A 251432-nucleotide genomic window follows, 5' to 3' on the forward strand; every position below is an offset into this window, starting at 1 on the left:
GGGTAATGAGTTTTTTTGGCAGCTGCCCATCAAGATATTAAGAGAAGAAAGACAGCTCGTTTTTTAGAATTGCTAGACTGGCAAGCAATTGTTGTGCTTTTGTCCTGAAACACTCATTCATTCACTCCCCTTTCCAAAGGAAAAAAGGAGGAGAAATGACCATGGTGCTTTTTTTTCAGTCAAAAGCTTCTTTCACACTGAGATCCAGAAAGAAATACACCAGCAGAGCCGCAATACTAGCAGTTAAGCGTTTGCCTTTCACGCAGAACACAACAAAAAATATTTTCCCAATGAGAATGGGCTTCCATATTCCACACACACAAACATATAGTCATACATACATAAAATAAGATACATAGGCACGCACACATACACAAGCTACTTTCTGGTAAGATGAAAACAAACTTCCAAAAACACAAAACGAGTAAAACAGCATCACCCAGTGGACAAATACGGAATGCAATTTGATGAATGAAAAAGCCTATTCATAATTTTTACTTTACAAGGCCTTATACGACTCTCTCTCTCTCTCTCACACACACACACACATTTATTTAGTGTACAGTAATGTGTTGTTTTGTGCTCAGATGAGGAGGCCAATCAAGAGCAAAGTAGTGCTTTGCCGCCATCTTGTGGATTAAGTAGGCACGTCGAAATAAATTGGTGGGGGGGGGGGCTTCATTAAATGAGACGTTCGTTATTTGCGATTGGGTCCTGTATTGCAATGGAACACAATTAACGCCAACCTATTTGCGGTTCGGCACCCGCAGATTCGCATAGTCACGTTTTTTTTCTCTCAATTTCCTTTCAATATTTCTAAATAGTTTTGCTTTTTGTGGAAATTGTATATCGAATGTTTATCAGCGTTTTTTAAATACGTTTTTGGAGTTTAGATATTGTACTTACGCTGCAAATTAATGGGTGTCAATTACACGCATATTTTCGTAATTTGTGCACCAGACCAACCAGCTAAATCGCGATAATTTGAATAGGTTGTTGCGTGAATGTGAATCCTGAGTCAGGGGTGACGGCAATGGAGGGAGACAGGAGACAGATGGAAACGTGAGGAGGTGGTTTAGGTGGACGGATTTAAGAGTCACGTCTCTGGACTGAAGCCAGACCTCACGTGACAAGATGTTTGGCTTCAAGTGTGCCACTGGAACAAATCACTGTATTCCTTCGACACATTCATTACACGACCGTATTTTCTTCAAGATAAATGATGTAATATAAGAAGAATAAAGTCTAACTTTCTCGAGGAAAAAAAATGCACAATATGATAGGAAGATGTATTTTGAAAAATATGTATACTACATATTTTTTTGCAGTATATTACAATAACAATATCTGCATGAAAAAGTAAAAAAAAATCCAAATTTTCAGCAGAAACTTGTTTTTTTCACTATCTTAAACCAAACAATGCAAAGTGCCACGAACGGGCTAATGAATAGCATCAATAGTCGTGGTATGCAACCTATTATACTGTATATTATTTTGTATACTGTATGTCTGTTTTATACTGACCACTAGTGGTCAAATCTGGCTGGAATGAGCTCTACAATCAAGCATAAAATCATAATATTCATATTTCTTTTAAAATCTCATTGTGATCATGGCTCTTTTAAAAGCAAAAGAAGACCTAAAGTCGGTCAATGCTGTTGCATTGTAGAAGTACCTATGAAAGACAGGAGGACAACGTTGCAGGTCAACATGTTAATCCGGTTAATCCCATAAAGAGCATCTGTCTATCAGGCCCTTCCAGCCAAGAGGTATTACATTTTAGCCACTCTAAATCTACCATTACGCTTTAGCCAACATCAGATCAGGATCGGACCCTCGGTGTAGCTGCACAAGTGGCACTTTTGGCGCAGAAGGACCATCGAGATGGCGATGAGGTGGCGCTCCAGCTCTCTGGATGAGGACCAATGCTTGGAGTACGGACACCAGGTGAGGACTCACCAAAACAGCGGATATATTATCTGTAAGAAAATGGTTTCATTGAAAAATCTTTGCTGACATATAAACCATTATGAGTAAAATGTGTCTTCCAGTGGAGCCAAATTTTTTTTCTGTTTATTTTTTGTTGGGGAGGTGGGGAGGTTATCTTTTTTAAGAAAAAAAAATGACAAGGTATAACTTTTCAAGAAAACAATCTTTCTGCATAAAAAAAGTTCTAATTGAAAAATAAGACTTATTTCTCAGAATAAAATCCTTTTTTCCCTTTGCGCAGAATGATGATGTGACCCCTTTGCGTCGCAGCAGCGGGAGAGGTCTGAGGGTCCGCAGCTCACTCTCCATGCACATCTACGGCCTGCAAAGGCGGGATGACCACGATGACTACTACCGCGGGATGGAAGAACTGAAGATAGCTCACCTGAACAATGTGGCCCAGTTGGAGAGGATGTACATCCATCACTGGGATGAAGATGAGGACGGACATTTGCAGAGGGACGGCCATAACAGCGCAGTCAGGTTAGGAGTCATGCATACTGTACATATATAAAACAACACACTAGCATATGTTCTTTATCCTCAGCAAAAAAAAAAAAAAAAAAACAGCCAATATTATTGCACCTGAGCGACTGAGAATTTGTGAATCCTACGTTTCTGTAGGATTGTATTACACTGCCTCCCAGTGGCTAAGGTTGTCACAACAGAAGGAACAGCGTGATGAATGAGGCATTAAATAATGATGCGCGAATTTATTATTTACATTCAGTTATGTTGGTTTGATTCAAATCAGTCAGACAAAAGCTCTAGTTCCAGCTCATCTTTGAGGGGACCGCTGTATATGGTGAAAATAACCACAAAAGGTCCTCTTGAAACCAAACTGGTCGACTTCCTGTGTCTTTTTAGGCAAAGCTTCTTGAGACTTTTTTATGGGTCTACTCATGACAGACATGTCTACCAAATTCCACATTGCTTAAGGAAACTGGCTTCAGGGTCTGAATTTTGAAAATATTCCAGTCAATATTGACTTTGAGGGATACCTGGAAATGACCAAAATGAGTCCGACATGTCTCCTCATGGGCTTCGTGCAGGAAACTCCAGAAAATCAATTCCCAGGAGGAGTTGGACTTCAATGACACGTCGAGCGGCTCCGACCAATCCGAGCTGTCGGTGGAGGACAACGTGAGGGGAATGACGCCCAAGAAATCCAGGTCGGTGAAAACTAAATTTTCAAATGGCATATTGTAAATAAAATTTTGCTTTTTTTCCAAGAAAAAGGCTGGAATACTGCCAGTATAAAGGTCTGTTCATCAAGGGAAAATATGTAAATTCATACGAATATGTATTTATTTTTTTAAAAAAAGGTCATCTTACAAGGAAATTGTGTTTTTTTTCCACAGAAAAAAGCATTTCACGCTAAATTTTTGTGTGACCTCTGTACGAAAGGGGCTCACATGAATTAATTTAAAAGGCCCACTACTTGGAAATTCGGATTATGACGGTGATTATGACTCTCCTTCTCTTACCACCACCACCAGTGACCGTGTCCTCAGCCCAGACGACATGTTGATGATCCAGAAGGATTTCAGGTTCCAGCCCAAGCCATCGATTTCCAAACAGCAGGGAAGGGTGCCGCCCCGAAGGGCCTTCAAGGCACGGCCCAGCGACTCCAGAATCACAGTGCCCAAACCATTCCAGATGATGCTGAGGGAAGCGCGAAAAGCGCGCACGCGCTCCGAAGTGGAACTTGAGAACACACTGCTCCGACGTGAGCTGGACGAGCTCAGAGAGTGCCAGAAAAAGTTCCGGGCCTCGCCTGCGCCGGCTCACATACGCCGGCCTCTTGCCGATATCATCAGCCGGCGCTCGCCGCGACCGTCCATTCCGGGCGCCTCTGCCCCGCAGCCCTCCCGCTTCCTGGAAAGAGAGAGGAAGAAGAGGGAGTCAAAGATGGCTGCGGAGCTAGCCGGCAGAGGGGACCGGCAAGAGATGCAGCGGGCTATCACGGCCTGGCCCAGACCTGCAAGTCGGCAGTCATCTGGGCTCCCAGGCAAGTCGCACGCCTCCGGGCCTCCGAGACGTCTGTCATCCAAGACTGTGAAGAAGCAACTGGAGGTGTCCATTGAGCTGGTCAAGGAAAGCGAATGCTCCCACTGACTGACCGTCCTGTACATCGATGTTTAATTTTTTATTTTTTGGAGTGTGCAATCAATTTCCAGCGAAGAAACAAGAATACTCTCCTTTGCAACAGTCCCCGTGTGTCCCAATGAGCCTCTCAACAACAGACATGAGTAAATGATAGATAGAACCCAGATTCTGTGATGCCATGTTGTCTATTTGTTTACGCAATCAGATTTTAGATTTACTCCTCTTACACCCTCCCTGAAGCACAGCGTGAGTCATTTTATTGGAATGTGTTCCTATTGCCTCAGCGGGGCAAATTATGATCGTCTATGTAGTTGACAATGCTGTGTTTGGCTGAAGCGTGAAAAAAGTAATGTTAGGTTTTTTTCTTAATGGTGACAAGCATCCCTAGTGAGTATGAATACAGAAAATGGTAATACATTTTCACCAGCACGTTTTTTGGTGTGATTTTTGTTTAGTTTTATTGTGTTTGAATTGAATTTTCTGCCCAAGTCCAAAAAAAAAAAAAAAACTTGATGTCATAAATTCAAGTCATAGTAAATCTATAAACAGGTTGCTATTGACAAGGGGGATGTGACGTTGTGTTAATACAGCGTCACTGGCTGTCACCTCATTCCCATAAATGGAATGTGTCACGTACACCGCTCATGCCACCTGCTGACCAGACCGAAAAACAGAACCATGACAGAATCAGCCGATCAGTTGACAGCCAATCACAACAAGAGAAGTCCAAAAAATCCCCGACTATGGGGGAAGTAATTGAGCCTGTTCCGACGCAGTTGTTTTTATCCTGCCTGCCTTGTTTCTTACAAGACGGTTTTTTTTTCATTATCTCAAACGATAGCTCTCTCTCTCTCTCTACCTCACTCCAAACAAACCCCAGAAGCACGTGGCCACATGTAATCTGGCCTCATGATGTTGATGTGGATTACTTCGCGTGAGTAACCATTGAAAACAAATCCATTGGTGATGCATGATTTAAAGTCGTTTAATTGCTCTGAAAAAAGGGCTTTCCCACCATTTAGCTAGTTAGAGAAGGGAGTCGCGAAAGGTTGCTAGCGAGCGGCGGGATAATGGGGGGTGATCCCGCTGTTGTGTGCCGTCTCGCCCGGTTAACAACAGACACACAGAATGGTATATATCCTTTTAGTCTGACAGGGCGACGGTCGTGTGCGATAAAAAAAAGTTGTGTACAGCAAGTTTGACAAGGCCATAGGTCCTGTGTCAGCGGGGAGAGTGAGGCAAGTCGCTTGTGTCATAAACGATCAACTGGGTCAGTGTAGGTACCACATCAACTCGGGTGGTCAGATTGACTCGACCGACCCGAGTTGATGTGGTACCGACATGGAATCGAAGGAAAGGGGGAAGCGTTCAGGCATTCCATGAGATGCGCTTCTTGCTCTATGAGCTCGACGGGAGAGGAGGACATTTATGGGTTTGGAAAAATGGCAGGGAGTGGTTTAGGACCAAAAACATCCTTGAGTCACTTCCTGACAGCCCCACAGGCAAGGATAACTACGGGGCTGTCAAGAAAAGGCTCTTACATATGTATCATTTTTGATCATGCATTTTTCAATGCATGGATAATAGATCCACTATCCTCACCCAACAAGAAAGCGTTCAAAACATAACAAAAATAACCAATTACCGGTACTTTTTTTTTCCAGTGAAAAGGGCTCATGCATAAAATTGAACATAAAGGACAACACAAAACTGCTGAACAGCAAACCAACAAGTCCAAGAACTAATTTTGTGCATTCTTCCTTCACACAAAATTAAACGTAATCAAAATTGTTGTTCTGTTATTGATGTTTTGTTTCTTCTGCATGTCATTACTAATCCACATGCTTACTCACGTAGTATAGACGCAGCGTAAGCGGAACTAAGACATGAAGACACGTCTGCCATCTTGTGATGCTGATATCACAACTTCAAATTACAATTGACCTATGTATATTTAGTTCAACACCCAGAGATTCACAGACCCCCTTTTTTCTTCTCATGTTTTGAAATTTTCCTTTATTCGCATTTCACCTGTTTTTTTGTGGCAACAAACATTTTTTAGGTGTTTAAAAAAGTAGGAAAAAATATTACTTTTTTTTGGGGGGGGGGGGGGTGAGCCACTTATTTACCAGTTGTCCATCTCTGCTCTCGTGTTTTAACAGCATTATGGAGCCGAATAGGGCAAGTGTGAGCATGAGTCTTTAGTCTGTGTGTGAGAGACTGTTACAGTATTTTGTCTGTTTTTTTCTTCTCTTGTCTGCTAGTTATTCTTGTGTGCATTGGCCACTCCTTCGATCCCATCTGCAACGTGACATCTGATTCCAAAGGATGGAACTACCAAATCATTGGGGATGAAAACCCACGATGCCCCACTTATCAGTGGATCACTAAGACGGTGGGTTATGTGGTGTTATCTTGCTAGTTACTTTTTATTTCACTCTGCTAATACTGTCAAACCAGGGGGTGAGCTCCAGGTATAGACGTACAATTTCAAATGAGAGTTGATGAAATGCGAACATCCTATAAGTCCGTATGCTAACATATCACAATCGAAGTACAGAAAGGCAGCCAACCTCAGTAATGATGTTACATCTTTCCATCTCAGTTGGGTGCCATTTATGATAAATGCTCAAAGGCTAACATGCTAGCAGGTCCCAGATCACACATAGCTAGGTAGCAACCTTAGTAGACAAAGTGTTTTGGAAGCTTGATAAGATTTTTTACATTACATCATGCTCTATAGTTAATTACTATTTCTAATGAGAATGAATAAAATTTGAAAATAGAGAAATCAGAGTCCAGAAAGCTCTGAGGCAGATGAATAATAATGTATCACACTCTATAGTCAGCTCCTACTTCGAGTGAGAGTTGGTGAAATGCTTACATACTAGCAGTTGGTAGGCTCGTATATATAGCCAGCCATCCAAGTAGAGGAAGCGCTCAGGCAGTTTATAAACGATTTTGCGTCTGTGCTTTTTAGGATTTCGTGCTGGTGAATGACAATCAAAAGCCCATAAATGGCAATGTAGTCCAGGGATGGAATGACGCCTATCTTAATCTCAGCATTTGTATGGAGAACATCAGGCGCAACCGAAACTGCCACAAAGAAGTAAGAAAATGTCATAACTGCACCAGCAACACCATGTTCACATTTTTCTCGATGACATGCTAAGCTAAGCGACATATTTCTGTTGGTCTTTTTGCTCAGGATCGTGAACATATTGTCCAATGCGAAGGTAAACGTCATTGCCATTCTTGTTCAATTCCTCCACTAATGTAAAAAAATAAAAATACTAGCTGGTAGCATAGATTTGACGGAGTGATCACCTGAAGATTGCCGTCGACTGAACAAAGCAAATCGAAAAGCTTCCGGGTAACACACGCAGAGGCGCATGCTCTGGAACTGTTGAAATGAACTTGAAAAAGATGAGTGAGCAGGCTAAAGGGGAGTGTGCGATTTTTCAAACTTAACGCTATGTTTTGTTTTGGCATCAGCTACAGCGATAAAGTAGCTGTGGTTTGTTAATAAACGGAGCACACTTACCGTCTCCTGTGATCCTGAGAAGATACTACCATATGCTAACATATCAAAAAAGCAGCACCCGCGACGCACTTTCACATCGAGTAGCGAAAATTAGCTTTATTAGCTATTCATCCATTTTCCGTACCGCTTATCTCCACTTGGGTCGCAAGTGTGCCAGAGCCTGTTATTATATCATATAAATTGCTCGTTGAGGTGTGCCCTGCGATAGGCTGGCAACCAGGTCAGGGTGTAGCCTGTCTAATGCCCTAAGACGGCTGGGATCGGCTCCATCCTCATAAGCGGTTGACATTACAACTATTGGAATAAAAGTACATGTTTTTCACAACCACTAGTATCCGTAAACGTTTACACAATGTGGCAAATGCCCTCCCCTTCTTAAATTTATTTCTTGTTGTGTATAAGAAATACACAACAAGAAATAAACGACACTCTGGTGTGACCATCTGTTGCTTGGTGAGCAGAACAAACCGTTTTTTAAGAGTAGGCCCAGAATTGAAAGAAATATTCGATCAGCATGTTAAATAACGGGATGATTTTGAGTTCTGACGTCTGTTTTTTTTTTTTTTTTTTTTTACATTCGCAGTTAACTGCACTGTAACCTCTAAAGCTCCCCAGTCTATCGGTAAGTGTACACTGCAAGTACACAATCAGCGCATCCTGATTGTAGCCCCTCCACCCTCCGACCCCCTCACATTCACCTCATTTGTGTCTGCAACTTGGCAACACTCAGACAAAGCTAACATGTTTTTGTAAACACATTGTTTGGAGTTTTACAAAAAGATAGTGTATGTTTTTAATTGTTGTAAAAAAAAAAAAAAGTGTCTATCCGCCATGATGAACTGGGGTTCACTGTACCATGTTGCTGAGTATGCAAAGAAATGTTGAACCTTGTGCTTCTCTGACAGGAATGCCACTTGGGATTTCCAGTGCCGTGTTGCTGTTTCTGGGAGTTCTGGTGCTCGCTGGTTGGTTCTACAACCGCTCCAGAGATACCAGCAAAGGTGCTGGGAGAGAAGATAAGAATAGAAAACCTTTAATGTCTGACAATGGAGAACGTCCCAATTTACAGATAAAAAATTCTGAAAGCAAGAGGTAGAAGAACAAAAAGTATATGAATAAATATAATTGATAAAATATAGTGTTAAGGAAATATTCCGCTAGAAGTAGTAGTAGAACATTGTTGAGGAATTTCATCTTGCTATGAGAACTATTGACACTAGTCTCTGTCCTGAACATCTGCTGAAGTACTTAAAACAAAGAATGTAGTGTGAAGTTTAGGTCCTATTTTCACTTGGTTAATTAACAGCCCCCGAGGGTTTTCCTGCCTCCACCACCTCGTATAAATCCCTGAAGGCTGTCAAGTGCCCTCAAAGAGGAACCCTAATCTCAAGATCTGTGACCAACAGCAGTGGTCTATACTTCGTCATCGTTTCAAGGTCGAACTTTGCTTGACCTTCTTTGTCTCTAGTTTTTGCTTAGGTAGGCTTAATGGTTATGGTGTTATTCCTCTCTGCTAGTTGTGTTTGTTCAGGCACTTGAGAGAAACCATGTAGAATGCTGTTAAAGGTATTTTCTGCTCGCTGTGTTTACAATCACCTTTAGTGCCCTCGAACCCCACCGCTCCCAACTTCTTCCAGCCACGCCGGGTTGGATGACATGTTACTTTCTTTGTCTCAGGGATTTGCATGAGAGGCGTACCTCCCCGCCTCTCATTATCATATTGGCCCTATATAATCTCATGTATGTGTTTCTTTGGGGCTTCCGAAAGAAATCTGAAACTCTCGGAAGCCCAAATCGATTTGTGCTGTGCTGTGATAAACTGAAAAAGTACGACGTGGTGTTTGGTCTTTATTCCACCTTACAGAGGTATAAAAGGACTTGTGTCCAAGGAGAGCAAGAAGCAAACGAAAAGCTGACTCTCCTCAACAATAGATACAGGCATATTAAAACTGGTTGAGTGGGGGTGAGTCCGGGTTTTCCAGTCTGTCTATTCAATAGCCTGACAGCAGAGAAGGGGGGGGGGGGGTTTCCTTTCAAACAGGAAAGGCTAGCACTGTTTCAAACGATTTCAACTCCAGTGTAAATATTCATGACGTATCCCCATACAGCTCGCTGTCGAGTCCCCTCCCCCCTCCTTTTACTCTCTCACCAGACGCCACTTTGAACAAGCCACAAGAAACTTGTGTTGTTATCATAATCACGACGTGACTAAAAGGGGGACATAGGTTTCTGTCTAAGAGTGGATGAAGACCATTCAAAGCTTATTATGGAGAAAGTATAATTAACATATTACCACAGATATGGCCGGGGTGAACTTCTTTCCTGTCTCCAAATCGTACTTGTTTGACTGGAGAGAGAGAGAGAGAGTCGACAAATCCCCCACCTAGCCCGCACAAGTGACAACGGGGAGGGGCTTGCCTGGCTTGAGTCAACAAGCTCAAATCCAGCTTCTTTCATCTTAGCCAGCTGCCTAAAGTAAAAGCTCCCCTTTTCTCATGAGCACCTCAAGACAGTAATTCATGCCTTTGTCACATCCCGGCTCGATTACTGCAACGCACTTGACTTTGGAGCCAGCCAATCCTCCATTAATCGTCTCCAGCTGGTCCAGAATGCTGTTGCTCGCCTCTTGACTGGTAAACTCGTAAGAGGGAGCACATAACTCCTTCGCTGGCTCCCGATACATTTTAGAGTTCTTTTTAAGATCCTATTATTTGTTTTCAAATCTTTAAATGACCTCGTGCCATCTTACCTCTCTGAGCCCTACACACACACCTGCCTCAGGTCTGCGGACCAGACATTATTAGAAGTACCAAGTAATAAGCTGAGGCTCAGAGGGGATCGAGCCTTTTACGTTGCTCGTCCCTCTCTTTGGAATCACCTCCCGCTGAACATTCGGCAAGCCCCCTTACTGCTCATCTTTAAAACTGGCCTCAAAACTCACTTGTATTCTTTGGCATTTGACTCAGACTTGATCTTACTCTTAGTTTTACTGTTTGGTGTTTTCTACCGTCACTGATTTATTGCTTATTGTTGGATATATGATATTTTTGTCGCGAGTGCCATTTCCAATGGAGGGCCATTATGAATGTGAAACCATATAATTAAGTCAAGAATAATCGTTTCTTCAACTAAGTGCCTGTAATGAGGGGTTTGGTTCCAAGAAAATGCTGATAACAGTTCTCATTTATTACATATGATCATTTAAAATAGTGGTACAAATTTTAGGAAGCATCATGGAAGTTGACCTGCTTGATTGGCTTTTGCGGGCCACATAAAATCATGTGGTGGGCCAGATTTGGCCCCCGGGCCTTGAGTTTGACATCTGCGTTTTAAATGTTCTATAAAGCACTTTGTTATAGCTGCAATTGGGATTGCGCTATATAAGTAAAGATGTATGTAAAGGTTGGTGGAGTAAGATTCTCTCAAGTAAACTGAGAATCCGAAGAGGCACAAGGGTACAGATAGCACGACTTATCTCAGTGAAGTGAACCACCCACGATCCTGTCATGTCTTTTTGTGTAATGTAATTTATGGACCGTATGTGTATTTGCCCTCATTCAATTCATTCGGCTTTGTCAGCCTCACTGTTTCTCTTTTTCATCATTCTTCAGAAATGCCAAATGCTCCGATTTTTTTCGGGCAGTTGGGTGTGTTCCGCCATTACAAATAAATGGGAAAATATTCCCGAGTGTGAGGTTCACTTGGAGTTTGTGAGAAAGGGAGTAGGACTATCACACATCGTTTGACCCCTCTGCATTGATCTCGAGTCAAAATCGGAAAAGTAAAATTGGAATAGACAATTCCTGGCAATAATGAATCTGCTAAAAACATACAGTAGTCCTGGTCAATGCTAATGTATGCACAGCAAGAGAGTATTCGTTCACTACACTTATATGAACACTGAATGAAGATTCATCTAATAATCAACAATACCGCTTTGGGGTAGCATCTTTTGCAAAAAAGCATTTACAATACATCGGTGGAGGAGAAACTGCACATTACACGATATTACAATGTGCAGAAAAACGTTTCCCCCCCAGTTTTAAAAATAGTTTTTTTTAATTGACAAAGATTAAGATTCAGTCATTGCAGTTTACATTATTTTCACACCTTTAGAAATAATTCAGATGAAATCGGTGAGACTTATTTCTTTAAAATATCTGAACGTGAATTAATTACCAACCTACATTTCTGATTTGTTATGGACACACATTTGCGAGCAGCAGCAACAAAGGGGAAAAAAGTGAATATTGAGACAAATAATAATGATGTAATTATTCTTTTTTTAGCAGTCAAACTCTCAAATGAGCGCCGGACCCGCACAGAAAAAACAACCCCCCAAAAAGATCAACCGGATGCCATAGTAAGACTTATACGAGTGTAGAGTATAACAAACGGTCATGTGTTTTGCTATTGAGCCTCGGTGTCACGTTGCCAACTGGAAGTGCTTTTATTTCCGAGTGCTCCACTTGTTTGCGTGGGTGGAACCAAAAAAGACGACAAAGCTAACACGCTCAAGGCAAGTGTGTGCGGTTTTGTTTTAACTTAACACTATGTTGTGTTCTGGCATCATCTACGGCGAGACTGTAGCTGTGGTTTGTAAATAAACGGAGTTCACTTATTGTCTGATATAATTATCTACTTCAATCAAAAATGTTGAAAATAATGGAGGGTTATTTTACAAATTTGGATTTGAAACTTGGAACAATCAGTAAATCATGAAATAATTAGTTGGATTTTATTACGCTTCTGTAGTCTTTACATGTGACTACATGTGCATAAATGAAAGGGAGACCAGTGGAACGGTGAGGTTACAGGGAGCAGAGGTGGCGAAGGTACAGGAATTTAAGTACCTAGGATCAACAGTGCAGAGCAGACTGTGGAAGAGAAGTGAAGAATAGAGTGCAGGCAGGATGGAACAGCTGGAGAAAAGTGTCAGGAGTGATTTGTGATAGAAGAGTGTCAGCTAAGGTCAAGGGAAAAGTTTACAGAACAGTTGTGAGACCAGCCATGATGTATGGTCTAGAGACACTAGCAATAGGCAAAAGACAGGAGGCAGAGTTAGAGGTGGCTGAGTTAAAGATGCTGAGATTCTCCTTGGGAGTGACAAGGATGGACAGGATCAGAAATGAGGTCATCAGAGGGACAGCTCAGAGAGGAAAGTTTGGAGAAAAAGTTAGTGAGGCCAGACTGAGATGGTTTGCACATGTACATAGGAGGGACAGTGGATACATTGGCAGGAGAATGTTAGAGATGGAGCTACCAGGAAGGAGACAGAGAGGAAGGCCAAAGAGGAGATTCATGGATACCGTGAGGGAAGACATGCAGGTAGTTGGAGTCAGAGTAGAGGATGCAGAGAACAGGGAAAGATGGAAATTAATGACTCGCTGAGGCAACCCCTGAAAAGGGACAAGCCGAAAGGAGAAGAAGTCTTTACATGTGACTGACATCGTTAATGATGAACATTTTAAAAGGATGAAGCCACGCCTTCCTCAAATTCCTGTCCTCCCGAACTTGAACGTCACGCGAGACATCACGTGAGTGGGAGGAGCCTTCGTCCCTGTTTTCCGCATCGATTTCCTGCTGAAGGCGGTAGCGTTCGTCGCTCGTCATGTCTGCTGCAAAGTAGTCGAAATGGAATCGCGCTGTTCGGACACGGATAGCGAGGAGCAGCAGCAGGAACCTCTTCTTCACCGCGGACGAAAGGACAAGATCCAGCCGAGTAAGAGAACCGTGTGCGGGCGGGCCGGTGACGAGTCGCCCAAGCTGTGAGCATGTCGCCGGTTGGTTGCCACCGACTGACGTTTGCCCGTAAAAAATGTTACTACGCATCTATTACACTTTTCCTTGAATTTTTTTTGTGTCCTAATGTTGTTACACTTTGTGACTTGATCTAGAGCGGGAAGCTTTTTTTCTGCTTGTTGACGCGGCACATTTTTAACGTAAACATATGGTGAACTATGGAGAGATTCGTGTTCATGTTCACCCACGGACATCCTCGATGTTGACATGTATGCACAAATGCACAAACGTATTTGATTTTCACAGATCCACATAGTTGTGATTTTCAGGTGCTTTCTGATCCACGAATATGCGCCTTTGTTGTTGTTTTGTGTGCATTTGTCATGACTGATCATTTGTGAGTATTCTATTTTGTGTGCGAGTTGTCAAATGTACGTAGTTGGATCTACGCACACGCGTATTTAATTTTAACTCAAAACCTCAGGCCGTCTCAAGATACACACACAGGTCTCAGTAGCGTGTTGAAAGGCCATGCCTTCTCCGTCCGCGAGGAGGCAGTATTGCTGTCTCCATTGAACGCTAACGAGCCATCGCCGATGTAACTGTTGATAATTTTAACACAAATCTCTCACCGTAGTGTACGGCGGAAAGCGAGAGAAGAGGAGTAATTCGCTACGGTGTACCCGCAGAAACTGACGAGCTGCTGAATGGCGTACTTAAGAGATCTTGAAGAAAAAAAAAGTGATTACATTCTACTAAACAAAAATACTTGGTAGAACGAAAGCCTACTATTCATGTTTTTGTGTGTGCGATTTTAGTAAAAACAAACAAACAACTTGTTTCTCGAAAATTAGATTTTGTTTTTTAAATTCCAATTTTTTTCCTTTTAAAAAACAATCAACATGTCCCCTTTTACTGATTATAATATCACAGGCCTCATTTTGTGCTTCAGCATTTGGCCCTAAAAAAATAAATAAAACAAACAAAGGGGTTTTTTGGACTGGTCAGGGACTCTTATGACTGATACATCAGGGGTAACCGGGACTTAAGCGGAAACCCAAAAACGACCCTTTTTTAATTGTATTTTTTGCACAATTGTGTTTTATTTCTCAATCCACTGGTGGTGTGAGATAAGATTGACTCAACCAACAATTTTTTCAAGATGAGCTTCCATTCAGGCTTTTTTTTTTTGACTTGGGAGTGCAATCCTGGGAGATGAGCATGAAAAACAAGCACCAGTTTTGCAGATGGAATGACTGTGCAAATATTTAGGAAAGAAGCTTCAAGCCATTTATTGCCACTCCCAATTGAAATGTATTGTTTGAAGTAAGCATAAACTAGAGCATTACACCTGTCGTTAAAACACCCACATAATTTTGACATGATCTGTTAGTTTAATGCAAACACTGTCCTCCGCAAAGAATGACAAATTTTACAGCAGTTCACCGAGGATGTGTAACACCGCTTCCAGGTGGCCAACACCAGAAGGAGCAGCACAAAGCCCATTGAACCAAAGCAAAAAAAAAAAAGGCAAAACATCTTCATTCTTTGATGATGTTATTACTGTATGTTTTTATAAAGTACAGTATTAGTGTTTTTAATTTTTAAAACGTCATGCCACAAAAAAATGAAATTGTCTTTATGGGAGGCTGGAACGGATTGCCATTTTCGCTCATTTCAATGGGGAAAGATTATTTATGTCCCAAGCGTGGTCATCGTCCAAGAATATTTGTTTTGACTATCCCGCAAGCCTTTTTTTTTTTTTGTCCGCCAGCTCCAGCATGTTGCTCGGCACGCTACGGCCTGGCCCTGCTGTCCTGCTTCGGTTTCTTCGTGGTCTACGCACTGCGCGTCAATCTGAGTGTGGCCATGGTGGACATGCTCAACACCACCAAACAAGAGCAACACAACCACAGCGGCTCCGTGTGTCCTGCCCATCCCAGCCCGGCGCGGCCCAAACACAACCACACTGTAATTTGCTGGTTTTTCCATTTAAGATTTTTTTTTCAATCAAAAATAGAACCTTATTCGACAAAAAAGTATGACTATTTAAAAAAATATACATATCCTGTTTCTAGAAGTTACTTTTTGCACATCCCAAAATACTGAAAAATAAAAATAGAACGTTCTAGCGCTTATTCAAAAACCAACATTGTGTTCTTATAAAATCAGCACTTTTCAAAAGGGGGGCAGGGGGGAAATAGGCACTTCGTTTGTTACAGTTTTTGCTTTTCCAACACAAAGGCCAACAAGACACTGCATTGACAAAAAAGAATTTGTCTTACTTTTTAGATGTCTTCGGTCTCAAGTGGCACTTCTTCCCATGGCTCCATTTGCTGTTTTTATTATTAGGAAAAAAAAACTGGAATCAAACAAAACTAGCCTGCAGGTATGCTTGACAAAGTTTCCTGCCAAACTAGGTCTCCTGACACGCGCACCTGTTCCAATCAACTGGGCTCATTCACATGGCTTGAACACAAAATATTGGCCACTGTCGATGGCACATTCACGCTCGGGTAAAATGATTTCAAGCAAAAATATTGACACATACGTTGTACATTGTTCTTGGATTTCTCACTGAAAAAAATGACCCCCTTTTTCCTGTCAAAAAAAAATATATATTGAAAAAATATTTTGTTTTTCTCAGAACTCCGCCAACCCCGCGATCTAAACACCACACTTAGTTTACTATTTTGACAATGACATTTCCCTCCCCATCAAAATACAACATTATTCTCATTAAAAATAATGTATCATTGGGGAAAAAAAGTGATGTTGTTCTTCCAGGATTTCCTTTTTCAAAGAATAAAAAGACTACTTTAATTTGACCACTGTAATTTATTTTAAAAATGTGACAATCTCCCCAAAATATATACTGTACATTATTGAAAAATTATATTTTCACAATTTAATCTTCTCCCCTTAAAAATGGGTCTGTTTTCTTTCTTTTTTTTTTTAAATCAGGAAAATGTCATTTGTTCTTGTGGCATTCCAATTTTTGTTTTAGGAAAAATATGACTCCTGTCTTAAGACAATCACTTTTTTTTTCCCCCTATCAACATTTTATTTGCGGCGTTAAAAAAAGGCTTTTGTGACAGGCCAGCTTGTACAACTGGGACTCTGAGATGCAAGGCTGGATCCTGGGCTCGTTCTTCTATGGCTACATCCTGACCCAGATCCCCGGGGGTTACCTGGCAGGCCGCTTGGGACCCAAGTGGCTGCTGGGTTTGGGCACCCTGGGGACGGTGGTGTTTACGCTGCTCACCCCCTTGGCTGCCGACCTGGGCGCCAGCTACCTCATAGCCGTCAGGGTCCTGGAAGGCGTCGGGGAGGTATGTCGTCAGCAGCCTGGGATCCTTTCAGAAAAAGCACACGCACATGTCACAAACGACAAAAATGTTCTCAAAAGCTTGTTGCGGGTGTACGTACCTTTACTTATTTTATTTTTTTAAGGGTGTTACCTTCCCAGCCATGTACAGCATGTGGGCAGCATGGGCTCCGCCCCTGGAGAGGAGTCGTCTTCTTACCATCTCCCAGATCGGTGAGACCAACAAGCTCATCCAGCGGCATGTCAAGATTTCCTTGTTAAAGTTTTACATGCATGTTTGCGTGTGTATGGTAGGAGCCCATATCGGGACGGTGGTGTCGCTTCCGCTCTCAGGTGAAATCTGCTTCTACCTGGACTGGACCTATGTCTTCTACATCTTTGGTAACAGCGCCGATTCAGTCATGTTTACTCTGGTTTGACACATGAAGTGCACGGGATGACTTGGACTTTTTTTGGGGGGGGGGGGGGGGGTACAATTTGTATGTGAAGGCGCAGTGGGCCTGTTGTGGTTCATGCTGTGGGCATTCCTGGCATTTGACAGTCCAAACAGTCACCCGTGGATCTCGGAGCAGGAGCGAGTCTACATCACGGGCTCACTGAAGAAGGAGGTGAGGCGTCGTCCTGGGATGCATACAACAAAGTCAAATTAGATGCTGGCGTTACCACGCGTCTCGAAAATGCCGCTTTGGGGCAAAAAAAAAAAAAAAAAAAGTTTCGATTTTTACAAAACATTAAAACAGCTAATTTTGACTGAAGTGTTAATTCATGATGTACCTACCGACTGTTTGGCATTTTTTGGGTGATTGGTACCAGCTGTCGCCACTGGTCCAACACATCCCTTGGCGAGCCATCGTGACGTCGCGCCCGCTGCTGGCCATTGTGGTGGCTCACTTCTCGTACAACTGGACTTTCTACACCCTCCTCACCCTCCTGCCTACCTACATGAATGACGTCCTGGGCTTCAGCATACAGCAGGTGAGGACGCCTCCCAAACTCTGACGCAGCCCAAGAACACTTCAAATCGAAATTGTCAGAAAACAGAAACGTGACCGATTCCCTCCTCGGATCGGAAGTCAATTGGCAACATTGAGTTGGATGCCAAATTAAGGGGCTTGACGGGTGCTGTCTGGATCTGGAATTAGTTTGTCAATCACATTTCATTACTATTCTCTCCAAATCAGAACGGCTTGTTGTCGGCTCTGCCTTACCTGGGTTGCGCCATGTTCACCTTGCTGAGCGGTCAGCTGGCCGACTACCTGCGGGAAAGGTGGCACTACCCAACCGTCACGGTCCGGAAGTTTTTCTCCGTCGTGGGCATGATCGGACCGGCCATCTTCTTGGTGGCGGCCGGTTACACAGGATGCAACTACACTTTGGCGTTGACTTTCCTCACCGTCTCCTCTTCGCTGGGTGGACTGTCGTCGTCCGGCTTCAACATCAACCATTTGGACATCGCCCCTTCGTAAGTATTGGTTATCGGTGGCCCCCGATGCAAGTGGACCAGAACGTACCATTCACTTGTCGGTGGCGTCATCCCGGCAGGTACGCGGGGATCCTGCTGGGCATCACCAACTGCTTCGCTACCATTCCTGGGATGGTGGGACCAGTCATTGCAAGAAGCCTCACTGTAAACGTAAGACTTTTTAAAAACTATTATTATTTTTGGGTGAGTTTACAAAATTTACAACCATTTTCAAAATAAGAGGTTTTTTAAACAGAATTTTTTTTAGATGTTGAATTTGTATTGTACGTATTAATATAGAATTGAATTTCAACTGTCCAATACAGTTGAGAAGTCAAACTGAATGTCAAAACAACTGATTAAGTTTGGTTAGATTTTTTTGACTCAATTTTGATTAAAAAAAAAAAGTCAGATGCGTGTGAGTTTTTTTCTTTTTTTGTCTTAACTTTTGACTGTTAGAAGGGTACAAAATAAGGCATCAGACACCCGTTAACCCCATTTAGTTTCAAATATCTAAGGAGGATATTGGATGTACATTAAACATTTTTTAAAAATGGTTTTAACCATTAAAATAAGACATTGGGTGCGCATAAAGTATCTGAATGTTTTGAATGCCAAAGCAACACGTCAGACCTGAAACATTTTGAGTTTTGACGATGAAAATAAGAGTGTAAAGAGAGTCCCTTGTTATCTGTGTTAGAACACCATCGAAGAATGGCAGACGGTCTTCTACATCGCGGCGGCCATCAACATCTTTGGCGCCACCTTTTACAGCATCTTCGGTCGAGGCAACGTGCAGCCCTGGGCCATCCACGCCGACTCCTACACCGCCCAAGACTAAGACCAAAGCACGCTTACGTAAGAAGAAAGCAGAATTCAGTCGAGAATTTACCGTCTTAACAGTCAACCCCCACTTATTGCAGGGGATAAGTTCCAAACCCACTTTTTGATGTCGTGGAGTTGAACAACCGCAATATAATGGGATTTCACTTAACTACCGAAAGAGCTGGGATATTTTATATTTTGTTTTTAGCCCTTATATTGTTCTCGCTACCTTTCACACAATTATGTGGGTGAAAACCTGCTTTTGAAGGGCTTCACTTATGGGATCGCCAATTGGCAGCTTGTTTCGCTTGGCCCCTTTCACAACAGCTGACGGGCTTTATCACTTTGTGCCTTTCATACAGACACCTCAGTTTATGATTATTTTTTTTCTGATTATTTTTTTGGGCTGTGTCAAAATGTATTTTTTCCGGATCAAAAGGGGCCTCTTGATTTTTATTTTAAAGAGTGGATACTAAGATGCAACTTTTTAGTGTTTTACAATTCTCAGGTGTGGCATCATGGAATTAAAAGGAATCACTCCGTTTTGTTTAATAATTTAAAGCGGGCATTTTTTTTAAAAGTACACAAAAGACAGAAGTTAGCTTTTAAATACTTTAGTATTAGAAATGACAAGACGGTCCACTTTGCACATTTGCCAGATGTCACCTCTTGACCGGTTTTGTACTTGTGCCTTAAGCTTTTGAACATGGTCGCACAAAAAAAATAAATAAATAAAAATACAAATCATGCACCGTATTTCTTGAAGTGAGAATGAATGTATACAAAATGGAATCACTGTAAAGCAGTGTTGTGCAAACGTTTATCATTCTTCACCCTTTGTTGAATGAAACCTGTTAAAACCAGTCTTTGGAAAACCCTGTTTATGTACACTTGCATATAAAGATAAAATCATGTGTGATAATTATTTAATCAATCACAGCAGAATGATGCTCTCATGTTGTCTTAATTCTGTGGCTTTGAATATTATATTATGGAGAGGAAAGTAGATGAGGGCGGCCCGGTAGTCCAGTGGTTAGCACGTCGGCTTCACAGTGCAGAGGTACCGGGTTCGATTCCAGCTCCGGCCTCCCTGTGTGGAGTTTGCATGTTCTCCCCGGGCCTGCGTGGGTTTTCTCCGGGTGCTCCGGTTTCCCCCCCACATTCCAAAAACATGCATGGCGGGCTGATTGGATGCTCTAAATTGTCCCTAGGTGTGAGTGTGGGTGTGGATGGTTGTTCGTCTCTGTGTGCCCTGCGATTGGCTGGCAACTGATTCAGGGTGACCCCCGCCTACTGCCCGGAGACGGCTGGGATAGGCTCCAGCACCCCCCGCGACCCTAGTGAGGATCAAGCGGTTCGGAAAATGGATGGATGGATGGAAAGTAGATGAGTCAACAGCGAGTCATTGCCATAAAACCAGTCCGTGATTTTGTCTTTCATGTCAACTCATGTGTCAAATGCTTGTAACCATTTTAGCATTTCTTTTATTACTTTATGAGAGAGAAAAATATGATGTAACAATAATGCGTTTTGAGAGGGGCAGGGATGTGGCTTAATGGCATTTCAACACAATCCATTGAGTAAATCATTAAGTTAGAAGTTTGGTCTCTCAATAATATCATCTCAAACTACATTTTTTTGCTACATAATTTTTGCGCCATCAATCCATTTTGTATTAACCGCTTCCGATTGGGTCTCATTTGGGCCAATGAATTTGTCAAAGTACAAGCCTTGGAATTTGCCACAAAATGGCTGATTTCCTGTTTGATTTTAGGCATGGGTCCTTCAGACTTTGTATGTCATCCTGTCATGATGGCTACGCCCACCCTATTTCATGTTTATCAGTCAAACAAAATGTTTTTGAACTTTTCAGGGAGTGAGGTTTTGGACCCCTAAAATCTATTTTTATCAGGATAAAAACACTTGTGGAAATGCAATCTTGGTGCATGTCGAGGCCAGACAAAAAGTGATAAATAATGATTCCTAAATCTCAATAAGAGGAACTGCAAAACTAGTTACATCCTCTCATGGGAAAAATAATAGGCAAAACTGCTTCTACAAAGTTAGAAGACTCATATTTGACAAGATATACAAATTTAACATTTTGTTTCATTCGTAGTTTTCATACTGGAACGCATCATATTCATATGTTTCTAAAACTTGGCGAGTAATAACATTTCTAAGTTTGGAACGGTTTTTCCCCCTATTCACTAAATTCCCACCTTTTCTAATCAAAATACTGCTTTATTTTTCACAGCAAAATTACCAACTGTATTTTAAATACCTCACACTAACTGATTCAAACCATTGTAGCTATATTCAGCTCATTCCTGACATCCTGTGATTTTTTTGTCGCATTCTACATTCAACCAATACAGTTAATTCCACAGCCTTTCAGTTCATCTTTCGTATTTGCAAGCAATTTCTTTCGGAAAAGTGTACCTAATGAATTGACCGCCAGCTGGTATGGACATTGGATAGATGAGTCGAGTGCGCCCTCTGCTGTTCTCAAAACGTAACTAAATTTAAAAAAAAGTCTGGCAATACATACAACACATTGTATAACAGTAAAATATCAAATCATATATAGACGGTAATTGGCAAAAACAGCCGATTCTGGATAACTTAGTGCGTGTGCGCGCGATTACACAATCACCCACCCCACTCGCTTCTGCGTGTAGTGCGCGCGCCTGCAAGTGGATCAGCGTCGTCTGTCCTCAAGTGTGCGCGCGCGCGCTTCCTGCCTCAGACGACCCGCACTTGACAACAGCAGTAGAAACAAAACCAGCAGCTGCTAAGGTAAGCAACACTCTACGTCATAAATAGGCTACTCCCACCATCATTTTATATCCAGGGAATATGATGCTACGACAGTGTAAAGAGGATTTTTTTTTTATTGTGGGTTGGGGGGATGGACAGTTGAGGTGTTGAACGAACATGGCGGAGGCTCTTGTATTGCCCATCCAGCGTTAACATACCCCGAGCCATCTGACATTAAGTTGGCGCAGTTTTTTGGGGGTGGAGGGTGGGTGCACTGCGGCAACTGCAGCAGTGACGCTACTGGACAAGAAGGATGAGGATGTGTACAACCTTGCTCTGAATGTCGAATGCTTGGTTTATTAAAAAATAATAAAGAATGTCTACTGCAGTGCTATTCCGAGAGAGATGGCTGACAAAATTGATTTTTTGAAGGGGGGGGGGGGGGTAAACATTGTTGCCAGCGTGCGTCAGCACAGGGACAATAGCATTGAAAAATCACTGGTAGGGACGGCTGGATGGAATGCAGAAGGGAAGACTATACACAGTGAAGCTTTAAGATACAAGTGTCTTGATTTCCAAGTTTTTTTTTTTTAAATAGGAGACGTAGTAGCATAGTCATTCTTGCGGAAAAAGCAAACATTTGAGATTAGGGTGTTGTTCAGACCCCCCACCACTAGATGGTGCCAGCAAACGTATTAATTGAGATTGGTCGCCTTGCAGGGGAAGTACAATATCTGTTGGTTGCATTTCACCCCCACCAATTACACTATTCAACACATTTTTCATGATTTAAAAAAAATATATATCGATGGTAGTAAACTTTCTAGATCATTTTTTTGCACCAATTCCGAATCTGTCATATTTTTTTTCTCTAGCACATCAGGTTTCAGAACAATATTATAGGCAATATATTTTATAGTATTTATTCATTAAGGGTTAGGTTTAGCAACAGATCAAAGTTTAGCCATGTATCGTTAGTAATCCATCCCAAAAAAAAAAGTATAGTGAACTCACTGAGTCTACGTGCCACATTTGCAGAAGCCCAACTGAGTCTTTCTTGACTTGAGCCTGCATCGTCACTCATCATGGGCAAGGAGAAGGTCCATATCAACATCGTAGTGATCGGTCACGTGGACTCGGGCAAGTCCACCACCACGGGCCACCTCATCTACAAGTGTGGCGGCATTGACAAACGGACCATCGAGAAGTTTGAGAAGGAGGCTGCCGAGGTAAGAACGTGCGAGATGATGCCCTGCAAAACCCTTTGAAGCTCATCTGTTAACACAGATTAGCATTCGCTAACAGTTTTACAAGATCCTGAATAGCGGCACCTACTTGAATACATCAAACCGACCCGATGGGTCACATGAATAGCAAGCAAAGAGTTTCCTTGATGTCTTCCAGATGGGGAAGGGGTCGTTCAAGTATGCCTGGGTACTGGACAAGTTGAAGGCCGAAAGAGAGCGTGGCATCACCATTGACATCTCGCTGTGGAAGTTCGAGACAACCAAGTACTACGTGACCATCATCGACGCTCCAGGCCACAGGGATTTCATCAAGAACATGATCACTGGAACCTCGCAGGTAGGCAACGTGTGGACCAAGTCACCGAGTTGACCGGCGTTGCGTCGATATTCCAAACCGTCTCTCGTCTTTTAGGCCGACTGCGCCGTACTGATCGTAGCTGCCGGCGTGGGGGAATTTGAGGCTGGCATCTCCAAGAATGGGCAGACCCGGGAACATGCCCTGCTAGCCTACACGCTGGGCGTGAAGCAGCTCATCGTGGGAATCAACAAGATGGACTCCACCGAGCCCAACTACAGCCAGAAGCGCTACGAGGAAATTGTCAAGGAAGTCAGCACCTACATCAAGAAGATAGGCTACAATCCGGACACCGTGCCTTTCGTGCCCATCTCTGGCTGGAATGGCGACAACATGCTTGACGGCAGCCCCAATGTATGTTAAAAACATTCTGCTCCGTGTCCTACTGCGTTAACGTACCGTACGTCCGTTGATGTTGACGGAGTTTTCGGTGTTGTAGATGCAATGGTTTAAAGGGTGGAAGATCAACAGGAAGGATGGCAATGCGTCGGGGACCACGTTGCTTGAAGCCCTGGATGCCATTCAGCCACCCACGCGGCCCACAGACAAACCTCTCCGTCTGCCCCTTCAAGATGTTTACAAGATTGGAGGCATGTCAAGTACCGTTTAAAAACTCAACAGACACCCGCTTTAAAATTCCTCGACTTCCAATATGTTGTGTCCGAACAGCATAGACCAGTGATTCCCAAACGCATTAATTATGCCGGAAGAGATCAGAAGTTGGCCATGCATTCATACATTTTGTTCCGCATACCTGGGGTCAGGTCAGGTCAGCAGCTAAAACAGGCAAGAGGTCTCTTTCCCCAGTCACTTCGTCCAGTTCTTCCAGGAAGATCCAGAGGCATTCCCAGGCCAGCGGAGAAACAGTCTCTCCAAAATGGAGTGGATTTTCCCTGGAGCATCTGAAACACATCACCAGGGAGGAATCCAGGAGGCATCCTAAAGAGATGCCCGAGCCACCTCATCTAGCCCCTCTCAATGCGGAGGAGCAGCGACCTTGTTGTGCTTTTCAAACCGCTTCACAGCGACTCCTCATTCACGGACTGCGCGGGGCCACTTCGACATAGTCACAAGGGGATCAAACCCACAGCCTCTGGACTGGGAGACCAAAAAGTGCAGCTCGATGAGCACTTTCGCGATCAGTTGCAGACATATCTCATATTTGACGCAATTTTCTCTCCGCTTAGGTATTGGCACCGTTCCTGTCGGCCGTGTTGAAACAGGCATCCTAAAGCCCGGCATGGTGGTTACGTTTGCCCCAGTCAACATAACCACCGAAGTGAAGTCGGTGGAGATGCACCACGAGGCGCTCTCTGAGGCCTTGCCCGGTGACAACGTTGGCTTCAATGTCAAAAACGTGTCCGTGAAGGACATCCGGCGTGGCAACGTGGCTGGCGACAGCAAAATGGATCCGCCGCAGGAGGCTGCGAGCTTCACTGCTCAGGTGGCTCTTAATACTATTGTTATTTCCAGATGACCCTTATTACATTTCAGAAAAAAACCTGATGTATTTTTAACTAAAGCTATAATAAAATGGTAAACATAACTTGGTTCTGGAACGGATTAAATCTATCTCCATTACTTTATGAGATCATTTCAATTCGTGAACATTTTGGGTGCCAAAAATTCAGTTTGACCACATGCTTTGCCGTCAATCGTGTCTGCAGGTCATCATCCTTAACCACCCAGGCCAGATCAGTGCCGGCTATGCCCCAGTTCTGGACTGTCACACGGCTCACATCGCTTGCAAGTTCGCCGAGCTCAAGGAAAAGATTGACCGCCGCTCCGGCAAGAAGCTGGAGGACAACCCCAAATCCCTCAAATCCGGAGACGCGGCCATCGTTGACATGACTCCGGGCAAGCCCATGTGTGTTGAGAGCTTCTCTGAGTATCCCCCACTGGGTAAGTCTCAGGCGAACGGCTAAAGTCGCAATTCACAAAACATGGGATTGGAAAAATCTGCAGAAAAATCTGACATCGAGTTTTCAAGATGACAGTCTTCCAAGAACAGTAACATTTCTTCAAATTGCCTTGGCCACAATGACAAGACTTGTGATTCCGTGGGAACTAAAAAAAAAAAAAGAAAAAGCTCTGTTGTCCACAGATTGCTTAATATTTCGACCTCATCAAATGACCCCTTTACTAACCTGACTTGCAGGTCGTTTCGCAGTGCGCGACATGCGCCAGACGGTGGCCGTGGGCGTCATCAAGGGTGTGGAGAAGAAAGCCTCCACCACCGGTAAAGTCACCAAGTCTGCCCAGAAGGCTCAGAGGAACAAATGAATGTTGTGCTACGCTGCCGACCCCAGGGTCTCCCAGGGCAGGAAATCAATCATCCAGCTCCATCCCACGATTGGCTGCTTTAACTTAATAACCAATGACTGGTTAATCATCACAATGCATCGAAAAACCATCCGAAGGAAAGAAAATCACGTAGATCCGATGACTCCTATCGTAGTTGGATTACCATGATATACAAGATAATAACGCAAACGTTTTAAGTGTGCATTGTTCATTTCATTCACGGCAATGCCATTTCTGTGATAGCGTTCAATTAGGGGTATTCCGATCTATCGCCTATGTATAGCTTTCGAGTACAGGTCCTGTTTACATGGTGAATGGTGTCCTTTCTTCGTTGTCTTGTTTTACATCATTGCACTGCGCTACGTATGAGCCCAAGACACGCAGTTCAAAACTACCGTTTGGTCTTCTGAGTAGTAAGTCGGTAGAACGTAACGTTTCGTTGTGGTTCAGCTTTAAGTGGCATTTTAAAACAAATGGCATTGTGTGTCCTTTCCAAAAGGGGGCTCCAAAGTAAGCCTCCTGAATTCTTGAAGCACTTTCATTGGCACTTTGCACATGCACTGGAGATATATTTCAAAACTGACTAAGCTATTGCACCTTTACTATAAGATGGCACAAGACGCTTTGCGACATTAAACAAGATTCCACTCAGCGTGTCCTCTGTTATTTTGTATGTTTTCTGTGCAACTCAGAAGGATTCCTTCCAAAAAAAAAATAAAAAAATAGGACCAAGACTACCGGTAATCTAAAACTAGATTGGGGCCAAGCGTGTCAGTTTTCCACACTAAAAAGCTTGGAGGGGTCTTTAAAATAGAATGTCAAATTAGCATAATCAACCCAGGAACACCATGTCAAGACCCAAAGGCCGAGCAAAGACCAAGACTTAAAGGAGTCTAATGCAAAGTCAAGACCAGAACTTAGTCAAGGCTAAGTAAAGAGCAAGACTTTGAAACGCCTGCTCTTAATTTGAGTTGACATCAGCCCAAGTCTAGACTAAGACCGTCAGGAATCAAGGCCGATTCAAGTCCAAGACTTTGAGGAGTCAAAATCAAGTCTCAGGAGTTCAGACCAAATCAAGACCAAATATTTGATGCCAAGCGGAGACCAAGATCGTGAGGAATCAAGGCCAAGTGGAGACCCAAGATTCTGAGGAGTCAAGGCACTGTGATCGTCACGAGACCAAACCTAGAAAACAAGTGAGCCGTGACGTTTAACATCCGAGGCAGATCTGGGTCAGTTTGACATGAATATCAGCCAACAGAAGAGGGCAGTATAAGGCTAAATTGACAGATGAATCTGCCTAACTCTTATTCCACAAGTGCAATATGAACATTTTTGCAAAGAAAACATTTCCACGAGTTTCCTTTGAAGGACTTATCATGTCAAGGATAATACAATATAGAGTCAAGACCAAGTCATGTATTGCGCAGTCAAGACCAGGACTTGATGGGAGTTGAGACCATGTCAAGACCAAGACTTTGGAGGAATCGAGTCCAAGGCAAGACCGAGACATAGGAGGGCAGGTCAAGTCAAGACCAATGTGACAGTGAAGAACAATACCAAGGGTGACCCATTCAGTCCTACAGAGAATACCTCTATTAGAACAGAACAACTGAACTTAGAACATTACAGCTGTTTATCACAGCTCAGACTCAGTTCTACAGTATGCTGACCCTATTTTGCTTGTGAAAGGAAAAGTGGAGATAATCCACTTTTTTTTTTGGGAGCTGACTTTTCACAACAGTCATAGGGAGCAGCTGTTTTTCTCAATCTGACGGCAGAATCCCGACAAAAAATAAACATCTTTAAATTGTATGTACGCACCAAGTGGATAAAACATATTTATTCAACAAAATAGAGAATGCAAACTGGTTAAGTTACAGCCAAAACAAAAGCTCAATGTCAACATCTGTTAAGTGGGGTGTTTACAAGGAAAAACGTAGAAATCAAGAGGCTCAATTCAAGAGGCAGTTTTGTCAAATAACCGGATTACGAACGAGCTTCGACTAACACCGCAGGGAACAATTATAACTTCATTATAAAATTGAAAAAACTTGACCATCCAATGACAAATGAAAGCGTCAAACTACCTTTTTTTTTCCACCTAATCAGTCTTTTTGCTTATATGTGAATCAAATGTGACCCTTAATCACAAAGGGGTGCCCACCCCTGAGGTTATATACTGCAAGTCTTTTTCGTGGATATGAACTTCTCCTGTGCTCGAAGAACTGACTCACTTGGAAAAGGAAGGCTGATTAGAATCCCCAGGATTGGCCTCGATCTCTGCCCTCATGCCGTTCACCGCGTCGTCTGTCTCGACCGCCTTGGCCCCTGGGACCAGGAAACATCTCCTTCTCCCTCTTGTGCTTCTCGTATCTTTCCGCCATGTGCACCAACTCCACAGGAACGTCCTGCAAGGCCCATTTACATTGAGACCCTTTTGTGAGATGTGACTGTCGCGTCGGTACGAGCTAACCTGCCCCGATCGCTCCAGGATGGGAATCAACTCCGGTGCCATCCTCCAGTCTTCCCTTGTTACCAGGGTAACAGCGGCTCCGGATCGTCTGGAACATATAAATGTTGCTTAAAAAAGTTTTAAAAGGCTTTTTTTTTTTTTTTTTTTTTGTCGACCAAAGTGCTTTTCCTGGCTTCACCCCGCTCGTCCAGTCCGGCCCACGCGGTGGACATATTCCTCAATGTTTCGAGGGAAGTCGTAGTTTACAACGTGCGTGATGTCATGGACGTCCAAGCCGCGAGATGCCAAGTCGGTGGCCACCAGGATACGAACGCGACCTAAAGGGTTGTCAAAATACAAGACTTAATCACCAGATATATTGTCAGTCATTTTTAAAGTTCCATCTCATTTTGTGCTGGATCAATGATGAGGTTGGCTTGAAGTCATGAAAAGACTGTTACTCACTCCGGAGTAACAGTCGAATTATTGTGGGGAAAATTATTTTACAAAAACTGAGACCAGGAACTGTAGAGCTCGGAAACGCAGCCAAAATTCTCATTGCTCAATCATGGCGACGTTCGGAAATAAGCTCCGAGTGAGCACTGCTTCACTCCGATCGTTCGGAAACTCAAAGTGCTGTCCAAATATGCATTTTTCATCAAGGTCCGTAAAAGATAGCAAAGATGTTCAAAGACCGTTTTTTTTAAAACTCATCTCAAACAGTTCTTCTTGTCGCCAAGAAGTTGTGAAGAGGTCCACGATCTACTAAAACAACCGCACTGCTTACCTGTTGGCTTTGATACGATAGCACTTACTGTAGCTGAAAATTCACCCATCCATTATCTGAACCGGGGTGGCATGACACGTATTTATCAGATGAATCAGTTTGCACAATAAATACTACACGGGGATAAGCGGTACACAAAATGTATGTTCCATTTAAGGCAAGGCATTTCCTCTTCTGTGGTTCACCTTCTTTAAAGTCCTTGAGTGCCTCCTCCCGATCATACTGCTCCCGGTCGCCATGGAGACTTTGCACGGATAGACCGTGAAGGGACATGTCACTGGACAGGTCATCGCAACTGCAGAAAGATGGCATGATGTTTAATCTACCAGTGTGCACCATTTTAGCTCAGCATAAACATGGACGCATTATCAAGTGTCTTGAGACTTGCCATTAAGTTTTCTTACAGACAGTATATGCAAAACAGTCGCATGGGAAACGCCCAATTTGAAACCCTAACTCTGACTTGGCACCCTACTTTAAAAACCATAACTCTGGTTTGAAACCCTGAGCCCGATTTGAAACTCGTAACCTTGGCTGGAGAGCCTACTTTGAAACCTCTGAGCTGCAAACTTACATGACCTTCTTGCCGACAAATATGAGGACTTTATCGTCAGGCAGCAAGTTGGCGACAAAGCCAAACAGGTATGACTTCTTGTCTTCTTCATGGATGACCAGCACAGTCTGCTGCACCGTATCGACAGCCTGCCACACACGCGACCAGTTCATTGATATTCTAATGATATGGTTATAACAGGGTATTTTCTTTGTTTAGTTTGGATCAAACACGATACGTTCTAATCTTTGTAATGTTAAAATGACATGTAGTGAGCATGCTTGACACGTCACCATCACTCACTGCCAAGTCCAAGGTGCCCACATAGACCATCACGGGATTCTTGAGGTATGATTTGGCCAGACGTCTCACGCCGGTAGGCCAGGTTGCACTGAAACAGGTCACATGGTGCACGCATGATCAAATATTCAACATATTTGGGTGATTTGAATCGGCAAAGTAGCATTATCTGGTGGTCACTCACTGAAATGTATTTAATGAAAAAAAAAAAAAAGCTTTACAATAATTTTTTTTAACCATTCCCAATCAGTATAAAAATCACAGATTGTATTACAGCAAATTTTCGAGGTTGAGCTGTTTTCTAAATTTTTTAATACCTTGTCATGACAGTTTGTCTGTCAGGCCGGATGTCCAGCAGAATCTTCATGATCTGAGGCTCGAAGCCCATGTCAAGCATTCGGTCTGCTTCATCCAGGACCTTTTTTAAATGATTAGACACGTCAATATACAACAATCATAAAGGAAAGGACCTAAAATGTTGGCTACAACCCAAAACAAAAAGATGCAGGTGGTGAACCAAGTAAGTGATGGAGTGCAGACTGATGAACTCGTTCATTTGTAGATCGTTTAGTCGTCCCGGAGTAGCAATGACAATGTCCACGCCGCTCTTCACCAAGTTGATCTGACCCCTTCTGTCACCGCCGCCATAGATACAGATGCTGAGAGATGACAGAGAGAACACAACTCAGCCTAATGTTTTTGGTGACATAGTGCTTCCCAATGTAACCGCACGTTGTCTTCTAAGCGATTTTGAATGAATATGTAATGTATGTCAAATGTTTTTTAAATTCTAATTAACCTTTTTATTTTGTAAAAAAAAAATAACACAATCGCACCCGTGAGGGAATGCAACGTCAATGTGATTGTTATAGTACTTATTTATATGGCAAAGGGGTTCACTGTATTGTATGGCAAGGTGCTAACCTTTTGTAGCCTTTGTAGCGATACTTGCTGCACTCCTCTTCAATCTGCAAGGCCAGCTCTCTGGTCGGAGTCAGCACCAAAATGCCGGGGCCTTTGCGCTCTGATCGAGGTCTACAAACAAATACGGTGTCAAAACCAAACCGTTGGGTTGTGCTGAGGCTTAAGAGCCCATATGCGAGGTGCGCATGCTAAAAGATGTACAAATGATGTAACAGAAGCGCCTTGTCGGAAGAAATGATGGATTTATTGCGAAATAAATTCATGGGTTAACTCCCAGGAATACGTAGTTCCCCCAATTTGAATTTGGAATCGATTTAAATGGTCATTTCCAATTCTGAACGCGAGAGGGCGCCAATGCAATTCTAAGTGGTTGCCCTCACATGGGCTGTCCGTCCATGTGGATGAATCCAGGCAGCAGATAAGCCAAAGTTTTGCCCGTTCCCGTCTGAGCAATGGCGATCAGATCCTTCCCGCTCAGCAGCACAGGCCATGCCTGCGACTGGTGAAAACAAGAAACATACCAGAAAGGAAGGCAAGAGTAAAAAAATATGACATTCCGACAGCCTGTGCATGGTTTTTCGAGATCAGTTCACATTGCATAATTCCGCAAGTCATGTTTCATTATTTTTAGAAATCAAGAAAAAACATTTTTTAGATTATTTTTGACTTTGTTAAAAAAATAAAATAAAATCAACCATAGGGGTGAACAAGTAAGCTACAGGAAAAATACCCAATAAAAAATGTGTGTTCTGCCCAAGGAGCATTTTTTTAAGCAAAATAAAAATACTAAATGAAAATTTTAAAAGACCTTTCGAGTAAATATACATTTTCGATGCCCTGCAGGGATTGTCTGATATAATAATTACATGGTGTACAGAATGGTGCTCAAAGTAGTTTTACTTTGAGTTTTATGCATAAGTGCAGAAGTCTACAGATGGAGACGAGTATGCACCTGGATGGGGGTTGGTTTAACAAAGCCGACCCGATGAATGTTGTCCATGATTTCTGGGTAAAGCTCAAAGGCCTCCAGAAAACTGCGGCAGGGATTAGGGATGGGACGTTTTTCGCCGCCATCCACCATGTCATCCACAAAGATGTTGTTGTTTTCTTTCCTGTCGGTAAAATGCGACAAAAGATATTCATCTAGTGCTCATTTGCACACACACAAAAAAAACTATAAAATTCACCTCCAATCAAAGACTTCTTCAGCAGTGAGGAGTGACACGCTTTCAGCCTCGGTGTAGAAATTCTTCTCCAAGGGTGGTAGGTCTGCAAGATTATCACAGATGAAAAAACAACAAATCCAGTGCCTCGTTTGCCAATTTATTAAAAATAAGAATTATAATAAGGCCAGTTAAAAATAATTATTAATCTTGGTTATCTCAAATTTTTTGAAATTTTGATTTACCTATATAAAGTCTTCATTAAAAAAATAAAAATAAAATAAAACGTGTATATTGTCAGCTCAAACTAAAGTACTCATTTTTTAAAAAGTATTAAAACAAATACATGAAAACATTTCTGAATAGATGACAGTCAACTAAAATCAAACAGGCATCTTTTAATATAATTTAAAACAATACATTAAAATTTAAATAAATAAATGTTTTGAAACTGTAAACCTCTTTCTAATTATATGTACAGTATTAAAAAATATCACTCCAGTTAAATGTAACTCCTTTATTAAGCACATTTATAAATCATCAGCTGTTTGTGTGCGTGGGTGTGTGCGAATACTGTGGCGACTGTGTACCGATTTCTCACCTTTCCATTTCATCTCTTCATATTTATGCATGTTCTCCCGAATGTTGCTCCAGTCTATGGACACATGAGTCGGGGCCACCTCAGATGTCTGTAACTGTGTGTGGGACCACACCGAGTCACCTCCTCCATTGCCTCCTCTTGCTCCTCTTCTTTCGTAGCCTCCTGGGACATTGATTTGAATGAATAGCCCATAAAGAGCTAGAGTTTAAGACAGCGAAGATTCCTGAACTCACTGCCGTAGATTCGAGGGTTCTCGTTGGCCAGCAGCTCTTCTATCATCTCTTTGGCCTTCTGCTTGATGGTAGGAGGCCCAAAGATGAGCACCTCCGCCCCATTTTCCCCGTCGTTGATCTATGATACAGAGTAACAGCAGTTAAACCCAAGAACAGATTGCATCTAATGATGCTTTTAACTAGGGCTGGGCGATTGTATGAGTGTAATCGTAATTTAAATGCGATTATACTTCTGGTATAGTCAACAGTGTTGAGAGGGAAGAAATTTCAACTGTGATGTATGTTACACATACAGCACATTTGACAAAGTTGTATCCAATCCAATCCAATGCAGGTAAATATAACTTATGTTACTCCTTAAAGTTATAAAACAATGTGCTTTATTTTAAATTGATATAAATTAGACGACTGTCACACAATAAACACCACAGACATGACCATTTAACTTGCCTTGATTCTTGCACCACTATTCTCCTCCAATTCACGTTTTTTCGCTCCTCCGCGGCCTTAAAACAGAAATAAAGTTGTTTAGCTGGGCTGACACTTACCAGAAGTGGTGAAAGGGCGAGCCATATTTAACATGTTTTTAAAATTCATCACACTCAACAAATACACAACTCCGAAACCGATGTGCGGAAGGCTTAGCCAAGTAGTAACATCGCGAGCTAACTTTACTGGTTGAAATGATAAAAAAACTTACTCGCACCGTAATTTATCTACATTTTGTTCATTTTAGGTAAGAGTTAAATCATACCAATTATCCTCCCAACCAATCCATTTTCCACGGTGATAGTGACGGGCGAATTGGACCTATCAGACCCGAATTGGCGTCTGCCATCGGGTCCCCGTTCGTTGGTCCGAGAAAAAGAGCGGCCATCATTTCCCCGACTTTTGCCTTCGCCTCTACCGCCGCTCCAATAATTATCACCTACATTCTCGCATAACGCTCCAATTTTGTTCCTGTTTCGCACACCGAAAGAAATATTTCCAGTGGGCGTCCATTTGGCCGACGTTGGTTGTGGCACAGACTCGTTTTTGTCCTCTTCCCAGTCCGACATTTTCAAGTTGTGCTCAAACCAAGGAGTTGTCAATCAAGACGACGCCTTCAATGACGTTGCGGAACTTTCCCAATTTCATCAAAGGTAACAGCCGCAGATAGCTTTAGCCTTGACATTGACCTCTCCTCGCTAATCTCCTCTCGCGCATGCGTGAGAATCGAAGGTTTTTAAAAAATGTTTTGTTTGTTTTTTTGTTTTGTGACAAAACGGCAGTTGCACTTCGTGCCATGTTTAACTGCTTAAATGGAATTTAGAGGCGTGAACCTTGGTGAAAAAAAAAAGAAAGAAACACAATTGCAATCGATTCGCTAACGGTTGTAACGGTCCAAATCACAACTTTGTACCCTACTTCCCAAAGGAAAAGTTGGAAGCCAAGGAGCGTCCCTTACTCATAATGCACCGCACGACCTAGGGCATCTGCAAGTGGTCGATGAAAGGATAAATATTATGGAAAATGTCATTCTTAATGTTTGTTTACAAATATTATTACAAATATACTGTATATCTGGCTATTTCTGAAAATAACGTGTCTCATTTACATATTAAAAACCTAGGTTGCTTTGAAGCCCTCCTCCTTTAAAAGAAAAACAACCACTGTAAAAACATTCACTTAAAATTTTTATTAAAGAATAATAAAATCATTTAGGCTTTTTCTCATCCAGAGAATTAATGTGCACTTGTAATAAATTAATTTCAAAGTAAACGTCGTGTTAACATTGTCAAGCTTTTTAAGGCCCGTTGTGTAATAGTAAACAATAAATTACCATTCAAGCAGTATAAAGAAAAATGCATGATTTAAAATACAATGAAAAAAAAATCAGTGATGGGAGCTTTGCAAATAAAAAGAACTAGATTGACAAATGATCCCCGAATTAGTCGACTGATTTGCAATTAACATGACATTCGTGGCTAAACTACACCAACAAAAAAGTACCGTGAGGTGATTAACAGACTCTTTGACATGAATTATTTCTTTCTTTGTTATGACGTCTTCAATCAATATTCCCTAACATTAACACGTTTAAATAGTGTTGTGCGTCACATTTTCAGGTGCCACAGCCTCCACTGTGCTTTTTGTATTGCATCATACCAGCAACAACATATTGAAATACACTGGCCTGAAAAATACCACAGTCTTGTTCCTAGGCAAACATGAAAAAACAATAAGCAGATTAAAGATAATACATGACAAGTTACTGTAAATAGATTTAAGACTACTGTGAAGTGTAAACCACTCCGAAAGCAATTTCAGACTCGAGCAAGACAAGAAAGCTGTTCACGGTTGAAATATGAGGACGATTTTGACAAGAGTAATAATATTTGCCACAAAGATGGTTAAAATTGGTCTCAGACTAACAGATAACACAAATGGGTGTTGATGCCTAAAAAGCGCCACCTGAAAAGTTACTTTTCCAGTATTATTTTTTTCTTGAGCATTGTAAAATTATTCACAGAAAGATCTCGGTTATCTTTAGGTGTATTTTTCTTATGATTTAATTATTTCAAACATGTCACATTTTGACATGATTTACAGATTGGCATCGAGGACATGCGGCTTTAAGAACTCATTTAATTTTCTTATTATCATTAAAAAAACAAAAAACAAAATCGAGACAAGTTATTACCGGGAGCATGTAGCTAGCTGGTAGCAATGTGTTAGCATTCATGTTATTGAGTTAATGACAGCATACTGCTACTTTACATATAATACAACATCACCGACAGCATTTCATCATTTGTGCCTCCACTATATCGCAAATTTTTAAATCATCTTTTTTTTTCCATAAATTTACAGTTTACAGGCAAGTCCGAGTTTTGTTCAAAGTAACACCATGTTGTGCCAAAACATGCCAGGGAGTACTGAGGTCTAGTGGAAAGATACCACGTGATTAAAAGTAAGAAAGTGCAGAAGAGCTCTCCTAATTCAGCTAGTCGCTTTTCCTCCCAAAAAGCTGTGAGCATTGTCATTTATATACTATTTGCATGTGTTGCTGCTCCACGTCTGCTAAGTATCAGTTTTTTGAAAAAAAAAAAAAGTGATTTATAAACAGGGGTTCACTGTACTAAGCTTTTCAGGAAGCAGCTTGTATCCAAAACTTATAAAAAAAAAAAAAGTACCACCATCTGACTGGACAGTCTGCTTTGAAGGATGGTCACTTCTTTTTATCACATACGTTTTGGACAATCAGCACCCAAGTACCTGGGCTGTCAAAATAGTGTCATAAAATTCTATCAAAATTTTGTTCTATCTACAATGAAATGACAAAATAAGGGAAATGATTATATTTAAAATGAAATTTTGAATACTTATGTCCAAATGTTGAGTGTCTCAGTACTTTTTCCATAAAAAAAAAAATCAATATGTAATGTCATTACTTTTGGGAGGGGCGTCACAGATATTCCCTTTATCACCCGCGAATTGGGCAATATGTTCATTTTAGTGTTTTACGATCATCCCAAAAAAAGCAAATGAAAGCCCAATACCCCGTTTTGCAAGTGGTGTATTTAGAGGTCATTTTTGCCTACCAAGTACACCGCATGAAACAAAGTTGATGAAAATTAACTAAAGATAGCAAGAAATTTACATTCACAAGCATTTCCTGCAGAAAGGCTTGAAAGGCTTGAAAGTGGTCTCCCCATTAGTGGCATTCAGTGACTGTGTGTGTGTGTGTGTGTGTGTGTGTGTGTGTGTGTGTGTGTGTGTGTGTGTGTGTGTGTGTGTGTGGTCAGGCCAGCTGGATACGTGGCGAATGACCAAGGAAGTCTGAAGCGAGCACATCTTGAGCCGGGCTTCTGTCAGAGTCTGAACGGCTGCTGGCAGGCGCCAGTTTGCGCTCGCAAATGAAGAGTCCGCTCCCGCTCCAGCCTTCAGCACCGTGTCGATTGAGCTCGTGCATGGAGAAGGACTTCCCAAGGGCGCCCCCCCAGTCAGAAGCTGACGGGACGTCGCCCGGCGACAACATGAGCAAGGGGTCCACTTCCAGGCTCACGTGTCGCCTCCAGGTGGCGTCGGATTTGGAGCCGGGCTTCTCCCGTAGCTGCACGAAGCCGGTGTCCTCGCTGGGTCCCACTACGACGGCTGGGCCCGGGCCGCCCCGATGTGCCACCACGCCATCCGGCACGGGGCAGCGCAGGTGGGAGGGGTGCATGACAGGAGGCAATTGGAGAGTGAAGCCCCCCGTGGAGGGAGGTGGAGGAGGCAGGTCGGGAAAGTGCGCCCGCCTGGTGCCATTGGGGGTGACCAGCGTGGGGTAGGGGCTGTCGGGCGGCAGCAGGGGCGACGGGGACAGCGAGGCGGTGGACGGCGGGTAGGAGGGAGGCGCGGAGTCCGGGGGACCCTCGTCACTGTCGGCCGGGGCCAGGATGAGCCGTAGTCCCCTTGGGTGGGCGTTGCCGTCGCTTCCCTGCGGGGAAGGCGGATCCCGGTCCAGGATGGAGGCCGGGTAGTCGGAGTCGCGGTGCTGGCCCAGCTCGAAGAGCGGCAGGGAAGACAGGGTCAAAGCAGATGGACCCCGCTGCAGGACTTGGCGGTACAGGTCCAGAAGGGAGTCCAACTTGGACTCGATGGAGGAAACCTGGAAGCAAGAGGGAAGAACACCCAAACGCAGATTGAGAACCAACTAACCAACTGTCAAACACATCAACCAATAAACCAACTAAACTGATAAATAACCAACAGCCTGACTCACTGATAAACCATCAAACTAACAACTAAAGCAACAACAACTCAAATATTTGACTGACAATTAACCAACAGTACAAATGACCACTTAGCCAACCAGCTAACAAACTGAGTCAATGAATAACTAAACAATTAACCAATAGCCTGGCTGACTATCAAGCATCCAAACTAACAGTGGGACCATCAATCTACCTACTCAAACAACCAACTAACCCAATAACCGTCCATCTGACCATCCATCCATGAGGGACAATCAATCTATTGCCACTAGCTGCCAATTAGCTAGCAAACGAATGAACTTAGTAAATTAGCAAGTCTGACGGGCTAACCAACCGACAAAGCAACCATTACACAAACCAACCAATTGCCTAATGTCCTAATCGATGTGCGATTTTGAAAAATGTTTTTCCCTCCTCACCTGCCTCTCCACTTTACAGACACGGCCTAGCATGCTGACGCCATCGTGAGCATCTGCGTCCGGGTTCAGCTTGTCCCTCATCTTCTTATCCACGGCAATTTGGCCCTTCCCCAGGATTTGGTCCACTCTGACACGCAAATAAAAACACAGACACACACAAACATCGGTATTAACACCATGGAAAACAGCAGCTCGAAGTCAAGGCAACAGTGTATTTTCTTTCAGGTTGAAGAGCAAAACCTGGATGCAAGAGTTAGTATAAAACAAAGGGGAGCGAAGAGCACACTTCATTGTGTTATTCCGGTTGCGGCAACATTCACCAAAAACATGGAGATGTGATGGTTATTTCTTCTTGTAACAACAGACGTTACTCATTTTCACCCATGAACGTGCATTGACACAAATCACTCACCAAAAACACAAGTCCCGAGAAAAATAAATGTGATGCATTAACGCAACTTGAAGAAATGACATCAAAGGACTGGGCACTTTGTAATTCTCCTGGTACAGTATGGTGTGGATCAAATTGACCCATTAGGTTTACAACTATACAAAAAATATTCCAAAAATGTCCATGTACTGTTTTTTTTGTTATTATTTACCCTCCAAACTGACCTGTTGTATCATTTACAAATCCAAAAAAAGTATTTTTTTCTGATGCACTTTTTTATGTTGCGGGTTAAACTGAACTGGAATAATATGTATTAATACGCTTTTCTTTTTTTTGTTATAAAATGTCAAAGAACCGGCTGCCGTCCTGTTGAAGGTCAAAATAGCTACTTTTAAAGTTTGGAAAAAAGCTAGAAAAAAAAAACATGTTTGGAGTGAAACTGTCAAATATGCATTACTGCAATACTATATCAGAATTTAACCCTGATAGATCAAATGTAAAAATTTGAAAATGTATTTTAAAACAAAATTAAAGGATTGTCCTTTTTTTCACATTTGAAAACTCTAATGTGATGTTGAGTGTTAAATATACTCATTTAAGCGTTTATAGAAAATCGGACCCCCCCCCCCCCCATATTTAAAATAAAATTCCTTGAGTTTTTAATTTTCTTCCGTTAGCATCACATCTTTTTATTCTCGATGCCCCCCGCTGTTATGTTTGCTTTGTCAGGGACAGCAATAATACGCTTGGATCAATTTGAGCCGTGGTATGTTTAATGATCCCAAAATGTTATCACTTCTGGACACACTCTTCAACACTTTCAAACACACCATTCCCCATCCGTCTCTGCTATTTCACCAACGTGCAAACTGCATCCATCCGCCAAGGTGGTTAATCTACAAATTGGACTCGCATGACAGCAAAAACCAACTAACCCCCCCCCCCCCCAAAATACAAACAAATCAACAATTGAGACAGACGGGGATACAAGCTCAAAGAACTAAAAATACAAATGATGATGTTAAAAAAAAAAGAAAAGGCAACCCTGAAGCTGAGCTCTTCTTCCTGTTGGCATAATTGTAATGCAGGGCGGGAGATGACATGTTCCTGAGTCGACTACTCAAGTTGGCCTGTCTGGAGACAGCAAGAAACATCAGCGTCAAACACATGCGCACATACACTCGCCTTTGAATGACATGACGATTTCTAATTATGATAATGATATGCCATCTACAAAGCCGGACAACAGCAGACAATGCACAACTGGTCATTCCATCCACACAGAGAAAACAAACACTAATTTATGTTAGCGCAGTTATCCTGCGCTCAAATTTGTCGAAGAAACTCATTCGATTGCGCAGGCGTACCTAATGTTATGGCTTGTGAGTCGATAGCACAAAATGAAGGCACGAAGGCTATTTCCTGGCTTTGGAAGTGGAACCAAAAGCCCCTTTCACATTGCGTGTCAAAGTGTATTCTTCCTGTGTGTGTGTGAAAGGTATTGACACAGAAACGTGGCAAAACTGAATTTCTTATCTTCGCGAAGGAGTATTAGAAGCCTTGTTCATGGTAACTTTCATACCAGACTTTTTTCATGTTGTTCTGTATGAAAGTTAGCAGCATAAAATGGGATGTGGTGGGGGTTATGTAACGGCTGTTGAATTATCAAAGGCCCCTTTTACGCTCTCTGTTACTCTGTCACTGTTTTGTGTTAAAGGTACCAACACGGAATACAGGAGCCATATTTAAATTACCTTACAAATCAGGTTTTTCTTTCGCCTATAATGATAGTGTCATTGTTCTGTGTGAAAGGTACCGTCATAGAATAGGAGGTTGATGAAACTGAGGGATTTTAAGATCATATCAGAAGCCCCTGTCACTCAAAGAAGGCTTTTTCCTGTGTCGCTGCTCTGTGTGAAAGGTACTGACTATGCAACTTGTCGAAATGGGTGCGTTACGTTCATCACCGGACACTGACTTCTCCTGCCCTCTCTGTCACATGAGACACTGACGTCGGTTAACTATTTGTCGACGGGCACTGAAGCATGAGAGTGTGCAGTTGGCCAAAATCCCACTGTTTGCTCTCTGCGTGGAAGCGTGTGTTTTAAGAGGCTTAATACGCGGACATTTATAATTTGTAAACATTAGTGTTGGGTTAGTTGAGGGAGCATCGGGCGAGCTGGACGGGTCTAACCCCGGTGCAGATGACTTCCTCCGGGCCTGACTGTAATACAAATGCAGGGACGGTGAGGAAAAGGTCTTGGCGCGCCTGCTGAGGGGCCTGGGAGCAGGACCTACAACTGTATCTAGTCTGAGGGAGACAAAAGAGATGCCGCATACAGTGGATACAAAAAAAGACAACACACCGGTGTTCAAATGCGTCATCACAAATGAGAATTTCAAAATGTCAATCGCAACAAATGAAATATTTTTTGAGAAAACTTCTGTGAACACATCTTGTTTGTATTTCCTCTGTCATTTTTTTTCTCAAATGGGTATGGCTGTCATTCATGGCATATGATTATCTTGGGTCCCATAATATATCACAAAAACGTTGCCTATGAACAGGGGTGTGTAGACTTTTTATATCTGCTGCAGAGGGAAAAAGAGAACGGAGGCCATATGCAGAATAGCCGTGAGAAAGAGGCAAAATGTGAAAAAGAGGCAAAATGAAGGCAGCAAGGCGGGGGATGGAGCATGGTTGATTTCCCAACCTGGTCTGGAGACTTTTGATGCGACACAGCATGTCCAAGTGTCCCGCAGAGTACTGCTCGATCACGTCTTTCACGTCGTATGGACGCAGCGTCTCTTTGAACTTCTTCTTGGCCACGTGGAAACTCATGATCCTGTCAAAAACATATGACATCGACAAATGCAGTGCGGTAGGGAGACCGCTTCTGGGAAAGTAAAGAAAAGGTGTGAAAATCTCTCAGTGGCTAATTTTTATGGGGTGATGCGTTCCACTTTCATGACAATTACAAATGTTAAAGTGTTACGATAGGCTGTTGAGTAGAGGCAACCTTTTTAAACACAAAACCCACAACCCATAAACGCTCGAGCGTGACACAGAACGAGCAGCTGTAACGCCGACAAAAAAACAGCAGATGGTAGCAGTTTCATGAGGTTCGCTGTTCTTTCTTGAGCTAAACAAAGCAAACACTGTGTGAAAATCAACTTCACTGGAGGAAACCAAAGAACCTTGGTACTCGAGTGCGTGACGCGTTTACCGAGCGAATAATATTGATGTGGGTAAGCCGATCTGCGCATTTGCTTCATTTGCCCCCGCCCCATTCCTGGTGGGCTCCGCGGTTGCCTGCCTTTCCTGCTGTGAGGTGACAGATGAGCCTCTGTTATGGGAGTACCCACCGGGGAGAAGCTCCCTTGGACCCTCAACCCGACACCCTGGGAAAGTTCATGGTGGGAGCAAGTGGTGGTGGTGGTACCTCAACAATCAGACTTGCTCTCTAATTCGGCTCTGGAAACATTTTTTTTTTCCGTTTCTTGATGAAATAGCCAATCAGGGGTTGAACCAAAATGGTTGAACCCATCCATTTGTTTTTTTAATAGCGCTAAAACTCATAAGGGTGGCAGGTTATCTGTAGCCTATCCCAGGAAGTAACTGAATGAATGAATGATTGAATAAATAAATAAGCATATGAAACAATCCAGTGTACGAGTGGTTAGCGCGTCGACCTCACAGCGCAGAGGTCGTGGGTTCGATCCCAGCTCCGGCCTTCCTGTGTGGAGTTTGCATGTTCTCCCCGTGCCTGCGTGGGTTTTCTCCAGATACTCCGGTTTCCTCCCCCATTCCAAAAACATGCATGGCAGGCTGGTTGAACACTCTGAATCAGGAGTCCCCAAAGTACGGCCCACGGGCCAAATGTGGCCTGCTTTCGCATTTTGCCCGGCCTCCTGAACAATACCACAGATGATTTTTTTTTTGGTTGTTGTTGTTGTTTTTTTTTCAAGTCTGGCTACATGATCGAGACTTGTACATGCATAGAAAGTAACATTCTACTCCACCCTTCTGCAGTCAGTGCCCTACCCAAAACCCCTCCCTCAAAAAATAAAAAATAAATAAAATATGCGATGCACCCCCGTCAAATTAAAAAACGGACTAATGATTAAGTCAGAGAAAAAAATGATTGGTTATTCTATGCTTTCCGTGAAGTGGGTGTGGGGTCTTGAGGATCTCACCTGACAGCTCTGATGACGGCCTTGAGGGGAGCGGACAGGTCCTCGACCGTGATGTCGCAGTGGCAGCCTCGCTCGTCCTGGGAATCCTCCGTCGTCATGCCAGCGTCCACTGCAGGGCAAAGAAACACGGCCGTGTTCGTCAAAGTCTGAATCACAATGTTTTGGAAAAGCCGTTTGAGCATGTGATATCCCATTGCAGACACATGTGCGGATATACAACACTTTCCTGTCACACACTCAGCTCAAGTGTGCATGTGCATTTTTGTACCTGCAGCGTCGTGCGTTGGCAACCAACCTGGGTAGTAACCTTCACATCAAAACTTATTGAGTGGATGCTCACCGTCTGAAGCTGCGTTGCGCGTCTGGCTCTTGAGCCTAAGTGACGGTCTGAACCGCGTGCGGTCATTGAAGCTCCAGCTCTTTTGCACCTTGGCGGGGCTTTGACCCATCAGCTCGCCACCGCCGCTTGCCGCCTCGTTGCCGGGGGAACAGCGCTGGCGGTCGTTAATAGACGCCTGGCGGCTTTTCACGCTCTGCCCCCGCGGGCTGGCCATGCGGACTCGCTCCTTGAAGCTCAACTTTTGACTGCGTGGGTGGAGGTTGAAGATGGAATGAGGGGATTTAAGGTTGGAGAGAAGAAAATGGACAACGTTATGAAGTGCTCCAGTGTGTTCTTCATACCAATCTTCATCCAGCTGACATGCCCAAAACCAAAGAGATAAAGCCAACTTGCCCGCCAGACCGACAACAAACTGCCATCACAAAATAATTTACTCACAACTAACAAGACATTGAATTACAGAGTTGTTAAAATTCTGCAGGTCCTTTGTCGCACACAAAACATTAAAATGCCACTTCGAACCACAATGACTTTCTGTATGTTTCAGGCATGGCTTCTTGAGAATTTTTTTGGTGGGTCAATTCATGCCGAGCAAATTTAATTTTGGTAAATTAATCTAGGCTCAGGGTTTCAAGTTTGACTTTGAAAGGTGCAGTGAAATGGCTAACATTACGCAAAAATGGCCAACTTTTTGTCTCTTTTCAGCTACCTATGACAGAGATGCCTACCAAATTTCATGGTGCTAAATTAATCAGATTTTTTTGGGGCTGGTGGGGGGGATTTCCTAAATATTCAAGTATCAGAAATTTGGCTGGAAATGACCAAAATGATGGTGAAATGGTTGCTTTAAATCAAAATGGCCAACTTCCCGTGCATTTTATAGCATGAACTCTGCAGACTTTTTTTGTGTGTGTGTTTGGACTCATAATAGATAGGCCAACCAAATACTGTATCATAAATGAAATTGGAAAGTATTTAAAAAAATCTACAGTAACAGAAGTTTCCCTTTGATGGACCTTCTGAAATTGCCAAAATGAGCAGTTTCAAACCAAATTGGCTGAATTCCTGTGTCGCTTCCACCTTGGCTGGAAATTTTTTTTTGGTCTACTTATGATAGATGTGCATACCAAATTTCATGTTGTCAAAGAAAACTGGCTCGGTTTGACGAGCATTCCAGTCGGAGAGGTTTGGCTTGGAAGGAAATGGTCAAAATTACAGTCCATTGTTTGCTTCCAAACTTTGACTTTGTTTTTCATGGATTTACTCATGACCAACATGCCGACCAAATGTCATACTAAGCGAAATTGACTTCGAGGACTGAAATTTCATCTTCAACCAAGGAGCGCAACAGAGACAAACCTTACCCACAACCTGAGCAAAAGCAAGCCAGCCTTACTTTCTGTGAGACCTTACAGTTGAGGTGTCACTCAAAACACTGAGGAGCTTCAGAAAACAGTTTCAAAAGACTTCGAAAATGCACATGATGCACATTAATCTTTCGCTGAGATGCAGACACGTACTAAATGCAATTGAATAAAAAATATATATATAACAAAGAAGAAAGGACCAGCATGCAATGGAGCAGGGCCAAGGGCAAAGGAGAAAAACGCGAACATTTTCCCCATCTGATAATTATTTTTTTTTTGGAAGATAAATTTGATTTATTTATTTATTTTTTTTTGCAGGAGGGGTTGGACAATATATAACTACTTTTTTTTCCCTTTTGTCACAACAACTACGATGGAGCAGACTGCCATTATTTTGCTTGAATAAACCAAGTGTGGATGGAAAAACTGAACAATGAACGTCATGTTCTGGTAATTCAATTTATGTAAAGATATACAGTGTTTAACAAATATATTTGACCGCCTGTCATAAAAAACGAGAAGGGAGCATTCAGTCTCACGAGGTGATTGAATTGAGGGTACTTTATTCAATTGGCGAGCTCCCAACTTCCATGCCTGCCCATGTTGAAGACGAATGAGGAATTCAAGTTAGCTCAGAGTGCCACATCTTAACTCATTCACTCCCAAAGACGTTTTTAAACGTCTTTTCAGACTTGGTCCAGAATTGGCTGGTACTGAATGAGTTAATAAATATTTGGCGTTGAAAAAAAAAGACATAAAAAATTTCAAAGAGTATGTATTAGTCATAACAGGAAAATTAAAAAATGGCCATCATGAATACTGTGGCATGAACCCTCCATTGGACGCTTGTCTAATATATTAGTTAAGCACTGTATCATTACCCCAGCAAGTCACAGAAGCTCAGTTCAAATTTGCTGCGTAAATTCACCATCAAACTATAAATTCTGCCGAGTTTATTCTAAACAAAAAATATATCTATCGTCCATGCTATTAGTCAGTCATTCCCGCAGTTTGTGGTGTGCTTTGCTCAGATGAGTTTAGGGGTGGCGCAGCCAGGATGCTGGGAAGTACCTCCTGTATTTCCTAGTACCGGTATACCTTCGGAAGAACTTCCCGTGACTCTCACTAGAGCGCATAGGAAGAGGAAGAAGATATTAAAAGAAGCTGTAGATGGGCCGGAGATAGAATTCCCTCGGCCAAACACACACACACTCAATTGTACATACACCTAAACTATATTGGCGCGAATATAGTAAAGCCACGGAGGTGTCAAGTCTCAGTGTATTTTGTTGTCGCTCGATCATTTCCTTTTCAATGCGCCATGGGGGACTCAGTTTTAATAAACTCAACCCCTTGTGGCAAGCTAGCAGGTAATTACACATTGGTCTCTGCGTGCGCACGACTACCTCGCGCCCCGTTACACTCACTCCGAATGTAACATTTAAACCGCCACCCGCCGTTCCCCGCCCGCCCTTTCGCTTAAAGGTCAAGCGTGAAGTAAACTTGGCCAAACATCTTTTGAGCTAAAACTATTTCGAGCATACTTTTGTTTTTGGTGTTAGAAATGCGCTTAACACCGAAAATATTTCTTCGGCAATTTAATCAGACTATATGAGTGCATGGATGGAATCCTCTCTCATGGTTTGCAACTGGCAATGCTGCCGACTGATATAATGTGCGGGGTGAGCGACAACGCAACAGAACTGCCTTAGCAGTGAAGGTTTACGGATTTCTTAACTTTCCAGGAGCAACTGGAAACTTGAAAGTGGGTACTTGGTAAGCTTTTTAGGGGTTCGTGAGTTGGTGTTCAAAAAGTTTTTACCAGGGTGCAGTTGCTTGCAAATACAGATGTATGTTTTTGTTTTAAACCACGTTGAGGCCCCCAAAAGTGGATTCATTATAAAAATAGCAATCTCAAGAAGGCTCATAATTCAGATTTTCCCATTTGTGTAGCAATTTCAGAAAGACCTTCAGTACTGAATGCCTTTGAAGTTATCAGCCACCATTTTAAATTTACAAAGATCTCAGGCAAAACAAATTGTAAGACAGCAAATATCAACCATCAGATACCCCAATGACGATGAAGACTACAACAGTGCTGTCGTAAAGCTGGCTTGCACTAAATAAAAAAATGGTTTGGGACAAAACGGACATTTATTTGTTTTTGACATAGCTCTAATAAAAACCCCAATGACACTGTTTAAAAGTAGTTAAAAAAAAAAAGCTGTGCCACAAGTGCAAAATGGGCTTTGCGCTCCTAAGAAGGGAAAGCCTAATTAAAGCCAGGGATTTATGAGAGCTTGCAATGCTGGATGCAGATGTGGGTAGCCCTAATTAAACTTTTGGTTTGAGGATGACAAGCACTTTTGCTTGTGTCGGTTAACGGAGTGTAAAAAAGAAAATAAAAATTTAAATGCGTTCAGAAGCTGACGGCTCAGCAGGAGCCTGCCAAATGTTGCCAGAGCGTAAAAACTCAATCAGGCTTATTAAACTTTCTGTCAGAAAGCAACTTTCTCTCCATTTGAACTTGATTTATTCCAGGGGTTGCGTTATATTCAATGCTATCCTAAACGAAAAAATAAAAACAAAAAACCCACATACTGAATACTGCACGCTGAGGATTACGTGCAGCACATCTCATGTACAACGGACACACACACACACACACACACACACACACAGCTGACTATTCTTCCAGACTTTTTTCCCCCCCACATTAACGTCTGTGTATATTAATATTCCTAACCCTTCACATCTCTGTTGATTATTCATGTACTGTATACAGTTGGAATATTTAGTACTGCTGACTATTCTTGCTTCCTTTTGTTCACACGTACCGTACATTGTCTATTGATTCACAGAGTTGCTGCGACACCGAAAGGTATATCCTTCATTCACAATCACATCTGAATTTGTAAGATACAGTATGTGTGTCAAGTCCATCGCCGCTGACTACTCTTGCTGCCTTTTTGTCCACAATCACATCCCATTTAGATCTGCCTACATAGCACGTATTAATCACGTGCAGTTTCCACATGCGACGCCGCCGACTATTCTTGCTGACTTTTGTCCACACCCACCACGGCAATTACCCAATGTATGCCTTTCGATCAAATCTGCGCGAATATTTACGGCGGTTATCGCTAACGTGCAGTTGCCGCGTAGAATGCTGCTGACTATTCTTGCTAACTTTTGTTCAATTTCTGCAGATGCTACTATTTACTCTTCCAGCTATTTAATACGTCCTTATCATTCACACTCACGCTCCACCAGCTCAAGTCTCAACTTCGATACACTAATCAATCAAGTGTTGGAATGTAAACAGGTGAACATACTCGCAAGAGTGTGTGTGCGCGTGTGTGTGTGTGTAGTACAAACCTGTATGCGGTCTCGCCCTGCTCTTTCCTTCAAAGGTTAGTGCGACGACGAAGATGAGAAAGAGGAGACAAAGGAGGAGAGAGGTCAGTATTCCAGAGGATTAATACAGGAGAACATTCAAGTAAGAGAGCACGCTCGCAGGAGCCCAAAAAGTGAACGCATGCAAGCTGTAGCCATGCACAAGAAGAAGGTAATGCGGGGTGTAATGAGCTGAACTTGGAACATTTGTTGGCTCATATGACAACCAATAAAAGGGAAGAACATCTGGCATGATGTGTGTTGTGCTTGTCAGAAGCACACATTTCATGTAATTTATTAAAGTGTGGAGGCTATTTTGTCAGTACAGTAAACCCCGGAAGTAACATCGGCCGTTACTGTACCTAAGTATACATATATTTTTAATTTGAATATTAATTTTCTATTTTCCTTTTTTTATGATTTCTTTTTAATTTTTACTTTGACTCACTTTTCCCTACTTTGTCAAAATAGGTATTTTTTTCCAACCTCTACGGATGACTCCATGACATAAAACGACGTTCTAAAAAAAGGTCTAAAAAAAGACAATTTTGAGTCTATTCCAAGTCTGTTCTTCTTTTTTTTTTTTTTAATTTATAACACTGAACTCAATGGAGTCTACGCTGGCTATTTTTGTTCACCTGACCATTTTAGTTGTCTTAATGCAAAATAAAGTTTACAAAATAAGAGTGAAAATCTGCACAAAGGTGCCCTAAATGAATTATCAAATCATTTTAGGCATGTGCTTTGACCTGAAAAGGAGGGGCAACAAAACAATAAACGAGATGATCACCAAAATACATTGACTTCACTGCAAACAAATAAAATGAATGTCTATTTTCACATGAAATTATAAGTAATGATTAGATTAAAAAAAAGATTCATTTTGGCCTCAAAACCCAGGAGTGTGAGTACTTTTTTGAACTCTACATAATGTGGCCGGTGTAAGGGTGCGAGAATGGCACATGCCAGAGTGTAAAGGGTGAAAAGATTGACGTGTCTCACAAAGACGATGGAGAAGAAAGAGGAAGAAGTGGAAGCCACGTTTAAAGTCCAGAAGCGAGGCGGGGTTTGAGGGTTTGGGTGGGGGTCCACCTACTTGGCGGGGCTGCAGGTATGCAATGCCTTCAAATGAGGCTTCCAGGTTGCAACGGAAACCGAGTTCTCATCGGCAGCGTAACTACGCCAGACACACTACGTGCAGAGGAGGGGGATGGGTTATGATTGACAGGTCAAATGAAAACAAGGAGGGGTCATGGAGGAGTAGTGAGGAGGAACAAAGAGAAAAAGCATATTAGGGTTTTGTTTTTGTTTTTGTTTTAAAGAAGGGGGCACTGTTGATGCAGTGTGTGTGGTTGCCGGAAGGAGGCGGTTGTGGTGGTGGTGGTGGAGGGTAGGGGGGATACATGCCTGAGGGGGGGGAGGGCGCTTTGGTAGTGGTGCCAGGTGGCGTGGAGGTAGGGACGGGCACCGTCAGTGGAGTACAGACGCCAAGCTGCCTGGTGGTGGTGGGGTGACATGTATACACATTTACACTTACAAACGACATTGAGGGGAGCAATGGTACAAAGATGGTGAAGCGAAAGGGAATGGCTGTGGGAAGAATCATTCACTCGTTCCACACTCATTAATCATGACACAGGATGTTACTTTTTGATGGGGCGCACTGTGTAGTTCACTAAAAAGTCCTCTTGCCTCAAAGAAAGTCCATTAGCTTAATGCTAACACACAATGTAAAACTCCAACGATGGGTATATAAAACGAGCGGTACTTCTTTCTCCTTGAAACAACTTACATCCAATACTCACAGGCATATATTCTTTATCCTCTGCGGAAAACAACCGACATGACTACAGCTTAGTTGCCGTCCGTGTTCCATTATCAAATATATATGTAACATGGCTGTAAGCATTGTGCTGCCCTCTGATGGCCAAGGACACCAGATGGAGGCCCGTTGAATGAAATCAAACTTTTTAAAACATTTGATTTAATTATGCTATTGATATTATCAGCTAGCTCCGAAGAAGCTTGATCCTGATCCTGATCATTTGCATCAGGTGTGGTGGAGTAGAGAAACAAGCAGGACAGCGGTCCTCAAGGACTGGGTTTGGACACACGTGATTTAGAGCATAAACTAAATACATGACACATTTGAACGGCACTGGAAAATGCTAAATATACTGTACAGAAGAGGATATAGGGAATGATCAAAAAACACAGCCAATGTGAATGATGTGATCACGTGACATCAAAATGGCTTCCTGAGCGCATCACCAAGACCAGGCTGGCAGCCATTTTTAAGGTCCCACACAGGCGTTCGATTCGATTCAAATATCACTATTGTTTGTCAGGATGGATTTCAATGAGTGAGGCATTTTGAGTGGTGGCAAGACTGACTTCACAGTACAAAGTAAGAAACTATATGAGAGCACGCTCAAAGTAAGAAACTAACCAAAAACAAACTATCAGACCAGCTAACTAGCTAATGTACCATCCATACCATACAATTGACCAACAAATCAACTAATCGACTGACTCAGATGACATACCAAGCAGCCTAAGGCTAAACTACTAACAACAAACTAACACATCATCCGACCAACCAACCAACTAACCAACCAACAGAAAGACAGCTCGACTTAGTATCAAGCTAACATCTGCAGAGTCTGACCGACATACCATGCAACCAATTAAATTAATTTCAAACAAACCAACTTACTGACAACCAACTAACTAATAATCTAACCAAATTAACCACAAAGCAAATTAATAATCTTTCCCACCAACCAAATGACCAAATCGACCAAGTAACTCACCAACCATCAACTAACTGATAGACGGATGAACAGACAGACTGACCAGCAAACTCTACTAACCAACCAACTTAACGCCTGACCATCAAACTAACTCATCAACCAATCGACTAACTAATGAATGGATCTGCATATTGACCCCGCATTTTTTGTGACTTTTGCGTTGGAGTGCACTGTGACACTGTTGCTTGTGACTCACATGATGAAAGCAACATTCACACGAACGCTCACACACGGGTCGGGAAAACTACCGCCAATCAGCTGACAGCCAGGTCTTAATTTGAATGCCACTCAATTGGACCGAACATCTCCCCTTTCAAAACAACAGCTGGATGGGGACCAGCTAAGGTGGCGGTAATTTTCCCAGCGACCCGCCAGCCAAAAAACACAGCGCAGAGATGAAATGTATGATGTGGGTGAGTAATGGAGAAGTATTTCATCGATAAGCTGCGTCATCACGTTTTAATCAACACAATTCAATCTGTTCCCACGGTTGGTTCCACCTGTTGGGGGGAATGTTGTCAAGTTACTGGAGGAAGAGGAGGAGGAGGAGGAAGAGGAAGAGAAGAAGACAAAAAAGAAAAAGTGGAAACATATGGCGTGATGTGACGTATCACTGCAGCCTGGAGGTATGTCTGTCCGGGGCAAGATCGCCATGGTAACAGCTCACGCCATTAATTACCAGCTACACGCGTACCGTACGTGTGCGTGCACACACACACACACACACGCACACACACACACACGCACACACACAAAACTCCACTGATTGGCTGAGCACAGGTGAAGACATGCAACAGTGTGACATTAAACACACAGTAGGGAATACTTAAGAAGGTTGTTTCTGATCTTCAGGTAGTGCATGAGGAACGGGTGCAGTGTGTGTGTGTGTGTGTGTGTGTGTGTGGTGTGCATGTGTATTACCTGGATGAGGCTGGCTGCAGGATTTCGTCTCTTTTCAAAGTGCTTCTGCCGATGTTGCTCTTGTACCTTCAGGGCAAAACCTGAACCCAGGATGCCCTGAAAGAAAAAAAAAAACCTCAATGAGCCAAACGAACAATGTACACAAAATGTCTATTGTTTGTGCGTGTGCGTGTGTGTGCGCGCGCATGTGTGTGTGTGTCTCACAGCAGGCAAGGCAAAGAAGGAGATTCCCAGGAGAGCAAAGCCAGCAGACAACAATCTCCCAGTCCAAGTCTGCGGCGTCTTGTCGCCATAGCCGATGGTGGTTAGTGTGATCTGAAAAGTTCAAAAGCAGTTCAGCATGACAGTCCTGAGGCTTAAATCGTCTGTATTACAGGACACAAGGTGCATTGGTTATTGGAGATTTTTCAGTGGAATTTGATGTTAATGCTGTGTGACAGAGCAATGGAAGAATAATGGATTTCATTCTGTACCACGGGTGACTCTCAATTAAATAACTTCTCTTTTCATGAAGCAACCAACAAACAAACAAACTAACTAACCAATTAACAACCTACCAAGACAACAAATCGTCCATCTGTGCAAACTGGCATTAAAATGATGAGCTTTGTGTAAAATCAGCATCAATTTGGGCTGAGAAAAAAAACAATGGATGTCATGCCCTACTTATTTCACAGTTTGACAGTCGGTTGAATCAATGTTCTGATGACAAATGAGGTCTGAAAAGTGTTTGGGAAGGAATGTGCGTGTGTGTGTGTGTGTGTGTGTGCGTGTGTGGCTCTTTCGCACCGTGCCCCACCACAGAGCATCGGCGTAGGTGGCAAAGTCTTTGTTTTCCTCCTTCTCCACCAGGTACACAAGGAAGGAAGAGAAAATGAGCACCAGGAAACCGATGTACCACGCCGTCACCAGCTCCTAACAACCAACACAGTGCAAATACGCACTCAGCAGCCAACAGTTTAATCGCAACCTCAATTGCAGTTGTGCTTCAGACTGCGTTTTAATTGAGTAGCTAAAGACTTTCCAAAGAGGACAAAAAACGTTGCTGAATGAGTGCCGACGAGAACCAGGAGACGAGCTCTATAGTGTCACGGTTGTGTTTTATTTTGTCTCCAGCAGGTGGCAGTGGAGGGCTCTTCCCTCCTGTTCCGCACCTGTTCCTGGTCATGTCATTATCTGTCACCTGTTGTAAGAGACTGCCAAGCCATCAGCAGTTGTCGGATAATTCGCCTTGCTTTTGTCCGAGTGCTTATTTTCTAGACCTTCGTCGTTCTCGATCTCGTTCCTAGTGCTGTTTGTAATTTGCTTTGTTTGGCTTGTTATTTCTGTTTTGTTTTGGTATTGTTAACCGCAGTGTGTTTTATTGTTTTATTAATTGATTGGATTTTCTTTGTCGTTTGTGGATTTAAGTGATTTTGCGTTCTTTATTTCTCTTGCCTTTTGAAAGCTCCCAGCGATTTATGTTGCACTTTGTGACTTTATTTCGTAAACAAAACTTTTTTTGTACTCGATCTTATCGTTGTCTGCATTTGTGGGATCCATTCCTGTTCCGGACTGGTCTGGAACCACAACACATAGTTCTTGTGGTTCTATCTTAACTGCTCTGATTAAATTCCTGAAATCATCAAGACAATTTTATTTTATGGGAACAGTTTTTAAAAAATGAAATAAGTACATTTTCAGAATCTGGACCTCTAAAAATTCTAATTGAGTACAAATGCTTTAAGTAATGTTCTGGGGTTTAAGAATGCTGTTGCCTGGTTGCCAACTGGCAGGAGAAGAGCTCAAGAGACCAAGGCTGCGTCAGTTGGTGATTTGTGAAGACTTGGCTGGGGAAAATATCCCAAGATGCATTTCTCGCCAAATGGCTAATATGACAGCGAAGGAGTGTACTCACATTTTTATTTTACACACTTTTTATTTTTCCTTCCCCTTTTATCACCTCATGGAAATTCGTCAGAGCCAAGGGGGATGTTCACAACTACGCGTTCTTCGGAAGCATGTTCTTCGAAACTGTTCTGACGAAGACCGCACTCGCCGGATATTGAGAAATATCTTCTTTCTATTTCGGAACTCTTATAATGGCACCAGGAAGGAGCCAAAGTTCTCCGGTTATTGCTTTACGGCCCTGCCGCCTCCTGCTACGTCTCATACCTTACTGTGTGCGTAGACGACAGACCCCAGCAGCTTCCAGGTCCCTCCCCGCCGGTCCATGCGCACCATGCGCACAATCTGCAGGAAGCGGAGGCTGCGCAGGGCTGAGGCGGCGAAGATGTTGCCCTGGCTGCCGGCGGAAACCACGGCGACGGAGGCGATCAGCACGATGATGTCTGGGGAGGGTGGGGTTGGGGCGGGGGGTGTGGAAGGTCAACGGCTTCACAATGCACATGAGTCAACCCCTTACAATTTGTCACCTTCGGAGGTGTTGCGTCAACACACGTTTTTCTTTGTCTTTTTTGAAGGTCTGACTGTACGACTCGAGCGATATTCTGTTCCATTCGTCCGAGATGCACGCAAACGTGGTATACGCACAAGGGCAGAAAAATGGACTGTAAATACCAAAAGCATATGATGATTAAAAGGTACATAAGAAAACATGCAGTATTACACACATGGGGGTCGAGGTACACACACATTACTGCTGTCCGATATCGGAAAAAGATGCAATATGCGATACGGGTGTTGAATATAGCGATATTGATATCGCAATATTTAACAGTTACCGCAACAAATGTCGTTTTTATTATTTAATGAAATGTATTTACATTTATGGGCAAGCTCGATGTACTCTGAAATATTTAATTGTAATGCCCCTTGATACTGTTCACCTGTTGGATGAAAGTATGATACAATGCAACACCATAGGTACACACACGAAAACATAAGTGCACACACAAAGACGCACACATAGCTAAACACACATGAAATCATATAGACACATGCCAGTGTACACAGTACTGTACATGCAAGAAAAAAAAAGCTAAACAGGTACACAGACGCGTACTGTGTACATGCATCTAAAAGTACACAAACACTTGTAAGTACACAAAGGAATGGGACAAAAGTGCACACAATGGCACACACACACACACAAACACACACACACATACAAATATACTGTATACAGGTACACTCACACAAAAGAGCATGAGAGGTACACAAGAGGGGACATTGGTATACACACTGGTACACACACATTGCATCTTACCGATGATACAAAATGGCTTTCGGGCAAATCGGAGGCGTCCTTGCCAGCCTCGATAGCGACAGCAGCAGCCGGCGCTCCATATTCGGATGATGTACTCCAGACCAAACACAACGATCATCACAAACTCCTACAAAAGAACACAGGCACACGCGCACACGCGCCAGCGACACTTCTCAGCGTTGCGTCATGAAAACAGAGGTGTCCTGGCCGGTCCATTGATGCCATCACGCAATGTTTTGCAACCTTTATTGCGCCGGGTCCTATACATAAAGATTTTTACTGTTCCAGCACCGCAGAACAAGTCCTTCAGATGATTAAAAATAACACTGTACAGTATTGTACTTTAAAATTACACTCGTGAATAACAAATAAATAAACATCTTGATTTCATGCTTCAAAGCCCATTGACATTGTTCTACTCCCGGTGAGCCTTGGCGACAAGGGGACGGCATAAGCAGGAAAATTAGTTAGCTTTCATTATATCATTAAGATTGTCCGTTTACATGCGTTAGTGTGCACACACGCTGTTTGTGGTCAAACAGCTTAAAAGGTAATCGCTTCTTGTTTTGTTAGCCCGTCTGTGGCATTGTGTGTTAGTATTAAGCGAGCAGACTTCCGTAAGGCAAAATTACGCAGTTTGTTTTTTTTGGTTGGTTTTGGAGTAAACTTCAAGTAGGAGGGTCAATAAACAGCTTGAGGCAAGCACTTGGCCATAACAAATAGTCATAAAAGAAAAAAAATCGAGGCACTCGTAAATCAAGGTCCCATTACATACTGAAACAATCCTAATATCATGCCAATTTACTCATAAATTTATTTCCCAGGCTTTTTAATCGAACAAAAAGCTATTGTTGTGTTGAATGACTGGAACAGGTTCATTGTACTTTAGGTCATCTCGACATAGATAGACAAATATATGGGTGTACGTGTCTCGTACCAGGATGAGAAGACAGTGCGAGGAGAATTCCTGGTGAGCAGGAATGGTGGAAAACACGGACAGGACCAAGCATCCAAATACCAGGATGAACCTGCGGATAGAAACATAACATTGATGTGATTTTCATCACTCTGGATAAATTGTGTTTTTGGAGCATCTGCAATTCAAAGTGGAGACTTGCTGACATGCACATTTTACATGAATAAATTGGCTGGTGAGTGGAGCGACAAATGAGTAAAAGTAAAAACATGTTTTAAAAAAACACACACAACTTAACTAAAGGAAGGTAACACAAAGCCTAGTCAGTGTTGTCAACTTAGCAATTCGGTGACTATTTACCCTAAAATTAATTCATTCCCACTAAAAACTACAAAAACAATTTGCCTATATTACATACAAGCAACATGATTATTTTACATTAATTTTTTTGTGTGTGTGTGTGATGTCTGCAATGTAAGTCCCATTTGCTTTTACTAATAAGGGGGGAATCTATTAGAATCGGAAATCATATTCTTGTGGAAAAAAAGAAAGATCAGTTTAAAGCCAGATCACTTTACACACACATTTATCTTATTTAGATGAGACACACATGCGCACACACGCACGCACTGTATTTGGCTGCAGGCGAAACACTTTGTAAAGGTGTAAAGAGTGTTAAGAGCTACCCTACAGAGTCAATAAATCATCCGCGTGTGCGAGAATGCGGTATGCAAGAGGTCGCCGTTTTCCACACATTACCGTCATGATGTAGTGTATGTGTACGTCCGCGACGCCGCGTGAACGTGCCAAGCCTGCAGAGCTTTTCAATCAAGGCGGCCGGGAGGGAGCGAATGGAAAGAAAGAATTAAAAAAAAAGATGGAAGGATGGAGGAGGAAGACAAAACAGTGCCAGATGAGCCACTCGCTTTGAACCATAAGTTTTATTTCTAAAAATAAAGACCAAAAAAAAAATATATTTAAAAAAATGAAGCACTTGGAGATGTGGTCGAATATCAAAAGGGTCATTTGGTGCATCTCAAAGAGAAAATGTGACTTCAAGTAAATATTGTGCTGCGATCAACAGTTTGAGCTGAATGATGAACAAAAGTTAATAACAAAAGGATGAAAAAAATGAACATAAAAAAAGAGACAACAAAAACTCAAAGGGTGAACACTGAAGAAGAAAATACACAAAAAGTCTACAAAAATTACCCAGCTGAACAAAGATGGATCAACATGGGTCAATGACAAATGACAAATGGTAACTAGATGACAAAAAGCATAAAAACAGACCAACAATCAATGAAAGACAATTCAGGAAAAAAATCTCAAAACAAAAAGCAAACAAACGTGATGAAGACATGAATAAAGTTCAACAAAAATGAAGAAAACTTGAACAAAGATAACAAAAAGTCTGTGAAGCTGAAGAAAATGTGATCAATGATAACAAAAAGTAAACGAAGATTTATAAAAGATTAACAAATATCAACAAAACAAACAAAGATTGAGACAGTTGAAGGAAACATGAACATCAAAATCAAACATCAATAAAGATCAACGGCAGATGATAACAAAAAGTAAGCATAAGATGAGTAAAGACAAACAAAAGATGAATCAAGACAAATAAAATTGGAGGATCAAGGTCAGAAAAGGAAGAAAACACTTTAAATTGATAAGTAAACAAAAGGATAGAAAAATTTGCTTCGATAAAAGGTGAAAAAAAGACAAAAGAAAAACAGGAAGAGTGACATAAAAACATGAGGATGACAAAAAGCAAAAAAGACAAATGAAACAAAAACGACAACAAAAACTAAAGACGCAGAAAACCAGAAAAAACTAAACAAGGATGGAGAAAACATGAACAGAGTAAACAAAAAGTAAACAAAGATACAGAAAGTATGAATGAAACAGAGAAACAAAAACGAAAGGGCAAACACAAAGAAACAAAAAGATCAACAAAATGCAAACTACTTTGAAAGTAAACGCAGGTAAACAAAACATGAGGATAACGAAAAGTAAGCAACAACGAAGAACGTACCAAGACACCAAAAAGGAAAGAAAGTGAATGAAACAAAAGATAATGAAGGCAACACGAAGAAACATAAAAAGTAAAGAAGACAAAAACCACGAGTAAAGGTCGACAACAAAAAGCGATGCAAGCGGAGTCACCGGGCCTTTCCATTACGACCGATCTTGTTTATTCACTGGAGTGCAGCAGCGATGATGGTGCCGATATACTCGGGCCCTTTTCATTCCCCAGCAACGACAAAACACAATGAGGCACGTTTCCACTGCTTCTTCCACCTCCTAATCATCAGCATCATCATACTCACACTCGCACATGCTGCATCGGAGCTTGGATTGTTGATAACAATCAGCGAAACACTGAAAATATGGACGGGCTTCGTGTTTCAAGCAAGTGCATCTTCAGGCTTTTAAAACAAAAAAAAATTTTTTTTTCTTTTCTTTCTTCAGCTTCGTTCACTTTTTGTTGATCTTCGATTGCGTTGTTTCATGTTTCACTGGTATTTGTTTACTTTTGTTATCTTAGTTCATTTTTGTTTACTTTCTTTTATAATTGTTAGCTTGTTTTCTTTTTATATTAGTTTACTTTTTGTTCTTTTTTCCTCCATCCATCTTCATTTACTTTTTGTTGTCTTTTTTTCATGTTTCCTTCATTTTTTAAAATGTATGTTTTCTTGATCACTTTACATCTTTGTGTGCTTTTTTTTGTGATGTTGATTCATCTTTGTCATTTCGGTTGATTACTGTCATTGTTTGGATGTTTTGATTTTCGCTTTTTATCTTTGCTCATGTTTTCATCATTTTTGTCAACATTTGCTATATCTTTGTTGATGATACACTTTTTTCCTCATTATTTATTTTGTTTATAGTCTATATTGTTTATTAAGCCACTCAAAAATGTATCAAAAAATATTTTTAAATAGTTTTAAAACACCAAGAATAATGCCGAACAGGAAAGTAAGATGAGAGACATTCCAGAAGTCCAGATTTGTGGGAAGGTTCTCATGAGTGGTTCTGATTGCATCCAGTCCTGGTTGGCTGATGGCGGCGTGACAGAAAACGGGACGGCCGCTCGAACGGTTGCGTGTCAAGAGTGCGTGTGACACATGGCTTTATGATAGAAGGCATCATAACACACACACACACACTCACACACACACACACACACACACACACTACATCTGTTACAAAGATTGTGTGTGCATGTGAGATGATCCGCTCGCACATCAGCTGCTTTTATTAACTCCATCTTGACAAGCTCGCGTCCAAATAATTGAGAACAGATGCTTCATTCATATATTTTTTTATGTTGTACTCCAGCAAGCATCAAACTGCATTTAGTGCTTTTTGTTTTACTTCGCACAAACACGGGGATCTTGATCTTGACCAGAAAAGTGGGAGCGGGGGAATTTAATTAAACCGGTCTCTCAAAAAATGTGAAGCAAATGTGAATTGAACCAAATAGGTCCAACCATCCATTTGCAGTATTGTGTGTAGCATTTATGAATGGGTGATTGAAAAGTAACTGATTTTTTTCCTCTTTGCTTTGTTTCATTCAAATTTCACATTTTCACACACCATATTTTTTGGACTATAAGTCACTCCGAAGTCTAACTCGCATTTTTTGGGAGGGCTAAATTACTTGACAAAAACCGAGACCAAGAACGGTGGAGATCGGACCAGTGCCCGGGGTCACATTCCCTCGTCGTGAATCCGATTGTAAACATAGTCTGAGCGCACACTACTTCACTCCAACCATTCAGAAACTCAGAGACTTGACCAGATGTTCCATTCAGTTTTTCAGAGTACCCCAAAAAAGGGGTGTCAGAGCCCAGTGTCTCAGGCTGTACAGATGTCTCCTAATACACACTCACAGAGTGGTGCCATTGCCTTTGGTGCTGGTCCTTCTTGTGGCATAAGGAAGTCACATGACATACAAGCGTGACCATGACGACCGCTTCAACTTCTTCGATGTTAAGCGCTTGGCAAATACTTTTGGTCCATTAGTGCCACCTTCTTTAGCATGTTATAAAGAAGGAGGCCACCGGTGGTAAAGCATGATTTCTTTCATTTGCTCTACTACTGTCATTTAGCGGTTTGCGGGTACTTTTGGTGCATTAGCACCACTTTCTGGCCACTAGTGGTGATGCGTCAAAAGTATAAGAAACTCAACGGTGATGGAGCGGGGATTTTGGGTGGCAGTCTGAGCTCTAATTTAATATATACAAATGAAAACTGAGTACAAGTTGCAGGACCAACCAAACTATGAAAAATGACATAGTCTGAAAAATATGGAAAGCGTGTCTCCTTTTTTGTTTTATGTTTTGGAATATATTTGAGAAATGAAAAATGTGAATATAGTCCCTCGGCAATTTTATTATTCTTTTTTAACAACCTCTCTTAAAACTCATACCTTGGCAGTCTATGGTGCAAATTAGTGCAAACCCAAACATTTCATACATTAGCTTAGCAATTAGCATTGGCTATTGAGGCATCTTCTGAAATCTCTTCTTGCTCTCTTTTGCAGACTAAGTTACTCCTTTTCCACCTTTAATTGTGTGAAATTAAAATTTCAGATTAGAAAATGAACATAAACCACCGTAATGAGGACGTAAAGCTCACACTTTTTTGCTGCAACACATTGTGATGATCCCCCAAACTAAGCAAACACATCTAAGATCAATTCTCTATTTCTTTCTAATTTGGACAACAACTACAAGAGATGCTTTTCATTCCTGAAATATAAAGTCAGTTGGAATCATGAGCCTTCCCCTCTGGAGCTAATCTGTCGAGTTCATGATTTGAGCGCTTTGGAAAAAAAAAAAAAAGAAAAAAGAACACTACGTAATGGAATATTAGTGTCTCTCGTGTCTGGCTTACTACTACTGTTGCGGCTGTGTTTCATCTCATATGCACACACGCACGCACACACACGCACGCACACACACACACACACGCACACACACGCACACACACACAAACATATGCGAGACACAAGAGTCTGAGGACGGCGGTCTGGACAGCATCAGCAGCCGCGGTCAACGCGGCGGTGTTTGGGCTATACACAGTTTAAAGTTCCCTTGGCAAGACACACAAACACGGCAAAAGGGAGAGTGTAAGCCAGCTTGTTTTACACCACAAGTTCAGAGTCATTCAAGAACATTTTCCGTGATTTCATCCAGTTGAACGGGATACATGCAGCAGACGTATGCACGCAGGAAAAAAAAAAAAAGGGAAGCATTCAGTCTATGCGGTAAGCGAGCAAAATGCGGTCTTGGCTAAAACAACTTCCGCTCTTTCTACAACGTGCCCAAAATATCTTGTATTAAGACAAATAAGTTAAGATTCAAAGCAGTACAGTGCAGTAATTAAAAAGTGTGGTGCGCAAATCACTAGTACTACACTGGCTCCCTCTAGTGGAACTTGAAAGAATCACTCAATTCAATGGCCAAAGTGTGCAAAATCTTTTTTTTAATTGATACGCGACATTTGCCAAGCAGTGTTTAGTTGTATTTCACTTGGAAGTACAAGACATTTGCATTTAAGCACCCTGCCTTTCATGAAGATGTCATTATCATTTTTTACGAAGATTATTAATCATAATAATCAGCTGCTGGACCATCTCGAGTGGCATCTTGGCAGCTGCTTCCCAGTCTCGGCCTCTCCCGTTACCAACGGTGCTGGTAAAGGATACACCTTCCCTTTTTAACTGCCCTACATTCCCATTACGCGCGCGCGCACCCACGCATGCACACACACACACACACACACACACACGCACACACACACACGCGCGCGCACACACACACACACATAATGCTGTCTGGAGATGAGTGATGACCAAACAATCACCTTTAAACTTCCATCTCTTTGCAAAGAGCTCCTTTTCCCAGGGGCCTACAATCATAGTGAGGCACTTTTTTTCCGTTAAGGTCTTAATGTTCGTGCGTGTGTGTGTGTGTGTGTGTGTGTGTGTGTGTGTGTGTGTGTGTGTGTGTGTGTGTGTGTGTGTGTGTTGGTCCCTATAACAGCATCTGGAACCTATTCCCACTTCACCACCGTTTATGGTAGAGCCATCACCAGCAGGATGCATGGACATCTATGGTGCGCCACCCCGAGGCCGGCTGTGTTGAAGAGACCCCCGAGGAGGAGAGGTCCGCCCGCCCACAGTGGGGATACTGGTGGTAGTGTGGGGGAGCGGTCAATCCCACAGACGCACCCATTAACAGGTCACGTCTCTCGTTCCAAGTTGTTCTCATCTCAAAATGCAATGACCTAACCACTCGGGGTTTCAACCATGAACCACCACTGACTTAATGATTTGCTGAGCCATATGATGCACTACAAATGTTTACTGTAGCTCTTTGCCCCCCCCCCAAGACTCCCTTCCACCCCACCCCCACGCCCACCCCGCACCCTCTCCTCCCAATTTACTACATCAGAGGTTGGCAAACTTTTACAAACAAGTACAAAAGTTTCATTTTTCATAGTAAAATAAAAACTGGCACAAATTGTTGATATTATTATTTATCCCAGCTGTCTTCAGGCAGTAGGCGGGGGACACCCTGAACCGCCAATCGCAGGGCACACATAGACAACAATTTAAAAGTTTGAAATTCCACACAACGGGTTCACAAAGATTGTTAGCATGATACATGTTAGCATGATACATGTTAGCATGATACGTGATAGCATCCCAGCAAAAGATTGTGTTTGAAATTTAAGGTACAAATACACTTTCAAGCAAGTTGTAATCAGGAAACGGCACACTCCACTCGAGATCTGTGTTTGCCGCCTATTTTGGGTGGCCCACCATGGTGACCGCTGAACTTAACATCATCCCAACCCCCAAGCTTGCGTGGCGCTAAATGAGAAGATTTGTCTTGTCAATGAGGTACTTTACATCGAGGGTGTTGTCTGCTTCAGATTGGCCTCATTACACTTAAGACGATCCCAACTGGATCCCGGCTTTGGATGAGAGACATGACACACCCTGGACTGATTGCCAGGCAATAGTAGGGGAACATACTGCATGGACAAATGACCATTCACACTTAGATTGAAAAGATTAAGCACTTTGAGTTTAATTATAAAATTTGTTGTGATGTTTGGTTTGCTTTATTGGTTTTTAAATATTTTAAAATATTCATTCTTCCTGTGGGGCGGCCCGGTAGTCCAGTGGTTAGCACGTCAGCTTCACAGTGCAGAGGTACCGGGTTCGATTCCAGCTCCGGCCTCCCTGTGTGGAGTTTGCATGTTCTCCTGTGTGGGTTTTCTCCGGGTGCTCCGGTTTCCTCCCACATTCCAAAAACATGCATGTCAGGCTGATTGGACGCTCTAAATTGTCCCTTGGTGTGAGTGTGGGCGTGGATGGTTGTTCGTCTCTGTGTGCCCTGCGATTGGCTGGCACCTGATTCAGGGTGTCCCCCGCCTACTGCCCGGAGATGGCTGGGATAGGCTCCAGCACCCCCCGCGACCTTGTGAGGATCAAGCGGTTCGGAAAATGGATGGATGGATGGATGGCATTCTTCCTGTGATAGGAGCTAAATGGACGGGAGGCAGGGTACTCCCTGCGTTAACTTCTGAGCGTAGTATATTAACCCTTTCACGCACAGTGGTTACTACAGTGGACAGCTTATCATGTTATCAGGTGACAGGGTCCATGAAAGGATTAAGTGCTGCCTGCACAAGTGAAAATGTTTTTAATCTGTTTATGAATGCTTGCTTTTTTTCCACAAATTGGGCCCGAATTCACATTGATGCAACGCCCTTGCTCAACACCCTTTCATCAGGAGACCAAAATGCCAAATCTCCAGGGGCTTGACAGCATTTAGGGTGGGGTGTGTATGGCATAAGAACAACTTCATTTCAGTAAGACAAATTTAGGGTTTAAAATGTGATCAAATTATTCACCCTTGGATAGTCAGACGAAAAAAAAAAAGTCACAAATACACGATTGAGACACTTGGGGAAATGTTTCAGAATTGTGAACAAATGGATTAATATATCTCCTTCCAGCCCAGAAGCACATCAGGGAGATAAAAATGTGGGTTTATGTTGACGATACATGACTGGTGTCAGACAGCAAGAGCACAGGGACGGGCTAACAGATGCTAAAATGAATTATTCTGGCGCACAAGGCTAATTAGGTTGGGACTTCAGTAGCAAGTCATGCGTCACCGGGCCAAATAAATGACTGAGTCATTAGAGGATGTTGCTACAGTTTCGAATACTTCACCGTCGTGCCCCCCTCTAACACAAATCAGGATGAAAGTGTGCACTTTTATGGCGCTACATCCACTGCATAATACATTACTCCCAAAAAGTTTGCGAAACTAAGTTTTTGGGTGAAATTTCAGGGTGCACCTAAAATGGACCATAAATCAAATTAACATCACCTGTAATGGTCCTAGTTTCATCTGAAAACTCAATATCCCAAATTTCTTGGGAGTAGTGTATTTGTGAATTTTGTCATTCAGATTTATTGAGGAGACAAGAAACCGTATTCAGAAACAAATGCTCAAAGCCTCACTACAAGGCAGCAGATGAAGTTTCTATCCACAAATAAACTAAAACTGAATAAAATCAATGTTGAAATGAGATCTATATTTTATATACAAGATTTACAATATACTGTTTATATTTTTAAAAATCATATAAAAAAATAGGAAAAAGTATCACCATTTTGGGTGAAAAATGACCAAAAAAATTACAATTCATGACTTGACATTTTGATTTTTTTAAGTGCTGTTTCTGATATTCTGCTAAGAATGAAGCATTGAGGTAGAACCATGTGACTCCAAATATAAATCAACTTCATAAATATGTTCATTTAAACACATAATGCAAACCCCCCCCCCCCCAACAACAACAACAAAAAATAAATGCCTGGGTGTTTTTTTTTTCCCAAACGTTTTGATGTTGTCTTTCCCCCCTTGAACAACAATCTCAATGTCCACATGCCACCTTGAGGCCGCTGCGAGTAACCCGATCTGACCCGGGTCTTTTTGGACCCGCTTGCCTCTAAATATACATCCCGGGCATCGAATGGGGAAAACGGATCTGCCTTTCCTCGCTTGAAATTGTGAACACGTTGAAAAACAATCCTCGGAGTCTGACCCAAGATGGCCGCTGAGACGGCTCTTGTTTCTGTAATAGTTGGACTCATTTATCAACGTGATATTTTTATCACGTTTGATGAACGACTCGAAGGAGACTTGCCGCAGGATGGAGGAAGAGCTTCTTGATGAATTTCACTATCAATCTTTGGCTCTGTGCAGCCAGCTCCCATTTTGCTGTATTATCATTCTGTGTGTGTGTGTGTGTTCTTCTCTTCCTATCTCCATATGGTTTCACCCATGATACCCAACACCTTCATTGTGGGGAGATGTTTTTCTTTGTGGGGACATTTGAAACAGGTCCACTACTGACTGTTTTAAACTATGTGTGTGTTCTTATTTTTCTATTTTTGTATGGCACAACTCTTGACGCCCTGCCCTGATTGCGGGGACATTGTGACTGGCCCAATAAGCATCATAATAAACTGTGTGTTGGTGTTCTTGTCTTCCTATCAATACATTGCACAACCCTTAAAACCACACTTTATTTGGGAGGACATTTATTTGTCTTTGCGGGGACATTTAGCCTCTTTTAGACAATGTATGTGTCTGTTCTTGTCTTCCTCTAATTGTCTGCCCCCCACAACTGACAGCCAAACCTTATTGTGAGGACTCATAGTAAGAACACATCAGCACTTTTAGACTGGGTGTTTTTGTCTTCCTATTGTTACTTAACGTCCTACCTTTAATGTGGAGACATTTGTCTTTGTGGGGACATTTTAACAGGCCCACCTACAGACTCCGTTCGATATGTTTGTCTCTATGGACTGATGCACTTGAGGACCTTATTAGACTGTATGTGTGTGATTTCGAATTATTTTGTGGTGACAGTTTTGTTGTCTGCTTTTTTATTTTGACTGGTCCATTTAAGCACCCTATTAGATTGTGTGTGTGTGTGTGTGTTCTTGTCTTTCTATCATTGTGCAACATCCCACTTGATGAATAACGCTACCTTCTTTCACAAAATTGGACTGCGTGCAGAAACTGAAAAAAAAATGATACCTACCTACCACAGAGGTACGAAATGTATTTGTTCGTGTGCTTGTGTGTGCATGCCGGTGTATGTGTGAGATGGAGATGCCGATTAGAGCAGCTCCAGGAAGAAGAAGAAGAAAGCTTCCATCAGAGCCATTATGATGATTGGGGTCAACATTTATGAGTATTGATGGTCTTATTTGTGCATCATTGGCTGGAAAGCGGAACAAGATGCCCAACTCATAGCTAGTCCATCTTCTAAATTAGATTTGCTGCTGTAGTCGCTGTTTTTTGGGGATGATGGGGGGGGGGGGGGGGGGTTATGTGTGTTTTCTTCCAAATTTGGCTCCACATTCCATCACGCTGAAGGAAGAAAAAAAGAATGGTGAGCAACCTATCTCTTGTGGTCGACAAACAGCCGACTACCCGATTAATTTGCAGTTTTGCCTCGATTGCTCTTTGGTGAATTTACTTCAGTTCAGCCATGCTCGTGAGTCAGATGTTGGCACGCGCTGTGAGAGTAAATGTGATTGACTTACACCGTGTGGGAGAGCATTTCAATGTAAATCAATGGGCCCGCAGACACAGCGGGAATGCGGCAGGATGGTAACGTCACAGCAATAATGGTTTCTTTTAAGAATCTTGCTTTTTTTTTTTTTAACTGGTGTTTGTTTGGCACAGTGGAGCAAAAACTACTCAACTGATTTCTACAAAGCTCCGAGCTATAGGGTGAAACTTGGGACATAGAAGAATCCATTGACGTTGGGTGAGGGTGTAGCATTCTGTCGGATGCTATTCTGTTAACGTGATGGATCATTTTGGGGTGTTTTCCAAAAAATGCTAGCGTAATAATTCAAGAATCTTAGAGGAGCTAAGGTTTGACATAAACAATGAAGAAATCAACAAATTTTTGTTTTCTTTGTTTTTTTGTGGCTCCCGTTGTTTAAAGCCGGTTCCTTTTATTTGTTGTTGTTTGTTTTTGGGTTGGTTTTTTTTTTGCGTAAAACCAAAAAAAGGAGCCTGTAGAAAAACTATCGTGGAGCCATTTATGTTGTAAAGCAGTCATTTATTTATTGGACGGGGTGCAGAGTTACCCTCACTCTTGTATATGGACCAACCGAGCCATGGAGTTTGACTCATTTTATGATGACTAAATTGTTGCACATTTAAAAATGTGTATCATAATTTCTTTTTCCGCTCTTTAGTGGCTCAATAAACGAAGTTGTGTCACTTGTAAGTCAAGGAACTACTGCACTCAAGGACCATACGGCGTTATTAATTGACAATATTAGGGATTTTGGGGCATTTTAGTTTTTTTCCAACAATACAACCAAATTACTCATCAACTAATCCACAACCTTTACCAGCCAAATGTTGTCTTGCAAAACACAAAGCAAAAAAAAAAAAAATGAGCCAAGCGAGGCTTGAAACTAAAAGTATCCATTTCTATGTAAATAGACATTCCAAAAATCGTATACGAGCACCAAATAGCAATAAAGTACCGTCTCTAAATGATGTCTAAAGAAGAGTCAACGATGTGATGCATTGTTGAGATGCTTTGAGGGAACACGGCGTATTCCCCGAGAGGGAACTTTGGAGCGGCCTTCATATTCCTAAAAGCACATCAAGTGCCGGCCAGCCAGACGGAAAGTAGAAGGATGCCGCCATAGAACTTCCCAATAAGTACAAGAGGAGGCCCTGGCGGTCTGCCTATTTGGTTCCTGTCTTATGCACTAAGCGCACGGTTGATTTGATTGGACGATGATGATGATGATGATGATGCTGCTGCTAGCGCAATCAAAGCGCCAGCGACTCACGCCTTGATGACAAGATGCTTGTTAGTCCAGTTGACGTCACACAACACGGAAAAGACGTTTTTCCTTCCACTTGGACATTCATTACAGTCTAATAAATCGCTCAAATAAAACTAGACACCCTTGAATGACACGTGATCATATTTGTTCATTCGTTTTCCACTGTCAAAGGCTACTATACGTGTTTTATCATTTTTACATTTTACTATTGGCAGCATGGTGACATACCGGTTAACATGTCTGCCTGACAACCACATGCTGAAACTAGGAAGTCTTCCTAGTGTTGTACCAGCGTTTTTATCATTGCCTGATTTGCAAGCGTTTTTTTTGGTTGTCTTCCTAGTGTTGTACTAGCGTTCTTGCTTAAACTTTCCTGGTCTTGCAACGTATTTTTGTTAAACCTTTTTTTTGGTCAATTCTCTTTCTGGTGTCCAATTCTGTCCAGAGCTTTCCGGAAACCTAACAGCCTCTTTGTAGCTCCCTTCAGAAGCACAATGAATACATATTTAATTCTCGTCAACTGCATCAGGTGACACGAAATCCAAACAAGTTTGACTAGGGCTGGAGGATTATAGAAAAAAATATATATACTTATCACCATTATTTTGATTGATATTGAAATCACAATTAGTAATTCACTGATTTCAAAACTTTGTATCTATTCAGCTACCAAAATTCAACTCCTCAAAATTACCATCACAGCCCCATGCTTGCTCATCCCTGCACGCTGAATGCTTTATTCTTTCACTCTCTATTCTTTTTGTCACGTAAAATCACCTTGTAAAAATTATGTGATGATATTCAGCCCTAAGCCGCAACTGTCCTACCCAAATCATTTCTCACGGTGTTCCTAATTAAGCTTATACTGGCAACTATATGATTTATTCAGCCAGCATTCCATTCTTCAATGTGAGTGTGAATGGTTGTTTGTCTTGTGCGCCCAACGATTGGCTTACGACCAGTCCAAGGTGTTATCCCAGCTCTCCTTCATGTAACTCGTCTGGCAAGCACACTGAGTACATGTTGAACTTTGTAATTAACATTATATTGATGAACAACATTTCTACGCTTGTGACGTGTCATCGAGAAAAAATGTGTTCAATTTTTACGCATGAAAATGGGGGGAAAAAAAAAAGTCTCAGCCTCTGCCAGCGCAGTTAATAACACCTCTGCAGAGGTGTGTGTTAATGTGGGCCGCGAGGCATTAGCAGATGTCCAATATATAATTAACATTTACACAGCGTGCCGTGAACATTAGCGGACTCCATTTAACGATGACAAAGTGCGGCCGAGCTGTGGTATTGAACCTCGCCCTATACCCCAACCCCATGTATATGGAATTTTATGTTTCATGTCCACTTTTTCATTCTACCAATCAAACATTTCAGAACTCTCAGGTTTGGAGATGTCCTTTAAGTGATGGTTTGTTAGCTAACATACAAATGCATGCTAATGAACGAGCTCCCACGCTAACAAACTCGTCCACTAAACAAAAGAGATGCTAATTTGCATGGTCAGGTGGATTTTATGCGAATTGAGACACTCACTTGGAAACAAACGAGTAAATACTAATTAAAAAGCCAAATATGTTTCATTCTTTTTTTTGTTTGGTGTGTCAGTTTTACAGTAAACTTCAACTGGGAGTGAGAAACAGGCTTTGCATCTTTCGTGGGAGGATCTGGGAAAGGTCTTCTTTTAATTTACAGTGGTAGCTCTACTTACAAACGTCTCTTTGTACGAAATTTTCAAGTTACGAAACGCCTCAAGAGGAAAATATTGCCTCTTGTTAGGAAAGACATTTCAAGATATGAAAGGTAAAAATACAGTATGGGCTGCTACTCGCAGCTCCAAGTAATCTAATTGTAACATGTATTTGTTCCATATTTTGATGCATTTTTATGCTTCAGAAAACATTTATGTCTGACTTTTGGGGGCCTTGGAACGAATTAGGGCATTTACCTCGAAAACGCGTCTCTACTTATAAAAGTTTCTAGTTCAGAAATTTCTTCCAAAACATATTAATTTCATATGTAGAGGTACGAATGTCCTTTCGTGATTTGCTGTTAAGGAATTCTTTAAATGTGTTATATTTACATGAAAAACATTGGCTTTTTTCTTTTTTTTTTTACAGTATATGTTCTCTGTACTTTATAGTGCAGATTATCCAGAACGTATCCCCAAGATAGTCAAGGGTTCACTATATCTCGTATGGAAGATGTGATGCCGTCACAGTGTCAAACAAATAGATGAGCTGTCGAAAAACAACCTACCCAGTTCGTCAAATTGATGCAGATGAATACGCATGAAGAATGAATGAATTCGTAATGAAAGGAGCATAGAAGGAGGAATGTGTCGGCCATTTAATGAGCGGAGGTCGTGAAAAGCTGACCAGACAAACTTGGAGGGTGTTTTGCTTCGGGTGTGTCGGCCTGCGCATCGATCTGCCGTGTTGTTTGCTCTACTTGGCGCACACACACACACACACACACACACACGCACGCACACACACGCTAGACGCTAATCAATCCTCAGCCCCTCTACGATGAGGTTCGCCAAAGTGTTGCTCGTTGTCGTGGCAACAGCGAGGAGCTTCAGACCAGCCGTGATGGATAGACGGTTTGCAAATCACGGCTGAATGTTTGCAAGAGAAGCGATTGTGTGTGCGTGTGTGTGCGTGAGCCCAACAATTAGCGCCGGCCCTAATCACCAGGAAGGAGGCGTGCGTCCTTTTGCCATCATTCCGATCAATAATGCATGCTAACGTAAAGGGCATGGGGGGGGGGGGAGGCTTGATGGCCCTTAAGGTGTTGGGCCTCAAATCCATTTAGCAGGAGCAATCGTTTAGCAGCAACTTTATGCGCGCGACGTCAGCCAGGAGGTAGCAGCAAAGTGGTCCGCGAGTAGGCGTAATAAGTTAGACTTTGACAATTTCGATTGTCTATGGTGGGGGAAGTGAGCCTGAAGCAAACAGTTGTGCGGATAGCGAGTTGACAAGTGAACAACTTGCAATAATGATTAGTCAAAGGGACTTGACTATCCTCACCTTGGATCAGAGGTGCCAAACTCATTTTTGTCGCGGGCCACTTTGAGGTTACGTCTTCCCTCGGAGGGCCATTACGACAGTGAAACTAAATAAATGTTTATATATTCTTACTTGTACACAAGAAATTGATGGATTGCCAGTTTTGAAATCAGACAAATCAATGATAATAGTTTTTCAATTATTGTTTGAGTGAGTGTTACCAAGGTAACAAAATGATTGCAAAATCTCAATGTTATTTATTACATGTGACAATTTGACATTTCGTTACAGATTTTAGCAAGGATCATGGAAGTTGACACACATGATTTGCTTTTGCAGGCCACATAAAATGATGTGGCGGGCCAGATCGGGCTTGAGTTTGACACCTGTGCTTTAGATTGCCAACCCCCCCCCCCCCCAAAAAAACTAAGTTATTTAATCTGCCGATTTATATTTTATTTTGAAAAATAATCGCGAAAAAGTACTATGTTGGAAGAATTTTTTTATCTTACAGTTTATGAGTACAAGCTCAAAATATACAAAAGTATCTGTTTCGTTATCGGTAATGGCAAAACTGGCCCACTCTTGACTCGATATCGATATGCAGTATCGCACGGCACCACTGTACGGCCATAAAAACGATCCATCCATTACTGTCCATCCAATCTGGGCGGAAGACAATTCTGGAGGACCAGGTCTCGTGTTCCTTTTTTAATGTAGTCAGGCTGAACGCATCGGCAACGTGGCCGTAATTCACCCAGGGAACGTCGCCTCCTCCTGGCTTTACTTAACAAGGTCAGGCGATGGGAGGCTGGGGGGGAGACATTTGTCAAGTGCTGTCGCTGCTCGCCTATCTGCGTTGTGTGTGATCATGGAAAATCAATGAACTTCGGCTTATTTTTGACTCTGTCACGTTTCTGCTGGCTGCCGATTTGGAATGATGTTTTTTTTTCTCCAAAATAACGTGACCAATAACGTGAGCAAAAAATGTTGACAGTTTAGCAACGTCCATCGACCTATGATAGCTGCTTCGGATTGAGCAATTTCTTAAGCAGGAGTTTATCAAAGTACAAGCTCTAGAATGTACCCAAAATAATGGCTTCAAACCAAAATGGACAGTTTCAAAATTCTGGACATGGGTACTTAAGAGTTGAGCCTTTTTTTTCATGCTGTTATGATATACAACCATCCGATTTTGGGTCATTCGGTGAAACGGGTGTCATACCTGGACTTTTTTTCCCAAGTTTTCAAGGGGGGAGCCACTGAGTGGATTTTGGGGGGTCGTGTTGGCGACCCTTCAAATCAGGGGTGCCAAACTCAGGTCCTGGAGGGCCGCTGTCCTGCATGTTTTCCAAGTCTCCCTGTTGCAACACACCTGATTCAAATGATCAGATCATCAGCAAGCTCTGCGGAAGCCTGACATTGAACCTGTTCATTTGAATCAGGTGTGTTGCAACAGGGAGACTTGGAAAACGTGCAGGACAGCGGCCCTCCAGGACCTGAGTTTGACACCTATGCTTCAAATAAATACATATTCACCTCGATACAAGTGCTTGTCAAATTTGCTGAGTTTTCCGGCATTTTGAGGCCTCCAAAAGGTGATTCAGATGTTGGAAGGATAACAAACAGTCACCTCAAGAGGAAAAACGGAACCAAATGAACATTTTCCATCGGAATAAACAGGGTGTCAAATAGGGGTAGGACATTTTGTGAAGGGGAACGTAGTCAAATATCTTTAATGTTTTTTGGTGTTTCATTACAGACATTTATTAGTAAGGAATGTTTGTACAAATGACCCCTCAGGTTTTTTTTATTTTTATTTTTTGCTTCCTATCCAGTCCCTTTCATTCCAACGGAAAATTTACATCACTAGTTCAACTTTCCATGGAAAGTTAAAAAAGCCGTGTACCCATCTAAGGTTGCTATTCTCGCGTGCGCATTATATTGCCCCTACTTGGCTACGCTGGATTGCATTAGGCAACACTGAAGAATGAAACCTGTTATATGAAATCAGTATAGTGCCAGCCACAGTATTAAAGTCGTCCTTAAAAGCAGAGCTGGGTCGAAAAAGAAATGAATAATAAATGATTGCAGTATATGAGTCTGCTGCAGACCGATCTTATATCACTGAACAATGGATGTCAAGGGAACTATCAGGGTAGTTAAGTGTTCCTTGTAGTCCCCCTAAGCATCAACCATTTAAAGTACCTCAGTGTTTGGAGCTTTTTTACTTTGGCCTTTTTTTTTTTCTTGTGACAGTTCATTTAGAGAGGACAGGACGATGGTGATGAGAGAAAAAGAAGATTTACCAGTGCAAAAAGAGTCACGATAGATGATGATAGATCACCGTTTTTACTACTTTGTGTTATTCACGCTACAGCATACATTTGGGAACAAAAGTACTTGGATTTGAAATTCATTAGGACATTTCTCAACGCACCCAGTGGCGACAAAAAGGAGCATGAGGTAAAGAGGTGGATTGTTAAATTAGCTTCCTTTTAGCTCACCGGTCCCCAAGGCTTTTTGACCCACGGATCGGCTTAATGTCAGACAATATTTTCAGGGACCGGCCTTTAAGGTGGAGCGGATAAATACAACAAAATAATACAATATGACCTGCATGAAAACTGGTATTTTCGAAATATAATAATAAGAAATAAATAAAAAACACAAAGCATGACACGAGGAACATCCTATGTGTCCGCAACACTCTCTAGTCACTATGGTAACGTTTAAACGTGCCTTCAAAATAAGATACACTGTAAATACAAAGTGCATGAAAAATACGATTCACCATTGCCGCATATTATGCAGAGTGGGCTTGGTGCGTGGGAATCTCTCATTGAGATAAATCCGTATTTTAAGTAGGACTCCTGATACTGCCGTTTAAGTGCAGCCTTCTTTTTTTTGAAAGTCGTGGGCTCTTCTGTCTCCTGGCTGGGCCTTTTCCTCGTCCCAAAGAAACTTTCCAAAGATGTTTGTTTTTTACTCATTTTGCTCGCTCCTGGGTTTCATTTTAGCGGTAACCTATCACGTGACAGAGAAGCGCTCCTTGACCTGCATCAAGAGAGACATACAGTAGACGGATGAAACAGAGAATCCGGTAATTTTTCAAAATAAAACATATTTCGGATTCAGAAATAAGTACAACGGAAGTAATGTTAAGTTCTTTATTCTTTCTGTGCGGCCCGGTACCAAATGACCCACGGACCGGTACCGGTCGGGGTTTGGTCAAATGAGAGCCGCAAGTTTTTACGGCAAGACAATTAATGACACTTGAAGGGGACAAACAATGAAAAATGTATTGCGTCCGATACTCGATCATACATACATACCTACATATATCTTTATTTGTATAGCGCTTTCTCAACAGCTGAAGTCGTAACAAGGCGCTTTACAGAACATTTAACATAAAATAACAATAAAACAGCAAGCCACAAAAGATTGTGACGTTTGTGAAAAACCGGTAAGGAGTTGAGGCGACATCATGATCGTTGCGAAACACCTCAGTTGAAACTGCAACGCGGAATGAGATGCATTTAGGATGCGGTGGACAGAAAAGGTGAGTGCAGTGTCAGGTGGTACTCAATCTTGGGGGCTGGGGGAAACAGTCTTTCTTTATCTTTGGGGAATTTTCACCAAAGCACGCCACAGACACAAAACATGTTGACGGTTTGGACTTTGGAAACAATAATTCCAACGTACTGTATAATTGATCTGAATGGGAAATTTTACCCAACAAATCAAAGTGGGATCAGAATTTATTTGATGCTGACTCAGACGCAGCTGAAGATAAGCAGCACGCAAAGCTAATGTATTTTTAATGTGGGCTTCCAGTCCTGAGGTGGTCATCTCCTTGCGCAGCTGCTTGCATTCTCGGCAAACATGCCGGGGAAGAGGAAAGATGAAAAAAAAAAAAAAGATATTAGGAGCAATTGGAGCGGGAAGTGCACAGCACAGCATCGCACCATATGACGAAGGGAGGGGACGCTAAGGAAGTGTGCAACGCGAGCTCCTCGAACAGGACGTGTGCACTGATGACTGTCCATTTTATGTCAGGATGCGGACTAAAATTATAATGGTGACGAAGCTTGCGCCAGTATGCCAAACATCGTGCGGTGCAATGCTGGATAAATATGCCAACAATCCTCACGATGAGCTTAATTACAAAACACTCCTTATGACGTTTTAGGCAGCGCAGTGATTAGTTACCTTCGGGCTTTGCATCACATGATGCAATTGATGTAAACACGTATTCATCGTGCTGGCGAGAGGCGCAACACGGGGTGGGGGGGAAAGGAACCAGGCGGATAAGTGTAACAGTTAGGACAGGGTGACTTATTAAACTATGAGAATACAAACAACATTTGAAGTGAGCCGCTCGGTGTTTACAAAGTGGACATGACCCTTACCTAATATGTTCCATGTGGTTACTGTACTGAAAAATCCTAATCCTAATACATATACTTCTAAACCCCTCAATGGTGACCTGCTTCTATTTTGGTTGAATCAGAGTTTACATGGTTCACCACACACACACACACACACACACACACACACACACACACACACACACACACACACACACACACACACACACACACACACACACACACACACACACACACACACACACACACACACACACACACACACACACACACACACAGAGTAGGGAGGTGCGATACTATCCAAACAGCCAGCTGTCCTGTTGTGTCAGGCCGCTCGCTCTGTTGGCTGCAGGCCTGGGAGAAGGCTTACTTTGACAAAATAGAGCCTCACTCCACATTAGAACCGACTCCCGTCAATGGACGGGGCCCAACGCCTACAAACACACACATACGCACGCATATGCACGGACACAACGTGCACATGGAGCCAGAGAAAGTGTCTCCCACACTTTCATTCACAGGGACATTCTCTCTCCTTGTGGCTTGTTCGCCATCACCCTTGGATGCCGAGACGCATGCATCCGCGCGCGCGCGCACACACACACACACACACACACACACACACACAGATGCAACACACACACTCACACGTACACACACGCGCATGCAAAAACGCCAGGCTTCCAGTGTCAAACATGAAAGGCCAATTACTGTCAAAACTCTGGTTGCTAGTGGCAACACTGGCAAATATTATTAATTTGGTTCGATTTAAGGTGATATCAGTGGTACCTTGACCAAGCTTGTAGCCTAATCTGCCTGTATGTCAAATCAATTTTACCCATTAAAATGAGGGAAATTCACCTCCACTTTTTTTCCAGACTGATACCAGTACGAGTACTCCACTCTTGACGACTCATCAATACCAAGTAACTGATACCATGAGTGTGTTTCATAAATTATCTATTAAACCAATGACAGATCATTTCAAGAAAGACCTTTCGTTTATTTCTGACAAAAGGCAGAATAGTCACTCTGCAAAATAGTAAATTTCAAATGAAAACACAAACTCCAAATTTAGGATTTCTTTATAAAGGTTTTGGGGGGGGGGGCTGAAACTGCAAAATAAAAATGTCACCTCCCCGAGTTTTCGTCTTTGTTCAAAATAAATTGAAGTTCAAAATAACAGGTTTGAATGTCAACAACGGTTAAGCATGACACTATGAAGTTGGAAAAAAGTGCTCGGCAATAGTGATATTTCATATTAGCCAAATAGCCACTGGAGCTGAATGTCTAGTTTTCATAACTTAATTTTGAACATGTCTACACGACTGTTAATGACCTTGAACGAACCATGGTGAAAAATTCACCCAAAAAAATACTGGCTTAAAACTTGCTGTAGTATTAGTGTTGGGTGTGTAGCTTTAGGGCGCGTGGCCAAGTGAGTGATGTCAGGCTCAGAAGTGATATAACGCTCAGTGTCATATAGTTACAGTTTGAACTATTAGTATAATGACAACGTCAATGACGTTAAGCAATGCAGGTCCCCCCGCCCCAAAAAAATAAACCAACGTCACAAGAGGAAGGATCTGTATTTCGCCTCCCTCCTCATTTCCTCTTGCTGAACTTGGTTACATCCCATCATGAAAGCGGGGTCATGAATCACATGGAAAAAAAACAAACAAACAAAACAAGCAGCAGTTCAAACGGTATCACGTCTTGGAATCGGTGGTAGAACGCCACCTGAGACAAATAGCAGTGATCAATAATTCACAATGTGTTAGGTAGGGCCGGCTTGTATGTTTTTGCTTCAGTGTGTGTACACACACATCCATGCGCACACGGATAACCTACTAAAATATTCAATTGCTCAATTCCCGAAGGGTTACGGGTTTCTGCGATATCAGCTCAACGTAGAAGTATACGGTCAGACTAAGCTGCCTGATGCAATCTGAAAAGAAAGGTAGTTGAATAAAATGGCAAACTGTCCAACTGAGTTTTGGAAAGTCATTTTCCTAAAATCGGCGGCCTGGTGGACGAGTGGTTAGCACGTTGACCTCACAGTGCAGAGGTCGTGGGTTCGATCCCGGCTCCGGCTTTCCTGTGTGGAGTTTGCATGTTCTCCTGCGTGGGTTTTCTCCGGGTACTCCGGTTTCCTCCCACATTCCAAAAACATGCATGGCAGGCTGATTGAACACTCAAAATTGTTCCTCGGTGTGAATGTGAGCGCGGATGGTTGTTCATCTCTGTGTGCCCTGTGATTGGCTGTCCCTCGCCTACTGCCCGAAAGCTGGGATAGGCTCCAGCACCTTCCACTGCCCTTTTGAGGATAAAGCGGATCGGAAAACAGATGGATGGATGGATGGATTTGCTGAAAATCGTTTTCAGGGGAACAAAACAAGTCAGTAGTTGGCCAGGTCAAATACAGCATGCAGTCCATCAATGACCCAAGCATCTATGTGACTTGAAGCAAGTCACAAATTTGATTTTTGGACCCTTTATTTCGGCAAATTATATTGACTTGAATCTTGACTTTGTGTGCGTGTGTGTGTGTTTCTGTGTGTATGTGTGTGTGTGTGTGTGTGTGTGTGTGTGTGTGTGTGTGTGTGGACTGGAGTTGCCCATCCTGTTGTAGATAGGTTCGACAGACAGACAGATGTAACTATTAGGACCAAAAGCAAAAGTTAAAAAAAAAAAAAACTCAAAAAGTGACGCAATGGAAATATGTCAAAAAGTTGTTTGAAGTTTGTTAACTGCCTCCTCAGACACACACTGGGTGCAGACTTATTACGTGACCTGCTCGCATGTCACAGCACATCCGTCATCATCATCATCCTCATCCTGTCGCAAATTCTCACCACAACTCGTGACTGATGTCGCCGCCGCCTGCCTCTTTGACACCTTATGGCAACACGTTTAATGGACGGACGACACGCAAACCAGCAGCGATCTGAAGCTCACGCGGATCACTGCGACGGAACGCTGGAGATTGAATAAAACTATGAACTATGCTTCTTTTTCAACCAGGTTGGCGACATCTCACGGTGAACAGTGGTAGGAGTTGAACCAGTAGGTTTGACTAAATTTTCAGATGTGTGCCTTTTAGAGGTGTGTCCTACTTGACGCGTGTTCAAGAGCTGGAGTCAGGTTGGCTGGTTTATTTTCTCTGAAGGTGACCATGTAGGTGTGAGTTGTGGCTTACAGCAGCATTGCATTTGTCCCTCCACAGTGTGGAGCCATTCCTTACAAATCTTTGCCTCCTGTTATTTATTTATATTTATAAATTAGTTTAGCTAGGGACCTATCGAGAATATTCAAATTATATATATTATTATTATTATTATTATTACTGTATATGATAATGTCTGTTTTTTAAATTATTCCTATTTTTGCACGCATGCTTTTTTTTTCTTTTCAATGATACAATAATATGAATTTTAGACCTGATCGCCCAGCCATAGGATGATGTAAGATTTTTGGAATGTAAAATATGCGCCTCGGCTCAGTATAGTTTGTGAAATCATGCATTGCAAAGCCATTCCTCCCCTGAATAAGATATAGGGTGTCGTGTTCAACGTCCGCCTCGAAGCAAGGCTGATACTTGGGAGATGGATGAAAAAGGCTCCTCGGGGGACTAAAAAAACACTGCAAGACCACGGAGGAGCTGCACCTTCCTCAAGAACGCATGCAAAAAGTAGCCATGGGAAGAATCTGTGGTTTGCAACAAGGTTTAGCGCCACTTTAAAAAGAAGTGTTGCATGAAACCGCAATGGGTCTGGTAGCTGTAATGTGCTATTCGTGCATTTCATGAAGACAATTCACTTGCTGTGTCCAAGGTGCAGCCCGGGGACGTTCATTTTCTCTCCTGCATCTCTGAAACACCTGCCAATTGCTTGATATGCAAAACAACAATTTACAACAAAAACATGAATGAAGTTTATTTTTATAACGCCTTGCAGATTAATTAAATCCATTTCAGAACCAAAAACTATCCATTTTTGTGTTGTAGTGCCAAGTTGGGAAAGGATGTGATGTCAAGTTGACATGCGTGTTTTGGGAATGTGGGAGGAAAGACTGGTGAACACAGAGAAAACCCACGCAGGCACGAGGAGAACATGCAAACTCCACACAGGAAGGCCGGAACCGGGATTGAACCCACGACCTCTGCACTGTGAGATCGACACGCTAACCACTGGACTGACGATGACTACAGAATTGTAAATGGAACCTAGCATAGAACAGTGTAGTGTAGCATAGTGATATAAAGTGTCTCTGAAGACCTTTGGGGTTTCCTGTAAGCCAATTATGGTGCTGACTATAGAACCGAAAACGGGTAGCATCGAATAGTAACATATCCGTTACTTTTGTTTTTTAATGTGATGATTAAAGTGTAATGTAAAGGATAGCATAAAAGTGAAAAAGTTTAGGGTCATGACAAAAGGATGGAAAACTCTTAAAATCATACATCGAATAAGCAAAGACAAAGTTATTTCTTTTTATCGCATGTCTTTCAAACATCTGTGGAACTTTCCAAATAAAAGCCTGCGTGACAAACATGATTTCTACCCAGTGGAGCTGATTACCGATCATATGACAGACATTGGGAGGAAGAGCCGTTTCCATTCACACCAATCTGAGCGGCTGTGAAAAGAAGATGGGTGGTTTTGTTGTGCACGGGATTGAAGCACGCTGTCTGAAATGTCATTCTCTTTACATCGACCGTCAAACGCGGTGCAAGGCCATTGACAACATTGAGGTTGTTTGAATTTTCATGCCTTGGGGCAGAACTCCAGGAGGTATGATTCTGTCGATACACTTGAGTGATCCAAGGCCAAACAGTGAGCATAAAGAAAACAAGGAAACGACAAATACAGTCCAACCTCTTAGGATGATGGTCACGGAACTGTACAGGCAATGTTTGAAAGGGAATTTTAACATTCTTGGCAAATTTGTGTCAGAAGAGTGTTACCCCCGTCCCATTAAAAAAAAGGAACGAAAACAACAACAAAAAAGACATGAAAGCAAACTATTGTGTCTTTGGTGATGCATAGCATATGCGCAGGGTGGGAAGTGAGACACTTCTGATTAAGACTAAACATGGAAAAAGAAAAAGGAAAAGGGGGGAAAAAAGAAAAGACAAAATAAAGAAGAAAAAGGAAAATGGAAAAAAAGGGGCGGTGGCAAACTTTCGTGACCGATTCAAACGATAACACCTCAGTCATTATTCCCATTCTCAAATTTTTCAAACTAAAATTCCCAATTAAGAGAATTCTACATGATTCCATCCTCCTAATACAATTTTTGACAAGACTCAAACATTTTCAGACTTCAAACTCCCAGGACTGAACTCATTCAGGACATTCCCCAAATGCGAAGACGGCATCCATACACCAATGAGCAGCTGCTAACACGGCAGGCGTCACCAAGCCCGACTGAGAGCAAATTCGGGTACAGGGGTAAGTCTACTTACTCTTCATACGAAACTTTCTAGTTACGAAACGCCTTAACATGGAAAATATTGCCTCTTGTTACGAAATAAATTTCAAGACACGAAAAATCAAAAATACAGTATGCAGCTCCGAGCTTCCTGAAGGCAACATAGCTCATAGCTGCTCTGCCATTGGCTATTTCCAAGCATCTTCCTGGCATCCCATTGGCTAAGAGGGACCTCGACCGTACGAGTCTTGTGTGTATATCGATCGGGATGTGTCTACGCGGAGTCCTCGTCATTCGCCCCTCGGGCCATGAGGCATTCTGATAGTTTTACGCAAATGTGTATCACCCAGAAAAAGTGTTCACCAGTCAGGTGATCGCTCACTATGCTGATGTTTGCCTTGGACATTTTCGAAGGATTGTTAAAAGCCCACAAAAGCAAACGTCCTTGGATCAGTTCTTTACAAAACACCAGGAAAAAAAAACCTTCTGCGAGAGAACATGAACTAAAGAGGGCAAAAAACACCGATGAGGACGCAGGTAAAAGTTAAATGATGAAATCATTTTTATTCTTTATTCTTTGTGTTTTACATTATGCACAACTTTCATTTATTGTGCAATAATCTAATTGTAACATGTATTTGTTACATATTTTGATGCACTTTTATGCTTTAGAAAACATTTCTGTCTGAATTTGGGGTGGGGGGGGGGGGGCTTGGAACGGATTGGGACATTTACATGGAAAACGCGTCTCTACTTACAACATTTTCTAGTTAGGAAATTTCTTCCAGAACCAATTAATTTCGTAAGTAGAGGTACCACTATATTGCCCAAGGATGCTTCGAGAGCGGTCAGTCAGAACCAGGTTTCAAACCAGCAAACATGTGGTCACTGGACGACCCGCTCTACCAACTGAGCCACAGCTGCCCAATTAAGACATCTCTGGCATTATTCCCTGCACCTTCCACACTTCCTGTACATAGTATAGTACAACTTCCACTGTATTCATAAATCAACTAAATTGATTCATCATATATAATACAAATTGAAAAAGTATATCGCCCGGAAACTGTGTGTCATTTACAGCGTGTGACTGTGGCTGAAAGTCATTTCTGCATGCATGGTTTGTCCCACACACACTTTTTTTTTTTTTCACGCCAACCCATTCAGCGGCCGGATGTTCATGCTGCCTGTTTCCCCAATGGGAGCACTATTTGGCAAAGAAAGAGAAAAAAAGCCGGCCTTATCGCTCATGTTTATATTCACATCGTAGTGAGTAGTCCATCTATGCAGCTATGCAATGAAGACTCCGCGTGTTTACATGGATTAAGAACACACACGCACACTTCCACGCAGATACATAAGCCACACACACAGACAGCCGCATCTGTTTCAACACAGCGGAACGATCAAAGTGAATATTTCTTTCATAAATCACATACTTTCTTGTGTTTGTGTGCGTCTCCGTGAGAGGGTGACACATGTGTGTAGCATCTGACTCTGGGCCGTTTTGAGTTTTTTATTTATTTTTTTTAAAGACACAAAAGGAAAAGAAAGTTTTGCTTGTTACTGGAAATGTTTTTTTCCACGAACAGCTGAAAGATCCCAGCAAACCGGCACACACCTGCAGATACTTTCCAACCATGTAACAGTGATTCAGCTGATCGGCGCAATCTAGATAGTGAACCAAAAACATGTATGGTAGGTTCATGGAACACTGTAAATTGTCCCTAGGTGTGATTGTGAGCGCAAATAGTTGTTTGTCTATATGTGTGTCCCGTGATTGGCTGGCAACCAGTTCAGGGTGTACCCCAACTGCTAATATCAAAGTTAGTGCAATTGAATGTAAAATTAAAATTAACAGCTACATAAAAAAATTTAAAAAAAATTACTACATGTGAATTTTTTTCAGTTTCATTCCATTTTAATTCTTATCATCTCATTTTTTTAGACAGTTTAAAACTGAATTATATTGTATGTTTGTTTATATACAGTCGTTGATTAATTAATTAATTTTATTTTTTAAATCAAAATACTCTTAAAAAATAATGTTTACTTGAATAATATAATTTAAAATGCCCTAAATATTCAGCTATAAAATATATTTCAATATAAATGGATAGATTGAGAATGCATTTATTTTCTATACATTGCGATGTGTGTTTTTAGTTGATATTTTGATTTTAATTTAGATGATAAACTGTAATAAACTGAATTCTATTTTTCACATTTGTACATATACTTGACTTATTATAAATATTTTTAGTTTTGAAATAAATACAATGAAAATGATACTGTATACACATGCTGCGCACAAGTTCGGTCCAGATTTGAGCAAGGATCATGGAAGTTGACACACGTGATTTGTTTTCGCAGGCCACATAAAATGATGAGGTGGGCTGGATCTGGCCCCCGGGCCTTGAGTTTGACACCTGTGATTTAGAGTGTTCAATCAGCCTGCCACGCATGTTTTTGGAATGTGGTTGAAAACCGGAGTACCCGAAGAAAACCCAGTACGGGGAGAACATGCAAACTCCACACACGAAGGGCGGCACTGGAATCGAACTCTTGACCTCTGCACTTGGAGGCGGGCATGCTAACCAGTCAACTACCGCGCCACCGTTCTTGTATCCACATCCAATAAATATCAAATAACTTAAAAACAATTATGTGACTGGCAAGGAATGATGATTCGCATTCATATAAATATGTGAATAAATCATTTGCCGCATCTCAACCTCAGACACACGAGGCACGACATCATATTTCTGCCGACAATAAATCAAATGATTCTGATGTCATTAAGATTGTGCTGGTAGCGCCCGTAATGTAATGCATGTTGTCAACATATGTTGGCTCCCTTTTGCATTCAAATATCAGTGAGAGGAATGATGATAGCCAACATCCAGCTGATGCACACAACATGTGGAGTAAAGAGGAGCAGGACGGGAAGGGGGGAGGAGGCGCTGAGCAGATGTAACGACTTAACCCATCGACCTCAGCTGTCCCGCCTGAGCAAATAAATATGTCCACATCCTGCTGCCCGCACATACAGTCCATACAGTCACTTGTATTCATGTGGACACATTACATCCAGTCGACACGGCAGCCACAGTAAAGAGAGTTAATACGTCATTGTTTTCATTTTCAATAAATTCGCCAAAATGCCGTGAGAAGGATTTTCGCTTTGTCAGGTCACTGTAGTTTGTGTGGAATTAAGGAAAAAAAAATAATGAAGCCTATTTTGTTTTAAAAGTCCACCCAAGGGTGTGACAGAGCTTGCTTTTGCATGACATATAGAGCAGCAAGTGGAGTTAATGTTTTTGTTTTTTAATATTCAAATGTTTCTCCATAATGGCCATCACAGGTTATTTTGCAAAAATTGTAATTATTTATTTATTTTTATAACCCGAATATAAACGTGGTCAAGGAAGACTAAGCCCACTTTTGAGGAACAACTGTAAATAATGTGCATGTGGTGGCAATAAATCTTGTTTTATTTTTGATAAATTAGCAAAACTCACTTAATTGATATTTTTACTTTATTCTTTGGGCGTGTCCTGTATAAAATTCTTTGGCAAAAACGGAATTTCATCCATTTTGAAGGCTGTTACACTGCTGCGATCGGCTAATAGTGTGTGACATGTTTACAAGCAGAAAGACACAACTTCCTCAGCCGTGACTTGACTAATCGCTTAATAGAAAGTGCATGTTGTTTTTCCAGACAGGCAGACAATGAAAATCAGCCACTTTCACACCAAAGCGGAGGCGGAACTTCTCTTTTCCCACACAGCGACTCTCTCTCTGTCTCTCTAGCTCATCGGGATGGTCACGCGAGAAGGCCCGAGCAAATGTTTCATTCAGCCTGCACAGCTGACAGCTTGTTGACCTTCTCTAAGAGCCCCTCCACATGTGCTGCGAGCTTCCAGTCTTACATAAGTGAACCGAGGCGGCGATGGGGTCCAATTGGCGCGCTGTTCGTTTGTGGAAGTGCAACTTCATTGGGGGAAACTGTGTGAAATGCTGCCAGATGACAATCCCAGTTGTCATAAGCAAAGGTTATCTGTGTCTAATTACCGCATTTCCTCAAATAGAGTCGCTTTACTATTACTGCTCTTCTGTTGCATTTTTTTTTCCTCACGGCTGAGCCGTTTATTTTGTCTAAAGTGATGATGAATCCATTGATTAATTGGGGAATGGCATCTACTCGAGCGGAGGTCACTATTGTTCAGTTGATGGGAGAAGCATGTGTTTTTCCGAGGTGATGAGGCATTTATTTCTGTAAATGCATGACACATTCAGCAATAATCTGAGGGATGGTGTCTACGGGAGCAGAGGCCACAGTTTGAGGATAGAATATCAAATGATATGGATACAACATATCATTTCCTGAGGGAAGAGGGGTAATTCTTTTTCCCAAATGGACAATGCATGCAGCGATTCGTTGAGGCAAGAACACAGGCCTCTATTTGATGTAAATACAGTTCCGGTAATGCACATTCGAAGGATCCAGTAATAATTAGGGAAACGGTCTCTACAAGAGTCGATACCACTATTTGAGGATATACTGTATGTTACATCAAATGTCCTGTACATGAGGTGTAATAAAACATGTTATCCTCAAGAATGAATTGTGTATTTGTTCAAATAGACAATTGCAACCGGTGATAACTTAGTGCACAGAGTCTGGAAGAGCAGCGGAAACTCAGTGCATTCAACATGCATCCAATGAAAACATGGTTGTTTTTCCAGAGGGATGAGGTGTTTGTTTATTTTGATACGTGATGCATCCAGTTGGACATGGTGGGGACAAGAGTGGTGGCCACTATTTGAGGATATTAGGGATGTCCTGATAAAAACATTTTTTTTTTTTTGCATCCACAAATCTTTCTGAGTCATCTGTCAGTGCCAATTCCGAGTCTTGAAACCAATACCTCGGATCAGATACATTGACAATTTATTACGAAGAAAAAAGACAAACTTACTTCTTACTGTACTGCTTAACTTGACTGTATGTTCTCTAGAAATGTTAACTGATGGCAAAATGCTGTGTTTCTGAATGAAAACGCAAACGGTCACGGCAATGTCCTGTCTTTGCTAGGTTCTGTGTGAAAGGCAAATAAATTACATCATGGCACAGCTGGAAGATCATAAGTTTGCTCTGACTGTAAATCCCTGTACTACTCATGCTCCACTTGAAGACATAACTGCATGGTTATCCAGTAGTCCCAGTGCTTCATTCATTTAAGAGGCAGTAGTGCAGCTGACAAATGAACGGTTAAACCAAGGAGGGGGTAACAAACAGGTGGTCGGGTGACCTGTTAACACTTGATTGACGATTGTCACTTCATCACTTACAAAGTGTGAAGACAGCGCTAGAAACGTAGAATTCAGAATCCATGATCATTTTTTGATGTAATCTGGGGAAAAAATTGATACGGCCATGCTTCCTTTTGACTGTGATTCCCGAAAATTAATACTTTGTGTTTTTATTTTTTAATTGAGTATGCAGGTTTTTTAAAATAGGCCTTTTCACTTGCTGTTAGAGGGCATTGTGTGAAGAATTTTGTGGGGCGGAAATTAATTTAATTGATTTTGTCATAAGGCTTTAATCAAACTGAGGAAGCATCTCAACTATGCGACTGTCCTCTCGGTGACACAGCAAAGGGTATAATACTCTGTGTTTTTATTTTTAATACATTATCCAACATTTCTAAATAAACCAATTCACTTGGAGATTATTGGGTATTTTTCTTATAATTTCCAGGAGGGAAATTAATTTAATCTATTTTGGGTTAAAACTGTCAAAGGTTATAGGATTTTTTTAACTTTTCAACACCATAAAGGGAGTTAATACTTATCATTTTTATTTTTAATAAATGTGTCCCAAAAATTCTAAATATTTTTGAAATGGTCATTACAAGTTATTTTGGGAAGATTTTTTTGGGGTGGGGGGCGTTAAATCTATTCATGAATAGGCAATTAGATTGAACTTGGGAGGCTGAGCAATGCTTAAAGTTAACAGTGATCAGCAAATCAGTGCATTGTTGTTCTGATTAATAAAAATGTACTCACACAAAAGCGTGGTAGACGAACGCCCACTCCCGGGGTCTCTCTAAGACGTTGTACAGGTAGTTCTGGAGCCAGCGATAGCGCGCGTTCCTCCTGCCGCCCTGCGCGCTGTACGCCAGCGGCTTGCCCAGCAGGCTGAGCCGGGCGCCCTGCTTCCTTCGGTCGGCGGCTCCGGGCGGCCCCAGCCCGTCCACGGCTCCGGTCCGAACCGCGTGGTTCATCGTCCTGTGGCCGAACTCCACATCCCTCGGGGGGAGATCCCGTGCCAGGCGCCCTGGGGAAGTCTTGAGCCAGATTCCGGAACCAACAACACCGGCACCACAACCACCGCCGCTCTCGTCGCCGCCGTGACCCTGCGGCATGGCATCACCGGCGCGGGCGTGGAGGGTGGTGGGAGACCGGTGGACATTCACAGGCGGACGGTGGCTCCTCTGCTTGGGGGTGGCCGGGTTTTGGAGACTATTTTCAAATGGACTAATGTACACTCGTCATTTTTTTATGGTACCGAGGCTGTCCGGTCCAAACACTTGTGTGCAAGACGGTGGAAGAGTGGGGTTGTGAAGAAGTGGATCCATGGAGACATTTGTGGGGAAGGGGTGGAGGGTGGGTCGATTGAGGGGCTCTCTCCCTCCCACTCGCCTTCTTTCTCACCAGCCCCCCCCCCCCCCCAAAGTGGCAAAAGTACTCATTTTAGCTAGAAGTCCAGATTCTTAAAAAATATATAAAGTAGTGATCCAACTAATTTACCTCTATAAAAAGAAATTGTACTTCGGTGTATAAATAAACAATATTTTTAATGTAAGTGATACAATATCCATTTAGATAATTTAGCCCAGTGGGTAAAAAATAATTGCAGTCCTCTGTGGAAGTTGAAAAACTAACAACGCAAAGTATAGACACTGTATGTTTTGAGATATCGGAAGTAAAAGTAACTCATCATCATAAACAAACTATTCAAATAAAGTACTGATACCTGAAAACTCTTAAGTACGATAACGGAGTACTTGTATTTCGTTAATTCCCACCACTGACGACCTGTCTCATCTCTACTTTCACCACAACCGAAATGTGATGAAAAGTTGAAATAACAAATAATAAAATAAAGTGAGAATATTCTATCATATTCCACCAAAACTGACATTTGACAGAATACTACAATGGTCACATTATATCATGTTAACATTTTAGAATGTGAAACGTATCAACAAATGCTAATACTGTATATTACACTTGTTCATGTTGGCGGGGATTACACTAAATTAATTAAACTGTTCGTCGTACACTACGGAGTCGTTTATAAAACATCATGCACCAATTTACAGACTCTCCCTGGCTTCGTGAAAGTGAAAGTTGGTCTGAAAACGATTTATTTTTTATTTCTAGGCTATAAAAACGACTTTGTGTTCTTTTTCTAAATCTGTTTCAATCCCATCTCACCTACTTCCGGGTTGGCTGGCCACCATGTGCTGACGTCATAGAGTTATCTACCCTGTTGACCCCCACCCCAAATATTTGATTAATGTTAGAATAATGATTCATTATTACGTAGAGTGAATAGTTGTGGTTGTTGACCTAAAGATTCGTTTTTTCTTTTACCTTATCTTTACCTTATCTAGAGAGCAAAAGGCAGTTTATTACTGTACTTTGAAACGATAAAGTTACGTCAACTGTTTATGATCCAACACTGACATCTTGTGTCTTAATAGTGATATTACATGGGTAAACCCTTGGTTTCGGTGAGCTAGATAGATAGATGGATAGATGGATAGATGGACAGATGGATGGATGGATGGATGGATGGGTGGGTGGATAGATAGATAGATAGATAGATAGATAGATAGATAGATAGATAGATAGATAGATAGATAGATAGATAGATAGATAGATAGATTGCCCAAACCGGATTTGTATGTGTGTCCTTTGACTGGTTTGTGCTTTTCGTAATTTTGTTGTTTGGATCCCCAGGAATTGGGGAGGGGTGAGAGAGAGAGAGAGAGAGAGAGAGAGAGAGAGAGAGCGAACAGTGTTCGGGATTACCATTAGACCTTTTCTGACCAGTGGATTGGGATTAAAGTAGAGCGCCAGTCCAACATGCGTGCGCAACATTTCCCCCTTTGCGTGTGAACCCATTTCTAGGGACACCTGGCACGATTTGACACACATCCATCCATCCCGGATTTGGACCCGTGTGTTGAAATGGCCGACGTTCCGCAGCTCGTCAAAATCGGGATTTCTCTGAAGATGCTCCCCAACAATACCGCCGTCTACTTCAAATCCGACGGTGCCCGGTTCGGACAAACTCGAACTATCAAGCTACTCACCGGCTCCAAATACAAAATCGAGGTGGTGATTAAACCCGGAGCGGTCGAGGCCACGTAGGTAGACCTCTATTTATGTTTTTATTTTAGGATTTATTCATTTTGGGGTCATTATTTTTTGATCAAACTATGACAATTCAGTTTTATTACAAAATGATAAATTGTTTAGTGAAAGTGCACAAAAATCTGTGTGATGCGTTCACATGTCACAATCCGTTTGATTTGTGAGCCGGCATCAGTTTGACGCCATCATATGGAATGATGCATTCAGCGGAAACAGTTATTTCTGCAATTCAGCATGAAGCGATACATTTAGCCCGTAAAACAGACCTAAGGGATATGGGAAATAATAATTAAAAAAAAAAGAGTATTGGCGTAATGTATCAAGCAAAACGGTCACACGAAGTAGTGTTGCTAATTTAAACCGGAAATAAACTCTGGTTTTACCAGGCACCATTGAGGACCAAATTAAGAACTCTAAACGTTTTTTTTTGGTGGTCTTCATGATGATGTGATGAATGTTGTGTTGTATTAATTAATGATTGTGCCTATTGCCTCCATAAGGATACAGCACAGATATTTAAATTGCTCATGTGCCAGTTTGTCTAAAAGTAGGTCACATTCAGGGCATGTTGCAAATGTCAGGCGGAATTTGGGGCACAGCTGTGGCATGAATCACTTGACCTGGCAGCAAAAATTTAAAGAAATCAAAAGGAGCATACTACTATCAGCTGCTAGTTGAAGTTCCGGCGCAGCCAAAACACGATCATGTCAAAATGAAATTGTCAACAGAGCTACATTGGTTGGACAGATTAGCACTAGCTAACAGTGTTACCATGTTCTGAGCTAAATGTGTGTCATACGCCACATAGGGTCATTATAAATGTTTAAAAGATATACATTTTCCTGAGCTAAACTCATGGATCAAAGACTTTTCTCTCAAATATTTTTCAAAACTCTGCCTAAATCTGTTCATGAGCACCTCTCCTTTGCTGAGCTAATCCAAAATGTCAAAATGATGATAAGACATTGTGGCTATTGTTAAGGTGTGCCTTTAACTCCCCACATTAAAAGGCCACTTTAAAATGTGAAGGCAGCCAATGGAGTTAAATTGCACATTTTCAAGTTTTCATTTTATCATCCATCCATCTATTATCCGAAGCGCTTATGTGTGTGCTGGAGCCTATCCCACCAGTTTTCGGACAGCAGCGTGAACTGGTTGCCAACCAATCGCAGGGGACACATAGACAAACAACCATTTGTGCTCACAATCACACCCAGTTACAATTTAGAGTATTCAATCAACCTACCCTGCATGTTTTTCGAATGTGCGAGGTAACCGGAGTACCCAGAGCAAACCCCACACAGGAAGCCTGGGGCTGGAATCGAACCCCGGACCTCTGCAATGTGAGGCAGACTTGCTAACCACTAAGTACTGTGTAAAAAACTAAAATAGACTCAAAATGTCTGTTTGACCTTCTCTCTTCTGCACAGATCTGCGTGACGCATCAACCAGTGTTCAATCTATCTTTTTCTTGGCTTGGCAGGTCAATGAGCTTGGGTGGAGTCACCTTCGCCCTGGAGAGGCAGTCCAAAGACCCTCAGTCGGTGGTCTACACCGGCTTGTATGACACCGAGGGCGTGACGCACACAAAGAGCGGCGAGAGGCAGCCCCTTCAGATCAGCATCCAGGTACACATCACATCAACTTTAAAGGGCAAGTTGTGTCGCTAAATAAAAATCACTTTGTGTCTTATTTCTCAGTCATTTTATCTTGACGACTGCCACATACATGATTAAAAAGATCTTGTCCTTTTAATTTGATGCACAATAAAATACCTCAATACCTAAAGGCAGTAGGCATCATTTGTGAGGTCTCAATAGTTTGGAGTTGCACAGACGAGAGCTCAGGGTACATCATGGATGGGTCGCCGGCCAATTGCAGGACAAACAAAGCAATTTAAAGCATTTGTGTTTGTGTGCCACAGTTCACCGAGGCGGGCACGTTTGAGACGGTGTGGCAGGTGAAATACTACAACTACAACAAGCGGGACCACTGCCAGTGGGGCAACAGCTTCAACAGCATCGAGTACGAGTGCAAACCCAACGACACACGTACGCTCATGTGGGTCAACAAAGAGACCTTCATTTGACGAAAAGAGACACACACTCACGTACACCGACACACTCGTTTACATGACAACCCATGTGGGTGTGATGTGTGTTAGTTTTAACCATTGATTGAGTTTCAATACATTTTTTGTAGGTTAAAAATACATCGTTTTCTAATGTTCCATTTTTTTTAATTAAAAAGAATAACCGCATTATTTAGAGATACATATTTTACATTGGATCAACGTTCCAGTATTTTTTTTTAAACATCGTCTTTGTCCATTGCAAAGCATGTACCGTGCTCTACTTCATTTTCTCGATTTTATTAAAATCTAATTATTTTCAAAAATATTTTTCTCAAGATGTGCGTGTTTGTGCGTGTCACTACTGTTTTATTGTCCCACTCCAATGAAAGCACGGATCTCATATCAGTATATAACTTCAAAATATTTACTTCTCAATTTTAAAAAAAAACAGAGTTGAAATTAAGAATAATCTGAAGTAATTTTTACATACGGCGCATCCTTTTCATTGAACCAACTGGAGTACAGTATGTTGCTATGTGATTGTATGTATGTGACATTGTGAGCTTGGCAATCGGGGAATGGGAATGTGTGTGCCATGTGTGTGTTATTTTTTATGGATGGTGCCTGAGTAAAAAAACAAAAACAAAGAAACAGTGAGGTTGTGAAAGACATGTTTGTGTTGAAACAAAATGTTCTATACACCCCTTTGAATAGTGTATATTTGCTTTGTGGACAGTTTTTGTATCATTAATTGACACCTGCTGATGACATGCTCTGCATTGTTTATCTCTACCTGTTCTACCTCTTTCAGTGACACTTTAAATATACATTGTCAAGTGTGTGAAGTCTTTACATCTTTTTTTTTTATTATTATTAAATGTGTTGTGTTTTTGTCAAAATTGAATCTTTTGCATTCAAATGGGAATTCTTCATTTTTTGTGGTATATGATTTTGGAATTGAACTATGCAAGAATTAAAAAAAAAAAAAACCTAAAATGGATACTGCAGAAGAAACGATATTCACCTGAATGTGTGTGTGGGAGCGTTTGTGCATGGCGTTTGCCTTTCTGCACGGCTTTGCATCATCTCTAAAGCCACTTAAAATTGAACCGAGGCTTTCTAAGGCCCAGTGACGATTTAAAAGACAACCTTTCCCCTAATGACGGAGTAACTTAACTATGTCAGTGGATGAAACGCAGAACAGAATTAATCCATGTGTATGCACAGCGCAGTTTTTCGGGTGCACAAGCAAACGCTGGTTGGGAGGAGATCCACGCACCACGTTGTGAAATATAAAATTCAAATTATAAAATTATTTGTAACGTTTCTTTATATATATATATATATATACAGTATATACACACACAATACATGCTGATTTATATAGCGCTTTCATAAATAAAACAGTTAAACACCAGGACATGGTTAAAACAGTTTATTGCTGAAGAGAAATTTCACTGTTTCCCCCACATACAGTGCTATTGTCTGGATTTGTTCTTAAAGTGTTTACTGGAAGACAGCACAAAGTTGTTGTTTTTTTCTGTTAAGAAAATACGATAGAAAACTTAAGTTAAAATCTCCATTGCATCTTAAATATTTTTTTTCTTCAAGATTGTCACGCCTCACCAAATATACAACATTTAAGAAACCAATCCTTTATCAAACACTTCAGTACGCTTCTTTTCTCTTTCCAGGGAAAAAAAACGAACAAACAATACAATACTTGCTGATTTATATAGCGCTTTCACAACAGCGGCAGCTGTAACAAAGCGCTTAACAAAACAGTTAACATAAAGTAAAATAATAAACACAAGACATAACATAAAACACAGACAGTCGTGCAGTCCTAACCACTTTTCCGTCACACGCTTTGTTGTTTGAAGCAGTTTGAACAAGTGGTGTTACAAATTGTTCTGACAACTGACTTGCTATGAATATTACAATACTTATTTCTTTGTGTTCATTTGATTCCAATTCAAGCTATTATAACATCATTTTTCAATGTTAAATAATAAACAAATAAATAAACACTGTTTTGTTTTGTTTTTTAATTTTCTGTATGTATTGTATTGTACTGGAAGTACAGTAACTCACTGACCGACAGTGCTTTGGCAACTTTCAGAGAGAACAAAGAATTCGGAGGGGAAAGGGGAAAACATAGATAAGCCAACTTTGGTCTCGGAGTGCAACAACAGGGACACAAACCCGAAACACTTGGACCAGTGTCTGCATGGTGATAATTGCGTTTGCAGCATCGGCTGGATGGATGTAAGGCTTGAGCAGCCGACGATGAGAAGAAAGGAGCGTTAGCGCGCAGCGTTGATGCGGATTTGGAAGTGGGAGTCGCGGCTTGGAGTTTGAAGCGGATTACGTGGGACAGGAGAAGTGAACTAATCTCTTTTCGTCAATGGACGCTCCAGCTTCGTGTTTGCTTTCAAAACTTAGCTTGTAGCAGACGTGTGCACATTTTCAGCATGATGTCTCTGATCCACTGGTGAAAGGGCACTTTGATCCTCTCCTCTTTAATCTAGAACTGCTACAGACAACAAAGTGTATGCAGAAAATTGGTGGAGATTGCACGACTGTCTGTGTCCTATGTGTTGTGTTGTGTTATTTTTGTTTTTTTGATTTCAAAATGGCGCCGCGAGAGTGGCTGCCTTTCCAGCAGCTCCTATATTTTGTTGTTCTACTTCTTCCTTTCATAACTTTGCTGCTGTGAATTGGGAATTTCTCCATTGCGAGACTAATAAAGGTTTTCTCATCTTATCTTATCTTATCTGGGCCGGCAAGCAAGAAGAAGCAGAAGCAGCAGAAAGAGCAACACTGAGAAGATGAGTGACACATGTCTTCTTCCTGTAAGGAGAGAGAATGGTTCAACATTTCTTTCCTTGATTTGCAACATTTTACAGTAAATCCCAGGTCACTGTGGAATTGGAAACTTTGCAAGGGAAATACAGGGTTATAAAAACACGTACATTAGGGTATTCATAAAAGTAAACTTTTACTTTTTTGACAAAACACGTATGTTGGCTTTTTTCCTCACATAAAGAGAAAACGTCAAAATTGTCTTTTTTAGATTACATAATGTATTATTAAATATTAACGTTGTCAAAGACTTGAACTGCCCTTATTTTACCAAACATGTAAAATCGTAAATGGACTGCACTTATCTAACACTTTCTGGTGCCCAACGTGCCTTAGTGTAGCTTGTTAAAAACTAGAAATTATTATTTTTTGTTTTTGTTTTTTTTAATGAGCTTTTTCTCAAGACTCAAAGTAAGCTTTGTTTCCAAAAACAGCCCTTTTTGAAAGACTGAAAATGGTCTTGGTTCATGAAAACAAGATAGTGAGCTTTGGCAAGAGGTCAAAAATGACTGTTGGCAAAAAAACAAACTGAAGCTTTTTCATATGACTCCAGAGGCGTCTTTGTTTACGCAAACACATACAGAATGTTAGTTTTGTCTATTGCGTGTTTCGAAGGGCCGGACGCAGATGAAGTGCATGTGTGCAGTATGTCTTGACTGCGTATCCGATGCATGTGATGTCGACTTACCTGTCGAAGAAGGAATTGGGAAGATTTCAGTGCAGTTGACTGTGAATAGCAAATGTGAAACAGACGTCAGACCTTGTGCTTGTCCAATACCGTAATTCCTCAAATAGTGGCTCTTCTCCAAAACCTATTTGTTACGCTCATTCCAGCTACAGGTGATTTGCACTGCAGTATTTGTGTAACCGGAGAAGCACCGAATTTATCCGTGACCCTCAGTGGACTTCAATCTACAGGTGTTGGGGGTTTTTTTTGGCCACCCGGATCGACAGTTGGCCGCTCCGCAGTGATGTTTGTGTTTCATGTTTTTTTTAAGAACGATGCTATTTATTTGCGATTGTTAATCTACCTTCAGTCTATCTTCATTTACATGTATTCACCCAGCAGGGTTTTGTATTTCAATTTCCGGGGAGCGACAGGCCACCTCATGATCTTTAAGTGGTCACGCAACACTGTTGTGCTTTCATTCAATCAGCGCCTCCGGCTACTATTTTGCAAGAGGTGGAGGTATTGAACAAGAATGAAAATTAGGCTTACCCGGGCACTTGATGACTTGCACAGAGTCCTGAGGAGAACGAACAGCAGAAGTATATGTCTTAGCATTTTTGGTCTTCAGAAAAAAAAACGTGGAGACCGTGTCACTGGTGTAACTGTTTTCCCACCTCTTTGGGGCAGTCTCTGTTGCGTTGGATGTCCTCCGTGCAAACGTTGAGATGAAGATATGCGTCGTTCCACTGCTGGACGTCATTGGACTTATTGGTTTGTAAGTAGTTAGCCAACACCAATTTCACCTGAAAAGCACGGATGCGCGATCATTAACAAACCTGCCTTTGTACTTTCTCTCGTCCACAAGCTCATTCACATAGATTTTCATATGATGATACATGTTCACATTATTTACAGAAATGGAATAATAAAATATGATATCCCTCACTATATCGCGCTTCATTTATTGCGGTTTCACTACGTCGCGTACCCCCCAAAGTAATGTATTTAGAAAGAAGTGCCAAATGACTCCAAGGTTTTGGACATGACTACGCATGATTGCGATGAAAGCAGTACATCTCTCTTCGCCTCTTCCTCATCAATACCGATTAATTCTCTTATCATAAACACATCGGCTGCGCGGAGATTGCTGGAGGCTAACGGCGGCTACAACGTCAGAGCTTAAAGTGAAAGTAACACAAGTCTCTTTGTCTCTCACAGAAGGCAATGCTGATGAATGTTAATGACTGTATAAGGTTTTATAATTGAAGATTTAAATAAATACATGCACAGCTGACGTCTGTCTCAAATGTGTAAAGTATAAAAACTGTTTGTATATTTTAAACATGCTGGTACCCATATACTGTACACTTACACAGAAATTCCCAAGGGGGTTTCTCACTTATCACGGCAGGGTCCCGGTCCCCATTTACCGCGATAAGTGACGAAACACTGTACAGTATATCGCATATGAAATCAGTGTCAGTTCAGACTGCCAAGTGGGTTGCCTACAGGGATTTTTAAAGTCCAGCAGGTGTCAGTATTCAGTGACACACAATCGACACAGTGCATCATTGCATCAAACACGCTTCATGGTACACTGGGAAAAAAAATAAAAAATCCAAAACACCAAGTCCTGAAAACAACAATAACCCAAACAAACAAAAACTTATCACAGAAGCACAAAACCACGCGGCAGTAACACAACGAACCGACCAAGACTGACAGAAGTCAGGAAACTAAATATAAGCAGACTGACGAGACAACAAGGAACACCTAGACAAGACACAAAAGGGTTGAGGGAGTTTATTGTTTGCCACAAGGCACCCGGATGACAAGAACGGGTGGAAAGAAAATTAAACGAGGAAGACAAAATTACATGAGGAAAAAATAAACTATGAAACAAAACCAAATGTCATCTCAACAAAAACAGAGGCATGACCGGTACTTGGTACACGGGCAGAGGGAAGAGATACATATACTGTATGTCGTTAGGGCTGTATTAGCTCAGTGCCAGAAGGAGAAGTGCCTAGCGAAACAACACACACACACACACACACACACACACACACACCCACCCTGGTCCAGTCATAACGAGGGCAAGTGGGCTTGTTCTCTCCGACAATTTTGTAGTGCCATCCCTCGGAGTCATGTGTGACAGCACAGGTGGCATTGGTCGGTTGCCCATTGGTCAGTCGCACCAGAAGAAGAACTGGCAGGCAAGAGAATGGAACAATTAGACTCTGGAAGCCCAAATTACCGTAAGCTTTACCGTAAGCTTAACTGTTAGGAAAAAAAGGAATTTGGAACTACAGTGGACCAGTACATACATTGATTTGCATTCCAATATTATTGTATTATTTTTTCAAGAGGCACTTTGTTAATCATGTTTGTGTACACTTTTTTTCAATTATTATTATTTTGTGCATGCAAATACATGTTTTTCTACTTTTCTACTTCTCTCCAAACTTTGCTGCTGTACATTTCAAATCTCTCCATTGTAAGATAAAAATGTTCTTATCTTAAAATAGGATCTCTTACAACTCAGTATGGGAGCATTTGGAAATTCACTATCTACTTGGATGGTGGGTGTGAGCCAAGAGGGCAGAGTAGGCTCCCTTTCTTCTAATTTACGAATAGTTTGCTGTCAAATCCATTCAAAATTTCTACATGTTCATATACGTAGCTTCCATCTTGTCCTTCACTTCCCTTCCAGGGCCTAGCCAATGTGGTGCCCTGAGTGAGATTTTATACGGTGCCCATCTCCATCAATGATTTATATACTGTTGCCGTGAGGTGGAATCCTTGTACCTCCAAAATCCTCACTTTTCAGGAGACCACCAAAACTGCATGTTTGTTCAATCATTGACAATGCACCTTTAAAAGGGTGCGAGCCATTTTCACCAGTTTAGCTTGGTCAATATTTTATTAAATAAATCTAATAACAATGATGATGACATGTGGAAAGGCCAACAATTGTGTTCAGCTTGGTGTCGATTCTTCACAACAAGAAAAAAAAATCGAATATGTCTGTTTGAAAAAAGGCCAAACGTCAAGTGTTGGGGCGACCAGTACTTCGGCAAGGCAATGTATTTGTATGCAGTATACTTATTACTTAACCCTTTCATGCACCAACAATGACAACCTGTAACCTGATAAGATGTTCGCTGTAGTAACCGCTGACCCGAAAGGGTTAAAGCAAAGAGGGGCATACAGGGAGTATGATCTCTTCAGCTAATTCTATAAGGGAAAGTTAGGGAAGTTGGTCTTCCGGTTAGAGAATACAGGCGTGCATTCTTTCCATTTGACAGGTTTGTTTATTGTGGTCTGCAGCAACACAGATAAAAATGAGCAACGCCATGTAGTATAAAGTGGGGAGAACAAGTCTACGTATACTGTCCAGACTTCTACCTGCTTTGTAAGTGGGGAAAGCTTAACAAAGTCAGCAGTGTATCAAATACTTGTTCTCCCCACTGTACGTTCATTCGTTCACAGTACACTTAGATTTTACATTTCACTATATTCATATAAAAGCACTTCACATTCGCACCTTTCATCATCGTTAGAATACTTCGTTGGTATTACTAGCCATACGAGAATCGTTAGCATACGAGCCGAAAGCGCTCACTTAGCGCTGAAAGACGTGTCGTCAAACACGAACAAAGTGCGCAGTAATCATTTGACTCGAATATTACAAATGATTAAACTTACCCTTTGGTATTGACACACAACAAACGTGGAGGAATACAGGCAATCTGTAATGACAGAATTTTACTTGACCAGTGGTTCTTAACCTGGGTTCGAGCATAATCTGAATCTGCATATGAACTGGTCGGGTTCGGTGCCTCTAACAAGGTTAAAATCCACTGCACTAGACGAAAAAAGCTAGCCGTGTTGAGAGAAGGAAAAAAATATGTAACAGTATAGAGTAAAACAAGAAGGGGCGCGTTTCAAACACTATTGGAATACAAACATGATGACCAAAAATAGTTAGTCACCGAAACAGCTTTTTGACATTTTTTACGGCGCATGCAAAGGCATCCATATCCCTTGATTTAATGCATAAATTGATTTCTAATCAAGAGGGACTTACGGAGGAAAATGGTCGGCATCGCCATCGCTTCAACTGGAATTAGAAGTATGGGTTTTATCACCGATATCCCACTTTTGTTGAATGCTGCGTGTTAAAACCCACGCGGACACCGTTTATTCATTGTACTGCTGCATGTCGCGCGTGTCGTCACCTCTTCCCCGCCCAACGGCCCTCCCTCCCTCTGTTCTCCATTGCTTAATGCTTTCGGCGGAGGAGAGCGAAGGTGGAAAGAGAATCCTCGAAGCTGGGTGTGATCGGCTCTTCCTCCGCTTAGTGGACACAATTTGGTAGCAAATAGAACCCTCCCTTAACGGTCTTCCTTACATCGCCTGGGCTTTCTCAACCGAGCACCACCATGGTAAGCGGTCCCAGCTGTCTCCCGCTTTTTATTTGTCGATTAAATACGACATTTTATCGCTTATTTAGCTTTTAAACATCGACATAATTGTACCCTCCGCGCGGAGGACTCCCCTTTTCTCGCCCACTTTTGTGGCTTCTCGTCTGATCTCTGGCAGTAAGTGCGGTGGAGGGGGGGCGAGCCTGTCAGCAGCCTGAAGCCTCTGGCCCATATTCGCGTTTCTTGATCCCCTGTCAGTGGTGTTGTTATTTCCCCCCTCCCCACGTTTTCGTGTCCATTAGTTTTCGTGACGCAAATTCATGCCCGTAGACAATAACGTCGTGTCTTTTAGTGCCGAGTGTCCCATTTTGTGTGCGCGCTTTTTTTTGGGGTAGGTGTTTACAGTTGCAACGTTGTAATTTCACAAGGGAAGCAATTATTAGCAAGCCACACGTTATAATCTAGCGCTGCAATACTTGTCATTGTCTTCAATTCAAAAATGAATATCTATGTTATTATCTGGGTGAATAATTGGAAAAATAATCAATTTACTGTAGTACACACTTTTGAGGTTCGAATCGTGATTCCAGCTTGTTGTGTTAGGTTTGCATGTTATCCCCGTGTGAAGGTTTTTTCCATGCATACAATATGCATGTTAGCTGGACTCTCAACCCTCCGTAGGTGCGAATGGTCGTTTGCGTGTTTGCTGACAAGAAGTCCAGGGTGTTTCCTGCATGTCCCCCATGGAGCTCCTCTCACAAGCACAATGAATAGATGTTTAAATTCCGCTAACAGCATCGTGTGACGCAAAAGCCAAACCAGCTAACCACCCTGCTGCCCTACAACATTATAATACAATACAATACATGATACAGTCACACCTCGGTTTTCGACCATAATCCGTTCCAGAAGGCTGTTCGAAAACCGAAACCACGCTCTTTAAAAAAAATCTTTATTGAACACGTATGCTCACAATGGAACGCTACACGAGGAAGCGTCACTTCCTTGTGCAGGGAAGGCGAGAGGAGTCAAGTGGCGCATTCAAGTGCGCTCGGTTTGGTCGAGAACCTTTTTTCGGTCGTAATCCGAGGCATAAAAACCCAAACTTTTTGGTCGGAAACCAATTTGGTCAGAACACAGACGTTCGAAAAACGAGGTTTGACTGTACAATATTGTATTGTATTGTACAATATGATAACAGTGTTTGGAATTAAGATTGTTTAGCCCTTCACCACAGAAAAGTCTCAAAAGGCTTCACAAACCCACATTTGACAATTAGTCATATGGATAGGTTTGATGCGTAAACATGATAGTCCTTCGACTCAACCTACATCACAATACACGACAGCTCATAGCCTGTCCTACGACAATATGCGGTCCATACTCTGCTGCAGTGCAATCAAAGTGCTACTGCAGCTAATATGGAACAAGAGATAAGAGCTTCATTTCCACATCCATGCAGCCCACTCAGTCTTCAGTGCATCGCTGCAGTTGTGTTGGCACCGGTTTGCAGCATCAGTGGTTGTGGGTAGTGGGATGCTCGTCCATTTTCTATAGCACTGGTCGGTCCACAGTCTATCCAAGCTGACTTTTGATGAGAGAAATAGTATGTATGTGCTGGAATAGACGCCGGTTAATCACGGGGCACACGTAGACAAAAAAGTAATCGCATTACTGAATCTGAGAATGAGGAATGAATAAATCAAATATTTATCACTACGATCTTAATTACAAACCTTGTTGTTTTGGATGTCATTCATTCATCGTGCTTGTGAGAGGAGCTGCATGGAGGAGAGGTAGCATACACCCTGGATTGGTCGCCAGCTAAACGCACGGCACTTATGCAAGCATTCACTCTCACGTTCACACCTGTGGCCTTCAACAAAGCTAACATACATGTCAGTTGAGGGTTGTTTTTTTTTTGCTCAGATATCCCACAAAATGGCACCAGAGATGTTTGACCACCTGTGCTTTTAATGCCAAAACCAGTGCAGCACGATTTCTTTTCATCCAGAAGAATACAGAGTTCCACGTTAAGCATTTTTGCCAGCATTTGTGAACGTCAGGTGTCCCGACACAGTCGCGGGCCACTGGTAATGCAGAACCGTGGAAATAGTTTGCAGTGTTGGTTAGCAATACGCTAGCGGATATTTGTTCACTTAAATACAAAATATTTTTTTTTCAAATAAATAAATTTTGTTTTAAGTAGTTTGTCTACAATATGAATTGAAAAAAATGTCTTCATTTTACGTTTACTTTGACACTAAACATCCTAGGAGTTTTAATAGCTTGAAGCAAGACCTTGGCTTTCTTTTTGAAGAATTGTTGAATATCTGTCGAACTGCCGCTTGTTGTGAAGTTCGCTGGCGCCATCTAAGCAGTCATGGCTCAAATTTTCGCTTGCAGCTCAAGACAAGAAATCAATGGCGGACAGTGACAGGAGCAGGAAGTATGGGGCTGAACTTCACACCCCTGGTCCTGGTTTTATGAAATACATTTTGGCACCTGTGGTGGTGTTCGAGCTCTGCCCTTGAAAGCAGAAAATTACCAGTTGGACTTTGTACCCTGCCCCCCCTCCCCCATTCTGTTTTGTTCATACAGAACAGCAACTCTGAAAAAAGGAGACCATTTTTTTTCTGGTATTGTACAAAGACCTTATCTTTTAATGTGTTACATGAAGCAGTGATTATATGTGGGGGTTTACTTGTTACAGTAGAATATGTCGCCTCTTGCGGGACCCCCCCCCCCCCCCATCCCCCCCTTTCCAGATCTATAATTAGCCATGCTTATTTGGGTTGCCAGCCAGGCTCTTACATATGCAAAACAAGTGTGGTGTTCGTGTTTATTGATTGTGAATGAAGCATACATGATGGATAAGGCTCCCCAATGCCGCCTCTCCTTCTCCATCCATCTTGAACCGAGTGCGTCTTAAGTGGAGTGGAGTGAGCTTCTGCAGGATATGAAAGTTAGCATGCGGATATACTGTATCCCAAGTTGCTTGTTGAATCAGTCAAGAATCACTTGACTGGATTTGGATTTGTTACACTGAGATGCAAAGACATTAATTCTGAGCCTCAGCGCCCCTTCCCCCTCTTCAGTGATCAATAAGGTTGTTGGCTAGCGACGGTCTTTTAGCGCTGTAATCTCACGGCTAATTCCCCTGTGTCGTTTGCTGCGCTGAAAATACCGCAACCTCTTTTAGGATGGATTTACAATGCAGGGTCAAGTCGCCAATCCCGATTTAGTGCTCTTGCATTCCTTTAAAAATATATATTTTCAGGCACATTTCAATAACACATACAGTATCCAATATGTTTGTTTGTACATGGAGCACACGAAATAATCTTACCTAAAGTTTCATACATCTATGATGTTGCATATTTAAACTATATGCAATGTTCGATGCAGCTGTAATATAATACATTTACACCATATTTAATGTTCTATTAGGGCTGCGCAATTATGGGGCTGGGGCAGGATCATGATGATTTTGTTTGCTATTCCAAAAAAAAAAACGGAAAATAAATGTGTAAACTGTAAAAAAGTAACATAGGAAAACAATATCAATAAAGAACAATAAATAAAAACATTTTTTGTGAATATTTGTTATTTTTTTTGGAAAGTAATAATACTCACGGAAGTCAATGCAATTTTTTTATTAGCACGTCATGGGACTTCCCATTGCCTGCTAGCATTAGCACTGGCGATGTTAATAGAATCAAGTATGTCTTGTATTTAAATATACAATGTGTATAAGTCTTAGTGTTGTGGGTTTAGTTTGAGAGTCGGCATGGGGTGTTAATAAATATCTTAAAGCTCGCTCGCGGAGGTTAAAGATTCATACATACGTCTCATGCTTCCCGCAAGCAACTCCGTGCATTGAGAGTGCTTTAAAAACGGAAAGGAGTTGCAGACACACTCCGTACTGTTCAGCCTATAAATCGTTTTTCTTCTATAGTAATGCTTTTATGATCGTGGCAAGCTAAAGTTAAAATCATTATTACATTTCGAATGAATTGCCCAGTCCTATTTGCTATACGATATGAAGTAGCGCATAGTTAAACCTTATATAATGCTCTTTGCTTTCGTTCTTGTTTACATTCACGGCACTCGTTTTCTTTCCGTTTGTGTTGTTTAAACAGATGCCGTTTTTAGATACAGTGCCAGTCGGCATATTTCGGAGGTATACTGTTCGTGCGCTGACAAATATCTGATGGGAATGAGATTTTCATCCACATTTGGAAGAGGCCTGATTCCCATCTGAAGAAATGTAATTGCCTGTCTTTTTGTTTTGGCTTTATTCTGCCATTATGATTATCCCACTTGTAACAAGTGAGAGCCAAAAAAAACCCCGTGTCACTTGAACTATGTAGCGCACAGGTGTCAAAGTCAAGGCCCCGGGGCTGGATTTCGCCCGCCACATCATTTTATGTGGCCCGTGAAAGCAAATCAAGCATGTCAAGTTCCATGATGCTTGCTAAAGTCTGAACCAAAATTTCAGATTGTCATATGTAATACACAGTAACAGCCATTATTCTTGATTTTTGATTTTAAAACTAGTTATTCATCAATTTGTTGTGCGTTGTGTATGTAATATGTGGAGGTGATTAAACATTTATATGGTTTCCCAAAATTCATAACGGCCCTCCAAAAGAAAGCGTAACTACAATGTGGCCCGCAATAAAAATGAGTTTGACACCCCTGATGTGGCGCAAATCCACCCTCAGGTAAATGTTGTCTTGGCACATAGCGCTCATCGTCTATTCTTGGAAACTGACAAACGAACAATGTGGGGAGTAGGTTAGGCTGGTGCGATTGCATCATCTCGTGTCATGTTTCACAGCTGTTTCGCAACCCTGTGCGGTGCGAAAATAGACTCCCGGTACTTTTGAGTATGTCACGTGAATACCAATAAGTTCTCGTTTCTTCTCTCCTCAGGGAAATGAAGCCAGCTACCCTCTGGAAATGTGCACACATTGTAAGTGCTGCCACCATTCAAATATGCACTTAGAACAGGCTATCGATAGAAGGCTTGCACGGTCTAGTTCACATCTCTTACCCAATTACCTCGACAATCTCGGAGCTCGGAGTTCCACCGGGAGATTGCATCGGTGTCGCTGGCACATTTAACGCAGTGGACGCGGTGGGCAATCGCTAAAACGGGCGCATCAGCAGCATGTGCCATTTCAATTGGCGTCAAAGCTGTCACGGGGCTGCACTGTAGTGGAGGCGGTACAGTTGCGTGTATTTCATTAGATAGTGAGGATGGCAAGAACTATCAACTTTATAAAAAGTAAAAAAAAAAAAAAACTTTAACCAAGACCCTGAATGCATCGTCAGCATGTCTGAAGAGTCTGCACAGAAATGTTTGTTGCAAAGGGGCTTACCTGGGGGAAATTCCCATGAGCCACTGCTGTGGCATGGCAAAGGGTGTGAGGGTCAGTTTTTTTTTTTTTTTTAAAGCAGCAGCTATAAAGAACACCTGACCGTACGATAGTAGCCCCACCAATTTCCAGCATGCCTAAAACTGAGAGAATTACTCAGAAGTGATTTTTAGAATCCAGTATGTTAACCGCAAACCAGGACCTCTTAGTATTACGTAACTAGTTGTAATCTTCCTTCTTCACCTCAGTGAGATGTTTTTTGGGCATGATGTCTGGAATGCTCAAGTGCTGACTAGTACTAGGGGAAGCAATCGAGACAGTTCTGGTGGTTGTAGTACCAGTCCGTAAAGTGACTACAATAATAATGTGAGTTTTCTACAATCCCAATCCCCTTTTGGGATATGATTCCCTCAAATACTCACTAGAACTAGAGCAGTTTGTTTCCCAAAAAATCTGACTACATGTGCAGTTAATAAATAATAATATCACACAGAAGACAGTGTGCCATCTGCATGCCGCAAGTCATGTCCTTGACCTAGTTGCGAGTGGCAGCATCTTGGCTTCGATCGAGGATTTACGACTTTCCTGCCAGCATGACCGTAGCAGCCCCCCGCCCCCAAGTTAACTTCATGTCAAACAAACACTTGAGGTGGGCTGGGCAAAAGCCAGCAAATGAGCACAAAAATGTCTGACCTCTCATGTTTTCCCATCTCAGTCGACCCGGACGAGATCAAGCGTCTGGGGAAGCGCTTCAAGAAGCTGGACCTTGACAACTCGGGCTCGCTCAGCGTGGAGGAGTTCATGTCGCTGCCTGAGTTACAGCAAAACCCTCTTGTGCAGAGGGTCATCGACATATTTGACACGGACGGCAACGGAGAAGTGGACTTTAAAGGTGGTTTCCACCGTATTTTCCTCGCTATAAGGCGCACCTAAAAGCATTCCGTTTTTTCGAAAGCCGACTGTGCGCCTTGTAATACGATGCGCCGGATATATGGATCAATATTCTGATTTCTTGGACGTAGTATTTTAAATGTTCTGTGAAGCGCTTTGTTACACACTTGTGAAAGATCTATATAAATAAAGCTGTATTGTATTGTATTGTATTCCCTTTAGCGTAGCTCCATCTAATGGATGCATACCGCAACCGCAGCCACTATTGTAGCTTCTATTCTATGCACCTTATAATGCGGTGCGCCCTATATATGACAACAGTTTAAAAATAGACCATTCATTGAAGGTGTGCCTTATACTACGAAGCGCCTTGTAGTGCGGAAAATACGGTATTCTGACTACATGGTTGTTCTTTTCACTGTGATGCTGGGGTTCTCTCCCGGTTTGAGAACCACTTCCCGAGTGTATCTGTAGAGATTTTTGTGTGGTCCGCACCAACTTTGATGCAATCCCATCGTACAGTAAATCAGCTCAGCATTGATTGACTTTAACCCTTTGCTGTCACAGAGTTCATTGAGGGAGTGTCACAGTTCAGCGTCAAAGGCGACAAGGAGCAGAAGCTTCGATGTAAGTTTACAACTTTTAGCCTGGGAATTTCTGGGGGAAAGAAAAGTATCAAAGTAACTTTGAAATGACAAACATGAGCGTTTGTTAGATCATCTTTGTTTTAGGGTGGTTTTGGTGTCGCTAGGCACTGTCAAAATACAGTCTTCCCCTGCTGTTAATACTGTACTAATGTTATACAGACTGAGCCCCGTCGTAAAAGGGAAAATCTGTGAGGAATTGATAGCATCTGTCAGATAATCTTCATTTTAGGTTTTGTTTTTGTTGTGGCAAGATGAGATGGGCCTGGAATAGTACAAGTATTTCTCCATTCATAATAATTTTTTTAAAAAATCGTTAGAGTTGCCTGACTTCCTACCCACTTGCAGTCGCATTCCGGATCTACGACATGGACAAGGATGGCTACATCTCCAACGGCGAACTGTTCCAGGTGCTCAAGATGATGGTGGGCAACAACCTGAAAGACACACAGCTGCAGCAGATTGTGGACAAAACCATCATCAACGCCGACAAGGATGGCGACGGCAGGATATCGTTCGAGGAGTTCTGCGCGGTGAGTCACGGGACTCTGCGGATTTCTTTTGTGATGATTGTGTATTCGCAGACATTATTGTTGAAGATGCTCACCAAAACATCAGCATCTATGGGAGTATGCAAGCTTTTAATGTGCCTGGGCAAAACATGACTTTTCCAATGGGAACTTGAAAACAAAACGAGACATCTAAGAATTTTCATCAAAGTACCCCTTGTTCTCAAGACTGCGGCTGAACCAGGATGTGGCTGTTCGAGTGCTCATTAGGACCGTGAAATTTGAAATTCAAGAAATTCAGTGCCATCTAGGCATTATGCTCCTCCAGACAGGAAAAAAAAAGAATCCTTAATGAGAAAGTGTTCTTTTTGCTCAGTGGGGCATCATCTGATGGTCATCTGCAGAGCAGTAGAAGAAAATACCATCTTTTCTGAAGATGGAACCCAAGGGCAGCAAATACAATGAAAACAACAGGGGCCCAAAATTGAACCTTGTGGAACATCATAGGGCAGTGGGGCAGAGCAAACAGAAAAAGTTGTCTGCCAAGTAGGATCTAAACTACTGCCGAGGACCTATTTTTTTAATCTAGTTTATCAGGTTATGCGTGTGCGAGCATACGTATGTTTGTAGAGATATGTTTGTTTGTATGTTGGAGGCGTGTCCTCTTTTTATGTTGTATTTGGGATGTTTTAATTGCACAGCTCATTGAGTTGCATTTTTATGTACGAAAAGGGCTATTTACTGTAAAGAAAGTTTAATTGATTGACCCCATTTCCATCCGTCTCCTTTGCAGGTGGTGGGCGGCCTGGACATACACAAAAAGATGGTGGTGGACGTGTGAGCGCACCCCCACCTCCCTTCTCGACCTCCCTCCAGCTCGCTTGAGTCTCCCCGCCCTCCTGAGTTCTCCTGGACGCTCGCTTCCTCCGCCTTGTCCAGCAAAATCAAGAAGAAAAAAAAAACGCCTCAGTGTTACGCCAGCGGAACATTTCCCTCTCACTTTTCCACCACGAAGAGCCTCGTTCAAGTGTTAAGTGAATGGCGAAGGCTGCCTATCCAGTCAAAATTTTTTTTAAAAAGTCATTTTTTTTAAATGACTGAGGATGTGGAGGTGACTGAAAAGTGAAGAGAGGGAATTCCACCTTTTTTAGATATTTATTTTAGTTTTGTTCTTATTTTTTAAATGTGATAGAAGTATGTGTACATTCAGCCACGCTTGACTTTACAGTGCAACTCGCCGGTTGGGTATGAAGTGCCAAGCAAACATATCCACACACACACACACACAGGTTATTACCCAAAATGTATTTTAAAAATACTTAAGAAAGAAGATTCTCCACGTTGTTTTTTTTTTGTTGCTAGACAAGACAAACTTGAGCAACTGTGATTATCTTCATTTTGGGTGTTTTTATCGTCACGAGACAGGCCAGCAATGAGAAATGCATTTCAGTGATTGTTTTTTTTTGTTTTTGTTTTAAATTGATAGACCGACTTGGAACAAAAAGTAATTTTTTTGCTTTTGGAAAAATAATGACAAAAATAAACTTGAGCATCTGTCAGATAATTTAGTTTTAGGGTGTTTTTATTGAGGTAATCTGTATTTTTGAGATGTTTTTGTTGTTGATAGATTGGGCCTGGAGTAATATAAAAACAGGATTTCCAGTAATTTTTGTTGTTCAGACTAATTGGGAAATAAACTAGATACCTGATAATCTTTAGTTTAGGGCATTTTTAGTTATTGCGAGACGGGCCTGGAAAATTCATTTTCAAAATAATTTATGAAAACAAAACTCTGTAAGATTGGCTTAATTTCAGGGTTTTTTTCCCTCGGTTACGCATGCTGGGGGGGGGGGGTGTGCTTCTTCTAAACTACAAATTTGATTGTTTTCATTAAAAGGGCCTGCAAAATGACTGCCGTCTTAGAGCAAATATATTTTCAAAGTAACACTTAGCATCTGGGAGATATTTGTCATTTTAGAAGACTTTTGTTTTGACTTGGACGGGACATTTTGGGTAAATATCTTTAAAATAATTCAGGGAAAAAAAATAACATCTACCAGGTAATTTACATTTAGGACATGTTGTTAGATGGGCCTGAAACGACAGAACTATTTCTCCAAATATTTCTGAGAAAATAAACTGGAAGTGGACTGGCTGCTTTGAGCTTAATACAAAAAACTGGAACGTGCATGACGTGGAATTTGTTTGTTTTTCTCGCATGTCATTGAACACGTTTGGAACTAATCATCTTGTTTACACACGGATGTGAATAGAAACTATTTAATAATAGATGTACACAAAATGGGTGTTGCCAAATGGTTGGTCTCCACATGAACTCGACTGCAGTACAGTACATGTCATATTAATAACTGAGGTTTTTAAAAAATGTTTTGTATATACCTATTTGTTAAACACACTTCTGTCTCTTATAGTGGGACACCTTCATGCTTTGATTGCAAGTGATTCATCCGAGTTCGTGTGCGGGGTGGGGGGGCATATCAGATAGATATGATGATATACAGTATTTAAGATGTTTGTTCTTCCATTTTTCTGCATGTCGCAATTTATGCTAAGGGGCTGTTGAAAACTTGATACAATCTGAACACGAAATACCATTGAAATAAACTGAACTGTTAAAATGAGGTGTCCGGTTTGTATTTTTTAAAATGCTGAATCAGTAGGTTTTTCATTTGTGCTGCATCACTTTTTTTTGTTGTTTTACATGCTCAAATATTTTGTCAGAAGGTATTTTAGAGAAAATGTCAATTATTGATGCTGTAGTTTTTAATATTTCAGTTATTTAGGTCAGCACAAGGTGGCCAACTATTGCACATAATGGACTCCATTGATGATTTGCATTTTTATTAACATATATACACAAAAGTCACACAAACATTCATCACACTCGTGTTAAATTCATCTGACGTCAAGTCCATGATGAACAAATACAAATCAACTCCCATTCGAGGTCCATCCATTTGTTGAACCGCTCAATCCTCACTCGGGTCACGGGGGGTGCCGGAGCCCATCCCAGCCGTCTTCGGGCAGTAGGCGGGGGACACCCTGAACCGGTTGCCAGCCAATCGTCTTCTCAACCCATCACCAAAGACCAGATCAGAATCTTTCCGCAGATCTGCTGGCGACCACTCTGATGTTTCCGTAGACTTTGGATGGTGGACTTCCTGTTGTGGATAGAGAGGTTATTAGTAAAGAGTTCATTCATTTACCGTATTTTCCGCACTATAAGGGGCACCTAAAAGCATTTCATTTTCTTGAAAGCCGACATTGTGTGCCTTATAATCCGATGAGGATTATACAGTATATGTAAACAAACCCTGAAGCGCCTTTCAGTGTGGAAAATACGGTACGTGGAAATGAGAGCCTGGAAATGAGCGTGCTATGCGATAGCCCCATTTCTATAAATCTCTGCAAGTGCTTGACATTTTCAAAAGAATAGTTGTATGGCATTCCTAAAAGATCAAAATGTCCCAAAATGGCCAAATGAAAGGAAAATGGGAATATATACAGTATAAACCCCAGAACACAGCTGTATAATCTCAAATCACCGCCGCAACATGACAACAACCCTCATTCTAAGTGGCTGACATCTCAAAATAATGATCGCTTACCAAGGATGAGGTTGCATATGGCAGTCCGGGCCATCCGAATGTTTTGAAAGGAGCCCAAAATGTGCACTTTGCTGTGGACGCAACACAACAAGACATGTCAGTCGTCAACCCGTAGCACAATTCGACGTCTTATTTTTCATCAACTAACGTGTCGGCCAACACGATGCGAGTCTTGGTGACGTTTTCGATGGTAAATTTGGTTTTTCCTCCTTTGCCTGCGATCCTGCCGATGGCTCGAGACAAGTGGTCACCCTTCAGTGGCTTCACTGCAGAAACAGATTAAGGGAAGAAAAACCAACAACAACACATTAATAGAACGTCTGCGTTTTCCGTTTAGTGGAGTAGAAATGGAAGGTTCTTTTTACCGTCTGTGACATCAAAGGATTCGAGAAAGAGCTCGTCCAGTCTGATTAGGGCCAATGCATCCTGGGAAGTGACCACAAGCATGTCCATTTGTATGGCTCGGATTGAAACAAACTCTAGCATGCCACTTTCAAGACTATTTCCACATTTGCTGACAGTATTATGTTCAAGTGTAAAAAAAAAAAAAAAAGGCATAAGTAACAACACTCTTACTTCAACCTGGAAGCCCAGAATGAAGGCTTTCACGAAATCAGCTGCTTTGGTAAGTGAGGTGATGTCTTGGGTCTCTTTGCAAGTCTGGAAAGTAGGAACAAAAAAAAAAAGGGAAAATAAAAAAACTGAATTTTTAGGACCAGGTCCTCTTTGAATGCTTTAGTGATGACTCTCTTGAGAAATGGATCACCTGTTTTGGCGATCTCACCATGCAACAATTCACCTCTAAACTCTCTCAGTAGCACTCCCTTGAAAATTAGGAAAATAAAATGCCCCCCGACACCAGTTTCAACAATTGACAAGTTGGTGGACTAACAAAAAGGTCTCAAGAACACATTCCTGAAATTGAATAAAAGCTCATCCATTTTGGCTCAAAAGAGTAACTTTGGATTATTTTGAGAGTTGATTAACTTTTCAAGGCTTTGTTTAAAGTTACAAAAAAAAACCGCCATTTCACCCATCAATCTGAAATTTGGTGGAAATGTCTTATGACACGACACACCAAAAGTTCCTTGCCTGGAAATTGAATCGGAGGTCAGCCATTTTGGCTTCAAGCAGTCGTTTTGGACCAAATGCTAAATTTGAACCACTTATCTTTATTACAATGGTTTATTTTCTATGCCGTAACCATAGCAATTATAATTACAGTCACTCACTTTAATCTCCACATTTCGCGATTTGAGGTTGAATCGGACTTGAAGCTGTAGGTTCTCTACGATAGGAGTGAAGATCTTCAGCCAGTTCTCCTTCAGCGGCGTGTAACGGTGAGCCGGGACGGCCACTTTACGCATCTGGTCATCACCCTAAAAAGACAAACATTTACATTCTAATTTCTTCTAGACATTTTAAGTACTTTAAACACAATGCAATCTTTAATACCCTTAATTTGTCGAGCGAAATTGGTGGAAACTGTGGCCTCTTGCTTGCGACAGGACCCTCTGTGTCCATATGAGGTGCCTCGAGTTTCCTCTTTTGGCTCTTTTTAGACTTGACTTCTGTAAAACTGTCACTGTCATCCTGCTTTTCCACCACGCCAGCTTCCATTGCGCCATTTGTTACCGAATCCATAGTGAAAATCACGTTAAAAAAGTTCAATTGTCAAGTAAAATGTAAGCAAGACAGCGAGCACAGAGGCTGGTGGTGTCCTCGTGCAACAGGAAAGACCTGTAAGGCAATATCGATTTCGCCTGAACAAAAAAGAAATACGTCAACGAGGATTATTCAATTTCTAATAATTCCCATGTGAATTCACCATAGTAGAAATCAGCTAAATGTAAATTTTCATGAATATGTTCAATGTTTAGTTGAATATTTTATTTCAGGCATATTTTGAGCGCTAGTCATCATGTGTTTTGGTCACGTGGATTCATGAAGAGCTCCAGATTGTGGCGTCATGCGTTTGACCTCATACTAGGTCCATTTTGCACCTTCTTTCGCACATTTAAAGATTAAATTAGAGTTTACTGGTGAGCAACCGAGATGTCAACCCCACTTTCTAAGCCCCAAATTATCGCACACATTCAGAAGAGTTTAAACTACACGGTTTTCGACTGCAAATGGATACCGTGCAGTTCCAAATTCGTGTGTCTCGGAAACTTTCCGAGAGGAACCGGAGTCATGCAAATATACGAGATGCAGCATGGAGACGCTCAGCTCATCAAAGAGGTAAGCATGATATTTCAGATGTGAGATAACGCTTGGTCCACAGTTCAAGGCTTTGGCGATGAAGAGGGGGATTTCCAATTTTTGTTTGGTGCCTCGTCTCCATAGCAACAGAAGTGTACGTGTGGAACGTTCAAATCCAACAGGATTTTATATTGTTTAGAATACGTATTGTTTCCACGTGGGCCAAAATAAACACTCCAGTTATGTTAGGAGACATTTTAAAGGGTCAGGAGTAATAGGTTGACTCAGTCACGGGACACAGTGTAAGGTACCCCTGAAGATTCCAAATATCATTTGTGAGATATCACTTTTAAGATATTCGAGTGGTCGCTTTTGAGGTGTTAATTTAACAGTGTTTATTCTTGGGGGGCGGGGGTGGGGGGTGGGGGGGTTGTCGAACAAAGATGAATGTGCCACGAATGATCACCTTTACTTGAGTCATAAACGTTGTCTCCTGTGTCATTTATATTCCAGGTGGAGAAAGCCAAACCTATCAAGTGTGGCACCTTCGGGGCCTCATCGCTTCGCCAAAGACACATAGCGACAGGGGACTTTGACGGAAATCTAAACATATGGTAATCCCTAATAATATTTAAACGACGACTTTTTTTTTTTTTTTTTTTTTTTGCTTTCTCCAGTTTTTAATCCAACAATTGTATAGGAACCTAGAGGAGCCCAACATACCAGTGTACTCCGTGAAGGCCCACAAGGAGATTGTCAATAGCATCGACGCCGTCGGCGGTCTCGGCATCGGCGACGGCGCACCTGAGATTGTCACCGGAAGCAGAGACGGTACATCAGCGCAACTTGCAATGAATGAATGAAAGATAAATGAATGATCTTTCTTTGTAGGTACAGTGAAAGTGTGGGACCCTCGGCAGCGTGACTCGCCCGTGGCTAACATGCAGCCCGTCGAAGGAGACGCCAAGAGAGACTGCTGGACGGTCGCCTTTGGTTCGTCGCACCTCCATTGCAACACAGCCTTTTACCAGATCCATCTTTCAAGATGACGTTGTGCTTTCTTTCACAATTTAAAATAGTTTGCATGTGTTTTGTTGGCCCATCTGTGGTTTAAAACATCGAAAGGATCAAGAATTATAGAGACATTTTTAAAGCCTTTTTCTTGCCATGGTGAAATTAGCTCATTTCAGGGTCCAACTTGCCTCATGCAATGAACCTGCCTTCATCCCGCTCCACGTCAAGATTGATTAATTTTATATTCAATTCAATTCAATAAATCATACACCCCCTTTAACTAGCACCTGTGCCCACAGGCCACGCCTTCAACGATCAGGACCGCTGCGTGTGTGCCGGCTACGACAATGGCGACATCAAACTGTTTGACTTACGCAACATGTCGCTGCGCTGGGAGACCAACATTAAGAACGGGGTGAGGACCACACACACACACACACACACACACACACTCACACACACGTGGAATGAAAGAGTGTTAATTGTGTACTGTTGACGTTTGATGGCAAGTGGCAGGGAGTGTGGCTTCACAGGGAGATGAGCCACGAAAAGCTTCAAAATTTGACATTCCGTTTCCTGTGCTATGGTACAATACAGTACATGCTGATTTATATAGCGCTTTCACAACAGCGGCAGCTGTAACAAAGCACTTAACAAAACAGTTAACAAAGTGAAATAATAAACACAACACATTACATAAAACACGGACAGTCATGCAGTCCTAACCACTTTTCCCTCATAAGGACATTTTCTTTGGCAGCTCTGGGGAGCCCAAAAACAGGAGAGGATTGTGGACATGCTCGATGTTGGCGGTGTTGGCGCTTTCTGATTCTCACCATTTGAAGTACGACCACGAATAGCTGTTCACTTTTTGCTCACATTCCGCCTTGTCTGCCAGGTGTGCTGCGTGGAGTTCGACAGGAAGGATATCAACATGAACAAAATGGTGGCCACCTCACTGGAGGGGAAATTCCATGTGTTTGATATGCGGACTCAGCACCCCACTAAGGGTTTTGCTTCCGTTTCTGAAAAGGTAGTGTGAAGTTTTATCTTCTTTTCCCCATTTGTGAGCTTCCAAGGGAAATTTGTGGGGAGCATTTTCAGAGCTGCAAGTGCTTGTCCCTCATCCTCTGTGGGTTGACAGCATTAAATGTCTGTTAGCGGTATGTTCGCTTTCAAATGGTTCCATTGACGTCTGGTAGCATTAAACTTATTTTCTTTTAAATGGTTAAGAAAATGGGAGCACTGACAGTTTAATATGTAACAACAGTTTCCAATTCTGAAAATTATTATTGTCAGTAGTTAATATCCAACAAATTTATTTTGATTGAATTTTATTTCATTTGTGGAGACATTGTAAATAATTTACTGAACAATTTTGCTGGGTATAACCATGTTGTTGTCTTTATTTATTTGTTGTCCAATTTTAATTACCGGTAGTTTAATTTTATAACGTTTTTTTTTTCTTCATATTAAATTTTCCTTTGGTAACCATGTTGTTGTCCAAATTCATTATTTATGTTATTTCTCAAATAATTTTGCTGGTGATGTTTCTAAATATATTTTAACGTAATTTAATTTGATCTTCTTTGGATTTTTTTTTTTTTTTTTTAGGCCCATAAATCAACCATCTGGCAGGTGAGACATTTACCTCAGAACCGAGAAATCTTCCTGACGGCTGGCGGCTCGGGCAGCCTTCATCTGTGGAAATAGTGAGTCGGAATTTTCGAATTCATCCATCTCAGACACTTCCCTGTCAAGGATGTTCTTTCACTTACACGTTTCACGCTTTTTAAAATGTATGTTTTTCTTCCCTCTGTAGCGAGTACCCTGCACAGCGCTGCAAGAAAGAATCTGACGGCAACAGCGTGGGCGTGGCTGGCTCGGTCAGCCTCCTGCAGAACGTCACGATGTCCACGCAGCCCGTTGCCAGCCTGGACTGGAGCCCTGACAAGCCGGGCCTCTGCGTGTGCGCTGGATTTGACCAGACAGTGCGCGTGCTCATTGTCACCAAACTCAACACCGTGTGAAAATGAAGCCAAAGCCGGAATGTTTCACTGGGAAATTGGAAGCCCAACTGGACCTTTTTGAATGGGAAGTTGCTTTTTATATGTCAAACATTAACCACAGTGTTGCCTTTCTTGCTGAAAAATCATCTAATTAGGATGTTAAAAAAACCCTTATGTTTAATGTTTTTTATTTTTTTTTGTTTGTTTGAAGAAATGTGTTTCCTCCAATTAAATTGCTCTTAAGGGGGGGGACCCCTTTTTTGTAATGTAACTGACAGCTCCTCACACTTAATTGCTTATGCAGTGGTGCCTGGCGTGTTAAATAACGACATGACTTTGCTTTAGAAAAATTTGCTATATGAATTCAAGCAGACATTAGAAATGACTACAAACAGGCTTACAACTAGCATAAATGTCACTGTGCTATAACGTTTCAGCAAGCGATATTTTTTAATCGGAAATAGTGCAGCAATATATTGAACGACTACGACAATACTCAAAGGAATCTATCCTCGTCGAAAAACAACTACTGTGTCTTAAATTCAAAACTTTTTTTCTGACTGTATTATACCGCCGTCTGGTGGCCAACAACTGCAAGACACGCAATTTAGGGGTGGAGTGAATTAAAGGCTTTTCTATCTTTTCATTGAGGAAAGCCAATTGGAGTAAAAAAAAAAGGTTATTTTGAGGGGAAAAAATTGCAGCTTGCATGTATGTGTACATAAACATGTGGTGGAGACTTCATGACAACACTGGTTAAAATGAACTCCCCTGTGTTACCGTCCATAATATTTCATAGTCATCAAATTGAATCGCCACGGGGTTGTGTGTGTGTTAATCTGTGTGCTGGTTCTTTTAAGAAAGAGATTTGTAACATACATAACAACTACCTAGGCTCCAGCACCCCCCTGCGACCCTTGTGAGGACAAAGCAGATCAGAGAACGGATGGATGGATGGACAACTACCAAAAATAATTGTAATTCAAATGGTTTGTTACAACACAAGTACCAATCAAGTCTCTGAACTAGTTTGCAAATAGCCGTTTAAAATGCCTCAGGCCAAAAAGCCATTTACCTGGATTAAACCAGGTAAATCCTCACTAAAGGCCCAGGTACCAAATGCAAAGGCCTTAAAAAAAGTAAAACAACACTACGTTCTGTTCACTATTAACATGATCTTGAAAGTCCCACCATTGTATGGTCCTTTGAAGTATTGACTTTGAAATGAAGAAGCTAAAAGGTCAACGGCGGCAATTTGATCTTTGCTTCCTGACATTTGACTTCATTTGTACCCCCTGTGATCCCTATACTGCAACATCACTCAGTAGATACGAAACATACATGCTGTGAGGTTTATAGATAAATTATCCATATTAAACGACGTGAAAGCTCAATTTCAAGCACAAATAAACAAAGCTGTGAAAACGTTTATGTTTGTAATTGACCACACGAAATACGTCACTGCTCACATTGGCCACCAGTGAGACACTGCCGTCTTGTGGAAACATAAAAACTCCATGCGTCATTTTCAGAAGACAAGAAGAACGACACACAATACATTTGTTTCAACAGGTTGACGATTAAATTAATGATTAGACCTTTCTAAATTCTAGTTAAATTATTGATTTTTAAAAACGAAAAAACGGTTGTATACTCCAATCGAAAGGGTGCAGTGTAGAGTAGTTGCATCCGTTTGCAATACGTCATATCCGTGGTGCTCCATCGTGGGGAGTAGCGCGAAGCTAACGATAGTGTCGTATAGAAAAAAAAAGGTAAATATCAACTAATTTTCAGTTTTTTCTTTCAAGTAAGGCATGCGTGGCTTTTAGATAAATTCATAAGTAGTACACAGATGCAGCGTACAGCATTAATTTTACGCTTGGAGTTCCACTTGACTGCTTAGCTTCCGTCGCTAAATTGTTCCATCTATTGACGTTGTATTTATTTATGTGTGTATTATTGCCCAGACCATGGCGGCGGACGATTATCCTCACGAGATAGACGATCAACTGAAAGGCTTTGAATCATCGGTGTTAACCGTCAAAAACATGTTGGACACGCTTATGTCGATGCCCAGAAATGAGCTGGAGCAAAAGGTAAGCCCAGTTTTGTTCATGGATTCTCATTAAAGTGAGGTAATGAGTGTGTGAATTAAAAAAAAGTTGTTTTGTCGTCAGCTGGATCCTCTGGACCAGGCCAAACTCGATCTGATGTCTGCGTACACACTCAATTCTTTATTCTGGAGTCAGTAAATACTCATTTTTCCTCCCCACTTTCATAGGCCCTTTTTAAATATATAAAAGCTGTTACAACTTTGATTCATCATTTTGATAATATTTCCAACATCTTTTACAGTGTATTTGGTAACACAAGGCATCAACCCGAGAGAACATGGCATCAAACAAGAACTGGTACCTACATCTTTTTTCTTTTATTTTTACCAATGTTGCTACCTTTTATCCGCTGTCTTTTTCAGGGGTGGGTAAAAATGTCAATTCGTCATTACATCGTAGCACTTCCCCTCACAATCAATATTGATTCTTCAACTTCCCCCCACAATTCCATGTTGAATCAGCTAATCGATTGACCTCCTGGCCAGCGGGGGCTGTTCCACGTGTGATTTGCGCAGCAACAACATGGCAACTGCAAGCTGTAGCATCCTGAAAAAAGCACCTTCGACTTTAAAATCTGACGCTTAGGATCATTTACTATTTTACATTTTTAGTACAGGGCTGTGATCATGTTTTTCACGTTTGTACTTCATACACACAAATACGTTTTCTTTGTGGATACTTTTTCGTCATTTTTATGTTTAGATGACGGCGTTCAATTTTCACCCTATCAAAATCACATTTTTATTTTTTTTTAACTTCGCATGCGGTCTCGATTCTCATCTAAATGAAATCTACCGTGCCCATCCTTTGTGTCTTTGTGTGCCCGTCAGGAGCGAATAAGGACACACATGAGCAGAGTGAAAGCCATCGCGGACAAGAAGAAGGCGGCTCGTCTGGATAAGGGTGCTGCCGAACGATTCATGAGGAACGCCCTCTTTGATCCAGAGGATAAGGCGTCCAAGAAAAAAGCGGCGGCTAACAAAACGCCCAACGTGAAGCCAGCGAAGCGGCCAAAAAAAAGCTGAAGAGGATGTTTTTGAATGCCTTGAGCGGAACTCATCCAGAACTGTAGCAGAACGTCTTTCTAAAATGGCCTCCGTCAGTACGTTTGTGTTCATGATGTTTGAGGAAATGATTATATATTTTGATTTATGCGTTTAGTAAGACTTGTTTAGTATAATGAAAATGTCTTTCAGGGCGTTAGAATTTTTTTTATACACAAGTTTGATGCAAAACGTTCTGAAAGTGATTCTTTGAATCCAATTGGATTTTTTTTTCTTGTTAAATCCTGTGTGTTGCTTCAAGGGTTGGCACTTGAATTAAACACTTTGATGACATTATGTCATTTCTGTATTTATTTCATTTTTTAAAAATGAAAGTTTAATCATGTTGTGGAATTTTACCCCTAATATTCCGAGGCATAAATCAGCTTTGAGTATGATGTGGTAGAGTTCTACACCATTGGTGAATTATCGAAAAATCTGAGGTGAGAGAAAAATAGTAATGTTTATCAATTAGATTTGAGATTAAGTATAAAGTATACATTTCTGTCAAACTATGGTTAAAGAGGCAGCCAAAATAGAAACTCGGTACTATGCAAACAGAATAAAAGTGAATAATCAAAACAGAGCATGAATATTTTTTCTAACAGTTTTTGATGGAGCTTTTGGTGTTTTTTTGTGTCTCTGTTGTTTGTAAATCAGGCAGAATACTGCTCCCTGAAAGTGGTGCTCATGGTAACAATTAGGAGGTGCCCTGGAGGGGTGTCAAAAACTTGGGATTAGAAAATAGCCCAATACAGTGTGGCCATAATGAGACTTCCTTTAATAATAACCTCTGTCACTTTTAATAAAGACACATGCATGTTGTTTCCTTTATGTATTTCGCTTTCGCAGCGCTCAGATCTTTATCTTTAATGCGCCTGCCACTCTTGTGGGTCCCTCTAATCAAGGCCGGGAAACAACGTGGCGGCGGCAGCAGTGGGATTTCAGTCTGGGGAATTTATCTTTTTATTCTTCTCATCATTCCGTAATGTCCCTGCGGCAACTGCATCCAGAGATGACGTTAGCATAGTCCTTCCTTGTGACTTTGTTCCCCCCCCCACACTCTTTTGTTGTTCCACACGCCGCTCAAAGAAGTGTCAGAATTTGGCATGTGGCCTTGGTGGAAAATAACTTCTACGTTCATTTTCCGTGTTGAATGATCGGCCTCCGTTTCCATTCAAGGAGGTAAATTTTAAAGAGCAGATGGTAATATTTATAGCATGTGGGAGGGACAGCATTAGTGGTTAGCACATCTGCCTCACAGGTCACAAAATCTGGATGTGAATCTCAGCTTCGGCCTTGCTGTGTGAAGTTTTCACATTCCAAAAACACATGCATGTGGTGGTCATTGAAGACTCTTCATTGCTCATAGGTATGTGATTGTTAACTTCCACCAACGTCAAAACCAATTTTTATGTTTCTCTGCATCATCTTGAGATGTTTACCACCTTCCTTCTCTAGTATGAAGTCAGCTGACTCTTGGTACTGGAATCTTTTATCATGCTGCTGATTGATAACTATTAGCTGGTGGCTAACGTTAGCTACTTGGGCGTTTGGGCATTATCTTAGGGCGCAAGTGAGTGTGTGGAAATGAATAGTGTGTGTGAGGGAGGCAGGGATTTTGTGTGTGCGAGTGAATGAATGAATATGTGTGTGAGCGCCTATGAGTGTTGATGAGGAAAACTAAAGCGTCTCCTTTTTGAAATTGTGACCTTCCGAGGCGTGAAACTACCGGACGAGGCGTCAAAGCAGGCAACACAAAGCACATGTGTACGAGCCGAGCAGCTGCCCGCCATGCGCGGAAGACGCCGAGCGGAGGTGACGTGTGGAATGGATTCGATGCGCCCTGGTCGTCCTTAGGACAGCGTTGTCTTCGAGTTCCACGCATGAACCGGGGGCGGATGAGAGCACAGCTGTTGTGACATAAATTTTGCCAAGGAATGCCTGAGTTGGAGTCTAAAAGAGCATAACCACAGATGACAAATGGGTGGTCGGGAGGACTGTTTGTGGTCGTGTGAAAAGACACGTTGAAGTGAGAAGAAGAGCGTTGCAGGTATACGTGTGATTTTTATATTTTTTTATATTATTCGGGTTTTCTCCCCTCTTATTTCTGTTCTTAAACTGGAATTTAGTGACCTCACAGTGCCCCCTCTAAACCTAATGAAACGAAAAGCACAACACCTTTTATTAGAAGCTGAACAATATCTCACCAAGAAAGGACATGAACTACCGGTAGTACCCACACTGTTTGCGAAGCAAACCAAGGCAAAGAAAAATAGGCAGAAACGTCAAGTGAAGTAACAAAATATTTTTACATTTCCGTGGCAAAATATTGTCGTGTGATAGCGTCGCTTTATTTGATAGAACACATGGTCTACGTCAGCTGTAATCGCCCCTAAATAAATATTTCATCTTGTCTTCTCAACCAAACTTCCACGACTGATTGCACGAGGTTGTTGTGTATGTCGACGCCACAAGATGGTGGCAGAGCACTTAAAAAGAGTTTCATAAAGCATCAATGCCATGCTTGATGCATATACAAAATCATGAACTTGTCTGTCACATAAACTGTATTTAGTAGTTGAACACAAACCACCTTCGTCAGTAATGTAGTATTAGCTCACATACTAGCATAAATAACTCACCAGCACGTCGTACCCGGGCTAACAAATATTCAGACACAAACGATATTGTCATTGAAGTCCTCTGTTTTTAATAAATGTTGGGAACTCAGGGTAAATTTGGGAAAATAAGGCAGAATTCTGTTGTTTTGTGTGTGGGTAGAATGCCACAAGATGGCAGAAAAGCACTTAAAACTGACATGATCAGAAAGCATCAACACTCTGCTACTAGCATGGACACAGTCATGAACCCATGTTACATAAATTACTGTATTAAGGAATTTCAGTACTTAACACAAACAAATCACTCTCACATGAGGTTTATCAGTATTAGCCTAAATAACACGCTAGCACTAACTAACAATAATATCTAACATGCTGTATGTGGAAAACAAGCAAATTGTAAGGGCAAAGTACACTCCACGGGCTATTACTTTCCTCATCAGAAAGAGAGTAGAAACAAACTTTGAGTTTCACTTTAGATCGGGCACGAGGTGCAGTAGTCAAGGACGGCCAACAAAATAGGACACCGCAAACCCAGTTGAAGAAACACTATTCATGAATTGAAACGAACAAAAATGCCAAGATTGCAATGGATGGTGTCAAAGTAATAATTTTATTGCTTTGGCATTTTCAAACATTCTACATGCGTGCTGCCGGTTGCATTTTAAGTCCCGTTTGAGTAAAGCCAACAAGCAAACACACGCTTTCCTAAAATAAAATAAAACAAAATAAAGGGTTTATTGCGCATCAATAAACCCTCTCATCCCTGGTTCGCCTTCCTCTTTCCGGGCAGCTCGTAGGCCTCGATGATGCGGGAGGCAGCTAACGGCAGTGCTGGGTACCGTAAAGCCGCGGTGGGCCTCGGCTTTTACGAGCGTGCTGTGAATGATGGCGCCTGAGAGAGTAAAAAAGACCATTCTTATCCTCCACAATATACAATATGGAGCAACATCCCCGTATTATTTATGATTTACTGCCAGCGCGGTGGTTTTTACATTAGCGGCGTATTGACAACACATTTCAGTGGTATACAAGCCACTTTCCAGTGTGTCTGTTGGTGCCTCCTTGCAAGGAAATGAACTCGCTTCGCTTCAAAAACAATCACTTGCTGGCAAGCAAAGGGGAGAAACGTGCAGGAATTTGGCAAGGCTTTCCAAGGAGCGTTGGAAGATATCTGCCAGGAAAGCACATCAGTTCAGTGGATCAGAACCTGATGTTAAAATCATCCGATTTTCCCCCACTAAACAACTGATGGAACTGAAATGATAATATTTCTGTATTAAAAAAAAACAAAAAAACTATGAAACCAAGATTAGGAAAAAAAATTGAACTGAAAATGATGAATTTATGAGTTTCAATTCAATTAAGTGTACTTATATAAAAAAATAAGTGTAAAAATAAATGTAATTTAAAAATAAGATAAACCAGTATGGAACATAAAATGACCATTGAAATAAAATACTTCATAGAATAACTGATAAAACGAAATAAATATAGTAAATTGACCACTCAATTACCAAGAGCGATAGATTACAATATGCATCTAAAATAAATATGTAAACACATTTTTTCATCACATATTCTTTTATTAGTATTCATTCTCGTCAGTAGTTATTATTTGAGAATAAAACCAATGTGTTTTACAGTCAAGCAACTTTTTAGTGTGCGAAACAAAGCAAATTTTTTAGAGTGAAAGAAAACAAGAAAAAAACCCACAACAGTGTGTGACGTCTATGAATTCCTTCCAGCAAATATTTTCCGTTTATTTTCCAAATATATACCATATTTTGTGTTAAACACCACAAAATAATTCACTGTAAATTACAACTTGTCCTTCAAAACGGCTAAAAATCACTCCAGTGTGTTCATCTTGGACAGTGGGCCTGCAGTTGTCTCAAACAGCCTTTGGGGGGCAGTCTAACACAGCTGACCACTTGCTACTGCCTTTTGATTGACACACTTGAGGTCTGCAGTTGGGAGTTGGACCACGTTCCCTCTTCTGACAGCGGAGAAGAACAACACTTTCCACGACGCGCGTGTTGTGTCATGTTTGCGGACGCTTCCTGTCGCACTGCAGCGGCGCGTCGGATGATGGATGACGGCTATTTTTTTCCCCCTGCATGGAGTGACGGAAGAAGAAGCAAAACACTCTGACTCTTATGTCAGAGGATCGCTCTGTCCGATGAAGTCACTTTTTTAGCAGAAGGCGACTCTTCAAAGTCGGCCATTGTGGACTTCCATGGCGGGTAAACAGCAGCTACCACAAAAAGACGACAGCCTCCAGAGATTAAAGCAACATCATTCATCACCCTGCCTGCCACTGTAGGTGTGACCCAGTTCCCACAGCCTGGTCCATGCAACCGCATTTTGGAAGAGCCCAGGTCAGCCTAAGTATCTGATCTGAGGCCACTCTCAGGCGGGCAACAATCCAAGCAGGCCTGGGCACTTTGAGCTGGAGCTCTCAAAAAAGACTAAAAATGGACCAGACGTGTGGGGTCTGGATCAGTCAATGCATCCCAGCTATGGCCCCTCTCAGGGCAGGCAGGAATCCAAGTATGTCTGGGCACTTTGCTCTGGAGCTGCATCCAAAGTTTAATCATGAAAAGCACCATAGTTTGGAAGCACCAAGGTCAGTGTAAGTGTCCGAATTGAGGCCACTCACGGTATGGCAACAATCCATGCAGGCCTGGGCAGTTCGCTCTGGTTCTCTCAGAAAAAAAACAAAACAAAACAAAACAAAACAAGAAAAAGAAGATACAGTAGTAACTCTACTTACGAACGTCTCTTCATACGACATTTATGAAGTGCAATAATCTAATTGTAACATGTATTTGTTACATATTTGGATGCATTTTTATGCTTTCGGGAACATTTATGAGATATAGAACCAGATTTTGGTAAAGTCAGGATCTCCAAATGTATCTGACTCAAGGCCCTTCACATGCATTCTGAGTCAGCCTCCCTCAGCATATGTGTCTGATCTGGAGACTATCACAGGCAATATTTCAGGTAGAGCTGGGCACTTCTGGGCATGTCTGACATCCACGTAAGTAGTGTGAGGTCAGTTCCCGCCCAGTGACAGCGTCAATGTGAGTGTGAATAATCGATTAAGTTAATATTTGCGTTGTGATGACCGGTGACCAATGTGGGGTCTGGTCTTTCGACCGATGTTTTCCGCGGTCGGCTCCAGCTCCCTGCGACAATCAGGAATGTCACTTTTTTTTTTTAACATTGGCTGGAAAGTTACTCAAGCTTTTTCGATTGCCGCAGTTCATCTCCGGAACCAATGATCTCTTGTCCTGTTATTTCTTATGGGAATTTTTTTCCCAAATGTGTGTTTTACTCAAGGACCCTTTGTCAGTAATGGTTAATGATGAATGAATGACTAATAAAGTCGTAATCCACAGTCAGTGTACATCTCCAACTGAAATGTGTGTACATAATAGAGGCTTTATCTGCCAATGGGCCTGTTATCTTCTGTTTGGTTTAATTAACATGCACCTTGGCTCGGAGCCACTCTGGGTCAAGGTGAACGAGGCGCAGGTGACAGATCGATGGGGTAGACTCCCAGCGCTGCCCATCGAACCGGCGCTCAAAAACGATTGACTAAAATGTTGACGGTCAATATGGTCAACGATTCACATGAGGAAAGCAGGATATGCCATCGCTTCCGGTGTTTTCATGGGAATCGTCTGCACCGAGGAAGTTACCGTATTTTTGCCATGGATGTGGGGGCGCAACCATATTTCTCGTGTGGATTTGGATTGAGATGGCCAAATTCGTCCAAAAAAGTTTTGACTCTCATAAAAAGACCCCACAAAGGAGGAAAAAAGCCCTAAACAACAATAAAAAATTCACTTAAAGGAAATGTAAAAAGAGTAGGTCATAAATGATGTGAAATAGAACACATTTGATTAAATTATCCAAACCCAGGAAATTGTTAGCACATTAGGTAACGCTCAATTAAAAAAAAAACGTACACAGCAGAATTAAAAAAAAAAAAAAAGCAAAAACAACCGAAAAAGTATCATACTGTATTATAAATTATATACAAATACGGTGATTCAAAATAGAAAGAATATTCAAAAGGTAAGCCTTCACTAAATCGCCATGAAATGCAAAGAAAAACGACAAATATGTATTGAGAATAAATAAGTGGCGTCCTAAATGGTTCATGGAAATTAAATCACAGTGAAGACCAAAATATGATGCAATAATAACACGGCAAATAAATCAATAACAGCATCAGTCAAAAAGTGGAAATAAATGTTAAAATAATGACAGTGTAAAGTAAAATAAACTGGAAACAGAAAAAAATAATAATACAATGAATAAAATAATACAATGAATAAAATAATACGCTCATTTAATTATAAATGTCAAGAACTAAGTGAGCACAAAATACAAAAATATTAACATAAAAAAGCAAACAAAAAATACTATCGTAAACAACAACAGAACAAAAATGTAAAATGAAATCAAATAAATGCTAATGACATAATGACAGAACAAAATAAGAAATCGCAGAAAATGCCATTATCCAAATAATGAATTTCTTGTGCCAAGAGCGGACGTAAACTCGTCCAGAAATGACTGCGAAGTGGCGGTGCGAAGTGGCGGTGCGAAGCGTGCGGTCTGGAAACAGATGAAGTAGCCCTCTGTGAAAACACAAAGCTAATTGTTGAGAAAACAAAGCCAGAGAACCGCAAGTGATGTGCCGTCGGCTGTGTAATTGCGTGTGAGATGTTTGAGATGAAAACACTGGCTGTTATTCCTGCGCGCAGAACCAACATCTGCTGCCGGGAACGACACCGTCTTATCCGGACGCTTGTTGTTCTCCGTTTTTTTTTTCTTCCAAGAACGGACTGTGAACAACCTAACCCGCACAAAAGTAACTCATCCTCCTGTGAGGCCTGGTGCAGGAAAGCCACAAAATGGCCCCCTCGGTGTGTTTGAAGAGCCACCGACTGTTTTCTGAATTGCTCACTTTCATGCAAGATTAACTTGTGGGCTCTAGCAGGCGGTTTTTTTTTTTCGGGTTGCATTTTGCATGTTTCCCTCTAGTGCGTCTGCAGCTCCGGATATCACAGCGATCGGTGCCCTACTGAGAGATACGCTGCTGAGCGTATTACACTTAACAATCTCGCCACGCGGGAAGGAAACGCTGCTGGAAATTGGATAATCCCCAGCAACACGTCGCTTGCTTTAGTGAAGAGCCATGTTCTCAAGCCGTTTCTTCGCGTAGGAGCCCTATGACTGTGAGTTAAGGCTGAGCGAAAAGATGTAAAATTCAATCCCTTCACGGTAACGGTAACGGAAATCCCTGGCCAACTGGCCTCGCCATGTCGAGAACTGTGCGCCTTTCGCATAGTACAACTTTGACCGGTGGCAAATCAAATCAGCTGCGTTCACACCCACAACGGCTCAAACTGCCCGTTTTTAAGTGTGCTAAAACTGTTTGCGTCAGTAAAATGTTGAGCCCGCCTCTGCGCAGATTTAGACAGCGCCTCATGCCAGTGGCAAATCAAGTCGGCTGCGTTCACACCCACAACGGCGCAAACGGCCCATTTTTAAGTGTGCTAAAACTGTTTGCGTCAGTAAAAAGACTAGCCCGCCTCTGCGCAGATTCAGACAGCGCCTTGTGCCAGACTTGAACTGTGCGCCAAAATAAATCCCGTCATGTCATTTTGAGAACATGCATTGTGCTGCTATCAAATCTCGAAATTAAAACTCGTCGTGCCTGATAGCCATCCGTAGCTTGATGCATTCCCCTGCGGTAATTCCAGAGTAGCTGGGCTTCAACCCTGGTTTCGGGTTTCAAATGAGAGCTGGGTTTTAAATTATGGTCTCAAATCTGGGTTAAGATTTCAAATTAAGGTTTGAAGTTAGGGTGCACTTTCAAATTAGGGTTTCAAGTTATGGTTAAACATTCAAGTTAGACTTCCAAATTAGGGTTTCACTCTAACGTAAAGGTTTGAAATTTAGGTTTCAAGACAGGGTTAGGGTTTTGAATTTGAAGATGATTTTCACACTTTTAGTGGGAATTTAAAAAGAAGGTATTGTACAAAAAAACGAAACTTCATTTATTACAAATAATCTGTAATGATATTTACATATACATGCACATGCAAAATGCCAATTATGCAGAATGTGTATTCAGGACTGAATTTCATGTGTACACACCCATGGAAACACATATTGGGCTAGCGTGCTAATATGGCAACCATTGCTGATAATGATCTCATAACAGACATTTTCATATTTACGGGAACAGTGCAGAAATATGTAACCAAAAAAGAAAAACAGCACATGTTGGCTTGGCGTATTTTCGCAGAGCCAGCGTTTGTCTTCTTTTGACTCACAATCCCGAGATAATTGAACATTTATGCTGTGTCTATTTTGAATGTATTTAGAGACAACGGCAGTAGTGAGGAGTTAAAGGAGCAGAGTGCCAGACCACCCAAATGCTGACAGCTGCCCGGCACGAGTGGACACCTGCCGGGGACGCTAACTACTGGTGTAGAGTGTCAGGAAATTATGAAAATAGGATTAGAAAAAAAAAAGTCAATACAATGGTACTTTGACATGCGAGTTTCAGATTAATTCTCCCCATTGAAATGAATTAAAAAGCCATTAATCCGTTCCTGTGCCCTACAAAGCACCATTATTTACATGCTTTGAAATGGGAAAAATACTATTTTATTTAATAAAAACATTATAAGAAAGTGGAAATAGATAAACTGGTCACATAGATAAATAACGATTCCGTTCGAGTCAGTGGGATTACGATTCAGTTCGATATGATTCTGTCATGTTTATTAATATGCAACAACATGTAAAAGTCTGCCATAGCCAAAACTGTCTGAGTTAAGTACTATACAGCACTCATAAAAGACGATTTGATACGTGCTGACCTCACATCCAAAATGATGCAACATCACCACCGAAAAGGATGTATTTGTACATCTGCAGTCCAACGGTGGCAGTGGACAGTTGTGAAGATATCACCGTATTAGAATTTCTTTTTTTTGTCCTCACTATTGGTTGGTCTCATTCATAAAACGATGGGCAAATCGTTTTGAACATTTACATATTGCGCCTATCAGAGTGATATATGTGTCATTACTAACAGAGAAAGTCATTTTATATTGTGTGTGTGTGTGTGTGTGTGTGTGTGTGTGTGGAGACGTTACATGGTCACCATTGAATGTCATTGGGTTTTTTGGAGGGCTACATATGGGCTAATTACTCTAGTTGTTTATTCCGACATAAACAATGGCCTTCTGGTGTTGTCAAACAGACACACAGTGTGTTGTGTGTGTGTGTGTGTATGTGTGTGTGTGTCTCTCTCTCTCTCTCTCTCTCTTTATGTAATTTTGTCATTTAGTGGCAGTGAACGTACGAGTTGTTTGACGACACACTTTGATGTGTGTGTGTTAGTAATGTGAAACAGCCACGTCGACCGTGTGTGTGTGTGTGTGTGCGTGCGTGTGTGTGTGTGTATGTTTTTCATGCTAAATGTGTAACAGACTGGCGATGCCCTCGTGACAAACAGCGAACGTCGTAACCATCTGAACTGACCCCCTGGAGACCAAGCTAATTGGCTGTCATACTGTTGTGTGTTTGTGTGTGTGTGCGTGTGTGTGTGTGTGTGTGCGTGTGTGTGTGTGTATGTGAGAAAGTGAGAGAGAGAGAGAGAGAGGTCGTTCATTTGTAATATGAGCGGTGTTTTAGGGGAAAATGCATTGAAAGTCACAGAAAAAGGAAAAAGTCAGGCGTAGTTAGAACATCAAGCCTGGTTAGAGTTTCAAAATTCGGATTTGAAGACAGGGCAACGCTTTTAATTAAGGGTTTCAAGAGGGTGTTATGGTTTCAAGACAGGTTTAAGATTTCAAATGAAGGTTTTAAATTGAAAGGTTCGGGTTTCAAGTGGGGTTCAGGGCTTCTAACTAGGCACTAGGTTTGAGGTTTTGGAACTAGGTTTCGGGTTTCAAATTAGCGTTTGGAGAAAAGGCTAGGAACCAAGGTTAGGTTTTTGAGTTGAGCCTGGATTAAAGTTGAAAGTGAAAGTCAGGTTCCAATGATGGGTTTAGACTTTGGTTAGGGTTTCAAATTAGATTTTGGCTTTCAAATTAGAATTCTAAGACTGTGTTCTGATCTCAGGCTAAAATAAAGATTTCAAATTCGGGGTGAAAACCTGAATTAGGATTTCAAGTGGGGATTAAGGTTTTAAAATCGTAACAATTTGGGTTTCATTCCTGAGTTAAAGTGAAGATTGTTGTTTTGAATTAAAATTTCAACCCTGTGTTATGGTTTCAAGCTAGGGTTGAGGTTTCACAGTCAGTGCCAGCCATTTCAAACCCGTCTTTACCCTTCTGGATGATTTGTAAAACATTTTAAAACATAAAGACGTACCTGAGATTGAATGCCTGGATTCTTAAAAAAACATGAAAAAGCATTCTTGGCCCTGAATGAGTTCAGCTTTCAAATTAGGGTTTTAAGACAGTTGGTTCTTTGAGTGAGGGTTAGGGTTTTAAATTGCTGGTCATAATTTAGGTTTCGAGGCAGGGTGAGCATTTCCAATCAGGGTTTTAAACCTGAGTTACGAATCTAAGTCAGGTTTCGGGTTTCAAGTACCTCGTGAGAACTCAGGATAGTGAATGAGTGCCTCACAGTGAGCACACACCACTGTTTATCTTAACATAACAGACTTAACATTCCACATATTACACCGCCGCATGTATGCTCGACATAAATATCCGTATATACATACTGTATGTATCGTTCGTATAAACAGTATGAAAAGACACTTAATACACATGCACAGTGGTGTGACTATATTGATGTTGACGGAGGAATTGAATCCTCTCTTGAGGTGCACTAACAAATGTAAATACACAAAAATTTGCCGCACACATATACAAACGCGCACACCGAGCTGGCCACCTTCCACACATATGTAAATATGTGCATTGCTTACACATGCATGCTCGCTCCCACCCTCAGGCGTGACTACTACCACACACACACACACACACACACACACACACACACACACACACACACACACACACACACACACACACACACACACACACACACACGGACACAAAGCACACTATGCGCTTATGGGGACATTTTCAAGGAGAGAAGCGAGCGTCTTAGTGGTGCGCTAAAGGCCACCTGGGAGCTCATTATTTATAATAAGCCTGCATTGTAAATATGCGAGGTGTAAATAAAGTTTGCTTCAATAAAGCAGGAAGTGCATCACTTCAAGATTCTTCACTTTGTTTGCCAGGAATCTAATTAAGTCAAAGTCGATCTATGGGAGCTTGTTTTTCGCCCCTCCGTTGAACCTATCCATTCGCTGTTACCTGAAAAAAAAATCACCAATTCTTTTTCTCTTTGTAATGGTTAAAGATCGTGCCAAAGCCCAGGCTAATAGTGAAGTAGTAAAATCTTGCATTGTAAATACAGGAGGTATAAATTAAGTTTATTTCGATAGAGCAGGAAGTGGAGAGCATCACTTCAAGATTCTTCAGAATCAGAATCTGAATCAGAATCATCTTTATTGGCCAAGTATGTAGAACACACAAGGAATTTGTCTCCGGTATAACACGCTGCATTAGTATCATCGTAAACAACAATCCTGTGTGCTATTCTTCACTTTGTTCGCCAGGAATCTAATGAAGTAAAAATCGATCTGGGAGCTATGTTCCCCCTTTGGAATCTTTTTGCTATTCGCTGAAAAAAATATTTTTTTTCTCTTTGTGATGCCAAAAGAGTAAATAATAATAGCAAAGTAGTACAGGTAATTGGTGTTAAGGACGTACTGTATGTTGAAGTGATATGGCTCTATATTTTTAATCATTTTTGTGTCTACCATTGCAGGGAGTGTCAGAGCTGTTTACAACAGAGCATAAATGAAATTGCACCACAGAAGAAGCAGAGTAGGTGTGACCGGTATGTAACTTTTATTTTATTTATTTTGTCAAAGCCGTGTTGGGCGGTTGCAATTTAGCTCCATGAAATCTGCCTATCAACAACTGACTGGGCAAATGTGAGACATCTATGCTGTATATACGGCGATGCAAGACACAATAATTTGGCATTTTGTTCCCCCAGTAATACTCACAATTCTCACACACATCTAAGCAGTGTGTGTGTGTGTGTGTGTGTGCGTGTGTGCGTGTGTGTGCCCACATCATCTGTGTGCAATTTCTCAAGACCTCAGCTCATTTTCCATGTTTATTTGAACAAGGCACGGATTTGTAAGGCGCACGGCAACAAAAATGCTTTTTGACGGCACATAATCAACTAAAGCCACAATGTGTTTATCTGTGAGCTCAATAGAATGTTCATTGTTTTATTTTTAGCTTTAAAGAAAATAAGAAAACGTCCGAAAAAAATACAGACTCAAAGAGCTTGTAGAGGGAGAGGTAAAAAAAAAAAAAAGAAAAAGAAAAATAGTGACTTTAATATGAAAGTATAGCACTGCCACGATGGCCCAGCCCTGTGCAGGAATGCCACTTTCCAGTCAAGTCAATTAGCTTGGGACATAATTGAAAGAACAATTGGCCGCATTCCAAAAGGAAAAACAAGATCAGTTTCATGAACCCAAATGTTAATGCTAGGAAACAAGACTCCATTTGGTGTTCAGCCTCAGTTTGAGTTCAAATGAAGCTGACCGTCACATAAACTGACTACCAAGTCAGGCGTACTTTTGACAACGCTGCATAGTAATCATGTCAGAAACTACTTCTACGCAAAACAAGGTTCTGACTCACAGAACAGAAAACCCTTGACCATTAACGATTTTTTTTCTGGAGCACCAAACTAACAAATATTTGTTGGAAAAAGTCACCTATTCTTGCTGTCTGTGATGACCTAAGATTTTGGCCTTTTAGCGGAGGAGTAGCTAGCATTAGCCACTGGCTGCGAGCTGGCCGTGATGGAATATTCCAGCAGATGTCTGACAGGCAGGTGAAACTTAAACTTGTCTGAGGTCTGATGTCTCATGAGGTACTTCAAACTATATATTTTGAAAGGTCCGGATCGCTTTTGACATTGGTAAAAGTTAACAGCGGATCAGCTGCTAACGGCTAGCTGCCCAACTAACTAATAAACAAATATCGAAAGTCATTTGTGGGATGCAGCATATGTTTAAAAAATAAAAATATCTATATGCCACTGAGTCAAAAACATAATAATATGGCTATTAGGGAAGTACTAATTAATATTTTTACATGTTGCAAAGTGACAGCATTGATGCCAGCATCCTCACATTTGTTGCGCATTTTCAGATTTTCACTTCTATCCAAGCAAATAACAACCAAAAGGTTAAGCAACAATATAACAATACTTAAAGTATTACTGCAGCTCACTGAGTAATTGTGACTGTCTTCTTGGTGTATATACAGAAGCGCGTCTACTGCCTCCAAGATATTAGAAGGCGCCACACAATGTTTACATGAAATCATGACATTATATATATTTACCTCTTAAAAACATGTTCCAAGCGTTTTTGTTGGTGTTTCATGGGAGACTTGGTCTTAGTGAAGTTACGGAAAATACAGATTATGGCTTTTTTGTTTTTAATGAGCTGATTATGCTCTCAGCCCTTCGCGGCTGCCGTTAACAGCACATTAAACTCTTGGCTGCGTGTCAAACATTGGTGTGAAATCAACACAATCGACCAAATTGACTCACGATTTGCTAGATCTTTCGACAGTAAAAATGCCTTGCGGATAAATTAGCATTTGGACAAATTGTTCCGAGCGCGGGTTTTTGTTAAAAGCTAGCGCAGTGAACGGAACACAATTTGCTTCCTGTCAGTATCTGGGATTCCCTTTCCCACCCACTCTTGTGGTGTCGATCCGGCCTCGTTTTTTGAGGAATGGCCTGCGTGTGACGCCCTGAGGTTTTCTTAACGTGCTGCCGCTGCCTAAATAGACACATGTGGAGCGCCAGCAAAATGAGGTGCTGAAAGAAGAAACCCTCCATTTCCCCTTGCTTCCACTTCCCAAATGGATGAGGTCATCTGCTTTCCTCATCCCCCTTTTTCTCTCGCTCTCACTTCACATGATTTAGATATACGGTAACTTTATTGTCTTATTTTACCTTTGGGTTTTAATACTTGTGGGTGTAGGAGTAAAAGTCACCGGGTTTTACATAGGGTAGGTGTACTAAATCTGAATAAAAACTGTCCTTCGTCTCGTCCCCAATGAGTTGAAACTTCTGAATTAAAAAAAATTATAAAATCTTGAGCTGAATGGGGAGTGGGGGGGGGGGTGCTCTTGGATGTGTGGTTGCTGTCACTGGTGGCTGTTGCGTGCCAGCTCCCTAAGGTTAGCTTCAATGTCGGGTGCTCTGGCTCCAGGAATACACATTACTGCGGTTGGGTTTTTAAGCTTTATGTTACGGGTGATGGAGTCACCTAGTACTAAAGTGCAGGAGCCAGTAGACCGAGGTGGAGTGGAACTGCTACATGCATCTTCGCAGGCTCACCGCGCTTAAGGCTAATGCTAACTGGACTAGCAGGCTAACTACAAACTACCTACAACTGTAGTGACCGTCACCACATTATTCTGCTCTACCTGACGGACAGGACCCTCGAGCGGAGTAAGCATCTGAGTGAGAAGGATGCAATTAGTGCAGGTGGAGCACGAAGCCATACTTTTAATCGTCCGGTGAACAAAGTCACCTTGAGCAGAGCATTCATCACCCAGAGAGTTCACTGCCAATGCCTGTGGAGAAAAAGGAAGCAAAACGGGATCCTACCTTGACAGTTAGTGAAGGGTGGAGTCCGTGTGGCTCGCTAGCTCTCGCTCAAGTTACGGTGCGGATGGACGCACTCAGTTAAGATGTGATACGATTTTCGAAATTACGATTCGATATGATGAGCTTCACTCCAATTATGAAGCAATGTGATATAATGTGATTCACTCCAATTATGTAGCAATACGATTCAATCCTTCTCTTCACCTATCAACTTTCTCGAATCACATCCGGAACAGTGATGCCAATCGGCCCGTTGCATCACTGGAAAATATGACAGTGCATCAAGATATGTCGTAACTTTTCACTGCCCCCCCCCCGATCCTTACTATTTGTAATCATATACAAGGAGACGACCAGCAATCTCGTCTATAGTTCAGAAAAACAAGTGATGAAAAAAGAACAGCAAGTAAATTGACCCCCCCTGAAAAGCTGCCATTGCCAATGATGGATTCCCCGCTAATCCAAACAGTTTGCCCAGCCGCCCAGCTGGGCTTCATGTGCTTTTGATTACTCTCTGCCATTTAGTTCCACAAAATTACATGCTGCCTAATGGGCTTTTAATGGTTATAGGTTTCTGTGCTCTTTAATGAGGCCTGCGCCAGTTGGCTGCTCGCTAATGCCCATTGGAAATTTGGCAAAGGTCCAGTGCGATTCACTTTATCCCCCCACCCCCACCCTCGCAAGTTTACAACTTTGCTGTACGAAAACCCAGTAGTGGGAAGTAACCAAGTACAAATACTTTGTTACTGGACTGTGTACTATAGAAGTGTTTGCTGTCATCGGTTCCAAATATAATTTGTGGCAAATGTGTCTCGTGCCATCTTAAAACTCACCAAATTTTGGCATTCAAAACTTCTAAGCTGATAAAAGACAGCACAGGACAAGAAAGTTGTATTCTCTCAGTTATATTTAACTTCTATATGCACATTATTTTATATATATTTAATATCATAATAAAGGTTTCCTCAACGTAACCTTGCTTGTCACCTTAGCCGTGACCCCCGTGCCCGATATATATATTTTTTCTGATGTTTTCACGACCCGCTGTGTTTGTGTGTTGTGTGTGTGCTTATTTGTTTTCATTGCAATGTTAGCAGCTGCTTTCTGATGACCGCCTGTTTAACGGACCTAATTAAGCAGAAAACGGCCACACGTCCTCGCTGCTAAATAGCAGCCCAAACAGATGCCCCCCCCCCCCCCCCCCCCCCCCACCTTCGAGGACCCCAGGGGCAGCCTGACAGCTCGCCCGCTCTGGATGGTCACTCACTCTACTGTTTGTCACCACAACATTGTCCTATGATTATTAATACAGAAACATCTGCGGGATGTGATTGAAAGACTAAATCCTGCAATATACTGTTTATATATATATATATATTAACAATAGTGCTCGTACTTCAGAGCACTACAAAAAATAATCCTATAATTATTGGAGTATATCATTTTAGTTTTGTGACATTTGTAGGAATATCACTCTATTTCATTTTTATTTTACACAATATTCCATTTTATGTCGATCAGCTCTTTCCTTTATTTTTGTAGCTGTTTGGCTGGGAGAAATGAAATGGTTCTGAGGCCATTTTTCACATCTACTCAACTAACCATAAATGGCTACTTCATTCTATAAAGGCATCATAAATATCCACGTATGTGAGGCCGTAACCTGGATTCCTCATGTTTTGGGGGTTATTCCCGTCATTAGGCCCCCTTCCGTCACAACGTGACAGGTCTGGAGGAAAAACAAACGATCCCATGGCCTCCGGGAGGAACTCTTGAGGCTCCTCTTCTGCTTTGTTTTCCCTCACAGAGCTTTATCTTTCTGCAGTATGACAGAGGCTCACCTGAGGGGACGTGTTGCAGGACTTTTTGAAGGATCGCAGCGGCTACACGCCTGCCTGGATGGAGACATCAGTGCATAGCTATGTAAAAAGTTGCCTCCCTGCAGGCACGGGCATGTTTTAAAATATCTTTAATTGCCACGCTCCAAGTTGTACAGTTCAGAGGTGGCAAAATACTCACACTCTATACTTTAGTAAAAGTACTTACTCCTGTACTTAAGTAAAAGTAAAAAAGGAACGTCCCTGAAATGTATCTAAGCAAAAAAGCAAAAATAAACATTTCTGTTATATATTTAGAGACCAGACAAGAAATTGTTTTACCTCTCCCACACACTCAATTCACTTTAAAATACATTAAACACACTAAAACCTATCCAAGCTTTTTGCTTGAAAACATTGTAAATGTACTTTCAAAAACAAAACACGTTACAAGCATATGTATGATTATAGTATTGGTGGTGCTGGAATAGTTGTCGTAATATCTCTAATATGAATGATAGTTAGGATAGTAGTTAGCTATTAGCTAGCAGTAGCTGCGGTAGCAGTGGTAGGAGAAGCAGTAGTAGTTTTAGTAGTAGTGTTAGTAGTGGTAGTGTTGCTAGCAGTTTTAAGTAAGTAGTGGTCATGGTAGTACTGTATTGTTCGTATCTAAATGTGACCTGGTGGCATTAATCCAATGAAAAGGCAAATTAATGTGGTTTCTCTTAGTTAGCCACATGTGGGTTAATGATGGCCATTAGCCACAAAAGGCTATGTGGCCAAACTTGGTTATTTGCCCCATTTTGGTTATTTAGCCGGCAAGAGACGGATGGCTCCTTCTATCGCCGGTGACGCTGATTAGCTTCTCAAACACAACACTCTCCATCACTGCCCCCGAGACCACACATCGCCATCCCGGCATGCTTTGCTCCATATCGCATCATACAAGACTAAAGTGGTGGTCCCAAAATTGCAAATAACATTGTCACTCCCATGTACACTTCACCGAATGTTCTAAATGGCCAGTGGTGATGATGTCATTATAGTGGAGGGTGGGGGGGGGGGGGGGTGGGTGTCAATTGAATAATGGCATCTCCAGCAGAGGGCATTGAAATGACATTGCGGGAATAACAAAACTTGATTGTCACTGCAGGCGATTTACGAGCACTCCATAAATGTTTATTAGCTTTTTCCCCTTCTATTTAGACCATCTCAACGGCAGTCTGTTTATGAACACAACCTCTAAAAGGGGGCTTGTTTGTGTACTCTGTTCTTTATTTTAATATCGACAAACCAGTGGGTCGCTTATTTTTACACTTGGATCACAGCAGTGAAAGAATGTTAATTAAATCAATACCTGGATGGTTAAAATGTTACTATGTTGACAGTTTAGTAATAGTGACAGTATCGGTGTTGGGGCGAAAGAAGGATGTGAAAGAAGAAATGAAGGATGTGCATGACATAGCAGCCAGTCACATGTAGCTTCCTTCCGCACAATACGCATGCAAATCAACCTGCAATTTCCCCATACACACACATATGACACTATCATGACATTTTTTTTCCTCTTCCGATCCTCCCCGGTTTCTCTTTTCAGACAGGAAGTCCTCCAAAAGAGCATCTTGACCTGTGCTCGGAGCCACCTGGAAAATGACAGCTACAAAATGAAAAGATTTACATTTGAAAGATACTTAAGACGACTAGTAGAGCCACATTACTGACAGAAGTCTCTCTCTGTCTCACTCTCTGGTCAATTGTTGGTCACTATATTTTGAACAACTTCAGCAAGCAAATTGAGTTGAGTTCTTACTAATACTTGACAACTCAGTGGCGTGAGTGTACGTTCATGTGTGTGCGTGCGTGCGCGTGTGTGTGTGTGCACTCATGCATCTTATTGATGGATGCCCCCGTAAACTCTCATTGAAGCCCTTAACACAGCCAACGGCGCCCGTGCATTAACGTGAGCGTGCGCACAAGATGAAACTGCGCTGAGATTTGTGTGACAAATTGTGAGCTTGTGCGCAAAGTGGCAAAAGTGCTAAATTGTGTCGCTTAAAAACATGACAGCGGCACTCGAGGGCCATAGCACTAAAAGTCTCGCCGCCTAATATACCTTCGAGCATAATAAGCGTCATGGGCGAAGGGACCATAAATTACAGAAATGCACTGATATGGAGGAAAAAAAAGATCATGTTGTTCGTAAAACTACCACTTGTCATAAAAGCCAGAAGGGAGCATCGAGCAAACGCTTTACATTCTCATGCTGGTGGTGTGGTAGTAGTAGTTTCTGATTTTTAATGTAGCTAGTTAGTTTTTATTTCCTTTTGACTTTTGTTTTTCAAATGCAATTTTTTAACTGCAGTTGCAGCATTGCGCCACTATAGAGGCGCTGTATCAACATAGTGTACACGAAAGACCTGAAGCAACTTCCAGAGAAGAAACTACCATCGTGTTTTTTTTCCCCGCTAGTCGGTGCTGTCGGCGTCCAGATTTGTCCAGGGTGTTGATAGGGGTTATAGTGGGAGTGGATGTGGTAGTAGTAGTCGTAGTACTAGTAGTAATTTTAGTAGTCTGTTCTGTGTATGTGCCATTAAAATCTCATTAGGTTGAAAGTTGATGTCATGGCTGTGCATGACATCACATGATACCCCGGCCTATCTCACTTGAGAGCACAATTCACCTTGCTTCACCAGTAATAATAATCATAAGATTTTCCCGCTTCCACAGAAGACCTTTTCATCCGGCCAATCGCAGTGGTCGTGGATTTTAAATTTAGATGCCTAAACGGGCCCAATTGGCCTTTTAATGAGCCATACATTGATTGAGAGTGACATTATGGGCTGCCTTACGTAAATGAGTGACAAGCAATGAAAAGGTCGAGGAGCTTTTTTGGTAATTTCTGCCCATCTTACCTCCTTTTCCTACTGACAATAAAAAGATAAACATGTTAAAAGCTGCCGCGTGACATTTAAAATGACATTGCGGGTACTTCTGGCCTCACCGATCTTCAAGGGTGCCACGAGTAAACAAGCCCTTTCGTGCTATTTAACCACGACAGAGCGGTTGACAAAACAGGCCAAATTCGCTTACATGATTATTTAAACCTCCTCAGCCACCGTTCTTTGAACGTGTGAAGTGTCAGTTGAAAATTTGATGTTGCATGGAAGGGAGACGGCTCGCTGGCCACACTGTACAATTTTAAAAGGTAAAATTGATTCAGAAGTGGATGTGGTGGAAAGTCAGACCTATTTGAAGCCCTAAAAAGTGGAGGCCGTCCGTTCCTCAAGCCCTAGCCCTAATATGAAACCGAAATCCTTGTTTGATACCCCAGTCCTATCTTGAACGGTGGTGTGTAGACTTTTTATATCCATTGTCTGTGTTTCGTTAGAATCCGAGAGATCCTTGCAGACAGTCACACTCTAATTAATCTCCCGAGGCCTGGTAGTAAATAAAGCCCAACGGTGCGTTTACGGCACGCCGTCTGTGCCGGCATTTTTTTTCCCTTCCAAATGTCATCAAACTTTATTGACCATGAGCAAAAATGAAACACATGCTGCCGAAAACGAGTGAGACCTCCCGCCCCCCAAAAAAAGAATGGCGGTCATCTTCTAACAGGCCCGTTTGCTCGTAAAGCACGCATACGCTCACTTGCCATTAGCTTCAGATGGACGGTCGCTGATTGTGGGGCAGCGCTAATTTGAAATTCCAACCCGGGCTCAAAAACCTACTTTGAAAGCTGTGCCCTCATTTGAAACCCCGACTCGGGCTCAAAGCCCTACTTTGAAACCCCACCCCTGACTTTATACCTTCATTTGAAACCTTAGCACTTGTTTAAAACCCGATCACAGGCTCCACTTTTATAACTGAGCTCCCTGAACTCCCTACTTTGAAAGCTTAACCCTCATTTGAAACCCCCAACCCAGGTACAAAAAACACCTTTTAAAAGCTTAACCCTTGTTTGAAACCCTACTTTGAAAACCTGATCCTCTACTGAGACCCGAAGACCGGTTTTGAAACCCTAAACTTGTGTTAAAACACCAATTTGAAACCCTTTCCATCGTTTGAAACCTGAACACAGGCTTGAAACACTAATTTTTAACCCTAACCCTTGTTTGAAACCCTGACTTAGTCACTAAACGACCTACTTTGAACTGATTCTTTAAAACCTTAACCCTGACTGATTTGAAATCCGAAACTTTAATTGAAACACCAACCCAGCTATGAAACCCTAATTTGAAACACTCACCCGGGCTTAAAACTTTCAACCTGGCTTAAAACCCTAATCAGGGTTGAAACCCGAACCAATCATGGAATCTTTATTTTGAAGCCCGTAACCATTGTTTGAAGCACGCTTGAAACCCGACTTTTGAAACTCTAAACAAACACACAAGTGCACACACTTTTTTTTAAACCGTCTTCTTCATCTACTTTCTCTCTCCCCCCTCGTCCATTCCCCGGATATGAATAAGGACAGCCGGATCTATTACTGGCTGCCCTGCGGATATACACGGACAAAATTAGAGACTTTGATTTTCTAATACCATTAGAAGCTGTGTGTGCACGCGTGTGTGTATGTGTGTGTGTCATAGGCCGAGTGAAGATCCGATGGAGGACTCAATAAGAGAGGATGAAGATCTGAGATTTATTAGTGGACACAAGTCCAAAATCAATCAGGTGATTGAATCAGGATATTATTGGTCGTAAATTAGAGACTTGTTTATGTCAGACAAGGGGTGGGGAGGTTTGGGCATTGTGTGTGTGTGTGTGTATTTATATATATAACCTGTGTTAGTGTATGTTGCTGGCTAAGTGCAGGAGAAGGAAGAGCAAGGTAAGCTTCTTGTGCAGCTTATCTGATTGTTGACGTCATGATGAGCAATGCCTCTTGTCCTTAAGCCTGAGTGGAATGTCGTCCTTAGGTCATCTCTTGGAATCATTGGGTTGATCAATATTGTTCCCACAAACAAAACGCCTTGTTTGGTGTCTCACTATGCTGGAAAACATGGAAAATTTGTGCTCTGGCGGAATTTAACGTAACCTCACAGCAATGAATTCTGCATTATCTTTCAGGGAAACGGGTGAAAGAACCAAAACCAAAATTGATTCAAATAATTAAAATCGAAAGAGAAAAAAAACATTTTCCTGAATAACTTACAAAAAAAGAAAACTAAAAGAAAGCTAACTGAAACTACAATTTACATTTCAAAAACAAACCAAAACTATCATTTTTGTTTTTGTAAGTTAATTTCTTACGTTTTGGGGTACATTTTAAAATGTATTTGTTTTGCCTCAAACCCAAAGTCTGGTGAAATGTTTTGCATTTTATAAGACAATAAAGCGTGTTTCTTCTTCTTCTTCTGAATTAAATCTGCCCGAGAGCAAAAAAGAGAATACTAATATTGACTACTTTTACAACCACAATGTTCCGCATTGTTTTGGTTTGCGGATAATTTCCTCAAAAAATTGTACTTCATTAGTACATTCATATGCTTGATAATTTTTGGCTTTTTTTTTTAAATACCCGCGGAAAAGCCACTTTCAAGCCACAGACTCAAGATTTGCTCTCCACAGAATCCGGAATCAACACCTTTTCTCTGCTGAGTCCTGCGTGGGGACAACCTGGGGCACACGGAAATCATTTTCCAGTGTCCTTGTCTATTATTAATGTCAAAATGTTCCTTCTTGGGTGTCATCATTTCTCACGGAAAAGCGACTCCCCGGTTTGACATTGTGATAAAAGAAGAAGAGCGACAATATAAAGATAAGAGCTTGTAAAAATAGAAGCGCCGGTGATTTACAAACCGGAAGCGACACAACGGTAAACATGAGACTTGTTTTTGTGCGTGTGTGTGTGTGTGTGTATGCGTGTGTGTGGTGTGTGTCTAACACTTGTATGAACGCCAGAATCGTTCGTCCACCATTTTGACCCTTTTGCCGTCGTAACTTTCGTCATCATCAACCAACGCCTGATCGTGGAGTTGGACATCACCAAGCCAGCAACTAAGAATAAAAAAAACAAAACAATTGTTTTCTCCCAATTTGACTTCACGGGAACGCCAAAGTCAATCAAAATCCGAAGCTGTGATGCAAAACGGTGGTTAAGAAGAACCAAGGGTCAACGGAGAGTAAGAAAGGAAAAGTGAAAGGACAGAACAATAAAAGAGACTTATGATTGGAAAGACGGGTGAATTAGAGCAAAAACAGACACGAAAAGAAGGAGGCGGAAAAGTGTCCAAAAGCTTCTGGAAAGTTGATTCGGAGCTAATAATAATAATCTGTTTCCTGCTCTAATGACGGAGAGAAGAATGTTTCCCAGCGTCCGCAAGAGCAAATGAGAGCCAGGCCTGCTTGAACTAGCAACTGCTAACTTTCAAGTCGCATGAAAAGCATGATCACGGGTCAGAAATGGACAGAAAGAGAGGCCATTCTGAAAATGTCAAAACTCCCAATTGCCGAATACGCTGGTGCCTTGAGATCCCAGTGACCTGACTAACAGTATAAGGTTTGCCTTTGGAAAGTCCGTTTAGCTGTAGGCTAACAAACAATACAAAATGGCGTTGACATGCTAACAGTTAGCATTGATAGCTGCGGTCAATGAATATATATATATATGTATGTATGTATAAAATCTTTTCAAATATTGAACAAAAAGTCCTAGAATAGATGAACCCGCGATAGCCAAACCGCAATTGTCCACTTTCTTCTTCCCCCCCACCAATGAAAAAATAACCAATATTCCTGCAGCTCACTGAGCCATTTATAGTCGTTGTGAAACGCTTCTACTTTTTGTCATTGCATGACTATATCATCTCATCTTTCCTCAGCTTCCCTCCCTCCTTCATCCCTCCATCCTCCCCCTCCCTCTGTAATGAGGCCTTTTTTATCAGTCACAGGGGAGGTTATTTGTCTATCAGTTACAAGGGAGAGACAGATAAGACCAGGGGATGAAACCTTCTCATCTGTTCCCTGTCTTTCAATTCTTTCGGACACAGGCACGCACATACACGCGCACGCACACACACACACTCACGCACACACACACATACACAAAGTGTGTGTCTTTTTTAAAAAACTGCCAATGTCAAAAGGAACTTTCCCAGAGTGAGTAATTGTACTTTTTATTTTTTATTGTATTTTATTTATGATTTTTTTTTGGCAGCCCTTTTCTTGCATCTGGCCCACCCAGCATTTATGGACTTTATAAAGAGTCCTCCACTATTTAATGCATTCATTTCGTTCTTGAAAATGTTTTTATTTATTTTGAATTCATCATTCTAAAAAAAGAATGGGTCAATAAATTGATGTTAATTGAACAAAATCTATTGCTTTTTAAAATATTGTTAATACGAACTTACTACACATTTTGCATGTATTTATTCATTATTTATGTCTTAGCCAATTATCTAATTAAATTGCAATTAAGTATCAATAATGCAGTTTTAAAAATGTTTATAAAAAAACTGTTTTATAGCTTAGGAATGATTAAATACTGTATGATTATTTTTTTAGTTAATAATGACATTAATTAGAAATAAAAGAAAAATAGAGCACATATTTTTTGAAATAATTCTTTAGTGCGTACAGTATTTTACGCCAATTCTGGTTACTTTTTTCATTTATCGCAAGAAATTATTGTACATTTTTTAAAAAGTACATTGCATAATTTAACATATTCAGGTGAAAAACTTTGCATTTAATTGAGTAATTTAATTAAATTTAATTAATTGGAATAAACTATAAATAATTCCATTATAAACATTTGAGTAACTTGTATTATTAAAATGAAACTATTTTACATATATTTCAACTTTACATGTTTTTTTTCCCATTTGTCTGATTTAAAAATAAAATGTGACACACACCCACACACCCACACACACACACAAAGCCGCAGTCAGGCTCTCCAGTGAGTTCGTATGCAAAAAAAAAAAAACCCCACCAAGTTAAGTCAAGACAAATGCGTACAGTGTGCGCGCACCCACGCACTTGCGCGCGCACACGCAGGCCTGCCGCCCATCCATCCGAGCGCCTTTGATTAGATTAGACATTATTAATGGAGGGCCTGCAAGGCGAACAGACAGCGGGGTCGCGGCAAGTTTAATTCCATTCCGGGCTAACCTGATTTGGCCTGATGCGATTGTTATTGCCCTGGTGCTAGATGTTTAGAGGAAACAATAGCCCCCCATAACACATCCAGACATCCTATTTGAGGAGGGTTGGCCAAGGGCGCCGCACGCACGCACGCAGGCCGGCCACGTCTCTTCCCTTTGCCGCGGCGGTCGATGATGACACCTGAACAGAGACATTTTTTCCCCAAAATGACTTACTGATGATTTTGAATGTTGGACTTACTTTTATTTTCATCATTAACGTTTTCCTCTTGGGTTTATGTCAATTATCTTTCAAATAAATAGTAGATAGTCATGGCAGTGTTTGGGTTTCAAATCAGTGTTTCACAAGTTCAAAAACGTTTGCCTTTCAAAGTTATGGTTTTGAATATGAGGTTTCGAGATAGGATTAGGGCTTAAAATGAGAGTTCCAAAATAGTGTTAGAATAAAAAAAAAAAATTGGACTTCCCCCCAGAATTAGGGCTTCAAGAAAGGATTAAGGTTTTAAACCAGGGCCATCTTTTCAAATGACGATTTCAAACCTGGGTTTCAGAAAAGGGTTTCAAGTTAGGGCTTCAAATCTGGATTTCAGGCCTCAGTTGGAGGGTTAGGATTTCAAATTAGGAGTTCAAACAAGCTTCAGGGTTTCAAAGTGAGGTTTCAAAGCAGAGTTAGGGAGTCAAATGGTGGGGTTCAAGCCTTGGTTAGCGTTTCAAAAACAAAGCCCGGGTTTGAAACTTGGGTTTCTTTGGGTGCGAAACTTAGTTCAGTCGTCACCATTTTATTCTCCTTTTTGGCTTCCCATGAATGACACACTTGTGAAACCCAAAGAAGCCAAAGAAAAGGCAATAAAAACATTCCAAATGTCAATCGTCTTCCTTCCTGTCCTCCTACTGGACTCTTGTCGTACTTTTCCGTGGGGCTTTTATGTTCACTTTCCAAGTTGGTGGACTTCCATTCAAATGTATTGGAATAGTCGGCCAGTCTGTTGTTTTTGGATATTTGCATGCGGGGTCTGCAGTTTTTCTTTTTATGAAAAGGTTACAGAAATACTGCACAATTTGACTTCCACATTAACCAATGTCACTTAAAAAAACAAATCTCTTGCCGTTACAATTTGATCCCACCAACCCCCCCAAAATCGGAAGGGGACATCCAACTCTTTCGGAACTTCGCAACCAGGCCTGGATTCTTGCGTTCCCGACGGAGACGTCGTTTAGGCTACGCCGAGTCGATGTCACAGTGCCTGACGTTTCAGTCAGCACCTTATCAGGACGGCGGGTGAGCAAGGAAAGAAAATAAGTGAAAAAGAGTGAGGGGGCGGGAAAAAACTACGTATGGTGTGTGGTGTCGGTTTTCCCCCCGCTGTGATGGATGGTTTTGGCTGGAGCTGTGACCCTGCTGATTGCATGCATGTTCTTCGCTTCTTTTCCTTCTGATAACATCACACACACAATCAAGACCCAATGACATTCGATTCCCACTCAGGAATTCTGACCCCAAAAAATGTAGAGGGCTCAAATGAAACCAATTAAACTAAATGGAGTGCCTCAGGGGTGGCACGGTGGATAAGTGGTTAGCCCGTCTGCCTCACAACTTTGAGGTCTGGGTGTGAATCCGAGCTTCCTGTGTGGAGTTTGCATGTTCTTTCTCCTTCCACAGCTTCATGTTACACACCAAAAATATGTATTCAAACATTTAGGGTGAAGGTTTTCATATTAGGGTTTCAAGCCGATTTTGAGGTTTGGAAAAATGTGTTTTCAAGGCTTTCAAACTGGTGTTAGGGTTTAAAGTCAAGGCTTCAAGCCAAGTTTTTTTGTTTTCAACAAGGCTCAGTGCTTCAAAGGAAAGGTTTTTATGCCTGAGTTATGGTTTCAAAAAAAGGCTTTGGCTTTCAGATGTGGGTTTCAAGACACGAAACAAGAAAGTTAGGGTTTTAATCCAGGTTTTGGGTTTTTAGGTTAGCCTTACAGCCAAGGTTAAGAGTTACAGATGAGTGAGGGTTTCAAATTGGGGTTACAAGACAGGGTTAGGAATTCAAGGTCATCCTTTTTTAGACCAAGTTTGGGTTTCAAATTAAGGTTCCTACCCAAGGTTTGGGTTTCAAACAAAAGGAGAGTTAGGGTTTAAAATTTAGGGTTTCAAGCCATGGTTAGGATTTCAAACCCAGCGTGTCGTTTCAAATAAGGGTTCCAAAGCAGTATTAGGGTAAAAATCAGGTTTTCAAGACAGGATTAAGATTTCAAATTAGGGTTTCAAGCAGAGTTTATGGTCTCACACACGGGTTAAGGTTTGAAATTCAGGTATTAAAGCAGGTTTAGGATTTCAAAGTTAGGGTTTAGAGAAAGGGGTCTCAAACAAAAAACAATTTGGTTTTGAAGACTGAGTTTTAAATCAAGGTTTCAAGTCAAGTTTAGGATTTGGGTTCAGTTCAGGTAGGGGGTATTACATCACATTTTCTGTCCAAAACAAACATTTAAATAGATAAAGGTGAGACTGTAATACTTCCTGTGTGCCATTTGGGGTGCGGTGCGGTGCTGGCAAATATTGAACATTAAACAAAGATTTGCGGCTTCGAAGTTTTCCGTGTCTGTTTGGTCACATGTGTGGAACGTCAATACGGACTGTGAAAATACAACCATGTGATTCCCGGGGTTTATCTTGTTTTTTTTTTCCAGATAGCAAGCATAACTATTTGTTTAACTTTTTTACACATCCTCTTCCCCCACCGACCCCTCCGCCGTCAAGGCCGTGAAACTAGATACTCCTGACTCCCTTACTCTGTTTTCACCTGGTCGTCACGGTAACCCCACAACACGGGGGCGGCCGTGAATGAAATTCCTGTGTGTCATCAATCACTTGCCAACAAAGCGGCAACTGTTATGGAGATTGTGGGGGTGGTTTTGTTTGGGAGGGGGTGAGCGTGCCAGCTGAATCTGAGGGCCCCCTTGCATTCAGGGGCCGGTGGGGGACTGACGCCCTGGATGTTTACATGGCACTCCGACATTGGAGCTCAATCAGGTAAAGTTCAGCAGCATGTCGAGGAATGTGCGTGTAAACGCATGACATGACAGTAATGTGATATTCCTTTAACATGTATATGTTAAAAAGAACTGGACCTAAAATTGACCCTTGTGGTACCCAGCAGTCTAGTTTATGTGTTCTGGAGAAACATGGATCCATACCTGCAAAGAAACTTGAATGCATTTGTCAATCTGCATTATACCTTGATATCATTTGAAAAATCTTCAAAGCAACACACGACTCAAAACGTTCAGTTTCCTTCCTTCTATTAGGCAGTGTCTAACATCATTAATAGTGCAAATATCAATGGCATCTGCTTTCCTGAAAAAAGGTTTAAGTTGATTAAGTATCAAAAATAATGACGCTGCCATCTTCAAAGTTTTTCCCGTACTCACTGGGACATGTTGCGTGCTGCAAAACGCAACTGTTCGTTTGTTCCGTGGTCTGTTGTGCTATAAAAATGCCGTATGGCGTCGTCAAGAATTACAATTCTTTCGATAGCTCCTAACCATCTCAGGTTTTATATCCTGCCTTCCTTCTGCTGGCAAGCCCAGCGTGTAGCTTGTACCTCAGTGTGTGTGTGTGTGTGTGTGTGTGTGTGTGTGTGTGTGTGTGTGTGTGTGTGCGTGTGTGAGAGAGAGAGATTTGGAAGTTAGGTGGTGAATCTTATGCATGGTCTTGAGCTTCTTGAACAGTGTTGGCATGTGTGCTGTTTGATTTAGAGCAGTGGCTATGTTCAGACATCCTTGTTTTGTCCAGCAGCGTTGTTGAGAGGTCTGGCCGTAAATCTCCTCGGCCAATAGTAGTCCATATGGCTGCATCAAGCTTTTATGGTGTGGCGCTCCGGGCTAAAGGGCTCGCTGGTGCACCACAAGCATGCACGTGTGGGAGACGACAAGAGTACTTTGGGACTCTTTTGCAGTTTGTGTTGGAAATGTTTGCAAATATGTACGCTCTCTGGACACCACATTCGGTACACCTGCAGAATATAGCAGTGCATTGGCATTGAATTCAGGAGGATTCTGCTTTTACGGCTTTGGGACTAAATGTTTTAACCCTCTACTGTAGCTCGATCAGAAATTCTATATTATTATTTTCATTGTTATTTTGTATTGTTATTTGTGAATGTTTACTTTGAAGAAAAACATTTTTAGACTTATTATTTTTAAAATACATTCTTCCAGATCAAATATATTTTAACGATTGGCTGGCAACCAGTTCAGGGTGTACCGCACCTACTGCCCGAAGACAGCTGGGATAGGCTCCGGCACATCCGCGACCCTCGTGAGGGTAAGCCGATTAGAAAATGGATGGATGGATGGAAATATACTTCAAAATAGAGGTTTCAATAATTTTAGATGTAATATCTGTATATTTAAAATAAAATGCAAATATTATTCTTATTTAATATTTAGGGATTTCTCAAAAATAAAATTTGTAGGGTTTTAAATGTCTAACCTACAACTCACATCTATTATATTTAAAATATATTTTGGATGCAATACCATTAAAATTAATACTTTTGATTGATATAATATATTTAAATCATACAAATGTTTTCGATTTATCCTACTTTGAGGGAACATAATTTTTTTTAAAATAGGAAATATATTTTTTGGGATAGAATGTATTTAAAATATTTTTTTTCTTTTTAAGAGGGCAAGAAACTCTTCAGGCAAGGTCGCTGCACTAGAGGTCGCTGTTGTCGCTGTGAACAACAGCCTATCTTCAATGGAGACCTGAATCCGAAATGAACTTCCTATGATTTATGAATATGTTGTATTTCCCCGCTGGCCCTCTATAGGTGAATGAATACAAAAAGACAATGCATGCATGGATACATTAGGCACACACACCGGAAATAAAACTGAAGTATAAACTTCAGATGAGAATTTTATGTCTCGTAAATTGTGCCTACATTTTCACAAACAAATGCAAATCCCATTCATTGCACTGTGTTATCTCTATTTAATACATTCAATTCTTCTTTTCAGTAATGCCGTCCTCTTTTCGGGTGTTAAGGTCAGAGCAGGGTCGTTAATATTTCAAATGGGAATGGAGTAAATGTGGAGCTCATAAATATCAAATGTACTGTATGTCCAGCACTATGAGTATGCACAGTTAGCTCATTTCAGGTACTTTAAGCAAACAATAATAACCAATTTTAAAGTGTTTATTATTATTATTATTATTTATTTATATATGTTTTAAAAAATCAAATGAAATGTCTTGATGGTGTTTCAGCCCCTTTCAAAAGTGTGGCGACGTGAAGGGTAATTCATTATTCAGGCATTACCTTGGACGTGCGGCTGCTTGGCTGTGAAATACATCACCTGCTATTAATCATTCATAGACTCCATCTGTGCATCTCCAACTCTATAATACACACAAGTCATTCATTCTTGGAAGAAGAAGAAGCAGTCTTTTCTTTAACCTCCACTGCTGCAGACAGCAGTCACTGGGACTGCGTACCTTTTAGCATCTCATTGTCAAGTCTGAGTCTTTTATCGGACAAATAAACGTATTTGATCACTTACGTGAAACCAAATTGTGTTACATTGACACAGATGGATGAGAGTACTTTGTATTTATGTTGGTTTGTTGGCTAATTGCTGCATGCTGGAAGACTTAACCGATGGATAGGATTCTGGAATGAACTTTAGTTGTTGTGCCACAGTGGCGCAAAAAGTTCAAATAAATTCTGCGGCCCGATTTTACATGATAATCAATTTTTTAAGCAGCCCTCGAACTAACTGATCTACAGGCAACTAAGTAATATACGTTAGTGACACTCTAAGTTACGAATGAACTACTAGCATTCTGAGTCTCTGATTGACTAAGTCATGAGTTAACTCTCTGACTGACTGACTAGTTAAGTAACCAGTGAAGTGAAGCACTGTAACTACCTAACCTCCATTAAACTGGCTAACCAAACACCAGACTACGATTTGACTGGCCAACTATCTGACTAACTTATGTACAACCACCAACCAACCAACAAACTGAATGATGAATACAATGAATACCATTGGTATGCTAATTAACAGCCGAGCTAACCAACCAATTAACCAACAAAACATTCTACAAATTAAGTCTCTGCTTGTAGCGGGTATCTTTCAGTTGACGCGTTGCGCCCAAGTGGATCTAGACGTATCCTGAAATAGATTTTTTAAAAAAATGAATTTCCTTTTGTTTGATGTTATTTCCGCAGCCTTCTTGACGGCTCACCACGGCTTCATGAAGATGAAATATGATCCCGAACGGAGGAGCGATGGCGTCAAAACAAAGGCACGAATGCACACGCACGAAAGGAAACACAAGCTTGGACATATTCAGGCGGCGAGCTGCAGGTCTGTACCGCATTGTCTTACCGCCATCCGTCATCCTTGCGAGCGCTAATTGAAACCACCGGCGGCACCCGCTGCAAATAACACTCACTCGGGCTTCTCGCTAACAAACAGACGAGCTGTTGAGGATTTTGGCAGCGCATGAAGAGAACGTGCTCGCATCCAGAGACTGCTGCTGTGGGGTCAAATCCATTTCCCCTTCCCCCCCAAAAAAGAAAAACAAATATATGTTTCTGTGAAGCATCCATAAATCATCTGATTCCGAGCTGGAATGTTTATTACATTTTGAAAGTCAAAGTATTGTCCAGTGTAAGAATATACCGATCTCTTAATGTGTTAACAGTTTAAAAAAAAAAAAAAATCCAAACTAACAAACTGAATTTATCATCTCGCAATATACATAAAAAATGAAGCCCAACAATGTACAGTATAAAATCAAGCTGCAGCGATGCTTTCTCTCGGCGTAAAAAGCAGGATTAAAGAGGCTATATCGTTCGATAATCTTCAACAAAAACTCGGCTAGGCTGAAATACTTCCTGTTTTCACTCTTCTTCCTTGAAATGTACACAGTGTCAAACAAAATGGTGCGCAGCCATCTAGGGGTTCACAGTAGAATTACACCCATAAATAAATGTGCTCATAAACCCATCGGGTGTACTACCTTTATCTTTTGATGGGCATTTACTGTACAGGAAAAATTCTGAAGTATGTGAGTTCATAAACGGCGAACCGGTTGACTGCGTGTTTATCTTTCCTCTGACTTATCCAAGCACCTACGCCACCATCGGATGGGCGAGCGAGAGCTGTAACACGTACACTCATGCAGGTGCACGAAAGTCAACACGCGTTCATCACGTAACCAAACGCATCAAGTTTGTCCTGACCTGTTAGGGGGGAGCAGACACGAGAACTAATTGGCAGCCCAGAACGTTAACACCTGCATGCAGCCTATGTCTTACACATACATACACACACACACACACATACACGGGAATTGAAAACAAAGAGCGAGCAGTGAAGCAGAAGAAAAGTGAGAGGAGGCGGTGTCAGTGGGTGAGGCCGACAGGCAATGATTGATGCTCGTCCATCACACGAGGCCTGACACTCTTCCCTCCCTCCCACCTTGCCTCCATCTGCAGCAAAGTCATCTGTGTGTGTGTGCCTTCCAGCCTCTTTCAATCAATACAAACTGAAGCACTATAGCCAGATTGCTGACGAGACACAAGAATTGTGTGCGCGAGGGCGGAAGCGCATTTCACATGCAGATTAAAATCCCGCCATGATAACCTTTCGAGTGTGTGTGTGCGCGCGTGTGTGTGTGTGTGTGTGTGCGTGTGTGTGTGGCTGGTCACGTGTCAGCAGGCCTTAAATGTTGGAGGCACTTGTGTGACAATCGGTTGGATGTTTCTGCGATATTGATAGACAACACCAATTTCAGAAGGGTGACTTGAAGGGCACCAGAACATTGACCCCCACCCCCCAAAAAAGGGATTTGCTGTATTCATGAAAAAAGGAGTGTATTTTCAAAATACAAATATGTAATCTTCCCCCCCAGGAAAAAGTAATTAAACTACTAATTTTGTTATAAGAATAAACTCATATGATTTAGAGACATATATTGTATATTTTCAATAAAAAGTCAGTAAAGTTGTATAAATTTCTGAAAAAAGCACAACTTTAATCTCAGTGTATTTTTCCCCCCTTTTCAAATAATAACAATATAAAAAAATATAAATAATACTGAGCAAAGTTGTGTGGAAGTCTGAACAAACTCCCACAACAACTTACTTACTTTAGAACCCGGTTTTGAAACACCCATTTCAAAGGAAACTCGACAGTACTGGGAGCAAAATCTTTGATGGAAATGTTTAATTTCTTCTGCTCCCAAAGCAGCGGCATCTTTAGCATCTCTGCGGAGTCGATGCGTTTGCCTCGGCTCGTCTTATTTGACTGGGGAGCCCCCGTTTGCCTTGAAGAGGAATTGTGCTTGCAAACGCTGCTTATTTATTCATCGGCGCTTCTCGCCTTGCTTGTCTTTGAGCCAATGTTACGGTGAAATAGCTGCTCGGATGACTGGGAGCCTTTACACCGTTTGGATGTGCTCTTGCTTTGAGCGTTGAAACTCCCTTGCAAAACTCACACAGTGAAAAGTTGAAGAAAATTAAATCAGCCCAGACGCCAGTTATACAAATTGAGGCATAATTGGTTTGACATGCTTATTTTTAAAAGGATGCACAAAAAAAAGAGAAAAAAAGCACCTTTTTTTTTTAAGTAGCCATTTTGCACGTAAGGCGCACCGCTCGGGAAAGTTAGAAAAATAAAAAATGAAACCTCTCACACCAGTTTCACAGATCGACGCAAAACATTTTGTGGCCATGTCGATCATACACAAAAAATGTCTCAAGAACCTATGCACAAAATAGACGCCCGAGTCAGCCATTTTGGTTTGAAGCCGCCATTTTGCATCAACCTCGGACACCAGTTGCACTCGAAATTAGTCGGACATGTCTAGCATAATGAGAAGCATGAAATAATCTCAAGCATCCAGGACCAAAATCAAACTAAATCTCTGCCGCTTTGGTCCGAATCAGCTCCGAAATCAGCCCCGAAACCATTTTCACAAAATGACACAAAATTGGTTGAATGTTTGTTTAGACGTACGGACGGACCTGTCCATCATGACAGGACACATGAAAAAGTGTTTAGAAAGGAAGCCATTTTGGCTAGAAGTAGCCGTTTTGGCCATTTTTAAAAATTCATTTTGTATATTTTTTTTGCCTTAGTAGGCAGGACTTGGTTATCAAAGCTTCATCATCATTTCAAGAACTTGGATACTTGAAAAATCTGAGTTACTTGTGTGCTATCAGAAGAAATCTAGCAAATCCCAGATGATTCTGCAAATCGGATTTTGGTGAAATCAAGATTTGATTTGAAGGCCATATCGCCCAGCCGTAGTTAACAGTCGGCATCTGCTGCTCATTTGTTCTCTTGGGGAAACTCGGACAAGTCACTGTAGAGCAACTAAATGACCTCAGCCTAAAGCTGTCAACACACCATTACATCCCACGCCGACTATTAAAGGCAGAGGAGGTGGAGTGTGTGTGTGTGAGAGAGAGAGAGAGGGGGCGGGGGTGTTTAGGGAACGCTTTAAGGCCAAAGTCAGTGTAGCGCAAAGGTGTTGGCAGATATAAGCTGCAGGAATGCTTGTTGGCGGTGCGCGAGCTGGTTGACGTCGCCTTATCAGCATGCTTAATAAAGCATGGCCGTGCCTGCGCATCAATACGGGATCGCTCTCGAAAAAAAATCCCCGCCGTCGAACACAACGTGAAATTGTTGCGCGGGTTCACTTGGAATCGTAAATCCTTCCCAAAGAAATGTTTTGCTGCTACTCCCCTACCATTCCGAAGTCGTGATTTAGTTTGGAATAACATTTTTTTCCCCCTTTTTTTGACACGTCTGTCTTATCGCTTTGGTCTGGGTGACGTTGACCTTCTCATGACTTACTCGCCAGACACTCGCACCATTAACGACTTATAAATTACAGTGTTGTGTCAGCAACATAATGTTTTTTTTCCCTCCTCCTCACTAATAACCTTGCTGCATTGTAGCAGGGTGCTCCAGCGAGTCCGAACGATCTCCAGCTCCTCCAAAAACGCTGCTGCTAATGACTCCGACTAGGAAACAAGATTGTGGACTCGTTGAATGTATGACGGAAGGAGCTGATGCTGAAATCAAATGTTGTAGAAAATGAAGGAAATGTGACAATTGGAAATTGTGAGAATGCTGAATTATAGGACTGATATATGAGAATAGCTAACATTAATGCCATCATGAGGATTTTACCTCTTGCTTTGTATTTATCCTTTGCTTCTAATGAGAATTGATAACGCGTGCTAACGTCGCAAAAATGTAACCTAAGAATGAAAATTGCAATCGTTCTCAATGGGAAGTCATTTTGTCATGGAAAATATAGAATACTGAATAATGTTGGAAGATACAAAATGCGAAAAATACTTCTGTAGATGTCCTGAATGGGATTGTTGGAAAATATCTGAATAAGCACAGACATCTGGAAGGATGGTACAAACTTGGAAATGATCTCCATTCATTTCTTTTGGACTTTCATAGAAAATGTGGAACTGTAGGAATACGCTTCAGCATTACTTCTTCCTTTAAGTTTTGAGTGAAAACTCACTTCTTATTCGCTATGTGCTAGCTAGCTGCTAACGCAAACAAACAAACAAACAAACCTGACATTGCGCCATGAAGATAGATGTCGATGCTTTGTAAAAACAAAACCGCAGCTTGTTTTTACTACTTTCCATAGCCGGGGGTGGTTCTTGGTGGAGGAGATGTGAGCAAGGGAATTTTGCCAGGGGACTATGGGGCGGCGGCGGCGGAGGGGGGGTATGGGGGGGGGGGCGGCCGTCATACCTGGGGGCGCGTGAATGGTGCCCACAGGTGAAGCGCTGTTGAAACAAATCTAAAGCTGCCTAATGACATGCACCGTGAAAACGGTCACAGGTCATTTAACGCCGCTGACAGCTTTCCGCTGCTCGCCTGTGCAAACGTGTGTCTGTGTGTGTGCTAAACACGAGGAGAATGCGAGGACTACAACTAGGAGAGAGATCACTGCCTGTGTGCATAACAGGAGGAGAATGCCGACAAAAAACATGGTCGCGGCGAAAAGAAGCTCAAGTCATTTACCGGAAGGTCATTAGCGAAACGTCCTGGTCGCTCCTGACGGTATGTCCTCAAGTATTGACGACAACTCGGAGAAGCGATCGTCATGCGTCTGTGTGGCGTGGAAGGAGGATGTACACACAGTTTTGGGGAAAGAAAGCTGATGTCACTAACCAGGAGGTCATCCGTACATCAGATAACGTTCAATGACCTCCTGGCGAATGACATTGCGCCCGCTCTGCACACCTGTTAGCTTCATCAGATAGCTGAAATAAATCCGAGTCATCATCGTAAGAAAAAAAAAATGCATCATGGCTTTCATAAAACCAAAAGCCTTTTCATGACGCGTCAAATTTCTCTGCAGTTCGATTTATGGAACAGGATTGGGAGAAGGATTTAATACTCCAAACACACCTGGGAAGTAGACTAAGGAGGCCTGTAGGGACCACAAAGGCCAGCATTGTGCGCTCGGGCAAGCAGGTGAGCACAAATTATTCCTTAGATTAAAAATCATATGTCATCATTTGTCATCCATCAACAATGAAATGTTCGCTTGGGACTGTCAACAGAGACCGAAGAAAAACAGGTGCCAGTGAGGGCAGCGACACCTGCGCGGAATCAACATCTGCAGTATGTCTTCAACGCGCCATCGGTAAGACAAGGAAATCATGCAAAACACAACATGAAAAATATCAAGAGGCTCAGTTTCATGAGGCGGACAAGAACCAAGTGGAAAAAGTCAAGCGCCACATGGCCTTGTTTTGTTTTCATGAAGAGATTGCTGTCGTGCTTTTCGGAGCCGACAAGATCGCAGAGCAAAAGGCAATCACTCTCAACGGCCGTGCAAAAATAATTTTGTCAAAAAGATTTGGGTAAAGCTACAGATAGGGCCAAAAAAGTGTTTTTCAATATTTTAGGTGGGTTGGGGGAAGAAAAATGTCATTTCTGGAAAAAAGGTTGTTTATTTTTTTTTTCTGTTTCAGAAAAAAGGTTGTAAAACATTTCCAAAAAAAAGCTTTGATATATTTGAAAGAAGGTAATCTATTTTTAAAAATGGTCCTAAATTCTGAAATGTATTTTTCCATAAAGTTGTGTATTTCCATTAAAAAAAAAAAGAATAGTACTAAAAATCAGGCATTTCACCAAAAAGTCTAATTTCCATAAACAGTTGTATATTTATGAAAAAAAAGTAGAAAATGGACTTTTCCCCAAAGTTGTATATTTGAGAAAAAAATACCTAAGTCATCTTTCCATTTTAAATTACTGCGTATTTTCCTTGAAAATATATCTTTAAAAAATCCTTATATTTCCATAAAAGGCTGTATTTCAAGTCAGATTTCCAAAGAATATATATTTCTGAAGTTATGTACATTTTCTGGAGAAAAAAAAAAGCGTAACAAAAATGTTTATTTGTCAAGTGTGAACATTCTTTCAAAACATCCAAAACTTGGAAATGGAGTACAACCATGCAACAAAATTTCCCCCCAAAAATAAAATAAGTACAAAAAACAAAAATGTTTGATTATCACCCCAGTGTCCTTTCAATAGCAGCATAATGTAGGCCAGAGTGTGTGTGTGGGTGTGTGCGTGCTTCTTTCTACGGTTTCTGCGCATTCTGCATCCTCTGCCACCTCCTGGCCAAAGCTTTCTGCTTTTTGCGTTCGATCTCAGCCGCCGTACACTTGTCCGCCACCTGGTTGGTGACAAACACTGCAGAGAAAAGGAGAGAAACAAAAGGGGAAACAGTGAGAAAAGACACCTTTAAAAAAACAAAACAAAAAAAAAAACACTTATGTGACCAGAAAAAAAAAATGCAAGCAAACAATGTATAGAAAATTCTGCATGCAATGCATCCATGCGGGGCCTGGTGTCTGCGTGAGTGTCTGGGTGTGAGCTGTGAGCAACAGCAGCTCCTGTGTGGTATTTTACGATACACCTGACATTACCTTTGGTGCTCTTCACCGCCGTGTGGCATACGCTCCTCTTGAAGGCCGCCTGCGAGGGTTCCCGCCCAGCCTCCAAGTGGCCTCCTGCCGGGAGACTCTTGGACACAAGAGCGTTAGATCCTTGGCGGAACTTCAAAGTTTCGACCGGTAACGAATTGGAGCGCATGAAGGTGCGAGGCGACTTCTTGTGAGCGGGCAACGTTTGGTGAATGGGGAGAGGCGTGGTTGTCTTTGTGGGTTGGGAGAGCCTTTCCACACTGTCGCAAGCATTGTAGAAGAGCGCGTCGTCGTCCCCGTCATCCCATTTACTGTCAGAAATCTTGTTCTTGGATGCTTCTAGGTTGCGTTGGACAGATTTTTTGAAGTAAGGGTTGGGCTCCAACTTAAAAGTGCTTCTGGTGGTGGGCTTGACTTTGGGACATAAGTCCCGCAAGTTGGTCTGAGTCGAGTGCCGGACCGGGCCAGGATCCTGGTGTGGATTCTGTATCAGGGCCAGCAAAGAAGGATCGTTGAGCATATCGTCATTCTCCCAGTCGTCGTCAAAGTGTGCACACTTGCTGCTTGACTCTTTGATTTTATGAGGAGCGGGACTGGACTTTTTGAGCTGGCTTTTGTCCTGGGAGGATTTAGAGGAGATCGGGCTGAGGCTGCCGCTGACGTTCTGAGTGGTGGAGTCGAAAAGGGCTCGCAGCTCGGTCTCGGTTTGGTTCAGTGGCGACGGCGTTTCTGTTGCCGCTTTGCCGATTTCGTTGTTGTTGTTGTTTCGCTGGGCTGACGCCTGCTTGTCCTGCTGCATGCTCTCGTCAAACTGCCGGGCCAGTCTTATCAGCTCGTTGACGCTGTTTTGCCTGGAGAAAAATCTAAAATCATTTTATTGTCCAAAGGAGTTGATCTTATTCAAGTTTTTCAATTTGTGAAAAAAAAACAAAAAATACTTTCAACCTCCTGCATTCCCCGGACGGCATTCGTTCACCATAGTTTGTTTCGAGATAGGCGACTCACCGAGCGGACTTCTTCCTCACTCTGGCTTTGGGCACCTCAGGCGTCAAGGCCGTGGGGCTGCCCATCCACTGCCACAGAGGCGACAGCGGCCCTTTTGGTTTTGTGTCCTGTGAGACGCAAAACACAACAGTGACTATGCACGTCAAGGTTGCCACAACTCTTTTTTTTTTTTTCAGGGGAAGATGAGCAGCTGACCTTTGGCGCAATGAGATTGACAATTTCGGCTATTTCCAAGGTTCTGACATTTGGCCCCACTCCTAAAAACAAGAGGCAGTTTAAGGTACATGATATGGACAACTGAATTTTTAATATCTGATATGGAAATAGTTCAGGCTTTGGAAGACTTATTCAACATCTACATGTAAATTAGGTCAAGAATGGTGTCTTTCAGATGAAAAAGGAAGCAGATAATGTGTCTTACTGAACAATGTCTGAATGTTCAGATTTTTTTTCCCAATTACATCAAGAACATTGCATTTTTTTTCATGACAACCCAACACACACACACACAGCTTTGCTCTGGCCAATTCATCCACTCACAGTTGAGGGAGGGGTGAGCAGTGTCTAATTTACATAAAACAGGCCCACCCCCCTCAAAACAAGATTGGGTTGGGACATTTTGACTAAATTATGTCACATTATTCCAATACCTGTGAACTGTTTGAATTTGGGTTAAAATGCGCAATGTCTCCTTTAGGAATAAGCAGTGCTGCCATCAGTGTTTTTATTTATTATTATTTACCAGCGTTGGGGGGTGACATGGCATCCCAAACGATGTCTTGTGATGGCTCCAGATCACCCATAGAGTCTCCATGGTTGGATCCGCAGGACAGGCTGTAGCCTTGGCGCTGAGGACTCTGCAGCTCTTCGCAGTAACCACAACATGAAATAGAAGATCATGTATTGTACACTTGAGAGCGGCAACACTGTCCAACGCGTTTTTTTAGCCACTAACAGGGTTGTGCAATTATGAATACATTTTATCAGTTGATTCGAAGTTTATTTGTAGTACTCTGGGCCCTTGAGGAATAAAGTGTCAATCCGATGCATGCTTCACACATATTGCAAACTTGACAATTATAATAATATAATGCTTGACTTGTTGTTTTCCACAAACGATCCCTCCCCTCCCCCTCATTAATTAATACTGCCCTGCTGCAAGTGCGCGTGCGACAGTTTCTTAAAAAAAAAACAAAAAAGAAAAACAAACGAGCACGTTAATCAATGCATAATCTATAGTCACCTTTCCAGAGGCTCGCGAAGGGAACCTCGGCGTCGTTCTTGTCCTGACTTTTTTTGTGCCCATTTTTGCAAACAGATTTAGGGGGATCAGTTGAGGAGGCACCCGGGGAAGACGACGAAGCAGTAACGGTGGAGGATGTGGTCCGCTTGGACATGATGCGTTAAACCGGTTCGAGCGCTGTCGATCCTGCTCAACATTATTTTATTGCTCGATTCGAAGAGATTGCAATATGGCGACGAAACTTTTTGGAGGTGTTTTCGACTTCAATCGAGTGACTCTACGCGCGCCGCCATGTTTGTTGGTGATGCCATACGGAAGCCTCGTTGGTTTTGAGGTGAGCCAAACGCGAAGCCGAAAAACAGCACGGAAATAGAACAAACAACCGGTCTTGTTCTAATAGTTCTTTAAATGGTAGTAGTAACGTCCTAGTTGCAGGCTCTTGCAAAACATTCTTAGGATCTCTGTTGTCAAGAAGAGTTGAAAAGCAGTTACTTTAATCAATCACCCAGCACTTTATTAGGAGAAACAGGGATTAAAACGTTTTTAAAATCTAAGAGAGATTTCTTTTGCCATTCTGTACGGCTATTAACTTAAAACACTAGATGCTGCTTGCGCACTCTACCTCCTTTGCTATTTTGTGCTTGCTTAGTGATGTGTATACAGTATACAGATTGTACAGTTTGTGCCCTTAATGTCAATTGAAGCCTTTAGGGGGCGCCTCCTCCCTCCCATTCTCACATCCATTCGCAAGTGTAGGACTCCTCCGTGATTTATTTTGATGCCTCGACTGCTTTTGGTCCTTTTCCAGAGGGTTCTCTCGCGTCTACGCCGCACACCTTCATTTTATCGTTGACGCCTGGCTTGTTTAGAGGCAATTAGGGAGCTAATTGTGCTAAATTTCTTTACGGCTCTTTGCAGAAAAAAAAAAAAAAAAAGTCAAGAACGCATGGCTGCATGCCCGAGCAGCTGCTGGCATTTATGGCGGGGAAAAGTGGGTAGCACGTCGTCGGGGGATCGGGGCAGGTGGAGGCTGGGAAGAAGAGGAAGGTGGAGGGTGGACGCCAGTTTGTTGCGATGATAAGCAGCTGACAAATCATAACCCCTCTGAAGCCCCGCGGCAACGCATCCCCAAAGAGTCACAATGAAGGCGATACAATGAATTCTCGCAATATTGCCCCTCATCCTTTGCCTCGTCAGTATCACAGGTAAGAGTACTAATTAATACTACATCTTAACATTCACCTTACAAACATGTCGTGTGCACAAACACTTTAATTTCCTTTAAAAAAAAAATCCTGCAAATCTGAATTTTGAGTCACTGGGTTTTCAATGCAGTACCCCTTTGTGCCACAACATGTCAGGCAGCATTGAGCTCTACTGGAAGACATGTGGCGTAATTACGTGTAAGAAGAAGAGGCAGAGAAGGTCCTCAACTAACCTACACTAATAGTCATTGTTTGCCGGCGTGCTGGAACCTCTCCCAGCCGACTTCGAGATAAGGGGTCTTCAACTTGAACTGGTTGTCTCATTTAAAATCATCCCAACACTAGGAATTTCAGCTTCATATTAGCCGATTTTTGTAGTCATCCATGAAAATGATTATATTTGTTTTGAATCAGAATTAAACATTTGATTTATAAAACGATCAAAAGGTTTGCCTATTTTCTGACTGCTGAAGGAGCAAACCAGAAGCTGAATCAGAATTCCTGTTTGTGCACTCTCGATGTGAAATAATTTCCTTTTTTTGAATATCAAGATGGAAATTTAAACATAAATAATTTTTTTTCTGATTCATCGATTATTTGACAGATTAATCAAATATTAAAATAATCATTAGTTGCAGCCTCATTAAAATTATATGCTTTCTCTATTTGGGCTGAAAGATTTTGAAATATCGAGTTGAGATTTTTTTCCCCACCCGTCGATATTATGATAGCAAGGTCCTCTGCCCATGCAATTGTTAACAACCCTCCATCCATCCATTTTCCGAACCGCTTGATCCTCACTAGGGTCGCGGGGGGTGCTGGAGCCTATCCCAGCTGTCTTCGGGCAGTAGGCGGGGGACACCCTGAATCGGTTGCCAGCCAATCGCAGGGCACACAGAGACAAACAACCATCCACGCTCACATTCACACCTAGGGACAATTTTAGAGTGTTCAATCAGCCTGCCACGCAAGTTTTTTGGAATGTGGGAGGAAACCGGAGTACCCGGAGAAAACCCACGCCGGCCCGGGGAGAACATGCAAACTCCACACAGGGAGGCCGGAGCTGGAATTGAACCCGGTACCTCTGCACTGTGAAGTCGACGTGCTAACCACTGGACTACCGGGCCGCCTTGTTAACAACCACATGCCATAAATTAATCTGTATTACAATAGCAATGTCAGATTTATTATACATAAATTTTGGTTTTATATGTTAGGGCTACACTAAAAACAAAGGCAAATGTACTGTGATTTCATATGAAAGGCAGTTTATTTAATCCGAAACACTTCCCATCTTTCAAGCGGTCACTCCAACAACTTCACAAAAGTATGAAAACAAAATTCTACTGAACAAGAGTGCCGTAAACATAGGTCAGAGAAAAAAATTAAAGCCTACTTACTCACTGAAATATTTTTTTTGGGGGGGAGTTGCATTCTACTTTGGAACATCCATTTGAATTTGCTAAATTATTCAGCCTTAGTCACTACTTATATTAGAGCTTTTCCTCTATCGCAGGTGGGTCTGCATCATATCCCCCGCGATAAACGAGGCTTCACTGTCTATCCCCACGTCGACTCCATCTGCGATTGTGCCAACATGGCCCGGGGCTCGCGGATGACAGCTAGCATGTGGCGCAGCTCCTCTGGAGTGGAGAGCTTCCAAAGGACCGCCACATGCCAACTCGCACTCCGAGCTGGGGATTTGAGCCGTCTCGCTGCCAACAAAAAGCGTCGGAAGCGAGCGGCCACTTCTTCCCCAGACTCCCAGTCGGGCTGCACGGATGGACGCCTCTCGGACGGAATCCCGCCGGCCGTTTCTCTTGCACGGAAAGGAAGAGCTGAAGGCTCGGCAGCTGGCGGTTGGAAAGGATCGGGCGAGAGGGAATACCGAAGCGCAAGTGTGAGGAACATTCTGAACAAAGTCAACGAGGATGAGCCTTGAGTGGCTATAGTCTATGAAATGATGGCGACTGTGAAGCAGATACACGAACCACTTAGCTCGTGAACAAAGTCGAGTCACGTGAAGGACAAGAGGATGCCATTTTTTTTGTCTCACTGCTGCTTTATTGTGTTTATAATAGCACAGCTGATGATAAATGTTGCGCAGAGTGCTCATGTGATCAAATATTCAGACCCCACCACCCCCAACCACTCCACGCCCCCCCCCCCCTTCCACACCTCCATCACATCCACACCTTCTTCATTTGCTTGGTGAGGAAAAGCAATAAATTCCCTTGTGGAACAGCAGTCATGTCATATTTATATGAATATGCAAAAGCATGGCTAGCACATTAAGATGAATTTGGCCCACATGCGCTTTTAAGCACTTTGGGTGTACTTGTGTTTGGCCGGGTTGATCACGTGACTGGACACGTCATTAGTTTCACAGATATGGTTTCTAACTAACATTTTTTGAGGGGACACAAAAAGGATTAACACATGGAAAAGTTTTGACAGTCAGACAAGTGTAGAAATAAGTGAAGCAATATTTGTCTTTATTTTCATTTTACGTTTTTTTCCCTTCAGCTCAGGTGGATGGTGTGTGTGTGAGAGTGTGTGTGTGTGTGTGTGTGTGTGTGTGTGCCCCCCCCCCCCCCGCAGAGCCAACCCCTCCCGGGTTAATGATGACAGGAAGCAGGCCAGATGGCAGCGGTGCACGACCTCCTCTCGGGAGAGCCGGCAGCTGAGGAGGATGAAAGATGCCAGGTGAGTGCTAACAGTGATACATGACATCAGGAGCTGTGATTTATATGGTCACCTGTCTTTGGTTTTTACCGCCCCGAGCTCACTCGCAACTCTATGAATTTGATAATTTTGATCATTTAAGATACATCCACAGCCAATAAAGCCACATTCATTATTATTGTTATTATGGTTATGAGTAGCAATAATGATACCACTTTAACTCAGTGATATACTGTATGCTATATGATAAGCGTGAGCTCGCTAAATTTGACCATCTAATCAATTTGAGAGTAGAAGTCTATATTTTAATGAATATTAATAATACAATAAACATGTTTGAAAATACTACAAAAAGAGTTTCATTAATATTTTATCTGTTTACATGTGTCACAACACCCTTTTTGTTTAAATATCTGTTGCTTTAAGGTTATAATTTTGCGACATTATGTGTTAGCATTATGCTCGCGGAGCATTCTTAAGGCCAATATGTTTTGTTGTTTTAAAATACACAACGTCATTCTCTTTGTTTGATATTAAGTTTGACAGCAAATGAAAACCTCACATGTGGGGTCCCTCGTATCTCAAGACGCCACAGTATTATTTTTCATCTTTTTGTACAAATCACTTTGTGCATTACGCTCACTCCCGTCCATCCACCAGCTCCATATTGCAATTTTACACTCATTCACGCCACACGACTCGACGCCGACATGTGTGCGCGCTCTGGCGCTCACATGCCCACACGCAAATGAGGAAAACATCAAAACGCTAATTTGCATTCACATTTTGCCAAATTCACACTGGTACAGTACGCTCTTCTCCATATATTTATTAACAGTATGAGTGACCTGGAAAGGACACGACATCAACAACTTCCAAATTGGTTGGGGGAAAAATAAATTACGTGTTGTGATTATGAACATGAAGACGTTTCCATGTACAAATGTATACCCCGGCATGACCCCACCCACTTCCATCCAGTCTGCAACCTCCTGCCCGGGCCGCGTTTGATCTAAATTTGGCTCCAGTAGCAGAAGTCTTGTACCCGCCGTGATGTTGGTATTTTCATACGTCGCCTTTGATGGAGGGCCCTCCGCTGGCTTTTATCATCCTGCCGAGCATATGGCACACTCCCCGCATGAGGAGAGTCCATTTTTAATGCACGTAGCCCAAGTGATGCTGGAATTCTCGGTGTAGCCATGACGACAACCGACTACCTTGGTCCCTTTACAGGGAAAAGCGGAATAAACTGTACTTGGTGATTTAAGTGGCCATTGTAGTGCTCATGATGAGGCGTGATTTCTCTTTGTGAATCAGACCACAAAAAAAAAAAAAGAAGCAATTTTCACCAAATTGCACACACATTAGAAAAATGTGACTCCCAGGCGAAGTGTTTTTTTTTTTTTTTTTAATATTAAGGACGTTTTTTTTTTTTTAGTGTGTGACCAAAAAGGTGCATGTACCTTTTTAAATGTTTGGATTTCATATTCTAATTTTAACATTTAAATGTATTAATTGTGTTTTATTTTAAAATGACCATCTAATTGTTTCATTACTTTTTTTATTAAGATAATTTTATCATCCATAGGGAGAGATGCTTTTCAATACATCTTTCTTTTTTTTTGTATTCATTACACACGTCTTTTTCCATCTCCAAAACAAATATTATGTCGTATATATTTGACAAATTTTAAATGTAAATCCATTTCAGTATTTTATGGTGTATTCTTTCCCATTTAATAAATAGAATACATTATATTAACCATTCCGAAACATTGTCTTCTCAAAAATATGTAGTTTTATGTCTGATGTGTTGTTCCTTTTCTTTAACTGACTGCCCAGCAAGGGTTATTAATCATAATAATGGCCACTATTTATTTGTAATTAATTTTAAACAATTATTTACCATACATTTTAAAATCGAGATCAATATTATTTTGAATGTCGAAAAAAAAAAGAATCAGCATTACTAAAATCTCCCTTTTCACTTCTTAAATTGAATCACATCGATCAAGGAAGTTATTGTAATTCATCAAGAAAATGTCCCCGTTCAATCTGGTGAGAGAGGGATTGCAGTTTAACCGTCTCAACATTGTAAACAAGTGTACGCCAGAGGGCCTCCACTCCATATCTGATTAGCATTTGTAAAATGTTTACAGCCAATCACACCACAAGCGCACACACGTGTGTTAAAAGGAAAGCGAAAAATGCTGCTGGGCTTGTTTTGCTGCTTTACTTTTTAAATACATTCGTGTCCAGATTGTGGAGCCCGGGAAATGACTCATTAGCATATATTAGCACCTGCGCTGGTTGCCATGTTTGATGTAATTACATCGCTCCCCTGTTGTCGCCGCATTCGCTCCACAAAGGAAGCCTGGAACATCATGCCATGCATTTTTTTTTTAAACAACATGGACTATTATTTGATTTTCTTTTTTTTTCCCGGTGTGTGAGGCTGCTCAGTAAAAAAAAGAAAAAAAAGACATTGTTGTCAAAGCTAAATCCCATTCATATCGCACAGTACTCATTATTTGGACATGTGCTTCCGACAGGACAGGAAGTCAAAATAACTAGTCAGTTTATTGTTGAAAGAATTACAGTCCGCTTGCATCGAGGCCAAGTGGAACAGTGACCCAATCAGCTGTTGTGAAAAACGGCTAGCTGTAATTTCAACAATCTGACAAATGTCATGAAGTCCAACACAGAGGCAAATAGAGCAGGCGGCGCGAGCTTTCTCGTCCCCGTTTCCCTCCAAGCCTTTGTAAGTCTTTACTGTACCGCACAAAATTAAAGGCCCCAAAGTCGCACTCCCAACTCATCTTTTCTCCGCTCGCTCATTTGCGACTCTCCCATCTTATAAACTTTACGTGGCGGCTCTCGAGTCGAGCGAGGCTCCCCAGGCCAGATTTTTGGCAGGTTGCGGCGGTTAATTTATGAAAAACAAATGTGAAATATGCAGATGTCTTTTGTTTGAAGCAGATGTTTGTTGTCTTTGCCAGGTTTCAAATCGGCCGGCCTCAGATGAGCCCAGCTCCCCAACCCCCCCATCTTTGATGTCTGACAGCCAACGGAGGGACAATTGGAAGTAGTGTGAGCCATTCACAATTCCTGTACTTTCATGTGGGTGTGCATATGTTACCGATAACATATTCAAGGCCGTGTGGCAATGATAATATCACAACACGGTGAACGCCTGCACTGCGGAGAGACCATACAATGTAACATTCTACACTCGAGGCTGGTCGTCTGCATTCAGATCGTGATGGCGGAATCATGGACCCCACCATCTCTTTTATCGAATAGTAGCTACCGCACATGTTCATATTTTAACAATGCTAGTAATTTTTTATTTTTTTTTGCGCCCCAGGGCAGAAACACATCACAAATCAGACAACAATAAAATTATGTCCTGTCAGGCTCAGCAGGATGTTGACGTGCGCTTGAAAAGTCGACAATAAGATGAGTATGGAGATTTGGAGACGGAAGCTAAAAAGTTAAGCGCCATTTTATCTGATCTGATATTGACGTGTGATATGCTACCAAGAGAGCTAACCAGGTGACATAGATTGTCTCACCCCCACTTCATATTATCCGCCTGTTTTATTGTTGGCGGACTTCAAAATTTTCCTTCCATCTGAATAATTGTTGTATAGTCATAAAATTATTCTTATTATGATATTGCACCTGCGTGCAAAATAAGGCTGGTTCTCCTGATTCTGATTCTCTTAGTTCTCCTCCTCCATCTTCTGTCAGCTAGGTTGGTGGTTTAATTGATGGCGCTCATTAAGGGGTGCACACCACATAAAAAATGGCAGCAATTATCATTTATCTTGATAAATTATTTAGCGGGGATCATTTTCCTGCCTGGTCGGGGAGCGGGAGGCGTAGTGGTGGGCGGTGGGAGGCGGAGGCGAGACTGCAATTACACCTTTTGGCTCATTTGAGCAATGTGTAAAAATCTGAAATGTTTGAGGTTAGCTATGCTAACATGTAGCCACTTAGCGCCTACAGGAACTTTAAATGTCAACAATGTCTTTTGTTTTACACAAGATTCAAATGAAAATAAATAATATGCTGTCCATGTATTTAGCTCCAGCCTTAAAGAAAACACAAGTTTTGCATCATCAGTCTGTTGTTATGCTAGTTAGCACCGCATACGCAGGAAGTTTGCTAACCTGTTTTATGAATTTTGATCACGTGACCTCACACAGAGCGCCAATTCAGACTCGAGTGACTGCGTCCAAATTCACAGGCTGCGTCCTCCCACGTTTTGGGCCGCATTTTTCGGTCGCATGACGTCACTTCTGCCGCGAGTCGACTGCTTGTGGTCTCTCCATTTTCTAGACAGACAATTTGCCAGTTGAGTCCTTTGATGCCTACGAAGGCTTCTCCTCATGTAGCCTCCGTAGACATCATAAACCGTGGCGAATTTCGACAGGCTTGATCTGAATTTGGACACCACGTGCGGCCTAGTCGCGCTGGAAGTGATATCATGTGGCTGACAACGTGGCCTTCCGAGGACCTAGCCTTTGAATCTGTAAACAGCTAGCGAGTGTTTTTCCTTTTATTCAGTTTGTCGGCAGTTAACAACCATTATCGCCCCCCGCAGGACTGGGGTGGAATAGTATTGACGCATCTCACAAACGGGCGCTCCTTCGTTATTGATTTTTGAAAAATGTAGCATGATTGCTAAGCCTTTCATCATGAAAGACATTCCTGCTGCCAGGAGGAATGTTAGTTGCAATCCAATCGTGGGTTTTTTCCCCTTCATGTAGGCTCTTTCGTCCATTGTTTTCCCACAAAGTCTACTTCCTTGTTGCTATAAATTACTTTTACGTATTCTGCCATAAATGTGTGTGCGTGTGCGTGTGTGTGTGTGTGTTTGTGTGTGTATGGCTGGCGTTGACAGTGACATAATTGAATGATGAATGTCCCTTTTTATTATTAGTCTCGAAATAAGTTAGGGGCTCTTCTGATTGGCTCCCTCCCAGGCCGTAGTTTCTGATTGGCTGTGGGACAATGGCTTTGGTAGCTTGTAACACCGTCTCCATCTGTTGTCACATAACGCATGCACTCACCCGCGCGCACACACACACGTCAGTGCAACCACCTTTCTTCACGCTTCTTAAGAAATTATGACTGTTGCAGAGCAAAAAAAGAAAAAAAAAGTTTTCGATTATTTGCGCTATTCTCGTCTTTTATGTTTTGCTCTCGTTGTCAAGTCGGTGTTGTTTTTAACACCCTCACATTGCACGCATGCCTTCAATCTACACATGCACACACACACACACACACACACACACACACACACACACACACACACACACACACACACACACACACACACACACACACACGCGCAGTGGAAGCGGCCCTGACCTGACAAGAGGCCGACCAAGATGAATGTGTCTTCTGTGAGTGACAGGTGCAGCGGTGGGGGGGAATTTGAAGGGCAGAGGGCCTCGTTAATCAACTGGCTGACAGATGCCATTCAGGACCCATCCGACAATCAACACCCACCCACACGCACACACACACGCACACAATATGCTTTGTAAAGCAATAGTCCACTTCAGTTCGGTAGGTCTTTTGCATGTGTACATGGGAATGCCTTTATTACAAACAGGATATTTCTGTCTTTGCATTCAAACTAAAAAAGAACTTGTAAAAAATGACCAGGCTAGTTGTTGGCAACACTTTCATTCACTGAATAAATAAATGAAAATGGGCATTTCCTCTATAAAACACACAGAATAAGATATAATCCATAATGCACTTCTATGACCAAAAATGAATGTTGCGCAGTGAGAAAAGGGTGGCATACTCATTGCAGCACCTCACTTTTTTAAATTTGTTTTTCAATATTTCTGTTTTCAGTGATAGGTTGTGGTTATAGGGCATATTGAAACTAATATTTCGTTTCATTTTTGTACAGTAAAGGATGAGTCAGACATTTTCGTACATGAATGTGTTCAGTGAGGCCCCACGCGTTAAAAGCTTATTAGTCTAACCTTGCGAACGTCGCATGACCAAATGCAGAAAATAGGTGAGCCAGGTTTGGTTGTTCCCTGAGCCCTTAGAATCTAAGGACAAAGGCTTTGCCACTGTGATGTCATTTTCAGTCAACAGCAGATGGCAAAATGGTGCTGCGCTGACATGGATATAAAATGTGTGGATTTTGCTGATTAATTTGTATTTAAAAAACAAAACAAACAAAACCCCCCCTCAATTTTAATCAAAATACCGACTTGTGGGGGTGCATAGAACGTTATTGTGGAGACATTTTTTTGACTTGACTTTTCCTTTAATAATGTAAAAATAAATTATTGGCGATGTTGAAAAACATATTGTTTGCATTTTTTTAATACATTATTTTTTATTGGACCTTTCTAAAACTATTTGTTTCTTGGCTCATGGCATGTTCACAATTTTTTGCAACTTATAATGTGAATCATGTTTTTACAATGATTATCAAACATATTTCATTTCTTTTTTTAAATTTGTATATTCAAATTATAAGAATATAAACAATTGTTTTTTTTAATTGAAGTGTAGCATATCTAAAAAAAAATCCAAATTAGCTTACTGCATAATCGCTCAATTTCATTTCATTTATAATATTTTTAACAATGAATCATATTTTTTACACTTCTCTTTGTGTAAGTGGAATGTGTCCCAATGCTTCTGTACATGTGCATCATCTCACATCATTATCCAATCCGTGTAGCAGTAAATCATGAGTGGCATTCCCCAAGAAACTGTCCGGGGTCCAGTTATGTTTTATGAAGGTGAACCAAAAAATAAATAAATAAAATCAAAATACATATTAACAAGCTCAGGCAATGAGCAGCGTCCATGTGTATGTATGAAGTTGATATTTTATGAGCTATTAATTGCAGGGCATGCTGCTAATTAGCACAGTGTCATGCATCATCGTTAGATGTCGGAGCGATATTTTTCATCTTCATTACAGAAGCGCCCGCCGTCGTTCTTCACACTCTCATTAGGCCTTTTGTTTTACTTTCACGCGTGCACCCCTGCCGCATATGTGCTCATTAAGAGATGGGGCGACGCTCCCTTTATTGGCCTGTAGCATATTCATAAAAAACATTGATACATGCAAGAAAAAGTATGTGAACCCTTTGGAATTACCTGGATTGTATGCAACGCTTAATAAATGTATTAGGCTGTTGCTTTTCAAACTTATTTCCTTTTTTAACCCTTTCATGCTACCTGTAACCTGATAACATGATAAGCTGTACACTGGAGTGACTGCTGTCCCTGGAAGGGTTAATACCACGAATAAAACTTTTTTCTGTTTATCATGTCACTTTTTTTCATGAAATATTATTATAAAATAAAAGTAATATGATTAAAAATATACATCAATATAGATTTTTTTTTTTAAACTGAAGTGAATTTATTGCACATTGCCTCCAGTTGGGTGTGAAGTGATCGAGAATTTTGGATGTCCTTTTTTGAATAAATGCCAATGAGAAGAATATTTAAACTTCTCTTTATTGAATCTGTTGACATGTGAGTCTGTTTAGGTGAAGATGAGCATTCGGGAGCAATGCTGCGTTCACATCAATCAATGACTGTTGACCTCTGTACGTCACACTGGACTAAGCAATGCTTAAATGGCAGAATCACCCATTAAAACACGCGCAAACTGGCGCTAAAATTAACATTTTGAAGCCCTTCCATGATTCAATGGTGTGCTTTGCATTTGGTAGCTGCGCCTTCACTGAAGATTTACTCAATTTAATCCATCTCACCACCCGTTATATAAAACCATCAATGCTATACAAAAACACAAACAACACGCATGTATGTCGTTTACATTATCAGTTTAACAAATAGCACCATTGCTAATATGGTGAGCAAGGTTGGCAAGTGCCAATAGATGCCACAAGATGGTGGTAAAGCACTATTTTGGTCTAAATGAAACTACTCGGTTCACTTCAACATGGTGCCTTGGCACCAAGCTTCGCGGTAAAGCACTATTTTGTCAAATTATTTCGCAAATGTAGGTTACTGCTATTTATAGTGTTTAGGCTTGCAGTAAAGGCCTTGCTGGCCCTGACCACTCACCAATGGTGCTAATGCTACAAGCTAGTGAAGGGCGGTGTAACACTCTAAACTTTTATGCCTTGCAAATTTTTAGTTTTACAAACCCTCCAGTGTGCCCCACCCCCCATCCCACTCTGACTGTGCCCAATAACGAGGCCACGCATGACGACGCCATTTCCCGCCGTGTTATCTTAATTGTCCCGCCAAGTATGTTCAATGGTTATATTATCAATTTATGGCCACTTTTGCCACATCATTAATCCCGCTGTTAAAACAGGGTAACTGCACCGGCTCCAGCACATAAAAAGCGGTCCCGCCATTGCCTGGGGCTGCTTCAGATTCCTTTTTTTTTTTTTAACTCATGTACTTGAAGACAAATTATTGTATGATTAACTAATAATAGATATTCAGAGGTCGACGGCATTTTTTCTATTTTCTATTTATTTTCAAACAAACAATTGAACAAATTCTACAAAAATAGACACCTTCTCAAATCACACAAATTCTGCGTTGCAACAAGACATGTGAGCGGGGAAAAACATGTGAAGCAATTCATTTAAATGAGCTATGATGCTAAAGCAAACATAGTACATTTTTCAAGCACTCCTTATATATTATGATATAAATATTTAAAGATTTTTTATGATTAAACACCAAAATTGCAGTCATATTAAATACACTTTCAATAATATATTCTGAAAAATGTGCAGCAATTTTAAATTCATTCCGTTCAGATCTAAAACATATCAGGCACAAAACATAAACAAGTCAGGATTCATGCCAATAATTGATATTTTTTTTAAAAGCTAAAATGAACTGACCCTGACATGATTTGAACACGCAACCTTCTGATCTGGAGGGAGACGCGCAACCGTTGCGCCACAGAGTCTGGAAAAGGTGATGCAGACAATTATTAGTTCAGTTCAGCTCAGCTCAGCATTTGCCAAGGCACCTTCAATAACTTCGGCTTACAAGCCATGCTAAACGTAGCTCCTCCCTAACATAAAAAAGGAACCAGTCAGCAGATTGAATTTTCTTTGATGTTTTTTTTTTTTGCTATCTTGTGACTCTTTCCTGCACACAAGCTTCCTGCCGATGTCAAAAGGTCACAGTTCAAAGGTGGTGGAAGCTTGATCCAATTACAGGCTTGTCATATACTGCACATGATCCACCTGTGCCATTTGCTACTCAAACGCAATGTGGGGAACTGTCTGGAATGTAACACTGGAATGTCACATTTCAGGTAATGCCGGTAGCTAATGTTGGAGCTAATGTGGGAAGCCGACATTGGAAGCTGACGTTGGAGGCAACAGTACAATTTGATGTTGAAGCTATCTCTGGAAGCTAATGTTGGTCTAATGTTAGAAGTAGTGCTGGAAGCTAACTTTGATAGCATAACATTGGAAGCTAACTTTGGAAGCTAATGTTTGGGATAAAATTGGAAACTAAAGTTGGATGGTTGAACGTCACGTTAGATTAGGCCTGTTCGACACAATATACAGTCTTCTGTTAGTGAATGTTTGTATAGCGAGCACTAAAGATAAAATGACAAGTTAACATGGAGCTTTTCTGTCAGAAACTAGCCTTGGTCTTCCTTGGTTAGTCATCGCTTGGTTGTTGTTGTTGTTGGGGTTTTTTTTTTTTGCTACTTTTGTTGGTCTTTGTCTCGAACTTCACTGTATGTGTAAAGGAGTCATCAAACGGAGTCAATATATGTGCGTTTGCGTGCACGTGCGCATGCATGTCAGAGGCGGAAAAACTGCTGTAGCAGTAATTGCCTGACCTTTACGGCAGGCGGGATAGTCTCATTAAGCCTGATGGATAATGATGGCGCTGCTACGTGAAGCACTGCGATAATGAAACAACACAACAGTCTTGATGCTGGAGGCTTGCTGGAGGTGGCTGTAGGGGGTCGTGACAGAAGGCTGACAACCCAGAGAGAGTGGCCCTTTCTGGGATAACGACGCCACACTGAGTACCCCGCCCTCTCCCTCCTCCACCGCCCCACTCCCGGTGGTGTCAGCCTTCCTTCGCACATGGGCCCGGGTCACGGCCGTGTGTCAGTCATGTTGGTGACATTCTCGCTTTTGATTGGAAACCTCCGGCTTGCTAAATTTGTGGTTGTTGCCATAAAGGCTAACAAGTGGCTGTGCTGAGCTTTTGTATGCAAATCAGCCTCCAGTGACTATAAAATGTTTTTTTTTTCCCCCCCGCACACATTGATACAGTAATTAGATTTTTATTGTTTGTCTGTCTGTCCATCTTTCTATCCATCTAATCTGTCTCTGTATGTCTGTCCTAATCTATGAAAAAAATGTTTGTAGTGTGTGTATATGTAACAATATTTTGATGTAACAAATAATAACGGAATAATAGGTAAATTTGATAATATAGAATATTAATCAAGGTATGATTTGCAGGTTGTCTTGTTATACGGTTATTGTTCAAATCCAAATGAGCAAAAATAAGAATAATAAAAGCAGGCTAATTACAAGTACAAGCTGATGTCATCGTAGTGTTAATTTTGGCCGCAGGTTGGAGGCGTCCACTTGAGGGTCCCAGACAGTCCATCGACTAAAACCAGCAGGGGGTGCTGACACCCTGACAATTTCTCCATGCTCACATCCCCTTCTTTTTTTCACTTCTTCCCCTTCTTTTTCTGCGTTTCGCTTTTCAGTGTTGACACACAAACACACACACACACACACACGCACGCACACAATTTTGCAGTTTGATGCAAAAAAAACCCCAACATAAAAATGTAGTCATGAGCCTTCTTTGAGATTATTTCTGACACAAACAAAGCCACAAGCTACCAAATAGTTGACATACGTGCTATAAAAGTAGAAATATAAGTGAGGGGGGGGGGGACAAGATATGAGTGCACGTTGATGTGCATAATTTGTCAAATGTCACATCTTTCTGCCTCTAATGATTAAAAAGTGCTTTTTATTCACCATGTTGAACTATTAGGGTCACATGAAATGTCCCATTAATTACTTAATCCTAATTATTATAACTTTCAATCATGCCCCAATTATTCAACTTGTACCATCGTGTGTGTGTGTGTGTGTGTGTGTGTGTGTGTGTGTGTGTGCGTGCTGGTAATTAATTCACGTTTTAATTATTATTATCCCCGCAGTCGACACTCAAACGTAACTGCCGTGTGACATTGCAGATGAGGATTTGTGACACTGCTTGATAAAACTGATTTTTTTTTTTTTTTGCACAATAAACTGAAACATGCCAAAGATAAAAGGAAACATAACTAAAATGCCCTTTTGCTTCATTAAAATTTGAAGACATTCAATTCAGTAATAACTATACGAGCCCCGAATATATTTATTTTAGGATTAATTCATAATTTACAAAAATAGGATTTTTCAATAAATAAAATTACACTAAGGGGATAAGATACAAGTTAAATCGCATATTTAATATTTAAATTGAATTGACTGAAAATACTAGTGGTAATACTAATAGTATCAACTCTTGTGTATTTTTTTAAATTGTAGTAGTATGAATATCAGTTGGATTTCTGACTGATGTTTAATAAGATAGATGACAGTTCAATATAGATGTTTGTGTGGTGATTAAATTTAAAACGATGAATTCATATTTGTGAACAGATTGTTCACTCCTAAAATAGCAACATTTTCTACAATAAATATAAACACAATGATTTAAGAAAAATATTTTGTGACATAAGAACAACATAAAAGAACGAATAACATTAAAATAATTGTAATTGCAATGACAATATCAACACTAGCATTGGCTGTTACTCTATTGCATTATTTTGTACGATTTTCTAAATTCTTATTTTGTCTGAGACATCAGACACTCCAACATAATTGCCATGTGACTTGTGATTGATGACATAGTCGAGTTTACTTTATTGAAAAACAACTCATGAGTCTTAAATAATAAATAAAACGACAAAGAACATTTGTTTTATTTATGTTTTAAGACGTAATTAATATTATACGTGTCTCGATATTCTGTTGCAGCGTCGTTGCCTCCGAGGCCTGCGTTTGATAAATGGCGCTTCCGTTCCGACGCGCACGCTAATAATTCTCCAACGTCTTCATACACACACGTCATGTCTCTCATCATCACGTATGAACGTCCATAAGCGTCCCTCACGTGAGTTATTTCAACGGTGCCAGTTCCATCCCGCTCTATTAATTGATGTTTGATGACAAGATTACCTTTATGACTTCATTTGGCCTCATTTACAGCAAATGTACACCCCTGCGTCACATGATCGATGACGTTTCTTTAATGAAGCTGGGGGCTGCATACGTTTGCTCGACTCACATTTATAAGCCATATTATGAAGACGATCTACAGGAGTGGTATAAAAAATGATGCCTTTAAATGGATAATACTGCTACGTTTTGATTTTGTTCGATTCACTTGTATTGGTATATTGATTTCGCTCAAATTTAGCTAAATTCTACCCAAGGTTAAAATGTAAATGGAAAAAATATCAACATGTATTGCTGGTATCATGATACTGTCCATGCTGTGCTATTATCGTGTTGAGATTCCCCACTGCCAGTTAGCCAACCAGTATCATAAAATTATTTCTGTGTCCTGTCAAGGTTTTAAAACACATTTTCGTATTGTTGCTGTTGATGTTTTTTATTGTTGTACCATCATTATATTGTGATACTGTCAATATTATGAACTTTTTTAAGAGTCATACAATTGCTGTATCATGATACTGTTGCCTTCTTGTGTATCCCACTAAAATTTATGATTAGAATAAAATAATTTTTTACCAAGGCATTAAACTCCTTTTCATATTAGCCTATTATCGGATATTTACCGATGATGTCATCCTGTTGCAGTTGTTGTATCAGGATATTCTCAATATAGTGATACAGTGTTACTTTAATACATTGCTGATAACATGTTGTAATATTTGGTGTATTCTCTCATTTGCAGGGTGAAACAGCGGGAGTGAAAGACGACCCGACATCATCTTATGTGGTAGGTACACCCTGTGCTGCTACATGTGTGGGAGTGGGAAGACGAAAGAGGGGGTGGGGGAAGCATGGAGTGCATCAGCTCAGTGAAATCAGAACCCCCCCACCCCCACCCCAGGATCTTCCTCCTGCTGGGCCTCACGCCCCAGGACCCCAGGGAGGTCACAAGTTCAGCTGCCTTTTGTGCGGCAGCATGTTAGTGCAACAACACAATGTTGCTTCTTCTGTTTGAGTCCACTTTACTGTTGTTTTATATCCATGTGTAGAGAGCGGGTAGCAAGAAAATGGAGAAGAATACTGGAGAAGAGACTGAGGACAGCAAGCAAGTTGTTCTGATGCGTCCTTTTTTTTTTTGCTGTCCTTTGAGTCTACACATGGATATAAAATTGGCATATCATTGTAGAAATGACAACAGTAAATACATTCTTTATACGTATTCGTGTTCTTGTGTGTCCGTAGTCTCCACTTTGCTGTCGTGCTCCATTTTCTTGCTGTCCTCTCTTCAAGAGACACAGCATTGGAACATTTGAGAATATACGGTACAAGTAGAAATGACTCAATTGAACAGAGTTATTGTGCCCGTTGCATCCACAGTCTCCGCTTTGCAGCAGCGCTCCCTTTTCTTGGATCCTCTGGAATTTGAAATTGGCATGTCATTCTAACATTTGATGACGGTTTACTAAAAATGACAACAAATAGCCATGATAACATAAGCCCGCGTTGTTGCTGCATCCACAATCTCCACTTTGCTGCAGCGCTCTCTTGTTGGCCTTAATGTCCTCTCTGATACAATTGTTATGCCATTGTAACTTTTATGGAGAAAAAGAGGAGAAATGATACAATATATACACATGTTTAAGTTAACTTAGTTACCGTTGTGTCCACAGTCTCCACTTTGCTGCAGCACTCGCTCTCGTTTTTTTTTTTAATGTCGATCTCCATTTAAAATTAGAGTGTCACTGTAACATTTGCAGCTCCTTAAGTAGAAATGAAAACAAAAAAACACACATGCTAACTTTATGCTGCTTTGGCTGCCACAGTCTCCACTTTGCTGCAGCACTCCCTTTCTTTGCTCGCCTAATACTAATACTCACAAATCCACCTTGGAATTTTGGATGACATGCTGAATTTCATCATGCATTAGCGCTGAAGCATATTTATGTAGCTTGGTTCTCTCTCAGTGTGTCAGGCTTACGGGATCAGACGGTTGCAGCTATCAATCTGAGAGGCTTTAACGGAGGCCACTGATGGATCTTCTCCATATTTCACGGGCCAGGCCTCTGCAAACAGAATAGCCTGCTGTGCTAAAGAAAACAATGTGCTTCTGAGCTGCAAAATATCATCCATCAACCCACAGGGCAGGCAGGCAGCAGAACTAGGGTGGAAATGTTAGCGACTGTGAGTGGGGGTGGAAGGAGGGGGTGGAGTGGGGGCGGGGAGACATGGGGCTTGGAAGGATACCTGCTTTTCACATCAGACATGCCTCGGCGCACTCGCCGGCCGCAATTGGTCACTTTTGAAAAGTCCGACCCATTTGCGTATCCTGAAACCGGAGTTTCTGAGCGACTCCGACGTGCCAGGCCCGAGCCGGCCTCCATCAATCAGCCTTCGCGGCCCAGGCGAGGAGACATTCCGGGAGATTAATTGTGGCCTGATGTAAACAAGGAAAGGCTCCAGCTCTGAGGGATTAGTATGCGGCACTTGGTGAAGAGGAGTGGAAGGGGTGTTGCTGGTGGACTTTAAAGTAGCTGAACGGTTGGAGAGCAAATGAGCTGATTGGTGGAAAATGTTATTTACTATTTACTCCAAAAATATATTTGCTCTTTTCACATGTCCGGTCAAAGCCAAGTTTTTCCCCCTCATGTTGCAGATCTGTCTGAAAAATACAAGCATGGAATGTTTAAAATCAGATCGAGGTAGTGGTAGCCGTTTTTACTCTGCCCTTCAAAGCGGACTTTTTCTTTTATGGCTGTTCTGTATCCCACAAGAATAGATCCACCTGCATCTGGATCCCATCTCCATCTTCAGAATCAAAACAACAACAATCGAACCTTGACACGAATCAGAAAGCGGAAGAAAACATTTTTGAGTCTGAAAATGAATCATCTTTATTCTCCTCAGTGTTTTGAAGAGAAATTCTGTGACTATTTCATCGCAAATTTATTTGTCTTTGCATATGTAGAAAAGTTTATTATTAATCAGAGCGGTAGTCCCCCCATGACTCACGCTATGCCACTTTTTCAACATGTGTACTGCCAACCATAATGGCACCCCTTTAAAAAAAAAATTTGCATTGTGGGCCATGTCAAAACTTATTTTTAGAAAATGCCATGGTCCCCTTTATCACTGACTCTCAATTCTTTTTCCGAGCCTTTTCGTGTGTTGCTGTTCTGTTTGAAAGGTAACCCGCAACGGCAGGTCCCATTTCCCGGCTTTGTTGCTAGTGCAAGCCCCGAATCCCCCAAATCCAAAAGCTAGCATCTTGAGCATTACATATTAGGACAAGGACAAACGTTTCTGTTTGTGTTAATACTAAGCTAATGGGCGTCTGTATGCAGTCTTTCACCTTTTATTCGCCCTCATCGACCTCGTTATTTGTGCACCCCCCATCCCTCCCAAGGAAAAGAACGATCGTGATTTCCCTCACGATGACCTGCGGGGACAGGCAAAGACACCTGGCACATTACGCATGATAACTAATCTATTAATGTTGACTGATGGCCTCATTAAAAGGTTCAAATCTAAGTCTAAGCTTATGTGTTAATGACATGTTAATGTTTCTGTCAATTACAAGCTGGTCTAATGACACCTGAAATGAGACTGTATCACTGCTACCAGTCAAACCTGGATCTCCGTCCCCCCGCCCCGAGAGAGGTTAAGTGGGGCACCGATGGTCAGGAAGACGAATGCGTGGATGTGGCGGAGAGTGTTCATGTTGATGGATCAAGTTATATGAAGGCGTTTGAGTTATCAAGCAAAGGCAAACCACGTGATGAAAAGATCCTTTGCTCAAAGACTAGTTGCCACCTAATGCTACAGTTTGATTCAGATAGACGCAATGCATTTAGTTATTTTTTTAAATATTTCATCACTGTACTCCTCGGTGCAGTTGTGGCTGGAGCTAAATGCGTTGCTATCTCTTGTATCAATACTGGAGCATCAATATTGGAATCAATCGTGTTGTCGTACGTTAATTGTAGTGAATTGTAATATTGTATCACGTTGTATTTGGAGTGGAAAAGTATTTTGTCCAAAAAAAAATTGTATCGTAATTGGAGTGGACCGTATTGTATTGTATCATTATTGGTATGATTTGGCATTGACATTGTAGTTGGAGTGACTGCATAAAATAATAAGGTCTAAATTTTTAGTCATCTTTTGAATGCGAATGAATGAATTACTTGAATACTTTTTGGATGAAAGCGCCCTCCCCCAACTATTGCATTTTGTTTTTCTTGGTATACCCCTTGGCTCAACATTAGGTCCTCTGTGTTTTCTTGGAAATGCTCGGCTTTGTGATTTCTTATCACCCCTGTTCAGATGATAATCCAAAATTACTGTACCTTTTGGTTTTCGTGGCAATTTTTAATGAAAGAAAACTTCCTTTTGTATGTGGTGGTAGTTGAGACACGCCACCTTATTTGTCCAAGGAAAGCAGGTTGACAAAGAACAGGGAAGATCTCTGGGTTGTTTTCTTACACTGCCACATGCAGATGTTAATTACAGATTTATTGGGTTTGCATTCAGAAACACCGGGTGGGTAGTGCGTTATCTTTAATGAAGCCTCAGCCCCATCCTGAGCCTCCCTGATGCCGGGCTGTCTCTGTGTCGCTTGGTGTTCGTGTCACCTGCTTGTGCCAGCTGCGCCATCCAAACGCTTCGCAACTTTCTCTATTGGTTCCATGCCGTTTGGATGCCCAATGATGGCTAATGTGCCGTGACAACCTGACACAACGCACAGTCCAGGCCCCGGCTCCATCTGCTTTCAATTGAATTTGGCGAGAGAAGTCGGGGGGCCGGCGTAGTAGATGAAGGGATGGCGGGCGGGGACAAGATGAAAGCTCAGCGCCCCAATGGTCTCACCATCCTTCATTCTTCCCAAATTGTCCCCCCCCACCCCATCATTCCCCCTCCCTTCACATATAGCATTAACACCCCCCTGAATAGTTTCAAATGATAGCAGCTACATCAAAGGGATCCTCAAATATGGTAAAGATCTGTGAGGGGAACAGGCCACGGCATCGCTCGTTAGGTCTATTAGAGGGATACAGTGCAGGGTGGGCAAAGCAAAAAATGTGGCAAAAGCTGTTTGATTCTTTACATTCCATTTATTGGCGTCACAGTTGGATGTTTTTATAAAGTAAAACATAAAATGCTATATTCCGTGTTAAAAAACTCATGATAACATTTTTTATAGTTGTTTTTTTTGGGGGGGGTGAGTGGGTAGCAGCTGGAAAAAATTAACGGCATTTCCATTCATTTCATTGGGTGCAGCTGATTGGGATAAAATTTGTTTTTGGGTTGGTGCGGGCGTGGTCACAGAACAAATTATAATCATATCTCAATCCATTCATTAATTTTCCAATCTGCTTTATCCTGACAAGGGTCGCGGGGGGTGCTGGAGCTTATCCCAGCTGTCTTCAGGCAGTAGGCAGGGGACACCCTGAACCGGTTGCCAGCCAATCACAGGGCACACAGAGACGAACAACCATCCGCGCTCACACTCACGCCTAGGGACAATTTAGAGTGTCCAATCAGCCTGCCGTGCATGTTTTTGGAATGTGGGAGGAAACCGGAGTACCCGTAAAAAACCCACCCAGACACGGGAAGAACATGCAAACTCCACACAGGAAGGCCGGAGCCGGGATCAAACCTCCAACTTCTGCACTGTGGGGTCCACGCGCTAACCACTGGACCATACCAAGGCAATAAAAAATATTTCCATCACATAAAATGTAAATTTGTATAAAGCGCTTCTTAGTTAGTTAAAAGATACCATTTTACACGTACATTTTAGCTCCCCCCCCCCCCCCCCCTTCTCATCTACAAATGATCCATTTAATCGAGCACAAAAGTTTGCCCGGCCCGGCCTTGGCGCTCGGTGTTAATGGGGGACATCTTCTTGCAGTTTGCTCTGGTCGCGGCGAGATGGAAGAAATGAGACCATTACTACAAGAGCAATTTTCCTAATTATGCGGCACGGAGCGTTGAGTCAGTCCGTGGGCTCGGGGAGACAGAAAGTATTAACTCTTTAATGTGACTAACTAACAGGCCCTCGCTCAGGTCGGGCCAGGCCCTTAATGACTTAATGGAAGTCATGATGTAAGGTAAAGCCATATGCGCTCATGCTACAGGGCCACGCTGAGTGGCAGAGTACCGCGCTGGATTCACTCCAACCGTACAGCCACGTCCGCACCAACGTTTAAAGAGACATACTATTCTTTTTTTTTTTTGTTCCAGAATTGAACCCACTGGCCACTTGTGTCCATCCACCTCACTTCTGTTTTGATTGCGCTTTGACACGAGTGTATTAAAACTTCAAACACTGTGGCTTTTTGTTCCAACTTCAGCTCTTGATAGGTATGACATAAAGACTAGGGTTGGAAATCTCAAGTTGTTGTTTCACGTGTAGAGGAGGGAGGGATGCTTTTGCGCATCCCTCCCTCCTCTACACGTCTCGCCTCCCACAATCACACTAAATATATAATTGTCCAACATCAAATCCGAACCAGATAACTATCGTTCAAAAAAACGTCCTTTCAGTTTTTCGTAATTAAGCCCATAGTAATAATTCGTACGTCCAGTATTGTATATGTCAAAAGTAGGTGTAAATGCTTCTTTTTTTTCAATATGTGCCCTGTGATTGGCCGGTGAACAGTTCAGGATGTAAGCCTCATTCTCGCCCAGTGCCCCCCCCCCCCCCCCCCCACAGTTAGCTTCATTGAGGAACTTGTCTATAAATACTTGGTTTATATGTCAAGTCAAGTCAAGTCAAGTTTCAAATCTCTGAATAATCTCGCGCCACCTTACCTCTCTGAGCTCATCCGCCCCTACACACCTGCCCGGCGCCTCAGGTCTGTGGACCAGACTTTATTAGAAGTACCAAGAACTAAACTGAGGCTCAGAGGGGATCGAGCCTTTTCTGTTGCTGGTCCCTCTCTCTGGAATGACCTCCCACTAAACATTCGGCAAGCCTCCTCGCTGCCCATCTTCAAAACCCTCCTCAAAACTCACTTGTATTCTTTGGCATTCGACTCAGCATGACTTAGATTTGTTCTTGGTTTTACTGTTTGGTGCTTTCTACCGCCTTTATTACCGATTTGTCTTACTGTTTATTGTGCATGTTAAATTGCTCCATGTACAGCACTTTGTATGCAGCGATGGCTGTTTGAAAGTGCTCTATAAATACTGTTGAGCTCAGAGAGGTAAGGTGGCGTGAGATTATTCAGAGATTTGAAAACAAATAAGAGGATCTTGAAAATAACTCTAAAATGAATGGGGAGCCAGTGAAGGGTGCCCTGTGATTGGCTAAAAATCAATTCAGGATTTATTTTGCCCCTCCTCCATGTAGCTCCTCCCACAAGTGCAATGAATCCATATTTGTGTGAGGCAAAAACCAAACCACATCAGATCAGTGTTTTGTAAAAGTACATGGTGTGAATGTTATTTTTTGGTCTACATTTGTCTTGCAATTGGCTGGTGACCAGCACACCTTCAGTCGACTGTACTCCGCTCCTCTCAACCAAATTGAAATGGAATAGGCCAAGGACAAGTGCTATGTAAAATTGATGGATGGTGTGCTTTGTTAGTGCTTCAAGAAAAAAAAAAGAAGACTGACTTGACATTTTTTGGCTCGCACATTGATAGAATTGTCTTGTCGGGTTTTCTCGCTTCATCGTGGAAAAGTCTCTTTAACTCGTCAACTCATTTGTCGTACGCAAAAAAAGGCAGCGAAAGCTCAGCGGATGAAGTGGGTGCCGGGTGACGGCCGCCACGGATGCGCAGGTGAAGCAACACGGCCCGCTTTCCTTGGCGGAGGTCAGGAACGTACGCACACGCGCGCGTCCGCAGGAGATTGAGATTCCCACCTCATCCATCACACGCGCGTCCCGTCTCGGCTCCGTCAACCAGTGGCGGGAATGCTTCCGGAAGTGATTCATTTCACTCCGCCTGCCATTTACGACGCAGGGTTATCGAGTACCTTCATATTTTCCGACCGCGCCAGTCAAATACACGCCGCCATTTCCATGCCGGGTTATCGGGTCAATAAAACCCGGCGACCTCGGACACGCATAAAAGGCTCAAAGCGAGAGAGCGAGCGGGGCCCCATTGATTCAGTACATAACTTGTTTGAGCTGACACGGTTTCCAAAAAAAGAAGAAGAAAAAAAGGGCAATGAGTATAAATCTAATACCGCGACATAATCGGGAGAAAATCAACATGGTGAAGTCCCGACATTTTATGAGCTGCTTTCGCCGCCTCCTCACCGGATGACTATTGACGTTTCGGATGTGCAGCGCGGCCATTTTTTTGTTTGGAGTTGTGCTGCCTGATGAGAGCCAACGCAGGATTTCTGTTGTGCTTGATTGTCGAGCCTCGGACTGTTTTGTTGTGGTGGAACATTTAGGCCAGTTGATATTTCTGTTCTAGACTGAAAACATTTGCATATGACCGAGGGTTACATTTCTGACCTGGCATGGGAAAATGAGTCACATTGATGCATATTTCGGAAATGTGGTTTTGGCATAACCCGAGAATGAGCTCAACTTTCCAATGACATCCAAACCATTGCGCTATGCTACTCATTATGCCCTTATTACTATTCTTATTATGATGATCCCCTTCAGTTTGCGTACCTACAGTAACGCTAAGCTAAAAAGTTCAAGGTCGCCAGTGAATTCCGTGTGTGCATAGGGCAGGAAAACCAAAAAAACTGATATATTGTGCAGCATATGGTTACGTACAACGCCGCACAATTACTTTTACAATTAGTGAATTGTGAGTAAGCTCTCACGGGGTGTAGTCGTCCCTGCCAACATGGCCGTTGGATGAATCTCCCTGCGCCTTCCGACTCATTTTTTTTTGTGGTGACGGGTGACATTTTAATTTATTTAGTTTTTTGTTTCAGTGGCTTCTGTTGTTCAATGCGCATCTCCGCTGATGTGCACATCTTGCATGAACATGCCTATGAACAGAAACAAGCTAGGGAATGAAAGTCTTGCAAACTGAACCATTTGATTAGCGATGTGATGACTTTTAAGGCAGCCTGGATCAGTTTTTGTTGTTGTTGTGGCTTTTGGTCGTATCCTTGCTTCATTTTTCTCTTTGGCAGATAAAATGAAATAATTTTCGTCTTCAAATGAACTTTGCTATTTTCGCTTTTCACCTTCTAGTCCAGCATCAAATTTTGTTCAAAACATTCTCGCCTGCCATCTGGAGGTTGTTAATGTCAGTAGCCTTTTTTTTTTGTCCTTGTTTCATGACAATTCTCAAAATGTTTTTCTTTGGGGGGAGGGGGGGTCTGTCTGTTGGACATCTGTTACTGCACAGTACGATTACATTTGGATGGGAATGTACATATCAGACCAAAGGAATATTTGATGTCTGTAAAAAAAAAAAAAAATGTAACTCAACATTTGTTGAGACTTGGCAGAAAAAAAACAAAATAGACATGCCTTTCAATTCAAATCAACTTTTAAAAATATACACTACATACTCTCAGTCCAACACCCTCACAGCTGCATGATAAATTATGTTCAACAATATCATGCTGAAGTGTAAAATCAATACCATCCAGAAGACATTGACGATATCACAGCAGAAATTGATCTCACTTTAACTTTCAGCGTTTTATTTTGAAAGGCTGGCATTATTTTGTTGTCTGTCAGATCCCTTTCATTGTAGCTCTTGTTTTGCAGCTCATTCAAGTTGTACACAGGCGTACCTAATAAAATGTCCAGAGGCTATCTACATACTGACACCTAGTCCGCAAACGTGAAATTGCAGAGTGAGAAAGATGTTTTGGGAGAACTGAAGGCATAAAAAGACAGTAGTCCGCACATATGTGGGATGTTGCAATGTTGACACGTCGCCACCGTTGACACAAAACAGTGAGGAATTCACAGCAAACACATTCCCATATGGGCCATTTGGAGGTGCGTTTGGCCTCGTTGGCAGGGAAGCGCCACAGCGTGCGCGCCCACTCGCCGTGCCCGCATGCCGTGCCCACTTGCCCGTTCTCCACGCCGACAGATGGCCGCTCGCTCCGACAGCTTTCTGGTGTTTAATTATGATCGTAATGGAGGGAAAATGAAGATCAATTAAAAGGCGGACCGATGCTAACGAAGCAGACGGTTGTCCAAAATGTTTGTCGTTCTATATGGGGGATGTTTGTCATTTTAAAAAATGTATTCTTTATTTTTTATTTTTTTTGGCACATTCTTGTTTAGGTTTATTGTTGTGACTTATTGATCTGGCGATTATGATTCTGAGGGCTTGATTAAATGAAGGCAAGTCAGTGGAATGATCTTCGGATCAAAGCAACTAAGACATGAAATGATTTGGTTTCAAATATTGGTCTAAATTTCAACTTGAGATCAATCATTCATGATGTTGCAAAACACAAAAAATAAATGCAGGTACAGTATGTATAATCACAAAAAGCACGGTCTATATGGCCTTATAATTGACCGCTGTTTACAGCAGTAAATGCTCACTATTGAAATTGTTTTGGACATTTTTTTGAGGATTTGTTGTTTTTGTAGTGCTTAATGTATTTGTTTGTATTTAATTATTTACCATATTTTTGTACTCAATTATTATACAATTGTGCATTTTAATATTTATTTAAATATGGGGGGGGGGTTCAATTTGGAAATCATTGCTTACACCAGTGTGAGCATTTAATTTATCTTACTGAATTTTTATTCTTTTTTTACTTATTTGTCTTATTTTCTTAAAACACGAATAATAGATATGCTATTGTTTATTATTATTATTTTTAATTAATGATTAGCTTTTCTTGGTTTATGGGCTTTGACAGCATTGCTTCTCCGCCTTCGTCATTGTTCATTGTTCATTTTGAGGCCTCGTTTCAATGAGCCTTTGGGCATTTTTTTTATTTTTGTCGTTTTACTTGGCACGTCCGCTGGCGTCGTCCCAAGTGATCTCCGCCGCGTGTGTCCACCTGATCGAGAAGGTGAGAAGGAGGGAGGCCTTGAGAAGACAGATGCATGGTGGGGTATTAATAGTGCCAGGGTGCCGCCTTGCCCCTCGCCAGGTTTGTTATTGGACGCTGAGCGCCACACGCCAAGCATCAAAATGAAAAGCGCGACGGGGGCAGGGGGGCGGGGTGAAGGAAAGTCAAAGGCAGCGCGATCTGTGCTGATTCCACAGGATTCCAATGTTGGGCTGATTGTTCCCACCCGTCCACTCTTATATTGCAAATAGGAAAAAAAAAAAAAAAAAAAAAATCTCCTTCAAAGGAGTTCTGGCGCAGTTCCCTTCAATTAGATCATTCTCAAGTTACATTGGAGACTCCCTGGGAACAAAGGACGAGAATGCGTCGGAGTCTCTACCCCCGTGTTCAAGGTGCAAACACCAAAACTGCTCCGGCATGAATTAACTGGAGGAGGGCGGAATTCTGGCTGGGCTTCACAGGCCTTTTTTTTTTTTTGTATTCAGTAAAGCACGTTTGTGAGACGAGCTGTTTATTTAATCTCACACCCTCCTTTTGAGTCTTTATGCCTTCTTGTAATTGTCCTCATGTTCCTGCTAATTCACATTCCCACAGAGCAAGAGGGAGGTGAAGGAATTTGCTGATTTTCAAGAAGCTAGGGCCGTCCTTGTATCTTTTTGGGAACAGATGAAAGCATCTCACCATGTCGTCGCCAAACATTCCTCGCATTTGTGTTGCCTTTGAAAAATCCTCTCGAGTACAAAATGTACAAGCTAGCGAAGCCTCTGACAAGGAGGTTAAAAGAAACGTGACAGAACCACGGCCGCTGTGTGGCCAATGCTTCAAAATAAGACATGTTGCCACGGTGCGGCCAACAGCATGCTTGCTGAAGAGGAAACTTTCGGAAGCTTTTAGAAATGCAAAATCTATTTATAAATGATATATATATATTTTTTTGGGGGCGGGGGGGTTGTAATGTCATTTGACTTCTTGTTCCAGTTTGTTTTCCCGAATCTTTGTGGCCCTATGGGGCGCAGTTGATTATGCCCCGCAGATTCTGCCTAGCAACAGGTGGCTGCAGAATGTGTCCCATATCTCGGAAAAACTGTCGGGGAATTCTAACATTTTCAGAATTAATCTTCTGGAATGTATTATCCGGGGAAGAGTCTGCTTTGTAACACCATTGTCGCAGGATTCTGATCAAATCTCATTTTTACTCGAGTCTATTGGATTGCAAAACATGCGGTAACCACGGCACCAAAACAGCCAGGCAATAGCCCACTTCTGACACCTTAGTGTTTTTTTTTTTTTTTAAACCCAACATTCAGAAGCAGTTCCATGGCATCAGAGTCAAATTCTTGGGCCAGTCATCCAAGTGTGTCACCCATCCATCTCTTTCCAGGAATGGTGATCCCACTTCTGACACAATTTCCCACACAACTCCGGGGAGTATTACTTTTCACCCTGATTTGAAGTCGCTTGGGTTGAATAACCTTGACATTGACCTTAACACAAAATAATCAGGTTTTTCGGAGGGCGTCCGATTTGACCGTCCGACTTCTGACACCAAATCTATATTGATCACAACACTAAGAGAAGATTGTGGTTCTTCTGCCCTGTCTTTGGCAACCCCCCCCCAAAAAAACATCTGGGTCACCTCACACGACATCATCCCACTTCTGACACCATTTTCTTCACAGACCTCTTTGAAGTAGTACTCTCGATCATGAATTGAACCAGGTCGGGTTGAATGAACTATACCAGTACCTATTCCAGTCTATCAGAGTCGCAGATAGCCTCGCTTTCTAAACATCCGACTTCAGACACCAAAACCTATATAATGACCATCAGTCAATTGTTTGGCCAGCGTTTTTTACATAGGGACTCCTGACTGACCCTGACTGAGTCCTTCCAACTGGCGACCACACATTATTTACCGTATTTCCCGTACATGTGGCTCATTATGCCATTTTTCTAATGTGCAAATCCAAACAAGACCTTTTCGCTCCCACTGAATGCAAATCTGGTCAAGGGCCTCTCATAGCACATAATCAGTGAAATCCTCAGAGCAAACACACTTAGCCTCCCTGATCCCAAAGTCAAAATCCAGGGATGTGAAGGAGGGTGCGGGCAGAGGGGTTTGCAGTGGTGGTCTTCTGAACATTGCTACCCAGCATTCAAACCACCCCACCCCCTCTAGGCTAATCCCAAGGGGGTGCGAGTGGGCGTAGATGCGGGATACGTTGTCTCATCCGGACGTTAATGGGGGATTACACGTGTTAACACAGAGCTCACAGTAGGCCCGGCTAAAGGGGCTGCGCTGGTGCGCTAAGGCCTTTAGCATATGAATAAGGCCAGGAGGGCCCAGTTGAATGGACGCTTGAGAGTGAGAGCTGACACTCGACTTGAGGGCGGGAAAATTACAATTTCTATAACGGTAAAAATTCGTCATCTCAAAGGATTCATCTTGTTGAGTCAGTATTGTGAGTTGGACGCATCGCGGTGTTGATTTGACGAGGGTCAAAAGCAACCTGAAAACGGGAGCCAAGCGCTGTCTTTTGCTCACGTTTTCGTGTGCGCGTGAGCGCTCTTCTACATGACCATACACATTGTGTGTACACCCTCCCATCCCGCGCGGAGATGAGTGGAGTAAGCGTTGGCACAGCACGTGATTTATGGCCCTCTCTCAGCGCACTCTTATCAGGCTCGGGCTGCTGCTGCTGCTGCTGCTGCATGCGGCTGAATGACAATGGAGGACCGCTCGCATTATGCCGCTCTGCCTCGCCCCTCGCATTCTGGACACTGCAGATTACATCTAGCCCAGTGATTTATGGAGCCATTTTGAGAAAGAGCAAGATGGAGGCTTGTTGAGGGGTAGGCGGTGCCTTTTCCAAGGCCGTATGGCGGCTCCATTCGAAGAAATAGCCGGCCCCAGGTGGGGTTTAGGACATAACATTAGGTACACCTGCATCATTTAACGGATACCATGTTGGCATTTAGCACCGACTGCGAGGATGTCATCAACTTATTTGTTCACATTTGAAATCGTAATTGCCGACGAGGCGTTATGGATTCCTAAAAATGTAAATCATTATCAATCGACACTAACTACTTAAATGCCTACAAACCTCTCGGATAACAGTCCCACGATAGAGTCATTAGGTGATAAAAATATAGGATAATAACACCTACTGGAGAGTAGATGGTAATTTATAAGCGATTGTACGAAAGATCAAAAGAAAGCTGTTGACTTTAATTTGTAATGTGTTATTTTGGGCAGCGTTGTCTCATTCTGGGTGATCAAGTTGAATGTGACACTTATTGAGAACATCCATCCATTCATCTTCCGATCCGCTTATCCCCACAAGGGTCGCGGGAGGTGCTGGAGCCTATCCCAGCCGTCTTCGTGCAGTAGGCGCGGAACATCCTGAACCGGTTGCCAGCCAATCGCTCACACTCACACCTCGGGACAATTTAGAGTGTTCCATTAACCTGCCATGCATGTTTCTGGAATGTGGGTAGAAACCAGAGTACCCGGAAAAAACCCACACAGGCACGGGGATAACATGCAAAGTCCACACAGGAAGGCCGCAGCCGGAATCGAACCCTGCACCTCTGTACTGTGAGGCAGACGTGCTAACCAGTCGTCACCGCCCATGCTTAAGTCAACATCTTCCTAGTCATTGCGTCATCTTAGCTAAATAACGCATCTACACACACACACATATATACATACGCAGGCGACTCAGTCCTGGACACTGTCATGGGTCCACATGTCAAATGAGCCAAACAACAGGAGTCTGTCATGCATATGGGGGCTTTGTACCAGCTGAGTGTCGTCACGTGGGTCCCCTGTGTGTGTGTGTGTGTGTGTGTCCTTCAGAAAGGATAGTTTCCACTTCACACAGGTAACCTGTCAATGTCATAAAGACAAGGATAGATGTGTGTCTCATCACCTCTAAGGCTGATATGTAATATAATATAATATCGTTTAATATACAATAACCACAGAGCGACAAGATGAGTTTAGAGTGTGTGGGAGGCCGTTTCCCACACAGTGTGTATAATCTTCACACATTTACACTTGTGCGAGTCACACTGTGTGTAACGCAGCACATTTGAAGTAAGAGGCCCGCTTGTAACACTATCGCTTTCCAGCACCACTTTTTTTTTTTTTTTTTTTTTTTTTTTGCACCCATAATCCCAATTAGAGGGCTCGTTCCACATGATGGATAACGCCCCCGCCAAGGCCCACGGAAAACAATTTGGCCAGTGTGCTGTGTGGTGGGATTTGTACGCACGTCGTTTTTCAGTGTTTTTAGAAACGGAGGTTGCGACAAGGAAGCAGAATGTTGGAAAGCGACATCGTGTGGCGTGAATAACCGTTCATTCATTTATTGTAACGAATAAACCAAAAATCGATTTTATATGAACTTTTTAACATTTGGTATTTCTTTTCTTCGATAATTGATACATTGATTTGTCGTCAATGCTAAAAATGAGAAAAGCAGAAAAAACAATTTTGCTTCGCTTTAAAATGCATTTTATTAAATAATGGGTGTTTTTGTTTGCACTGCAATTAAACCCATATTTCATATCTTTTTGAAATGCCATTTGTAGAATTGTTTCTTTATTGTAAAATAATCAAACAATATTACGCAGATAAATCATTGCTCATATACAACACATTCAACATAAACTGCACGCACTTAATAAATAATCAGATAATTTAGCTGTTATCAATAACAAAAGAATCATCATAAAATTGACATTTTTGACAAAAGTACTTGTTACATGCTGTTAAATAGGGAATGAATTCATTCACGTGGGCCAAAATAAAAATAAATACAATCAAATAAAAATGGTGAAATAATCACATTTAAACATTTACATACAATTTTTGAGAATGATTGCTACATTTCTTGTTAAAAATAAAATGAAAAATCCTCAACGGAACCAATTCACATACGTATTTAAAAAGGACAAATCATTGTTTCATTGATTCAATTTAAACATAAAAAATTGTCAAAATCAAACCAATTTAGATCAAGGTCTTCTATGTTGATGTCCTTATTTCATGAGATAACTGTTTACTTATTCTTAAGGCACATTTTTTGGCATAAAGATCAAACTCGGCATCTTGAGCTGCTACTTTTTCCGAGTCCTGCTGTGGAGGATGCGGATGCGGCTCGCTGAGCCTATAAACGTTTCGACGCGAAGCGTAATGCGGCCAGACGGAGCATGTGAAGTCATTCCCGCGGTGCCGCTTGGCGACCGGGACGCTCGGGTTTGGCTCCACCGCCGATGTTTCCGTGTGATCTTCGTCTTCTTCTTCTTCCCCTCCTCTGATGCACTTTGACTGACTGCCGCCATTTCCCTCTAATTGTCGGAACGAGTGTTAGCTCATGTCGTTAAATGCCACAATTTATAAAATGCTGTCATTGGGCTTGGACGGCACCAAAACGGTAACGAGTGGAAAACTGGAGGGAAAAAAAATGTCATCTAAATTAATTTTTTTTTGTTTTTGTTGTTGTTGTGTGATGGCGGTTTCCGAAGCTAGTAGCACAGCATTTTATTTCAATGTGAAGCCTTCCTTTGCTTCGTGGCGGTAGATGGGATGATATTTGTTCTAACCAGGTCGTTTCTGCGTTAGATTTCACGCACTTCAAGTGCTTAAACTTTTTATGAGATCTCATTGTTGGTTCTCAGTAAGTTTAGCTTCAAATAGAAAATACCCAAATATTGTAGGTCAGTGGTGGGCACTCTGAGTGGCCCTTTGATTCATTTAAAAAATGGTTTATTTTACAAAGCTACAAAAATATTCCAAAAACACTGATAAACATCCCAAAAATCTGACAAAAATCGAAAAGATGAAAACAAATGAAAAAAGACAAAAAAATCAGATTTTATGAAAACTGCAAATATGCAGGGGTCAACTGTAGTTTTAAGTTGTAATATCACCGATCACCATTAGAGGGCAGGCATGCAAGGTGTGTTCGGACTGCAGCAAAATCCGATTCAAATCAGATTCCTCCTGAAATTTGATTTTTAGGGCCGACTGTCCACACTCTTTTTAGCAAGTATCCAAATCGGATTTGCCCCTGTTCAGACTGGGCCACATTATTGATCCATTTGACAGGTTGCTGTAGCAACGACGTCGGAACGTAGCCGTCGTCCAGCACATCTAGCGTTTGATGTCATATAACGGCGACAGCGGCAACTCACAAAATACTTTTTCAAATACAAATACTGAATAGTTGGCTAGACTGACGGATGGCTGATCATTTTTTCCCCCAGACTTATTCCTCATTCATGACTTTTTTATTCTACTTTTCTAAATCGCGTTTTTTACACTGTGGCTTCTTCAACCACCTACACTCTTCTACGCCCCCCCTCCCCACCCCTCCATCTTAGCTCACCTCTCTATCTCCCTTGCCTCCCATTTTCTCCCTCATCCGTCATTCTCCCGTCGAACCGCCGCTGTGTTTTCCCTCTCCGAGCGTATCCCACAGAGTCTACCTGGACAGAGCCCGCCCCCCCCCCCCCACCTCCCCGCCGTTATTACCCCACCCCATTCCCCGCGTCCCGGCGGCCGTTCCCCAGGCGGTTGGGCGCGGAGGGCGCAGGCTGGCGGGGGTGATGGATGACCATTAAGGCAGCTTATTGGAAACAGTCTGATTTATGGCCAAGCGCTGCCTCGGCCTAATGGCTTCATTTCTTTCTGCCGCCACATGATGTCACATCCAAGGTCACCACGCCAATGCCGCAAAACCCCGCCGCCCCCACCCACCCGATCCCCCTTTGTTGTGGTTTCTCCGGCTGATGACCTAAGAGGGATGGAGGGAGTGGGACGAAGGAGGAGAGTCGACCGGTTGGGTGGGGAGGGGGTTTGTTTGCGAACGCATCGAAGTGATGAACAAGCGTTCGGAGGCGAAATGCTTTGCGTTTGCAGAAATACTTCAGTACAAATTCTGTTTGCGAGGGTGAATTAGTTTTTATTGCCCGCGTTCTTAAAGTCTTACCCCCTGCCCCCCCGTCCCCGTCTCTCCCTCTCAGCCTCACTGTACTCCGCAAATTAAAATAACTCCATCCCTTTTTCCCTTCTTTCTGCTTCCCCATCTCACTGACAAAAACGCACACATGCGCGCACACGCGTGCAAGATTTTATGGCTTTGCTTCAGATGGCCATTATTCATTTCTACTTATAAATGAACACCATCGAGTATATGAGGTTGACCATTAAGCAGCCGATCGATAAGAATGCCATTACAGGTAACGTAAAAAGGAGAGAGGAGAAACGCTGATACGGTATTAGCGCGGCACCAAACAAAATATTTGCGAGCGAGCGGACTCCTGGTTAAAGTCGGGGAAGATCCAAGGAATGCGGTTTGGCAGTCTTGTTGTCGATGGAGGTTATTTATTTTCTCCCAGATGCTTAGTCAACACTCCCGTTGATCCCGGATGTGTGCGTCTTGTCACATTCTCCTCACGGAGGTCCACGTCTTCAAAGGGATAAGGCTGTCTTCTTTTGCTTGTTTTTTTTTTTAATATTAAATAAAGATCTGATAATATTGAATACAGATGTGCGTATGCTTGAGCTGGGATGACTGCTAATCGCTTGGCATACCATATATGGATGCTTCATTGTGACACGGATTTTTTGGTGCAGGTTTTTTTTTTTTCTTAAACAGTGCATTGTGTTCCGCATCCTGATTGGTTAACAGACTGTAGACTAATGTCAACAGTCGCCGCGGCTCATCGCTGTACAGCTTGCCAAATTTTCTCCATGAGCTAAATGTTTATTTTTGTGTACCAGAAGTTTGGAGGGATGAATGTTGGGTATATGAGGAAATGGCTATGAATGAATGAAAGATTAAACCCTAGCTGGCTCCCGGGATTGACGGTTTCATGACTGAATGCTTGAGAGCCACTCCTAAATGAGAACTACATCAAACTTCATTGATTAAAATCAAGCCAAATAAACTCTGTCCGCTCTAATATTCACGAGGCAGCTAATTGGCGAACTTTGCTGAGCATTACTACATGTACACATACACACACACACACACACACACACTCGGACAGAATTGTGGCGTTTGCAGACGAAGCAAACACTAAATTTCAGGCTGCTGCTGCCGAGCAAGCACTTTGCGTTGGGGTGCTTGTGATTTATGACGAATCCTTCTCTCTATTTGTCACTCATGGCAGGAATGTATAATTCAAAACATTCTCCATTTTGTAATCCCCCCCACCCCCCATCCCTCCACCAGCCCCCACAAGTAAAGATCATTTCTACCTGCAATGCACACTCTCGCTGTATTAGTTCCATGCAGTGGTCGGAAAGAATGTACTTAAATATATGAATGATGATTTTTAAAGTATTTTTAAAATGAAAGAAGATGCATTTTTTGTCATATTACTTTTTGTTTTGAACAATATGATTTGTTATAATCATAAAGAAAATTATAATAACATCCGTTATTCGGTTTTAAATTCTGTTTTGTTGCCAGGGTTAAGGTATGAAAAAATGGGTTTCAAGTTACACTTTTCAAACAAGGTTTACCACCTGGGATAGGGTTTCAAAGTAGGGTTGTAAACCTTGCCAAGGGTTTCAAATTAGAGTTTAAAGCTTGTATTGGGCTTAGGGTTGGGTTTGAGGTTAGGGTTAGGGCCGTTAGAGTTAGCGGTTAGGGTTAGTGGTGTTAGGATTAGGGTTAGTTTAGGGTTAGGATTAGGTTTGGGTGTTTGGAGTGAGGAGTTATGGGGTTTAGGGTTAGGGTTAGGTTTGGGTTGAGGGGGTTACGGTTAAGGGGTTAGGGTTGAACCCTTACCTTGAAACCCTAACCTTTATTTGAAACCCATGGCCTGATACGCCAATTGAACACCTCAAACTTGTTTGAAACCCGTACCCATGCTTGAAACCTTACCTTGAAACCCTTGACCTTGTTTGAAACCATTTCCATGACTTAAAGTGGAACTCCAATTTGAAACCTTCGCCCTTGTTTGAAACCCAAATTATGGGTTGAAAATTTAACTTGAAACCCTAAACCTTGGCTTGAAACTCTACTATATGAATCACTAATAATAGCTTGAAGCACTGGTTTTAAACCCTGACTTGGAAGCCTAATTACAAATTCTGTCCATTTAGAACCCAAGCTTATTCGGAAACTGTACCCTTGCCTTAAAACTCTACTTGGAAACCTAACTCTCAGAAAAAACAACTGTTAAGAAAAACTGTTCAGAAAGGCCGCACCAATCCAAAAACGCAACGTGCGACGATGTTAGGTGAGCTCCGGAACGTCAGCAGCTGAGGAGATGTTGTTTCCTCCGTGGGGAAAAATCAGCAGCCTGGGAAAGTCCGGAGCGGGCCAAGCATTGCGCATCTTCTCAGCACGGGCTCAGCGTCAAAGCTCTACTTGACATGCTGCACTTCACACTCTCCCTAATATGTTCAATCCCGATCCCAGGCTTGAAGCTCTCATTTGAAAACCCAACCCCGGTTTGAAACCCTACTTTGAAGATTCCACTCAGCGGTCTCCCGCTGCTTGTGTACATGTTTGAGGGACTTGCGTTTCGCTTGGTGATTTATAAAGACACACACCAAGTAAATAAAGCCGCCGTAATTGAAGCCGCGATGACGACTTGTCTTCTCTCTGGTTGCAACCGTGATGATTTAAAGGCCTGACATTTACAGCCGGCGGCTCCATTCTTCTCACGCGCGTACAGTGGCAGCGGCAGGCTAGGCTAGTAGCTAAGCGAGCAGAGTAAGACAGCAGGAGCTTGTGGACCAGGAGGCACCCCGGCGGGGTTTGTGTTGCGGAAGCCGCTGGCTTTCCCGCCACTAGGTGTGGATTCACAACATTTTCCAGGAATTCAAGGCCCAACTCTCTTAACTACACGAAAGAGTCAACTTGAATGGAGGGGAAAGCAGCTGCATGGTTAGTCATCGCCTGGCAATGCTCGGAGGTTTCGATATGCTGGAAAAGATCACTTCAAAAAACTAGCTTGACACACTAATTCAGAACCCTGAGCATAGCTTGACATTTGACTTTTGAACGGTAAGACTGGCTTTCAACTATTTAATTTGAAGCCTGAAATCTATCTTGATGTTTGAATGTTTTAATCCCTGATTTGAAGCCCCAAATCTGCCTTGAAATTGTCATTTAAAACCCTACCCTTAATTTGAAACCCCAACCCTGACTTGACACTCTGACTTGAGGCTCTAAGTCTGGCTTGAAACACAAATTTGAAACATTATCCAGGCTTCTAACCTGAATTTTAAACCTTAACTCTGACTTGAAACACTGATTTGAGACCCTAATTTATGATTTATGACCATGCCTCTTGACCCTCATACGAATCATTACTCAGGCTTTCAATCCCTCAATACAAACCCTTCCCTTAGTTTAAATCTAAGTGAAACTTTGGTTGAAACCCTAACCCAGGCTTGAAACCATATTTTGAAGCCCCACCTTCCGGTACGGAAGGCTGAACAGTTTGAGCAACACGGTTGTGTTTGAGTGCAGTTTAATGTAGTGGAAAGCAGCTGTTTATTTGGTGGCATCCTGGCATGTGCGCTGCTCTGTGCCCGCTCGGCCGTATTCTCTCATCGTCTGCATAAATTATGAATGCTTATCTATCGTGTCAGCCAACTTGGCCCCAACGCTGCGCTTTCTCGCTCTTAACCGTTTTTTCCAGAAAAAAAAAGGCCTTCCGCCTGCCACCAACGCCGTAATGGACGTGCCGAATGACTATCTGTCGGCCATAATTGATGACAATAATGGGAAACTGTCCCTGAGCACTCGTTTGGAGTCTTCCTGCCCATCCGCTGATAGCCTTCATATTTAATTCCCCTCCTATCGGCAGGAAAACAGACACTTTCCGACCATCTACAGGGAGCGCGTTTACAATAAAAGGCCGGCTGAAGCCCCGGCTCACGTTTCCGCCTAACGGCGGCGGGACATAAACCTCCGGGCCAGACCTCATTTTCTCGGCGCCATGGCCCAAACGCGGCGAGAAAATAAAATCAATATGGCTGCACTCAATCCGCTTAACTTGTGAAAATGGCAAGAGGTGGAGGTGGAGGAGTGGGGAATGAATGTTTGGTTCTCTGATTTTGATGTTTGGGGGAGCTTTTGTTACAAGACGAGCGCACTTGTTGCGGAGTTAGCATTGAGCTCTGCTCATGTGTTTGAGCACACCATGCTAGGCTAATGGTTGACATGCTAGGCTACTGGTTGGGCTTGTCTGTTCTTACAGTTCCAGGTTTGAATGAGGGCGCTGGTCTTCCCTTTGGCTTTCCTTTCCGCAGAGCTCAAGACAATAGACCTAGAAGTGAAAGCACGGTGATTGACCACTTTAGAGAATGGCGCATGCTGATGGCTTTTTGTGGAAATATGCGCCTCCATAAACACACATGCACTAACACATTTATATACACCCACACACGCACACTTGTACTAGCATTTTTACACATACACACATATACACAGACACCAATTGTAACCACATGAATCCACAACCCGCTGCTCCATCCTAAAATACACTCTTGAGAGCGCTTGGTGGTGGGGGAATTACACTGGAACCATTGTGTTGCCGTGTGTGTATGTGTGTGCGTGTCCCACCGCCTCTAAATGAGCTCCATGCAATATTAAAGAATGAGAAATTAAGTGAGGATGTGCTGGGAGCGCAATTGGTGTGACCGCCCCGCCAAGGGCACCATGGGAAATAAGCGGTCCGGGCGTTCCGTTTGCGGAAAAGCAGACCGCTGGATATTATTATGATCCCTCGCTCGATCCGTCTTCGTACTCCAACATGGTAATTCTAGCAGGCCATCCGGAGGGGCCATGTTGGACATATTGAACGTATCGCCATGGTGACCATTTATTGTCCACATCAAAGTGCTGAGAAAAAAACACATCCTGGCATGAAAAATGAAATAATTCCTGCTTGGAACGCTGCGTGACTTTGATGGGAATCTGTGAAAAAACACGTTGCATTGAACGCATCAGTCAGTATGACAAACAGAAACAAACAACAATGAATAACGAGTATCTCCTGTCTCTGTTTAAATTATATCCATATGGAGACTAAGGGCCGTTGCAGCAGCTGAGGAACAGCAACAGGCAAAGCTAGCAGCCTGGCATGTGTGTTTATTGTTGGCATTTCTGGTTGGATATCTTCAAAATGCCAAGTAGGTGATTATATATCCCAGAGGAGATGAAGGGCCATTTCATCAAAGTGGACACTGTGATGTAAAGCGGACATGTGCAGAACTAAGGACCAGTAAGAGGATAAATAAATGTGAGCATCTATGATTGTTGTTGTATGCAAACGTTACGACAGGGCAATTCTGTGCCCTAGAGGAAGGTGATGGTAGCAAATAAAAATTTCTCAACAAGTGAAGACCATTTGGATTATTGGTATTAAGCAAGAAACATGACGTTTGATGTACATCATTTGCTTTGGCGGGCCATATCTGGCCCCCGGACCTTGAGTTTGACACCTGTGAGTTAAGGTATATTGTTATTTCTAATTGCGCATTCTCAAATGTGACAGTGACGGGGCCATTTTAATGTAAGCAGCAACTAAGAGCAGACAGAAGAAGACTGTTGAGTATTATGATTGACACAGGCTAACAGGGCTAGCTTATGTTAGCATGCCTGTTTGTTGTTGTCATTTCTCGCCATGTTTCCTCAAATGTTACAACGACAGGGCAATTTGACATCTTAGAGGAGAGTGCAAGACGAATACCGTGAAGTAAAAAAAAAAGTGGCGAAAGGTTGGCCTTAATGAGGTGAAGTGAAGGTGGGGGCAAGCAATTAGCTCCGCGGCTGGACGGAGAAATGCATCGAGCGTGGTCGCGACTGGAACGGGGGGTCAGACGGTATGAGATCAGCGCTCACCTTGGAACATGTCATGGTAGCAACGTTGCGGCGTATAGAGACGATGGGGAGTATAACGATGACGTGGCGAATAGCATGGCAACGATGGGGCATATAGCGACAACATTGTGTACAGCGACATCGTGTATAGCGATATGACGGGGTGTATAGAAACGACGTGCCGTATAGCGACGATGTGGTGTATCGCGACACGTGTCATATGGCGACAGCGTAGCGTATTTCACCGCGGCAAGCAGGAGGCATGAATGAACAGTGAGAAAAGACGAGGCGGCGGCGAGGCAGAGCCAGCCTGCCCCTGTCCGCTGCGGCGCTTTCCCTTTTTACGAGGCCATTCCCGAAGATGAGCAACATCAATCTTTACTTGGCCACTGGGATGAGCTTGCCTCAAGGCGGGGGACACAAACGTACCGCACAAATATACTGCGCTAACATACTACGTACGAGTAGTAAGAAAACGTATGTAGAGTATAAAGAAAGACTAATAAAAGTCTTTTGTTGAAAATGGTGCGCGGTTAGGCTTTAAACAAGAATTAGGGCTTCGAATGAGAGTTTAAAGCGAATCCTAGGGTTCAAAGTAGGTGTTTAAATCAGGATTGGGGTTTTGAATTGAGGTTAGGGTTTCAAATTAGGGCGAGGATTGAAAGTAGGGTTTTGAGCTAATATTAGGGTTCAAAGCCCGGGGTTAAAGATATTTCAAGGGGGGTACATGCCAAGGTTTCAAGTAGACATTCAAGCCAGGGAAAGTAGGGTTTGTAGGCGGGGTTAGGGTTTCAAACTCGAGGTTCGACTTCAAGTTTTGGAAGTAGAATTTAAAGTAGAGTTAGTTTTTCAAAATAGGGTTTCAAGCCAGAGATGGGGTTGACGAGGGTTTAGGAATGAGTTTTAAACCGATTTCAAGGTTTGAAATTAGAGTTTGTAATTGTTTTTTAAGGTTTGAAGTCAGGGTTAGAAATTGGGGTTTCAAACCTTGGTGGGTGTCTGAAATTCATGTTTAAATCAGAAATATGGTTAAAAATTAAGGTGAGGAAGTAAATTTTAATCCCAGGTGTATAAGACTGTAGGTTTTAAAGTTTTAAAAGAAGGGTTTTTAGTCAGCGTTATGATTTCAAACCAGGGTTAGTTTTTCAAATTAGGCCCAGGGTTCGAGTTAGTTTGAAATTCAGGTTTCAAAACAGGATCATGGTGCAAAATTCGGCCTTGAAAGTAGGTTTTAAAACCAGAGTTAGGGTTTCAAACAGGCCAGGGATGGGCTTTCAAGTCAAATGACAGTTTCAAACCAGGAGTTTACGTTTCAAATCAGTGTTTCAAAGGCAGGGTTAGGGTTTCAATGTACAATATGATATCAAGTCAGGGTTAAAGGTTTCAACCCACCATTAGTGTTTCAAAGTAGGGTTTCAAGCCGAGTGTGTGCACTTGTCCTAATTGAGACATACACGAAACTTCCGATGTCCTCTAGCCGCTTATTGCTTTGTGAAAGACAGGACGGCCGGAGGGAGCGCAGATCAATGATATGGATCTGCATGCGCACGCGCGGGCGTGTGTGCGCGCGTCATTATCGGACACCTGAATGAGTGATGATGTCGTCTCGGGCCGGGCCAATTACGAGCAAGCCTCGTTTATTACCGGGCTAGACAAAGAAAGATGAAGGCAGTTGTTACACATCGTGATGAGGACGACGACGTATGCGCAAGACTGTGTGTGTGGGAGAGAGAGAGAGAGAGAGAGAGAGAAAATCCGTCAGCAGCTGCTTGGTGATCAATTGAAAAGAAAACAAATGGTGGCCAGAGGAATTTGGGTTTTGAACTTTCCCCGACTGTGAGTCAGAGGAGGATGCCCACTGTGGAAAGCTTCGGCTGTTATTTTTTTTTTCAAGGTTCATTAGCACGCATTCATGCAAATCCACACCGCGGCCGTTTTTCATTACGGTTTTGAAGCCGAGGTTAAAAGAGGCATGTGTTAGGGTTTGAAAATAAGGTTTTGAAGCAAGGGTCTTGGGTTTTGAAAAAGCCTTGGTGATGGTTTAAAACGAAGGTTTCAGGTCTGGGTTAGGATTTCAAACGAAGGTTACGGTTTTCAATTTGACTTTCAATGTACACTAAATTGGGGTATCAAGTGAGGGTTTCGAGCCTTGTTTAGGATTTCAATTTTTGGTTTCAAGCTTTGGTTAAGGTTTTGTATTGGTGTGTCAAGCCTTAGTGAGGGTTTCAAATTTGCATTTCAAACCTTGGTTATGGTTTGTGTATAGCCTTGGATAGGGAATGTAGAATTTGGGGTATCAGACCCTGGTTAGGGTTTCAGATAAGGGTTAGGGCTTCAAGTTAGAGTTGAAAAGTGGTTAAGATGGCACGACTGGCTGTTTTATGTGTTGTGGTGTATTATTTTGTCATTTTATGTTCAGTGTTCTTTTGATGGCGGCGCGGGCACCCGCAGCGGCTCCTCTTGTTGTTTGTTTAAGAGGGAGGAAATTTCATCTGTGCTACAGCACATTTGACAATAAAGTTGGCCTTGACTTGAAATCCTGCGTTAGAATATTAAACCTCAGTTAAGGTTTGAAGCCATGATTAGGGTTTCAAACAAGGGTTAGGGTTTAAAGTTAAGGTTTTAAGCCTGTGATGGGGTTTCAAGCCAGGATTTGATTTTCACACTGTATGTACAGTATTTAAGCTAGTGATGAACAGAATGTGGCCCCCGTGAATCATTATGGATGCTATTATATCTTTTGCCCATTTGACTTTTTTCCCCACTCCTGATCGGCTGCAATGGCCTCGCCATTGGAAATGATTCCAAGTAGGCCTTGTAGTCCACATGTCGCCCTGACACGTGATTATCATATTTTCTGACCCAAGTTTAACCCTTTCAGGGACAGCGGTGACGACAGTGGACCGCTTATCATATTATCAGGTTCCAGGGTGCATGAAAGGGTTCAAGACAATTTATTATTCTGATGATTATTTTTATTGTCTCGATGAGTAGGCCTGAGTTGGACCCCGTTCAGACACTCTTTCTCTGGCTCATGAATTGAACCACGAGCCCACGCCATTTTGTTTTTCCCGCCACAGCCTCCGTCATCCTCGCCCGGAGCTCGCCGGCTGTTATCGCACAGAGGCTACATTGTTGGGCCAGCTTGGCAAACAGCAGAGTTCAAGGGCACTGATAGCAACGATGTGTAATTACATCACTCCCTCCCTCATGCTGCAAGCCTCCTCCACATAACACTCATTCTAGTTTGTATTATTATTTTTTGGAATGGGAAGGGGGCGGGGTTAGCAGAGGGGGGCGGTGTTAATATTCCAGCTGGGAAAGTACCACTGACAAGACATGACTGAGATGTCAATGTTAACTATCATCTGGGCTGCATTATGTGTTTCTTTGGAACCTCATATGCACTAAAAAAGGAACTGAACACGCAAACAGGGTACCATCAAAAAAAAAAAAAAATTATACATACTGTATATATAAAATAAAATTGTATCTCAAAGTGTCTTTCATCATTGCAATGTATAGAAATGGCAGTAATCTGTTCCGGCCCCCCAAAGTCCCCTCCCACGCCCCCCCCCCCCATTTTTTGGCGTTTTATTTATTTAAATAAGGAATATAAAACGCTACAGTACTTTAAGTTAGGAAATAAACAAGGAATAACAAATATGTATAGAATTGAATTATCTATCTATCTATCTATCGATATACAGTATATCTATCCATCTATCCATCCATCCATCCATCCATCCATATACACACATAAGACGAAAAGCATTGCATTTTCACCCGTGGTGGAAGGACGTCATTTCTTTATTTCATCGTGGCTCCTCTAATATGCACCTACACTACACACTCCCCCTGTTTAATTTGCCTTATATGATTCTGATGTGAAATAACAATCATAGCAAGCTTCTCCGTGCTCTTAAAAGTTGCCAACAAGTTCTCCTCATCTCCGTGATTATCCACTCTAATCCTCATAATTGAGCGTGGGCCCGATTCAGAGCACAATCGTCAGTTTTTCTCATAAAAGCAAACACCTCTTCCGTGTGGCTAAGGAACTGTGGAAAATTAGCGCGACGTCGCTGTTCTCTAATTAGTCCTTCAAGACGTGTCAACGGCAATTAAAATGACCAAATCGGGACCTGTTGGTTACTAACATAGACTAGTGAATAATATGGACACTTGTAATATGTCAAACACAATGGGAAATGTCAGCAGAGAGAGCGCCCGCATGTGTAGAATGTACGCATGAATCATATAAAGAGCGTGCGTGTGCATGTGTGTGTTCAAGCGTCGTGGAGAAAGGGGTCACATCCATATTCATGGCACTCTTAAACCCACCAACATAAACCGTGGCAGGAAGAAAATTGTGTCAAGCAAGAAGGACGGACGACTGTGTGATGACAATACATTCACAAATAAATATTATCCCAGTACATGCAGTTGTAAGAATTTAAATGTCTGAATGAATACAATTAAAAATGTAAAACGCTTGTTTAAAAATAAATTAATTAATAAATCAAAATAAAAGGTTCAAATGAAAATCTAAAATATAATTGAAAAAATTATTTTTTTTAAGTCTGGAAAAATTTGTAAAAAAAACAAATAAATCAAAGGAAAAAGTGGTCAAATTAAAGACTAAAATCAAACAAAATAAAAGCATTCAAAAAATATATATAAAATCTAATTTTATTAAGCAAACAAATATCAAATAAAATGCTCAAATGATTTCATTTGAACATTTGATTTGATTGTAAATGGTAATTTTGATTAATTAACATGAAACCAATTCAACTCAATTCAAATAAAATTGAAGCAGTGCCCTCCTCTAGAATCAACCAATGATAAAATAAAATACGAATACCAAACATGTTGAGTGTGAATCAAGTAAATCTATAGCAAGCAAACCCAGTCATAAAATCAAATAAAACATAGCGAGTGAACCATTCCGACGGTGTGATATATTGACGGACCGCATGGAAGTGAGGGCATTGCGGCAGGGGTCCTCCTCAATCACCGTAAGCTGCCGCGGTCATATTTAAAGCAGCGGGCCCACTTGGCGGGCTGCTGTGTTACGGCCCGTCAGCGTCTCTCCAACATGGCTTCTTATTGCTACCTACAGTGTTGTTGTCCTGCGGCAGATTGGACTTCATCATTCCTCTCACTTACTTTTCACAGCGTGAGAGCCAAGAAGAGGATGAAGGAGGAGGAGGAGGAGGAGGAAATGGAGCGTCTGCGGGCAAGAAGGAGAACATTCCAAAGTGGTGAAGGAGACATAGGAGCAGATATTTCCGCTGCGGATGAGTTAACGACCCTCCCTGACTGAGTGAAGTAGCAGCACATGTCACTCACGCACGAGAAAAAACAGTTTTCCTCGGAGATCGCTATTGATTTCAAGTTCACGTCAAATCAGTGAAAAGTCTCGTCAGATGTTCCTTTGCTGTGCTTCTGAACCAACTTTATCTGCCTTCATTGAGGTCACAAATGTAACATTATGGTTACATTAGCTTCCCGCAATCTTTTGCAAACATTTTAGAACAACCGAATGATGCGATAAATAAATCGGCGAGCTGACTGAGCAGTTTTAACAGATGGAAGTGAATCTTACCTTGGTGGCTGCAACAAGGCATGACAGCAATGCGTTTTTGACAAAACCGGCTTATGTCAATGCATCGAACTAAACTATTTTTCTTACACTACTCATCTTTGTCAAAACAAAACAACAACAAAAAAAAAAACGACCAAAACAAAAAAACGGCAAGACTACCAAACTTGAGGCGACATAACACAGCACGGCTCCCACAGTGTGATGGAAGAGGCGGAGTTTTACCACATTTCTCAGACACTTGAGTGTCCCATCGGCTTGATGAGGTCAGCAGATATTTAGCATTTTATGCAAAAACAGTCATCAGTTGCAGATCGACCAATTTTTCATTTTTTTAGGTCATCCTGACATGTTCAGTTCCAAAGTCCGATATCCCAGACTTTTTGGGAAAGTGGGTGGGGCCTGACAGCTGCAATGATGGCCGCTTTCCATATGTCTCATTTGCGCGTCCATCTCCTCCTCATCCCGCTCTCCTCTGCCTCTCCAAAAACACATGGTTCCCACAGCCTGCGGAGGTTAGCACCCACTGGAGAGCCGCAACGACGCATGTACACAACACCGCAAATGTGTTCTTACCGTTTTCCCAACCCGCCGGCATCGCTCGTAAGTCTGACAAGGCGCTCAGCAGGGGATCGCAAGCTGCTCTTGTCGCGTACCAACCAATGCTCTTTTCCACTGTTGCGTTTCACTGAAAGTTCTGTGATTGGATTTAAATGGGCGCAGGTGAACCTAATAAAGTGACCGCTGTGCGTATTTCATCTCAAAATCAATTTTAAGCATATTTGGAGTTTTCAAGTGTATTAGCGGCAAGCGTCACTTATTGAGTTGCCTCGACGGTAACTATGACAAATGAGCTACAGCAAGCAAAGGTCAACACATCATAAAGCGGTGTTTTTTTCTTTTTTTGTTGTTGTTTTTTTTTTTATCAGCTTGGCCTGACATTATCAAGAGGAGCTCCATTTGCTTTTCATTGATCTCATACAACAGGTCACATGTGGGTTGATATCAACGCTTATGTTGACTTCCTCACGCCTGGGCCTCTTTTAAAATACAACCAACGTGGTGCAAACTACCCTACGACAATCATCACGACCAGCATCATTTATGCAAATGTAATTAGTTTGCGAGGAATATGAAATGGCAGCGCAGGGTGCTCGTGGAAATTTATCACCGAAACCGCGTGCCATCTAAACATTCAATTAAAATGTTGGATTTCATCGAGTTTAATCTGGAGGTGATAAATTAAACTGCAGGCGGGATCAGTGCTGATTCTGTTGATAATATCGAGGAACGTGAGAGTGTCCCAAAGTTAGCCTGCTTGGTAGAGCTGAGATTTTGTTCTCACTAAAATACCTTTTATGACATATATTTTAAAATTATTGTCATTATTTTTTAATTAACACATTTCGGATCACACGACAATACAATGCAATACATCCTGATTTATATTGCGCTTTCACAATAGCTGCAGCTGTAACAAAGTGCAGCACAAAGCAAAAAAATTAACCAAGCGACAATGGTCTTTTTTTTTCTTCTACTTTTCAGATACTTCAATACTTAGGCGGACTTCAAAATGACCCACTAAAAGTTGTAAAGATGAATAATAATAACTATTAGCTGTGATTTTTTTAGCTCAAATATTCAAACGATCTTAAATGTTAGCATCTATCAATTTAGCATGGTTAGCTTTGGCTAACGCTTTGCGTTCATAGTTTTGACTTGTATTGTTCCAATGAACCAACTGTTTAACTGTTTTTCGTGTTGTGTGTCTCCTTTGACCTAAAGGATGCTAAATGTCGACCAAATGTTCTCAATCCTAACTAACTAATCACAGCTGGTCAGATTAGTTAAAAGTCTTGAACTTGCTAGTCGCTCAATATAACGACCAAATCACTAAGTTAGCTCCACTGACCGTTTAATAGTCTAGCTCCTCTCTGTTCACAGCTGTGATGTTACAACAAGCAGTTACATAAGTCACAAAAAAATCTTGTAAAACTCATCTTGACAGAAAAACTTAATCAGTCAAAAAAAACATTCATCAGCTTTACTGAGCTAGGCTACGTCAGACTGAGAGTCTGGTTTCCCGCGGCCTCCTGCTGGTAGCCCGCGATCGTCCCACTTCACTTAATGTCACATTACAATGTTGTTGTTTTTTGGCCAAGATGGAGGCCAAAAGGGGACTTACATTATTGTATAATATTAAATTTGACCTTATTCTTCCCCACATTTACATAAAAGCCCTCTGGGATCCTCCTGATTTTTTACCATTTATTTTCTCCTTGCGTTCTGCCTTTATTATGATATAGATTAAACGCTGGCAGTAGAAGACCAAGAAAGCGGGGTGGTAAGCGTCTTAAAATGACACAGAAAGGTTCAAATTACTTCTGAAAGCAGTGGAAGTTCGTGGCATTTTGTTCCCTCCATCAAGTGTCGACAAAACATTTGCCTACTTCCTCGTGTGTGTGTGTGTGTGTGTTTGTGCGGGTGTGCATGCCAAAGAGCTGGCTGCCAACGTGAGCGCTAAGGTGAGACACAATGCCGTTTGTGTTTTTCAGCAGGTGCCTGAAGATGCAATAGCTTAGCGGGAAGGTGTGCTATTCGTGCAACGTTAATTTAGACATCTATGTGTGCACGTTTGTGTAAGTGTGTGTTGACGTGCGTGACAGGTGCCAAATCCTATGTTGGGGCGAGGTCGCACCCTCACCTCCCCTGCCAAGGTGTCTCTGCGAGTGTTGCACGGCGTCAGCAAGTGCGCACCGATCAGCCCTCAACACGCATTTGAACCAATACGCACGTGCACGCGTATATAGGTCATTAGCCTTTGCGCTAACAGCCCCCCCGAGAAAAGTTCAAAACACGGGAGGCTCCCAAATGTCAACGTTGCACATTTGCTGCTGGGATGTCGGTAATGTTATGCAGATTCCCACTCGTGGAATCCATCCGAGCCGTTTGTGTGGGTGTATGGATCAGATGTTGTGATTAACGTGTCACCGTCTTTAATTAAACGGCATCTGGAAGCATGTCGGGTTGCGATCGCACCTCCGGTGTTTTGCAAAGACCGACGACTTAAGTTCTGCAAACGAGTCGAGACGAAACCAGATGAGCAAAGAAGCGGCACTTCTGCAAGTATAACCCCGAGCTTTGCAAATGTTTTACGGGCGACACTGCGATCGTGGGTGAATCGTGTGACTCCCAACTGCCTGCGCCTAAACACCACTCCGACCGCGGGAGTTGGGCAACCTGTCGAAGGAAGGACGCTGAATAAATTTTCTGTGCATCCAATATTTATTGACATTTTTAAAAATATTCTAGACAAAGAAACATTACATTACTATCTAAGCTATCGGCCGTGTGCCTCACACGTTATTCTAAAAACGTAACCACCGCCAAACAACGACATCTCTTAAAACCGCTTGTTGGCGCTTCTCTTTCGTTTCGGATTTATGTGAAGCAAGTGTTCGGAGTGTTTGCGCTGCCCCTTGTGTGTTCTTTGACCTGGCCTTCACCCGTACGCCCTTTACGCCTCCATCGGCATGTCGATGCCAAAAATATGACGTTATTCTTCCCAAAGCGGAACCCTCCTCATTCTGACAGACCGCAAGCACGGATCCCCGGCACCGGCTTGATTATTTTTCTCTAAATGCCGTGAGCACATGTGCTAATGTATATTTAACATTTCTCTAAATGTAACATCCATCAATTGATCTGACGTGTGTGTGTGTGTGTGTGTCTGTGTGTGTGTTACAAAACAGGTGGCTAAAATCTCTCCAAAATCAATTTTTAAAAAAATGTCTCCACCTTTTTGCTGGATTTATTTATGTTTCAAGTCTATTCCAGGCCTTCGGGGCGTCATTTCAAGGCCACCGTCAAATGTTTTTCAGGGGGTTAGCATAAGTGAAGTTTGGAGCTCATGTGAGGCGTTGTGATTGATTACAGCATCAGTTATTTTGGATCAGCTCCACTGAGGACCCCTGAGTCCGATAAATAAAATCTGAAAACTGTCAAAATGAATATTTTAGACTAGACTCAGCACTCTAATTGTCACAGGTAATAAATGTGAAGCCTTTGAAAAAGGTCGGATCTTAATTTTGACTTCTTTAGGCTCGCAAATATCCTCGAAAGAAAGAAAATGGCGACGCACTGCTAGCATGAAGCGGACCCACAGCTAGCATGAAGCGTAGCATGGGGAGTGTAAATAGGCAAAATTGGAACAGAACGCCGCCCGGCAGCAATAAACAGTGTCAGAAAAGTGTGGTAAGCAGTGAAGGGGAAAATAAATGTCTTATACCTCAAATGTCTGGCTTGCTTAGACACGTCGAACAAGTGCCGAAATGCAACACGTTTTGGCCTTTTTCCTCGGCTATCGGGTCTTGCTTTGACAAAGACCTGACAAAAATCCGTTCAACAGAAAAAAAAGACCATATCAAAGCAAAAAAAAAGAAAAAGTTTTTGTCCAGATTTTGCAGTCAATATGTCCATTGCTCTCAGCTCAAGCGTCCTTCCAATCCTTTCACCTTTTAATCTCAGGACTCTTCTTTCCTCCAAAAAAAATCATCCTTGAAGGGTTGAATCTGATTTGGTTTTCAGATGGTGGCTGCCCGAGTGCTGAAAAAGAAAAACAAAAACTAAAATCGATTTGAACAAGAAAGCACATAGTATTATGAAAAGAGTTCATTTCCATTTCTTCTCAAAGGCGTCTTCTCATCGTGACCCGAGCACCTGTCGCCCTCGTCACCGCGCGGTGCCTCATCGGCGCCCCCGCGTCATTCCAAGGACGCGCTACGCCCCCCCCCCAACCCCCACCCCAATGGCGTATCGGTCGCTCCAATTAGCAACTGTTGAAGACGCTGCGTTAACCTTGTGTAAATAATCTGATGGAGTTCAGCGGCCATCATGGCTGACAATTAAATTGGGCTGCCAGAGGAAGGCCTGCCATTAATCTCAACTTGTCATTCTTTGTTATACTATATATATATATATATATATATATATATATATATATATATACAGTATATATATGCGCACACACATGCATACCATGTACAGAGTAAATGTTTGTCGAACAATGTGCGTGTAACCGTGTGTGTGTTTTTTTCGTAACTATGTCTTTGTATGTATGTGTGTGCATGTGCGTGCCTCTGCGGAAATCGAGATAATGATCTGTGATCTCAGTAAAAATGTATGTATTCATGTGTCATAGGCACATGTGTGTTTATTTGCATGGCCGTGTGCAGGAAGCGCAGATTTTCATGTGCGTGCGTGTTTTAGTGGGGTGGGGATACGTATTTAACGGCAGGCGTCACGTTGAAGCCAGTTGGCACCCCCGAGCGCTGACCTCACTTGTCCTTGACTGTTTCCTAAATTGTTGTGAGATGTTGAGAAGCTCTGTGGAGCGGCTTTCATCATCACGGAGGGCGTTTTATGCCAGATGATAGAATTCCGGCTTTTATTAGTCCTGGGGGGGGGGGGGGGGGGGGACACGCCGCGTTGGATGTATTCTTCAATCCATAGGCACTTTTTGTGTTGGATTTCCCTTTTTGAGGTGGCATGTAACCATGTTTGTAACCAGTAACGGGGTCAACAAGGTGCCTTGAACTCAGTTACGTGTGTAAATGCATGGATGTGTACGTTAATTGTGAGCTAGGCGCAGGATACGTTTTGATGGTGTGCATTTTGGAAAAATACAACAACTTTGTAGTCCAAGAGGCACAATCTCTTAAACTACTGACCTATCACCCTTTTCATCAGGCACGGCTCCAGGATTTGGTGTAGTGCCCCCATTCCACCCCCCCCCCCCCCCCTTTGACCCACAGCATCCCTCATTGTTTGTGTCTGACTGCACACAAAACAAAAGCGATGAGCGCGTGGGCGCCGGCGGATGCGGACTTGACTTGACCCGTATTTGCATATCAATGAATGTCAACGCTTATTTTCTTACTTTACCTTCACATCATGAGCGTTCACCGTTCCGTGTGAGTGAGAGAGCGAAAGAGACGGAGCGAGAGAATGTGACTGCGGGTTGTGTTTTCGTAGACATCTTCATTGTCTTGCCAAGGGCGAGTCAAGTTGACCATATTTGCGAATTTGGCAGACCATTTGGGCCATGCTGGGCGTTCCTGTAGACTGAGAGCGTTTTTGTTTACACGCCCCTGGCGCACCTGACAGTTTGGTGACAGACAGTGGAGTCGACTTTAGACTAGGTAAAATCAGGTCTAAGTTGTGGCGCGCTGGCAGAAGGAATCTCTCACTGTAGTTCAATCAGATAGTAGCACAGCAGCTTGCATTGAACCATCTTAACCACTGTAGAAATTAATTAATACCTTATTATTATTATTATTCACTATACAGTAATTTTAAAAGCACCCCTGCACTGCTGCACAACCAGTGTATGGGTTGGGGTGTGGATGAAATGATTTTAAAAGACAGACCCCCGACTGGCGGTTGAAGACACGTCCCAAGTGCCCGGTTTGTACTGGCCAACTTTACATCATCCGCAAGAGGAGATTTTTTATTTTTTTTATTTTTTTTTGCAATTGCTTGTGGAGACAACTACTCCAGCAAGTCCGTTTGTGCTTTCGCCATGTAAAACCCACACGCCTCTCCTGCGCTGAATTTAAAGTGAATCAGAGAAGCTGCTTCGATTGGCAGGGAATCAAGTCGGCTATGTTCACTCCCACAGCGACGCAAACGGCCATTTCTGACTACGCCTGTCTACCAAAATGCCAAAAGAAGGAAAACTCCACTTGTGTGTGCAGTCAGACTGCACTTCGTACTAGACTTGCACTGGGCACAAAAATAAGGTCCTGTGTGTGTGTGTGTGTGTGTGTGTGTGTGTGTGTGTGTGTGTGTGTGTGTGTGTGTGTGTGTGTGTGTGTGTGTGTGTGTGTGTGTGTGTGTGTGAGAGGAAATGAGCTCAGCCCTTCTGTGTTTCATTCCAAAATATCACCAAAACAAAAATAATTGTTGACTATAAAAACAAACGATGGCTAAATTGAACTCTTTACAACTTGCACTCCCGAGCACACTTCGAACATTAACATGGTGCTCCGAATTAATTGCCGTTGCGTTCATTTCTGCCAGAAGAGCAAAGCAGCCATGATAATGAATTGAGAATATTTGCACATGGCCAGCAAAGTCCTTCACCTTTCGTGGGTCTTTGTGCGTGTGCGCGCGCGTGCGCGCGCACGCGCATGTGTGTGTGTGTCTGTGTGTGTGTGCGTGCATGCGCCGATGCTAAGCTAAGCCATAATTAGCATGGTGTACACGCTTCAGTGATCGCTTGTTCAGCAGTGGAGTGGACAGTCGCTAATTAACCGTCTCTCAAATTAAGTATGCCCTCTTTGTGTGCCTGTTTGAGTGTGTGCGTGCGATTGTGTTTGTGTGTGAGTGCACATCTCAGTTGTTTCGTTCTCACGTCCACTCTGTCCGTTTTTGAACTTTTGTGTTTGTCAATTGCAGAAAATAAAATGACAAATCTAGTCACCAAAACTCTTGTACGATATCTATTTAAAATCAAACAAGAAAAATAAGACATTGTGAGCTAATGATGATCCAAAACAACAGCTACTTTCAATTTGTCTACCATCTCTTCTCCTGGTTCTACTTTTATCAACGAATAAACTTATTTGCATATTTTCCTTGGTTAAATAAAAAAAAAGAATAAAAGCTTGTCCTCATTTGATGAAAGTTTCATCCCTACGATAGAAACCAACAAATTTGTCCATAAATTGCGATCTGCTTTGCTAGCGCAGAAGTCATCATTATTAGCATGCTAAAAGCTTCTGGGCCAATGAATCCAAAATTATTCGCAAGATCTAAAAAAACAAATTTCAAAATGTTATGGATTCTTTGATCTCCAATCAATTTTTAAAAAATACTGCTGCGTTATATTTTGCTCGACCATGTTGGAGGCCCAAAATAGAAAACCCGTCAATGACAGAAAATAAACTAAAACAATAATCCAGTCACTGAGTGCACTCATTCTTGGAAATCTTTTGCTCTCTTCCACGCACACACACGCACAGACACACACACACACACACACACACAGACGGGCGCCTCCCTCGCTGTTACTGGTTTTGGCTGAGTGAGAGCAGGCCTGCGTTGTGTCACCTCATGGTGCCCGCCAAGGTCAGGGGTCGTGCGTAATGGTCCGAACCATCTCGGGGGGGAAAAAAAAAGAAGAAGAAGCCTTCAGTGGGCTGACAAACTTCTCACACTCTGTAATCACAAACTGTGGTGTGTGTTGGTTGTCAGAGCGCTAAAGAGCACATTAGGGTGTATTGTGTTGCCAAAGGACAAGCTTAATGAGCTGCGGTCAAGGTGACGGTCACACCTGGGGGGTTATTTTGCAAGGCATTTGTCAATTCACGATTTAAGTTTGCGAACAATCCCTAGAGATGGAACATACGTTGGTGATGGATATTTCTTTCAACTGAAGACTGATGTTGTTTCGGGTTTTTTAAAACTTGGCCGAAAATGTTTTACACTTTTTTTTTTTTTTTTGAAGAAGAAAATGTTTTTGTTGAGATACCTGGGAAACTATTTAATTTGTTGTTCTGTGATATTTTGAGATTGGCTGGCAAACAGCCGCGGGTGTATGTCGCCGATACTTACAGTATATAGCAACGCTCGCTTTTATTCCCTCACAAGTTTGGGTGCACGCGTGTGTGCTAATGCGTGTTTGAGTGGCAGTGATGTCACGGTCGCTGTGTTTTCACACGGCAACCCGATAGCTTTGAACCAGCCAACTCGCGGCAATTTTGGGCTCAAATGCACTTGACATAACAGAGAGATAATTGGGCGAGTGCGAGCCTCCGGGGAGCTTCATTCTTTCTTTTCTTTTTTTTTTTTTTCTCTTCTCAGACACTTTGATGACATGATAATGGCTGGCAAAAGCTTTTCCTGCCTCGCCGAGATCACACGTGGAGTGATGTCAGTGCGGGAGATGATGTAAAGATTTTGGATGTTGGTCTGGGATAGTTGCTCTAAACCGTTGCCAGGCTGTCAAGCGTGGAGAATACGTTCCCCAAAACTCTTAGCCACTTTTCACACCTTTGATCAAGTCTTTTAAATGACTCGATGATTACATGTAATTTAGCGCAGGAAGTCCCGCAATGACTCACTGACTTTTGCCGGGGTCAAGTCCATCGCATCCCATTTGACGGGGAGCGCATTACTGGACCACACCAATCCCAAGTACTGCGCAGGGGCTTCTTCGGTTTTTCGCGGAGTGACTCCCAACTCATCTATGATAGTACAAGTGGCAGTAAATATTAGGATACAAAACATGAACATAAGCAAAACACCAAAAGTAGTTAGGTAGTGGTGGGCCAAAGCAATAAATGATGACACGACCTGACATAGATTTTTTTTTAGTTTTAAAATTTTTTTTGCTCTGACTTGCAAGCGATAAAACAATTCTCGTGACTAATATTATTGCCGCTTATGAAACCTTTAGAGAAGTAGTGAAAGTCATCTTCATTTGTGTCTGCATGAATTTATTATACTGCCCCTAGTGGTCAAAGCGCACATGAGCAGGAGAGGCAATGAATTAATCATGATGCACAGATTGGGTAATTTCTTTACAGTCGATGTATTTATGTAAATAAAAATATGACATAAACAATTTTTAGGGTAATGATGAGGCATTTATTGTAGAGATGCACACATCGTTAGCCTCATTCCATTGTTACCTGAGTCGTATTTGAATTCTTATGGAAAACAAGACAAAAAACCCCAACAACATTTAGCAAGTAATTGTTATTCTTTAATTGATACTGTAACGGTAAGTTAAGCCTTTCATGCACCTCGTAATCTGATAACATGATAAACTGTCCACTGTAGTAACCACTGATAGGGATAAGAATGACCTTAGCGATTATGCTATGAGGCTAACGATGGCGTTAAAAAAGATAATAAGCTTTTTACAATTTTTTTTTACTTGTCTAGATTGTCAGTGATCAAACTTTTTGGTTGTTGAATTTGTTCTCTATTTTTTTTTTCTTATTTTCCAAAAACTTAAAAAATGTAACTTTTGGCAACTACTGTGTAACATGTAAGGCAGGGGTGTCAAACTCATTTCACATTGTGGGCCACATACGGACTCGGCAGATGTCAAGTGGGCTGGACCATTAACATTATACCATACTCTGCTAGAAATAACCAAAATATCATGTCTTTCCTTTGTTTTAGTATAAAGAAGCATTGGCGCATTGATACCGTCTGCTGTGTTGGGTCTGTCTCAGGGACGGATTGAGACTGCTGTTTTCATCTCTGATCAAAACGGTCTGCCCCTAGCGGATAATCCATGAATTGAATTTTATTAAAAATATTCATTCTGTGTCTTTAATGCATTTTTTTCACTTTTGAATTATCCTGCGGGCCAGATTGTACCTCCATGGGGGCCGGTTCTGGCCCGCGGGCCGTATGTTTGACACCTCTGCTGTAAGGTAACAACAATATAAAAACATGCTGCATCACCCCTTCAACGTGTAATGGGTAATTCACACATGAGGTATTTTTGAAAACTTTTTACCAACTTTCATCGAGCATTTCCGAATCTTGTTTGCCTGTCCAGATTGGTTCGGGCTATCCCCGGGCTGTGTGCGCAAATGGGGTCTTGGCCCCTCTTCTTTTCGCACCAGTTCGATTAGACCACTGCTGACACTTTGAACCTTCACAGTTTTCTGTCAAAAAAGTGGAATGGTTGTGTGTAATTTCCACGCATATGTGAAAGCGTCGCAGGAGTGGAATAGTGTGCCGCGCTTGCTTCCTCCTCTCTCTACATTTCTGACTTGATTTCCTGTCTTCCTTGTTTTCATTTTCTGTCTTTCCATCGTATTTTTTGTCGTCCTCTCTGGTTTTACGCGGGGATTCTATTTGCTGGTATAATTTTATGCACACTTTGCTTGAAAATCGAAGCCTTGGTGACTGACAAATTATACTTTTAAATGAGAACGTTTTTTTACTTAGTAAGAAAAGACAAAGCACTTAGTTAACCTTATCTTGAGGAACACTGAGTCCCGAGGTATGAGTGTGAATGCGGATGGTTGTTCGTCTCTGTTTGCCCTGCGATTGGCTGCCAACCGGTTCAGGGTGTCCCCCGCCTACTGCCCGAAGACGTCTGGGATTGGCTCCAGCACCCCCCGCGACCCTCGAGGGGATAAGCGGATCGGAAAATGGATGGATGGATGAATGCTAACCGTCTCCTGGCTGTCCTCCATTTAGCAGCGCTTAGCATTAGCATTAGCGTCATCAGAGTGGAATTATTGTTATGAAGACTGTTTCTGTTGATGACACTGGGCTCACGTCGCCAAAAATAAATAAAAAAATTATATATATGACTTTTGCTACTAATAAGGCCTATGGAAGCATAACCACATTATGTTGTATTACATAAAGCTAACATTTGCAATGGCATTGGCTTTCAGAGTTATCATAATCACAATCAAAAACCACAGTTGCGTGCGGACCGCGATGTGATTTCATAGTCGCGCACGTTTTTAAAATCAGCGCGTGGCTTATCATACGTCCTGAAGTCGAACGCCGGCAGGCGGACTTCCCCAAACTTTCTGCCATCAACTCCTCCCACACCTCCTCCATCACTCTTTTCTCTCACCGCTGCTGTTTGGAGAGTCAGGCCATCTGATTAGCTGGCGGGAATAAATGCAGCAAAGTCACACAGAAAGGGGTGTGTGGTGAAGGGATTGGCGGGGAGGGGGGGCAGGGGGGGTCACTGTGTTTTATGAGCCATTAAAGTTTTATTCATCCCTGCACTGAGGCAGCCATCGGCCACGGGGTCACTGTGCTTTAAATAAACTCCCATCATTCCTCCGCTGCCCCCCCCCCAATCCAGATAGGACCCCCCTCCGCTCCACCGCCCCCCCCCCTTCCCCCTACCATCGCACACTTAATGGACTGTTTATTGTTTGATCGTCAAGTCCAACTCCATCACGCGTTCCCTCCGTCTTTCTGCCTGTGGTCGGCGGTGTTCCGCTTCATGTGGTTTGTCTCCGCCTTTGTTTATATTAAACAAAGTGTGTTTTGGTGTTTGCGTCTGTGTGTAACCACAGTACCTTGTTTAACTATTGTAAAAGAAAAAAAAAGTGCAGATTCCTAACAATTCAAAAGACGAAAGTGTAGTTTTCCCAAAATATTTATCCTTTGAAAAGAACGAAGATAAAGTGCTTGATGCAAAATGTTTCAGTGGTATTTACAAGTTATAAAAAACGGAAATGGAATGTCAAATGACAGTCTTTTACGCATGAAGATTTTATTATGTCTCTATTTTAACTTGGGATTGTTCACTGTGAAGTAAACGGATTATACAAAGTGATTTTATTGACAAGCTATATTGGAATGGGCGCTTTTGACAGTTTTCCTTCACCTTACGCAACATTTTATTTTAGATTTGCTGGACATTTTGAGCTGAGCAGCCACGCTGATTTCAGAAAGTTTAAAAACATTTTCTATTCCCGCTTGATGCATTGAGACACTATTCTGAAGAAGCGATACAGTGCGCTGATACCGTGTTTCAGTGTGTCACACCAGTGAGGAAATGTGTGGCATCCCGAATTCACGACCACCGGAGAAACATCATTTTGTGCTCTGCACACATACTTAAGCAAGTGTTGAAAATATCTCTACCAATTTACGATTATATTGACATGCTGGAATGACGATGCAGTGAAGGCTTCTATTTTCGAGCTTAACAAAACTTGGCAAAACATCGGTGACACCCGCTACTCTGAATCACATCAAATCTGCGGTATCGTCTGTCGTCAACTCAGCAGTCAAAGTTTTTCAATGCAAACAATTTCTAAAGTGTCGAGCCTAGCCTTAGCAGGAGCTAGCTCTCGTCCTCCCAGCCTCGACAGCTTGTTTACATCGAGTCGGCGTATGAATTATTGCTCTTCGCCGAGCTTTTAACGGCTCCAAGAAAAATGTCTGCAAATACGTAAACATTTGGCGGTGTGCTTTGTTTTGGGGGCCACGAGTGACGTAATGCCAGAAGTAGATTTGCGGGGGGAGGCGGGGAAGTTGAAGGAAGGCATGCGGGTGGAGAGTACACCCCCCCCCCCACCCCCCTTACAACTCTTCCACGACCCGGTCCTCAACTTTGACCACCGACCCCGCAGCAGATCTGTCATGAGAGGGTGCTGCTTAACACAAAACGCAGCCTGGTTCAAGAGTCACGTATAGAGCCAGGCTGCTTGTTGAGTGGGGAGTGTGTGAGTGGGGGTGGGGGGTGAGTTGTACACAGAGAGCTCATTTATCCTCCCTCTCCCTCTTCGCCGCACTTTTCCTCGGCCTTTTGTTTCCGCCAGCCGCAATCATCCTCGGAGAAGCTAGCGGTCGAGCAACAGCAAGGATGTGACAGCCAGGTCTCGTCAGGGTGCTGAAAATGCATGTAAATTATATGCGTAAGATTAAAAAGAAAAAAAGAAAGATTTCAGACAGACGGCAGGGCCAGAAAAATGCCGGCTGAGCTCCCGCTGAGCTACCGAGGAAGACGAACGGCTCAGGTCAGGAGAACGCCAACATAAGACCAAAATGTTTCTTTCGTCCTGTGTGAGCGCAGGAAAAAGCTGTTCCTAGGTAGATTTTCTTGTTTTCAATTTCCTGCCTTTTTATTGTCACATGCGATAACATAATAAATGAATACAATACAGTACACGAAAAAAACATTTAAAACACTTCCAAGAAAAATTTAATTTCCATGTTTCTTGTTGATTTGTTATTTGTTGTTTCGTGTTTCGTGAGCTTGTTTGATGGAGTTTTGTTCTCACCAAATTGTAGTTATTTCACATTGATTTGAGAGTTCAAAATATTTGTATAGAATTTTTTATTTTTTGTACATTCTTAGATTGGGTGAAAAATAGATTCACAATGATCACATTATTTCTGCAATACATTTAACATGCTCAAGATTTTAAAACCTTTATTTTAGTATTTAAAAATAATAAAACGTTGTGTTGAGGATCATTTCACAAGATAATTGCTCATTTCAATTACGATTGACACTAATAAGGTAGCTTTTTAAAAAAATGTTTTATTTTGTAATGTCGAATTTAACCATTTATATTTCCGGTGTTGAAATTGCTCCATTTTTTAAAATGTGTTTATTTTTTATTTGAATCCAATCAGACACTCACGTGTCGTTGTTGTTTTGCTCCACACAGAATTATCTATATTCTTTTGTTATTATTATTTTCTTGCCAGGAAATAACGAGACGTGACGCGACCAAAAACGTCGTGAAATAACAAAAAAAAAAGAGCGAACGGGTTAAAATGCTGCGGTGGTTGCAATTTAGCTCGAACTCTTTCCGACACGTCCAAGCCGTCCTCCTCCGCCGTGCCAACAAAGTAGGTCCGAGTGTTATGTTGTTCGTTCGGAAGCCGAACGTGATTGACATGTGATGGTGTGGACTGTGGCGCTTGTTAATGGAAGCTCGCGTCTTCTCATTCGGGTCTCTCTCTCTCTCTCTCCTTCTGACTATTTGACGCCGCGGGCCTTGTTTCCTCTGAGGTTGCGCTCCACCACACTTGCGTGATTCGGCTTTATTTACGTGCCGAATTAAAGCGGAGTAATTCCAAGTCGAGTAAGGACGCGTGCGTGGCGACGCGTCCTTAACAAAGCAACGAAATATAACGAGCACATCATAAATCGACACATTATCTATCAGTAATTTGGTGTCTATTGTGGGGGTTTCTTTTGCAAGAAATGCCATCTTTTTTGTTTGTTTGTTTGTTTGTGATCTCAATTACTTTTCCCTCTCTCTCTGTCCTTTTATAATTTGACGCTCTTACTTGTCATCCCTTCCTCTTGTGATTTCCAGTTGCCTCGTATAAATCAATAAAAATGCACACAATCGATAAGATTCTCTGCTCAAATTGTATCATCAATATTGACAACATAGCAGTATATAACGCAAGCTTTTCTAAAAACCTTGCAGTGAATCTGAATTGTGTACAGTAAAATGCTTCTAAACCAAAGGTGAACCAAAAAATTATATGTTTCATGCCTACGCTGTATGATGATCACGTTTACTTTGGATGTTTCGACAAGAATACGATTTTTTTTTTTAAACAAAATGAAATCCCTTTAAAATACATTTAACCATATAAAGCAAACAATTGATTGGAAAAGTCACAGCTCTGACTAAAAATGCAACAATCTGTAGCTAGGTTTTTCTGTCTATTATTAATAACGTTATTTTGTGTCTGTGTGTATTTTCATCTTGTTTTATGATGCTTCTTAATCGGGGTTTGGTCTGTATTATATTTTTTGGATGCGGGATATGAGGGTTGCCTGGCATTGTAAGGTTTGGGAACGAAATTACCGTCAGCTATTTTACTCATAACATAAATTCTTAACACATTTTGTGATGTTTGCCAAGCCATTGTTTCGAATTCGAGAAAAATAAAAATTTGGAAGACCAAACTTGGAATCTGCACATTTTAATTTTTTGGTTTGTTTGTTTTTTACTCAGTATTCCAAATGAAGGCGCCACCACAATAAAGGGTGTTAATAAGAGCAGAACTGAGAACACACATTACCCTTTATCTTCATCTCCAGCAGCAACAACAACAACAAAAGAAATCCACAATTCAATTCATTGTGGGCATTTATTTTGTGGTAGCCATGTCTTGCCTTAAAATTAATTTTGTTTTGACTTCCTTCTTTTTTGGAGTGGTGTGAAGGGGGTGCACCATATCTGTCAACATATCAAGGGGGTGAGTGTCTTAAAAAGTGTGTGAAATGCCACAAGAAGCTTTTTTTTTTCAAGCCATTTGACACACTCGCCCTTCATTGCTTGTTATCCAATTGTTTTCAAATATAAAGTGCTTAACATGACGAATGTTTTAATTTTTAAATGTTTTGCTTTTGCTATACAGTACGTGTGGATGCTGGTGGGATTTGAGTAAGTTCACCCTAATGTCTTATCTGAGCTGTGAAAGTATCACAAAGCTTGTCCGAGTGCCATAAATTCCACTCTTATTTGCATTTCAATTTAGCTTGGCAGTGCCCCTCGCATGCGTCACCTCCGCGCTGATACCTTGTTACCTGTTGGTGTCCGCGCGCCGAATTAAGAAAGGCCTTTTGTTGCGGGTGCGCCACTTGTGTATGACACCAGTAATGGCGGTAATTGTTATTGTTGAGATTACCTGTCAAGAGGAGGCGCCCCTATCTTGACGAGGGGTGACACAGGGGAAGGCGCGGTGGGCAGGACGGGCTGTGGGGGGGGGGGGGGGGGGAGGCGGCGGGACGCCCTGATGACTTCTCCGATGATAATCAAGCGTCGCGGCCTGTGGGATAATTCAGCTGTCAGTGGCACCTAGCGGGAGCCGGCATCAGCCTGCCGAAGTCCAGCTGGCGTGCAAGAGGAGGAGCGGGGGAGGAAGGGGGGGGGGGCTAGGGGGGTGGCTGAGGGGACTGGGGTCTCGTGATGGCACAGAAGAGTTAAGGCAGCAGCGTCTTCGGAGTGTCTGAGCCTTAAATTAAAGCCATCATGAAGCACTTTACAAGTGACAGTGATCAAATTTGAGCAGGCGTCACTGTTCGTTTTGCACAAGGAGGCCATTTTAATTTTTTTATTTCATGGAGTCGAAGATCCGTCGATCATATTGAATCATATCTATGGTATGGACAATGTCGATATAGCCGCATCCGTGATTCTTAATTGTGGTACGCATGCACACTGTCGTGCAGTTCAGTTGTATTTAACTTTTCAAATTCAATCCGATTGCATTTCATCTCGAAGAACGGTTTGTTGTCCGATACATTTTAAGCGAATGATTCAGTCATGTTTAAACTCTCTGCATAAATCTTCCAGTGGCTTCCAGTAAAATTGACGATACTTTTGAGGACTAAAACCTCTGTCCCGTTTCTCCACTCAAGTACACGAGTTCTTCTCTTGTTGTCATTTTCATTGCATGTTTCTCGAAAGAGGTCACATGGGTCCTCCACAATGGATGTTTCTCTCTCATAAACTGTTATTTTTGACACCAGCCCAAAAGAAAATCTCCATCGGGGTGATGTTGGGCGATCACGGTGGCCGTTTAGCGTATCTGCCAAATGAAGGAAGAAGCGAAATCATAAACAACTCTGTCTAACTTTTACAACGCGTTTGCACTTTGCCTTATGTATGTTGTATATCAGTATATAATACGATATGCTGTATATGACACACAGGTTCATCTCCGATTAGAATTTGGTCTTTTTTCCTGGGACGATTGTTGTACATGTGTGGAAAAATGAGGAGAAAGCGGGCACATGTGATATCGTGTAAACGTGCAGCTCATGCTGCATAAACTAATCCATTTTAAGGTTTAACACACATAAATGCTAGTCGGCTGCCGCCGTGTAAGCAGCCTTGTTGTCTCCCAAAACACACGTGCATCATAAGGAGCGTAAATGACCAGCAAATCACTTGTGGAGAAGCTATCAGAAAGCTTGTCTTTATCAATGATTGTGTGTGATACAGAGGGTGGGGGGGGGGGTGTTTGGGGCACGGGGGGCTTCTCTCACAGTTAAAGGGCCTATTTCAAAAGTGTCAAATGAGCTGCTTGTGTTCCATAGAGGCGTCCCACAGGGTTCACTGAACCCCTGTTTTTCCACTGGGATACAAAGATATGGTAAAATGGTAGTGATTTTTTTTCTTGTTTTTTTTTATGACAGGATCTGTTTCTGCTTTTATAGGCTGATAAGAAGATGTGTGATAATGCCCATCATCTGCTTAGGCACATATCGTTAAAGTTCCACTAATTCATTTAAAATGTCTTTTTTTTTCTCTTCAAAATGTCATTATTGAGTTTTAATTTTCAATTTAATATTAACTCTGAAAAAAAAACATATTTTCTTCTTCAAGATCAATATAAGAATTGGTATAGAGCGGCCGTACTTGATCTGACATTTGTCGTATTGGTATCTATATTTGTATCAGCATTGATATCTACGTTTTATTACTTTTCATCATTTTCAGCCTCTCTTTTACTCGGAAAGGTAGTCATCACGAGTGAATACTGCAATGGTTGGATTTCAAGTGACATTGTAGTCATGTTTCATAATAAACACCATCCAAGTCCAGATATCGGTATCGGTCTCGGTCTGCTTAGTGTGGTATCGGTTAAGGATGTGCGGGATCGCCCGTCAGCACACATTGCCACTCCGCAGCATAGTACGCCCCCGCCATAACCCAAAACACCATCCCCCATTCTGTTAAACGGCTTTAGATTTGTTCCTGTCGGATATTTGCAAAATTTGTCACCATTTACCCACTAAATCAAACCCAATTGCTCCTTCAACTCATTTAGCGAGCCCGTCGCTTTTATTGCCTCGACGGGGCGCCTGATAACATCATCATCGCCATCACGGCGAAAACATTATTAAACACCATCATTCCTTGAGATTTCAAAAAAAAAAAAAGGACGAAGAAGAACAAGTAGAAAAGCAACTCTCTCATTTGCCATTCCGATGACGGCATGAGTTGCATTTATCACCTCGAGCTGGAGTGAGGTGATAAACAATGCCATTCATTATCCGGCCCAGATGCAGCGATTGTTGATTAGAGGGCTTTGAATTAATGTAACACGCGCACACACGTGCACACACACACAGATGGGTGGACATTAAGAAAGGAGAAGAGGGGGGGGGGGGACGCGTGAATAGGCTTGGAGGGACATTAACGGCAAGCATGATTGATACTTGCCGCGCAGGCTTTTTAATGGTATTGTTATTCCTCCGAGTTAGCCCCCCCAACCCCACCCCACACCCCCGCCCGTCCTCCCCGTCGCGTCTCCTCTCACAGATAAATGGACGCGTAATAATGAATAGAAATCATACTACGTTTTTTTTATTTTTTAAGCGAGTCTCAATTAGATGAGAGAGTTGCCGTTTAAATACGAGGAATTGTCGGGTGAATGTGACAGTTTGCTACCTCCAAGGATGAATTGCACCTTTTGCTTTTTCTTTGGCTTTGTGGCAACTCGTTTACCAAGAGGAGCCGAAACTATTTTTGCTATGAGTTAAATGTGTGTCACCGTTAAGCTAGGCTATTTTATAAAACGTAAACAGGAAATGTCCCATGACACGTTCATCATTATTTAAGTGTTTTGCTTTTTCTTTGGCTTTTTTTGGGGGGGGGCACACTTTTCTTGAAGCAGCAGCAACGCTTTTGACTTTCTTCAACTGCGAGAAATTATTCCTTCGTTAAATGTCGCAATTTTCTTTTGCTTTAAGTTTTTCCTGACACATATAGTTAGCCATGACATGTTTTTTTTTTCTTTTTTACCAGTGCTTAACATGTATTTACACTGAGATGAGAAATAAAAATTATTTAAAGATGTCGTGAGCGGCTTGACGTAACGGTTGACATTTTATGAACATGAAATGTCTTGGGAGAAAGAAAAAGTTTTGTTTTATCTGCGTCACCTGTTTTGTTGCGGTTGAAGTACACTCTTTTCCGATTAACATTGGTTAAATTATTTTTACACTTGCATGAAACATTTTTCCATTTACTTGTTTTTATGAGTAACAGTGGTGTCGCACTTTACACTTTCGTCAAATGTCCAGTTGACTTTTTGCACTCGGTGGCACGTTAAAATCGTTATGCCTTCGTTTGGTGCATCACCAGTTCATCTATTTTCAAACCGAAACCGCACCTCGCCAGCCTCACTTTTATGATAACACCCTGCGACAAATTATTCTCATTTCCTACGGCAAAAGTTATCCCGAAATGCGAATTTAAAAAAAACAAAAGCCTTTTGTGGCCATATTAGAGGGTCAAAATATTCGGAATATTACACAATATGACACAGTACAGTTGTACAGTAATAAACATTGTTACATGTTTAACTCTCATGAACAAGAAAAAAAATATCTATGTTCAAGCAGAATCTTTGACGAATTGATCACACGATAACTTTCGATAGCATTTGAATTGAGCGCACAGTTAGTCGACAAATGTGGAGCTGAGGCTGCCAAAGGACATTAGGTAGCATTTGATGTGCTGGACCAGCTTGTCCAAAGCACTTGTGTTTATTACATTGGCCTGCATGGCACACGCTGGCTGCCAGCACACACACACACTCACACACACACACATACACATGGTCTGGGTCCAAATGAGGTCATTATCACGTCTCGGCGGTACGGCGGAATTAGTGAAGGCAAGCTCACGTCTGCTAACCTTTCACACGTCGTAAAGATTTAATCGAAAGTGTTTCTGGCAGCCCGGTTTGATCATCTTTATTTTACAAACTCATCTTTGACGGCGACAAAGGGAATGCGCGGCGCGCAGGGGCGGAGGCACACTCGACACTTTATGATATAGATTTTTTTTTTCTGGTGACTTTGCTTATAAAGATGTCAAAGTTGTGTAACAAGCGAGCAGTAAAGATAAGTTGACTCCTTTTGCAAGAGGCGAGGTTGTTTTCAACCGCAAGCTTGAGTTTTTTTTTTTCTGCTCTCATGCAAGTGTATAAAGAAGTTAAGAGCTGCTAGTAAATGGTGTGAATGGTTATCGGTTTCTCTGTGCGCCGTCATTGACTGATGACCAGTCCAAGGATGTAGTCTCATTTGTTTAAACCTTTTCATTCACCAATAATGATAACCTGTAAGCTGATAACATGATAAGCTAGCCACTGTAGTGACCGCTGTCCCTGAAAGGTTTAAAAAATAAAATAAAATAAATGATTCAATTCCATTTATGGTCATACTCTATGCAGTATGTTTACAATATCGAGGTCGAATGGCTAGTTTAGACTTTAATTTCATTAAAGTAAAGACACAAAAATTCATCTAAGGACACATCCATCTTTGATTAACATCTGCTCGTGTTATTAAATTGAACTTGTCTGCAATGTTGATCTCTTAAAAAGAAGACACTTATTGGTGTTGTGCTTTCCTGGAAAAAAAAAAGAAAATGAAGAGGATTTATAGTTTTTCAGTAAGACTTTTTAAAAATATATATATAATAATTTAGGGGCGGCCCGGTAGTCCAGTGGTTAGCACGTCGGCTTCACAGTGCAGAGGTTCAATTCCAGCTCCGGCCTCCCTGTGTGGAGTTTGCATGTTCTCCCCGGGCCTGCGTGGGTTTTCTCCGGGTGCTCCGGTTTCCTCCCACTTTCCAAGAACATGCATGGCAGGCTGATTGGACGCTCTAATTTGTCCCTAGGTGTGAGTGTGGGCGTGGATGGTTGTTCGTCTCTGTGTGCCCTGCGATTGGCTGGCAACTGATTCAGGGTGTCCCCGGCCTACTGCCCGAAGACGGCTGGGATAGGCTCCAGCACCCCCCGCGACCCTAGTGAGGATCAAGCGGTTCGGAAAATGGATGGATGGATAATAATTTAGTTTATTTCGGAACTTTCATTTACTGGAGGCATTACAACGAGCATTCATTTGACTTTGCAACCGTAATGACAACAACAAAAAAAAACTTTTCTGGTTTGCATTTTGTTGCCCAACCAAACCGTCATCCTTTGAACCAAATGCTTTCGCCAAACATCATTTGTGGTGACACCCCTACTATTTCGGAATGGTCTCTTCCGTACGACCTTATCCATTCCTATTTTCTTGTCACATGGTGCCTCCCTCGTCGCCGTCGCCCCTTTTGATCTCACGGCCATAAAAGCAAAGTAGGCAAGTGTCAGTGTTTACTTATTTGTCACAATGGTTTTTCTTTTTTTTAATTTTTTTTATGTCACTTCCACTTACTTCCTCGCCCGGCGCTATTGTCTCATTCATCCGGACCTCCCTCTGCGACCGCGCTTGTCTTCACCTCGTCCTTCGTTTTCTCTCTCCTCCTCCTCCATAGCAACAACAATGCCGTGCGTGCATCTTTCTCCTCTCCCGCTCGGCCACGCCCTGCCACCCTTCCACTCTCTTCCCCCTAATCAGGGCCAGATGGAGGCATGGATGGAGTGATGGAGGATGGGGAGGGAATCGGGTTTAGACCCGGCCGCGTCCCCCGCAGTGGGGAGCTGTCAGCCCTGCCGGGAAAGAGGAATTCTACGGCAATAAAATGCGGATTTATCACCACTCTACCACAGAGAGAGTGAAAGACAAGGAAGGGGGATGAGATCAGAATCACAAAGGCGAACCCCACCCCCCCCCCCCCCCCCAAAAAAAAACAAGAAGAGTGACTTTCATAGAGGCTAGACATGCTTTCCCCGCACGGGAAGATGGCGGCCCGGTGGGCCCGGTTAGCGCCGAGCGTTTGGCGACTGTGCCGACCGGGCCCAATCAACCTGCTAAAAATGAGCCCAACAACGGCCTGTGTAATTGAAACCAGAATGTGCAGCATTTGATAAATTGCTTGACCCCGCAGGAATGTTCAGCCTGTAAATTTTTACGGCATTTTGGATCGCGCTGAGGTGTGCGCGACCCTGTGTGTGCGTGTGTGTGTGGGTGCGCGCATGTGGTTTATTACAACAAGAAGAGGCTGTGCGTCCGCCCCCCCGTTGTTATTATTCCAAAAACCATAATAGTCGCTCAGTTGCATCTGCCGAATACACGACCATAAGACAAGAGCTTACATGTGTACTCTGGAGAAATTTTTGTTGTACAAAGTATATCTCCCATAAAACAGCGCAAAGCGTGATATGACTATATATACAAATGGGATGATACTGGATGTCAAGAGTGTCCCACCAATCAATCGTGGTCGAGCGGTAGTTCACGGACTGGTCCCAAGTCGACCGAGAAGGGTTTAGGGCAAATGTGTGTCTGTGTGTATGTTATTAATGTGAGATATTTTTGTGTTAGTGGACACTGCACACCAAGCATCCCATCAGTTTCATATGAACAAAAAAATGTATTTAATAAATAAATACATGAATAAATACTAATAATAAATACATGAATAAATAAATAGATGACCTCTAACCTCTGGTGGCGCACGACCCGCTTCACAGGAAGTTGTTAGTCTGCAATTGCAGCGACCGATCGGAGCCGTCATTCATTTGGCGTTGTCAAAGAATGGGAATCTGGAGCACCCCAAGCAGCAGATAAATGTAGATAAATAAACGCATGCAAATACAACAAACAGACAGAGCAAGAAAAGTTAAATCAACAATGTAAAAATATCAAAAATCAAAACACAGCCATAAAATGAAAACACAAAAGTAAAAAGTAAGGGCGGCACAGTGGGTAACCAGTTCGCACGACGGCCTCACAGTGTAGAGGTGCGGGGGTCCGAGTTTTTAACAAAAATTAAAACATAAAATAATTAGAAACTGAAAATAAAGCAATTTAATGTGACTTTCCAGTCGGAATTTGAAATATGGAGCTCTTTCCAGTCAAGTCCACCGTCCGCCTGTATGTGAACACAAGCTAGCATGCGCATGTACGTCAACAGCTTGGAGGACCATACTGAGCTCGGCCCGGAGGGCACAGCGGGGTCAGCGCAACGTAAACAGAGAGCGCGGCCAGATTTACGATGTTTGCCGTCCGCTACGACGACGACACGAGGGCTCTGCACATTCTCACGTTCAGAATTGCCTTTTTGCAGATTTTCCATCAACCTGGCTGCACAGACACTTTATTTTTTTAACCCGGCATCAGGGGCAGCAATGACACTCGAACTTTAACATTTATTTTATTTTTTTTTTAAATTTTATGCAGGGCTGTGTCAGAAAAGTCGCCATCGTCCACAAGGAACCGCTCTTTGGGCTAACCCTTACATAATGCGAAAGAAATTTCATGATACGAGAGGTAAATATACAGGATTGGCTGCTACTCGCAGCTCCGAGTTTCCTGAACGCAACATACTTATAGCTGCTCTGCCATTGGCTATTACTGAGCATCTTCCTGGCATCTCATTGGCTAAGAGGGACCTCGACTGTACCAGTCTGTGTATATATATATATCGATAGATATGTGTCGAAGTTAAATGACCGTCATTTTTATTCTTTATTAATTTTTTTTTTTCATGAAGCACAACTTTCATTTATTGTGCAATGATCTAATTGTAGACATGTATTGGTTTCATATTTTGATGCATTTATATGCTTTAGAAAACATTTATGTCTGAATTTTGGAACGGATTAGGGCATTTACATGGAAAACGCGTCTCTACTGACAAAATTTTCTAGTCAAGAAATTGTTTCCAGAACCAATTAATTTTGTAAGTAAAGGTACCACTGTACTGTATATTCCTCCCACCCGATAAACTGCACGGCAGTTCAGCACATATCCTAGTTGATTTGATCAGCTACAGCGTCTGTTTCAGCGTGCAATTTTTGTTGCCGTCCCTTTCAGTAAATCACCACGTGGATGATGAACAGTCTGCGAGGAGCAAAAAGAGGAAAACGCACCCCTGACATCTGGCAGGACTCCGCCGCGAGCCCCCGCGGCGTTTCAGCATCCTTCCGTGGCCCGTTGACAGTTGTTACCTGTGCCCCAGCGGGCCCTCGCAGCCCCTAAGATAAAACGACCCGGATCCAGCGCCAGACACATAAATATTTCTCTCCCTTTCTCTCTTTTCCAAAATAGCTTTTAATTGTACAAGTTTTATGAGCTGGATATTCAGTGCATATGTTTTACAAGACGCGCTGTCCTCCGCCTCACCCCGACACTTCGGCAAATGTTTTGATTTAGTTGTCTAGAAGGAAGCAAAAGTTAATAAGTGGTGGGTGGGGAACCGGGGGGGGATACGCAAAGGATGGAATACATTCCACTGGAATCCATGTGTCTCATCGCTAGTTTGTTAGCGAGTGACGTACCGATCGTTTTTACGATTTAATGTAAACAAAAAAAACCCACGAGCGCCGCGTTGTTTCAAGGATGAGGAGATATATTAAAAGCGATGCAACATCAACAACGATCAGCTTTTATCATGACGATGGCGTGTCTTTGATCAACCGAAATGGAAATGAACAGAGCAGCAAGTGTCGGAGCAGTAACAAATTCCAAAAAAAAGCACGGGTTCGACCGGACATGTTTTAGGATGGGGATGGAAAAGACAGAACAAAATGACACCGTACATCCACAACACCTGCGTGGACCTGAATTCAGAAAAGAGAGAGCAAAAAAAAAAAGTTTATGGAAGGCGGAGAGCGCAAAAGTTGGGATTTGCTTGGTGAAGATTGGGTTCAGTGAAAAAAAAAAAATCAACAACACCTGTTGGATCCTGCGGTCCAAGGAGGAGGTTAAAAACAAATGTTCGAACCGGTAACATTTCGTTGTAACACGCCATTCTGAATAATGTGTTTTTTCTGGGGTCACAAGGTCACAGGTCAGCACAAGGACGTGTGGGCGTGCCCGCGAGTGTGCAATAAATGACTGACACCTGTTCGGCACTTATTTTTTTTCCCCTCTCCGAATTTCTCCTCAGGGGTGGTGAGTTCAATTGAGAAAGCACAAGACGGGGGGACCAAAAAGCTCTGATTTGTTTCACTGATCAGATTTATGGACCACTGTCAAGTCATAGTTTCAAAATGAAAAATAGAACAAAAATAAAATAAAATTGCAAACTCTTCCTTTAAACAAGAAGCAACTACAGCTGGCAGTAAAAAACAACAAACATCCACAATATTTTGAAACTGAAATAAAACCATACAACTCTCCAAAATGCGACCAAATGAGAACTCACCACTATAAATTCTTCAGTTTTTCCCTTTTTCTAATTGTTTCTCCATGTGCTAGTAGCCTCTGTGTGACCTCCGCGCACTTTTTTTCCCCCCCTCTCCTGCACCTTTGCCAATATCGGCCACATGTGTTTGGGTGACCAGAGCACCGTGGCAACCTCGCCATTCGTCTTCATTTCTACAAAAGTCGTCATGCATGCCGCACGTTTTAGCTCCATTCGAAGACATCTGAGATGGCTATTTACGCTGCTCGTAGTTTGAAGCTCACGGCGCTCTTCGGTCATCACGTGATTTATTGGGGGAAAAAAATCGTGGGGGGAATGCGGAATAATAACTCACAGGAAGAGATGCCAGATATGACTTTTATTTCGAGTAAAGAGCTTTGAAGTTCTTCTTATCATCTTTTATTTTGGACTCCGGCCTCCAATTGTACTGTTTGCCTGTTTACGTATTGGAAAATATGTCACATTGACTTTTTAATAGCTTGCATCCAAATAGATGCGTCTCTGGAGTGCTTGCCCAAGCATCAAATATGAAATTAAATGAATTATTTTGGTTAACTCCCTAGTTTGAAAAAAATGGACTGTGATTGGGAAGAGGTTGGTTGATTTTTTTGCTCATTTACACAACAATGCCCCCACATTGAGTTCATCTGCCCAAGACATGACACCTAAACTGGTGCGCTATCTGAAAATTTCAAGACATGGTAAGCAGAGCTGCATTGCGTTTTCTTGGAGTTCAGTTTATGCTTCTGATAAACCGCACGTTTTTAAAAATGTGTCCGTACTTTCAGATAAAAAACACAGATTCTGTGCTGATCACTTGGCAGCTAGGCTAGGTGAAGAGCCACCACTTTAAAGCCTGCATAAAACATGAGCCAAAAGGTAAGCAGAACTGCAATGACATTTGTTGATTGTTGAGATTAGGATTCTGGTAAATGGCACAAATTTGCATGCCAGTTTTGCACGTTAACCTAATTGATGTGTGTATGATGTGCTGCCTCCACAAACAAAAAAGCTTTTATTGTCTTTAAGGGTACTTGCTTCATGATGTCTCTATCACGTTTTCATCAAACTACCCCAATAATAAAGAATTGTCATTGCTTGAAAGTGACTCCGGAACATGGGCCAGTTTATCTTATCAAGTCAACTCCGATTAGGGGGATATTATTATGTCAATATGTCCAAGAAATGCAGAAAGGCTCGCTCACAGACACAATATGAAGTTGTCAACAAATGTCATTTCACTTGTTTCAGAAACAGACAGCTCACAAAGTTTACTTTGGTTGTTTCATTTCACACTTGATGGTTGGGAAGCTTTTACTACTCTTTGTATTCAAGATGTTAAAAAGTCAAGTCTATATAATACGTCCCCTTTAAGACAACTGGGAACTGTTTTCGAGGACTGTACAGGTGATACCCACAAGCCCAAAACTTGCAAGCACGCATAGCCGACATGACGCTGGAGCGACTCAGACTCTCTGGGGGGAAAAAAAGCTTTCAGCCTTGAATCTAAACCTTTATTGTGGTTTTCCAAATCCTGTCTTGACTGGCAGTCGCAAACAGGAAACACATTTTCCAACACGGCAGCCAAGGATGCTCTCAAATCCCCCCCACACCCCCCACACCCCAGACCCCCCAATCTTCTCTTTTGTTGCAACTCCAAGTGTCGAGTATCACTAGAAGTATTCTATCATCTGCCGCATGCCATCTGATCGGCTTGGGGGGGCTGCTCACTCGTGAATTCAAAGCGCGTTGCACTTATTGGTGGTCACAGTAAACGGACCCTCACAGTTATAATTTCAACATCATACATGAGGATGCACGCATGGCAGGTGCATTACACGGAAGAGTTACTCTGTCCCCAAAAACAACCAGTTTGAATTTCTATTTTCTTTAGAACAAATACAAAGTTAGTTGCAGAGTGACTTTACCACAATAATGCACCAACTACATATATGACTTCAGCTACAGATGAGACAGTATCAAAATTTTCCATCACAATTACGGTGACACATGATAAATTGTAAACAGCACCCCCCCCCCCCCCCAAATAAAACCACAAAAAACAAACTCACATTTCAACTAAGTTTTGTTTTTACGGGACGCCGTCAAACTTTCTAATACCCGTCATGTTTGTCAATGCAGAAGCTTCTGTGTGGAAAAAAAGGGAATTTAAAATATTGCGTATTGGATGCAAGAGGGTAAAAAAAATAAGAAATATAGCACATTTTTCGATATTACTAGGCCACTTTTCAAAGAAAAGCAGTGGTCCGAAGATAGACACTTGTGGAACACCAACAATAATTGTGAGCTATTTCTCATTCCAATTCTGGAGAATCTTGCTAACACCTAACAACAGTATGATTACGCCGGTCCATTAAAGACTCAAAGTGAGGCCATTTACTTTCTTCCGTTATTTGGTGTTGATCACCACAGTGACAGTTCGAGCACCATAGTCCACATGTGGCTCCCATGAGACGTCCCAACCTCAGAGTGCAAAACAGACAGCGGCAAAGGCCCCGACGTTGCCTCACATGAAATACGCCACAGTAAATCCCCCTTGGGCGCGCAACCTCCTCCAAGTCTACTCGCATCCAGCTGTTCTCGCGAGCGCGTCTCGGGCTCCAGCGGTGACATGACATACGGCGTTCTGTCTGGAAGCACCTTGGGACGATTTAGTTCTGTGGCTCGTACTGTTTTCGGCGAGAGAGGAAAAATGAGAAAAGGGAGAAATCGGATCTGCTTTGCTCTGAGACATAAAGGTTTGCATGAGGGACCACACGGTTGCGCTGAGAGCAAATGGAAACTGAAGGAAATGTGTCCTGTTAATGTGATGAAACACATCTATAAAAGTGTGACATTGTGCTTTAGACACGCTGAAAACGATACATCAACTTTCATTGACCACCGTGAGCTGAAAAAAGTTATTTTTAAACCTCTTTTTCAGAACAGAGGTATGGAAAGAAGCCAAGTTGGACAGGCATGGTGAAAGGGGCCTGTGATACATTCCAAAGCTGGGAAATCCATGAATCGACTTGGAACCCCCTTTCATACACACCAGCAGGATGGAAAGAAGCTGGCTTTGATTAACTGTTTGAAAGTAAAAGCCGCCCCCAGCTCGATCCACCACGCACTGCCACCCAGGTCTGCAAGCTGGACAAAAAGCTGGCTGTGGGAAAGGGGCTTTTACTACCTGCAGATGTAGGGTACAATTAATTTTGTGATGAGCTAGCTGCAGGAAAAACAAAAACAAAAAGACAGCCAAATCCGAACCAAAAACACCTGGAGATTAAAATTCTGTCTGCCTCCAAATTTAAATGATTGTGTTTTCACCCCTTTCACACACCCTGTCTTTTTTTGTGTCGTTGGACTCTGTGAAAGGCATTGACACAGATTGGTGGGGATGACGAAAATCTCTTCAACAACCAACGAGAAGTCCAATTTCCTTGCAATGAACATGTTTGTGTCTTTAGCCCCTCTCACACTACCATCATCGTTGTCTTTTTCCCATTTTAACCCCCTTTCAAACTGGCTTGTGTGAAAGTGACCAACACAGAAAGATGGGGGAGCAGCAACAACTCCCAAGAATTCCAGCTACCTTCAAGTTTCCTTCTAGACTTTCAATGCCCCTTCCATGCCACTGGACAGGAAGTCAAGCTGACTTCCATTCACCTTTTGTGGCTCTTTAGCCCCTTTCATGCTGCCCATCAAAGCTGTCTTTTTCTAATGTACAGGATAAACGGGAAACCTCCTTTAAAAAAAAAAAGTCCTAAAAGGGTCTGATGTCAATAACATAAACAGTTGCTGAGGAATGTGGCGTTTGATGAAATGTGCAACAGGCGATAAGTGCAAGAAGTCATAAGGGAGAGGCAACAAGCCGTGATGGATGTCCGCGCTTTCCCCTCCGCTTGAAATTTCCCAGATATATTTCATGCTTTTAGCAAACAAACTGCCGCGTATTTTCCCTGGCTCGCCGGCTCCCCCGACCCGCCGTTATCAAACCCCGCAATGACTCGAGCTGCTTTGATGCCGTGATTCGCCCTGTCAGTGATTTTCAGCAACGTTCTTGTCTCGCTTCGAGTGCTCTCTCGGCCCTTCGGAGGAGCAAAAAAAAAAAAAAAAATCAAACTGAATCTCAGGAAAAATCACACCTTGGCCGCGCCTGTCAAAACATAAAAAAAAACCAGGAACGTTTTTGAAGATTTTTATAGTCTGTCACAGTTGTGAAGGGGTCTGGATCATTGGGTGTTGGCGACACTATGCTCACTGTCGTAGGTAAATGTTTGTTATTTATTGCAGTGGTCCCCAACCTTTTACCACCACAGTTCGTGGTCCGACAGATATTTTGTGGACCGGCCCCCACATCCCTTGACGGTGGTGTGCTGACTGACATTCCTGCCTGGGTGATAAGAGACAATAGAATACAATACAATACAATACATACTGATTTATATATAGACACATATGTTCCGGGAAGACTATTTGGTGACAAACTTTTGGACGATTGCTAATGTACTTTTGGGAAGTATAGGCTCCGCCCACCCATTTCCTCACCCCCCAAATCTGAGGCCCGGTATCAAATCGCCTACATAACCATAGTGGATGAGGCCCTGCTTGAAGCTCATTTATTTTTATATTGAGCTTCAAGTGTAACAACAGCGGGATCACTAACAGAATATAATTTTTGACTGGGAAAAAATAAAGACAAAAAAATGTTCAAAATAGTTTTTTCAAATATTGGAAAAAACATCTGCAGATATTGAATCCAAGAGTGCTGGACGCATTTTCTTTTCAACATTTTCCAAATGTTCTTGTGCTTCTTTATACCAAAACAAAGGAAAGACATTGTTTTGGTTGTTTATAGCAAAGTATGGTATCATTTTAATGGTCCGGCCCACTTGACATCTACCGAGGCCGTATGTGGCCCACCATGTGAAATGAGTTTGACACCAGTGATGTATAGTAAGGCGTTTTTAGCCGAAAAAAACAACCATGAAAAGTAAGGCGTTTTTAGCCGAAAAAAAACGACCATGTATAGTAAGGCGTTTTTAGCCGTAAAAAAAACGACAGTGTATAGAAAGGCGTTTTTAGCCGAAAAAAACGACCACGTATAGTAAGGTGTTTTTAGCCGAAAAAAAAACGACCACGTATAGAAAGGCGTTTTTCGACGAAAAAAACGACCATGTATAGTAAGGCGTTTTTCGACGAAAAAAACGACCATGTATAGAAAGGTGTTTTGAGCCGAAAAAAAAACGACCATGAAAAGTAAGGCGTTTTTAGCCGAAAAAAAACGACCATGTATAGAAAGGTGTTTTTCGATGAAAAAAATGACCATGTATAGAAAGGCGTTTTTCGACGAAAAAAACGGCCATGTATAGAAAGGTGTTTTGAGCCGGAAAAAAACGACCATGAAAAGTAAGGCGTTTTTAGCCGAAAAAAACCCGACCATGTATAGTAAGGCGTTTTTAGCTGAAAAAAAAAACGACAGCGTATAGAAAGGCGTTTTTAGCCGAAAAAAACGACCACGTATAGTAAGGTGTTTTTAGCCGAAAAAAACGACCACGTATAGAAAGGCGTTTTTCGACGAAAAAAATGACCATGTATAGAAAGGCGTTTTTCGATGAAAAAAACGGCCATGTATAGTAAGGTGTTTTGAGCCGAAAAAAAGGACCACGAACAGTAAGGCATTTTAACTAAAAAAAACGACCATGAATAGTAAGCCGTTTTTAGCCGAAAAAAACGACCGTGTGTAGTAAGGCGTTTTTAGCCGAAAAAAAAAACGACCATGTATAGTAAGATGTTTTTAGCCGAAAAAAAAACGTACCAAAAAGGACCATGTATAGTAAGGCGTTTTTAGCCGAAAAAAACGACCATGTATAGTAAGCCGTTTTTAGACGAAAAAAAACGACCACCTATAGTAAGGTGTTTTTAGCCGAAAAAAGCGACCACGTATCGTAAGGCGTTTTTAGCCGGAAAAAAAACGACCATGTGTAGTGTCAGGTTTATCCAATTTGACACTCAGGAATACAACACAAGGAGGAGACAGGAGACTCAATTCTGGTACCAGGAGGGAACGAGGAGAAGCGTTCGGTTTCAGTTCTCGGCACGTCACCTCTAACGATCTCCCCCTTCACCTCCTCATTTATTGCGAAATCTACTACATAGGCGTGCCCAACCTAAAGGGTGGGGGCTGTTGAGCACACACTGAACTTGTTTGACTATGTGTGTGTATGTGAGTGTAAATTACGTACATGTGTGCAATTGTTACAAAAACATCACGTTGCAGCTGGTGTTGATGGCTCCATTCACTGTCCAACCTTGCTCACTGTTTAGTCTTAACACTTATCTCTTCCCAACCACGTCCTCGGAAAGGTGGTTGCGTCCCTAAACTTCCACACAGTGCACCAAGCATTCTTGATTATAAATGTGAGTATGTAATGGATAAATGTGAGTACATAATAAGGAATATATCTTTATTAAAAGCAGAAGCGTTCTTCATTGCAGGCATAGTCAGTTATTAATTGCAGGCATAAGCGTTCTTCTTTGCAAGCATAATTAATCAATCAATCACTCAATATCAATATAACATTAATAAAAAAATTAATGATAAGCGAATGTATGATAACTAAAAATAATCAACCTAACATGTAGTAAGGCGTTTTTAGCCGGATACTGTCGTTTTTTTCAGGCTAAAAACGCCTTACTACATGATGTCGTTTTTTTTCGGGGGAAAATCGCCTTACTATACTATGCCGTTTTTTTCGGGCTAAAAACGCCTTACTATATATACTATGTCGTTTTTTTCGGGCGAAAAACGCCTTACTATACAAGGTTTTTTTTTTCAGCTGAAAACGCCATACTATATACTATGTAGTTTTTTTCGGACTAAAAACGCCTTACTATACTATGTCGTTTTTTTCGGGCAAAAAACGCCTTACTATACGATGTCGTTTTTTCGGGCTAAAAACGCCTTACTATACTATGTCGTTTTTTTCGGGCGAAAAACGCCTTACTATACTATGTCGTTTTTTTCGGGCGAAAAACGCCTTACTATTCTATGTCGTTTTTTTCCGGCGAAAAACGCCTTACTATACTATGCCTTTTTTTTCGGGCAAAAAACGCCTTACTATACTATGTCGTTTATTCGTGCTAAAAACGCCTTACTATACTATGTCGTTTTTTTCGGGCGAAAAACGCCTTACTACAGTATGTCGTTTTTTTCGGGCTAAAAACGCCTTACTATACTATGTCGTTTTTTTCGGGCGAAAAACGCCTTACTATTCTATGTCGTTTTTTTCCGGCGAAAAACGCCTTACTATACTATGCCTTTTTTTTCGGGCAAAAAACGCCTTACTATAGTATGTCGTTTTTTTTCGGGGGAAAAACACCTTACTATACTATGTCGTTTTTTTCGGGCGAAAAACGCCTTACTATACTATGTCGTTTCTTTCGGGCTAAAAACGCCATACTATACTGTCGTTTTTTTCGGACGAAAAACGCCATACTGTACTATCGTTTTTTTTCAAAATAAAAACGCCTTACTATATATACTATGTCGTTTTTTTCGGGCTAAAAACGCCTTACTATACTATGTCGTTTCTTTCGGGCTAAAAACGCCTTACTATACATTGTCGTTTTTTCGGGCTAAAAACGCCTTACTATACTATGCCGTTTTTTTCGGGCAAAAAACGCCTTACTATACTACGTCGTTTTTTCGGGCTAAAAACGCCTTACTATACTATGTCGTTTTTTCGGGCTAAAAACGCCTTACTATACTATGTCGTTTTTTCGGGCAAAAAACGCCTTACTATACTATGTCGTTTCTTTCGGGCTAAAAACGCCTTACTATACATTGTCGTTTTTTCGGGCTAAAAACGGCTTAATATACTATGTCGTTTTTTTCGGGCTAAAAACGCCTTACTATACTATGTCGTTTTTTGCGGGCTAAAAACGCCTTACGATTCTATGCCGTTTTTTTCGGGCTAAAAACGGCTTACTATACTATGTTGTTTTTTTCGGGCGAAAAACGCCTTACTATACTATGCCGTTTTTTTCGGGCAAAAAACGCCTTAGTATACGTTGTCGTTTTTGTCGGGCTAAAAACGCCTTCCTATACTATGTCTTTTTTTCGGGCGAAAAACGCCTTACTATACAAGGTCGTTTTTTTCAGCTGAAAACGCCATACTACACTATGTCGTTTTTTTCGGGCGAAAAACGCCTTACTATACTATGCCGTTTTTTCGGGCAAAAAACGCCTTACTATACTATGTCGTTTTTTTTCGGGCGAAAAACGCCTTACTATATATAGTATGTCGTTTTTTTTCGGGCGAAAAACACCTTACTATACTATGTCGTTTTTTTCGGGCGAAAAACGCCTTACTATATACAAGGTCGTTTTTTTCCAGCTGAAAACGCCATACTATACTATGTCGTTTTTTTTCGGACGAAAAACGCCATACTATACCATGTCGTTTTTTTCGGAATAAAAACGCCTTACTATACTATGTCGTTTTTTTCGGGCTAAAAACGCCTTACTATACTATGTCGTTTCTTTCGGGCTAAAAACGGCTTACTATATACATTGTCGTTTTTTCGGGCTAAAAACGCCTTACTATACTATGACCTTTTTTTCGGGCTTAAAACACCTTACTATACTATGCCGTTTTTTTCGGGCAAAAAATGCCTTACTATACTATGTCGTTTTTTTCAGGCGAAACACGCCTTACTATATACTATGTCGTTTTTTTGGGCTAAAAACGCCTTACTATACTATGCCGTTTTTTTCGGGCAAAAAACGCCTTACTATACTATGTCGTTTTTTTCGGGCGAAAAACACCTTACTATACTGTCGTTTTTTTCGGGGGAAAACGCCTTACTATACAAGGTCGTTTTTTTCACCTGAAAACGCCATACTATACTATGTCTTTTTTTTCGGACTAAAAACGCCTTACTATACTATGTCGTTTTTTTCGGGCGAAAAACGCCTTACTATACTATGTCGTTTATTCGTGCTAAAAACGCCTTACTATAGATGGTTGTTTTTTTCTGGCAAGAAACGCCTTACTATACTATGTCGTTTTTTTGGGCTAAAAACGCCTTACTATACTATGCCGTTTTTTTCGGGCAAAAAACGCCTTACTATACTATGTCGTTTTTTTCGGGCGAAAAACACCTTACTATACTGTTGTTTTTTTCGGGGGAAAACGCCTTACTATACAAGGTCGTTTTTTTCACCTGAAAACGCCATACTATACTATGTCGTTTTTTCGGGCTAAAAATGCCTTACTATACATGGTTGTTGTTTTCGGGCGAAAAACGCCTTTCTATAGTATGTCGTTTTTTTCGGGCAAAAAACGCCTTACTATACTATGCCATTTTTTTCGGGCAAAAAACGCCTTACTATAGTATGTCGTTTTTTTCGGGGGAAAAACACCTTACTATACTATGTCGTTTTTTTTCGGGCAAAAAACGCCTTACTATAGTATGTCGTTTTTTTCGGGGGAAAAACACCTTACTATACTATGTCGTTTTTTTCGGGCGAAAAACGCCTTACTATATACAAGGTCGTTTTTTTTCAGCTGAAAACGCCATACTATACTATGTCGTTTTTTTTCGGACGAAAAACGCCATACTATACCATGTCGTTTTTTTTCGGAATAAAAACGCCTTACTATACTATGTCGTTTTTTTCGGGCTAAAAACGCCTTACTATACTATGACCTTTTTTTTCGGGCTTAAAACACCTTACTAAAAACACACCTGTTCAGGATTGCCTACAACACATAGCTCTTCCATTTCCTATGTTTTTATGATTTTATGATTTTATGTCCTGTTTTTATATAATATCTCGTTTACTAATTTTTACATTGTATTTTCTTATTGTCTGTACAGTGTCCTTGGGTGGCATGAAAGGCGCTTTTAAATAAAATGCATTATTATTATTATTATTATTACTATACTATGCCGTTTTTTTCGGGCAAAAAATGCCTTAGTATACGTTGTCGTTTTTTTCGGGCAAAAAACGCCTTACTATACTATGTCGTTTCTTTCGGGCTAAAAACGCCTTACTATACATGGTCGTTTTTTTCAGCTAAAAACGCCTTACTATACATGGTCGTTTTTTTGGGCTAAAAACGCCTTACTATACATGGTCGTTTTTTTCGGCTTAAAACGCCTTACTATACATGGTCGTTTTTTTTTGGGCTAAAAATGCCTTACTATACATGGTCGTTTTTTTTCAGCTAAAAACGCCTTACTATACTATGTTGTTTTTTTCGGGCGAAAAACGCCTTACTATACTATGTCGTTTTTTTCGGGCAGAAAACGCCTTAATATACTATGTCGTTTTTTTCGGGCCAAAAACACCTTACTATACTATGTCGTTTTTTTCGGACGAAAAACGCCTTACTATACTATGTCGTTTTTTTCGGGCGAAAAACGCCTTACTATACAAGGTCGTTTTTTTCAGCTGAAAACGCCATACTATACTATGTCTTTTTTTCGGACTAAAAACGCCTTACTATACTATGTCGTTTTTTCGGGCTAAAAACACCTTACTATAACGATGTCGTTTTTTTTCGGGCGAAAAACGCCTTACTATATACAGGGTCGTTTTTTTCGGGGAAAAACACCTTACTATACTATGTCGTTTTTTTTCGGGCGAAAAACGCCTTACTATATACAAGGTCGTTTTTTTCAGCTGAAAACGCCATACTATACTATGTCGTTTTTTTCGGACGAACAACGCCATACTATACTATGTCGTTTTTTTTCGGAATAAAACGCCTTACTATACTATGTCGTTTTTTTCGGGCTAAAAACGCCTTACTATACTATGTCGTTTCTTTCGGGCTAAAAACGCCTCACTATACATTGTCGTTTTTTCGGGCTAAAAACGCCTTACTATACTGTCCTTTTTTTCGGGCTTAAAACGCTTTACTATACTATGCTGTTTTTTCGGGCAAAAAACGCCTTACTATGTCGTTTTTTTCGGGCGAAAAACGCCTTACTATACTATGTCGTTTTTTTCAGGTGAAAAACGCCTTACTATACTATGTCATTTTTTCGGGCTAAAAACGCCTTACTATACGTGGTCGTTTTTTTGGGCTAAAAACGCCTTACTATAACGATGTGGTTTTTTTCGGCTAAAAACGCCTTACTATACATGGTCATTTTTTTCAGCTAAAAACGCCTTACTATACTGTGTCGTTTTTTTCGGTCTAAAAACCCCTTACTATACTATGTAGTTTTTTTCGGGCGAAAAACGCCTTACTATACTATGTCGTTTTTTCGGGCTAAAAACGCCTTACTATACTATGTCGTTTTTTTCAGGTGAAAAACGCCTTACTATACTATGTCATTTTTTCGGGCTAAAAACGCCTTACTATACGTGGTCGTTTTTTGGGCTAAAAACGCCTTACTATACATGGTCATTTTTTTCAGCTAAAAACGCCTTACTATACTATGTCGTTTTTTTCGGGCAAAAAACGCCTTACAATACAAGGTCGGTTTTTTTCAGCTGAAAACGCCATACTATACTATGTCGTTTTTTTCGGCTAAAAACGCCTTACTATACTATGTCGTTTTTTCGGGCTAAAAACGCCTTACTATACTATGTCGTTTTTTTCGTTGAAAAACGCCTTACTACACGATGTCGTTTTTTTTTCGGCTAAAAATGCCTTACTATACTATGTCGTTTTTTCAGCTAAAACCGCCTTACTATACAATGTCATTTTTTTCAGCTGAAAACGCCTAAGTCGTTTTTTTCGGACGAAAAACGCCTTACTATACTATGTCGTTTTTTCGGCTAAAAACGCCTTACTATACGTGGTCGTTTTTTTTTTTTTTTTTTTGTTAAAACTTCTTACTACAATTGGTCGTTTTTTTTCGGCTAAAAACGCCTTACTATACATGGTCGTTTTTTTTGGGCTAAAAACGCCTTACTATACATGGTCGTTTTTTTTCGTCTAAAAACGGCTCATTGTTCACTTCAAATAGCCGCCTCGTTCGCGACCGACACATCGCTTGTGAAAATGTAGGTGATTGAACAGTCAGAGGTGCTGCCAAAAAGAACCCTTTCTGCACTGAAATACAATGAAATAAATTTTGATTTCGTTTGCTGCAATATAAACCGGATACTTCATACTTGACCATAAATTTAATTAAAAACCTCAATTCAAAAACAAAATCTGAAGTTGAAAAAAATGTCGTTTTGTATTTGTAAGACTGAATATGAAAATGTACAGAATTTAATTTTCAGTGAGGATCAAATACAGTTTCAAAGAAAAAAAAGTAGCGTTTCAAATTCAGATTGTACAATTTAGATTCGGTTATTCAATATGATTTAGAGTAAAATATACAAACCATCCATTATCCGAGCCACTGACCTTCAATTCACGTAATTCAAATTCAGTATAAACTATTTAAAAGTTCTTCACGTTTAATTTTTGGTGGCAAATATTCCGCCCCACAGCGTCACACCTAGTTTAGTTTTGGTTGTAAAGTGTCCTTGAGTGTCTTGAAAGATGCTTATAAATGAAATGTATTATTATTATAAGAAATTTCAGGGTTTTTTTTTACTGACCATTCATTGTTCCTGACATGTACAAATGTTTGTTTTCCTAACACACTGTCCACTCTTGTTTTCTTACAGTTCTTACAGCCGCGGTGAACCCTAACAGCCTAACATCTTGGGCCTCAGACCAGGACATTGATGTCACAATCAAAAGATGGCTACATCTGGCTTCTGATCGGGATGGTGACAGGAAGGAGAGCATGAGAAGAACAGAGGACATGGAGAGCGCAATAATTTGATGGATAGAAAAATACCGTTCAAGAGTAAGCTGCATCCCAATTTGGACTTTGTGTTCACTGTTAAATAAAGAAAAGTGCATTTTTCCAGTGTATGTGGAGTTATATGTGAGGGTCACAAATTATGACAATAAACATATTTTTATAACAGTCGTTTTTGAGACTTTTTTTTTTAAAATGTGGGTCAAATATGGCTCATGAAAGATGTGGCTTAGTTGAAGTTGAATTCAGGTTGATATCAGGAACCTGTTCTGGCCCAGCGTCGGGCCGGAGTAGGGCCAGATATGGTTTTATAATCCGGCTCAGATCTGGGCCGAATGTGGCCCACATCATGGATGCCAGACGTGGGCCACTGCAGGACCGTCATTCATTGAGGTATGTGGGCCGAGTGTACGTGCCGTGTCTGCCCCAGAGCTGGGCCAGACCAATTTTGCTGACTGGGCATCATTAACCCTTTCGGGGACAGCGGTTACTACAGTGGACAGCTTCTCATGTTATCAAGTTACAGGGTGCACGAAAGGGTGAAAGTATATCTCATATGAAACTAAGGCCTCTTGTCATTTCACAGAATTTTCACCGTTTGATCTTCAAGTGAGTCAAATCAATAATCCCTAAAAGTACCAACGACAGACTTCAGATGTTGCATCCATGCCAATATCCGCATGTGATGATGGACTTAAGACTTTGAACGACCGCTACATGCTGTGAAAACTCCCAAGACGGAAATTCGTCACAAATAAATCCCCGACCACAAATAAATCCTCCCCTAAATCCCCCGTCCGTTGGCGTTTGCACCCCAAACGTCAAACTGTCTCGTCCGCGTGTTTGCTCTTCCAGCCGAACACTTCATTTTTCTCCAAAGCTCAATGGCCCATAAAGCGCCCCCCCGCCGTCGCCTCCCACCGCATCCCTGCGTGTTTTACGCAGCCCCCTTGTCCATAATACCATATAACATCAACACATTGCCTTTGATTGGTGCACATAAACATTGACTGCGGCCGCAGCGCACTTTTAACGGCGCGGCCACAACTCAGCGCCGCCGCTGACGCCGCTCAGGACGCCAAGGACGAGCCCGGGGCTCAGGGTCACGGAAGGAAGACGAGGATGGACAGCGAGAAAAAAAAGATCGTTTTTACAAGACGGATAAAGAAAAGACAGACCAGAGCAACAGAAGATTTTGGCAATCGAATCCCAAGCATGACCGGCTCATCGTTTTGACGTGATTACTTTCCACCCACAAGATTAGCAAGTTAAAAAAATGCAAACCCAAGTTCAGAAATCAAATTGGAATCTCAAACATGAGTTTCCAAGTCGGGTGTGAAATCGATTTGTAACCTAGACTTGAAATCCAATCCTGAAACCCGAACCCTGATTTGGAACCCTAACTTGAAAGAGTGACCCTGCTCTAAACACGAACTTTGCCTCACCGCCATAATTTGAAACCTACCAAACTTGTTTTGAATCCCTAAATCTATTTTATAGCCATAATTCGAAACCCCAATATCTTATTTGAGAACCTACTGCTGTCTCGAAACCAAAATTTCAAACCCCAACCTTTGTTTTAACCCTAATCTGGATCCCTAACATTGGTTTCAAGCACTAATTTGAACCCCCTTTTTTAAACCTACTCTAAAGCCCTAACAGTTGCTTTGAAACAATAACCTTTTTTAAAAACACACATCTCAAACCCCAAATTCGGTTTCAAACCCTAATTTGAAACCCAAACAATGGCTTCCAACTCCAATCTGAAACCTTAAAACCTTTGTTTATTGCAAACACGAACCCTAACTCGGATTTCCAACCCTAATTTCAAACCCAAACACCGGACTTTAGAGTCAACCATGTCACTCTGGCCTCGGTTTCAAGACCGGGTTTCAAATCCTATTACCCCAATTTGAAAAACCCTAACTTGGACGAATCACCCTCTCTTGAAACCCTAAACCGAGATCTCTAACCTTCATTTGAACCCTTCACTTGACGTTATGACGTAACCGCGCGAAAAGAGGAGAAAGCGCGATCAAGCTAGCAAGCTAGCGATGGCGACGCGAGCGCTGGCTCACAGTCGGTTGGAAGAGAAAGTGGCCGTTGGTGCTCCCTGCTGTTTTATGTCGCAGGGGAAACATCTTGATCACAGTGTGTTATTCCACAACACGGCTTCCTTCGTGGAAAACTCCCCCTGCCTGCCTGCCCGCCCGCGTTCCCCATTCCTCGCTCGCACTCGCTGACTGACTGCAGAAACTCTCCATGCGCGCCATAAATAACGCCACGCAGAGCGGAACGCCGCGCAGCCAGCGCCGCTGCCCCCCTACCACCACCACCACCACCACCCACCGGTCCGCTGAAGCTAAAAGACGCTGGCGAAAAGACGAGTGCTTGATTGAACGTAAATCCTGAAACGTGTCATTCATTCATTGGATATTTTGTGCAAAAAACGACAAAAATTGTTGTCAGTCACGTGATGTCATCGTACTAAAAAGAGCTTCACGCTCAGTAACTGTGATGTAATTTATTTACGTGAAAAATGATCAACAAGTTCCGGTGTAGTCATCGATTTTGCATTGAGAAAGCACATGAGTCGCTCATGTACGACTTTCCCATTTTTGGTCATGAGAGTTGTGTTGCGTGGTCGGTGTGCAAGTGTTACACATAAATGAGCCAGTGAGAGGGGTGTGAGGCATAGTGGCGGGGGTCGGGGGCTTTGTCAGAGCTATGCTGGATTCGAGAGTCGTTGTTTACTTTGCGAGGCCTCAGGCCGGCCTGCTCTCAATGGCACCACTGTGCACCCAAATGGCGAACCCGGGACGCGAGAAAGTGCCCGCGTGTCAAACATTCGACAGTCACATCAGCTTTTTCAGTTTCCAAACCCTAACCCAAGATTTGAAATCCTATTTCAACCTTGAAATCCGAATTTGAAACCCCAACACAAGTTTGAACTCCTAATCTTGGTTGCAAAGTCTATTTTGAAACCCCGGTTTGAAAACCCTACCGCTTGCTTAAAACTCCAATCCAGGCCCGAAACCCTAATTTGAAACCCGAACCATGATTTGACATGCTAATTTAAAACGGTAACCCAGGGTTGAAATCCTAACACTGACTTGAAACCCTCGTTTGAAAACCTTACATGTGCTTGAAGCCCTCATTCAAAACCCTAACTCAAGACAACAACTTTAATTTGAAAACCTACCCTAATTTAAAACCCTAACCCCGGATTGAAACCCTAATTTGGAATTTTTACTTCAGATTATTTTAGCCCAATTATGGTTTCAAACCCCAATCGGAAATATGAAACCCTAACCCCGACTTGGAACCCTACTTTGAATCCCTTACACTTGTTTGAAGCCCTAATCAAAACCCTAACTCAAGATTAAAACTTTAATTTGAAAACCTAACAATTTGTTGAGACTCTACAATATTTTTTAACCCTAACACTCCAATCCAATCCAGGTTTGAATTCCTAATCCGAAAGCCCAACCCTCGGTTGAAACCGTAAATCTATTTTAAGTCTAATAAGGTCAAAATACAAGGAGCGTCGAGTCCAAGTCAAAGTTTGTATGATAAACGCTGACTTCTCGGCCATGTTATTTCCTTGCTACGGTGTGAAAATCATGTCGTTAAACCACTTTCACTGCAAGACTCAAAAGTTGCATTCGAAAGAGAGATTCTTCAGGATGTGACTCCTGACCACTCTTGTCTACCCCATAAACTCTGCCGCTGCACTTCTTGATTGGTTCAGTTTGCTGTGTACGTTGTAAATGTATTCACGGCATTGCTCTCTCTAAAATGTAGCCGAGAATCTCTTGAGGGGAAAGTGAGAAAAATAATATATCTCAAGTATAATTTTTCGAAAAATAAGAGTTGAAGAGGCCAGCCCACCGGGGGATTGGCCTGCTATGCCCGACAGCCAGTCTCAGCGGTGGCGATGAGAAAGCGGCCCCGTTGCCTCCCCATCTCAAATTCCCAGGCTGAATTTGGCATGACCCCCCCCCCCCCCCCCCCCACCGCCCCCACGTACGCTCCCGCCGCCTCCATCGATCCCGGCCGGCCTTGATGAGGTAACGCAATCACAAACATCAATAAGGAGCAGTGTGGGCCCATCATTATGCCGTGACGCTGATGAACGAGCCACCTCGCAAACGATCCCCCCCTCGCTCGGGCCCGAGGGGCTTCGGAGGGAAGGCACCGCTCGGGGTGTGTGTGTGTGGGGGGGGGGGGGCGCCCCAGCCATCGCCAAGGAGACAGATGACATCCAAAATGCCCCCCAACCCACGGCCTCCTTTGCCTTTTCTGGCCGGCTCCTTTTGTTTCAAAGGCAGCTGCCGCCCGCCTGACCTTTTGGCCAAAGAAAGATTTGCAAAACTTGCAGCATTCGCGCCGTGCTCACGCGTGGGAATCACTTTCGCATTGGCAAGCAGTGATTGGCACGAGCAACAAACACTCGCAAAACACATTTGGAGAAAAAGCTACATTGATGCTCTTTTGACCAAAAATAAAAAATAAAAAATCCTCCTGCAAGAGCACACCTGCAGTCACATGAGAGACACCCATGAACAAAGCTAGGAAACGTATTTTCTAATTGCATGTTGTACTGTTTATTTTCACTAATTGTTTTTAAGAGCAACTAACTTTTTGAGACAAACTTTGATTATTAAAAAAATAAAAAAATCTCTCTCTTTTATTGCTTAACTCACCCGATTATCAGCATCAAGCTCGTCGGATACGGGCTAATAATGTATTACAGTACATTTTTGCGCACCTCCGTTGCACGATATCATCTTATTTTAGGGGGCGCACGGTGGAGGCTGTGAATTTTGGTTGGAGCAGAGTGACGTCACACTTGCGAACTCCACCGAGTGCACTCGCGCGCCGCGGCGCGTGCACGCGCTTTCTTCTTCGTCGGCCTCTGCAATCGTCCCGTTCGATTCTTTTCTCGAGACTCAATGCCCGACCAGAAGTTTCTGACTCGTCCCAGCTGCCTCATGCATTCGTTTTTATCAACACCAGCCAAAAAGAATTTGAACTCGTGGCTAAATAAGAGGTAGAAGAACAACTGTCTGTTCCAGAATTTTGTCGTTTTTGTTGTAGACATAAAAAAGGAAAAGGGGGTGGCTGGTGATCAAACTATATTTTTTAAAGACGAGTTCTTTTTTGGGGGACGTAGGGCGGGAGTTGCATTCTTCATGATGTTTTTTTTTTCGAGAAAAAGTCGTTATAGTACAACGAAAGGCTGCGTTTTAAAACAATTGGAATATTTTATTAAACATAGAACATTTTTTTGAAGATTTTTTTTCAGGAGACTAAAAGTTGCATTGTTTTGTTTTTTGTTTTTTTTTTTAAACAAAATGTTCTTTTTCATTAGGATTTACATGATGTTTTTAGAGGAGATTTTGGGAGGTCTATTTTCAAGAAAAATTGAGATGAAGACAATCAATCTATTTTTTTTCCAGTCACGTTTTACGAAAAGCAACCTTTGAAAACGTGCAACGTTTTCCTCATGAAATCTTCCAAACAAGACAAATGATTGATATTCAAATTATTGTAAAAAAATAATAAATAATAATAATTGTGAGCGAGTTTGTTTTCCATTTTTTGTGCTTGAAATTTGCTTCACGTTTGGAATACTTTGTTCAGTTATTCCGGGCATTTTTCCGTCTAATGCAGTCTGTTTTATAAAGACGACGTTAGCTTTCTAAAAGGGATTATTATTTTTTTTTTTTTTTTGCCGTGTTTCAATTATATTGAGCAGGTGTACCTAATGAAGTGACCACGGGTTTTATCCGTGCCTTGCATCCATGCGCACGAAAGAAAAAGCGTGTTACAATAAAACACAGAAAAAAATCTGTTATTTGGCAGTAAAAAAGAAAAAAAATGGTGTCGTTCTTGTCTAAGTGTAAATGTCAAGCAGTAAGACGAATTTGAAAGGCGGAAGTCAATCACGCTGAAATGTAGGTCAGCACTGTGTGACGTATATATTGCTCTTATTTTTTAAAAGACACTATTAGCTCTCGTGAAAGATACTTCTTCGGTATTTTTAATTCAATTTTTTATGATGATTATTTGTGTCAATAAATAATGGGCCTGAGCCCAATTAAAAAAAATAAATGCTGTCTTATTGGCCAATAACATTGAACTATCATGAAAGATGTGAAAAAAATACGGTGCTATAAACATGAATATGAAATGAATTTTCAGCTCAATAAACAAGTATGAAATGCAACAAAAGATGAATTAGCAAGCAAGCTGATTCAAATCCCCTTTTCCTACATGTGATTTCGTATTTAATGAAGAATTTTACGATTTGTATTTGCCCTTTAATTCCATAACACATTACTACAAAGGGACACTTCTCATAATATCCTAGAAATGGCATCATTCTTCGAACGAGTGTTTTTTTAATTTGACCAACTTGTCATCCATGTGTGAGTTTCTCCTTCGCGCTGGAACAGTGCCGCGGTCTCCCTGTAGGGGGCGCTCCAACACGGCCTTTTCCCTTTGCTGTCTCCGTTGCTTGCAGGCCGCCTCAACAAGTTTCAAACTCCGAACACGACGTCGCCGATCTGTTCTTGGAACATTCAAAAGCAAATATGTCCACTCCAAACATCTGGAATGCGGAAGGACGTCCAAGTACTTGAAAGTGGCAGTAATGGCGCGTGGTGCCATAAGTTCAGCTTTAAGATCTAAAGAATATTTAGGATGGCTCCGATATTGGATTGGTAAAGCCAGACAAAGTTCTTTTTTTTTTTAAACAACACAAATGTTGAAAGTAAGTGTGTTTTGAAAGATGTTTTTTTTGAACACTGGAAAAAAAAGCACTAAGGTATATTATTGTTTATTTTTTGGGGAAAAATGTGGGGGATAAAGGGGCATTTTTAAGAAATTGTATGCCTCTAACATTGAAGAGTTTTTTCACAAAAGAAAAAAAAACATTTTTGATCTCAAGAATTATGTTTTCTAAACAAAACCCCCCACAAATTTCCAAACAAAAAAGCAGTCAACTTTCAAGTTTTTTTTCCTGATTAAAAAAAAATATTTGAAAACGAGTTCTACGTTTGTTTTAAGTGGTATTTTTCTTAGACATTGTTTTTGACATTTTTTGTTTTAAAGTCCTCCTTATTCAAAGATGATGGTATTACAAGAACAGTGATATTTTTTTGAGGAAAAATAAGTTTTTTTTTTCTAGAAAAAATAAGATGGGATAAGAATAGTCTGGATCGTTTTTCCCCAAAAATAAGTCTGTTTTTTTGGGCATATGAGGTGTGTGCTTTTCTTATTAAACTTAAGTTAGATTTTTTTTTCTGTTAAACTTTTTTTTTTTTTGGAGAAAAAAAGGTTGCAGTGACTCATTTTTCTTTTTAACGAAATGCAGTATTACAAGAAAAGCATCATATATTTGAGAGATAAATCTAATTTTCAACAAAAAAGTAGCCATCTTGGCCAAAATTCTTCATTCATTTCTTCTGAGGGTTCTTTTTCCCCCCCTCACAAAAACACTACTTATAAATCAGGGTATCACAAGGATAAAATTCGATTTTTCAAGCAATAACGTTTTTTTGCGTTTTCTTTCAAGAGTAGTTGCATTTTATAGAAAGAATGCGATATCTTGGAAGAAAATGTAACTCATCCTCGCAAGGGTCGCAGGTGTGCTGGATCCAGGGGCGGGCCTATGTGATGGCCCAAGGTGGCCATGGCCACCCCTGGTGATACTCTGGCCACCCAAGGGGGACATTTTCATATCTGTGATTTTTCTGCCATTTTGGCTGGATTATTCTTACACCCCTAGATGTTCTGGCACAAGTTATTTCTATTGACTACATATAAAATATAAATACGCAATTGATCTGAATGGAAACTCTAAAACAGGGGTCTCAAACGGCGGTCCTCGAGGGCCGCGATCCTGCAAGTTTTAGATGTTTCCCCTCCTCCAACGAACCTGATTAAAAAAAAAATCAATAAAACTAATAAAAAAGCAACATTTATAATTATGAAGAATTGTTGTGATTTTTTGATATGACTCGAATGAACGAGCCGTTGATTGCAGTTACAAAACGGCATCAGCCATTGGTGACAATAAATCACTGTAACTAGCTTGTTAGCTGGCAAATCAGTGCCTGAGTTTGACATAGAAGATGAGTACGCAAAAGCAAAGCCACAACAAAAATCATCTGGTCAATTAAATTTCATGAAATCCTGACTATGGATGCGATGATGACGAATGACGGACACACAAATGGCCACCCCTTATTGAGGTGTCACCTTGGCCATCGCAGGGCTCACTTAGGTAAAAAAACTATTCAGATTAATACCTACAGAGCCACACGTATAAATACACACACACACACGCACACACGCACACACACACACTTATAGGCGACGCAGTTAGCATGTCGAGCTAACAGCACAGAGTCAAGGGCTCGAATCTAGGCTCCGAATTCCTGCGTGGAGTTTACATGCTCTCCCCGTGCCTGCGTGGCTTTTCTCTGGGTACTCCGGTTCCCTCCCACATTCCAAAAACACGAATGGTAGGTTCATTAGACATTCTCTATTGTTCCTGAGTGTGATTGTGAGTGTGAACGATTGTTGTTGTAAGTACCCTGAATGGTTGTACGTCTGTATGGACCCTGCGATTGGCTGGCGACCACTTTAGGGTGTTGACACCCGCCTACTGCTTGAAGACACCTGGTATAGGCTCAAGCACGCCTGCGACCCTCGCGAGGATGAGTGATTCCGATTTTTATAGATATAT

General features: G+C 41.9%; 12 protein-coding genes and 1 long non-coding RNA gene across 26 annotated transcripts; 8 read left to right on the plus strand and 5 right to left on the minus strand.

Moving 5' to 3' along the window:
• The first annotated feature begins 1785 nt into the window (after window positions 1–1785).
• LOC147199040 (protein FAM161A) lies at window positions 1786–9472 on the plus strand. 3 transcript variants are annotated; one of them, XM_086122408.1, is made up of 9 exons: window positions 1786–1947; window positions 2231–2472; window positions 3042–3161; window positions 3489–5032; window positions 6363–6493; window positions 7079–7207; window positions 7307–7334; window positions 8226–8264; window positions 8548–9472. In XM_086122408.1, exons 1-4 carry the CDS (start codon window positions 1885–1887, stop codon window positions 4105–4107), a joined length of 1044 nt encoding a protein of 347 aa, XP_085978534.1. In that variant the 5' UTR covers window positions 1786–1884; the 3' UTR covers window positions 4108–5032; window positions 6363–6493; window positions 7079–7207; window positions 7307–7334; window positions 8226–8264; window positions 8548–9472. The 3 variants fall into 3 exon arrangements, with proteins under 3 accessions (XP_085978534.1, XP_085978535.1, XP_085978536.1); XM_086122409.1 differs by having other exon boundaries at window positions 1796–1947; window positions 2260–2472; XM_086122410.1 differs by having other exon boundaries at window positions 1812–1981.
• Window positions 9473–13194: 3722 nt separating this feature from the next.
• slc17a5 (solute carrier family 17 member 5) lies at window positions 13195–19944 on the plus strand. 2 transcript variants are annotated; one of them, XM_086122466.1, is made up of 11 exons: window positions 13214–13364; window positions 14022–14125; window positions 15159–15355; window positions 16483–16716; window positions 16838–16925; window positions 17007–17093; window positions 17202–17320; window positions 17526–17687; window positions 17894–18174; window positions 18255–18345; window positions 18875–19944. In XM_086122466.1, exons 2-11 carry the CDS (start codon window positions 14092–14094, stop codon window positions 19013–19015), a joined length of 1434 nt encoding a protein of 477 aa, XP_085978592.1. In that variant the 5' UTR covers window positions 13214–13364; window positions 14022–14091; the 3' UTR covers window positions 19016–19944. The 2 variants fall into 2 exon arrangements, with proteins under 2 accessions (XP_085978590.1, XP_085978592.1); XM_086122464.1 differs by lacking the exon at window positions 14022–14125 and having other exon boundaries at window positions 13195–13364.
• Window positions 19945–21672: 1728 nt separating this feature from the next.
• On the plus strand, window positions 21673–26316 carry LOC147199042 (elongation factor 1-alpha 1). The gene is made up of 8 exons (XM_086121551.1): window positions 21673–21798; window positions 22798–22988; window positions 23164–23343; window positions 23419–23715; window positions 23801–23951; window positions 24549–24805; window positions 25029–25263; window positions 25520–26316. Exons 2-8 carry the CDS (start codon window positions 22845–22847, stop codon window positions 25642–25644), a joined length of 1389 nt encoding a protein of 462 aa, XP_085977677.1. The 5' UTR covers window positions 21673–21798; window positions 22798–22844; the 3' UTR covers window positions 25645–26316.
• A 1159-nt stretch (window positions 26317–27475) lies between these two features.
• On the minus strand, window positions 27476–33739 carry ddx43 (DEAD (Asp-Glu-Ala-Asp) box polypeptide 43). Its single transcript, XM_086122342.1, has 16 exons — window positions 33436–33739; window positions 33132–33187; window positions 32682–32799; window positions 32449–32610; window positions 31872–31953; window positions 31637–31796; window positions 31065–31183; window positions 30685–30795; window positions 30278–30419; window positions 30078–30178; window positions 29764–29851; window positions 29482–29609; window positions 29093–29202; window positions 28320–28458; window positions 28142–28229; window positions 27476–28076 (listed from the first exon to the last, which is right to left on the minus strand). Exons 1-16 carry the CDS (start codon window positions 33737–33739, stop codon window positions 27921–27923), a joined length of 2064 nt encoding a protein of 687 aa, XP_085978468.1. The 3' UTR covers window positions 27476–27920.
• Window positions 33740–34344: 605 nt separating this feature from the next.
• On the minus strand, window positions 34345–86826 carry kcnq5a (potassium voltage-gated channel, KQT-like subfamily, member 5a). Of its 2 annotated transcripts, XM_086122444.1 has the most exons (16): window positions 86239–86726; window positions 55410–55500; window positions 54473–54599; window positions 53419–53594; window positions 52054–52179; window positions 51469–51579; window positions 51265–51360; window positions 48627–48721; window positions 47513–47539; window positions 42768–43012; window positions 42428–42536; window positions 40945–41076; window positions 40425–40541; window positions 39275–39364; window positions 37840–37966; window positions 34345–37314 (listed from the first exon to the last, which is right to left on the minus strand). In XM_086122444.1, the coding sequence occupies exons 1-16, from the start codon at window positions 86595–86597 to the stop codon at window positions 36466–36468; spliced, it is 2877 nt and encodes a 958-aa protein (XP_085978570.1). In that variant the 5' UTR covers window positions 86598–86726; the 3' UTR covers window positions 34345–36465. The 2 variants fall into 2 exon arrangements, with proteins under 2 accessions (XP_085978570.1, XP_085978569.1); XM_086122443.1 differs by lacking the exons at window positions 39275–39364; window positions 40425–40541 and having other exon boundaries at window positions 86239–86826.
• Window positions 86827–88030: 1204 nt separating this feature from the next.
• cnrip1b (cannabinoid receptor interacting protein 1b) lies at window positions 88031–91595 on the plus strand. The gene is made up of 3 exons (XM_086121713.1): window positions 88031–88610; window positions 90101–90245; window positions 90542–91595. The coding sequence occupies exons 1-3, from the start codon at window positions 88432–88434 to the stop codon at window positions 90704–90706; spliced, it is 489 nt and encodes a 162-aa protein (XP_085977839.1). The 5' UTR covers window positions 88031–88431; the 3' UTR covers window positions 90707–91595.
• Window positions 91596–92111: 516 nt separating this feature from the next.
• LOC147199046 (uncharacterized) lies at window positions 92112–98460 on the minus strand. The gene is made up of 6 exons (XM_086121714.1): window positions 98317–98460; window positions 96302–96435; window positions 94901–95029; window positions 94776–94803; window positions 94245–94283; window positions 92112–93544 (listed from the first exon to the last, which is right to left on the minus strand). The coding sequence occupies exons 1-6, from the start codon at window positions 98339–98341 to the stop codon at window positions 93465–93467; spliced, it is 435 nt and encodes a 144-aa protein (XP_085977840.1). The 5' UTR covers window positions 98342–98460; the 3' UTR covers window positions 92112–93464.
• A 40-nt stretch (window positions 98461–98500) lies between these two features.
• Window positions 98501–108723, plus strand: LOC147199047 (calcineurin subunit B type 1). Its single transcript, XM_086121712.1, has 6 exons — window positions 98501–98674; window positions 103592–103631; window positions 104753–104929; window positions 105496–105555; window positions 105921–106105; window positions 106875–108723. The coding sequence occupies exons 1-6, from the start codon at window positions 98672–98674 to the stop codon at window positions 106920–106922; spliced, it is 513 nt and encodes a 170-aa protein (XP_085977838.1). The 5' UTR covers window positions 98501–98671; the 3' UTR covers window positions 106923–108723.
• Window positions 108724–108926: 203 nt separating this feature from the next.
• Window positions 108927–111442, minus strand: pno1 (partner of NOB1 homolog). Its single transcript, XM_086122845.1, has 7 exons — window positions 111166–111442; window positions 110943–111089; window positions 110287–110370; window positions 110076–110136; window positions 109859–109976; window positions 109711–109781; window positions 108927–109263 (listed from the first exon to the last, which is right to left on the minus strand). The coding sequence occupies exons 1-7, from the start codon at window positions 111352–111354 to the stop codon at window positions 109196–109198; spliced, it is 738 nt and encodes a 245-aa protein (XP_085978971.1). The 5' UTR covers window positions 111355–111442; the 3' UTR covers window positions 108927–109195.
• A 199-nt stretch (window positions 111443–111641) lies between these two features.
• On the plus strand, window positions 111642–115206 carry dnaaf10 (dynein axonemal assembly factor 10). The gene is made up of 8 exons (XM_086122547.1): window positions 111642–111951; window positions 112426–112526; window positions 112613–112743; window positions 112804–112905; window positions 113226–113341; window positions 113825–113959; window positions 114541–114638; window positions 114749–115206. Exons 1-8 carry the CDS (start codon window positions 111766–111768, stop codon window positions 114954–114956), a joined length of 1077 nt encoding a protein of 358 aa, XP_085978673.1. The 5' UTR covers window positions 111642–111765; the 3' UTR covers window positions 114957–115206.
• Window positions 115207–116570: 1364 nt separating this feature from the next.
• On the plus strand, window positions 116571–118386 carry c1d (C1D nuclear receptor corepressor). The gene is made up of 5 exons (XM_086122548.1): window positions 116571–116707; window positions 116903–117031; window positions 117113–117179; window positions 117291–117346; window positions 117880–118386. Exons 2-5 carry the CDS (start codon window positions 116906–116908, stop codon window positions 118072–118074), a joined length of 444 nt encoding a protein of 147 aa, XP_085978674.1. The 5' UTR covers window positions 116571–116707; window positions 116903–116905; the 3' UTR covers window positions 118075–118386.
• A 1339-nt stretch (window positions 118387–119725) lies between these two features.
• On the plus strand, window positions 119726–242812 carry LOC147199051 (uncharacterized). Of its 10 annotated transcripts, none has more exons than XR_015102090.1 (12): window positions 119726–120145; window positions 130608–130679; window positions 149658–149796; window positions 154841–154956; window positions 155046–155128; window positions 157601–157704; window positions 158170–161772; window positions 162399–162578; window positions 165557–165647; window positions 175584–175628; window positions 203864–204011; window positions 242535–242812. It is a non-coding gene; the product is annotated as an uncharacterized LOC147199051 (long non-coding RNA). The 10 variants fall into 10 exon arrangements; XR_015102092.1 differs by lacking the exon at window positions 242535–242812 and having other exon boundaries at window positions 158170–159872; window positions 161389–161772; window positions 203864–205043; XR_015102091.1 differs by lacking the exon at window positions 203864–204011.
• Window positions 155419–158821, minus strand: etaa1b (ETAA1 activator of ATR kinase b). The gene is made up of 6 exons (XM_086122435.1): window positions 158668–158821; window positions 158167–158289; window positions 157620–157681; window positions 157425–157531; window positions 156423–157270; window positions 155419–156186 (listed from the first exon to the last, which is right to left on the minus strand). Exons 1-6 carry the CDS (start codon window positions 158819–158821, stop codon window positions 156074–156076), a joined length of 1407 nt encoding a protein of 468 aa, XP_085978561.1. The 3' UTR covers window positions 155419–156073.
• Window positions 242813–251432: the final 8620 nt, after the last annotated feature.

Source organism: Hippocampus guttulatus, chromosome 10 (genome assembly GCF_054856545.1).
Source record: "Hippocampus guttulatus isolate MCC_2025c chromosome 10, RoL_Hgut_1.0, whole genome shotgun sequence".
Lineage (NCBI taxonomy): Eukaryota > Metazoa > Chordata > Actinopteri > Syngnathiformes > Syngnathidae > Hippocampus > Hippocampus guttulatus.

Bases quoted from the DNA above. Each gene is read 5' to 3' on its own strand.
- c1d (XM_086122548.1), top strand. From the start codon at position 116,906: ATGGCGGCGGACGATTATCCTCACGAGATAGACGATCAACTGAAAGGC. The intron at 117,032-117,112 runs GTAAGCCCAGTT...TTTTGTCGTCAG, and splicing joins GAAATGAGCTGGAGCAAAAG to CTGGATCCTCTGGACCAGGC. The intron at 117,347-117,879 runs GTACCTACATCT...TGTGCCCGTCAG, and splicing joins ATGGCATCAAACAAGAACTG to GAGCGAATAAGGACACACAT.
- LOC147199047 (XM_086121712.1), top strand. The intron at 105,556-105,920 runs GTAAGTTTACAA...ACCCACTTGCAG, and splicing joins CAAGGAGCAGAAGCTTCGAT to TCGCATTCCGGATCTACGAC. The intron at 106,106-106,874 runs GTGAGTCACGGG...TCTCCTTTGCAG, and splicing joins CGTTCGAGGAGTTCTGCGCG to GTGGTGGGCGGCCTGGACAT.
- LOC147199042 (XM_086121551.1), top strand. From the start codon at position 22,845: ATGGGCAAGGAGAAGGTCCATATCAACATCGTAGTGATCGGTCACGTG. The intron at 22,989-23,163 runs GTAAGAACGTGC...GATGTCTTCCAG, and splicing joins TTGAGAAGGAGGCTGCCGAG to ATGGGGAAGGGGTCGTTCAA. The intron at 25,264-25,519 runs GTAAGTCTCAGG...CCTGACTTGCAG, and splicing joins CTCTGAGTATCCCCCACTGG to GTCGTTTCGCAGTGCGCGAC.
- etaa1b (XM_086122435.1), bottom strand. From the start codon at position 158,821: ATGTCCAAGCGGACCACATCCTCCACCGTTACTGCTTCGTCGTCTTCC. The intron at 157,532-157,619 runs GTCAGCTGCTCA...TGCGTCTCACAG, and splicing joins TCAATCTCATTGCGCCAAAG to GACACAAAACCAAAAGGGCC. The intron at 157,271-157,424 runs GTGAGTCGCCTA...ATTTTTCTCCAG, and splicing joins GTGAGGAAGAAGTCCGCTCG to GCAAAACAGCGTCAACGAGC.
- dnaaf10 (XM_086122547.1), top strand. From the start codon at position 111,766: ATGTCAACCCCACTTTCTAAGCCCCAAATTATCGCACACATTCAGAAG. The intron at 112,906-113,225 runs GTTCGTCGCACC...CTGTGCCCACAG, and splicing joins CTGCTGGACGGTCGCCTTTG to GCCACGCCTTCAACGATCAG. The intron at 114,639-114,748 runs GTGAGTCGGAAT...TTCCCTCTGTAG, and splicing joins AGCCTTCATCTGTGGAAATA to CGAGTACCCTGCACAGCGCT.
- slc17a5 (XM_086122464.1), top strand. From the start codon at position 13,277: ATGGAATCGCGCTGTTCGGACACGGATAGCGAGGAGCAGCAGCAGGAA. The intron at 15,356-16,482 runs GTAATTTGCTGG...CTTTTGTGACAG, and splicing joins GGCCCAAACACAACCACACT to GCCAGCTTGTACAACTGGGA. The intron at 17,321-17,525 runs GTGAGGCGTCGT...GATTGGTACCAG, and splicing joins CGGGCTCACTGAAGAAGGAG to CTGTCGCCACTGGTCCAACA.
- kcnq5a (XM_086122444.1), bottom strand. From the start codon at position 86,597: ATGCCGCAGGGTCACGGCGGCGACGAGAGCGGCGGTGGTTGTGGTGCC. The intron at 53,595-54,472 runs GTAAGATGCAAT...CACCCTCCCCAG, and splicing joins AAAGCCATTTTGTATCATCG to ACATCATCGTGCTGATCGCC. The intron at 43,013-47,512 runs GTTTGTACTACA...CCACCCACGCAG, and splicing joins CAGGGCGAGACCGCATACAG to TCAAAAGTTGAGCTTCAAGG.
- LOC147199046 (XM_086121714.1), bottom strand. From the start codon at position 98,341: ATGGCGATGCCGACCATTTTCCTCC. The intron at 96,436-98,316 runs GTAAGTCCCTCT...CTTGCCTGCCAG, and splicing joins GATGCCGACCATTTTCCTCC to TTCTTCTTCTGGTGCGACTG. The intron at 95,030-96,301 runs GTGGGTGTGTGT...CGTGCTTTTCAG, and splicing joins CTCGTTATGACTGGACCAGG to GTGAAATTGGTGTTGGCTAA.
- pno1 (XM_086122845.1), bottom strand. From the start codon at position 111,354: ATGGATTCGGTAACAAATGGCGCAATGGAAGCTGGCGTGGTGGAAAAG. The intron at 111,090-111,165 runs GTATTAAAGATT...TTGTCTTTTTAG, and splicing joins TTTCGCTCGACAAATTAAGG to GGTGATGACCAGATGCGTAA. The intron at 110,137-110,286 runs GTAAGAGTGTTG...GTCACTTCCCAG, and splicing joins TTCTGGGCTTCCAGGTTGAA to GATGCATTGGCCCTAATCAG.
- ddx43 (XM_086122342.1), bottom strand. From the start codon at position 33,739: ATGTCGGACTGGGAAGAGGACAAAAACGAGTCTGTGCCACAACCAACG. The intron at 32,800-33,131 runs GCAAGTTAAATG...TCTGTATCATAG, and splicing joins ATAGTGGTGCAAGAATCAAG to ATCAACGACGGGGAAAATGG. The intron at 28,230-28,319 runs GTGAAGCCAGGA...TATATGTTCCAG, and splicing joins GGCCGGACTGGACGAGCGGG to ACGATCCGGAGCCGCTGTTA.
- LOC147199040 (XM_086122408.1), top strand. From the start codon at position 1,885: ATGGCGATGAGGTGGCGCTCCAGCTCTCTGGATGAGGACCAATGCTTG. The intron at 1,948-2,230 runs GTGAGGACTCAC...CCCTTTGCGCAG, and splicing joins GCTTGGAGTACGGACACCAG to AATGATGATGTGACCCCTTT. The intron at 2,473-3,041 runs GTTAGGAGTCAT...GGCTTCGTGCAG, and splicing joins GGCCATAACAGCGCAGTCAG to GAAACTCCAGAAAATCAATT.
- cnrip1b (XM_086121713.1), top strand. From the start codon at position 88,432: ATGGCCGACGTTCCGCAGCTCGTCAAAATCGGGATTTCTCTGAAGATG. The intron at 88,611-90,100 runs GTAGGTAGACCT...TTGGCTTGGCAG, and splicing joins CCCGGAGCGGTCGAGGCCAC to GTCAATGAGCTTGGGTGGAG. The intron at 90,246-90,541 runs GTACACATCACA...TGTGTGCCACAG, and splicing joins CCCTTCAGATCAGCATCCAG to TTCACCGAGGCGGGCACGTT.